Source organism: Mustela erminea, chromosome 13 (assembly GCF_009829155.1).
Source record: "Mustela erminea isolate mMusErm1 chromosome 13, mMusErm1.Pri, whole genome shotgun sequence".
Lineage (NCBI taxonomy): Eukaryota > Metazoa > Chordata > Mammalia > Carnivora > Mustelidae > Mustela > Mustela erminea.
In genome coordinates this window covers 40,105,140-40,393,497 of record NC_045626.1, presented here as the reverse complement: position 1 = coordinate 40,393,497, position 288,358 = coordinate 40,105,140, and the positions used below count along the sequence as shown (strand labels likewise).

The window sequence follows — 288,358 nt, the reverse complement described above, 5'->3', positions numbered from 1 at the left end:
CTAGAGTTGAGTAATAAAGGCTTGGACTGAATAAATCCACCTCTAGATTGTTACTGCATGAAACCAATCTAGGGGAACAGGATATAAGACCAAACTTCATGAAACTATGCATCAAATGGATGGTCGGGAAAAAATACGACTGCAAACAAACACAAGAGCTAGATTGGAAGATCAATCAGGAAACTATTTGTGCTCTATTTCTTTTTTCATTTCAGGACTGTTCTGGACACTAGTCACCTTCAAATTTTTGCTATGATTTAAATTACATTGGCTTGAACTGATTTGACCACATCTTCCATCACCCCAACAATTAATTAATTAATATTTAATTTTATTTTAAATTCAATTAATATAATGTATTATTGATTTCAGAGATAGAGGTCAGTGATTCATCAGTCTTATATAACACCCTGTGCTCATTACCTCATGTGTCCTCCTTAATGTCCATCACCAGCTATCCCATTCTCCCACACCCCCTCCCCTCCAGCAACCCTCAATTTGTTTCCTATGATTAAGAGTCTCATGGTTTGTCTCCCTTTCTGATTTTGTCTTGCTTTATTTTTTCCTCTCCTCCCCTACGATCTTCTTTTGTGTTTCTTAAATTCCACGTAGGAGTGAGATCACATCTTTAAAACACCTTTTCCACCTCTTTTGCTAACTCTTCTTCCCCTTTTCTGAGCAAACATAAACGCGTTAAGTTTTCTCTTCACGCTCTTTCTCTTAATGCTCTAAGTGATTCTACCACTTTTACAGTTTCATTGTCATCTTGAAACTGACAACTTTCATGTATATATCTCTAATCCTTGTCTCTCCATCTGTCTTCAAATGGACACTTAAGATTATCTTTTCTATTTTTAAAAGGTCAATTGCAAAGCTTCAAATATTTTCACCTTTTATTATTAAATAAAGTCCTGCTGACAATAAAATACGGATATGGATCAGAAGAATATAAAGCATAAGAGCTTTGTATTCAAAGCAAAAGAGCATACATTTTCTTTTCCAATAAACAGGTTTTTGTGAACAATCTCAGAAAATTTCCATGCAGATATAAAAGTGCATATACACAACGTGTATTTTTGCAGTGTTCTACATCTTGGTTTTTATTTTTATTTTTTTATTTTTTACATCTTGGTTTTAAAAATTACTGTAACAGAACTCTTTTCATATCAGTATATTTAGATTTGTCTCATTTTTTTAAAAAATTCAAATTATAATGTACCCTAATCCACAAAGCAAATTATGCTCTGAGACATTTGAATCATTACCCATTTTTCACTATTATAATAATGCAATAAGCATCCTTGTATATATATTTTTTAATCAGTGTATCTGGGGCTAAATTCTAAGAATAGAAACTGTTCCATCAAAGTGTATACATAAATTTTTTGTCAGTTATTGTCAAATTACCTTCTCAAAACATTCTACCAACTTGCACTTCCACTTTCAGTCAAGAAGATGATTTCCTATTTTTCTACTTCCTCCCCAACAATGGGTATTAGATAATATTTTAGAAAATGTTTTGTTATCAAATGTTTATCTGATTGGTGAAACATCCTTATTTTGTTGTTGTTTTTGTTATGTATATGTCCAATTCTGACTAAGGTTGAATATCTTTTTTTTCTGCCTATTAATATTTTATGTTCTTTTAAGTGAAAGGCCTTATTTAATCCTCTGCCTATTTTACTTTTGGGCTGACAACTTTTTCTTATAGAGGTGCAAAAGCTCATTATATATTATGGGAACTGGACATTGTTACATATGTAAAAAATTTTTTTTACTAGCTTACTACTTTTTTTTTTCCTCAAGCTATTATTCGCTATATACATGTTTTAATTTTTATGTTACTAAATTTTATGTTACTAAAATTTATCAGTCCTTCACTTTTATGGTTCTGGATTTAGATAGACATTCCCCATTTCAAGGTATTTAAATTTTTACTTAGTTCTTTTCTTCTATGAATGGCTTCCTCTCAATTTAAATCTTTTCTCCATCTAAAATTTTTTCTGGTATAAGGAGTAGGTTAGTTTTGTTCTAAGTAGTTAACTCCCTCGACATTATCTTTTGAATATTGTACATTTTTCTCAGTGATTTGAAAAGACACCAGTATTTCAGACTAGAGATCTTTTCTTTATCCATACATAAAATCTATTTCTGGAATCATAAATCTATTTCATTGATCTTTTTATTCATTTTCTGATTCTAGATTATGTTAATCATTGCAGAATTATGGTTAATACCTTTGCCAGGTTTGACTTCACTCATTATTGTGCTTTTCAAAGCACAATTTTAATTTCTATTCTTGATTTTCTTCATCCCACATGAATATGGAATCATTTTGTCATATTCTACAAAAAAATTATTTTGATGGTCTCATTATAATATGGTATCTTTCTGTAGGAAAAAAAAGGATGTCTTTTGATTGATTCATGTCTTCCCTATGTTCTGTAGGAAATCCTTAAAATTTTTATCATAGGGGAAGGTAGGGAAAACTGAATGGGAAGAAATCAGAGACATCAGAGAAATCATGAGAGACTCAACTTCAGGAAACAAACAGGGTTGTGGAAAGGGAGGTGGAGGGGGGATGTGATAAGTGGGTGATGGACATTAAGGAGGGCATGTGTTATTATGAGCACTGGGTGTTGCACACAACTATTGAATCACTGAACACTATGTCAAAAACTAATGATGTGATATGTTGGTGAATTGAATTGAAATAAAAAAAAAGTTTTATCATGCAGGTTCTATACATTTCTGCTCTGCTTTATAATGAAATAATTTATGTGTATAGTTACTACTATAAACTATTACATTTCTTCCATTATAATCCCTAACTGATAATTATTTAGATTACTGAATTTTGTTTATTAATTAGGTGCTCAGTCAACTAAAATTTTCAAATTGTTTGCAATAATTTTTTAACTCATTTTCTGGGAACTCTCATACAGAAAATTGTGTGATCTGTGAATAATCATAATTTTTTGATATTTTTATTTGACTATTCATTACAGAAAATATTAAGTAATTTAACAGTGCGATCTCTTTTCAGAATTTAATAAAAATGTGTTTATCATTTTGACACTGAGTAGAATGGTAGATTTTTGTATGATATACAATTTTTATCAAGTTAGGGACTGTTCTATTTCTTAATCTTCAAAATTCCTTCATTTAAAAGTATATGATGAATTAAATTAAGCTTTTTAGAGCATCTATGGAAGTTATTTTTCTTTTTTCTCTTTTTTCTCGATTTTATTTATTTGAGAGACAGAGAGATAGCAAGAGAGAGAGAGAGAGCAGGGAGCAGGGAGAGGGAGAAGCAGGCTCCCAATGAGGAGGGAGCCCAATGCTGGGCTTGATCCCAGGACTCCAGGATCATGAACTGAGCTGAAGGCAGATGCTTAATTAAATGAGCCACCCAGATGGTCCTGGAAGTTATTTTATTAATTTGAGTTATTACAGTGGTTAGACACTGCAATAGGTTTTTCTAATTTTGAACTACCTTACATTCCTAGAGAGCCTTTCAACTAGTCATAATGATTTTAATGTGCTCCCCAAATCCATACATCAATACACCATTTCAAATTACAGCAATTATATTAATGAATTAGATTGTTTTCTTTGGTTTTGTTATTGTTGTTGATTTTTGTTTTTGTTGTCTTTGTCTAATTTATTTTCCGAATCATATTTTTATAATCTGTCAATGACTAAGATTATAAATGAAAATCTCTTAGTTCTATTTCCCCTGCATTTGTTCCCTTGGAGCTTGCTATGCTTTTTTTACTTGATGAAAAAAATATTCATGACAATTATTGAATAATCATGAAAAGTATTTTCTGTGATATTTAATTATTATTATTTTTTAAATCTTGCTTCAATTAAACTATATTTTACTGACAGTTTATAATGCTATTCCTACTTTTTATTTTGTATAGACTAGTGGTAAAAATCTTTAGAAAAATGGACGTTAAAAACATGATATTTTCTAGGGTTAAAAATGCCCCAAATCAAAAATTTTCAGTTGTCCCATCAAAAGCTCCTAATGGCTAATCATCATTGCCATTGAGTGGCCTAGGGTTCAGAACAAAGAATCAAGCATTATATGTCTAGTTTTAATGTCTCCTTTAATCTAGAACAACTTCCCATTTTATTTTCTATATCATAACTGATATTTTTACAGGATCCAGGCCATTTTATTACAGAAAAATCCCAAATTGATATTATTCTTACTGTTTTCTCATTTTATGATTCAAGTTAAGCATTCTGGGCAAGAATATCATAGGGTGACATTGTACAGTTTTTGTAGCATCATGCAAGAAGGAATACCCTGTCAGTTTGTCCCAATGCTTGGTCTCATCAGCTGGTGAGATGATGTGATATTTTGAGATCATGTAAAAGCCTGATTTCCCAACAAATTTTCATTCACTAGTATTAACAACCATTGATCATCTTTACCTGAATCAGTTACTATTTTGCTGGGCGCACTATTACAAATTATCTAATTCTACTTTTTCACCTATATTTATTAGCTGGCAATCTCTCCTAAAGAAGAGCTTACTTTTCACCTCACTGCCCTTTTGAGAAATGCTAGGGGATCATGTATTCTTTTTTATTCAATGTATCATAGCTCATTTGCACCATTATTCTTTTTGATAATTTTTGCATCAAAAATAAAAATTATGAAGTGGAAGTCCATCTTATTAGTAGATATATACCGTCATGATATCATAAGTGTTATGATATACGCAACTTACTTCTAAATTATTCAAAATATTTGAATACACAAATTATACAAAATACTCCCCAAAAGGTATGCATGAATGAAAAGAGAGCTAATGTGGAAAAGCGTTGGCAAATTGTAAATCTGAAAGAAGATTTGAATTTTTTTCAAGCAGAGAAGGAATCAAACAAAGTACAAACAGATAAAATGTTAAAAACTGCTTAGTTCTTACACAAAAACCCCAGATTCCTTTCTCTTCTGTTGCATCTAATATGAGAAAGAAGGAAGTCTTTCTCCAGTCCCAAGCACCTTATTCCTCTGCCCTCCATCCAATCTGCCAGCTTGTACTGTTTATTTTACTTTTGTCACACTTCTATCTCATTTTCCCTTTCCCACTGAAACCACACTATTTCAGGTTGATCACTTAAACTATTATGGTGACCTCCAAATTCATCTTTCTCCCTCTGTTGTCTTTTCTCTTCCATTCCAAATGTTCCAGGACCTCGTTTCTCAGCCTTTTGGCTAAGATCAAGTGCAGCAAATGTTCCAGGACAAATTCCCACAGCACAATGTTGACTAGGTCCACATCGTGCTCAAAACCCACAGTGGTTTTTTGTTTGCTATAGAATATCATCCACATTCCTCAGAGAGGCATTTAAAGTCCTCCACATTCTGTTAACACATCAGCTCTGCTCCTTCTCACAAATGGTACAGACAGTCCAATTTGACTCGTTTTTGCCCTGAAAAAATTGTATTCCTTTCTGCCTTCTTTCTCATCTACATCTCCATTTGTTGAGAATGTAGCCAACCTAAAAATCTCAAATTCTACCTCTTCCATGAAGAGTTCCCCAACTACCTTATTGTGGGAATTCTTTCCCTTTTGCAGGGCTCATAAAACACTATAGGTCTTTGATGAAGTCCCAAAAGTTTATTTTTGCTTTTGTTTCCTTTGCTTTTGGAGACATATCTTGAAAGAAGTTGCTGTGGCTGATATTGAAGAGATTACTGCCTATGCTCTCCTCTAGGATTCTGATGGATTCCTGTCTCACGTTGAGGTCTTTTATCCATTTTGAGTTTATCTTTGTGTACGGTGTAAGAGAATGGTCGAGTTTCATTCTTCTACATATAGCTGTCCAGTTTTCCCAGCACCATTTATTGAAGAGACTGTCTTTTTTCCACTGTATATTTTTTCCTGTTTTGTCGAAGATTAATTGACCATAGAGTTGAGGGTCCATATCTGGGCTCTCTATTCTGTTCCACTGGTCTATGTGTCTGTTTTTATGCCAGTACCATGCTGTCTTGGTGATCACAGCTTTGTAATAAAGCTTGAAATCAGGTAACGTTATGCCCCCAGCTTTATTTTTGTTTTTCAACATTTCCTTAGCGATTCGGGGTCTCTTCTGATTCCTTCATCAAAATCAAAAGCTTCTGCACAGCAAAGGAAACAGTCAAAAAAACAAAGAGGCAACCCACGGAATGGGAGAAGATATTTGCAAATGACAGTATAGACAAAAGGTTGATATCCAGGATCTATAATGAACTCCTCAAACAGGCAAACATATCAAAAAATGGGCAGAAGATATGAACAGACACTTCTCCAATCAAGACATACAAATGGCTATCAGACACATGAAAAAATGTTCATCATCATTAGCCCTCAGGGAGATTCAAATTAAAACCACATTGAGATATCACCTTACACCAGTTAGAATGGCCAAAATTAACAAGACAGGAAACAACATGTGTTGGAGAGGATGTGGAGAAAGGGGAACACTCTTACACTGTTGGTGGGAATGCAAGTTGGTGCAGCCTCTTTGGAGAACAGTGTGGAGATTCCTCAAGAAATTAAAAATAGAGCTTCCCTATGACCCTGCAATTGCACTCCTGGGTATTTACCCTAAGGATACAGATGTCGTGAAAAGAAGGGCCATCTGTACCCCAATGTTTATAGCAGCAATGGCCACGGTCGCCAAACTATGGAAAGAACCAAGATGCCCTTCAACGGACGAATGGATAAGGAAGATGTGGTCCATATACACTATGGAGTATTATGCCTCCATCAGAAAGGATGAATACCCAACTTTTGTAGCAACATGGACGGGACTGGAAGAGATTATGCTGAGTGAAATAAGTCTAGGAGAGAGAGTCAATTATCATATGGTTTCACTTATTTGTGGAGCATAACAAATATCATGGAGGACAAGGGTTGTTAGAGAGGAGAAGGGAGTTGGGGTAAATTGGAAGGGGAGGTGAATCACGAGAGACTATGGACTCTGAAAAACAATCTGAGGGGTTTGAAGTGGTGGGGGGGTGGGAGGTTGGGGTCCCAGGTGGTGGGTATTATAGAGGGCGCAGATTGCATGGAGCACTGGGTGTGGTGCAAAAATAATGAATACTGTTTTTCTGAAAATAAATAAATTGAAAAAATTAAAAAAAAAACACTATAGGTCTTTCCTACAGCACATACTTAATGTGTCTTATCATAGAGACAAGCCTCATCATTCCCTTTGAGATCCAGTCAAGGTCATAGCCTTCTTGAAGACAAAAACTTCTATTACCTACTTTTACCTCTCCTGACAACTAGTACAGTCCCTAGTAATCTCAAGAAATATTGGTGGAATTGAATTTTTAAAACTACAGTCACAAATAGTTTCTGAAAATGACAACTTTTTAGCTGCTCATAGACTACACATACACCCCTAAATGGAAAATATTCCAAACCTATATCAATCAGTATATTATTCTGAAACCTATTAGTATCATCATCATCAAAAGCAGGGTCTTCAAAAATGAAAGCGATGGTGGAAAACGGAAAATCTTAAGAATGTGGAGGGTGACTGCATTTTGTTTTCGCTAGAGACACTAAATAACCTGGAGATGTAAATTTGTTGCTGAAGGGTTCCAATATGAAGACACTTTGATCTGGGAGGAAATATGAAGTTACTGTGGTTTTTGAAAAGAAGTGTGACATAAGGAGATCAATGTTCCAAAAACATTATTCCGGAAAATGAATCCAAGATGGATTGAAAGGGCAAGTGCTGAAGTACAGTTAGAAGCATGCCACGACAATGCTGGGTGGAGAGGACCTACAGCAGCAGAAATGAAGACAGAAAGGCAACGTTGAGACAAAAGAAGATGTAAGTTTGAAAGCATACGTGAGTTGGTTTAGGTAAACTACAAAGAAAAGAAGTAAAAAAAAATCCAGCATTTTAGAATTCAATTTTATTATGTCATACAGCTGTAGTCTTTAACAGTATAAAATTTCTCCAATGTCACCTCCAACAAAATAGGGCTAAGGGCTCCCAACACACCCCATGCTTGTTTCTATTTAGCATGTTAGGGGAAAATCTGTTCTTTCCCATTCCAGCTAGCTTGGAGCCATTTGAATGCAAAGACCAAGGTATATTCATCTTTATAATCCCAGTCCCTAGTATAGTATATAGTCAAGAAATAGTAGGGGGAAAAAAAAGTCATAGAACTACCCTGTTGGTAATTTACTATAAATAAAAGGAAGGACTGAATTTGCACATAAAATCCAAATAAACACCGGGGTAGTAGCTAATAGACATAGGTATGTGAGTAAGAAAGTATTTCAGAAGGGAGAAGTAATTTTTCTATTACACTATATTTGCAGCTACAGAGTAACCTCTGTAAACATAAAGTTCAAAATTATTTTGAACGTTCCACAATGCCTACTACCACAACGCAAATGCAATGGATTCTCCATCAGAATTATTTTAAAATTTTTTAAAGGAATCAACAATAATAGCTTAGTTTCTTTGACAGCTCCTATTTTATCATAAAATATTTAAGTGTCAAGATAGAGCCTCAGGCTCATAAAATAATTGGAGACTATTCTCTTGTCACAAATATTCTTTTTATATGGAGAAAAATACATTAAGATGTGATGCTATCAAATTCTTATTCTAGAATTGACTAGAGAAAAATAAAATTAAGGCTTACCTTAAAATTGGCTTAAAAGAAAGGCAGAAGAGTTGGACCATAGATTATTCTAGTCAATTAAACAGTCTTTCTGGAAATATAAAACTAAAAATATATTTTGATTATAAAGATGCACCTTTTTTTCAGTGATTAATTGCTTTAATTTTAGTGGTTACTTTAAGTCATGATAATTTCTGTTCATATACTTTCAATCAATTTTTTGGATTCTCCTAAGGTCAACTAATTTCCTAATGAATCATATTTTGTATTATAAATTATAATCTGCTCACTAGTGCAGGGGTCAGCAAACTTCTGTTAAGAGCCAGATAAGTAGTTATTTGAGGTTTTGCAAGCCACTTTGTCATAAGTCTTCAGTTCTGCTGTCATAGAGGAAAAGTAGCCATAGACAATACATACGCAAATGGGCATGGTCATTTTTCAATAAAATAACAAAAAAGGCAGTGGGCCAAATTTGGCCCATGACTATAATCTGCCAACCCCTACTTTAGACCATTATTTTAAATTTTATTATGAAAATTCTTGAATACACAGGAAAATAAAGAGAAGACCATATACTCTCATTTAGATTTGGCCATTAACATTTTACCGTATTTGCTTTATGTACGTTACTGCTCAATTACCATAAAGAACATTTCTGTCAGCAGTTTTGCCTTGCATGATTTAGCATGTATCTTCAAAAACAAAGACAAACTGCTACATAACCTAATAAAATTTACAATAATTCCCCAAAAGTCTATATTTAAATTTCACCAAATATCTCCAAAATCATCTCCATAGCTCTTTTGTTCAAATCAGGAATAATCCAGTTAAGGATCAGACATTATATTTGGTTGCTACATATTAAAAGAAAAGGATCCTTTAATCTAAAAAAATAGCCTCCAACCCACAGAATTTCTTGTGACTCCCTGAGAGTGAACAAGTTCTAGAATCAATACATCTCATAGGAACATTAATATAGAGACAAATACAAAAATTTTTTGTTTATATTATCCTCAACATATTTACCTCAATTTTTCTATTTTTAAGATTTATTTTCATCTTTCACCTATTTTTAAAAATAACTTATAGAGGGGCACCTGGGTGGCTTAGTGGGTTAAAGCCTCTGCCTTTGGCTCTGGTCATGAGCCCAGGGTCCTGGGATGGAGCCCCACATCGGGCTCTCTGCTCATCAGAGAGCCTGCTTCCCCTCCCCCCTTCTCTCTCTGCCTGCCTCTCTGCCAACTTGTGATCTCTGTCAAATAAATAAATAAAATCTTTAAAAAAAATAACTTGTAGAGCTGATTAGGGTAATTTGATATAGATATGAAAGTAGAATTTCACATGTGACATAAAAGCTTATTACACTGGGTTTCTCTGAAATATATGAATTCATGCTATGTATATGAAGTGGTAGAATGATCAGGTACTTTAATTGGGCTGAAGAAATTCTAAATCGGGGGGTACCTTGGTGGCTCAGTTGGTTAAGCATCAGTCTTCAGCTCAGGTAATGATATCAGGGTCCTGGGATGGAGCTCCCTACTTGGACTCCCTACTCATGGGGAGTCTGCTTCTCCCTCTGCCTGCCACCCCCCACCCCGCTCCCTCTCTCTCACTCTCTCTCTCAAATAAATGAATAAAGTCTTTTTTAAAAATTTCAATCACTAGAATCCATCACCTTTACTGAAAGATGCTGATTATTTTGTTTTGTAAGGTGTTATAGTACCCCACGCTGAGAACAATTACAGAAATGGAGGCACTGGAAATGGAATTCTGGAGTTTGCAAACACTTTATAAGCGAGGAAAATCCCTTCCCAGGAAACTTTTGATCCCGTGAGAAAATCTTTTGCTTATCAGGAAAATTCCAAGTAGAAAAATCATGCCAAATTTCATAAAATGTCTATGAAATGAGAACTGTTGCTATGTATGTGGAGATCCAAACATCAACCAATGTTCAGACAGAAACAGTGTCTAGGGAGACCAGAAGCCGACCATGCCTCACAGTTCTCTGACAACGTGATACGAAATTACAGGTAAGATGGCTGGAAGAAACAACTGAGAAAAATGAGAAAATAATTGAGAAAATATTCCATCAATAGGCAAATGAGAGGGGTTTGCATTGCCTGTGTTTTAAAGTATCTTAACTCACCGGTATTGGGAAATAGGATCAGGAAGGAGTCAGGGAAAAGGAGATGGCCAACTCATGTAACAAGAGCACATAAAGAAAAGGGAAACTCTGAAAGACAGAGGAATACAGTTGAGAAAAGGAATCAAGTAGGTGTAATTAAAGGGAGCCGAGTGTATAAGAACAAAAGGAGTGAAGGCTTAAAACAAGATAGAAGACAATGAGCAATCCTGCTCTCATTTCTTTGCACTGTGCGATATGCTAGCCACTGGCCACGCTTGGTTGTTTGAAATTAAACTAAAATTAAATGAAACTAAAAATTCTGCTCCTCAGTCATATTAAGCCACATGTCAAATGCTCCATAGCCATAGGTGGTTAGTGGCCACCATACTGGATAGCACAGAGAACATTTCCACGTTTCAAAAACTTCTATTGGACAACAATGCTCTAAGGAGATTAAGACAGTAGGAAAGAAAAAAAGGCAGGGAAAGCAGGGAAGGAGAAGGAATGATGATTTGTACACTCCCTTTCCCACTTGTGCTCACAATCACTAGTCTTCATGTGACAGTTAAGAGAGCCACGGCTTTCCTATATTAAGGTTCTGCCACACCTCCTCTCCAGAGATCTGCTGGAGAGGTGGCTGCCTGACTAATGCTTGAGGTGGTTGGGACTTTTGGAGCAGGGCATTGAATTAGGGGTGGATCCAGGGTTGGGATTGGGGAAGGGCCATTCAATGGATGAAGAGGGCCGGTGCGCAAGCTAGCACCGTGGTGAGAACTCAAGGTGGATAAAACATTCACTTGCCACTGGAAAGCTGCAGGAGTAGAGTCTTTCCTCTCCAGTGCTCAGTGAGGCCTCAGTCATTCCCAGTCATACAATCCTACACTAATAAATTACTCAGACTATGTCATAGGTCGATATTCATATTCTATCTTACTCCACTACGAGGAATTTGACCTAAGCACCTCCTTTTAGGCCATTAATTCATATCAACCAATTCTTATCATAAGCATTGTTATTCACTGAAACTACATATGGGCATCATAGCTCCTTCTCTCTAAGCTCCAGGAGGAAGGGAATGAAATTTCCAACTACTGTTGAGTAACCTTCTTTGCCACACACCTGTCGTGAGATGACAGCATTTTATAGAGCCTCTGACTCTCCGAGACATCTTCCCTTTCTGGGATGTGATTAGCATCTTTCTGACCACAATCCACATCTTACCAGATGGCTCTCTTGTTCCGTTTCAAGACTTCCCGCCACTCACAATATTTATACTCGATGTAGCCAGGTGAAGAGAGGATTACCCACAAACACTTTCAATGCTGCCTTGTGAGAGTCACTCTTTTCATAAATCTCAGGGCTGCGCTCAGTCTCCCATTTGCTTGTGTGTGGGCAGCCATTTCTCCAGTGCATTGCCCATGTTCTAATTGGCTGATTATCCAGATTCTTGGCTCTGTGCTTGGGACTCGTCATTGACTTTTCACCCACCTCACCTGCAGAGCAGCTTTCTGTGTTCCCATTAGCATTTCAGACGCTGATCTTCATTCGTACAATGATCAACAAGATTTTAATTGGTGGCTCTGATTTTTTACTTTTAATCTGGCTTGGAGATACTTTAAATTTTTTTTGCTACATTTAAAAAGGGCAGAATCTTAAAGAGAGAAAAATAACTGGGGAGAGAAGATACTCAGAGAAAAAGCAGAGGCTTCCCTGGACTCAAGCTGTCCACTTAAAGGAACTGTGACTTATGCAGGGGACCTTATCATTGTAAGTAGCATAGTTTTGCTTGCTTGACTGAATACTTAAAAAAAAAAAAATCCTCACTCTTCACATGAGCAAGATTTTCTGTTTCTTTGATGACAGCTTAGAAAATGACTGAATATTTTGTAACATCCACTGAAGTGCAAAGTTTATGATTTTTGATTTTGACCTGAGTGTCTGGCTATGAGTATGAACCAGATAATCCTCTTTGAATATTATCAGCGTCCAGACGATATTTGCTTTTTTAAGAGAGAAGAAGCGTAACAACTTGTAAATAGAGCACAGGTGGCAAAGCCCCTCTCAACCGTATGACTCTCCACACGTCGGATCATTTTAAACGCCTGACATTGAACACCTTCATTAAAGGACTGAATCTTCCAACCCCACAGAGAGCTGCCTTTCAGCTGGAAGAAGGGTGTGTCCCTGAGCTTTTACCTGGGAGCAATGATGATCTTGTCAAGCATTTCAGGGAGACCAGCCCAAGTTTTTAGGGTGGGGATCTAGACTGGTTATACGTAGCTTCAGTTCTTCTCCCAGAGAAGGCAGAAACACCTCAAAGCCTGCATGTAGGAACATCTACTGAGAAATTATTTTAATCAGACACCACCTGAGCGGGGGAAAGAAAAGAAAAAGAACAGAGAAGAACAAACAAAACTCCCTCGGTCTTGGATGTAAGGAACCCAGCTGCAATGGACTGGCACTCTATCAGAGCCGCGGTGCTGTTCATTTTTCTGGTAAGTGTATTCTGTTCAAAACCCTCCTAATCATGCTCATTGTGAATAAGGGAGAACTTTTTAGAAAGTGTTAGTGTTATTTCTAACCTAAACCCATTAAAAGTTTATGTTAATGACAAGGTGATTTTATGAACTAGATTTTTAAATAGGGTTTCTCTCTTTAATTGAAGACTCGAGCATATTAATGCATCAGAGTTAACTCATCATATCACATCTCTGACATTGAAGTCAGTGCTAAGTCATGCTGGGAAAACACCGAATTTGGGAAAGTCTTATCATCACTCACTAGCGTTTGGTCGTTCAAATTCTTTTTTGCAGATGGGCTCTTAAACTAGTATCACGGGTGGTCCTGATCTTTACCCTAAACATTTTTCCATTCTTTGGGGATCTCTGCTGGCAGATTCACTATAATTTTAAAACACAAAAATAGGATACATATACATTTAAACCACAGCAACGTGCAACTGACCCCAAGAGCCAAACAATCTCATCGGTTCCATATGTGGTTGGGATCCATACCACTAATATCAAAAGCCCACACAGCTACACTATGATTGTATTTAAAACAACATTTTTTTAATCTCAAAAAACATGGCAGTATGGAAGATTTATAAATGATATAATAAGTGAAGGAATAGCTATAATTAAGGAGTAAGTATAATTATTATGATACAGGTTCTTACTACTGGAAAGTCAGTAATGACTGTGATAGAAAAATTGTATATTTGATGTTTAGACAAATGTAATGCGATGCTTTATCACTGTCTCCCTTACACGTTATTAATTTTCTCTTTTTAGAGATAAGTAAGATAACACTAAGGTGCTGCCTCAAATTTCACAGAGGTTGGAGATTTTAAAATCATAGTCTTTCTTACAGTCAGGTTAATGTAACCTCAAGAGGCAAATGCCGAGTAAATCACTCTCCAATTTGGCAGGATTTAGTGCTGCGGTTTGTATTTGTTTTTACTTGCTTAATTTTTGAACCGGATTGTTGGGTTTCTATAATTAACAAGTTAGACCTTTGAGTCAATGTATGCTGGTTAGTTTGAATTCAGTTTATTAACTGAAAGAGGTTATACCAGTGGATTTGTTACAAATAAACATCAATAAGCTGGTAGCTTTAGTTCTAAGCTGCCTTCAAAGACCAGCCCTAGATCATGGACTTTTTAATGGATCTTTAGGACCAGTTAATATTATAATTTGGGATGTGGCAGGGATTAACAAGCACTATACACTATGTTATTTAAATATAGGAACATCTGTATATTGCAAGGTAATCAAATACTTTCATTTTTAATTTCATATAAATCTGATTAAAGCCTATTATAGCTTTGGTTGATTAGAGTTTATTGATGTACTTATGTGCTTTAATTAAAAGTATAAAATAACTTATTTCTTTATTTTATTATTATTTATAATTAATTACATACGATGAAATTTCTTTAAATAATCACTGTCTAGTCATTCTTCATAAAATATATTGTTTTATCAAAATCATGTATTCTCAATGACCTTTCTTCTTTGTAGAAAGGTTTCGGTTTTTGTACTTTATTGTCTAAGTTTGGATAGTTTTGGTTTTTTGTTTGTGGATCCTTTATTTGTTGCCGTATTTTACTTTGGAATCAATTACAAGTTTTTCACTTGTCTGGTGAAAATTATTTCTCAAAGAACTGACTCTGTAGTGAATTAAAATGTTTCTTTTTCATATTATGGTAACTTTCTTTATAAAACATTTTACTTTCTAAGGTCTGAAAAATCATCATTTATTTTTAGTACAGATTTTACCAGATGATTTGGATAAATGTCCTTTGGGGTTATACAATCTATTTTTGTTTTAGAATATATTTTTTTCTGGAGTGCCTGGGTGGCTCAGTTGGTTAAGCATCTGCCCTTGGCTTGGGTACATCTCAGGGTCCTAGGATTGAGTCCTGCAACGGGCTCCCTGGTCAATGAGGAGTCTCTTTCTCTCTCATTCATGGTCATCCTCTCTCTATCGCTGTCAAATAAATAAATAAAATCTTAAAAAAATATATTTTTCCCTGAAAATTAGCTACCACTATAGCAAGCTCCTTCCACTTAGCTTTCTGCTAGCCTCACTAGGAATGTTTGCTTTGACCAAAAAAAAAAAAAAAAAAAAAAGAAAAAAAAATCTATGTAAAGTCTTTCTTCTTCTCTGCTCAGAGTCCACAGTAAGTGAAAATCTACCTTAGGGAGCATACTTGGACAATTAAAAGACCTTTAAGACATTTAAACTGGTAATATCTTTAATGCAAATCCATTTATGAGCTGAGCAGACAACTATTCACATGTACGTTGTGGAGTCTCCTTAATGTACCTGGGAGTTTCAGGTCATGTTCAGAGCAGTGAGTTAGATCAGGGAGAATAAAGATGGAGAATCCACTCTTAAAACAAGCAAGATGGCCACAAAACTATTCCATGATTTAGATAAGCCTCCTAGAGAGACAAGAGCTTATACCCGTTATAACACTGTAAGCCAAAGAAATGTTACTGACTCCTCATTTATTTTTCTTTCTTCTTCTCTCCATGAAGTTTCGTGTATTGGGGAGGAGGGATTGGGAATGTATTCTAGACCAGAGAACAATGTCACCCAGGTACCATACACAAGAAATCTCTGTGAATGGTTATGACAATGAGATAATATCTGGCCAGGCCACTGCAGGAAAGCAAACAGAAGTGGTAGAATTGTTATAGTTCTAATGATTTCTGAAAATTACTTGCAACTTTGTCAGATTCAATTAGTCAATACAAGTCAATACAGACTCAAGGTATCTTTTTCTATAAAGGCTGACTTCTGCTGCTTATCCTCAGAGAACAAGCAAACCTGTCTTTACTGATTTCCAAGAATAATTCAGTTTGTAGAGTTTATCACACCAGCTTAGCTTCTGCTCCTCTCACGGTTAATATTTCCTTTCAAAAGAAAACCTCTAGCCACCTGATAAACTAGCTCCACAATCTGACTTAGCTGAAATAATTTAGGATAGAAGCAGGAGTTTTCAAAGTATTTCTCAGGATTCAGGCTAAAATACACAGGAAAAAAATATATATACTTCATTACATAGTTCATCAACTTACTTGAACCAGACTTCTTAAATTCCCATAACTGTGTTCATTGATGCTTAAAGCAAGAGAAGGACTAAAAACTAGTACAGACCAAACAGAAGACAAGCAAAGGAGAGGATTCTCTACGCTTTCTTGTACATATATTATAGGGATATATATTATAGGTAATAGTACATCACTAAACTATTTCATAGAAAATGGAAATATTTCTGTTCACCTGTTCCAGCAAAATTAACAATTTGTATTTAAGGAAAATCATTTCCATTTCCATGTGTTCTTAAAAGCTTTATTATTTCACTGAAGATTTAAGATCAGCATCTTCTTGCACCTTTGTGAAAACAGGGACTAGAAATTTACCATCATTTTACTGGTTTGAATTAGAGGAAAAGATTTTGTGATGCCTGACTTAGGTAATAGAAAAACCTAAACCACTGAGAAATGCTGTTCCCCAAGGAACAAGATTCACCTATTTGACAAGGATTATGGATGTAGAAAAGAAAACACTCCTGTCTATACCCAGAGCACTTAATTTCAGGTAACTCTCCACTATACCTTCTTCAAGGACATTGGTGCTGAGTATCCCCATGTCCTAACAGGTATTGCCTAACAAATAAGCAGAAAGCATGCTCGGCATTGCAGTTACTTATTATGCTTCTGTCAACGAGGGAACGCCCTACAGAGTGCTGGGACACGCCACTCTTGCTGGTTATGCTTGCCACGCAAATTCCTTTAAAGACTTAGGCAGGTCGAAGTAGTTTAAATGCCATTGGCTGATGATCTATATTCTCTATTGGTCTAGGAGAATAGGGTGCAGCCTTTTACACTTGTCTAATGAAAAACCACATCTCCACAAATTAATGGCTGCCGGTTGCTCATAAAACTACTTGAACTGTAAGTTATTTGAGGGTAGATTCTGTATCTGATCCACTTTTGTATTCTTCGTAGTGCCTTGCACCAGGGCAAGATTGCTCAATAGATGTTTAATAACACAAAGTAGGGGCATCAGAAGGCAACTTGGAGATAGTTTATATTTCTCTTCCCCTACACGTTCCAAAAAAACCATCAAGGTATTTAACATAGAAATAATCAGGTTGAATTTCCTTAACACTTATTTTTATGGTGTTTTATTACATTTACTTTACATTCCATCTAAGGTTTACCACAGTATTTTTTAGGGGTTAAGCCTTTTAATCCAGCCTTGATTCCACATAATATACATTCAGTACATATTTTTGTCAAATAAATAAATAAGCCAATGAGCAAGAAAGAAAAATTAACCTAACGAAGTATTGTCAACTCCAATTTTATCATAATACAAAGACAAAAGAGAAGGTTTTTGAAAAGAAGCAAATTGTTATATTTTGACTCTGTCTCAAGTTCTTTCTTGTGATGTAAAATACATTATTCAAATACATCAGCATTTGATGCTTAACAACCAGAAAGTGGCTATGGAAAACTACTTCCCAATTCTATATACAAGAGGAAAAACCTCTTGTTGAAATTATTTATTACTTTCAAGACCATTTTATTATTTGCAAAGAGATGTAAACCTCAGTATCAAAGGGAAAAAAAGCCTAAAAATTAGTAGAATTAGAGAATCATTGAAAATAGCATACAAATTTGTCCTGTGGCTTTTTAAGTCTTTATGTGGATTGACTCTTCAAATAGAAATGAAGAAAAGACTCACTGAGGATGCACTTCAAGGATTATATCCACTACTTTTTAAGAATTTTTGAATTAGAAAGAGCTTTCATCTTATAAACTGCTGAGGAAACAGAGGCACAGAAAGACACACCCAGTAGGCAAGAGAGATGAGATACTCAGCCTAATAATGCCTGTATTCATTTGTAAGTGAATCTCCATCACAAGCCTCCATAGTACATATTTCCAACTCATCTAGGAATCCAAACTGCTTCCCTGATTGATAGAAAATAACCTTATCCTTACTCTACAGACAGGGTCTAGATCAATTGGATGATGTCCTTCAACTACCTCTCATAGTCTATTGATTTAAATCTCCATCCTTTCTCTCTTCCTTACCCTCTGTCTTCAGGGTCTTTTCTTTCTACCTATCCCCTCCTGCTCTCTCTATTACACTTCCACCAAGTACTTTCTTTTTGAACCTCTTTTTCCAAACAAAATCTCCTACTTCCTTCTTTCTTCACTTCAAAAATCCATGTCTCCCTCTCCCAGAATATTTCCTGGATGCCAGATCTCATTCTATCATTCCATCTTTGTTTCCTTTTATAATCGATTTTCTTGGAAAGGTGGTCATCTTTATGTCTTTTCCCCTCCATTTTTTTCCCCAATCCCTTTTGGTCAGGAAGGACTTGTTCCATGGAACTGAAAGAATTCTGAAGGTCACAGGAAACCTTGAGATTCACTCTACTCAAGTATTTCATGTCATCTGACACTTGTTCACATTTCATGTCTCTTTCAGTTCTCCCTTCCTTTGACATCTGTGACATTGCATTATCTTGTCTTCCCATTTCTTTGGCCACTTCTTTTCTCTTTTTCTTTATTGCTTGTTTCTGTCATTGTTCCCTAGTCTATCCATGTAGCTATTGCCCTAGTTTCATGCTCAGCCACATGGCTGTTTCTTTGTTGTAGTCCCTACTTTAGGGTCTTCAAATTCTCCCATGATTTAAACTGTTTTACCTGAGGTGTCCCTCAAATATGTGTATGAGGACTGACCTATTGTTCATCGTGTTGAGACATATTTCAAATTGCTAAGCACCTTCACCTCACCATTTCTGTAGCATCTCAAAGTCATTGTTTTCTAACCTGCTAAATTCTGCTTCTGCCTTGCTCCTCATTTGCTAGTTTGAAACTGCCATCACTTAAGATCCTTCCTTCTCCTGACTCCCATGTCCTACATGTTTGCAAGTCTCATCCGTTTCAATTGTGTACAATCTCTCCCTTGATCTTCCCGGTCTGTTACCCCTGCCACTGCTTCTGTTCTTCTCTGGTCTGTTTTGATGTGGAACACTCCACTACTCCTGGCCTATGATCCTGCCTCTTTCCACCACCTGTGGTGAGAGTGATCTTTTAGACCCACAATTTTATCATGCCTTTTTCATGATCAAGTAACTTTGATACTTTCCTGCTGCACACAGGAATTTGGTATTAGAATTGGAAAGGTAACTGTATATAATTTGGTTTACCCCTATCATTTTACAAATGAGAAAACTAAGACTTGAGAACTTAGGAAGTACATTGAAAGCTTTCTGACTCTATCAAATACCCATTCTATCTCATTATTTTGCCTTTGAAAGTCCGAGAGTGACTTTGTTTATTCTAGACTCTGAACAAACGACAATAAGGCTATGCCAACACAACATAATTTTAAGCAGACTTGGCAGTTTTTAAATTACTAATTCAATCGGGAGCCTGACACTATGGTGAAACTGACTTGGTCTTCTGCCTAAATGGCCTCTCATGGGAAAAAGAATGACCCAGCTTCATAAAGTTGGAAGGTTTATTAGTCATCTGGCATAGTTCTCCAAAACAAACAGTACGCTCTGACACTTCAGTGTGGAAAGGAAGTGCAAGACAGATAAGAGATGCCTACACAACTCTGTAGCTATGAAGAAATGGCTTCCAAATAGACAAAGAAGGTATCCCCAGATTCCCATTCCACGCCCACAAATGAGAGAGAGGATAAACTGCTCATGAGTTCACAGGCAGCACGAAGAAACATCATCTTCATTCTGCACCCAAGAGGGACTCAACAACATTTTCAGTGACCATTTGACCAAACCATTTGCACCATCTACTTCTTTTCCCCCTGAAATCACTAATATTGTTGTTGTTGTTATACATGAACATTCTTAATTGTAAGGCTAATATGAGATGAGATTAAAATCAGAATGTTTTGAATTCCCAAAGATGTAATGTCAATTCTCTGTAGTATATTTTATTTAGTAATTTAGTTGGAATAGGCTATCTTTCATTTTATTGTAAAACCCATACCACAAACCCAAATTTAGGCTAAATTGTATTGGGTAATATTTAGCCATAAATTAGTATTCCAAACTCAATATCCTCATTTGTAAAATGGAAATAATGAAATTATAGTATTGACCACATGTATTTGTGAAGACTGAATGCATGGATTTCTCTAAACACATTGTCTAGTATTAGTCATTATTCAGTGAATATTAACAGTGATAATAATAATCAACATTAAGTGGATATCATGAGTATATAATCCCTATAAAAATATCTTTATGCTACTCTTATTAATCAAAAAATTCATATTTTCCTGAATTATCAATTATAACAATTTTTGAAAAATATGTACTTGAAAACCAAAATTTTATTTTTAATCTAATGGTGAGATTGAAACTACAAAAAGTAACTCACTATATTTTGAAATTACTGTTACTAGTATTCTTAAAATACAAGATATAATTTCTTTTATCAGTGATACAGATGCAGTCTAATTGTGATAATTTTCATAAGGGGAATTCTGAAAAAAATTCAAAAAGAAATTGAAAATTTAGGGAGAAATAAAAACTAAGGATTTACACCATCTTTAATGACTCTAAGTGCAAGTTAAAACTTAATAAGTGCAAATTAACCTTCACATCTAGACCTAATTTTTTAGATCAGTCTTTTACTCTGTCTTAAGTATACTGACATATTAACCTTAATATACAGAAGTCTGTCTTTTTAGAAATAGAGAAAAGTTATTTAAATTATCCTGATCTTCCACTACAAATCATATGTAAAGATTGAGGCCAAGTTGAAACAAGGCAAAGCTTTGCTTGAGTAGCTCATTTGTTGAGCAGAGAAATTGTTAGAAGAGACTAATAGAAGTTGCTTACCCACTAATTTGTCCCTACATGCCTACAATATCTTCTCCTTGCTATGGAACTATAGAAGAATGCATATATATATATATGGCATGAAACATGAAGCAAGAACTCATTTTTACAGAGGAAATTACTTGCTTTTATTTTAGAACTTTCATTCTCATATTTCTTTTTTTTTTAACATTTTATTTATTTGACGGGGGAGGACACAAGCAGGGGGAGTGGGAGAGGGAGAAGCAGGCTCCCCCACAGAGAGGAAGCCCCACGTGGGGCTTGATCCCAGGACTGTGGGATTGTTACCTGAGCCAAAGGCAGATGTTTAATGATGGAGCCACCCAAGTGCCCCTATTCTCATATTTCAAAGTAAATCTATCATCTTGAGATTTTCAAAAGTACTAGAAAATCTTCCATTTAAAATTAGAATATGAAGGAGCAGATATTCTGAAACTTTTCAGATACACGTTTTTTCCTATTTCCATCTATGGCTAGTCAGATCCTGAAACTAGAGTCAAAAGTTTAAGTATCATAACTTACTGTTGAATATCACTGAATAGTAGCAAATTATCTCTAGCTCCATAGGCATAAGATTTACTAAGAAAGCCTAAATTTTCCCTCCTCACTCCCCCTAGGTTAAGTGTCCTAGTTCATATCGTAACAAGTATCTTCATAGGTGAAAAATGAAAAAGAGGTTAAAAAATAAAAGTAATTAAAAAGAAGGGCATAACTGAAAAGTAAAGACAAAAGGAAAGGAATCCACAGCATCATCATTAGACTTAAGAGAGAAGCCACGTCCATCTGCTATCTGGACTGATAAAATAATTCTAATGACTCACAAGATTTATTTGATTTTTTTAAATGATTGGATAACATGAATTATAAAGCACTTAATAAAATTAACTGTTGTGATCATTTTGTTTTTTATAGGTGGTGGTGGAAGTTAACAGTGAATTTCGAATCCAGGTAATACACAGCAAATCTATCTTTTCCAAATTAAAAATGAGGAAAAATGGTTTGGGGGTAACAACACATTTTCCAAAGAAAATTTAGCCTTATAAGTAAAAAAAATAATGTTATGCTAAAATTAATAGATTATCAAATCACCAATTTTCCCAATTAAACATCTTCTCTTTCCGATATTACAATTATCCTCTCCTCCAAACCCTTCAGTGACATGTGCATTATGAATAAAAGTTAATAGATACCACTACTTTATCATGCCCATTTAAGGTAAGAGATTACAACACCAAAAATGGCACCGTCAAGTGGCATTCAATCAGGAGGCAAAAACGTGAATGGATCAAGTTTGCTGCAGCCTGTCGTGAAGGTGAAGACAATTCAAAGAGGAACCCAATTGCCAAAGTAAGTATCAACACCAAAGCATAAAATCAAAAATAAGAATGGATGGCATTAAAGATCGAAAGAAACCGTCTCTTAAATATTTTATGAATACAACTCACTGGGAAGTTCTGACACAAAACAGAAGTATAGTCACTCATATTATGAAAACTGAAGCTATTGAAAGGATAGATTAAGAAACTTGGGCACTGGTGTTAAACACTGATGCAACTCATTGGTAAAATAACTACACATGATCATAATTAACCCAAATTCTAGGTAGAAAAATATAGTGATTTAAATAATGAATTTAACAGCCAGCTCTCTCAGAGAGACTATTTTAATCTGTATTCTTTATGCCTTGATCCATTAGAATTGAATTCCTACTTTTGGCTTTTATTTTTTATTTAATTTTTTTAAATTTAATTTTAAATTTAATTTTTTCTAATTTAATTTTTTTCAGTGATCCAAGATTAATTTTTTTTAAAACAAGAACTCACAATGTACCCTGTTTCCTACTCTCTTTTCCATCCATTTCCCTTTCTCTTTCTTTGTACAAACACACACACACAAATACATCCCCACACACAGATTACGTATACAAATATATACACACATTCAGACAGATACACAGAGACAACTGAGTTAGATTTGCTTCGAGTCCCTGTATATTTCATTTTGAAGGAAGAATCCCAGCTTCTATAAATCACTTATTTGGGGCAATTTCCTTACTTTTCTGATAATACATCCTCCCTATTTTCAGAATTAAGGGCTTCAACACAGAGTCAGAGGACTCTGTAGTCAGTTACCTACATAAATCTACTTAAAATTTTCTTCTAAAACTTTACATTTTTAAAAAAATATTTGGGTCAGGGATCAAAACTACATAATGACAACACTGGTAAACTCCTTAAGAGTTTAGGTGAAGAGTTCCCTACTCTAACACCAGTGCTAGCACTAGAGCAGGAAAATAATACAATCAATTGTAAATGTTGAATGAATGAATGATGACTGCATTGTCTTGGATTTATTAAAGTGATTTTTTTTCTTATTCGGTAGAAATAGAAATTGAATTTCTTTTGTTAACTTGCTAGTTATGGAATATGCTAGAGTTGTAACTAGAGAAATAACTATTTCCAGCATTTCCCAAAAGATAACGGGTACTCACATTCGACAGTTCTTGAGAAAGGCAGTTGTTGTTAATCAAACCTAGCACTTTTTATTTGCTCTCTGTAATACTTTTATCTGCGCCCTCTCTGCAGATTCACTCAGATTGTGCTGCAAACCAGCAAGTTACATACCGCATCTCCGGAGTAGGAATTGATCAGCCACCTTATGGAATCTTCGTCATTAATCAAAAAACTGGTGAAATTAATATTACATCCATAGTTGATCGAGAGGTCACCCCGTTTTTCATTGTAAGTGGGCTCCACATCTTTATATGTGTTCAGGCTTCCATTATTTTTGGAGTATCTTAAACTCAGATCATATTTGATTTGACTTCAGAAATCCCAATATTATTTTTGGTTGTCTCAATTCACGAGCATCTCATGAACCAACACAAAGAAATTAGGAGAAATGCCCTGCTGAATGTCTCAGCAAAAATGTGAGACTCTGGTCTGTCCCTAGTGGCAAGCTAGAATATCTGTTTGGAAGGGCAAGGACCTAACTCTTCATTCTTTTTCTTTAATTCGGCGGAGAATATTGGTTCTCATGTCAAGTGATGATTTTTGAGCTACCAAGGGACCCTCTTCAAGTAAACATACTTTATTATAAATCCACATTGCTGCAGCTCACCTGAGCTCAGAAGATGCTTTGGGAATACTCTAAACCATTCTTAGCTGAATCATACTTCTGTTCTTGACAGTAGCTGTAAGAAAACTCCAAACACTCAACCTCCTTTCCACTTTAAGCCGCTGACATGATGACCAGCTTCGTTAGAAATTCTGAGGACTTCATCACACACTCCCACAATTTTCTCTCCCCTCCTTCAGAAATGTTCTGCCTTAAATCCAAAAACAGGATTAACTTTCTGCTTTTTTCCACAGCTTACCCCCAAGAGGATCCATTATTCTATAATTACCTGTTTCTTCAAGAACCTTATTTGATCAATTGTATCATCTCTTCTCTGCTTGCTCCTTGCCTGCTTCCATTTCTGTTTATCATCATAGTCGACACTTGTTAATACTTAGAATAAAAAGGACATACAGAAAACCTTCCTTGATCTTGTATGTTCTTCAATTAAAACCCCATCCATCCATAGCCCCAAAGATGTTCAAATAGTAATGGGTGCTTGTGTTTTCAGTTATACTGCCTAAGCTACTTTAATTCCTTAGTCTTCTATTCCAAATCTATATTCCTGCCTTATCTCTCACAATGTTTACCCACTAACTTTCGAGGTCAGCATGCCAACCTATTAGCTTTTCTTGAATTTTTATATGAATATAGCACACAGGTAAAGTAGCATACATTGTACTTATGTACACCTCACATATAAATAATAATAACAACAATAAGAACACCCGCATAGTCTCCTATGTAGCTTGTGAAAACTACCTTTCTTTGAAGCCCCCGTGTGACTCTCCTTTACCCTATCCTCAAAGTCAATAGTCCTTACTCCCAATTTCAAAAAATGTATTTTCACTACTCTGCTTCTTTCCTCACATAAATCCCTTTACTTGGAATATCTTTCCAAATACCAGTTCCACTTACTGAAATTCTCTTTCAGGATCTTTCTCAATCATCCAATATCCTATGATGTCATAGTATTTCTATTCTTCTTTTAAATAACTTATCATGTTGCTTTTTCTCAAATAGTATCTTGAATTTGTGTTTGCCTCCCCTTATTGATTTTAAGTGCTGCTTATATCTACGTTGTAGTAGAAAATAATATGTCTTACTTTTTTTGGTTACCCACAGTGACTAGCATAGTGTCCAAACAAAGTAAGAACTTAAATATCTGTTGCACCAAATAATTATTCTTGTCTTCTGTCTTAGATATATTGCCGGGCTCTGAATTCACTGGGTCAAGATTTAGAGAGGCCTCTTGAGCTCAGAGTCAGAGTTTTGGATATAAATGACAACCCTCCAGTATTTTCTATGTCTACTTTTGTAGGACAAATAGAAGAAAATTCTAATGCAAGTAAGTAATCCATCTTATTAAGTATACTGACTTCCAGATCACTCTTAGCCAAGCAAAGGGAGGACAAACTAAGAAGGTACCACTTCATCATGAATGTAAGAGATTAAATATAGAAAAGCATCCAGAGCAAAATGGCATGAGAAGTCTTCAGTTCTCAGTCACTTGAGAAAATTAACTGCCTAACACACTAGTGAAGATTGTCCTAAATATATTAAAAATAGCAAAGACAATTTCTCATTTGAATTTAAAGCTTCAACTTACCATAGTTACTCTTAACCTTTGAGTGGTAAAATTTCTCATACATTCCAAAAATCCTTACATCTCACTTTTATTCATTAAAACACTATACTATACTTGGGATAAGTATCCAATCTAAAATATCATTTTAAAAATGTTTGTTGTAAAAATTTACACAATATGGAAAGTAAAAATGGAATAGAAATCCATTCTTTGTTTTCCCTAGTATAATTCTTAAGAGGCGAGAACTTACTTACGTTGCTTACGTATGTAAGTACATACATACTTAGTTACTTACGTATGTTTTATGATTATATAAACATACTTTTGGAAACAAATAGGAAGATATTTTACATACAAATCATAATGTAAATCTTTATTTAAATATATTTTTAACATTTTTCCATATTAGGAAATGAAATGTCTTCATTCTTTTTAAATAGCTGCATTAGATTTTACTGTATGAATGTGCCATAATTAATTGCCTACTGAAAATATTTTTAAAAGAATGCTGAAGTGAATTACACAAACACACACAAAGATTGAGAGAGAAAATAAAAGGCAGAAGGGAGATACTCCGTTGCATTTGTGTTTACAGACAGGACAATTGTGCTTGAAACAGACTTTCAGTGTAGAGATTTCCAGTTTATGAACACTGGCAGCTTTTCCTTCTCCAGTGTCCTTCATCAAAATGGCTTATAAAATTCCCAGAAAAGATAAGGGATAAGACAAAATATGTAGTTAAACAAGCATCTCTTTCAACCTAATAGTTTACCTAGCACTTCACTTGGGACCATGCAAAACAGAATAATAATGTACATTTATTGATATGAGTTTCTCTCATTAAACTGTTCAACTCTCTCATGAACTCAGTGAGGACAATGTTATTACCATTCCTGTATGCAGATGTGGAAACTGAAGCCAAAATCATAGAGCTAGAAAGTTCTATAGTTGGCAAAGAGTTGGTCTAGCTTTAATATCATTTTATTTCACCACAGCAGTCTTAAAAAAAAAGGATTATAATAGAATAAGGAAAGAAAAGGCAGAATTAAAACATTTCTTTGTTTGCTAACTACCAGTAATGTGTAAGTTCCTGAAAAAATGTAATGTTTTTGTCAAAGCAAAGTATAGAAAGGAGCTAAGCTAATGATATGTTGAAGAAGAGGAAAGGAAAAATGGTAGCACATACACTATATAGACCAACCAACCCTAACACCTTGTTAGAAAAGCAATAAACTATACTATAACGAAAATGCAAACTATCCTCTTGCAACCATTTTCCTTGATTTCTAGATACGCTGGTGATGATACTCAATGCTACTGATGCAGATGAACCTAATAATTTGAACTCAAAAATAGCCTTCAAGATCATAAGACAGGAACCTTCTGATTCACCAATGTTTATTATTAACAGAAACACTGGAGAAATTCGAACAATGAATAATTTTCTAGACAGAGAGGTAATTTTTTTTTCTTTGAATGGTTTGTTAGTTTCAAAGGAAGTTATGCTAAAAGCAAGAGTACCTAAGAAAGAAAGAAAAAGAAAACAATATGTTATGATTATATAACCTTTTCACATCATGGTAATGACATAAGAAATATCTTCAAAATGAAAAAAAGGGGATTCCTCAAATACATTTTAAACTGTCATTTTTCATTCAATCAATTCAAACTTAATATCTGCCTCAATTTAAGAAAACTATATTCTGAGAATACACAAGAATATACATAAGGCAAAGGTAGAAGCTCTATTAAAAAAAATGTGTGATGTACATTGAAATAGATTTAAGAAACGATCGTTATTGTCAGCCATCTTGGCAAGTCACAATGCATGAACATGGTAAACGCTCCAAGAATTCTTACAGACTAAGAAATTTGTTTCTCTTTCTTTAACCCATAATATCCTACACTGATTTGACAACAGGACTCTTCTTTTTCCTTCCTCTCTCTTACCTACTGATAGTCCCCTGATTACTTTGGGAAATGTAACACAGAATCAGAATGATGGATAGCAACTGAGTAACATCTAAACCAATCTTTTCATTTATAAACAAGAAAATAATTAGAGATTGTTAGCAAGTTAGAATCAGCATGGTTTCTATTAATAACATATGGTCCCATTATTCAATATAAAAGTGTCAACTTTTTCATCATTTTTAGAGTATTGATAGGATTTACCTGATCTGTAAGTATTTTAGGGATATAAATGAAGAAGTGTTACTTTTGAATTTGTACTTAATTAAAATTTATTTTAATTATTATAGTTATTTTGAAATGACAATCCTCCTGTTAATGACTCCTAGGCTTAGAACAAATCAGATGATTTTCATTCTTTAATGATCCAAATTCTATCAGTTCCTAAATTATTTATATCTCCTTTTTCACTTGTGTGAAAATAACCATCAGAAGAAATTGACTATTAACTTTTTCTTGCTCAAACTTCCTTCAAGAGCCCAATGGGAGTCCTTTAATGTCAAAAGAGTTTTTGTGGTGAAGAACTTTAAAAATTAAAGGAATAAAGTTACTAGCAAGCCACCAAAGCAGATATTTTCAACCTGGAGTTCATGGAGAGACCTCAAGATGTCTCTTACTATGAATCCTCTAAACTTATATCCACATTTTTGAATGATGAGTGCATGCATGTGTCTGGGAAAGGCTTCATTGCTTTTGCCAGTTCTACAAATTTAAGCATCATTGAGTAGAATCAAGAAGGTTGATTATCAATAACTCCACTGCTCCAGCCCACCACCCACTGCCTCCCAGAACTGTAAACCATTTGTTACATTCTTTGTTTTACTTGCACATTTTAGGGATGATTATTGACAGTATGGAATTTTCATGCCATAAATTCTTGGTAAACCTTCATCTCTCTCCTCCTAAGCATTTTGGTCCACTTTATCCTTTATAAACTTTTTCAACCCCTGGACATACATGAGGCCTTCAAACGTGTTCTTTCTTTTAAATGATGCTAGGTAAGCACTGCTGGAAATAGAAGTGGCAACAGTCATACTGATTCATGTGAGATCTGTGGATTTTCATTAGTCTGTTACTCGTATCTTGATCATAGATTTAAGTAAATGTTGAGCCAACATTTTAAAAGAACTTTTCATGAGACAGAATAAGGATTGTCTAGATCAACTGTGATTTTTTTGGTAATATGTGCTTTTAGCAATACAGCCAGTATTCCCTTGCTGTGAGAGGCTCTGACCGAGATGGTGGGGCAGACGGCATGTCAGCAGAGTGTGAATGCAACATTAGAATCCTCGATGTTAATGATAACATCCCATACATGGAACAGCCCTCCGTAAGTACTTGTCCTTGAAATGAACGTCAATTCATTACATTCTAAAATTTGTTCATACAATTCTTTTTACAGAGGTCCATGTTATCTTTAGTCATGTACAACCCAAATGTAGACACGTACTTTGCCTTGTGTTTGTTCAAATAATACGTAGGAAAAATATATGTATTTGGACAATGAAATGTGAGCTTATAAACACAGATCTCGTTTCTAAATAATGAGTGGTTTTAAACATCCTTTGTAAGTCCAGGGTAGTTGTTCTTTCACTCACACAGTTGGTGTTAAGATTTTTTTGCTTCTCATTTCAGTATTCCACTAGTATTGAAGAAAATGCCCTCCACTCAAATTTGCTCCCGATTAGAGTAATCGATTTGGATGAAGAGTACTCAGCTAACTGGGTGGCAGTGATTTTCTTTATCTCCGGAAATGAGGGAGGTTGGTTTGACATAGAAATGAATGAAAGGACAAATGTGGGAATTTTAAAGGTTATTAAGGTATGGTATAATTATCCTAAATATTTTGTTTTCTTGGTCTTTTTCAAAAATGTTAATCTTGAGATAAAATGTTAACATTTCACAAAATTCAGGGGGTGAAAGAATAAAAATTACCATGTTTTAAAATGATATAAGAGGGCGCCTGGGTGGCTCAGTGGGTTAAGCCGCTGCCTTCGGCTCAGGTCATGATCTCAGGGTCCTGGGATCGAGTCCCACATCGGGCTCTCTGCTCAGCAGGGAGCCTGCTTCCTCCTCTCTCTCTGCCTGTCTCTCTGCCTACTTGTGATCTCTCTCTGTCAAATAAATAAATAAAATCTTTTAAAAAAAATAAAATAAAATGATATAAGATTAGAGAGCTTTTTAACAATTTTTCCACTTATATCAGTTTATGAAAACAGGCATTAAACTCAAAACTCTCTTCTATTAATACACTACTCCTTCACAGATCATATAAATTAAGAGCATTTCTAAAAATGAATCTTATTTTATGCTTAAAGTTTTGTTTTAGATGTTTGAAGAATGTTTTTTAAGCAGATTTCACATGGCCTTAAAATATGTGTCTTTGTCAACATCATACATTAATTAGTATGCACTGAGAATATTTCTCATGTAAATTAAAAATTGTTTAGTTCTCTGATGTGTTTTTATAAAATTAAAATTAAATTACTGTAATTATAGGATTATCACATTCCCATCTCCCTGCAGCTGCTGACCAGGGCTTATTATGAACATAAATAGCCTGGAGATTTGTCCAAAACAAAGATTTGGTCTACATCAACAGAATCTTTCTATGTTCCCCCTACATTAGTGATCCACCTCATGTACCAGAGGTAGAATTGCCTCTAAGATTTGAGGGAAAAAAATGTAACTCATAGGGAGCTTATGGTGATGATTTCAGCCTGTACTGTAAGACTTGAGTCTGTTTGGTTTTTTTTTTTCTTTTATCTGCAATAGTTATGCAAGGATTGTGTGTGAAACATTCAATGGTAGAATTCAGTCCTTTTTTAGTTATTTCCTTTCTTCAAAATAGTCCCAGGAAATAGACTTCTAAGGAATTCTGTTCCCAGAGGAATTCTGGGATCATTTCTTTCATGTCTTCATAAAGTGTCCCTCTGGCTATAGCGTCCATTTCCTGAGACAGGGTACAGATGCTTTAGTTTACCCCTCACAGCATGCCAGAAAATTAGGTTATATGCCCACATTGCAGATAAATACAAGAGAGAGTTGTACCCCATTCAAATTCTGATAGCTAGTAAGTGGTATAGCTGACATTCAAATTCTCTATCTATTAAGTTTATACCGTCATCACTATTCTAGCTGTGATTCCATGCTGGGGAAACCGTCCTAATCTATTTTACCCCAAACTACTATATTACTTTAAAAAATTAGTCTATTTATCCTCAATATCTCTATTTGTGAAATGGAAGTAATGTTGATTTTTCTCCCAAGCATGACATCATATCTTAATTCCTCTGTTATGCGTATGCGTGTGTGATGTATATGTATACGTGATTTTATAGCCGTTTTTGGAATAACAAAGCCAACATTGGGGCCAAGATTGAAGATTTTACTAAGTGGAGAGTTTGATGTGTGAATCAAGAGTCATCTAAATTACTCTCACATGAAAATTTAGAAAAATATATTTGGAACTTATGGGCATACTGCATAGTTGTTTGTGAATTTCGTTTAGTAGTAGATATTGATACCAACTTCATAATAAAAATAGCTACTGGAAATAATTTTTTTCCAGGATATGTTGAAGAAAATAAGGATTTTTATTATTTTTATACTTTGTTCTATTACTGGGCTTATTGAAGGAAGTCATATTTACAGAAGTAAAATTTCTTCTAAATAGTTCTTTACAGATAAAACCAGTCAAATGATTGACCGTACTTTATAGTCGGCCCATACTTTGTAATAAATAGAGCTACTTTGTGAGAAAAATGAAGTGACAGAAGTTAAAATAAACTATCTTTGCACTATAAAATGCATGGATTTGACCATCTATATTATGTTTTTAAACTTCTTTGATGGATAAGTAAAACTCATGCCATATATTTCCAACTTTTTTCCTACTATATTTCTGTTTCCTACTGCATTTCTGTTGCATTAAAGATAAAGGACAGAGTGTGTATTTGTATGTATTTATATTTAATTAAAGAAAGAAATGTGGGAGTTTCCTTGCCTATAATGAAAGGATTTGTCTTTCTTCCAGAATTTTTTTATTTTAAGAGTAAAACCATCCCATTCTGTATTTTCTAGCCCCTAGATTACGAAGCTATGCAAACGATGCAACTAAGTCTCGGTGTCAGAAATAAAGCTGAATTTCACTCTTCAATTATGTCTCAGTATAAACTCACAGCAACATCAGTCACTGTGGCTGTGTCAAACGTAATTGAAGGTTCGGTGTTCCGCCCAGGTTCAAAGACATATGTGGTAACTAGTAACATGGGACAGAATTATAAAGTGGGAGACTTTATAGCCACTGATCTGGACACAGGTAGTGCTTCAACAACTGTTAGGTAAGACTAACATTTTCCAAATAATTTTACCATACATTGAACTAAATGAATAAAAAATTTTAAGAAATTTTAAGTCTCTGAATTAAAATATTTTTCATTATTTTTGAAACCATCATTCAATCATAAAAAATACGAACTACTGAATTGCTATTTAATTTAGAAATTTTAAATCTCTGAATTAAAATATTTTTCATTATTTTTGAAACCATCATTCAATCATAAAAAATACGAACTACTGAATTGCTATTTAATTTACAGCTTTGACCTTAGGAAAATTAAAAAAAAAAAAATGGGCAAAAAGTAAAATGCAAAAAGTGTGAAGATGTAAAATGTGGAAAATATTGTATCTTGAATGTTTGACATTTCTGTATTTATGTATTTTACTGGCCAATTAGCTGATTACCACATATCGTGGTTATTCCCCCAAAAGATTTTATGGGCTGATTTTCCCATTGCCAAGTGCACCCAGATTGAAATCAATTAGAGTTAGCTTATTTCAGTAACTCTCTTCACTTTAATCAGCATTTGATATTGATAAACTGTCTTGTACTCCACAGATGTGAGTTCACTAAGGGCAGACCATCCCACCCTCCCCACCCAACTCTGCTCCTTTCAAAGTTCTAGGCCTTGAGTTTAGCACAGTACTTGAGACAGTTATCCAACAATGTTTAACAAATACATAAATGAGAACGGAATTCAAAAGAAGTCCTATAAAGTCATTGTGTGTATGGGGAGGGAGAGTGAAAATAGGGAGAGAATAAAGCCCCAAGCTGATGGAGAAGTAACTTCTTTGATAAGAGAACAGTTCAGAATTAGAAACGGCCCAGGAGGTCCCAGGTTCTGGGTCTTCCAGGAGAGTTCTAATGCTGCCAAAACCAAACGAAAAGAAGACTGCAAGAATCAAAGATTGTTGTAACATCCAAGTGGGCATAAGAGATCATTCCATCTTGCCTTGAAAAAAAAAATAAAATCCCTAATAATTGAAAATGATATCCAGAGGTTATAACCACTGACTTGAAACGTGTTTTATAATCAAAATCTCTCTCTCTTTCAAAAGCTAACATTAATTCATATTGTTTCTTCAAATACAGATATGTAATGGGAAATAATCCAGCTAACCTACTTGATGTTGACTCAAAAACAGGCATAATTATTTTGAGAAACAGAGTTACCTGGGAACAATATAACATGCTTGGGGGAAAATACCAAGGAACAATTTTATCTATAGATGGTAAGAAATCAATTTAACTTGGAGGAAATTATATATACACTCAGAAATTAAAGTTTTAATTGTATTTTAAGATAATCCTTTCTCATCAACAACAAAAAATCATACTGGGTATTATAGAATCACATTTTTAATAATATAAGGGACAGTATAACTCAGTGCCAAGTCCACGAGTTCTGGAGTGAGACTCGGTTGGTATCTTGTACCATCACTTAGTAGCTATGGGATTTTAGAGAAGTCATTTAACCCATTTATTCCTCACCCTTTTCCTCTATAAAATGGGACACTGACATTATGGATTTAAAGATATTAAAGAAGTTATTAGATGTAAAGCACTTAGAAGAGTGCTGGTACTCAACGTTAGTTCTTATTAATCTCAATAAATGAAATTTTAAAATTATATTCTTAAGAAAATTTCAAATAATTGATCCAGAAGCAAAGTTAACTTAACTTTATGTAATCTTTGAAAAGCTGATGTACAACTTTGTGTGAACAATTTGGAAGCTGCATACTTATATTACTTTTGCAAACCAACAAAATTAAAATTAGGCTGACCACTAAAGGGATGGGGAGATGAGGAGATGTTGGCTAAAAATTACAAACTTCTAGTCACAAGATGATTAATTTCTGGGGATCTAATGCAGAGTCTTGCCTTATGATTATTAATGACAGTACAGTTGCTATATTTTTAAAAGTTCCTAAGATAGTAGATCCTAAATATTCTCATCACAAAAAACAAAATAGTAGTCATGTGAGGTGATGGAGATGTTGGTTAACACTTAGATGGAAAACATACTGCAATATATAAGTATATCATAACAACACACCATGTACTCAAGTTTATACAATGTTATTTCATTTTTATAGTATCTCAATGAAATTGGAAGGTTTATCATGGAATTTTAAAAAACCACTTCAGACATAACTACATATAAATAGTTTTAATTGGGCTACAGAAAAGGATAATATTCCATCAGTATCATTCCTACACTGTACTAAGAATTATAATCACCAATGTCCAGCCAGAGTCTCAGAGTTATGACACATTTCTGACCTAATAGCTCTACAGGTAGATTCTAGACTTTGGAAGTCTTCTCTCTGAAGGAGAAAAAAAAAAAAAATCATACCTGAACTTTCAGTAATGTGGGTTTTCTGCACTGAGCAGTTTCTAATCTGAGATTATCATATATTCAAATCTTATGGGAAGTAGATAGTGCAGATGTGATGGAGGAATCCCTGTCAAGGTAATTTAGAAGAAAATAAAGCAACTAACTACTGCATATATAATACAAATACAAGTAGCTTCCATTCATTTAAATAGTATGTGGAATATGACTGACTTATTTATCTAAGGTGAATAACAGTGTATCTATGACATGGCATTTACTGTTTATGCTTCTCAACATATGGCACAGTCTTTCAGGAGCACTAATCCTCATCATGGTTTGATTTAAAAACTGAACCACAAACAAAGGATGATTTGGGAAGTTACTGAATTGATGAGAATAAAGACCTTGAAATAAGTTACTGATGCAAAAAAAAAAAAAAAAAAAAAGAAAAGAAAAGTGGTTTTGGATTGTTCAATGAGTATTACACTGCATGCGTTAAATATTTCTTCCCTTTTGAATCTTGTTGCAGATAATCTTCAAAGAACTTGTACTGGAACCATTAATATTGACCTTCAAGGTTCTGGCTGGGCTGGAAATGGAAAGGATATTAATAGTGGTACCAATTCCGGAACTAGTGGAGGCAGTGAGGGTACTAGTGGAGGCAGTGAGGGTACTAGTGGAGGCAGTGAGGGTACTAGTGGAGGCAGTGGGAGTACTGGTGGAAGTAGCACTGAAAATATGGAAGGAGGCGGTGAAACCAGTACTGAAACAGGTGACCAAACTTCCACTGAATATGGCACTGGGACCCAGGCAATGGATGGTGGTGAAGGTGTAGGAGCAAATCTCTCAGATAATGTCCATTTTGGTCCTGCCGGCATTGGACTGCTCATCATGGGATTCTTGGTCCTAGGACGTAAGTACTTTCAACAATCCTACTCATATTTCCCCCTGAAATTATGGGGAGGAGATAAGCTTTTTGATCCTTTGATAAAATATACTTTACCAAATCTTATTTTGTGCCCTTATCAAGAGATGCTTGTTTACTGTTGAGTCTGCAAGACAAAAAAATCAAGCTTCTTGACCACTTACAGTGCAGTGGAGGATAAAAACTTCTTTGCAGTCAATATCAGTGCCATGGGAAAGTGCCCTAACAGGCAGGCTCGGATTGCTATTTGAGTGAAGAAGACAGTCAGAGAGGATCCAAACAATCAGAAGCGGCTACACAGAGAAAGCAAACTTGCAGAATGTAACATAAAATACATGAGAAGAGATCATACTCTAATTTCATTTTGTTAGCCATATTAAGTATTAACCAACATTTAAAAACTTGAGAATTAAGTACTTTATAAAAGTAACTTAATTACCCAGGAGTTGACTCTCTCTATGGCAAGTAATACATAACTTTGACTTTGAGCTTGTTCTTTTATATTGTTGATTGCCTTTGAGTAGCGTAGTTAATAAAAAATTGAAAAATTACATATTTGGGTCAAACACCTCTACATTCAAAGATTTCTCTAAGACTAGCGAATCTTCAAGAAAGCAAAATGCACAGGATTCTTTCATTCCTTTCTTTCATCTCTTACCATCCTTTCCTTATTACTATCCTTACTATGTTCCTTCTTCTCTACCTCACCTCCTTCTTGTTTCTTTTCTTCCTTCGTCACATCTTCTACTTACACATACTTTCCTTCATCCATCCATTCATTCCAAATAATTTACCAAGATTGTATTATATAAAGGCTCTGGGCTAGACATGTATTTAGGTGAATAAGGAAACCCAACTGATTAACAGAAAGACATGGTTAACCAATATAATGATTTCCATTGGTGCAGGAGTAATTTCAAGAAAAAAAAATCCATGTAGAGGAAAATAATAGAGGGAATAATTACCTGAGGCATGAGTAAGATTTTATTTACTGTGAAAATTAAAAAGATAGGCATGTCTGAAAGGAACAAAAGGAAAGCCATGGAGGATGGAACACAAAGACTCAAACATATGGCCTGTCCTCAGCAGCTCTCCTGTCTCCTTTAATATTTTTCAGAGAAATGACAGTGAAAAGACTCATCTGTTTTAATGACATAATACTACTTGTCATTTGAATACTATATAACAAATCAAAATGGATTGCAGTCTAGTATACTGAAGCTCATATTGATTTTGGTATCTGACCATTGTTCAATTTGTTTTCTGAAACTTTCATAAGAATTTTGAAGTCAAATGCAATGGTATTAGGGTTTCAAAAGTAATCATAAAAGAGAAAGTTGTTTTATTTTAATGTGGTTCCACTGCTAATTCCAGTATTCCTTTCTTTTCACCAACAGTGGTCCCATTTTTGTTGATGTGCTGTGAATGTGGAGGTGCCCCTGGCGGGGGAGCTGGCTTTGAACCTGTCCCCGAATGTTCAGAAGGAGCACTTCACACATGGGCAGTAGAAGGCCCACAGTTGCCTCCTGTAAGTGCTAACTTGTAAGAAATGGCCTTTGGTAGTCCCCAAAACTCATTCTCGTGCACATGAACCAGATGGTGGTCACCCCTCACAGTCTATGCTGTTCTTCGTTCTGGGATAGCTGGTGGGAAAATGAAGAGGAGAAGTCAAACGTACACCCAAATTAGATGGAAGTCATCAGAAAAGGCTTTCTCAAATGAAGTGCAAGTTTTAAATGGATTTCAGAACTTTTGTAAATAGTATTCTTTTAGAATCTGAGTCTATTTTGCGAAGAAACCCAATGTAAAAGGATAGACAGAAAAGAGCCATTACAAATGGGGACGTGTTTCTTGTCTTTTAGGACACTGTGTGTGTACCACCCATCTCACCTCCTGGGGTAAATCTAATTGAATGCATTGACACTTCAGGTAAGAAGGTTTTGTTTTGTCTTCTTAATTTTAACAGCTCAAATGACGAGGAAGGAATTCTGCTCTAACCCTGCATACCTTTCTATTTCTCAATTATCTTGTCTTTAACAGTTTCTTTCATTCATTTTTAAATGACTGATTTGCAGATCAAATGGTAACGGAAAAATCTCCAGGAATTACTATTCTTATATGTTGAATTTTTAAAATCTTCCTCAATCATCAGAGAGTACTTAGGAGATGACTGTATCAGGACTCTATAAGTAGGAGAGAAGAACCACAAGTCAATTCTGGTCCACATTTTCTGTCTAATAGAGAAAACATTATTTATCAGAAAAAAAAAATACCATTGGCCCTTCAATAGCACAGGTGTTAGGGATGCTGATTTCCATCAGTCAAAAATACAAGTATTAATTTTTGGCTCTCCCAAAACTTAACTACTACTTAACTACTAGATGACTTACTGTTAACATAAACAGTTGGTTAGTACACAATTTGTATGTCATATATATATATATATATACATATATATATATACATATATATATGTAAAATATACCGTACTCTTACAATAAAGTAAGTTGGAGAAAAGAAATTGTTATTAAGAAAATCACAAGGAAGATAAAAATATTTCTATTACTGAACTGTATCCATTAAAAAAAAATTATCTGCATACAAACCCACTCCGACTTGAGCTGCTATCATGACAAAACAAACAAACAAACAAAAAACAAAACTGCATCCATTCTCAGCATGAGCAGAAAGCTGATCTGAAAAATTTTGTCCCGTTCCTTAAACTGGAAGTAAGTGAATGAAACACTATCAGAATCTTTCCAGGTTGTCAGCTGAGGCCAGGTGCAGGGGGTAGAGTTTCTCCTTGCACATGGTTAACCAAGACTCTAATGACAATACGCCTTAAAACAGGGGCTAGAAAAAAAAAAATAAAAAACAAAACAAAACAAAACAAAACAAAAAAACAGGGGCTAGAGACGGCTGGGTGGCTCAGTCATTAAGTGTCTGCCTTTGGCTCAGGTAATGATCACAGGGTCCTGGGAACGAGCCCTGCATCGGGCCCCCTGCTCAATGGGAAGTCTGCTTCTCCCTCTCCTTCTCCTGCTTGTGTTCCTGCTCTTGCTGTCTCTCTCTTTTGCTCTGTGTCTAATAATAATAATAATAATAATAATAATAATAAATACATAAAAGCTTAAAACAAACAAACAAACCAACAAGAAACAGGGGTCTAGAACAGTTTGCAGGCAGAAAAAAGGGAACAATTTGAATTTCACAGCAAGGGGATAACTACCATACTAATAAAATTTTTTTTTCTTTTAAACTTTTTGTATCTTTGAAAACAGTTGTACTGTTTTGCTTTTTCTTAGAGTAATCAAAGTTAGTCATTTTCTTCTTTTTCTCCCAGTCTTCTTCAAATTTGTTACCATTTCTATTTTGAACTCTTTAGAATAGGAGAGGCATAGGAATGTTTATAGGACTGCATCTTACTCAAACTACTAGACACACTGGTCTCTAAACCTATTTCTCTTCTTGATGTTTCCATTTGTGTTAATGACATCAACATCCTCTCACCACAAGAGCAGCAGCCCTGGTTGACTCTTCTATCTCCCTATTCTTGACATCCAATCTGTTCTCAAGACTTGTCAAATCATCAGATCCATCAGAATTTACTTCTGCATTTATGCCCTCAATACATCTACTAGACTTTACACAAATCTGGAAGAAAGCACAATGAGACACACCAGAGTCATAAAAGGATGAAAAACATATTGTCCCCCAAAATCAAGATCTTTGAAATATTAAAGCCATAGGGCACCTATCCCACTGCCAATACTTTCCCTATCCATGGCTCTTCCACAGACTGAACCATCATTTTGTCTAACCTCCCTTGAATATGGTAACGAGCTTCTAGTCACCCATCACATCCAAGTGAAAACACAAGAGTCTTGGTGCCAACCTTTCCTATCACCACAGCCATGGCTTCTCTGAAAGCCAGTGGTTCTCAGGTCTTCCTCTGGAAGCGCTGTGCTTCCAATATATTTGGGATATTCTTATACTATTTAATGTTTAGAATTTGGGTATCCCCCCCCAAAACTCCCTCAATTTGAAATCAAACTCACTAAAGCATAGGTTTTTATAACCTCTATGCAGCCCCGCTCTTCCAGCATGACACATAATTAGCAATAAATAATTAACATCAAACAACTAACAAATGAACAAACTGATTACTAATATTATTTTGAACTCCATATTGTATGTATCACCTTTGTTTTACCTCAATGATGAAACCGTACATTATAGAAAGTTATTTATTTTGGGTCTACAATATGCTATATAGAAAGTGTACTTAATTTTATCAACACTTCTAGGGGTTTACACAAATGAGTATGGTGGCAGAGAAATGCAAGATCTGGGAGGAGGAGAAAGAACAACAGGATTTGAACTAACAGAAGGAGTTAAAACTTCAGGAGTACCTGAGATATGTCAAGAATATTCTGGAACATTAAGAAGAAATTCTATGAGAGAATGTAGAGAAGGAGGTCTGAATATGAACTTCATGGAAAGCTACTTCTGTCAGGTAAGGTCTCAAGTGCCATGGCTTCCTCTCCATTCTGTGTCTCAAGCTCCACTCCAGGCTGCCACTATTTTTCAACAGGGCTTTGGCAGGTTCCCAGCCTCTAGTCTATGCCTGACGGTCATACTGCTGCTGGATAACATTTCTGTAATTCTGAACTGATCACTTTACTCCTCTACTTAAAAATAGCCAATGACTCCCAGCTCTATTTGTCTAAGGCAATGAAGTCCTAACTCCATAATATGACAATTAAGATTATTCATAAAATGATCCCTTCCCTCATTTCCAATTACTCCTTACCACCAACCCTACATACCACGTGTCTTTGCCTCATCCACACCATGCCTTTGCCTTTGCTGTGCCCTCCCAGGATGCTTTTATCCATCATCTCTATCACAAACTTCTATTCATCTTTAAAGACCCAATTCAACTATCACTGCTTCTCTGAACATTTTACTGATAACCCTCACATCCAAAATAGAATTGATGTGTCCTCATCTGTATTTCTATAGTGCTCTGTGTATAAACTTTATAGAACCTATCATTGCTAAAATATGTTTATATGTCTACCATGGTTTTTATTGCCTTGTCCATATGTTCTCTATATCATGTTGCCAGTACCTAGCTCAGTTCCAGGCACATAGTAAACACTCCGTAAGTGTGGGTTCAAGAACCATAGCACACTTCCAGAATATTCTAAGAACCAGCAAAATTAATTTTGCCATCCTCAGGTAGAGACAAAATTGCCTGTGGCTACACACCAGATGGTACTTAAGCCTTCAGAGATTTCCCATCTCTGAAACGGTTTCTAATAGATCTGCATCCTTCTACATCCTGGCCTAAAATACCTTCTTTAACTCTTCTATTGCTTTAGAGGATGGCTGATATCTTGAAATTAAACAGTGATAAAAGCCTTTCAAATAGTAGTAGATAATAATAAGAAATCTGTTGCTATATCCACAGGGATGCTTTCCATTCATGTCCCTACAAATGAATGTACAGTTCTGCCTCAAAACTTTTGCATCTATGATTCCTTCTGCCCGGTACACTCTATGTACTTTCCTCACCCTGATGCTTTATTCTAACTTCTGATTCTGATCAAACATCACTTTATGAGAGGCTGCCGGTGGCCACTCTATCCCTTCACTCTGAGCTTACCACCTCCTGACACTTATGTTTATGTATTGCCTGTCTCCTCCTACTAAAAGGTAAGCCATATGAGAGAGAGAGAGACTCCGTCTGCTTTTGTTCACTACTGCATTGCCAAGTTCCTAATTGAGTGTCCGGAAAATAGTAAGGACTCCAAAATATTTTTGAAGGAAATTGAACAATTGGCCTGCTAATAAAGATATTTCTGATACTTAACCTGAAAATTTATAATCCAATATTATGAACGACAAAAATGAAATAAAAGTGCATGTGTTTGGGGCACCTCGGTGGCACAGTTGGTTGAGCGTCCAACTCTTGGTTTCATCTCAGGGTTGTGAGGTGGACCCCCACATTGGGCTCCGTGCTCAGTGGGCAATATACTTAAGATTGTCTCTCCCTCTACCTCTCCTGGTGGTGGTTCTCTCTCTCGAAATAATTTTTTTTTAAAAATCCTAAAAGAAGGAAAAAAGTGCACATGTCTATGGGCTTTAACTTTGAATTGAAAGAGAGCCTATTTTTATTTATTTTATTTTTTAAAAAAGATTTTATTTGCTTATTCATGAGAGAGAGAGAGAGGCAGAGGGAGAAGCAGGCTCCCCATTGAGCAGGGAGCCCCAGGTGGGATTGATCCCAGGACCCCAGAATCATGACCTGAGCTGAAAGCAGACGGTTAACCATCGGAGCCACCCAGGTACCCTTCCTCTTCTTCTTCTTCTTCTTTTTTTCTTTTTTTTTTTGAGAAGGAGGTCCTATTTTTAAAAACTTTCCGTTCTGGGGACGCGTGGGTGGCTCAGTGGGTTAAAGCCTCTGCCTTCGGCTCAGGTCATGATCCCAGGGTCCTGGATCGAGCCCCGCATCGGGCTCTCTGCTCAGCAGGGATCCTGCTTCCTCCTCTCTCTCTGCCTGTCTCTCTGCCTCCTTGTGATCTCTGTCTGTCAAATAAATAAATAAAATCTTTAAAAAAAAAAAAAAACTTTCCATTCTGAACCCCAAAATGGCATAGACCCAAATTCAAATGTTCTTTTTTACTGAAAAAGTTACACTGAAATAAATCTTCATAGAGCCACCACATTCACTTCATTGGAGGAAGGAAAGTGCAATCCCAAATGAACCCAAATCAACTAAGAGCTACCTTTTTTATACAAACAAACAAACAAAAAAGAAGAAGAAAAAGAAAAGAAAACCCCCCACAATTTGGTATACTTCCTGCACAGTACTTTTAAGTACCTCCTAACATGGTTATAAAATAATTCATGTGATTTTTTGCATGTGCTTTTGTATCCAAAGTGCACTGTGAGAGGAAAGTCCATTTAAATAAATTTTAAAAATCAAAATGTATTGACAGGCTTACAGTTAAAATAATTTCTAACCCAATTCTTTCGGGAAATTATATAATGATTTTTAATGCATCTCTAGGAGAGGTCAGAATTTTGTCTTCTAGGTCCCTCTTTGGTAATGTCCCAGAAGAAAAAAGAATGATCAAGACTTCTATTATTGTTAAATATGTATCCATAATCTCATTTTTCTCTTTCCTCTATTCATCCAGAAAGCATATGCTTATGCAGATGAAGATGAAGGACGCCCATCCAATGACTGTTTGCTCATATATGACATTGAAGGTGTAGGTTCCCCTGCTGGCTCTGTGGGTTGTTGTAGCTTCATTGGAGAAGACTTGGATGACAGCTTTTTGGATACACTGGGGCCTAAATTTAAGAAGTTGGCAGATATCAGCCTAGGAAAAGAAGTTGAACCATATCCAGACCCTGATCCTTCTTGGCCACCTGAAGGCACTGAACCGATCTGCCCTCAGCAGGGAACAGACCCCATCACTGGTGGACATCCACCCATCTCCCCACATTTTGGCGCCACCACAGTCATTTCTGAGAGTACCTACCCCTCTGGACCTGGTGTACAGCATCCTATGCCCATTCCTGATCCTCTGGGCTATGGTAATGTTACTGTGACCGAGTCTTACACCACCTCTGGCACTCTGAAGCCCTCTGTCCATATTCATGATAATCGACATGCATCAAATGTAGTGGTGACCGAGAGGGTGGTCGGCCCAATCTCTGGCACTGATTTGCATGGAATGTTGGAGATGCCTGACTTGAGAGATGGGTCAAACATTATAGTGACAGAAAGGGTAATAGCACCAAGTTCAAGTCTACCCACCTCTTTGACCATGCCTGATCCTAGAGAGTCATCAAATGTGGTAGTGACAGAAAGAGTAATCCGACCAGCTTCTGGCATGATGGGCAATCTAAGTATACACCCTGAGTTATCAAATGCCCAAAATGTGATTGTGACAGAGAGGGTTGTTTCTGGCTCTGGCATAAGTGGAATTAGTGGCCCAGCTGGGATGACTGGAGGCAGTGGCCTGGTTGGCAGTGTAGCTGGAGGAAGTGGTGGTGGCATTGGGTTGAGCAGCCTGGGAGGAGGTGGGGGCCTGAGTAGCAGCATGGGGGGCACAGCCACCATTGGCCACATGAGGAGCTCCTCTGACCATCACTTTAGCCAGACCCTTGGATCTGCCTCCCCTAGTACTGCCCGAAGTCGAATCACGAAGTACAGTACGGTACAATATACGAAGTAGCCAGGATCCCAGCACACTTGTTCTCAGCTGTGGTGATTCAGCTTCAACTCCCACCACAAAAAACCTTACATTGTGATTTATGATGCACAACTAGGTGCTACGTAACTGTGGAGTGAGGTGGGAAACCACAATGAGAAAATATGTAAACAGTGCTGTTGGGCAAGAGCTCTCCCTAGCATTTGTAAATCTTTTTCTTACATTAATACTAATGGAATCACGACAATGAACTAAAACTTGAGACAGGGTCTTTCCTGTGCCGGTACAGTGATAGGATCTTCTGTGTGGCCGGTCCTGTATCTCCAGCACATGGAATAAATTAAACTCAGTCATGCAAAACAAATGGCCTTGAGATGGCTATTGGCACAATTCTCCTTGCCCTATTTTGATTGCCATGTAGCTCAAGCAATATTCAAAAAGGACTAAATATGTAATATGAGCTCACGTATTCAGGAAGAATTCGAAATGTGTGCCAAGCACCTGGTCAATTTCACAGATAATAGAAATAAAAATCCAACCATATACTCAGACCATGATTAACAATTAAAGAAAACAAATCTGACTACACAGCTCACAAGCTCACAAGCCACCAAGCACTCCTACCCTAATAATTGTACCAGAGTAAATAAACCTTAAATTAGGAAATGTTTCCTGGGAGGAAACTTCCAAAAGAGAATGGTAATAGGGTGAGATTCATTTGGGGGACATTGACAATGTCTGATCCCAGATCTTGAGAAGGGGTTTCAGCTAAAATTCCCATGGAGTCAGGGAGTTTTCTGATTCTAGCTTGTGTTTAGTAATAGATGCAGTATTTATGAATATTGCATACTGATGAGGTTGCAGGATATCACACTTATTTTTCCCATTATCACTGTGGCTGTGACCTAATAGTATGAATTTGCCAGGTGTACTTCTCTGACTGAAGCAAGTAACACCTGACATGGTTGTCATCCCTAATGGTAAATTACCTTCCAAAGAAGCAGATGGAAATCACATTGTATTTCAGATGTGTATTCACTAAATGTTACTCATTTATATCCAGCTCTTTATTATACATCTCTTAAGTTAAAATAATTTACTTAAGTTGAGCTGTGAAAAAAAGCCTGCAGTATGGCTAAGCTTTGGGGGAATTTTTTCTTAAGGGGATCTAAAAAAAAGTTTCTAGAACATGTAAAATGTTTAATGTGAAAAGTTAGAATTATTCTGTAATGTAATACCACATTATTAGTTTTAATTGAGTTTAGTACTTTTCTAGACAATGTTCTGCTACTATTTTAAAGGGGTCAACTAAAAACTTTCAACAGTGTTGATGATATTGTGTTGACCCAATTGAAATTGTGCTAGACCACCACATATCCTTACTCTCACTCCCTAACTAAATTTTCTCACTAGAATAAATGTTACATTCCTGATTTGATTTGCTTATAAGCTCTTGGCTTATAAAGTGCTCCAATTGATAAGACAGTTCCCAAATTATATAGTATGATATATTTTTCTACCTTCAAAATTTAATAATGTATTATTTATGGTATGTCATTTCTATGTGTTTGCTATATAGTATTACCTGGTTTTAAAAATCTCAGAATCAAAGCATTCTTAGACACGGGTAAGTTTACTCTAGCAAAGTAGAGGAATTTTATTCTCTTTTCTAAATTCAGCGTTAATATTAGCTCATGAAAGTGAAACTGGATATGACAAAATCTTTCAAGGATTATTCCCTGCCAATTACTCAAGTTTCCCAGGGTGTTACAAGATCAAAGAATAGTCTTTCAACTTCCAACACTTATCAAAGGGGGCCAGGGAGTGAACTAATTTATTAGAGCTATTTTGCTCTATATTATAGCAGATGACGTCAATATTTTCAAAGCCACAATATACATCTTATTTTATGTCTGTAGACCATGTGAAATTTTGATAGTCTGTAGCATGCCAAAATGTAGAGGTATAAATAAAGTCATTCAGAGGAACTCTTTCTTTTATTTCTTTCTCTCCCATTTGGGGAGGGGGATTCCATTAATGATGGATAATCTTTCCAGAAATAAAGTCAAAAGGTATTTATTGAAATATACTTGAGTATGCTGGGCTCAAGAGTTTGAAGGAATAAAAATAATTATTGGTTAATTAATTAATGGGATGGTATCTGACGATAAGTAGCTTATGTGCCACTTTGATTTATCATCAGAAGTATTCTTTAAAGACTCCTGATATCTTCCAAAAAAGTTTTTTAGGTTGTCTAAAAAATGCCAGATTTACCATCTTTAATAACTATTATTATTAAGATCCATTAGTAAAAAACCATGGAAGATATAAAAAGTGACAGTACTAGTTGCCAATCCTTCTAGGAAGATACTTTCAAATAAATTTTTTGTCAGGATTACACACTGATATTCTAACCTTTATTCTTAAATTTTAAAATTATCTTTTTAAGATACAATTCTAACAATCATTTAAAGACATGTCATTTTTTCAATAAACAACCTTTGGGCAGAAATCAATTCTTCACTGTAGATCCTTTACTGCAACCCATAGACCTTAGGTCATTCTACAGATCTAAGATACAGAAATTATTTTATAAGAAAATAGTTATAATTCAAATCTATATTGCAAGCTGTATCTCAGATCAACATGCTCTTAGTAAAAGGGAGAAGGAAGAAATAGTAATTTAAATATTATGTGTATATAGTTTGAAAAGAAAAGGGTATTTATAAAACATCTGACTTTCTAAAGAGATGGCCCTTAGGGTCAAAAATTAGTGTATCATAAATTCTTTATAATTTAATATTAACCAAAATACCATCTTGAGCTTAATTTTGACATTGAATTCCAGATACATCTGCTACATTTTATTAGCCTTGATGTATATCGCCTGATGTAACTGTATGTGCATGAAAAATTTACAGAAAAATTATCTATCTAGGGATATACGTAGGCCTTCATCTGGACATCTCTTCTCTATTGGCATATAGTTTTTAGCCTTGTAATCTCCATTCAATGTAATTTCCTGACAGAATTTTAATTATATACCTTCAAACATTACATATTCACTCTAACTGGATGTTTTTAGTTATATACACAACTCATTTCTGAATTTATACCAACATCTGAAGGTCAACCAGTGTATAACACATACGATACCCTTTAGCTAGAGTAGGAACTAAAAGGTTTTTAATCATTGGCTAAAATAGCCAATTTAGGAAAGACATTCAAAACCCAAAACTTCTAAAAGTATTTGCCACATTTTCCCATGCCTATTTAATAAACCCCAAACTTTTGTAGGATTTCTGGTATTTTTAAGACTTACTTCCCTTGGCACTGCAATACACCAGTCCACACAGATTACTAGTCTCCATGAAACAGAATCTGCCTCCTAGTTCTCGATTGTTCAATTTATGCTAGGACAAAAGCATGAATGGATCAACTTATTAACCATCAAAGAATTTTAAAACAAAAAATATCCTATTGTTTAACTGTCTGTATTCCTTCCATTTAGTTATATCTGAATTACTGAACACTTTATCATCAAGCGGTACCTAGTCTAACTTATTTTTCTTTTGCTATTTTACAAGTATTTTTAAACTCTAATATTCATCTTTGGTGATGTTTAAAACAAGGTGCTTTCTTTCAGGTTTCAATATAAAAGTTCTTGGCTTATATGGGTGCTAATTCCTTGCTTGGTCCTTTATTGGCTATTTTAAGTTGGTTTGTAATTTCCAAAGGCTTATGTTGACAGCAATAAAATGATTGGTATGCTTCCATCATCTTTTCTGAATGGTAAAGGTGGGGAGGTTTAGACTGTAAGGAATACTTAGAGGTCAGCAAATCTAATGACTATTTTCAGTCCAGATGATTTATTTTATTTTCATATTTTTATTTTCACGTTGTTATTTTCACATTGTTATTTTATTTTCACATTGTTAAAACTTATTTTCATTTTCCATTGTCTAGTTTTTTTTTTTTCTTTTTTCAGCTTCCTGGGGTGCCTTCTCTCCAGAGGGCTTCCCAGCAGTGTCTGCACAGGCTTGAGCAGCCTCGCACAAATACATAACTGACAAATAGCTGGCATTTTAAACATCTGTTGTTGGATACTTAAGCAACTTTACACTAGCATTGTAATTCTTTTAAAATAGATTTTCTTTTCAAATTATGCCCTTTCATCTTTCCTGGGGTACATCTCCTTTTTGCTCTCCAGTGCTACTTTCAGAACATGATCACCTTCCTCTTACCCAAAACCTTACCCTTTCCAGACTTGTCTGAACCGCCTGTCCCCTCTCTACTGCTTGCGTCTTTCCCTGACCTCTCAACAAGGTTCTCACTTTTACTGAAGACTCATAGTCTGGCCCAGAGTCCACTGTGACCTCTCCAACTCCAGAGAGTATTCACAAGAACTCAAGTGACCCCACAGAGGAGGCAGCTGACACCTGGAATTCTGAATTCTCAGACCTCCATTCTCCCCGTCCCAACCCAGCACGGCAGTTTCTGGATCCCTGTGTCAGTCTTCCCAGCCTCTGAGCACTTCCTCCTCCCCCTTCTCCTTCCTGCTCACTGGCTCCTGCATTCTGATGGCACCGTTCCTCCACTTCATCGGTGCTTCCTTGTTTTGACTCCTCTCACTTTCCACTATCTGCCACCCCACTTTCCTCCGTGTCTAATCAAGCTTCTTGAGTTCAAATATGCTGCCTTTTGGTGAATGCCTTTGAACTCCTTGCCCCGCTCCTCCCTTTCACATCCCAAATCTTTCACATTCCATCTCTGTCCTCCCACAAACAGTTAAAGAAGTGCTTCAACAGAATTGACTTTTTTTTTTTTTCATTTTGAATACTCAGTCTCAAATCTCAGATTAATATAACATGGTTCCCCACAATCCAACCTACTCTGATAGACCTCTCAACTCATTATACTAGCTCACTATTCAATACCTTCTCTGTCATCAAAACTCCCACACCTCTTCTTTCCTCCTCATTCTTAGTTGATGACCTACTCTTACTGTTCACGAGACATTCACCTGTACTTGCACTCTCTCCCTCCATCTTATTACAGTGGAGCTAGTGTCCTATTTATATAAAAAGACAATCCCCCATTTCTGCTCAATGACTATGCTCCTTCCCTAGTAGTCCTTTTTTGAAACCATCTCTCGCTCTCTTTCAGAGCCTGTTCAACAGCATCCCTTCCTGGAGCTACTTCCTCATATTTTTGTCTCACCAACCTTTTTTTTTTTTTTTTAAAGATTTTACCCATTCATTTGACAGACAGAGATCACAAGTAGACAGAGAGGCAGGCAGAGAAAGAAGTGGGGAAGCAGTCCCCCGCTGAGGATAGAGCCCAATGCGGGGCTCAATCCCAGGACCCTGTGATCACGACCTGAGTCGAAGGCAGAGGCTCAACCCACTGAGCCACCCAGGCACCCCGTCTCACCAACCTTCTTAAGACTCATATATATGTGCCTTCTTTACTTTCTCATGTCCTATCAAACTTCAACCCCATCCTATCCATCCACCAGAGTGGCCCTTGTCAAATTTGTCTAAGACCTACAGATGGCCAAACACAAGGTCTACTGTTCTGTCCTCATCTTTCTTAACCTCTGGGAAGAATCTGAAAAAGGTAACTATTCTCCATTCACTTCAACACTTTTCTTTCTTGGCTTTTATACCATCCTTTCAAGATACAGCTTATTGGCCATGTTCTCTCTTATTTTGTTTCTTTCCCATCTACCCAACTATTAAATGGCGATGTTCCCCCTAAAGTTTGGTTCCATGTCCTCTGCTCTTAACACTCTACACTGTCTCTACGAGACATCATCGAAGCCCCTTTTACAATGTTCAAAATTATTAAACACACTTGTACTCCCCAATACCCCCAATAAACATGACCCCAACAATCCATTGCTGAAGACAGAAGCTAAGTACTCCTTGATTTCATCCCTTCCTTCACATCCCCCTCCCTCATTTGACCCATTAGTATGTGCTTATGACTTTGACTGACTCTATGACCAAAATATAGCTTAGGCCATCCAACAGCTTCTATCCCCATCTGCCACCATCATAGAACTGTCTCTCAAGTAGTCTCTCTACTTCCATACTGGCTTTCTTCAAACAATTTTCTACAGATGAGCCTATGTGGCCTTCTAAAATGCAAATTAGATTATAATTAATTATATAATTACATATAATTATAATTAATTATAAATGTAAATTAGATTATAATCCTCTGTTTTAGGAATTTTGATGGATTTCCATTAGATTAAATCCAAAGTTCATTAGAGGAGTGTCTTGAAAAAAATCAAGCATAGTGAGGGCATGTACTTAGTGACTGAGTTCAAATAAGGTAAACTCTAGCTGACCCTTACTTTTCCTAATTTTACAAACAAAACTTAATTATGAGAAAACTTGTATATCCTCATCTGTTCTGTGCCTATGTGCTAGCCATCCTTGCTTATATAAAACCTAGGGGGAAGAGCATACTATCCAAAGAAATCTATAGATGTAATGTAATCCCTATTAAAATATCAACAGTATTTTTCACAGAACTAGAACAAATAATCCTAAAATTTGTATAGAATCACAAAAGAGCCCAAATAACTAAAGCAATCTTGAGAAAGAAAAACAAAACCATATGTATCACAAGTCCAGATTTCAAGATATACTACAAAACTGGAGTAATCAAATAGTATGGTACTAGCACAAAAACAAACACATAGATCAATGGAATGGAGAGCCTAGAAATAAATCCATAATTCTATGGTCAATTAAACTTTGACAAAGGAGGCGACAAAGTAGGAAAAAGACAGTCTTTTCCAAACAAGTGTTAGAAAAAAACTGGACAGTTACATGCATAAGAATGAGAATAGACCACTTTCTTACACCATACACAAAAATAAATTCAAAATTGATTGAAGACCTAAATATGAGACCTAAAATGTAAAAATCATAGAAGAGAAGACAGGAAGTAATTTCTCTGACCTTGGCCATAGCAACATTTTTCTGGCTCTGTCTCCTGAGGCAAGGGAAACAAAAGTACAAATAAACTATTGGGACTACATCAAAATAAAAAGCTTCTGCACAGCAAAGGAAATAGTCAACAAAACTAAAAGACAACCTACTAAATGGAAGAAGATATTTGCAAGTGACATCTGATAAAGAGTTATATCCAAAATATATGAAGAATTTATACAACTCAATACCAAAAAAACCATAAACAACACAATTTAACAATGAGCAGAAGACATGAACAGACATTTCTCCAAAGAAGACATACAGATGGCCAACAGACACATGAAAAGATGCTTAACATCACATATCATCAGGGAATGCAAATCAAAACTACAATGAGATAGCACCTCACATTTGTCAGAACAGCTAAAATGTAAAAAATTTAAAAAATAAAAAGAAATAACAAGTATTGGTGAAGTGTGGAGAAAAAGGAACCCTTGTACATTGATGGCAGGAATGAGAATTGGTTCAGTCACTCTGGAAAACAGTTTGGAGGTTCTTTAAAAAATTAAAAATAGAATAACCGTATAATCCAGTGATTCCACTACTGGGTATTTACCTAAAAAATACCAAAAAAAAAAAAAACTAATTTGAAAAGATATATGCACCTTTATGTTTACTGCAGCATTATTTACAATAACCAAACTATGAAAGCAGCCCAAGTATCCACTGATAAGTGAATGGATAAAGAAGATGTAGCATATAGATACATACAATGGAATATTACTCAGCCATAAAGAAGAATGAAATCTTGCCATTTGCAACAACATGGGTAGACCTAGAGGGTATAAAGCTAAGTGAAATAAGGCAATCAGGGAAAGACAAATACCATGTGATTTCCTCATACGTGGAATTTAAGAGAAAAAAACAAAGAAAAAAGAGACAAACAAGAAAACAGATTCATAAATATAAAGAACAAACTGGTAGTTGCCAGAGGGTAGGGGATGAGTGAACTAGATGGAGAGATTGCCCTTCGGCTCAGGTCATGGTCCCAGGGTCCTGGGATCGAGCCCCACATCGGGCTCTCTGCTCCATGGGGAGCCTGCTTCCTCCTCTCTCTCTCTCTGCCTGCTTCTCTGCCTGCTTGTGATCTCTGTCTGTCAAATAAATAAATAAAATCTTTAAAAAAAAAAAAAAAAGAGTACACTTATCATGATGAGCACCACATACTGTATAAAATTGTTGAATCACTATATTGCATGCCTGAAACTAGTGTAACACTGTATGTTAATTATACCAGAATTAAAATAAAATAAAAATAAAAATAATAAAATAAAACCTAGGGGAGAGAGCCCTTGCTTCAAGAAATTTCCCACAACTGCTAAAAATGTCAAGCTCCAATTCCTGTCAAAGGTCGTATCTGCGGGTGCTTGGGTAACTTAGTTAAGTATCCAACTCTTGATTTCAACTGAGGTCATGATCTCAGGGTCATGAGATTGAGCCCCGAGTTGGGCTCTGTACTCAGTGAGTGGTGAGTCTGTTTCCCTCCCTCTCTCTCTGCCCCTCCCCACACTCACGCACATACACTTGTGCGGGCTCTCTCTCTCAAATAAACAAATAAATCTTAAAAATATATGTTTATAAAAAATAAAAAATTTTTAAAAAAAAGATATCTAAAAAAAAAAAAAAAAAAAAAGCCATGCCTGATTGGGCCCAGAATGTAATTTATCATATTTTTCAGTGGAAAATACTTTGCAGAGTTCAAATTAATAGTTTATCTTTTTCAAAATGAATGCCAGTTTCTACTTGATAAATTACTGACCTGTTCTGATCACGTCTGAGGTTGGGTTTACCCAGAATTAGGGCCTGAGAAACAGGATTTGTAGGCAATCTGAGGGGGAAGAGGATGGATGTAAAGAACACTGGTAAGTAAATATGAAATGAAACAGCGAAGGGAAAATAGCCAATAGATGCCAGTTACGCCCATGGGCAACTGAAGCTCAGCTCTCCTGGGGAAAATGTTGGAAGTCGGTCTAGCGCATGCATTGCAGAGTTAAATCATCCCAGAAAAGAGGGAGACCGTGTATTTAGACAACACCTACCATCAGTTTATAGTTGAGGATGACCTATGCCTGCTGCACAGGTGGGCCAAGTGGCTCTAGCATCAGTGAAGAAACACAATAGCAGCAGTCAGAAACTGGGTGTGTGGGTACTGAAGCATAAGGGCAAAATATAGGGAGAGGGCACCAATGGCATGTGTAACAACCACAGCTATACTCAGCAGCACTTTGGTGGAATATGCAACTAGCAACAAACAAAACGTTCAGATTTCATAGGCCTTTCCTAAATATTCCACGGTAAACAAGAATGGATCATAAGTTAGTATATTGATAAACTGAATTTAAAAACATGGTGGTGTAAAATAGGAAATTCTTCAAGTCCCCCCTGTCATTAATTTGTACCTTTATGATATTGTATGATTCATGTTAATTAGATGCCTGTCTCTGTAAAGTGTTTAGACATATAATCATCCTCCTATAAGATATGACTTAGCCTTACTGTTACAAACTTAGGAGTGACCTTGATAGACAATTGGTTTGGATGTCTATTTACTGCTAGAAAGGAGGGTCATGGGTCCATCAAAGTTATCATTTTTTTTATACACAACCCAACATTTTAAAAGTTTATTTCCAATAACACCATGTTAATTCACTCACTTTCTAAGACATGTTCTTGCACTTGGCTTATTTAAAAAGGTACATCAAACATTGTTTTGTCATTCCTTGGATATGAAAGTAATTAAATAACAAATTTTGAATTGATGTGTGATACACAGAAGTTAGCACAGCAACAAACAGAAACTCAATAATTATTTGTTGAATACATACATAAATGCAATCCATTCACTACATAACTTTTCTAAAATCCATCCTTGCATTAACCATCTATATGAGAACTGAGTCCCCAGACCACTCTATATTGCTTGTCAAATTCCACTATTCCCAACAGGACTTCTTCTAAATTAGTCTTTGACCTGATGATTCCTCTTTAAAACAAGGGACAATATAACTTAATTTTTTTAGATTGTAAAATATATTTTGACCAATTGCCTTAAGTATGCTTTGGGGAAAGGTTAGATATATAAAAAATTAGATCTTACTAGGATGTAGTTGGAATTAGAGGGTAAACTAAAAAATAGGTTTTTGTTTTTTTAAAGATTTTATTTATTTACTTGACAAACAGAGATCACAAGTAGGCAGAGAGGCAGGCAGAGAGAGAGAGGAGGAGGAAGCAGGCTTCCTGCTGAGTAGAGAGCCCGATGCGGGGCTCGATCCCCGGATCCTGGGATCATGACCTGAGCCGAAGGCAGAGGCTTTAACCCACTGAGCCACCCAGGTGCCCCCAAAATAGTTTATTTTTAAATATAACTAAACTGTTTTTAGTGGACAATGTTTGGAAAATAGAGTCCAAAAAAACTTGGGATGAAAATGTGGCTTTCTTCGTATGACAAAGGGGGCAGTTGCAAGTGTTCCCAGAACTCTGTGAGGTTGACAAATTAACATGTAGAAACTCAAAAATTATTCGTTGGATAGATAAAGAAATGTGATCCATTCTGTACTCAATTTTTCTAAAATATACACCTAATAGATTAAATCAAACCTTTGTAGAAACTCAGGCCTTTCCATATGCTGTTGTATGGGAGAATAAATAAAGGTATTTTCTTTCCTAGTGAAAGAATATCTTACTAGGTACCCCTAGAGCTTAAATGAAAGGCATGTCAAAATAACTATTCAACTTTGCTTTTCATTCATGACCAATAAACAATTTTTGAGCTAGTACCTTGATTGCTAGGGTAGGTGGAGGGCATTCAGAGAAAGAATATAAACTCTATAGTTATCCTGCTGTGGAAAACTCTCCCCATGGCAAATTAATAATTTAATATTTTACTTCACAAATCATCATCTATAAACATGATTATTGAACACCAATTACCAGAAAAATAATCTACTTTAAATATAAAGATGAAAATAATCTGAGCCTAGAAAGCTTGAATATAAACTTACCAGCCACCAGGCACCCCTAATGAACCAAATTTTTAAAAAGACATATAATGTATTTTAGGGTGCCTGGGTGGCTCAGTCAGTTAAGTGTCTGCCTTCTGTTCAGGTCATGATCCCAGGATTCTGGGATTGAGCCCCACATCATGCTCCCTGCTCAGAGGGGAGTTTGGTTCTCCCTTAGCCTTTGCAGCTCCCACTGCTTCTGCTCTTTTACATTCTCTCTCTCTCTCTCTAATAAATAAATAAAATCTAAAAAATAAAAAATAAACTTGAGCCTGTGTGGCTCAGTTGGTAAAGCAACTACCTTCGGCTCAGGTCAGGATCCTGGAGTCCTGGGATCCAGTCCAGCATCAGGCTCCCTGCTCAGCAGGGAGTCTGCTTCTCCCTCAGGCCCCCTCCCCTGTCTCTTGCTCTCTCTCTCTCTCTCTCTCTCTCATTCTCTCTCTCTAAAATAAACAAATAAATGAAATATTGAAAAATAAACTTTCTTTAAAAAGATATACAATGTATTTTAAAAATTGTTAAAGCCTCCCTGATATGAGGAAGTGGTGATGCAACATGGGGGCTTAAGTGGGTAGGAGAAGAATAAATGAAACAAGATGGGATTGGGACGGAGACAAACCATAAGTGACTCTTAATCTCACAAAACAAACTGAGGGTTGCTGGGGGGAGGGGGGTTGGGAGAAGGGGGGTGGGGTTATGGACATTGGGGAGGGTATGTGCTTTGGTGAGTGCTGTGAAGTGTGTAAACCTGGCGATTCACAGACCTGTACCCCTGGGGATAAAAATATATGTTTATAAAAAATTTAAAAAAATTGTTAAAGCCAAAATGAAGATTTAAAATCAATTAAATAGAATAAAATTTCAAACACAAGTATGAAACTGTCAGAAATTAATGTGCTATAAACTAGAGGAGCAAGCAATAAGGAAAACCATATTTATTGACATATTTATTGGCTGTCACCAAAAATGAAATATTAGTAAATAGAAAAAATAGCATATTTATACCTCATGCCATAGGCTTTAATTAATGGTAAGTCTATTACAGACATATTCACTTTAGAAATGAGGAAGAAAGAATACTAGTGAAAGAGAGCATAGTAAGTGCTAGTTTCTCTATATAAATGTATCTAATATAACTCCCAAAATCTGACCAGGAAGAAAATAGATGAGGTAATTACAATTTATTGAGATAAATTAACTCACCCACAGAAACAGACCAAGTTAATATTAAGTATCTGACATTTGAACCAGATCTGCATCTTTATCCATTTCAATCTGCTGCAGTAGCATCACACATTTACCTTAACTACAAATAGATAATTCTATGTGCAAAGCTATAATTAGGGATAAACTACATAAATAAAATTAAATTCTACACAAAAGCTAACACGTGTGATAATAACACATTCTTTCAAGATCTAGTGATGTAAGCAAGCCATAGAATTATCAGAAAACATTCTTCTAGGAACCCATTTTGAAGCTGAAAGGCAGACTCCTTAAAGAGGTCATCTTTATTTTCTGTAACTAAGCTTCCTTCCCCATAGAGATCTTTGGGTATGAGGCAGGAGGGAGAGGCACAAAGAGGTACTATATACTGGACCTATGATTTTGGGGTCCAAGCCGTCCAAGGAATCTGTTTCAAAAACCACTGCTTAGCTTTTGACCTGCCTACTCCTGAATTTCTTCCTAGACAGCCTAAGCCCACATCCCACTTCAGAGACTGCTAGATGCAAAACTAACAGCATAAAGGGTAAACTGCATACACAGTACAGCTTTGCCAAACAGGGTCATGGCCAGAGCCACTGAAAAAACCAGCATGACACTTAGGTAATTATCATAGTGCAGAAGAGCGGCCACTGTCATCACGGCCAGGAGTCAGGGGGCAGATGAAGATGACATTTTTGTGGGATAAGGCTGCAGCAAGTATGTAATAAGTATGTAAGGGCACGCTTTAATTAACACAGAGTGAGAAGCTACACTATTCTTTCTGCACTGACTGAGAAGGCATCCCACACTGAGGACATGACGACACAGAGAGAGTCAACAAGGCCCCTCTGTCAGAGTGTAAGTATGATTTTAGGGTGTAAACTGACATCATCCTTATGGTATTAACATAACTCTTTAGGAAACTGACATTTAATCTCTGTGATTTCCAACACCTCCCAAATAACCTGGTTTGCAGGCACCACGGTTGCCATACATAAATTTGGCTTTAACAAGGGGACAGTTTGTTTATCTTCAGTGCCATTAACTCAAGGTGGGCAGACAGAGGTGTATTCACAGCACTGCTCTAAGTCAAAACCAAGACAAGCTTTGTTTACATTTTGCTCATCCCCCCAGGCCCATGCTAATGAAAACCTTCTCACTTGAGTCAACTCTAGAACCTACTTGCCTTCGGCATTTGACAAACATAGTTTAAGACTATATATACGTTTTAAATTTCCTTTCTTCTAAGACTTGCTAGGAAGAAATAGAGCTGCTCTTGGATACTTAAATAATATCCCCCAGTAACCTGACCCTGATAACTTGATGGCAAATGCTGCCTTAACATCATGTTATTTGGCCAAAACGCATTACATTTCTTTTTTTTTTTTTCAAAAATAATTTGTACTGACCTGCATTCAATTACCTGTTTTTGATGGTATTACTTTTTAAAAAATATAAGTGTTAAAATACTCTTTTGGATGGACATGATGTATGGAATGAGAATGTCCCACTATTTTAACCACTGAGCCACCCAGGCATCCCAAATGTCCCACTATTTTAAAAATGTCCCAGTACAAGACAACATTACAAAAGCACAGAACAATACTTAAATATCAAGAGCATCCCTGAAATTCTATGCATACTTTCATACAAGTGAATGAGATGCTACTGCTTTGATATCAAAGATTAATAAAAGGACAAACTGACTTTTAGAATTTGCTTGCAGTGCCAGCTATTTAACTCAATAGTTTGGTAAACTCTAAACTATGTAAAGAGTTTTTGTAACAGATAATAGCATTTGGCCATCAACTCTTTTTTATTTTGCTTTCATATATCCAGTCAATACTGAATAGTGGTGGTATTTATAGAAACGGACTGTCATCAGGAGGTAGAATTCTTCCCCTACTTTGGCATTACTACACTGTACAGCCTCCCAGTGTTATACCTATAACATAGATCAGAGAGAAGGAAGAGAGGAAAGATTGCATTAGATCATCCCATGGGTATTTTTAAGCATTAATATTTTCATACTGTTTTTAAGATGTCTGGTACCCCACAACAGAAACAAAAGTAACTGCTCTTTATCTACCTAAGCTCAAAATCATGACCTACGTTTTGCCTGGAAAAGGATCTCGGTTAGTAACTAGCCACTAACTGAACTTCTTTCAGGATTCTACTTTGAAATCACTTCCACAACTGTCCCAAGGAGTAAATACAAATGAGGTGATGGAGCATCAAGTGTCCACTTCTCAGTTACTGCAAAATCTTTTAAATCTGTGTCTAATCATAATCTCCAGATTCAAATTCTGAATCACTGAGAACAGGAGTTACAAATGGGGAAATATGGAGGAATCACCTAAAAGAACTAGTACCTATGTCTATTGCTTGTTGTTTCTTTTCTTTTCTTTTTTTGAAACTCACCCTATGAATAAATAGCAAGTCAGATAAGCAGAAAATTTTATATTTCAGAAAAAATCAACCAATCACGATACAAAGGTTGGAAACCCTTGCAAATACCTCCATCAAACATAGCCAGAGAAGAGTATAATTTTTTCTCCTTGTCAAAAACAATAACACATAGAGATCTATATCTGTTTCATTAATTCTCTTAACTAAATCAAATTATTCTAATTCAATATTAATCAAAATACAAAAATGAATTTCTTTAGCTGACTACACAATAATCAACTTGCCCTACGATGCATATTAATGTAATGCACTATTATATGTTGACTCAGAGCCTATTTGGAAGTAGTGGTGGAAATAAAACCGTCATAACAGCCATTGACTTCTCCCTGAACTTTTAATTCCTTCTTAAGCTCTGACTGACCCATTGTTTATAACCATAAGTCTGTTTAAGAATCCTTACTGGCTTTTCCCATTCTCCACTGTTCTGCAGTTAGTCCCATTTCAATAAAAGGGTCTCCCAGATTCATTTCTGCTTGATGGCCCAGAAGCTGTGCATTCTCTTCTATGCCTTCATATTTTCCTTTCGTTACAGACACCAAAAGAAATTTCATGTACATGGGCCATGGTCAGCTGGGGGGCACAAAGAAAGAAGATGTCAACCTTATCTTTTTTAAAGCCTAAAATTCCATTTATTTGACACCCTTTGTATTCTCCTCTTATATCTCTATAATTCAAATCTGAAGCAGCACGCACGCTGAATTTCCACAAGACACAAACCATCTCCATAGCTGTTTCTGGTATGTTCACAGGGATAACAATGCACAGTTCACCAAGGACTATCCCTACTCATTGATATAGCCCATATTCTTATCATCCTTTCTTCTCTACTCTAAAATAATTTGAATGCTTTGTGTGAAAATTAAAACAAAAACCAAAAAAAAACAAGAAAAAAACAAAACAAAACAAAACAAAAAAAAAAACAAAGCCAAAACACAGTTATAGTCAACGAAAAGGTCTTTGGTGGGCTGGATTGGACAGAACCACTTCACACCATCCTGTCTCTTGGAAATCATTTCAAGCAACAGTGCCCTTTATATTTCTCACATGTTAAGAAACACAGGAAAAATGCCACTGTGTCCCCAAAGCCCAAAACTCACTAGCACTACTGATAGAGGTTATATTTGAAGAATAAAAGTATTTAATGCTGTTCTAACCTTGCTATTAAATAAAGTTTTTCCAAGGTAGAGACAACTGTCACATTTCAAACCTCTGAAAATTTTATGAAAAAAAAGGATGAAAGCTCAGTTATATGTAAAACAGTTGTAAAAGAATTTTTTTAAAAGCTTGTTTACTTAAGCATAGTTTTCCATAACTCTTGGTTTAAGTGTTTATCTCACACACAATGGAAGAGTAAATTAATATCTGGAGGATCTCTGGATGTACTTTAAAACTTGATACCATACGCATGCTTAATCAGGTCAATTTATATATTTTTGAATTAGGTAGATATCTTCAAATATTAGATTTGGCTTGGACGGATGTATCCAAATACCACATTTTTGTAATAATTCACTTTTTCCATTGCTTAAATATAATTTCCTGCTTTCTTAAAAATATTTTCAACATATAATTCATTTATCTTCATTTTAGGATACTATGTCTGCCCTCTATTGCTCTCTCCTATGCTCCCCAAAATGCCAGCTAATATTCTCAAAGATTAAATGTTATTTAGAATACTTTCCACCAACCAATGATAGATCAGTTCTTATTCCAGAATTGTAGCAGTGAGGTAGTGAAGAAAAGATCAGTCTCCAGCCGACATGTATTAGCAGGTAAAGAACTATCAAATTCTCCAACCAACACATATTAGCAGTTAGAGAGAACATTCAACCACATTTTTTTTTAATATCCGTTAATGATACTTGCCAACTTGCAATTTTTTCGTGGGGAAAATATATCTATCCTAAACCCACACTAGCAATGGATAAAAAGAGAAATGGAAAAAGGGAAGTGATTTTTCAGGAACATCTAGCTGCAGCTCTGTTTACCCTTTAAATTCTCAGGTTCCTGATTTCAGCTTCTCCTTAATAATTAAGAGGGTTTCAAATGTGTTCTTTACCCATGTTATGTACTTTTTTTTTTTTTAAACCGGTGGAAATACCACAAAGAATGAGCAAACTCTGTCTTGTGGTTACCTTAAAACAGTTTATTCGATTAGTACCATATATAATAGGTTCAACTGTATATTGAGGAAAGAAAGTGCAAAAATGTGTGAACAAACATACTAGTGAAATCAGAGTCTCTTGATCCTAACCTTGTTTTTTCAGAACATCTTTAAAGTTGAGAAATGCAGTTTGATAGGATTTCTCAAGGAGGGAAGCAGGAACCACCTGAATTAAGAGACGAGAGTTTCCTTACTCTCTCTCCCTACACCATCCTTTGGGCCTGATACCTTTTCACAAGGCCCTCTGCTCAAAGTGTCAGTCCTTGAAGTTGGTTCTGTAGTGGACCTGTGTGTGTGTGTTGTCAGTATATATAATTTTGCTTTTACGATGTTGGCAGAAGAAGAAGCCTACTAATTTTATTCAGCATGATGATAGGCCCTAACATTTTAATTATTTTTCATGTTGTGAGTAATTTATTATTCACTGGGTATCTTCCCTGTAAATCTTGTCCTCACTCTATAAGATTTTTCTTTGGTGTCCAACAAAGGGTTTCATTGCAATAAGAATCAAGGTGTGTCTATGTTCTTACCCAGAACTCAAACAATGCCAGCCTTCCAGACCAGCCCAAGAGTTTGGGGTGGGGAAACAGAGTCATTATAGAACATCTTCATTCCTCTGCTCAGAGAGCACCAGAGTTATCACCCATGCCCTCCTAAAAGAGCATCTTGAAACAGATCTTGCTGCAGAGCCGAATTCAGAACCCAGAGGATTAGGACTAACATCAAATTGTACTGGGGTTCGTGTGCAAGAGAGACTCGAAGGAATGGATTGGCTCCTTTTCAGAAACATTTGCCTTTTGATCATTTTAATGGTAAGTAGAATTTAAAGGCCTGGAAAGGAAATGCAGACTTAAGGCCTAACTCTTCTGTCAGTTGTCAGACTTTCTGCATGGGATTTATTCCTTTCTAAACCTGTTCCTATAAAGAGAGTTCTGTGAGTTTAGCCAGGGGTGACTTGAAAGGACTCTTCATGCTTTAGGGACCAAATGCCATAGAAAAGCAGGGGGATTAGAATTCAATGGCATCACAGGCATAGTCTAATTCAGATTAAATACCAGAACAATTCTAAAATTTATAGTCAGAAACAAAATTATTTTTTTATTCTCTTTTATTTATACTTAAACCAAACAGGTTGCTGTCAAAATTCCCAGTGCAAATGGATTCTATATATGTAGGGAAGTAAAGTTGGTCAAGCCCATTTCTTTTAAGCCGTTATTTCCCTGCGGGTTTGTTTCAAAAATGAAGGAATGTTAGCTATGTCAAAATTACATTGTGAATAACCATGAAATATTTAACTCATATGAGAATTTTTTCCTATCAGAAATGGCTAAAGAAAATGAAGAAAACCAAGTCATTAGGACAAACCCTTTCTGGCACTATTAAAGTATTCCTGCAGTCCAGGAAGGAACCATTTAAGTGATATATTTCTTTAAAATAAACATGGCTTTTTGGATATTATACTAGTTTCCTCCAACCCTTGGGTGCTCAAGGCATGAAGTGCTCTCCAGACAGGTATCCTGCATAGCAAGTATCCTATCCTTGAATAAGATAAGACAGCTTCTGATGCCAGGCCCCTATAGAATGAAGATCAGGCTGGTCAATTCACTAATTTTCAACTAGAAAAATCTATTTTAAAAACTCAACTGAGGGGGCCTGGGTGACTTAGTCAGTTAAGTATCCAACACTTGATTTTGGCTCATGTCATCTCATGATAGTGGAATCGAGCCCCGAGATGGGTTCTGCACTCAGCAAGGAGTCTGCTTGAGAGTCTCTCCCTCTTTCTTTGTCCCTCCCCCAATTCATGCAAACACTCTCTCTCTCTCATAAGTGAATAATCTTTGAAAAAAAAAATTAAACTAAGTTAGATTACATTAGACCTAAGTCTATTGATGGTCAAATGACAGAACAATTCAGTCAACACAGTTAAGAAAAAGTAAAGGAAACGATAAGAAGAGAGGATCATTAGGAAATCGTGCATATTTTGTTTTCAAAACAAATAAAGGCAAATACCCTATTTTTTTACCTTACCTCAGTCTGCCAGGAATGTCCACAGTGATACTAAGATATTAGCTTGGAAAATGATTTCCACCATATTCTCAGGCAACTGACGTTACATGGGACTCATCTGTACGTCAGTTCTAAAAGGCAGAGCACAGCCAAGGCTAGGGAGATAAGGGAACACATGGCCATGCAGTTGGCCCAGCAGGTGCCATTTGTTTGGGCATCACAGTTTCCACAAGCTTCAAAAGCAATGCAGGAGCGTAACACTGCCAAAAGAGCACACAGCCCAGGCTTGGAAGGGAATAGTGGTAGAACATTCCATTCTCTGAGTTTGGGAGATTATTAAATAAGACCACTTTTGAAGAACATTTGTAGACTGAAAAACTCCAAAAAGAAGTGTAATTGCTTGTTAAAATAACCATCATTTACTTATGTTATTAAAGGAAAAGGAAAGAGTCTGACTCAATTTTTAATAGAAATTAAGAATTCTCCATATTGGGGCACGTGGGTGGCTCAGTTAGTTAAGCATCTGCTGTCAGCTCAAGTCATGATCCCAGGGTCCTGGGGCGGAGCCCCGCGTGAGGCTTCCAGCTCAGCACAGAGTCTGTTCCTCACTCTCTCTCTGTCTGCCGCTTCCCCAGCTCGTGCTCACACACACACTCTCTCTCTCTCTCCCTCTCTCTCTCTCGCTCTCTCTCCAATATACAAAATACTTTTTTAAAAAATTATTTTTTTAAATATTTTATTTATTTATTTAAGATACAGACAGTGAGAGAGAGCATGAATGAGGAGAAGGTCAGAGGGAGAAGCAGACTCCCCAAGGAGCTGGGAGCCCGATGCGGGACTCGATCCCAGAACTCCAGGATCATGACCTGAGCTGAAGGCAGTCGCTTAACCAACTGAGCCACCCAGGCCCCCCTAAAAAATTATTTTTAAAAGAGAGAATCACCAGTATAGACCCCTTGTTATACTTCTGGGGGTTATCTCCATGCTTTTAACTCAGATAAATCTGTTTTTGTAAGGAAAACTGATTGCATGCACCCAGGATTTAAAGTCTACTTCTGAGCACTAAAGTCTGCCTTCTATTCTCTGCACAGGCATGTTTTATGACAATAATTGAAGAGTTAATTTTTCTTCTCCTTGATCTTGGAAGAGTATTATATTTCAGATACTCAGCATCTTTTTTTGGTAGTACTGATCTATTATTCTTACTGATTTTCATGTTTTTTTTTTTTTAAAGATTTTATTTATTTATTTGACAGAGAGAGAGATCACAAGTAGGCAGAGAGGCAGGCAGAGAGAGAGGAGGAAGCAGGCTCCCTGCAGAGCAGAGAGCCCGATGTGGGACTCGATCCCAGGACCTGAGATCATGACCTGAGCCGAAGGCAGCGGCTTAACCCACTGAGCCACCCAGGCGCCCTGATTTTCATGTTTTTGATGTTTAATTTCTCCCTACTTCCCACGGATACTACAGTATTTATGTTTTACATTTCTTGGTAATTGTGATGGATTTAAGGTGTTTTCTAATAGATTTCTAATAGATCTTTTAACCTCAACTAATAACGTTTGTAATTAGGAAGTAGAAACTTGTAGCATGTCTCAAGATTGGAGTAAGTTAGGGAAAGATCAGTATAATATTATGGGTCTTGTGGAAAATAGGCACACCTACTTGTCTTTCATTTCTTGAACGTGAACTCTGCCCTTTCTTCATTAACGAAATCAAAGGCCATCTGGGCATCATTGGAGCTTACACTAATGAGGGTGTGGCAGCTTCTCAGAGATGGGTACTTTGTGTCATCTATATCTCAACCACAAAGAGTACTTTAAACAAGATTTTGACTGACATGATCTATAAATGGTACGCAAAATTCTAAGCTACAATAGAGTGTCTCATTTTACCACGTGAGCCTTTCAGCATCTTCCTCCTAAGGACATTCATCATGTTTTGCTTAAAATGGGTAGGGGTGGTCAGGTATCGTCAAAACTCAGTAGCCTTAAGGGTGAGTCACAGCTTCCCCTCAAAGGGGCTGGGTAACTTTGGTCAAAGCACCCAATCTTTCAGGGCTTCATTAGCTGTGAGAGACCTGTATTTTATCCAGTTGATACCATTAAAAAAAAAAAAAGGCCAAGTACCTTTTATCAGATAGGAATGTTTGTGCACATATGGTGGTCATTCCTGCTACATATGAGATGTAAACATTTCAACTAAGTCCTATCCTTCCTGAAAAGTAAAGAAGGTAGGTGGTTAAAGCATATAAATGTTATCTCACTCTAAATTGAAAACAGACATCAGAGTTTAAAACGTATTTAGAACAAACCGAGACACTAATCAATTTAGCTCTCACATTAAACAAGATGATTCTGCCATGTAGAACAGAAATTTGTGTTTTATTTCATTCTAGGCAAATCTCTCGGAGTATGGACTTATGGGAACACCACCAACCACAACAAAAACACATGTTATCTGATTTTGTTCTTTAGTTGTGCTAATCAGAATACCTTAGATAACACTAAATTACTGTTTTACTACTGCTTGTCACAGAAACACTGATGTCCCAATTGGGCCAGTGCTGTATCCTTTCCATGTTTCTTTTATATTGTCTGTTACTTTGCAACATCTTTCCTCACTTACCAGCTTTCCTCCTTCTTTCAACACAAAATGCCAAAGGTCACATGGAAGCAAATCCCACGTCTATTATTTTTGTTGTTGTCGATATAAATGGTTAAGGAATTATAATATATATTTTAATCCAAGTAGGAAAATTTATATTTTTGGTATAGAGATTGGTAGACTTCATGTTGGACTAAAAAAAAAAAAAAAAAAAAGTGAAATCCCAAGAGATATCTAGCATTATTACTGTAACATGACCCATAATTTTACTATGGTCTTCTCAAGAGTATCTACCTGTGGAGTTGTAGGATAAAAATCCTGCACTAACAATACTTCATGGCTCTTGAGATTCTGTGATATTTCCCTTTTTCTTTCTCTTTTTTTTTTTAAGATTTTATTTATTTATCAGAGAGAGAGAGGGGGAGAGAGCGAGCACAGGCAGACAGAATGGTAGGCAGAGGCAGAGGGAGAAGCAGGCTCCCTGCCGAGCAAGGAGCCCAATGTGGGACTCCATCCCAGGATGCCGGGATCATGACCTGAGCCAAAGGCAGCTGCTCAACCAACTGAGCCACCCAGGTGTCCCAGTTTCCCCTTTTTCAAAGATACTTCTCTTTTTAAGAGGACTTCTCAGTCCTGAGTACACAGTCTTCGGACTCTGCATTAGTCCCTAAGGATCCAGGCAGGAGTTCCTTACAAAGTAATAAAACTATTGTTTGAGCTGCTGGGACATTTTCTTCCTTTTCCAAGTGGGAGCACTACTGGAATATTTCATGCACAGGGAGCACCTCTGATGAGAGGGTTTGTGGAAGGAGTGACTGCAGTGAAACCTTCAGATATTACCTGCATGAGAAGTATTTGCCTTTCCTTTCTACAGGGAAAATTACATGGCTTACAAACTAAAATGTTACTACTCGATATACCTTCAATTATAAACAAAAGTGGTATAATTAGGCTTGTACTTGGCATCTCTAACATACCTCTATGAGGATACCAATGGCTTTACTCAATTATTTTTACAAGTATTATTCAGGAGAGAACTGCTTATTAATAAGATAGTCCTACGTGTGCAAGTGACTTCAAAAACTGACATCAAAAAGGAAGACATGAAAATGAAAAATAGACTTGTTCAGTAGCTACTTCACTCGGTGTGTAAAAGAGTAATGTGTAGTCTAATATTGCAGTAAGCACACAAAATGACTTAGATTCCAATATCTTGTATAAAATCATCATATTCTCCCTAGGAGAAAGTACAGACAAAGAAAAATGGGCCCAGAAAAACTTCAGCAATATACCAAAATTGGCTACAGAACATTATCTATCATTTTATTCTCCCTAGAATGGATACATCATTACATACTAGAACTCCCCCACAAAGGACATTACCCCTTTCCCAATGAAAATTTTTTAAATAATGAGTGGGTTTCATTTCTAATATAACTTTCTCACCAAGTCACTTCACCAAATTTCCTACCTATATGCTAATAGACCACTTTAATGTGGCTAGTGAGCTCCAAGGTTTAAATCTGAGACAACCCTGGAGTTGGATCTTGGGGATTTGGTCTGCCACTGAATTCCCATTTTACTGTCTTACATGAACAAAGCACTTTACAGTGAACAGAGTCATTTCACACACATAACAGAAGTCCTCAAGGATAAAGAGAAGCATTTTGTTTTACAAATAAATAAACTTTCAGGGCATAAATGATTCATAAATGTACCATAAGTGGTACAGTTATAATTTGAACCCAATACTACATGTCCAAAACTTTATCCACTGTTCCAGCATTGACTCCTTCCCTTCACTGGGCCCATGCTCTATCCTATCCATGCTTCTTTATTAGTGTCTATAATATGCCAATATCATTTTACACTTCTCTGCTTTCCTCCTTCTTTGGATGTGGAAGCCCTTTCTGGGCAGATACGCCATCTTGGTCTTCATCATATCTTGGAAAGTAAGTAGCACAAGCACATAGTTTTAGCTTCTGAGGAACTTCTATATTGCCAGAAAAAGTCCTATTCATGTTTTTTCAGCTAATACAATTTATGTTAAGTACATACCATAGGAAAAGGTATGATGGGAAGGAAAAAAAGAAGGACATCCTTCCAAAGGAAAGGAAAAATGAAAGGAAAGGAACAAGGAAGATGGGAAACCCTCTCATCAAACTATGCCACAGAGAGCATAGCACACCCAGGACACCAAACCTCCCTCTAGGTCATTTCTGTTCCCTCAACTACCATGTGCCTCTAACTCCCTTTCTCGTGTACTCCACCATTATGACAACTGGTTCAACCCTCTCCATTCTGTGTGATGTCTTTTCGCCATGCTCTCAGGCCAAACCACACCATAGCATGATGTGTGGCCTACATAGCCTCCAAAAAGGTGACTTTTATAGGCAAGGAATTTCTACAATTATCCAGGAACCCATAACTATTCTGCATAGCTTAATTGAGGTTCATGTAGTTAGGCTGCTACATGCAATTTAGAAAGGTGATGTCATATCATGCTTCTTCCAAAACACCTATTCGCAGGTATTTCCTGGGAAGTGAGTGGCCTCCTGGAAGAGTTCATGATTTTGTAGGGCTAGAGAATAAAATCCACAGTTTGTTCAGTAACACCTGCCCATAAAGGGACAGGATTTGGAAAGTGTGACTATTAGGTCCCTCATCTATAGCGCCAGCTCAGTAGAAAACAGAAATACCAGAAGTGCACTACCCCATCATCACAATATAAGTTCTCCTAGATAAGAACCCTAGGATGTAACACTGCAACTTCCCTGGACTAAAACAAAATAAAACAAAAAACAAAACAAAACAAACCAATTCAGGGACATTTACACTTCTACTTGCAGATTCATAGGGCAACCATAGATCATTGATACTCTTCAATTGAGCTGGCTTCTGTAGAGATGACAAGAACAAATTGCCTTTATCCCTTTAAACTGAGGACTAATTGGGTTGATGTGGCTAATTTCAAGTCTTTAAAAATGAATGGCTATTGTACTTTTATATGATAAGGTGTACTGTGAACATACCCTCTAAAGCACAGAAGGAAAATTTCTTTCCCTCTTCTTTCTCTTTATAAATACCCAGAGCAGTTACTGTGCCTACCTCTTTCACACTTTTTATTCTTTTTAGATCAGAACCTGAATCAGAGAGAGGTTGGAGATTTATGTAAGATCACACAGCTGGTAAACAACGTTAAGACTCAGGCTCAATTCTTCTGCATCCGATGTGTCCAAACCACATTGCTTTTTATGAAACTAAATTATAATTTAGGGCTACATATCCACTTTGAGATGTAAATTATTTGACTTAGACACAGACTTAAGAAACTCGATGCCAGCTTAATTGTTGCTATACCAATAATCTTTTTTGGGATACTGATATCCCCAACATACATGGTCACTTCAGAGAGTACAAGTATACAGATAGTTTTAAATGAATTGTTTACTAGATCTTCAGTTCCCATACATATATATTCTTTCCTTAAGTCAATCTTATAAGCATGCACCTGAACTTGAAGAATCAAGCTAGTTCTGTCCCAAATCTCCCTTTGAAAGAAAATAACACTCTCACACATGGAAAATATTATTATGTTACACTGCAATGGATTATAAAAGTATCTGGGGCACTGAACCAAGGGATAATTCAAAGTATCTATGTAAGTATTGAGAAAGAATTGACTCTAAAACTCATAAAGTATCCTCTTGGAAGTCATATGATTTTCAATTATTTATTTTCAACAATATTAAAAGAGGACCCTTGGGGCACCTGGGTGGCTTGGTGGGTTAAGCCTCTGCCTTCAGCTCAGGTCATGATCTCAGGGTCCTGGGATCGAGCCCCACGTCAGGATCTCTGCTCGACGGGAAGCCTGCTTCCCCCTCTCTCTCTGTCTGCCTCTTTGCCTATTTGTGATCTCTCTCTCTGTGCCAAATAAATAATTTTTTTTTTTTTAAAAAGAGGACCTAGTAGAATTGTCAGCATATAGGTCATTTAAAAAATCATTTTTAATGATCGATGAAATATTATTAAACACTCTCAATAATGCAAAATACTATAAAAAATGTTTCTCTTAGTGGCAATGTTAGTGTTTAAAATTATCTGCAGGATCACTTATAAGAAAATGAAATCCAAAGATTTATTTTGGAAATATAAAGAGGATACAAGTAAAATGTCCTTCTCTTAAATTTTACACCTGTATTCTATTTCTTAAAGTATTTTTAAATACTAAATGCCTCTGGCAGATTCATTATTAGCAATAAATTCCAAATAGTCACTCAGCAAAAATAGAATACCTATTTTTTCCTACTTTCTATCAGAATCAGACTTTCATTTACAACATACATTTCCATGTATACTTCCCCTAACTGCACAACTTAAAGCACAGTAAATCTCCATAATCATTGATATTAAATGTTCATCTAAGTCTGTACATGTAGTAGAACTAATTTTATGAAGACCAAGCAGTTGGATAGGAGGCAGGGGAAGAACCATACTAAGTTACAAATATTATTTTGTCTTCCTTTTTTAAATCCCCACTTTTTCTGAAAGGTCTATATCTCACCCAACTATTTACAAAGTAAATACAGATTATTAACAAAGCCAAGTTCTAGATTTCAAACCAAGTTTATAATTTCATTTTTTTAAAACAGTTTTGTGACAAATATCAAGTCTAGGAATACTTTAACCATCCCATAGGGTCATCACATAGGCCTGTAGAAAGCAGTCTCCTCTAGCTATTTTATTACAATGACAATGTATTTTCAAGGAGTGGTGTTGGATTCACTGCTACCCAGCTGGTTTTCTAATCTATCATCTATCCATTGGTACAAAACCATAATTTAATCATATTGACACTAAAAGTCCTATGGTACAAATGCATGATATACAATTTTAGTCATTCCTTCAGATGCTGCTAATCAAATATTTATTTTCTCATATGCATTTATCAGACTTATAATTAGATTAATGCTTTAAAGAAAAGATAAAAAGTTGGAAAGAAAGCTCAGAAATTATCATTTAAGGTATGGGAAGTCTAAGAAATCATTTAAATTTAGAGAAAGAAAATTCTCCACAAGGCAGAAGTGTGTCTGAGTGGACGTGGAAGGCAGCTCACTGGTTCTAAGGCTGCTCCAAGTTCAATGCTTAATCAAGAGCAGGTATAGTGAGTGATCACATGCATATCATGAACCAAAAGAAAAGGATATCAATAGCCACTGTAAAACAATTTCTTTCAAAGAATTATGTGGATTATTTCATACATCTATGTACCTGTGTATATTTTTTTCCTTTATATCTTCTACATCTTCTAATCATGCCACAATCAATTTTTGCAAGGCTTAATACCTTTATCATTTTTATAATGATTGTCCATTCATTTTTACAACAAATGTTTACTGCATGCCTAGACACTGGGCATTCTGATAGGGGAGAGAGTAAGAACATGATCCCCAAGGTACCTGGGGTGGCTTAGTCGTTAAGCGTCTGCCTTCAGCTCAGGTCATGATCCCAGGTTCCTGGAATCGAGCCCCGCATTGGGCTCTCTGCTAGGCAGGAAGCCTGCCTCTCCCTATCCCACTCCCCCTGCTTGTGTTCCCTCTCTCGCTATGTTTCTCTCTGTCAAATAAAAAGTAAAAAATCTTAAAAAAAAAAAATGATCCCCAAAGTCCCAACCTTCTTGGAACATGTATAGTAATAGACAGGTACAGATAATAGAGAAGTAAATAGAAACCTTTTCAGAATAACATCAGACACTGAAAAATGCTAGGAAGACTCCTACAGAGGAAGATGTAACTGATGGATTTGATAACCATTAGTCATGGATGCTGATAGAGCTTGGAGATTGGGGAGTCAGAGATGTCTCACTGAGAAGGGGACTGAGCCAGTGCTTTGAAAATGAGAAATTTGAGCCTTCCTGGCAGTGACTCAGTAATCTGAGACAAGGGAGCACTTGGTCCTGGAGGAACAGAGAAGGGACAGAGATAAGGGTTAGAGTTGAGAGATAGGCAAAGCCAAATCAGATAGAGCCTCTTTGCTATGAAGGCAGTCTAAATTCCATTCTAAGGGCTCTGGGAAGATACCTTGAGAGCTTTAAGCAAGGGGGTGACTTACTCCAATGTGTGCTTTAAAAAGACTGCCTTGGCTATTGTATCATTTTTTATCTGGCCCTTGCAAAAGATCCGTGATGTAGCCCCCTAAGATAGATAGATGGATAGATAGATAGAAAATCCGATTTAAATAAGGACTTTGTATTGGTAATTTTTTCAATATTAAGAGAATTGGGGTAACTAGTTAGGAGAGAACCTCAATGAGAAAAGATTTGGTACTCCTAAAGAACATATATAAAATCTATACATTATACTCCACAATAAATATGTTTGTACAATAGTTTTCGATGGAGGTGCAATTCATTAGCTAAAAATAAAAAGCTCCAACGTAAGTAAGAAAGCTTTACCAACCTTCCTTTAAAAGCCAACACAAATGCAATGACACGATTGTTTATGTAGAAAATCAGCCAGAATTGACAAAACAACTCCTGGAAGTAATAAGCAATCACAACAAAGTTGCAGGATACAAGATAAATATACAAAAGCCAAATGCTTTTCAATATACCAGCAATAAACAAGTGGAATTTGAAATTTAAAACACAGTATCATTTAAATATCCCAAAATTAAAATTTTAGGTATAAATCTAACAAAATATGTACAAGGAGTATATGAGAAAAATCTACCAAATCCTGATAAAAGAAATGAAATAATTAGAGGGGTATTTCATGTGTGAGAAAGAGAGAAGAGAGTGCAGGAGAGGGAGAAAATAGAGATTAGTAGGAAGCTAAAGATGAGGAACAAGAACCTCTTAACTGTGGGCTCATGTACCGAGCTCACCAACCTTCTGGCTTCCATCAAGGCAGTGCTTTCAGTTAAGTTAACCTCCCACTGTCAGACAGTGCCTGGCAGTCTCATGTCAGAGTTTAGTCTTAGCACTAGCTAGTCAGTTCTCTTTTATCCCAATATCCCAAAGCCATGGATGGAAGACACCTGTTAGAGTGATACATAAGACAACTTTTACAATGTATGATGTCCCTATGTATTCACTGATAGGGAACTTTACCACAGTAATTATTGAGTTCAAAATCAAATTACCAAATGGCGTATTATAACTCCTTTTTGGTTAAAAAAAAGATTACAGTTTGTGTATGTATATGCTTTGGAAAGGAAAAGGAAAAAAGTTTGAAAAATTTCTCCAAATATTAACAGTGATAATCTCCAAAAGTAGTAGGATTTAGTGTGATTTTTACTTTTCCTTATACCTTCCAAAATCATCTAATTTTCCAACAACAACAACAACAACAAAAAAAAAAACCTAAGCCCCAACAGGCATTATGTATGATGAAATAAAACATCCTTTGCAATCAAATAAAACAATCTTCTATTAAATATTGAACTTTGGGACCCCTAGGTGGCTCAGTCAGTTAAGTGTCTGCCTTCAGCTCAGGTCATGATCCCAAGGTCCTGGGATCAAGTCCCATATCAGTTTCCTTGTTCAGCAGGGAGTTTCTTTCTCCCTCTGTCTGCCCTGTTTGTTCCCCGCCCCTCGACCAAAAAAAAAAAAAAACTCTTAAAAAAGAAATACTATATGATTTTTTTCCCAGGTCTAGATATTTTGCTAATGTCTAGTAAAATTACATGAGAGGGAGAAAGTGAATTAAAAGGAAACACTATGCCCCACTGCCAAATTTCTAATCTGTATTTTTCCCCTTCTGGACTCAGGTGCCATTCCAAATCCGCGCCAGATCCCCACTCCCTCTTACATGCCCCTCACACCTGCAGATCTGCTCTGTATCCTCTTCCCCTTTCTCAGTCTTTCTCTAGTCTCTTCCTGATTTCACTCTGCTCCCTGACTCACTGGAGTTCACAGTAGTACCTTATCACCTCTCTGAATCTCCAGTCTGCTTGGTAACAATCCCCAACTAAAGGACAGCCCTCACATCCCTTCTCTTCCTGCTCCCAGGCTGCCAGGTTCTATTAGAAAAGACACCAAACAGATGGGTTCTCGCTTCCTCATCTCAATTAGTCTTCAAACTCTTCTAATAGTTGGACTATTAGCACACTTTCTGTGCTTAAGTGTTCCCTAACTCAAGAATGCTAGTGGGTCCACGGCTCCAATTTAAAGCATTAGTTGGCTTCCCTTAACTTTCCCTCATGCCTCCCCATTCTTGCTCACTCCAACTCCACAAAAAGGTGGTCTAATATTCTTCCACTTATCTCGGGTCATGATCTCAGCGTCCTGGGATCGAGTCCCGCGTCCGGCTCTCTGCTCAGCGGGGAGCCTGCTTCCCTCTCTCTCTCTCTGCCTCTCTCTCTGTCTACTTGTGATCTCTGTCAAATAAATAAATAAGATCTTTTAAAAATATATATTCTTCCACTTATACCTCAAAATTATTTTCTCTCTTTACTCTTCTGTTTCAAAGAAGAAATAGTCAACCTTATTACCCATTCTTTTTTACTCAAACTTTTGGTCCACCCATTCCTATTCTAATCACAATTGTAACTGTTCCTTGATGTCTTCCTCCTGTCTCTCCCTTTCTCCTTTTCCTCTTATCACTTTTTCTCCACAAACCCCCTTTCCTCTACCTTTAAATTGTATATTTGGTAATAATTTCCCAACATAAAAAAAAAAATTTAAAAAATGTCGATCTAATTAACTCCTCAAACTGTATCTTACCTCCCACATTTCTTTTATCTCCTAACTTGAAAAATGTAATCTGTGATTGCTATTTCCATTTTTTCAATAACTCATCCCTTGACTCCTATAATTTGGCTTAGGCCAATAGCAAAAGTTAGCAATGACTGCTTGCTTTAAGAACCCATGACCTTCTCAGTTCCTATTCACCTTGACCTTGCTATGCACACAGATCATTAAATATTCTCTTTGTCTAACTCCTTATCACTGTACTCCACTTACTCTGCTTCCTTTCTTGCTACTTTTCCACCTACTTATCCAATCTCTTTTCTGAAGTCAGCGTCCTCACCAACCCACCACAACCACCACAATCAGTGCCATTTCTTAGCATTCTGACACTGACAGAATGTGCTGGGCACCCACAACTCTGGCCCCTTGATTTCTCTATTCCCTTAGTCTCTCAGAGCCCTCTGCTTTTAGACTTCGTCCTTCTGTACACTGCACAAATATAAGCATCTCCCATAAGATTCCCTTCCCTGACTACTTCACTTACTTTAAACTATTTCGTGTAATATCCTCATAGTCTTTAACTTTAAATAGCAACACATTTGGATAAATTCTATTTCTTCAGCGTTGATATCTATCCCAAATTTTAGAATCACATTAAAAATGAATAAAGCAAACATCAGTCATCTTCTCACTGCAGTGACACTCTCATGCTGGGTTTTCTGTTTCTATGACTAGGACCCCAGTTTTCCCTGAAAGCCAAGGTTACACCACCACCAGACCGATCTGACCCTTCCTCCCCTGGCACCCCATGGTCCATAAGACCTATCAGTCCTTTGGGAATGTCTCTGTCCTCTCCTCTTTCCAGTGTCACTTAGCACAGTTAGAGCAATTGGTGTTCTATGTCCTACCTAAGCAACTGCTAATTCCTAAGTGTCTTGGCTTCAAGTACTTTCACTTTAAAATCTATCTTTTGTTGTCAATGCCATGTTTTACACACAGGACTCTGGGCACACCTAGTCTCTTATCCAATAAAGTCCAAACTCCTTAATCTGGAATATAAAACACTTCATCATTTGTCTCCTAACCCACATTCCAAACCTTTTAAAGCTTGTTTCCCATGTCTCCTTAAAGCTTGTTTCCCATGTCGCTTAATACATTCCAAACCTTGTTTCCCATGTCTCCTAATACTTCCTCTACCTTCCAGCTAATACTATTAGTTATCATTTCTGGAACATCTTTTACACTTATGCTCATGTTTTACTCTGGCTGAACTTTCTTTTTCATCAGTTCCTCTTATCGAAGCAGCTTCATCCTGCAGAACCATTTTAATCTCTACTGTCCTACAAGGCCTTTCCAAAATTCACTGTGGTCACTTGAGTTGTCTGTTATACCTTCCACTGAGCCCATAGATGCCTCTGTTGAAGGAAGTATCCTAACCTGCCTTGCTACCTTTGGAGGGCAAAAAAGTCTATTATTTATTTTGTTTTAGCCATGTTTATTCCACATTATGAACAAAATATATATTTAAGAAATAAATTCCTAAAAGAACATTGCTAATGATTTTATGACACTGTTTCTTTAATTATGCAAATTTTTGCTAATGTTTTACCTTCTTTAACAGGTGGTGCTGGAAGTAAACAGCGAATTTATCGTTGAGGTAATGTATAATAAAACTATTTTCTCATCTAAAATTTAAAGAAAAATGGATTTTTGTAATACATCATATATCAAATATCAGAATATTTGAAATCCTAATCATCTAGAGAAAAGGTAAGAGAAAGAACCTCTGCCAAACTGAAATAGCAGTAGTCAAACACGTACTCCTAAATACCCATGTTTTCAGGCATAGTTTGTGACAGCTCAATGTCATAGTAACTCCTACTTTTCAAACTGTATTAATAGTTTATCCATACGTTTCCCAGCTTAAAGCATAACAATAGAAGCACAGTAATATGTCAGGATGGGAAGAGGAATTTCAGACAGTTATGGCATCAAGAAAGACAACTGATGATCAATCAATGAGGGAAAGATATAAAAGTAAAAAAAAACTTGTAATCATGACAAAGAATCTGATGCCAGTCAGAGTGGGGTTCAGGAAATAAAGCTACCATCCTCCATCTCTGGGAGGGCTTTATTTTATTACAGTAGTTAAACTTTCATTATGATAGCTTCAAACCATTGAAGAAAACAAAATTACTTCCCTAATCTTTGTTGACAAAATAGGGAATATGTAGTACATTTCAGGAAGTCGTATCAAAATGGGAGGAAAATGTACATGCTTTGGTTCCTGAAAGGATAAGCTCCATTCACAGGGAACATTTCCTTCCTACAAAGTACTAATTAAGTGAAGCTGTAGCTTAAACAAACCTACAATCATCTGTGTCTCAAATAAGTACATTAGGAGTTACTTAAAATTTTATATATATATATATATTTATATATATAAATATATGCATACATTTATACATGTATACAAATGCTTGTGCATGTTGTAACACTTCTAAACTCTTGAATACTATAAAATTCTTAGACATCCTGGGCGCCTGGGTGGCTCAGTGGGTTAAACCTCTGCCTTCGGCTCAGGTCATGATCTCAGGGTCCTGGGATCAAGCCCTGCATCGGGATCTCTGCTTGGTAGGGAGCCTGTTTCCCCCTCTTTCTCTGCCTGCTTCTTTGCCTACTTGTGATCTCACTCTGTCAAATAAATAAATAAATAATCTTAAAAAAAAAAATTCTTAGACATCCTCCAACAAAAGCACCATAAGACTACAAAGGAAGAAACATAGAGCAAGCAGAGATTCAAATGGACAACACTGAGAAAACATGAAGTTGTCCATGGCATTATTACAAGTACCACCGAGTCAGTTAAAATATTCTTCTAATCCTACAATACTATATCTGGGTGCTTAGCCAGAGTGGTGTCCTTACCAACAGAAAAGAAAAATCCCTTCCCTCTTTTAGGTGAACAGACTCACCAGCACAACTTTGCTTCTGCATAGGATGTACTCAGTGGAACACTAGTAGTCTTTTATACTCTGGAGACCAGAAAGCCTGGTCAGAGTTCAATGAAGGGTGAGATAAGCAAGGCCTCCACATGCTGAGGACCGATTGAGAAAAGACAAATCATAACATATTATCCAATATAAGACATTGTGAGCACCACACTTAGCTCATGAAATTTGTTTCACTAGAATCTTATAGTTACAAGTGAGATGATTCCAAAAGAAGCAGGTAGGCAGGTGACCGGGCTGTACCTATCTCGAGTCATGAATTAGTAAACACCTTCTTTGTTCCTCAAATTCAATACAACTGCTTCTTCTGGGTATACCTTATAATGTTGAATAAATGTCTTTCCTAAATGAAACTGTACTAACACGGTACAAAATGTGAACCATTTTTGCATAAGGTGAAAGAATTAGACATTGAAAATGGCACTACAAAATGGCAGACGGTCAGAAGACAAAAGCGGGAGTGGATCAAGTTTGCGGCTGCCTGTCGAGAAGGAGAGGACAACTCCAAGAGGAATCCGATTGCCAGAGTAAGTGATGAAATAACCAGGATCAGCCGTGCTGATAACAAATGATTCCGCAGGGCAGGAAAGCCCTCAGACGTTTCAGAGATTTGCAGCCTTCACTACTCCATCGTGATTTAGGAAGCTGAGCGACTTCTAGTCATCTGCTCATGTTGCTGAGCCACTGTTTCGAAGATCACCTTTGGGGAGCTGATACAGAGCAGAAAGTCTTCGAGTAATCCTGGGAGAGGCCTGGATCTCCAGCACAACTGGGCTTTATCAGTTCGTTTGTGTTCTGCTTATCTGTCTTATGCACCTGTTATAGGAAATGAATGCATGTAGTAGTAATCTTCTGACTATCCCTCCCTAAATCGAAGGTTTATAGTATTAATTAATTCTCTCCAAGAAAGTGTCAGAACTTCCCACTAGATTCTTATGCCCAGAAATTTGGAGAGACTTTAAAAGTATTCTAAATAACAGTAATTAAAAAGGAAGGAGAGTTAAGGGAAGAAAGTATAGTAAATTGATGCATGAAGAATGGGATCCACAGGGGTGCCTGGGAGGCTCAGTGGGTTAAGCCTCTGCCTTCGGCTCAGGTCATGATCTCAAGGTCCTGGGATCGAACTCCATGTTGGGCTCTCTGCTCAATGGAGAACCTGCTTCCCCCTCCCCCTCTGCCTGCCTCTCTGCCTACTTGTGATCTCTCTCTCTCTCTCTCTGTCAAATAAATAAATTAAATCTTAAAAAAAACACGGGATCCACATTAACAATATCACTAGTTCTTTCTGGGCATCTTGGCCGTGCCCCACTAGTGAAATCAGTAGAGCGATCAACCAGAAAGCTTTAGGGTTATACATTGTTTAAATGTATACATAAAGTTTTTCATAAATGTAGCAAGCATCAGCAGTGATGTGACAAATATAACCTCAGCTCAAGAAGAGATTATATATTCTCTCTGGGAAGTTTTCAGAGTTGGGAAAATTTTTGGAAAGCTTTAAATAATTATTGTTTCCTTTCAACTCACAGTTACAGTTTTATGTTACCTCACTCACTCTCACTGCATGGCATATTCTTTTCTCTTTATTGCATTTGGAGGATTTCCTGGATTTTCATCTATACAAATTATTTGTATCTGGATCTCTGGATTAGAGTGGAGCTAATCCAAGTTGTATCTCCAGTTGTCTTTATTTAGTTGTGGATATTTGGGGCACAAATCTTAGTATTTTACTGAATGTTCTCATCTTTAATATATAGGTGAGATTTCTAAATTTAAGCTATCTTTGTTTAAATTTATGAGCGATAGATGTAAAACTATTAAAACTAAACCTACTTGGCAGAATATTTGCCATAAAATCTATTTGGCAGGTGAATGAATGATATGGTAGGTTTCATTTCAAAAAATTATTTCTAAACACTGTGTTTCTCTTCTGGTTTTCTTATTTATAATTTTGATTAAATCTCCAACGAAAGCCTAGTCAAGGTCATATCAGTATGACACAATCTTTTAACAAATACTAAAGATGGTATTTCTTCTGTCAAACTCTTTACATGTAGAGAAATCAGAGAACTGAACAAGGTATTGTTAATAATAACACATCTAGCATCAAACATATATGTGCCTAATGCCTAATGGCGTGGGGTGTATATATGTTACCTCATACAATTCCCACAACAAACAGAAGGTGGGATTATCCCATTATATGCTGATACTTGGCAAAGTGAAGTGAACTTTCCAAGGTCACATGTAAATCATGGTGCCCAGTTTCAACCCACAACCCATCTGCCTACAAAGCTATCCTTTTCTTATTCTATTATACTCTACAGTTCATGATCGGCTTTCAATAAGATCACAGACCTGGCCATTTTCTTTATAGATTCGATCAGACTGTGAAGCGAACCAAAAGATTACATACCGCATCTCTGGGGTAGGAATTGATCGACCACCTTACGGAGTGTTCACCATTAATCCGCGGACTGGGGAAATTAACATCACGTCGGTGGTGGACAGAGAGATAACTCCACTTTTTTTGGTAAGTCACAGCAGTGTGTTTAATTTATGCATTTTATTTTTCTTCCCCTTTTAAAATACAGTAAAGCTGAAACCAAATAAATGGATTGAAGAGATTAAAAAAAAGTGTGAAAATGTATGTTTGTAGTTCCAGAGTGTCTGTCTGGTGTTGTATTGGTATGCCATCAAATGTCTTAACAATGTTTAAGTGCTCCCTTTGGCAGCACATATACTAAAATTGGAATGATATGGAGTAGATTTGCATGGCCCTTGCACAAGGATGACATGCAAATTTGTGAAGCATACCTTATTTTTGGGACCACGTGGATGGAACTAGAGGGTATTACGCTTAGCGAAATAAGTCAATCAGAGAAAGACAATCATATGATCTCCTTGATATAAGGAAGTTGAGAGGCAACGTGGGGGGTTTGAGGGGTAAGAAAGGAATAAATGAAAGAAGATGGGATCGGGAGGGAGACAAACCATAAGAGACTCTTAATCTCACAAAACAAACTGAGGGTTGTTGGGGGTGTGGGGGAGAAGGGAGGGAGAGGGTAGTGGGGTTATGGACATTGGGGAAGGTATGTACTATGGTGAGTGCTGTGAAGTGTACAGACCTGTACCCCTGGGGCTAATAATACAGTACATGTTAATAAAAAAGAATAAAAATCATTTGTATAGATGCTAAGTGAGCTCTATGTTTAGAAATGAACAATTGGGGGCACCTGGGTGGCTCAGTGGCTTAAAGACTCTGCCTTCGGCTCAGGTCATGATCTCAGAGTCCTGGGATCGAGCCCCACATCGGGCTCTCTGCTCAGCGGGGAGCTTGCTTTCTCCTCTCCCTCTCTCTCTGCCTGCCTCTCTGCCTACTTGTGATCTTTGTCTGTCAAATAAATAAAATCTTTAAAAAAAAAAAAAGAAATGAACAATTGATAAAAAAAAATACAGTTAAATTAAAAAATTTGAAAAAATGTTTAAATTAACAAACTATAATACAGTCTGAATTCACAAAGTAAACTGTTTCTTTGCATATTTCCTGAAATATTTTTTTAAACATGTTACTTAATTTCCTTTGATGGAAAAAACGGTTTTTTTCCCCCCGAACTCTCCACAGATCTATTGCCGGGCTCTGAATTCACGGGGTGAAGATTTAGAAAGACCTCTTGAGCTTAGGGTCAAGGTTATGGACATAAATGATAACCCTCCAGTTTTTACACAGAATGTGTACACAGCCAGCATTGAAGAAAACAGTGACGCAAGTAAGTAGTTACACTCCTTCTCTGCATTGTATCACATTGATTTCTCTTGGCCAAAAGCTGTAGGAAATTGACATACAGGTAATATAAAGATCAGGAAAGTCAAACTTGTATTTTGAACAAACACCAAAAATTCTAACTTAAAACTGACCTAGAAAAAAAAATCGTATCTAAAATGCAAAATAGTTTGGAGAAGGTGGGTGGTGTTATGGACCTTGGGGAGGATATGTGCTTTGGTGAGTGCTGTGAAGTGTGTAAACCTGGCGATTCACAGACCTATACCCCTGGGGATAAAAATATATGTTTATAAAAAATAAAATAAAATAAATAAAATGCAAAATACCCTCCCATTTCTGGAGGATTCTTACACATGTGATATAGCATGAGCTCTAGTGCCTTCCTTAAAGATTATTACATGCTCTTAATCTCACAAAACAGACTGAGGGTTGCTGGGGGGAGGGGGTTTGGGAGAAGGGTGTGGGATTATGGACACTGGGGAGGGTATGTGCTTTGGTGAGTGCTGTGAAGTGTGTAAACCTGGTGATCACAGACCTGTACCCCTGGGGATAAAAACATATGTTTTTAAAAAATAAAAAAAATAAAAAAAATTAAAAAAAAAAGATTATTACATGCTCATGATTAACTTATTCTAAATGAGTTAACTGAAGAAGAAACCATAGATATGGAAAAGGGCTCTGTGCTGGTCTATTCCTCAAATTCTGGGCACAGAATTCGAATTTGAATTCAAAGCACACCAGAGAGTGATGAAGGATATATTTCCAACAGTACACATCAGGTTGGTCCCAGAGGGTAATCACTGGTTCTTCACAGTCTACACAGCAAGCCACATTACATTTTCTTTTTTTTTTTTCAGTTTTTTCCATCCTGCTTAATCCAGCTCTAGTTCTAATACTCCTTTCTCCCTCTTTCTATCAGTTGTCCTGCACGTCTTTTCTTTCTATGCCTGTCTTATATTGCTATTTTCCTCTGTTTTCCCCTCTTTTCTTCTGCCTCTTTCTTTCCCCAATCGTCTAATATTCCTTTTCCTTTCATACCCTATGTCTGCCTGTGCACCTCTAAATTAGATTTGGAAAAAAGAATTGAAAAAAGAAATTTCAGAAAAAAGGCAGATAGAAAGCAAACTCGAGATACTGATGGAGGGTCCAAGAAAGAAGGATGGAGAAGTCTAGAGGAAAAGAGACACGAGGGAAGAAATGCTGGAGGAGAGAAGGAGGAGGTAAAAAGGCAGGAGTCACGGGGGTGTCTGTAGAACTCCTTCTTCAGAGACCCTAAAAACAGTGATGTGGAAAATAAGAAACACAAAATGTTTTATAACATAGGATGAGAAGACATGCAGTAGTAAAATAAAGGTTTCACCCAAGAAAGGCCAAACAGAGAGAGGGTTCACAGCCCATCATCATTTCCTCACTAAGATACCCCAGCACAACCTGAGGAAGGGAGAGAAGGTGAAACCCACATCTAAACCCACACCCAAGTCCACGTTTGCGTCCACTGGGGTGCTGGTTAGCAGTCTTGTTAACACTCCCTCATGCAAGGAGAGTGAACTACCAGGCCAAGGCATATTTTCATAAGCTATAATTCTGTGAAAACTGACCTTGTCTATTGAAAGGGTCCCTGGTTCTCTGCGTTATGGTTTTTCACATTGCAGCTGGGCTAGGAAGGAGAAAACCATCAGGGACCAGCCAGCTCTGGAAAAAATCTGTCCTGTGGGCTGATGTTCTTCAGGACAACCTAAGATGCATGTTCTTTGACACTGTGAATAATTAAGAACTTTCTATTCCTGTGGACAAAGTTTCTTTTCAACAGTTATATGTTTTTAATGAATCAGTAAAGTGCTATCATCCACCACGGCAACCAACATAATTTTCTACTTTCTGGATGAATTAAAATAAAGAATATAGGTGCTCAATAAATAACTTTAAAATTGAATTTAATTAACAATGAATTCTGGAACACTGAAAAGAAATATAATACACATACACACACACAAAATACATCATAAAGAAAACTAAAAAAAAATGAAGTTAATTAAGCTATAATCTTTACTATTTAAGCATTTTAAAATAATGTCATATGACCACAGCAAAAACAAAAAGATAAAATCACTTTTCAGATTTATGATAAAGGTTATGGAACTTTTCATACATTAATGATTAGTTTGCTGTTAATTTACATTTGATCACTCAAAGAGTGCAAGTACTTTATAACCTATAAAGGATTGTATAGAAGCAAGCCACCATTATTTCTGCAATCAGGGTGTAACTGGAAGTTATGATACTACATTCTCATGGAAACTAAAACAAAAGAAAATTCAGGGGAAGGCCAACCACTCTTTCCTCCTATGCCTGATGATTTGCTCAATTGATTCTAACAGAGTCCCAAACATTCTCCACCTCTGTCTTCATTTCTAGACACACTGGTTGTAAAGTTAAGTGCCACAGATGCAGATGAAGACAATCATCTGAATTCTAAAATAGCCTATAAGATCATCTCTCAGGAGCCAGCAGGTGCACCAATGTTCATCCTGAACAGGTACACTGGAGAAGTCTGCACGATGTCCAGTTTCCTTGACAGAGAGGTAAAGCCTTCTATGAATGAATAATAAGAAATAAGGAGTTCCATTTTCAAAAGACAAAGATAAAATGATCTCTTTATGCCCCTCCTGTAATGTAAAGGAGGGAAGGACCAATAATCCAACCGTGACTTTCCAACACAAATTGTAAGAAGAAAAGATTATATTAAAGTCTCACATAAAATTATAAAGGGAAATTGGAAGAACAACATCAGAATGTGTTGGTTTTCATTCAAAAGTAGATTTAAGTCTTATAATTCTTTTTCATCTTAAGCAACACAGTATGTATAACCTCCTCGTGAGGGGCTCAGATCGAGACGGAGCGGCAGATGGACTGTCTTCTGAGTGCGACTGTAGAATCAAGGTTTTAGATGTCAACGATAATTTCCCCACCTTGGAGAAAACTTCTGTAAGTTGTTACTCTTATAACCCTTTTTTCCTAAGTGTCAATAATTGATTTGCTTTCCCGCTAGTTTGTGAGCCTGGTTCTATTGTATGTAGGGATGGACTCAGCTTTGCTATGGAACCTTGGAAATCCTTGCATATAATAACAGATCTCATATAATTAATAATACTGTATTAACTTTGTATGGTGACAGTAGGTAACTAGACCTACTATGGTGATCATTTCACTGTATATTTCACACTTCACAGTGTATATAAATATTGAAATACTACATCGTACATCAAACTAAAATGATAGTGCATTTCAATCCAATTTCATTAAACATAAATAGTATACCTTTCTAGTGTGTGTTTACCTCTGAGTCACTATTCTGTGCAGCTTCCATCTGTGAAAGCAGCAGTGTCCCCTCCATACTCTCTAGTTATAGAAATGTGGAATTTTATTAATTAAATCTGGGAATCATGTAACATTATTGATCTGTCTTTATAGGCCTGATAATTTGCTGAATTAATTCTACAAGGGTCCCAAACATTCTCAACTTTCATCTTCATCTTTAGGCATAAAGAAGCATAAAACTGAAAATAGCAAGGCCAAATGTGGCTCACCAGTACTTTGGTTTGAAAAAAAAAAAAAAAAAAGTTTTATTGGACCACAACTTGACTCATTCCTTTTTATGTTATCTGTGGGTGCTTTGATCCTACAGCAGCAGAGATAACTAGTTGCAACATGAACTCTCTGGCTCACAAAGCCTAAAATACAACTCTCTGACCCTTCATAGTAAAAGGAAGGAGTAACTTAAGGAAAATTTTAAAATAAGCAAGAAAAATGAAAAAAAAAAAAAAAAACGAAAAAGGGAACGAAGTGCCAGTTTGACTTTGACTGCACATACAGCACACACACACACAAAAAATCAGTTTTATTATCTTATAATCATTTTATTCTTATATTTCTGATTAGAATGTATGACATTTAATAATGGTTCACAAATTATTTATGGAATTTATTGTTAGTATCTTAAATGACAGTTAATGTATTAATAAATATCTTTTCTCTCGAAACTTTATTGATTATAAAATTGATCTATGTCATTTCAGTATTCAGCAAGTATTGAAGAGAACTGTCTAAATTCAGAACTGATACGATTACAAGCAATTGATCTCGATGAAGAAGGCACCGATAATTGGTTGGCAAAATTTTTAATTCTCTCCGGAAATGATGGGAATTGGTTTGATATTCAAACAGACCCACAAACCAATGAGGGCATTTTGAAAGTTGTCAAGGTAGAGTATGGTATCTGCAATATTTCTAAGGTTTTAAAATACTCTTACAGACAGAATCTGCCTCCAAAAAATACTCTATAACCTTGAATACTACTTATGCGAACCAGTGCTGTAAGTTAGCTCACCGTGCCAGACTGAGACTTAGAGCCCAGCAACATGCTCTTTATTACCAAAATCAGGAAGAAATAAGGAAGGTGTTTTGTTTTCATAGTGCTCATTATCTAGTTGAAAAGACAAGGCATGCATTCTCAAATTAGATAATGAGTTAAAAACAAAGAAGTAGTTGTATAGATGTAATAATGTTAAACATAATTAATGGCCAAATGGTAAAATATAAAATAATTACTAAGAGGTGAGATCTTTCTGAGCTGGATTTGTCTGAAAAGGTTTCATGCAGAGATTACAGCTTAACCAAGACCTTACAACTGAGCTTGCTAAAGTGAAAAGTGAGCAAACTCACTGAGGTGAGGAAAGGTAAAGCATGTTCAGGGTACCGTGAGCAAATCTTTGAGGCTGCAACAGGGTGTTCATGGAAGGAAACAGAGATGCAAGAACAAAGATGTTGAGTTAGAGTCGGTCTCATTTGACTTCCTCTTTTTTTTTTTTTTTTAAGATTTTATTTATTTATTTGACAGACAGAGATCACAAGTAGGCAGAGAGGTAGGCAGAGAGAGAGAGGGGGAAGCAGGATCCCTGCTCAGCAGAGAGCCCGATGCAGGGCTCGATCCCAGGACCCTGGGATCATGACTGAGCCTAAGGCAGAGGCTTTAACCCACCGAGCCACCCAGGCGCCCCTTGACTTTCTCTTATAAATTAATTTTTCTTAAACTACTTTATGATTTTTACATTATGGACAGCAATAAAATCTAAAAATACAAATTAGAAAAACTAAAACTGCAAACCAGTAAGATTAAAATGAACGTTAATGTAATAAGGGAAATTAATTTTTTCACAAATAAGGGAAATTGATTTTTTCTCAAACAAAATTACTACTAACAACATAAACAGAACTTAGAGTTATGAAAATATATACTAATTAAAAAATGCACACCTTTAATTTGGTACACAGTGTGAACTGTAATTATTCTATTCTGTTACTACTTTTCTTTATCCCAGTTACTGTTATCAGAAAGCCACGTGGCCTTCATCTAATGGAAACACATCTTTTCTATATAGAGTCTTTCTCTGTTCTTTTTGCAATTGTCTAGAGCAATTAAAGTATTACCACTTCACCACAAAACACAATCACCAGCACTGAAATAATGCACTCTATTAATTTATAAGGTGGTCACCAAAATTATGGGAAATATCTATGTATACCTTGTAAAACTGTCATTCAAATGAGCACACACAATTTCAAAATTCCTGAGGAGAGCACAAGGACTCTAAGAACTAGCCAGAACCTTTCTGTTTGAGAAATATTGTTTTAGGCCATAGGTTGGCAAACTATAGCCCACAGGCCAAATACAACCTGCCATAATTTTGCTCATAATATTTTATTGAAACATAGCCATATTCATTATTTTCTATGGCCATTTCTACCCTCCAATGGCTGAATTGAAAGTTTAAAACAAAAACTGTACATGGCTTCCAAAACCTAAAATATTTACTACCTGCTCTTACCCAAAAAATTTTACTGATCCCAACTTCTAGATCAAGAGAACTTGGGGATATTTAAAAAAAAAAAAAAAAAAAAAAAGCAGTCATGTTATGAGCTCAACTCCAGAAAGCTTAAAGTTAAGAAAATAGTATGTTAATCAAGTCCTGGGGTGCTAAGAACCTGATCTAAGGCAATAGTGGTAAAAATGGAAATGAGGGAACAAGACTAACAACCATTGCCAAACTAACATAGATAAGGAAGAGAGAGAAGTCACTGACCGTCCCACCAAATTCTGAATATTTAGTCAAGTTTGTTTCCAGAGATCAGGATTTGTTCAACCTTGCATCTCAGTTAAAAACCAAGATCTAGACATGTCATATAATTTTTACCCATCTTCTTGCCATCTTAATCATTGACTTTGATTGTTATCTTATAGCAGGCAAATGTTCTTTGCTTTTAGTCTGCCTCTGAACCTACTAAAAAACATAGTTAAGAACTTTTTATATAAACAACTCGATCTAAATATTCCACTCTTAGCACCTGGCCCAGTGGCCAGAAGATAGTAGAAACTCACTAAAAGTTGGAGGGTGATGTGGTTCTCATCCAAATGGGAGTCAACAGGCTTGATTTCATATTTCATAATTTTTTAAAATTATAAAAATGAGAAAGAAAACATATTTATAATGCAGGCAATGAACTATAACTTATACTATATGTTTTCTGTGATAGCTAAAAGGTATTTTTTTTTTAAAACATACATAGTTCATCACAAAGGAGAACTATGGGAAATTCAATTTCATAAAAAAGTGGTCAAGGTAGTGTTAGATTTTATGCAGACACAGTGTCTCTCTTTCTTCCCTGGATGATAACTTCTCAAGTCTATTAAAGAAAGCAGGAAGAATATGCCTAAGAATATCAAAATAACATGGAAAGGCTAATTAAAATGAAATGTAAAACCTTAGTATGTATATCAGGACCCAGTCTGAAGAGAAGACTATCTCTTTAGAGAACATATGTGTAATTTCCCAAGTTTGGCACATGCAATGAGATCTCTAATGTTGTCTTGCATTCTCTCCATCTTCTCTCAAGGTGCTATTTAACCTTGTGGAAACTGGCCCCATAGTCACGGGCTTTTACTGAGCTTTCCATAACCCTTTTCTTAGTCTAAGGATATTACAAATGATTCAATTCAACTCAAATGTATTGAGAACTGTGAGGTGCTAGAGATAATAAAGGTGAATGAAACAAGGTCCTTGTTCTCAAGAAACTTGTAGCATAACAAGAAAATCTTTGAGAAGGTAAAAAACAAAAAACAAACAAAACCTGTCAATAATAACGCCCTTTAGGTATTTATCAATAAATATGTATGGAAATACTAACAAACAATATAAATGTGTGTGTGCGTATACACACATTCGTTTCACCATTGAAAAAAAAGGAAAATATTATCTAATTGGAATTCTAACAAAGAAATATTGGTTCTCTGTTTTACCAGGCAGTCACGGAATACCAGCTAGTAAGTTATATGACTTTATAGAGGTTTTATACATGTTATCTAATCATCCCAACTCTGGGAAGAAAATATTCTGATTCCTTGTTTTATAGAAAGTGAAACAAAACCAAAGAGGAACACTAAGTTGTCTTAAGTTCACCCAGGTGGCAAATGACAAAGACAGGATCCAAGCAGAGCTCTCGTTTCCCCAAGTCATATTTAATGTGCCTCAAGGTAGCATCTGGGGCCAGGAAAACAAGCAAGAAGCAAGAGCTCGTGCCTTGAGACATTTCCCTCTGTTCAACCCTATAAGCCTCTTTCAACTGTGTGTGCCTGCTACTCTCTTCCAGACCCACTGGCACCAGAAAATGTCAATTCCTGAAAAGCAGAATATACATACCCACACACACCATTTTCTCAGTCCCCTGCCATAGAAGCACTGCCTGTTTTGTAGACAGACTACTAACCTCCTCCCTTAATTCTAAAATGAACCAGAATCCCCCTGAGAAATCGCAGGGTTCCATTAACTTAGATCCGAAGCAAAAACAAGCAAACAAAATTGCACATGAGATTTTAACAGCTTAGCTTCGATGTTAAAATTTAACGTAGCAAAAACTCACCAGAAGCCAAATCGATTTTTGGAGGGGTCACCTTTATCCTGAGCGCTTCCTGAGCCTCTTGTAGAATTTCTTAACACTTGCTCCACGCTTTCTGACACAGATCTGCGTATCCTTTGTGAGTATTCTTCAGTCCCGCCTGAAACTGCAGAAACCTAGTTGTTCCAGCCACTCCATTCTAATTCCAAAACCAGACCCATGGTTGTGTTTATTCTTCTTCGCACAATCCGGACTTCTGCATACAAGTGCAAAACTCTTGATAAAAGGTCCCACTTGCAGAGGATATGAGAGGCTCTGTGCCTTTCCTCTGCTTTTTATCTTCCCTATTGGAGGGAAGATCAGCTCCCAACCAATTCACAATATTCTGTGAATGTCTATAATTGACACAATGTTATATACATATTAATATACTTTCCACCATATCTATTCAAAAGAGAGAGAACTATTCTGACAAGCAAAAAGCACATACATGTGTACACGCAAAGGACCGCCAAGAGATTCCTCTACCAGAAGAGAAGATCTCAGATCTCTCATTTGTTTAAGACAGCATGGAATTCTAGAAAATAAAAACTGAGATATAAAAGAGGGGTTTCTTCCCATCGAAAAACTATTTTTGACCGCAGCATTCATAACTGGCTCTGTGTGAGGCATCATGTGGACCAGAGAGAGAACAGATGTTCCAAAGAATCAAAATCCCAAACCTGAAGGGTGTGAGCTGAAATTGAAGGAAATCATGCGGGCAGACCCCATGTTAAGGCACAACTGAATTCCTATAAATACTTCTATCTTATTAGCTCTTGTGAAGAATTAACTAAAATTCACTAAAAAAATATTTATGATGTCATAGAATTTCCTTGAGAAACAGAGGTTTACTTCAGGGTCTTGCTTGTTGGTAGCGGTCTCTTGACTTCTGTTGTCAGTAAACGTGATGCAAGGTTGCTTACATTAGCTTCCAGGTCACTTCTAAACAGACTTTGTCCAGGACTCCCTTTTCACAACTGCTTTCTCACTCATTATATAAGAGGGAACTCTCTTCCAACCGAAAATCCATTTTTTAATATACAATTCACAGTCAGCTCTGTGCTGAATTGTTGGTGGTGACTTTTCATGTCACCACATCAATGATTCTGGATCAAAAGATTCCATTCACCTTTTATCCAAAGAACCCATTTCAAAGGTAGCTTTTCTCTGGGAAAGGTACTTACCTATTTGAATGTGCCCTGTGAAGAAACCTTCTTGTCTCCCAGACCCAGCACAATGAAATTATAGTTTAGGCTGCATTTAACAATCGTGAATTTTCCTTTAGAAGTTGTTTGCATCATTTTTTTTTTAAATTACATGTTCATTTACATCATATATATTGGCTCTTTTATTCTGCTGAATTCAAGAATTCTCAGATGTGGATTCTACAAAGAAAACCTGGGTCCTATTTATTCATTCACCAGTTGTAAACCCTTTTTATTTCATGCTAAGTTTTTTATTTTTCTCATTTGGAAAGAGATCGTTCTTGACTTCAGGGTCTTTATATAAGAAGTTTAGAACTCTAATAGATAGTCCAACTTAAGTCACAGGCCTAAATAACCTACATACCTGATTATGCCAAGACATAAAGGGAATAACATATCTGAAATATCTGATGCAATAATTGGTAAAGTTTTATCCATTCAAAATCTGAATTACATAGCTCCTGGACTTCACTTTCATGTGCTGCTTTCTTATCACAGCTACTTACTCTAACAAAAGAGAGTCCTTTTGCCCTTTCGGAATTTTTTTACTTTCTATGATTTCAGATGCTGGATTACGAACAAACGCCTAATATTCATCTTGGTATTGGAGTGAAAAACCAAGCTGAGTTTCACCACTCAGTTGCCTCTCGATTCCAAATGCACTCAACGCCTGTAAGAATTCAGGTTGTTAATGTGAGAGAAGGACCCACATTTCATCCAAATTCTAGGACCTTCAGTATACGAGAAGGAATAAGAGGGAATTCCTTATTGAATTATGTGCTTGGCACCTATACGGCTACAGATTTGGACACAGGAAACCCTGCCACAAATGTCAGGTACCACAAAAACTGTGCTCATGTCAAAGTGATAAAATGGGGTTTTGTCCAGTGTTAACTCACACAGAATGTGCTAGACTGTGTGGGTTGAAGTAGTTTTTGAGTTTGGCTTTGCTTCTCTTGTTCATTTGCTTGCTTTAGAACACTTCGGTAGCACTGACATTTTCCCAAGATTTTAATAGTATTTAAGGGCAATATGGTCTCCAACTGGTTAGAAAGGTAATTGTGTCAGGAAGAAACTATGAGGTCAAAGGGCTGCCTAAGAGAGTCTAGAAGTATCTCTAATCTTTTGTGGCCAGTTGTTACCACCCTGGCCCCAGGCTGATTTATGCCGTAAACTATGAGACATAATAAAAGATGAATCACTGCTTGTTTCCTTGAAACCTGTCTCATCCAATGAAGCTGGGGCTAATCTCAAACCCCAGCTTGATTTAAGAGGAAAAAAATATATAGTAAGAAAAGCTGAAATATACGTGTTTCAGAAATTTGACTGGTATAAAGAAAGTCAGAACTGGAGAAATAGGTAGGCATTCCAGGGCACTAGTACACAGACTATACATGAATTACATTGTATTAAAAGATACTCTATAAAATGATTCTCGTGAAATATGTAAGTATTCTCTATGTCTCTTCCTTATCTCTCTTCTCCTCCTCCTAATATTTTTGGAATGAACAGTCTATTGATTTGTAAATTACTTTGACGTTAATAGTTTTGATTACTTGATAGACTAAAAAATTTACAGACAACAAAAATTATGAAGTCTATCAATATGGGATAGAAGAAAAGGATCTTCATCCACTAAGATGAAGCAATTTGAATCCATTATATTATTATATTATACATATTATATTATATTATATTATATACCACAACCCCTAATAGGCCAAGAGTGAGATACTCTAAAGCTAATACACCTTAAAATGTATTAATGCATTTAAGAAAAATGAAGTATATCACATGTGAAAATGAGTAAAGGATATTCCCTCAGTATATAATGCTATAATAAATAAACCTGAAAAAGACTCATACATTGTACTAACGATTATAGTAAGAACTTGAAAAGTAAGGATCATGAAATTTTAAAACCCTGTTGTGAACCCATGTATTAATAAGTTTAACACTAAAATTTTATTGAGATATATATAAACCAAGGCAATCATCACCATAAAACACACAAACACCATATTTATGTTTAACACATTGTATGTGACCTAAAATTAACTTTTGTAAGAGCTAACGATAAACTTATTTATTTAAAAACAGGTATATCATAGGACATGATGCAGGCAGCTGGTTAAAAGTAGATTCAAGGACTGGTGAGATACAATTTTCTAGGGAATTTGATAAGAAGTCAAAATATATTACCAATGGGATATACACAGCAGAAATCCTCGCTATAGACGGTAAGAAAATTTCTTCTCAATATTTAAAAAAAATTATTATTATTCCACTAAATATAAATGTAATTCTAATGTTGATATTAGATTGACTCAAGTAAAATATATCATTTAGTGTGTCTGTCTGCAAGGCTTCTAGAGAGTTCTAAGTACCTTAGATTAAGAACTGAACTCAGGAGGCGCATGGGTGGTTCAGTCATTAAGCAACTGCCTTGGGCTCAGGTCATGGTCCCAGGGTCCTGGGATGGAGCCCTGCATTGGGCTCCCTGCTCAGTGGAGAGCCTGCTACTCTTTCTCCCACTTGCCCTGCTTCCGTTTGCTCTCTTGTTCTCTCTCTCTCTGTCAAATAAATAAATAAAAATCTTAAAAAATAAAAGTACTGAACCCAGTACACTCATAACCATAATTTATATTTAAATCATAATTTATTTTACCTATTTCCAAAAATGAACTGTATGTGACTTACAGCATAAAGCATAAAAGTTTAAGTCTAAAAGTAAAATTCAATTTCTGTTTATGGCCTCATTTCTTGAGATGTTTAATCCAACTTTCAGAGTCTATTAGGAATGTTTACGTAAAGTAAGTGCAACAAGGTGTACACAAAGCTCATTTGGGGATGACCAAGAGGAACAGCAGTGTCCCAAAGAGTACAGTTATTTTAAGGATTTTTTAAAAGATTTTTTATGTATTTATGAGAGAGAGAGATTGTGCACACACACATGCACACACACGCACACACACGCACACACACACATGCATGAGCAGGGATGGGAGTGGAGAGGAAGAGCAGAGGGAGAGGGACAAGCAGACTCCACACTGAACATGGAGTCCCAGCTTGGGCTCCACCGCAGAACCTAAGCAGAACCTGAGCAGGACCTGATCATAACCTGAGCAGAAACCAAGAGTCAGATGATTAACCAACTCAGCTTCCCAGGTGCCCCAAGAGTATCGTTATTTTAGTACCACTAAAACTGAGCTACAATGAAAAGCCTGTGTAAGTGCAGCTTAAATGGACATGTTGTCCCAAGTAGTTAAAGTAGGATGTTAAAGCAGAAGATTATTCCCCATATAAGAGAGAAATTAAGTCATAAGTGCAGATACACTGAACTTTTAAATGAGTGGCTTCTTGTGGGGAAATCTATTAAACGTTCTTGGTGACTGCAACAGAAAACTTACTTATCAATAGTTAATCATTCTCCGAACAGTGCCTAGGAAACCAGTTACCACAGAACAAAACAGAAATAAAGTCAAGAGCCAGGAAAGAAGAGAGAAAACAGGTCTTGCAAATATATATATAATAGAAGATAAATACTATAGGTTTGTATTGTTTATATCTGAGCTTTACAGTGGCCAAAGACAAAGATAAAGGGGCACTGGAAAAAGAAAAAAACAGACATGCGCACACACACACACACACACACACACACACAAACAAGATAATACCCAAGTAATTATAGTCTATACATTCTGCTCTTCATCCCATGAGCACCACTTTTAACACTGGATCAGTTATTGAAATATTACAGTCTGATTTATTATCAGCATTCTAGAACACTTATTCCTATAATGGATTCTAACCATGTTGATCATGGCCTATGTTTGCATATTGGTCATATGTAAATATCTTTAAAAACTAGAATAAAAATTAGTCATCGAGTGAACAAAGAAGGAGGAAAAAATATCAAAATTACAACAGAAAACAAAAAACAAGACCTATTATTTAGATACCTAAGCAGAGTATCTGCACAGGCACAATCTAACCAGATGGAAAAGTGAACTAAAAGCTCAGATTCCTATTTCTTCTAATAAACTATATTAACCCAAAATTTGTTTCAAGTAGGTTAGGAAAAAAATTTAACAGATTTATATTTGTTTTCAGAAGTGCCATTGCAAAGAGAAATGGCATCTAAAGGATATCATTAAAATAAACAGGAAAAGAGAAAGAAAAAATATACAAACAATTATTGCATTTCAATTGTGATTATTTTCCTACAAACACAGAACTCAATAAGCATCGTGAATGGAAGGCTATAGGCTGGACTGGGAGTCTGGTTCAGGGGGACAAGGTAGAAACAGAGAGCTATGGCATCTTGGGATGTGCAGGAGTTGGCCGAATGAAACTGAGATGAGTAACATTTTGGGAAGAATGAATATAACACACGAGAGTTCTGGATTAGGAAGAAACTTCTTCCAAAAACTAAAAAAGAAAAAGTGTGGCTGGAAGGTAGCGAGCAAAGAGTGGTTTCACATCATTGAAATAAGCAGGAACCCATCAGCCACCCCCGAAGAAGTCATTCATGCTATTCCTCTACGTTGTGGCATCATTGTGGAGTTATGAGAAAGAATTTTCTCCCTCACACCGTTTACCCCAACACCCACGATGCTCTGCTGTTTCAGATGGCTCTAGGAGAACGGCCACAGGAACCATATGTATCGAAGTTCCTGATGTCACTGATTACTGTCCAGTTGTTTTAGCTGAAAGTCATTACATATGTATTGCCTCTCCATCAACACTTATCTCTGCAAGAGACGTTGGTGATCATTCTTATGGGTCTCCCTATACCTTCTGTGTTGTTGATCAGCCACCGGGGACCGCTGACATGTGGGATATGGAACCAGTAAATGGTAAGTGGAATGCAAACTTGCTCATCTTTAAGACCAAAAACAAACACAATGACTAAATAATTAGGCAAGATAGGTAGTAATACTTTCTATCTCTGTTTCTATGATTCTTGACCACATTCATAATAATACAAAGAAACACATAACCAAAGTATTTAAATAGTAAAGATGTCCAAGTAGTACATGTGTTTGTGGTAACTGTTGCTACGTTAAAAAAAAAAAAAATGCCTGAGGGTACTGAGAGTAAATTTCAGACAACATAACATTTTATATACTTGGGTTCTACCTCTTGAGGTGTCAAATAGATAATAGAAAATGAAATACTATAAGAGGACCTCATTTGGGTCACAATAGCTCTCTAACTTCCTTCACTTGAGGCAATAATAAAAGATTTTTAGGGGGTGATAGGATGGGGGTCCGACCTCAGAGCCCAAGGTGAGAGGAAATATTTCTCAGCTCTCAGAAGCCACTAAGATTCTCCATTCATAGAATGGAGAAACCCTAAAACGATGCCAGAAAAAAAATACCACCCTTAAGGACTTAGTCAAAAGAGGAAATTAGGCAATTTGTTTTCATAAGAAAACTTTTTGGCTCTTTTCCACAAAACCACTTTAATATTTTAAAAAGCTAAGCACTAAAGTAACCCCATTAAAATTAAGACAACTTTGAATTCATCCTTCCTATAAAGCTCAATATGTCATTCTTAAATAACAACTGTTAAACACATTTTCCTCATTAAGATCCTAAATATTATGAGTAAAAACATTTTTTAAAAAGGTTCAATGTGGAGGTTCATAAAGGTATTCAGATCATATTATAGATTTGCCAATAAAAAATATAATTGCATCAGAGACAATATTCCTGGAGTTCTATTTAGATGTTGGTGTTAAAGAACAGCATAAACTTTAACCTAATGTGCTGTGGCATTGCACATTATTCAATTCTTGCCTTGTGCACAGGTTACATTTTGGTAGACACAGTTGACTTATCATATAAGTAAATGAAATTAATAAATGATAATATTTATAATTAGTGCATGTTATGGGTTAATCAATTAACACTCGTGATTTAGGTATAAATTTACTTATCATATAAGTAAATTTAGGTATAAATTTACTTATCATATAAGTAAATGAAATTAATAAATGATAATATTTATAATTAGTGCATGTTATGGGTTAATCAATTAACACTCGTGATTTAGGTATAAATTTGATCCTTTCTAAATCTTCTTTTCGACCCCTGTTTTAAGCAATAATTTCCATGCAAATTAATAGGCAGTGGTAGCACAAAGAATTAGGAAAATAATAGCTATTGAAATCATCTAAATTTAAGTGACAGAACAGCACCTCTGAATAAGAGAGAAACAACAGTCTTCTTTTTTTTTAAGATAAACAACAGTCTTAAGGAGGCTATTTGCAGACCATAATCCTAAATAGAAGACTTCTAATATTTCCTTTCTGCTCGATATTTTTCATTCATTGGACAAATATTTATTGAGTGCATGAAACATGCGAAATGTTATTGCTCTAGAAAATAAGCAGCAGGGTCCTAGCCTCCTTCAAAGAAATAATGATTCAGCAGGAAGAAGTATTAAACAATTCATTACAAATATTATTTTAAAAAGTAAGTATAGGGTGCCCTATGACTAAGGGAACATGAGACAAATAAGGCCCTAGGGGAGTCTTGGGTATTTTAAGAAGGGTTACCCCAAGGAATTTCCATTTATTTTCTCTTTCCTCTCTTCCTTTTCAGGTACCTCTGCAATCTTGACGGCTGTGCAGCCTTTAGACCAGATTGTTTACCAAATCCCAATCATTGTGAAGGACAGCTATCACCGGACGTGTGAATTGCCACAGATCGTAGCGTTAGAGGCCTGTGACTGCGACAACAACCACATGTGCTTGTATCCTAGCACAACAGGCGTCGACGTGGGGGACGGGAGCTCAGCTACCAGTGACATAGATGGCACTATCACTGATGAACAGGCTGGGGGTTCAAATGTTGGTCTCGGACCGACAGGGATGGGCATGATCGCTATGGGACTCCTACTACTACTTTGTAAGTACTAGATCGAATCCCCTTTTCAGTAATTATTCAAGACAAGAATTAACCAGGGTCACTGGGGTGGCTAGTTTCATATTGGCCACTTCCCTTTGGTATCTATAGCAATTCTCATGGGGATTTGGAAAGAAAAAAAAAAACAAACCAAACCAGTGGGAGTAATAAGGGCACGTACTTGTTCCGTAATAATAACTAGAATTATTGAGGGTCATAGAGATGAAAAACACAAGCAAATTCCTAAGTATAAAGTAGCAAAACAGAGTAAATCTCATCATGAAAATTTTTAGCGAAGTGCTTTAAAAGAGGTTAAGAAGCAATTCAAGTCCAAGTGGGCAAGGTTGGGAGTCTTTACGGAGGAAGTGGCTTTGACCCAGGCCCTACACGCCCAAGATTTTCTTAGAAGGAGGGTGGTATCTGGGGGCGGAAATCTGAAAGGAACAACAAAAAACATGAAAAAGGAGAGGGATGGAAAGGCACTGACCACTCAGGAAATGGACAGGCTAAAATGCGGCTGGGAGCCATCACACAGGAATGTTCACGATAAGCCAAACGTTCTGGACTTCAGTCCACAGGCAATGAGAAATCAGTGAGGATGTGTGAAACCAGGTAACCCGTTCACACTGGCTTAATAGGAAGCCTGGAGAAGAGCCTAGAAGAGAACATGAACCTCTGGACTCTTGATAAGAGTGTCTGCAACCAGGACCATGGTCACAGGCATGGTGAGGTCCCTAAGCAAACCCTGCAAAAGGGGTCCTCCTCTGCCTATACCATTTTTTAAAACACATAAATCCTCAGATGAGTAATACATTTTAGGTTGCCCCTGCAATACTTTAGATTTTGTGGAAATCAAAAACTGGATTCAAAAAAAAAAGCTGACTAAATCCTTCAAACTCTAATATGAATATGCTTCAGTGAAGAAGTACACACTGAAACATGATCATTTTGAGGAATGAAAAAACAAGTGACTTTGGGACAGACTTTCCTTTTAAATTTTTATTTATTTATTTATCTGTCAGAGAGAGAGAGAGAGCGAGCAGGCACGAGCAGGGAGAGCGGCAGGCAGAGGGAGAAGCTGGCTCCCTGATGAACAAGAAGCCCGATACGGGACTCAATCCCAGGACGCTAGGATCATGGCCTGAACCAAAAGTGGATGCTTAACCAAATAAGCCACCCATGCACCCCCGCACTTCCTTCCTTAACTAATACGAACTTTGAAGATTATACTAAGATCACGAGTGATTATAAGAATGGTATTAGAGATATTTTCCCAGAACGTGCCAATAGCAAATGAGTCGAGGTGTCAGCTTGCTTTTAAGCCAGTGGGTCTCGGTCTCAGCTGCACATCAGAATCATTGGAGATCTTTAAAATTAATCATGTTCAGGCAGGAGTACTCAAGATGAGACCCCAGGCTGCAGCACGTGTAAGCCCTCTGCTGAAGCTGATGTGCAGTTCAGGGATAAAAACCTAGAGTCAGCTGCATTCCCCGTAGACAAGTGTTCAGAATTTCACAACTCTTCCTTAATCAGGCCAAGAAAGCAGAAGAGTTGTGAAGTTGATTGTAGGAGAAGCATACCCTTTTGGATAGTTCTTTGTCCTCAATGGAGAAGCCCAGACTGTGTTCTTGGGGGGCAGGAACCATGTGATGGAGAGAGGAAGGGTCCCTGCCCAAAACATCTTCTCAAAGGGCCTTTATTTAAGACTTTTGATGTTTGCTCCAAGTGAGATTAACTATTTCAATGAAATCAACTAAAGTCCTGATTTAGGAGCTTTGATACTTTCGGCCATACCTCTAAGTAACTCAGGGGAATGTATGCTATACTAATCAATTAGAAAAGTATAAAAAACAACTACAGTGGATCCCAAAGTACTAAACTGAGTATATTTTAAAATCTTAGAAAACTTAGGAAATGTTGATATTTATGGATTAATATGTAGAATTTAAGTGAGGTTTTCATTATAGTTTGAAGACAAAAATCTTAAAATAATAAATATAAGGAGCTCAATTAAAATTAGTGGGTGATATTTGATTGATTCTAAGTGTAAATATGAGGGTTGAAGGAGAAACCTATTTTTAGGTCCTATAACTGAAATTTGTATTCAGTCTTTTTGATAACATATATTGATTGTGTATTTAACATATACATATATACATGATGCTTGGTTACATGGGTTTGTATATATTGGTTTTTATATGGATATATATATATATAGATATATAGATAGATACACACACACACACACACATATATATATATATATCCACAGAGACTATGTGTACATATATACATATCCAGGTACCTGCACATAGAAACATGCTCTTGGAGATAAGTACATATTTATTCATGTGTATATATAGGCTAGTAAATATATATATACATACACAGACAATTATATGTGTGTACATGAGGGAATCAGAAAATTGGATTTGAATCTTGGATCTGCCAGCAAGCAGCTGGGACTCCTAAAGTAGATGGAAGAAAGGACCTTACTTCCCTAATGTATCAGTAAAGAACCCTGATGATGTGATCCCAAATTCCCTTCAGTCGAGCTTCAAAAGTCTATGTGATTTGGTGGTTTGGTGTTTATAAACATGGGTCTTGTATATTCAGTCCTTTAGGGAAAACTGATGCTTTCTTACATTTGCATTTTTCCCTTTGGTTCTCGATATAATGTCGCGTTTTTCAAAAAAGGATACATTCAATGACTTCCTAACTTGGACAATATGTGTGAACTCTCTTCCCACTTTCCTGAGTAGTGTCTCCACTCTTGCTGCTCATGTGTTGCTGCTGCAAACGAAGACAGCCCGAAGGCCTGGGGACGAGGTTTGCTCCTGTGCCAGAAGGGGGGGAAGGAGTGATGCAGTCTTGGAGGATAGAGGGGGCCCATCCAGAGGACAGGGTGAGTGCACTGTCACGCTCCTGAGAAGTGTGGGATTTCCATAGAACTGAGCATGTCTTGACAATTATGCAAGACACAAAAATAAAAATGTCAGTTTTTATATACTTAACATGTATACTTAGCATGCATTTCAAAAATATTTTTCTTTCTTTTCAGGATGTGTCAAATATATGCGTACCCATGACAGCCTCTAATACCCAGGATCGTATAGATTCTTCCGGTCAGTGGACACCAAAATCTGTTTTTCTTTTTAAAATTTGCAAAATTATTCGACCAGTTAAATTTCATGTATAAGTAATTTTAAAAGAAAACAGTATGTCTGCCAACTCTTTGGATGATAGTATAATGAGAGGGAAGGTTACATGTTTGAAGTTAGCATTCTCTTTTTCTTAAACTACAGGCAGAGGAGTATGGTGTAGCAATTGAAAATGTAAACTCTAGAACCAGAAAGTTTGAGTGTGATGCCCAGCTATGTCCTTGGGCCCGCACTTAACCTCTCTGGGCCTCAATTTCCTTATCTTTGAAATTGAGTTTATGATAATACCTACTTCAAAGTGTCACTGTAAAGAGTCACACACACACACACACACACACACACACACACACAACATATGATATATAATGTATGTATTATATATATGATATGCTATATATGTATATGTGTGGTATGTGAATATATATCACAGAATATACACATACACATATACATACAAAATGTGTGTGAGTTTGTGTGTGTGTGTATATATATATATCACAAAATATATGGCACAGTGCCTTGCATAGAGTGCTACTGTAGCCATTATTTGTAATATAAGCTGTTCAAAAAATAATAATAAAAAAAGCAGCAAAAATGCTCTTCTAATATACACTGAAATACTTTTCTTAAATCTACACGTGCATTTGCCTCACCAGCCTTAGCATCTCCTAATTTACCAGCTCCATGTACACCTAGGAATACTGTAAAATACCCAGCTAGTGGGCAATGACCAAACAAAGCTGCCCAATTCTAGAGCAGACATGAGATTTCTCAGTGGTGGCTTCTTAGTATCCCCAAGCAGAGCTGGGATGCAGAGAGCCTAAGGTGGCTGAGCACGCCTAGGAAAGCCCGCTCTCCCTCCAGCGCTGGGGTGAATGAGGACCGTTTCAGTTTCTGCTGGTGCCCTTGCTGTGGAGGGTCCCTGGGTGGGGTGTAAGCCCTCTCTGATGGCCAGGGCAGCTTGACAGAGGCAGTGAGAGAGGGACAGGACAGAGGCAGAGGTCCTGCTCTTCTTGGCAAGCTCTCCACCTGTGAGTCTAGGTGAGAAGCTGGTGCAAATGTGAGGCCAAAGTCTGAACGCTAGCTCCCTCTGTACCATTTACTTTGATTTTATCAGCAAGCCTGAGACTGGGTAGAATTCGAACGGCTCCTTGCCTGGCTTTCCGGGACCTCCTTCTGTGGGTAGGTGTGGTGTGTAACACGGCACACGGTGGCTGGCAGTGTTGCACGTGGATGAACAGGGCAGACCACTGGAGCACTGTTCTCTGAACACTCACTCCTTTCAGAAATCTACACTAACACCTACGCGGGCGGAGGAACGGTGGAAGGGGGTGTGTCCGGAGTGGAACTCAACACGGGACTGGGGACCGCCGCTGGCCTGGCCGCGGGAGAAGCAGCAGGAGCTCGACGGAGGAGAAGTTCCACGATAGGAACCCAGTGGGAATACGCAGATGCGGGGCTGAACATGGCTTTCTTGGACAGCTATTTCTCTGAGGTAATCCCCCTGCACTATTACACGAAATAGTCTTGAGACTGAATGATAACCCCGATGGCAGTAGGTTCTTCTGAAATATATTGAGTCATTCTCAACTCTGTCTCAGTTCTGAAAAAAAAAAAAAAAAACTTTATATTCAATTAAATATTCACACATCCATCTTAATACTGGGGAAAGGCTAGCATCTCTCATCATTCCCTACTTCCCTTTGCCCCTTTTTGTTTGTTTGTTTGTTTGTTTTCATTTCTGTTTCCTTCTCCTTTTCCCACTTTGTTTCCCATAGCAGCAGCAAAACAGGAGGATTCTTATCAAGAAAGAAAAAAATGTGTATCCATGTCCTCTCTGTAGGTGTCCCTCCTGTAGGTATTCCAAGTATCTCAGGCAGAAAGGAGAAAAAAAATAAATTAAGCTACGACTGGGGAAGAAAGAGAATGGTAACTCAGGAGTAAAGCATCATCACGACTTGGTGCTAGATCAGGGCCTAGAACCCCTGTCTCCTGTTCTCTATCCAGTACCCCATCACCAAGAACATGTGTCCCCTCACTAAGAGAAGGGATCATGGGTCTCTGAGCATTCCAAAGAAGAAAGCTCCATTAGACTGGCCTAACAGAGTAGCACAAGGGGTAAATAAATCCCCTTGTGAGTCCCTATTTAGTATGTTTATTTCATTTAATTAGCAATCTATTTCATCTCACATTTCAACCAGCCTGTTTTACTCCCTGTATGGTAATACATGAGTTTCACCACTGCTCTTAACAAAAAAAAAAAAAAAATGTTAAGGATGTTTTTGTAATTTTAAGCTCTTTCCTAAAATCGGTAGTTACAAATAGTATCACAGACTATGCAAGAATCATATCGACTATGTAAATGAGTGATCAATATCACTAAAAATACTTGATAAATGAGCACAATCACATATGTACCATAGAAATGTCACAGAAATTATATCTAACGAATCATTCATAAAAATCACACTAATATTAAAAGAGCTTTATCATTAAAGGCAAAATTGTCCTGGGCATTCTGATATGTCAAATAAAATCCAAAAGTGTTCCCTTTTCTCTGTGACTTCAGTAGGTCACCCTTCCCCAAACATTTCAGCTCTACACTTAAAAAAATGGCACTAGATTTCAGAGGTGGTGTGATGCAGCCTCTCCCTCTCCTAGCTGAAGCCTGCAGAATGTGAAATGCTTCCTTCCTGTCACATTTTATACCGCCACCCTCAACCCCTACAGCCAATTTGTGCCCTGGGCAAGAGGAATTTTTCCCCATATAAAGGGGTCACTTCAAAATATTAAACAGCAGGGTGCGCGAGTGGCTCAGTCAGTTAAGCATCTGCCTTCAGCTCATGTCATGATCCCAGGGTCCTGGGATCAAGCCCAGCATCAAGTTCCCTGCTCAGCGTGGAGTGTGACTTTTCCTCTCCCTCTACCCCTCTCCCTGCCACTTGCACACACACACACACACACACACACACACACACACACTCTCTCTCTCTCTCTCTCTCTCTCAAATAAATAAATAATAAAAGTTAAAAAAAAAATGTTAACCAGCAAAAAGTTTTAAGGTAGCACCGAACTCATGAAGAAAAGATTTCAAGACTTAAAACCACTTATTTCCAGTGGTAGAATTTAGAGTCTAGTACAGAGCAGAGGGTAAGCAACATGATGTAGTGTAAAAAGGTTAGCTGAAGTTGAGGTAGAGTTCTACAATGATTTGAGTCTTGAACATGCCATTCACTCTCTCTGGGCCTTTGGTTATCTTAGTTATAAAATAGGGAAGAGATAAGACGATAACAGATTCTGTGGGGTTTCTTGGAACCCAAAAGGGCCACAGCACCTGAAGGAAAGTGAAGAGAGAACTAGCAGCCACCACACCCTCTTCAAACAGAGAAGTTCCCTTCCATCCGTTCTACACCTGGGATTTCATTTAAAGGAGCTGTCATTAAAAATGATTTGAAAATCACAGTAGATAACCTCTTAGTGCCTTCTTCCTGTTAATCTAACTCCAAAGACATCTTGGATCTCTTCACTTAGATCACATAAAACCACTGAACATTTGGATACAAGTTTCTGTAGCTTAAAGATATTGACATATTTACACATGCTTTTATTCCAAGTTGATAAACTCTCTCTCCTCAAGTAAGTAACATATTGAACATAACTAAATATATCTTGTTATTTCTAGACCACCTCAGAAACAAAAGACTATAAATCCAAAAAATTAAACCTTGTCTTTGACAAATCTGGATTGCCAAAATCTGAATAAAAGGTAGAAATTATTATTTGTTAGCTTTCAAATAAGAGTGGCTCACATTTATTCAAACTCTACGCACCATCAATACAGACTGACCTCCTTTAAAAATTCCATGTAGAATTTCAGCAAAAAATTTTCAGTGCTTTTTTTCAGTTCATTCCATTAAAATCTCAAATCAGACACCTCTTAAAAATTATTGTAACTCTTTGGTTATTTTAAGGGACAAGAAACTAATTTCCTGTTTTTCTTCTAATTTTAGAAAGCATATGCTTATGCAGATGAAGACGAAGGTCGACCAGCAAACGACTGCTTGCTCATTTATGACCATGAGGGAGTAGGGTCTCCCGTTGGCTCCATTGGTTGCTGCAGTTGGATTGTGGATGATTTAGATGAAAGCTGCATGGAAACTCTAGATCCAAAATTCAGGACTCTGGCTGAAATCTGCTTAGACACAGAAATTGAGCCATTTCCTTCACAACAGGCCTGTATACCTATCAGTACTGACCTCCCTCTGCTGGGGCCCAATTATTTTGTTAATGACTCTTCAGGAATGACTCTCTCAGAGGCTGAATTCCAGGCAGAAATGGCAATACCTGAACCCATGATCCATGGGGATATTGTAGTGACCGAGACTTACACAACGGCTGACCAATGCATGCAACCCACCACAATTGTTTTCGATCCTCAACTCCCACCCAATGTCGTAGTGACCGAAACAGTAATGGCACCTGTCTATGACGTTCAAGGGAATATCTGTGTACCTGCGGAGTTAGCCAACACACACAATGTAATCTATACTGAGAGAGTGCTGTCTAGTCCTGGTATGCCTGACATGAGCAGTGGTAGCATGACTGATGGATGTATGGGACCTGTAATGAGTGGTGGTATTTTGGTGGCACCCGAAATTCAAGTGACACAAATGATGAGTCCCAACATTCACATAAGCCAAACCACTGGTTCCACATCCCCAATGACATCTCGACACAGAGTACGGTATAGTAACATACATTACTCCCAACAGTAAGTGCTTTGGGCCAGTATCCCATAGGGAGACCTTGTAATCACCAACACATCCATCACAGGTGTTTAATGTACTATATTTAACATTTTAACACCCAACAAATATTCAAATATCCTAAGATCAATGCCATTTTTTGAATATCTCTTATTAGGGGGTGAATATGGCTAAGCACTTTAGATAAGTCTTTTATAATTCTTTCTGGTTTTAAATAATGTGCCAAAAACTTAAAGAAAATGTATTCTATCCTTTGATACTGTCTAATAAATGAGCACGTAACTTATAAGGCAAATATTAGAGGTCTTCAGACCTATAGGACTGGTCATGTAAGCCAAGATGCCTTTGCTCTTGGAGGCTGCAAAAGAAGTCTTGCCTGAATTTATCAGTCATATTTATTTTTTGAGAAATATTTCTGTTAAAAATTTTTAATTGAAAAATTGAATGAAGTGTACATTTCTGAAAGGAGATTGAAAAGGAAAATAGAGCATCTATTATTAGCAATCTAAAGTCATTTGTCTCTTCAGTTTCTCAAGATATGCAATATTTAGGGCATGATTAATACAATCCAGGGAAAGAGTTTGCCAGCTGAATGCATCACTGAAAACGGTTCACTGAAAAGAATGACAAATGTATAGATATGCATATATACATAAGTCAATATGGATGAATTTTTATTGCACTTTATTGATTTATATCAGTAACTGTAAATTAATTTAGGATAATAAAAAGAATTATGATAACAGTAGAGTACAAACAGTTCTTAGGGAAAGCAATAGAGTATTTCCTTCATACACAGAATGTTTTTTCTATTCTTGCTAATTATGTCAGAAACCCATATGAAATCTGTTTTGTTGACCTGAGTCATAGAGCTTTGATTTGGCAATCAGATATTCTCCAAAGTACCTCTGCAGTTACGCATGTATTCAATAATATTTACTTAGAAACTACTATGTAATGAGTGCCAGTCTTGTCTCTATGAATAAATAGATGAGGAAGACAAACATTATTTCTGTCTTCCTAGAATTTCCAACTCATTTCTAGACTTAAAACTTTGGGGATACAGCTTTGAGTTCCTACCAAGAATAATTAACAAAGTATTTAAGTCCGTTACTAAGTTGTGTTTCTTTTTTTAACACTGCTACTTCTGTTGAATGAATGAAATAAAAACACATGCACAGATTGCTTACTTCTAGTAGGTATAAAGCAGGTATAAAGGTATAAACCTTTAAGAGGTTCTAGCAAAACCATTTTATTTAATTCTGTAAAATATGTAAAGTATATAGTAGTAACTATAATGTGACTCATAAAACAATGTAAGTGAAATAAACTTATTTTCAGGTCTTATTCCTTTTGGAAGGAAATAACTGTAATGCTTCTTACTTAATTTGTTTCTTTATAAATAAAACTATGGTAGAATTTGAGGCATCTCACATAATCTTTTGCCCAATTCTCTCATTTTATAGAAGAGAAATCTAGAACTGGAGAGGTAAAATGTAAAATGACCACAACCTACTAGCTGTGGTACAGAACTTTGAAGCCATTGCCAAATATTCTGGCCTGTTATCTATACTATATATCCATACTATATATATATATATATATATCTCCATACTATAACCTATATATCCATACTATAGCTTCATCAGACTTGGAGAGGATCAAGTTTGGCCTGTTGCATGGTCTTTATGGGTTTAAAGTTGAAAACACTGTAAGATATGAGAAACGACCAAGAAAATACTACTAAACATTTAACTGAAACCACTTGTGAGAAGGCTAAGGAAATTTCTCTATGAACTCTCCTACCAATACACAGAGATTTAAGGGTGCTTCCAAAAGAGGAAATCTACCTCTGCTGGATGTTTTGCCTTATGCGGTTCATGGAAACAAGACCAGAACCATTTTATTTTCTCTCTCAACTTTATCAATGAAGAGGAACTCCTCCATTATTCTAAGATGGTCCATATCACTCACATGCTATAAACCTCTGAAGTTGGAATATTATTAAAATATCATACCAATCAAAATAGAAAGCATAAAACAAGATATCCTCTTCACTACTAAAGAGTTAGGGTATTGATTTATCTAGGATATAAAGATGATATAGCATTGATACCATTGATGTTAAGGTTTAAAAATGGACCCAGGAATTCAAGAAATGAGATTTAATTAATAAATATAATAACATATAGTTTGAGTCATATCTCTTGCCCCATGCAATTACCTGAAGGGAAGGTATTATCAAATGTATAAGTGGGTTATCGTAGAAAAGTCTTATTAGGTGAAGGGAAAGGAAGACATTAAAAAGACAGTATATATAGGGGAGCCTGGGTGGTTTAGTCAGTTAAGATCTGCCTTTGGTTCAGGTCAAGATCCCATGTGACTGGGATATGAGCTCAGCCCAAGCGTTGGGCTCCCTGCTCCGTGGGAAGTCTATGCCTCCCTCTCTTTCTGCCTCTCCCCCTGCTGGGGCTCTCTATCTAAATAAATAAATAAAATCTTATAAAAAAAAAAGTATTTAGAAACTTATTTCAGAAAAAAGGTATTTGAAAAAATTTCATCTTTTGAATTAGATATTTCTGATGGCAATATATTACCGAATGTAATAATGTTTTATATATTTCTTCAATTAAAAATATGTGATAAAGCAAAAATGTTTCATTTTCTCTTTGGTGCCTGTGGTGTTCTACACACAAACACACATTCAGAAAACCTTTCCCCATTGTGTTGTTAGGTGATTATCATGTCTATAGTGATGGGTATAATACAGGAGCATGAATTCACTTGTAAATTGAAATTCAAAATTATTTACTCATCAATGGTAACATTTCTCAATAAAATCATCATTTTCTTAGAAAATGCTCACTATAAACTAACATGTCAACTGCATAAATTCCAGAAATTGTTCTAAATTAGAGAATCAAATATCTTCTTTTTCCCTGTGGACTTAAATTCAATAAAATTATCATAATTTTTCCTCTATCAGAGGCACTAATTTCTGTTGAATAAGAAAAGAATAATGAATTTTCATAAGGGGAATTGAGGAAGACTTCTTGAAAATGGTGAGATCTAATCTAAGCCAAGCAGAATTTCATCTGACAGGGATACCAAAGGTATAAAAACTAAAAACATAGGATATAATCAAAGAATACTAAGTGTAAAATTAAATATAGTAAAAAAAGGTCAAAAGCAAAATGGGCATTATACAATTGTACATGGTCAGTCATTTGATATGATGCTTACTGTAATAATTACTCAGAATATATTATCCTATAGAATTCGTTAAACAACACTATGGTATGACTGCTACCCATGTCATCCATGAAGACACTAAAGCATTGTTATTTTTATGTTAGAGCTTCAGTGAGTAGCAGAGTTAAAATTCAAACCTAGGATGGCCTACTATTAATCTTCAAATTCTTTTGACTTAATTCTGGAAGGATCTGTGAGAAAGGCAAATGTTAAAGAAACATGAATCTCATTAGGGGTTTGGTTTTAACTTGGTATAAAATGGGGAACAAGTGAAATTTTGTGTGTTCATAAATGGGCAGGTCTTATTTTAGGAGCTGACACTGGGGCAACCATCAGGAGTCCTCATGACAGCTGGTACGTTATTGATCACAGAGACACCCACGAGACCACAGAGCCAAGGGTCCTCCAAAAAGTCAATATTTGAAGGTGAGCTTGCTGGCTCCAAACCCTCACAGATCCTCTTGGACCACCACTGTGATGAGCAGTTGTATTCTGGGTGGTCTAAAATAACTTCATCAATCAAAGTTTTTCTATATTGTCTGGCCTTGACCTCCCTCCACACCCCCACTTCAAGTGACGTGTATAGACCATCTGCAGGTCCCAGAATAGGCCATGCTTTCTCATACCTCTGTCACTCTGCCCCTCCTTGGCTCCTTAACCTGGAACCTTCTTCATGCTCCTCATCTACTTAGCTTTTCCTGCTTATCCATCAACACTCACTTCAACCATTGCTACTTCCCAGAGAGCATGTCATGATATCTCTTTCCCTGCCCCCAAGCTGCTGGCTTAGCTAGCTTTCCTCTACCCCAACTAACACAGGATATTAGCATATGCTTGCCAGCCTGTGAGTACCTTAGGAAAAAAGGCACTGCTTTTCTCCAGTGTTAATAAAATATCTAGCACATAGCATGCACTCATTAATTTTAGAAGTGAAGAATATAGTCCATTTCTCCCAGGCACCTATAAGGAAGTGTCTACAGTTTACCAGCATTGCCTCTAGATAGCAGCCCTTTGAATGGTCTTGTGTAAATGCCATCCTTGGCAAGAAAATATAAGTATATAATTCAGAAAGACAACCAATCTCAGGAGAAATTTACCTTTTGCAGAAAAAGTAATAAAGTTATTGAAAACCTCATGTGCTTTTTGAAAGAAATTGTTATAGCTGAATAAAAGAAATTTTAAAATCTTACTGAGAAAGTGATTCTACTTTCAGGATTTACAAGATAAATATATCAGAAGAAAGTTAAAATTTCTGAGAATTTGAGAGACTGCTGGTAATAAGATTACCCTTCATTAGAGCCATTGATTGTGGGTCTTTTCTCTTTCAAAACCATTTCTTCTATAAAAGGTCAGTAATAAAATGTGTCTGTGCGTGCGTGTGTGTGTGTGTGTGAGATAGAGCACTACAGCAGGAAAAATAGAGTTCCCAGTATTAAGAGAAACATTTTTTACTTTTTATCAAAACAACCATGAAAACCAATGAATGAATTCTAAAAATTACACTTAACATGTAACACGGAAAAAAATTCCCAGAAGGTCACACTTACTGTCACTACATATCATATAAATTTCTTGAATGTTACAATATTTAAATGGCTGTTACAATATTTTAAACATGGACTAATTATTAAATAAAGCCAATGAAAATTAATTTGCTATGAAAATTTCTTTAAATCTATTTCAGCTTATTTAAGGGGTCCCTGGGTGGCTCAGTCAGTTGAGCCTACGACTCTGGGTTTCACCTCCGGTCATGATCTCAGGGTCGGAAGATGAAGCCCTGTGTCGGTCTCAGTACTCAGTGCAGAGTCGGCTTGGGATTCTCACTGCTTCTCCCTCTGCCCCTCCTCTGCCCCTCCCTCATCCCCCTCCCCTAAAAAAAAGAAAATAAAATAGATAATAAATAAGTTAGTTAGTTAGTTAGTTAGTTAATTCTATTTCAGCTTATTTGAAATAACAGTAAGACTAAAGAAACGGAGTTCATACCGGGAAGGAATCCACTTTTTGTGGATTGCTAAGAAAATGAATAAACAAAAGATTGCGAGGTATCTTATCATTCTAAAAAATAATAAAGGAAAAGTCAATAAAAACCCTTCACATAATTACACAAATAAATTCTCTTTTACAGATAAAGATAGCCTTTGTTTGGCACTCAGTCACCATGTGCTAACACAAAGGGCTTATGCATTAGCTCATATGCAGGTGGGACTGTGCTTAGACAGGCAATGTAAGGAAGGGTGGATTTAAAAAAAAAGAGTTGAATAAAAGTGGAACAAATGAAAATTGAAGACTACTCGTATTTATTGTTGTTGGCATAAAAGATTAACTCTCAGCATCGAAAAAATTTTCTTAAAAAGAGGTTGGATTAGAAATCCATAAAGCTAAATTTCTCTGTGATTAGCAAGATGACTAAGTTAAAGGCAAGAGAGATACTGACTATGTGTTTAATAGGGAGGCAGTGACTATGCATGGTGAGTGATGGTGAGGTGTTGGTACAAAAGTCACAACGCACACATGCGATCAGCATAAACACTGGTTGACTGGAAGTCGTCATTATGTATTTAAATACAGAGGAGGTACTGACTGGGTGGGGACCTTGATATCAATGAGACATGAGCCATCAGGTGCAGGGAACATGAAACTACATAGGTATTGTAAAGAGAGAAGAATAAAGAACCGAATGTTTATTTATTATCATATGTAAAGGATTACACTAATTGCTTTTTCAAAGATATTCTCATTTAATCCCCTTATGATCTCTCTTTCTAAATGGAGAAAAGTGAGAAAAAGAAAACTTATGGGAACCACTGTGAGCTAGTGCCAAAGCTCATTCATTCATTCATTAAATGTTTTTTGATCATTTCACTATTTACTTGTGAACTAGCTGCTAGGGGCAGAGAGGTAAACTGAGGTCCTTGCCATCAAGGGCCTCACAGTCCAATGCAGGAAGAAGTAAAGAGTTAAAATGTAGTTTGGCAAGTGTTACCCAAGAGAATAAATAAGAGTGCTATAGGCAGAGACTGTGGGCATCCAGCCAAGTGGGAAAGGCTTCCCAGAAGAAATGATCTTTCACTGAGACTGGAAGGACCCAATGGGAAAAAGCCAGATAAAGAAATGGGAAGGGCACTCAAAACTAGAAAGGATGGGAGAGAAGCACAGAAACTGAGAACATGGAAAAAGAGATTAGCTCCTCAGAAAACTGGAAGGAGTCTGGTAAGGCTGGGGAATGAAGACAATTGTAGAGATGAGAAGTCAGAAGCCTAAATATGTATGACATGCTAAGGAATTCTTATTTTAATCTGAAAGTTATAGAGAACCATTGAAATACTTAAAGAAGAGTGAATTGAAATCACTTGTGAAGTTTGCTCTGGTACAGATAGAAGGGGTGCTTGTCTATTGATAAGGAGATCAGTGAGGAAGCTGATTCAATGAACCAAGACAGTGAGGGAATGACTTGAGTTTCATCTACCAGTCATAATCTTTGAGATAATGGAACAATTAACTGCCCATATCACAAAATCATAGTATAAGTTTCATGGGGCGCATGGGTAGCTCAGTTGATTAAGTGTCCAACTCTTGTTTTTAGCTCAGGTCATGATCTCAGGGTCGTGGGATCAAGCCCCACATCAGGCTCCACGCTCAGCAGGTAGTTTGCTGGAGAGTCTCTTTCTCTCTCTCTCTGTCTCTCCCGCTGTCCCACCCCATGCTCCCTCTCTCTAAAATAAATAAATCTTAAAAAAAAAAAAAAAATTGTGTATTTCACACCACTAAATGGTGGCCACAGTTATACCAGCCATGTCCCAAAGATGGCACTGTAACCTAAAACCACCAAGCCCAGTAAATGCCCTTGAAATAGTAAGACTCTCCCTGGAGGACCATCAGCTAAAGGAGCAGAACATGGGCACTAAGACCCAAACTTTCACCTCAAAAATAATACGCTTTCTACATTTATAAAGGAGAGAAATGAAAAATTTTGGAACAGGTCAGTGTTAAGATTTTAAGGGCTTTTGTTTTTTGGTTTTGGTTTTGTTTTTTGTTTTTTTGGTTGTTTGTTTGTTTGTTTTTGTTTTTTGTTTTTTTGTTTTTTTGCTATTTGAGCAGCTTTCATTATTTTCCTAGTATAAGGCATGTGTAGTTATTGCAGAAAATTTAGAAAATACAAAAAGGTAATGGCAATCTTATACCATCACCCAGAGACAACTACTGCTAACACCACGACAGTTTTCCTTTCAGTTAATCCTTTCCCAGCTCTACCCTTCAGTTGGCAGATTAATGCCCAAGAAATCCAAATTCGTGTCTGTTAAACTTTGTTTCTACAAAGTTTAGAAATAAGTGTGATCTCTACACCCTTATTTGTTGCATCTCACTTTAAAGTTGCAATTATTATTATAAGTTTGTTTCCATTTTTTATATTTAAAATTATTTTATTTATTTATTTTTAGAGGGGGAGGAGCAGAGAGAGAGGCAGAGAGAGTCTCTTTTTTTTTTAAGGTTTTTAAAAAATTTATTTGTCAGAGAGAAAGAGAGAGAGTGCACAAGCAGGGGGAGCAGCAGGCAAAGAGTAGCAGGCTCCCCACTGAGCAAGGAGCCTGATGTGGGGCTCCATCACAGGACTCTGGGATCATGACCTGAGCTGAAGGCAGGCACTTAAATGACTAACCACCCAGGTGTCCCATATATATATTTTTTAAAGATTTTATTTATTTCTTTTAGAGAGAGAGAAAGAGCAGGGAGGAAGGGGCAGAGAGGGAGAGAGAGAGAGAGAATCTCAAGCAGACTCCTTGCTGAGCACGAAGGCTGATGCAGGGCTCAGCCTCACAACCCTGAGATCATGACCTGAGCCAAAACTGAGTCGGGCGCTTAACCCACTGCACCACTAAGGTGCCCCTACTTAAAATTCTTTATAAAAGTGTTTTAAGGGATATTCATGCTGTGAATGAACATTGAGGTTTCTTTCATTCCTTTTATATTGTAAATAATGATATGGGACTTTACATGCACTTTACATTATTTCCATTAGAATTGAAATTTCTGAGCCAAGACTATGCATATATTAAAGAATTTGTGTATTATGACACATTATTAACAAGGTAGTCCTGGATATTCCTGAAAATACCTTATATGCCAAAGTACAATAATCACAGCAATATATATATTTTTTGACTTCTGGAGTTCCAGTTTCCCTTCCAGGACTCTAATGGAGACCATGGAATCTAACACATGTATTATAAAGTTATGAAGCTTATATTTGTTTGTAAAGATGCCAACAATATGAAGGAATATTTGGATAGATGTGTCCTGCTATCAAGGCTTAAATTATCCTAGGTGCGGGGTGCCTGGGTGGTTTAGTCAGTTAAGCCTCTGACTCTTGATTTCAGCACAGGTATTGATCTCAGGGTCATGAGTTCACACCCTCCATTGGTCTCCACACTGGGTGAAGAGCCTACTTAAAGAAAAAAAAAAATCCCAGGTTATTTTTATGGCCCTAAAACCTACTCATTTTTGAAGACAATATATCTAAGTATTTAGCCCTGATCAATGCACAGTATAATCCTAGAACCAGAGTTATAGGTAATAATTTTCTAAGAAAATACCAAATATTATCTAACAATTTGAGCCCAGGGGTGGGGGGGGGGGGGGACAAAACAAAATGAAACAAAAAATGACTTTCCTCCCCAAAAGGTATGAGGAAACCTAAACCACAATGCCATACTGGCATCTCCCGAGTACTGCCTATAGGCTGGTTGATAGCACAAGGTTCATCATCCACCAAGAAAGATCCTTAGACTTAGGTATGAGCTTTAGAATAAAAGAACTATGCTCAGCAAAGATAGGACATGATCTGACATGATAATTGTAGATCCCATACTGAGATGGCACTTATTACTTATCTTTGTTCTTAATTTTAAAAAAAGAGATTTTTACACTGTTCAGAGTACAATTAAACTATGACTAATCTTCCACAATGTGTGGCTTTCAAGTATTAGCCTGTTCCTGACGTTTTCTGTTTCCACAGTTTCAAAGCAACATTTCTCATCTGCCTCCCTTAACTTGGGAATTAACCTTCTCTGTGCCACCTGCACTGAGATTTTTCCAGGAGAGAAGTAACCATGACAAGGATGTTTTAAAAAACTACCATAGGGCGCCTGGGTGGCTCAGTGGGTTAAGCCTCTGCCTTCAGCTCAGGTCATCATGGTCTCAGGGTCCTGGGATCCAGCCCCGCATGGGGCTTTCTGCTCAGCGGGGAGCCTGCTTCCCTTCCTCTCTCTCTCTGCCTGCCTCTCTGCCTACTTGTGATCTCTGTCTGTCAAATAAATAAATAAAATCTTAAAAAAAAAAAAACTACCATAAAATATTTTGTTTTACCCTTGAACAGCGACGATAGAAGACCTGGACACTTAAGGGAACATCTGGCTTATTCAGTAACCACTGTCAAAACAAGTACAAGCCAACCTCCCCCCAAACAACGACCATAAGTTAATAAGATTTCATTAATTCCTGTTCACGGGTGTCCTCTATTTGACAGCAGCATACTCTCCCCGGCATGGCTAGAGCCAAGAGTTTTCACCAATTGCTGAAGTCGAGCAGTACCTTAGGACCATATCTCAAAGCAAGCACCACAAAAAGTCAACTGGAACCTTAACACTTTTTTCACCCACCGCAAATTCATAAAATGCGCCAGTGAAAAATAATTGATTATCGAAAGAAATGGAAAGGAAAATCCATTACCATATTTTGGTGATCAACTACTTTAGGTACTTAGTGCCTTCCTCCCTCGATCTTCAGATTTTCTGATTGGAAGACCCTCGGGCAGTCTTGCTTTCTGTTGGGAGGAAGCAAGCTGGAGAACCTGAGAGAGAGAGAGCTGCTCTTTAGTAGAACAAGACTACCCTCCTGAAATTCAAGCCTCTCCCAAGTCAACTGTGCCTTTCTGCCCTGCACCACAGGCTACCTCAGAAAGGAAAACTCAGCAGGTCAAGAAGACAGCACACACTCCTCCCAGATTCCTCACTCCCCTAACAGAGCAAAAGAAAGGGAGGGGAAAAAAGACTACAGAAAACCCCACTGGGTTAGGAATTATGGTACCTGTAGCATCGAAAAGGGTGTCCTTTCTCTGAAATGAGGGTGTGTTCAGTTCATTGTATGTTTTGGCAGAGTACTTGTTAAGGGCTCTCAGCTAAGACAGAAAAGCATGTAGCTCAACAGGAAAAAGGCTGAGAAGTGAAATCTGACATTGGAACCACTAAGCTCATGATAGTCAGACTGATTAGCAGTGAATACACAGAAAACATCCATCATTTTGTCAACTGGAAAATCTGGCCAAAATAAAAAAATGCTTTATAATGAGTTTTGAAATTTGGAGCAGTTGGTGAATCTTAGGGTTGGGTGCATAATTAATAGTAAACTTACTTCCTGGATTTCCAGGACAGGTTCACAGTAATCACCATCCCTTTCAGACTTAGGTTAAAGTCACCTACCTGTTATCCATTACCACTCCTTCTTGTTAGACAAGTTGAGTTTCAGAAAATGCAGTCACCATTGGAGGCATTCATTAAATATTTGTCAATTTCACATGAGTTAGTCACGTAAAATCCTTCACAGCATGAATTGAATTAGTCACTTTCTTCCTATGCAAATGGGCACACCCTGATTCAAGATTCTAACACTATCTCATTCATCTTTGTATCTCTAGGCCCAAACTGTACCTCGTATATACTAAACAGTAAATGACCGTGGGATGAGTACTTGTTGACTAAATTACCCTTCTTCAATTAATTTTTAATATCATTTAAAATATTATCTCTTCTACCAGCTGTAGATTATGGGAGAATCTATCTTTCTAAAAGAGAAATCATAAAAAGATACTAATAACTTACCAGGAGGCAAAAACGATTAGATAGTCACCTTCCACCTCTCAAGTCTTACCGCTTTGCCTAACTGGACTGAGAATTCTATTCATATTTGGGGCCAGTTCTTGGATGAGTCATTTAAAGCTGTTCACCTTACTTTATTTGTAAAACTAGAGAACTGGATTACCAGTGTTCTTCACACTGTGGTCACACTCCTAAATAACGGGTCTTTAAGTCAACTTAGTATACCTAGCTCGATGAATATTTTTAATGGAATTAAACAGAATATAAAAGGAAAGGTAATTGCAGAGTACCGCACACATAATAAGAGTATGTGTTTGTGCGTGTGTGCACTGGTTGGTGACAAACTATATTTTTGACTTTGGTTAAAAGAAGTTTGAAAACCACGAGACTAGGTCATCTTGAGTTTCCTGAGGTTCTCAAAATGCTTGAATTTTTTTGAATAAGTTGAAAGAAATAAGAAGAGTTTTAGAGCTGGGAATGGGGAAGCCAGAAGGGGTGGTACCTCTTGGAGCAGAGCAAAAGGAATGCCGGCGAGAGATATTGTTGTGCCCTTAGGATTATTCACATGACATGAAAATAAGCACTAGGTAGATCTTTTATATAGAATATCTTTTCCTGGAAAGCACCGGGAAAACAAGGAAGTTACCAAGCCCTGGAATACTAAGGAAGACTTTGCGAAACGAGCCCTCGGTGATCCTCACCTACCACAGACCTATTCTGATTGTAACTAAGGGAAGATCGATCATCTGCATGGAGAAAAGCCAGAGGGTTGTAAGTGCATCATATCTTTATTTAAACTGAGCCTAGCAACCTGCACTTTTGGCAATCTTTGCTTTGATCTTCAACTTTCAGGGTATGAAACAGATGGCGCTCTGTAGATGCTGAGGCACAAGCTCGTGATTCCTGCTCAGTGGCAATCTGTCATCCTAACCTGACCACGGGATGGGATTCTCGTCTACGCTGTCCCACTGATGAGCCATGAAACCGTAGGCAAGTCCCTTCCCTCTCCAGACTTCCCAGGTACCGCCTTCCAAATGGAAGTTTCTGGAAGAAGTATGTCCCTGGGTATGGAACTGTACAAACTGTTCCCGCTTAACCAGATAATCCCTATGACACATTACATCTTTCCTGAAATGAGAGTGACCCGAGGCACTCCAGACATTTTGTTCAAAAACAAACCAGTTGTGGAGGATCCTCTGTGAGTAAAACTCCAGGTATGTAATCCCCAGATGTTTTATGGTCAAGCGAGAAAATTAGGGATGAAGCCTCTTGGAGAGCAGTGAACTATTGTTTCCTGAGGATTAAGTCTTCCTAAGGAACCTCCAGAAATCCTTGAGATTTTGTTTCCCTTTCCCTGGGCCCCTCTTCTTGATAGGCAAGGGGGCTTCTGGGGGCTAACCTCAGTGTCTCCACTGCCTCCACCCCACCTTACCAGACATCCATGCTCTAACAGAGTGGCTTTCAATTAAATTTAAATGAGCAGTAAGCAATTTTATTCGTTGGATCTTTTTGTTGGTTTCTTTAGTTGGAGCTTCTTTCAAGAGTAAGAAAACAACGGGGGGATTAGTCTGACAAACAGATTAAGACAAATTTCAGATCTACCTTCTACCCAAAGGTGGTGTATAGAGGGAAAAGAAAGAAGCGGGAAATAATAGAAAGAAAGGAAAGAATGGATTGGTGGCGGGGAGGGAGGGTACCCGAAGAAGCAGGAAGGAGAATGATGAGAGGGAAAGAGAGGAACAAAAATGGAGAGAGCGCCCTGCACCCAGAGAAACAGTCTGGAGGCCTGGAGGAGGGACATATCCAGAAAGGGGACTCGGAGCCTCTACAGAGCTCACAAGCCCTAAGATGCCCGCTGCACTTTGGAACCAGCTGCACCTGCCCAACCTGCTCTCTGACCTCACCAGGAAGCCCGCCCAAGGCAGAGCAGATAGAGTTCTTGTTCTAGGATAGACAGTCATTTCCTGGTTTGGAGCTGAACCTACTAGTTGCCTGTTCTGCTTCTTATTTTTAATTTGTACTCCATTGCTGCCATTGTTCTCAGGCTAATCCTAAATGCCAACTCAACTTTTATTCAGACCGCTTCTCTCTCCTACCTGACTTGGATTTCTAACTGCTAACATAACATAACAAGAACTTTTGCAGGCACTGAAACTTGCCTGCAACCTACGTGTGACCTGGAATCCCTGAACCTGCTCTTGACTTCCCCAGGACTCTCGGATCTGTTCTTGCAATGCAACATGCAGACGCATGATTCCCAGCCCACATTTTGCTGAATTCCAATCCACCGATCTCCTTTTATTTCAACAAATATTTATTGAGTATCGGCCATGAACAGAGTAGGCACTGGGGCTACAGAAAGGAATAAGACATAGTTTGGCCCTTGGGGATGCTACTGAGTAGTAAGAGGGATCGACTCTTAAGCAAATACTTCAGTATAATCCTTAAGAAATCTCTACCCGGGGCGCCTGGGTGGCTCAGTGGGTTAAAGCCTCTGCCTTCGGCTCAGGTCATGATCCCGGGGTCCTGGGATCGAGGCCCGCATCGGGCTCTCTGCTCCGCAGGGAGCCTGCTTCCTCCCCTCTCTCTCTCTCTCTGCCTTCCTCTCTGCCTACTTGTGATCTCTCTCTCTCTGTCAAATAAACAAAATCTTAAAAAAAAAAAAAAAAAGAAAAAGAAAAGAAAAGAAAAGAAAAGAAATCTCTACCCAAGTGTTACGGATGGACATGGAGACACAAAGCCCCAGCTAGTCTGGGGGGTCAGATGTGGTACCTGAAGGGCATGGGATGGATTCTGGATGAAAACTTGTGATTTGAATCTGACAAATCTGTAGATACAGCATATAAGGGATTATAAATACAAGGAGATGGGGACGAGTTTAACACAAAACCAATACAAAAGTGGGACATTTTGAAGGATAACTGTCTCAGTCCTTTCAACAAGTTGGTGTCATTTTATTTATTTTTTTAAAATATTTTTTTAAAGATTTTTATTTATTTGACAGACAGAGATTACAAGTAGGTAGAGAGGCAGGCAGAGAGAGAGAAGGAAGCAGGCTCCCCGTCGAGCAGGAGCAGAGAGCCTGATGTGGGGCTCCATCCCAGGACCCTGGGACCATGACCTGAGCTGAAGGCAGAGGCTTTAACCCACTGAGCCACCCAGGCACCCTGCTGGTGTCATTTTAAAAAGGGGGGTGGGGGTAGTGCTAGAGAGAAATAAATTTAAGGTGGAGTTGTAGTCCCGAGTTAGATCTTAATTTGGAAAAATCACCTGTAAAAGCTTTTTTTTTTTTTTTTTTTGCTTTACTTGAGGAAATTTGAATATGGACTGAATATTAGAAAAGATAAATGTTTATTGACATGGACAGGCAGAGACTACATAGGGAAAAAACAAGTGATAAAAGAGCATGTACAGCACAATCTCCTTTTGGCTAAAACAAAAAAATTGCAGATATGTAATTAGAAAAGTGAGTGGAAGAATTTCAAGCAGGAAAAGAGACTTGTATTTGCCTTCTAGGTATTTACATGTTATGCTAGGAATTTTCTTTTTATCAGGTATTTATTCTCCCAAACCCCTGCAAAGAAAATGAAATTAGCCTCATTTTCCGGATGAGACATGTATTTGAAAGGTGTGAATAGAACTAATCTGTGGGTGATTGAAATGTGGTGCCTTTATGTTCTTTTTGCTTGCTTGTATTTTCTAACTTTCTCCAAGGTATGTTTACTACTCACGTAATAATCAAAATATCAAGGTAATCAAAAGTAAACCATATATGTTTACTACTCACATAATAATCAAAAGAAGAAAATGAAAACAAAATAGGCAAATGCAGTACTTTTCAGCTTTGGTGAACACACATCTCTTTAGGTCCGTGTTTTTAGAGTCACTGGGGTTGTGGGAAGACCATAAACTTTGAAGACAGGCTGATCTGGTTCAAATCCAGCTACAGCACTTACCAGTATCATCATCTTGAAAGAATTACTGAGTCTTGGCTGTCTGTCTCATCTGCAAAACAGGGTTAATAACATCCTCCTTGCAGGGTGTTTGGTGAAAATAAGTAAATAAATGATGTAAAGAATATACTTCATGCCACAATTAAGTATATAGGGGGTACTCAGTAAATATCAGTTCCCTTGTTCCCTGAAATGAGAAGTGTGTTTGGGTGTTCAATGAGTTTGGAGCTCCAGCCTCCTTAGGGGAGCCCTACTACGTATGAGCCATTCATTCCCCTTCCAGGTCCTCTGCTGCACCTGCCTCTCATCTACTTGGCTTTCCTGCTCAATCTGGAGCCCAGCTAGACATGACAAACCAATTCCCTTCATCACTACCTCCTCATCCAATCATTTATCCATCCACTTATTACTTAACAAGTGGCTATTGAGAGCCAAGAGTGGACCATGTGAGTAGGGACTCCTGCCCTTTCAAAGCTTGTGGTCTAGACCTTGTGAAGCAGGTGATAACTCTCTTGAGCCATGTGTTGCTTCCTGCATTGCTTGTATTAAATTCAGGACTGCCTCGATTTACGATGGAGTCATCCACCTGAAGCCAGTGCCTCAGGGCTCCACCATCTACCCTTGTGAACCACTGGATAGAGATACTGGCTCACAGACGACTAGACTCTCCAAGAGTGTCCCCTTGGATCTGGTGATGAGGGCAGCTTCTCCCACTCTCCCCTGTTAGGAGCCATCAACCTACTAAACAGGCCAGCCCTATGACCAGGACAGCAAGGATCAAGTTTTAAAACCTCTCATGCTTCTAGAAATTGCCAGCAAACCCCAGTGTAACTAGTGACATTACTTTTTTATTAATACTCATTGCTGAAACAGTAATCCTCAGCCTCCATCTTCAGCATGAAAAATGCTATATCTAAAATAATAAAATATGGGGTGCTTGGGTGGCTCAGTGGGTTAAAGTCTCTGCCTTTGGCTCGGGTCATGATCTCAGGGTCCTGGGATAGAGCCCCACATTGGACTCCCTGCTTGGCAGGGAGCCTGATCCCCACCCCCCGCCAGCCTCTGCCTACTTGTGATCTGTCTGTCAAATAAATAAATAAATAAATCTTTAAATAAATAAATAAATGATAAAATAATGCTACTTGAGTTTTTCATGCAAAGTGCCACAAAAAATCCATTATTTTGGCCCTATCTTTCCCAGTTCAAGTGCACATCTCTCCCAGTCATACCAGAAAACAATGCACACCCTTGGTCACTATGCCACACCTTCGGCATCATGGACACAGTTGATTAATGTGTTTTCAAACCACACTGTTCTTATTTAGGGCAAAACACATGACTCAAAGGAATTCAATACCTCAGTATTTTATGCTAATTTTGTTACCAGACAAAGCCCTAAAATAATAATTATATATAACTCCTCCTGGTTTGGGCCAGGTTTATCTTTTTCCAAATGGTTTAAACATCAAATTGTAAAATCTCTGTTTTCTCAATAGCTAATGCTTTGAAAGGAAAAATATTAAACATATAATTAATCAAAATATTTTTAAATGGAATGTTACGTATATATTTAGTCTGACATAAATTAACAAATGTAATGTTACGATACATTTTCAGTGCATTTTTTTACACTTCCTCCTCAGCTTAATTACCCTTCCCACCCCTAAACACATAGTAGTGGCATTCTCTTGCTTGAAAACCCATGCTAACAGTGTCATATTGTGCTTCAGGCTTTTCTCTATGTTCAACTAATCATTTATAGTAACACACACATACACACATAGACACACACACATACATGCATATTATACAAAATAATCTATATCTTTCTTTTTTCACTCAATAGTACCTCATACAACTATCTCTAAGTCAACTGGTATATATAGAATTAATAATTAATTCTTTCTATTTTCTGCAGAATATTCCGTTTTCTGTGTTCTATTTATCTATTCCTAGACCAATACCATATTTGTTAGGGTGTTAGAGAACCAATTTTGTCACTTCCTTATATCTAAAGCAATTGAGAAGTAAGGTATAGGAGATACACACACAAAAATAAGCACGAGTTTTTATTATTTGTAGTAAAATAGATGTGGATGATGTGGTTGAGATGGACAGCCATGATAAGCACCTTTATATTTATTCCAGAATTAAACTCACCCACCCAGTCACAGACAACCCCCACTACCTGGACCAAAGGACAGAGCCTGCCCCAGAGAGCCTATAGCTAGAAGAAACAGAAAACCTGTCTTCTCAACAGGCTGGCTCCAAAAGAGAAAATCCTGCTGGAAACTGAGGGATAAGAGCAGTAGGCTGAATCCACTGCCCATAATTCCTTTTCACAAGTTCATTATTCAGACAGTTTGTTCTCCATATAGATGGCTTGTTCCATATAGACTTTAAGATTTTTTGTAACCTCCTCTGTCTCTATCCCTCCCATAAACTAAGGGTCAAATCTGAGGACTGCATTAAAATTGTTTTTTCTTTGAGAAACTGACATTTTATAATAGTATTTCTTTTCATCCAGGTAACATAATAATATCTTTTTATTTTCCTAGATCTTATTTTATGTCCTCATTTTTTTAAAAAGATTTTATTTATTTGACAGAGAAAGAGCACAAGTAGGCAGAGTGGCAGGCAGAGGGGGAGGGACAAGGGAACAGGGACCTGATGTAGGGCTCAATCCCAGGACACTGAGATCATGAACTGAGCTGAAGGCAGACGCTTAACCCACTGAGCCACCCAGATGTCCCATTATTTTATACCCTTCATTAATATTCTTCTGTGCATTTTTAAGAAAGTTACTTCCATATATCTTATAGGTGTTTTCTATTTATTTATTTATTTATTTATTTATTTATTTATTTATTTGACAGACAGAGATCACAAGTAGGCAGAGAGGCAGGCAGAGAGAGAGGAAGGGAAGCAGGCTCCCCACTGAGCAGAGAGCCCGATGCGGGCCTCAATCCCAGGATTCTGGGATCATGACCTGAGCCGAAGGCAGAGGCTTAAACCCACTGAGCCACCCAGGCGCCCATATATCTTATAGTTCTTAAATGAGACTGTGAAAGGATTCTTAATCTCGTTTCACTCTGTAGATCCTTACCATTAAGGTAAAGAGTAGTTACTGATTTATTCTATAAAAATCCACTTTAAAATTTCTTTAAAAAAAGAAGTGCTATGTGAGAATGCGTGTTAGTAAACTTGAAAACTGGAAGACAGAATCTCCTCTCCAAATGTAAATTAACAAAATGTAGCTCTGCAAAAATAGAAAACCTCAACAGACCAACTGAATATTGGGGAGCTTCAGACTAGTGAAATTTGGAGTAACTGGAGATAAATTTCATAAGCTCAAATCACTTCCTTCAAGTGTAGGCTAACCAGCCCAAATTATTAGGAATTGCATCACTTCCAAGTCTAAAGGAATGAAAAGGTGTTTCAAGACTCTGTCAATCCTGACTTTACATGGAAGACTGGCGATTAATGTTAAATCACCAAGTTACACAAGTTAATCGGCATGCACAAACATCTGTAAAATTGCCATTGTGTTGAACACATCAAAAATGAAGCCCAAAGTGACTCATGGATGTGCTGTACTAACAGGGAGAATAGAGTTTTCTCTACCTTTAATCTCTTATTAGGTGTAACCTTCCAGAAGTGGACCAAATATGTTGCAGCTGTACCAGTACTGGATCAAAGAATATAAACTCACACTGCAAAGATTGTGCTTTGAGAAATGTTCAGTGGAAAGGCACCCATAGGTATTTTCAGAGGTTTCACTAAAGGAAAGTAAATTGAAATGATGTTCAAAAAAGTTAATGTGATACAACATAAAAAACAGAAAAAATTCTATAAGCTAGACATTGTTCTGTATGACATGGATTTATGACCAGTTCAGGTAGGCAATGGATTTGGATCCTCTTAACGTCAGTGAACAGAATAATGGTGTTTACTCAAAGGAAGGCCAATTAGACATGCCCAAAACTGAAGGAAAAAAAAAAAAAAAACATGTTTATGTGTTTGAACGGAAAGTTCAGTGCTTCCCTAAGTACTATGTGAATACAAAACTGACCCCCATGATATGAAAGTTATTCTGCCCCCAATAAGCAGCAGCAAGAAAATAAACTTGAAATTTCTGTTCTCCTTAGTTAATTGTTTCAGAAGGTTTTGTGGCTCCTCATCAGGACACGAATTGTAAAAGGACGGTACAATAAATTTGTATGAGTTTTACAGGTTTGCCAAACTTACCTGGAACTTACTAATCATAAAAGTATCCCTGCATGATGGCTCACTCGGTAAAAAGCTGGTAACACATGAGTCTGGTAGAGAAATGCAGAGCCCCCAAAGAGTAAAGAACAACCAGTTGCTCGTTTTTTTTTTTTTTATTTAATTTTATTTATTTTATTTGATAGAGAGAGAGAGATCACAAGTAGGCAGAGAGGCAAACAGAGACAGAGGGGGAAGCAGGCGCCCTGCTGAGCAGAGAGCCCGATGCGGGGCTCGATCCCAGGACACTGAGATCATGACCTGAGCCAAAGGCAGCCACTTAATCCACTGAGCCACCCAGGTGCCCCAGTTGCTTGTTTTTAGAAGCATCCCCTTTCCTTACTACCCAAGAGCTAGTAGTTCTCAATTGCAGTCTTTCCTGAAATCCTTGGAGATCATTTTTTTAAAGTGTTCCATGCCGTTTTCAGATTCCATCTTTCTACAGTTTGGTGTTGGCAGCAAAGCTGGGAGCAGGAAGGCAGTGTATCCATATCCACTGGTAGTCACACCCCGGGTGTGCCACGTGGTTTGAGAAGCCGGTGGGTCATTCCACGTATTTCTTCCCACGGGTGGCGTCGTGGGTTGAAATTTAAATGAAAACAACCACCATTTTTTTCCTCCTTAGGAATTACCAACAATACCAGCACAATTTGATTACTAGAAAAACAGAAGATGTGGCTCCCGTGATACTTAAAAATACTTGAGAACATATGTGAAATGTACTATTTATCATCAAAAGGAAGATTAAAATGTATAAATAAAGGGATCGTAATCATAGCAACAGAGTATAGCAAATTACTATTTGAATGCATGTTTGTTTTCTCCTATCTTTTCCTATCCTATCATCATATCACTTGAAATAGTGAAAAGACCAGGATGATGTTAGATCCAGGAAGGATGCCAGGTCCTTGGGATCTAACCAAGGTCCAGAACTTGCTTAGCTCTGAGTCAAATACCTTAGATTACTATACTCGGAATCTTAACTTTATTTCAATTTATTAGAATCCAGTAAATTATTAGCATTTAAATACACATTTAAATCTCTCTCTTTAAAAAGATTTTATTTATTTATTTTAGAGAGAGAGCACAAGTAAGGGGAACAGCAGGCAGAGGGAGAAGCAGGCTCCCTGACATGCAAGGAGTCCGATGCGGGACTCGATCACAACACCTGAGCCAAAGCAGGGCCTTCACCGACTGAGCCACCTAGGTGTCCCCACAACATTTAAATCTCTTAACAGAGTTAATTTTTTTTTCCATAAAGGTACTATTTTCTCATAAAAAAAGCAGAAAAGATTTATCTGTGACAAGCGTTATGACTGGCATTTTCTTACACTATCCATGGGAATGCAAATTGGTATAGCCTTTTGGATGACAATCTATTAAGACTTTGAACTGTATGTGTCCTTTGTTCCAGCAGGTAATATCTGTACAAAATTCTTAAAGATATATTCATTTGTTCACTCTGCAAAGTCCTAGGAATATGCTATTAAATGAAACAGACATAATTCCTCCCTCATAGAACTCACAGTCTAAAAAATCCAACTAAGAAAAAGCAGCTGATACATGGTACTAGGCCTGAAAGGCAAAGCAAATTGTGATGACTGATAAAGAGATATGAGGAAAAGAGTGCCCAACTGTGGGGAGAAGGTAGTAGAAGCTACCACCTGATGAGTGAGAAGAAGCTAGCCAGGAGAGAAAGAAACTGAGTGAACCTAAGGTAGGAAAGGAGCTGAGGGTTTCTAGAGAACAAAAGAAGACACATATGAGAGGGATGGAGTGTGGGATGTGGTTGGAAAGGAAAGCAGAGTCAATCAGGCAGTTCCTTGTAGGCCTTGCCAGGCAGATTTGCTTCTGGTCCAAGCACGCTGGAAGCCATGATCCTTTTACAGGTAGCAGTCAGGGTGCTGAGTGAGGGGTGAACTGGGTGAGAAGAAAAAGGAACAAGAGCTCAGTCATTGTCCATCGCCTGGTCTACATGAGAGATGTTAGGGGTCTGGCTAGTGCAAAAACCCAAGGAGGTAGGAACTACATGGATTCCAAATACACTTTGCAAATAGATCCCAGCTATTCAATTTGATCTCCAGCAAATCACAAGAACCAAATCAAAACTATTCCTAAAGAATAGTGGAGTGAGCACGATGTTCATTTGAAAAATCCCTCCTTCATGCTTATTACCTGACAAAAATACTCCCACAAAGAAGCAATTGCCTAATCAGATTAAATCCAAGCAAAAAGATATTGACCCTGGTCCGCAGCTTATGAAACATTTTTTAGATATGCAGTCACCCATAATCACTCTTCTGAAGTTTGGGCTTCAATCAATATATGGTAAGAATCACACACATCCTTTTAAAGAAATAATCCCAGGAATTGCAGAAACACGATGGACATGTTACACACCATCTAAGAGCAAATTCGATTAACAGCTCTATTTTCACTAATTATTAAAGTGCAGACTCTTCTCTGCTGGTGCACAGTTATTAAATTCCCTGACATTTCTGCATGCCTGCAGGTATGATTGTAATGGAAGAGGTCTGATTTCCATGACCTTGAACAACGAAGGGTGATGGGTCACAACTTTTGCAGGTCATTTCAAGATGTATGTGTAATTCTGTTAATGCACGATTTATGAACTAGTATCTTAATTTCATGAATTTGTAGATATTCAAGAACAAATTAAATATCAGAAAGTAGTAATGTCTGACATATAAAATACATTACATACACATTTCCAGTCAAAACAAACAAACCAGTGAAGGCTTGCCAGTGAAGGCAAAGTCTCATTAACATTCTCTACTTGGTGAATAATAGAACTGCTCTAGATAATGAGTGTTTAGAAACATCACAGAAACCTCAGAAGCTACTGCCCAGTTGAATAAATATTCATTCTAATTGCTTCACCTCTTAGGCCATGGTTCAGTTTTTAGCAAACTGAGAAATGGTTTCTTTAACTTTTTAAACCTATGATGTGTCCTACTATCCAACTGTTCTATATTCAGTATGGTGCCTCAGTTGAACCATAACATACACATACTATGAGCTCCCTTCTAATGATTATGATTATTATTGTTATTATCTTCCTTTTTATTTCAGCCTCTGGAATAACAGCCAGTGTCCAGTTGGGCTTGGGTTTCCAAAGCCATTATTCAGAGAGTAATAACATAATCATGTGACGGAAACCCCTGGAAAATGTTCCCATCTTTCCTTTTCACAAACAAATGAAATGGCAAGAGAAAACCCTTCTTAGTCTGAAGGTATTATGCAAATGCAGTCCCCAGCTGAAGTAACCACCACTCCCTTCCCAACACTATGCAAATCAGGCCCCAACAACATATTTTATTACATTCTTGAGGTCCCAAATCTCCAAAAAACAAAAAAAAAAGGTGTTGGCTTAAATCATTGTCAAGAGCACATGTAAGATCAGAGAGCACCACTTGCCTGTAGAATGCACAATGGGACTTGTCATGGATTTCTCCAGTCCTCCTTGACTGGGACATATGTGGAGCCTAGATTGGCTGTAATGGGCCAAGTCTGGTATTACTTCCTACAAGGATGTCCACAGTTTTTAGATACCACGTGTAACTGGTATTTTAACCTGTACCTGGTATTTTAAAGTACTAATGTAAAACACTTCCTTATCTCTGAAGAAGGAGTGGAAGCCCCTAATTAATTAAAGTTGTCAAACAACTGGAATTTTAGAAAGGGTAAATGAAAACAAAGTAAGTTGTATCTAGAATCTAGATTCAGCGCAACTTATGGGTATGCCCAGGAATATCATAACTCACTGCTATCATCTTTTTAATCTCTTTTATCTTTATTAAGATTTTATTTATTTATTTGAGAGAGACAGAGCCTGAGCAGGGGGAGGAGGCAGAGGGAGAGGAAGAAGCAGACTCCCTGCTGAGTCCCTAACCCAAGACTCTAAGATCAAGACCTGAGTCAAAGGCTAACTGACTGAGCCACCTAGGCACCCCTCTTTTGTCTTGAGTACAATATTTTGAAGGATTACAAGATGTTAAATTATGGAAAAGGGAAAGAATTCATTAAATCTTGCTCTTCTTTCCTGCCCCGAAGTTTACAGTGTTATTCATAAAAGGCTCCGCTCAACTCTTCATTGTACCACGAAAGCGGTCACTTATAATGCATAAACGGGCATATCTATGTTCCAATAAAACTTATCTGCACTAACTTTATTACAAAAACATTTTTCTGGAGGTGGATGGTGGTGATGTTTGCACAGCAATATGAGCATACCACTAATGCCATTCAGTCTTACACTTAAAAATGGTTAAAATAGTCAATTTTGTTATGCATATTTCACCACAATTGTTTTTAAAACCACAAGATTTTGTCCACCCCCACTAACTTTCAGATTACAAAATCCTATCTGTCTAAAATACTCTGTGATTCATCAAAAAACTAATGATGTACTATGTGTTGACTAATTGAATTCAAATTTTAAAAATTCAAAAATAAAATAAAATAAAACACTCTGTGATTAAATGGTTTTCCTGAAACTAAAAAGCTTCCAAAACCTGATGCATAAATACTTATAAAGATAAAATTGTTCTTCTATCAAAGAAAAAATTCTTTAAATACTCTGGAATGTTTAAAAGTGTTTTTAACTCTAGTGTTAAAAGCAAACTAAAGTGGTATTAGTAGATTTTCCCCCATCCTCTAACTTGAGTTGGCAACCACATATTTAGAAGTGCATAAATATATGACAGCAAGGTGGTTGACTGCTCCAGAGGAAATGTTTTGACTAATTAAAAGTGCACAAAGATAACCTTCTTCACTAGGCAACCTATCACTGAACAAACTTATAAATGAAAAGGAATACAAGAGGAAAGATGTCATCTGATTATTATCAGGGATCTGGTTTTGCAATGCATTATTTATATATTTCAAATATCCAAGGCACTAGGTAACTGTTTACTCCAATTTTATTCCTAACTATTTTCAATTATTTCTACTTTTCCCCCCCAAAATCTGTATTAATAATTGCTTAATGTGATGATATTCTTCTTCAAATTTGAGTTACTTTCAATAAAATATATTACTTCACACTGACATTTCGCTTAACTTTCAATCCGCCCACATATACTCAGACTAAAAACAAATGCTCTTCTACAAGTTAGGTTTTGGGGGATTTTTGTATGTTTTGTTTTGCTTTTCAGTTTTTAATTGTAACCCTGAAGAAAAGCCAACTAGATTCTTTTTCAGGGTAGTCAGGACAAGCTTTTGCACTTCCACACAATGATGAATTTATTATTCATCTGGGACCTTCCTATTAAACCTGTCTTCAGCCTGTGAACTTTTCTTTCAGCCTCCAACAAAGGATTTCATTGCTTTTGGAATTGAGGTGTGTCTAAGTTTTTACCTGGGAGCAAAAGTGATGCAAGCGTTTCTGGTAAGACCAATCCTTGGTTTAGGGTGGGGAGGAGCTGCATAACAGACCATCTGTAAACTCCAGAAAGCAGAGACGGGACCGGAAAGCTTTTCTTAGACATCATATGCAGACAGTTGGAAGGACTGAAGCAGCAGCTTCCTTGGATTTGTCCATCAGGGAAGTCAGAGAAAATGACTTGGCTCCTTTTCAGAACACCAGCGGCTCTGGCCATTTTAATGGTAAGTCAGTTTTTTTCTTTTTTTCAAATAATTCCAATTTCTCCCTGCTCCCTTCCGTGTTTGTTAATACTATACTTGATTGCTGAATCCTCTTATAAGTTCTAAAAGGAGTGAAATGGAAATAAACATTTTAGAATAAAACCATAAAGGTTACCAATTTCCGCTTTTTGGTGGTTTTTAATGTATTTTACATAGAAAAATAAATCAGAGAAGTAGAATTTGAAAGTTGATACTTAGCATTTCTTTGGTTAATGAATTTAGTAATCTTGATCTTAGATCTATTATCCACAACATCCTCACTTTCTTCAAAGTAATGGTTTTATCCATCTTTCCAATACACAAACTAAAACACATGAAAGAGAGCCAGGTCCATTTTCCAAGGTTACATATCTCTTAAGCATACGGCTAAGAACTGTACGTGCCTGGTCTTGATACCTGACGTGTTTTTAAAATAGACCGTTGAATTAAAATCAAAGCAATGTTTGACTCTAGCAAAGTTGAAAGGGGTATTAAGAAAACTATGTTTCGCCATTATGTGCAAAAACATATCCTGACTTTGGGGGGAAAAGACATAAAATATTTTAGAAGCCATTTTTTTTTTCAGAAGCATAATACTTCTGTTGGTTGAGAAAGATGTATACAATGTTACCTAAAAGAGAAGTGAGATCTGAAGCGCAAAGCACCAGTCTGGATGTCACAGACTAGTTTGTTCCTTAACTATGCTGTTTTAGTGAAGAAAAAAAAGGCCACAATTTTATCAGTTACATTAGGATATCAAAGTAGTGACATATACCATAAATTAATATTAAAGAAAATTCCTAATACTAATTCTCACTTCATAATAAACCGAATTGTCCAAGGCACCAGTTTCCCTCACCTCCCCATCTCAAAAAGTTGAGATGATAATTGGACTTCAAGAAGTTGCAGAGAAATAGATCTTTAGAAAGAACTTTCTAAAAATTAAAGGTGTCCAAAATTAGAATAGGCTGCCTTATGAGCGGGAGTTTCCCAGCTTTCCCTTTTAGGACAATGTCCAAGCAGAAAATTGTTATTGTCCCTTCTTTTAGAGTCTATTTTTTTAAGTACTTTTTTTTTTAAGATTTTATTTATTTACTTGACACAGAGAGAGAGAGAGCAAGCAGGGGGAAGCAGAGGGAGAGGGAGAAGCAGGCTCTCTGAGGGAGCCCGATACAGGGCTCAATCCCACAGCCCCAGGAGCATGACCTGAGCCAAAAGCAGATGCTTAACTGAATGAGCCACCCAGGCACCTCAATGTTAGAGTCTATTTTTGTTATAACAATGGAACAAATTTTGGTTCTCCAAGGAGTCTGACCCAAGAATGTTGTAAAGAGAAATGAGACAGCTGTATGATGTTCCTACCTTTCCAAATGGTCATTTCTAGACTAAACCTCAGGTAGCCTGATAATCTCCATGTTCAAACCAAGGAGCAACTCAGGAGGCTATAGGAAAAGTGGCAGGGGTGCCAGAAGGTGTCACAAGAACACAGAATTGGACGACCACAAGTGTAGGGGTGCTCTTTTCCCTGCTTTGACATAAACCATTCTCAAAAATCCCTCTAGTCCTAAAATAACAGTAAAATTGTTATATTAAGGGGTGTTCATCTTTATATACCTAATGGCTTCTATAATATCTCTCTTACAGTGGACACACATTGTTTGAAAAATAGATAGATGAACATTTAAATGAGGCCTCTAAACTGTAGCCTCCCAGAGTGCCTCTATAATGCTGGTCATGAAGGAAACTATGAAAAGTAAGACATTTTCTTCCCCTTAGAAAAATTTTACACACACACACACACACACACACACACACACACAAGCTATTTAAACAACACTATAACTTCATACGTAATTATCAAATTGAATAGTCTAGACCTGCTCTATCCAATATGGCAGCCAGTAGCCACATGTAGCTAATAACCACTTAAAATGTGGTTGTCTGAACTGAGATGTGCTGTTAAATGTAAAACACCCAACATATTTGAAGACTTTGTATGAGAAAAAGAATGTAAAATGTCAACTTTTATATTGAATACAATTAAAAATTACAGTATTTTAGATATATTAGATAAAAGATATATTGCTAAAATTAGTTTCACCCTTTTAAGCTTTTTAAATATATGAATATTTAGGGACATCTGGGTGGCTCAGTTGGTTAAGTATGCGCCTTTGGCTCTCAGGTCATGATCCCAGGGTCCTGGGATTGAGTCCTGCATCGGGCTTGCTGCACAGTGGAAAGCCTGCTTCTCCCTCTCTGCCACTCCCCCTGCTTATGCTCACTCTCTCTCTGACAAATAAGACCTTTAACAACAAATAAATAAATATTAGAACATTTAAAATTGTATATTTAGCTCATATCTGTGTTCTTGTTAAATTTCTATCAGTCAGAGCTTGTCTTTTATTAATGCTGTTAGTGGAATGCTGTATCCGTCAAGAGTGAGGTCAGCAAACAAGGTTCCATGGACTAGGTGAGATCTGAGCTGTTTTTCGAATAGTATAGATGGGCCAAAGGGGGATATCCTATACCCTTAGTTGTCAGACCAGCAGGAGCAAAGGAATTACAGCATTTACCTAGGGGCAATGGACATACTGGTTTGGCTAGAATGACAGTATGCATTGGACATGAATTGGAAAGGTAAATGAGGGTCAGATGGAAAGTCCACTCAGTGAAGCTTAATGGAATCCATTTAGAAGTGGGGAGCCACCCCAAGTTTTGAAATAGTGTGGTAAGAGGAAAAAAAACAAGTTTTTCAAAGCATTGTGGAGTGGGACTGCCCATCTTTTATTGTTGAAGGGTGAGGTCTGGAAGTGGGAAGACATATTTGGAAGGCTGAATTAATTCCACCATCCTATGACCATAGAAGATTGCCTAGAGAAGTGAGATAGGATAGCAAAGTCACGGGCTTCAGTCTATGCCTGTAATGACTGACTCACTTTAGGCTTTTTTCCCTCAATTGTCATATGACAATAATCACAGTCCTCTGCCACAGTAAGAATAAAGCAACGACATGGATGTTGGGGCACCGTTGGTTTCACTCAGGTCATGATCTCAGGGTTCATGAGATCAAGCTCTGCATCTGGGTCCCCACTCAGCAGGGAGTCTGCTTCTCTCCCTCTCTCCTGGCCCCTCCCCATGCTCCCATTCTCTCTCTCTCTCTCTCTCTCTCTCTCTCTCTCAAATAAATAAATATGTCACTTACTAAAAAAAAGCAGCAAAATGTGCAAACAACTGCTCTGGAAAATACAAAGTGCTTTGTAAGACTCCTATCATTTGCAATGTTTACATTAGTAACACAAGTGATTCTTGATAACTTCTTAAAAGACTGCCTTACTATTTTAAATAACCACCAACACCAGTTTTAGTAAGTCAAGAAAGGACCTCGATTTTTCTTGAGTGAAAGAGCACATCAAACTATATCTTACATTCGTGTAATAGTGGGTATGAGAAAATAACATTTTCAAACTTGGAGCATTATTCAAAATTTCAGCTGTCCAGTCTTCTAATTATTTGAGAGGTGAAGGCATGGGGAACACCTGCCTATAGTCAAAGAAAAACGTAATAGTTATCAGCTTCCTGCGCATGTTTGATCCATTTCTCAAATAGAAAATAAACACTTGGGGGAAAAATTTATGATTGAAAATACTTAGCTTCAGAGATTTAACCTTTTATTTATTTATTTATTTATTTATTTATTTATTTAAAGATTTATTTATTTATTTATTTATTTATCAGAGAGAGAGGGGGGGAGAGAGTGAGCGCAGGCAGACAGAATGGCAGGCAGAGGCAGAGGGAGAAGCAGGCTCCCTGCTGAGCAAGGAGCCCGATGTGGGACTCGATCCCAGGACGCTGGGATCATGACCTGAGCTGAAGGCAGCTGCTCAACCAACTGAGCCACCCAGGCATCCCTAACCTTTTATTTATTTTTTTAAAGATTTTATTTATTTATTTGACAGATCATAAGTAGGCAGAGAGGCAGGCAGAGGGAGAGAGAGAGAAGCAGGCTCCCTGCTGAGCAGAGCCCGATGTGGGGCTCTATCCCAGGATCCTGGGATCATGACCTGAGCCAAAGGCAGAGGCTCTAACCCACTGAGCCACCCAGGCGCCCTGAGATTTAACCTTTTAAAAATAATGTCTGTCTTCAAAGGAGACCACTGTTCAGTGTTTTATAGTCCACAAAACCTGCAACACAGTTTGTCATCTAAAACATCTATTAGCATCTGGACAAAAAGCTATTTAATTCCATGCCACTATATTATGTAAAACTTTACTCAATACAAAGCTAATAGTGATGCTGGAAATCCAAAGATTTTTAAAGCACAAAGTTTTAAAGAAATTAGTAGTGTTGGTGCTGGAAAAAAGAGAGTCGTTTAAATATCAAGTTTGGCATTAGAATGTGTTCTAAACATAGCACAACTATTTTCAACCACCTTCTTCTATAGAACATACTAAAAGTAAAATTTTAGAAAGATTATTGTAAATAAATGGTCCAATTTTTTTCTACTGAAATGTAATAGACATACAATATACTACTAGCTTTGGGTGTACCTCATAGTAATTCAATATTTTTATGCATCACAAAATGATCTCCATGATGAGTCTTAGTACCATATGAAGTTGTTACAACATCATTGACTATATTCCTTATGCTGTACATTATATTCCTATGACTTATTTATTTTATAGCTGGAAGTCTATACCTCTTAATATCCTTCACCTATTTCACCTGTCCCCCAACCCCTCATCTCTCTGGTCATCAACAGGTTGTTTTCTGTATCTATGTTTCTTTTCAGTTTTATTTTGTCTGCTTATTTGTTTTGCTTTTTAGATTCCACATATAAGTGAAATCACATGGTATTTTTCTTTCTCTGTCTGACTTATTTCACTTAGCATAATACCTTTTGGTCCATCCCTGTTGTCACAAATAGCAAGATTTCATTCTTTTTTATGGCTGAAATCAGGGAGTATGATACCCTTTATATATATATATCTACATATATACACATATATATGTATATATCACATCTTCTTTATCTATTCATCTATTGAGAAACACTTAGGTTGATTCCATATCTTGGTTATTGTAAATAACGCTGCAACGATTATAGAGGTGCATTTATTTCTTTGAGTTTATGTTTTCTTCTTCCATGGATAAATATACAGAAATGGAATTACTGATCTTATAGTAATAGTTATATTTTTAATTTTTTGAGAAATGTCCACACTGTTTTCCATAGTAATTGTACCAATTTATATGCCCACCAGCATGAGAGTTTTCTTTTCCCCCACACCTTTGTCAACTCTTGTCATTTTTTGTCTTTTTGTTTATAGCCAGTCTGTTGTGTGTGAGGTATGAGATGGTATCTCATGCATTTCCCGGATGATTAGTGATTTTAGCATCTTTTCATGCCTCTTGGCTATCCGGATGTCTTTTTAGAAAATGTCTATTCAAATCTTCTGTGTGTTTTTTAATTGGGTTTTTTCTTATACTAAGTTGCCTGAGTTCTTTATATATTTTTTATATTAACCCCTTATCAGATATATGACTTGCAAATGTCTTCCTGCATCCAGTAGGCTAACTTTTTGTTTCATTGGTGGTTTCCTTTGCTGTGCAAAAGCTTTTTAGTTTGATGTAGTCCCACTTATCTTAGTTTTTGTTGCCCTGGCCTGAGAAGACCTCCAAAGAAATATTACAAAGACCAATGTCAAAGAGCTCACTCCCTTTGTTTTCTTTTAGGAGTTCTATGTTTTCAGTTCTCACATTCAAGTCTTTAATCCATTTGAATTTATTTTTGTATATGGTGTAAATTGGTGGTCCAGTTTCGTTCTTTTGCATATAGCTGTCCAATTTGCCCCACACCATTTATGAAAGAGACTGTCTTTTCCACACTGTATATTCTTGCCTCCTTCATTATGGATTAATTGACCATAAATGTGTGGGTTTGTTTCTGGGCTCTATTCTATTTGATCTATGTGTCTGTTTTCATGCTCCTACCATACTGTTTACTGTAGTATGGTAGGACAGTTTGAAATCAGGGAGTATGATACCTCCAGCTTCGTTCTTCTTTCTCAAGATTGCTTTGGCTATTTGGAGTCTTTTTGTGGTTCCCTACAAATTCCAGGATTCTTTGCTCTAGTTCTGTGGAAAAGGCAATGGCCCAAATTTTTAACAGAAGGAAAATCTTTGAGGTATCTTTCCTTCTCTTGATCAATGAAACAATCTAGTTTCCAGTGCTAATAAATACATGGAAATAAATTTGCTCCTGAACCTCTCCAAAAGCTAAGATTCTAAATTCAGAATAAACTTGCCAAGCAATTCTGGCCAGTCCTGCCTGACTTGAGCAAATGTCAGGAAAGATGTAATTACATCTACCAATTATCACTCTCACTTGCTTAATACCTGAAACTGGTTTTCATTTGGAGCCAGAACACTTAGTGTCCCGTGTGGTTTCTCATAAAACACTTAGCCTTTGGCTCTTCCTTTCTGGTTAAGAGTCAATCTGATAGCCTAAGGTAAGGGCTTGTTTTGGGAAGTTCATTACAAGAAAATTATATGGACAACTGGTTACTATCCATAATTATACTATGAATAATTGAATCCATCTAATATGCACATTTTTCTTACATGGCCACTGCACAGTTGGCTAGGCTAAACATTGCACAACTCCAGAAGACACATTCATATAAACTACAATGTGAACAGTACCCCCCTGAAATTGTGCAAGGGGGAACCCACACAGTTGTATAGTGGAACACTGGTTCTTGATTCTTCCCGATGCTCAAAAAGAGAAATTCCAGTGTAGTTAACATACAGTGTCCTATTAGTTTCAGTTGTACAATATATGATTCAACAATTCTACACATTACTCAGCGCTCATCATGTCATGGTAAGTGTACACTTTAATCCCCATCACCTATTTCACCCTCCACCCCACCCACTCCCCTCTGGTAACCATCAGTTTGTTCTCTATAGTGAGGAGTCTGTTCTTTGTTTTCTTTCTCTCTCTCTCTCTCTCTCTCTCCCTCTTTCTCTTTTCCCTTTGCTCATTCATTTATTTAAAAAGAAAACACTCTTTTCTATCTTGACATGAATAATAATAATAAAAGGTCACTTCATAGTAAAGTGATTCTCTTACATCTTTTTTTTTTTAAGATTTTATTTATTTATTTGATAGAGATCACAAGTAATCAGAGAGGCAGGGAGAAAGGAGGAAGGAGGCTCACCGCTGAGCAGAGAGCCTGGTGCGGGGTTTGATCCAGGACCCTGAAGCCATGACCGGAGCTGAAAGCAGAGGTTTTAACCCACTAAGCCACCCAGGTGCCCCATCTCTTACACCTTTTAAAAAAAAATTTGTTGACAGTGCTCGCTTTGGCAGCACATACATTAAAGTCTGATGAAAGAAATGATTGATACTTGGTAAGCACTTACTGTGGACTAGTGCTCTCATCTATGTGCTTTAGAGTTACTAATTCATTTAATCCTCAAAACAAATATATAAAGTAAGTAGAATTATTATCTCTATTTTACAGATGAGGAAATTGAAAGACTAAGTAATGTTCCCAAGTTATACAACCAGTAAATGTTGAGACTGGGATTTAAATTCAGGATGCAAGATTTGGTGTCCAGTTTCATATTACTACACTTGACTGTTCCCTACACAGCATTCAAAATAAGTATTTGAGAATATCCAGTTTGTTGAGAATATCTAGTATTTGTTTTTCTTAGCATCTCTACCATGATATGAGGCTTAACTTTTTAAATTGAGTTTACTCTTAAATCAGCTATTGAAAATTAAATTGTCTAAAATTAAATTTTAATCTCTAAGTAATTAAACATATGTCTTTTTTCTTTTCAATTATGGGTTTGTCCTGATAAATACAAAGCTTATTAGAATGTTCTGGGGGTTTTACATTTTACGTTTAAAAGGTCTATAAATATGTATGTATATATAGAGTACATACACATACATATATGCTGTGAGATATAAAAGACAGACTGCTCATATTTTCTGCATTATACATATGAAATGTATTCTTCAAACATGTATCGAATGACCTCTACGATTGAACTCATTAATAATCACTGTATCTAACCAATTACAAAAATAATATCACCAGCTTATATTATGTTTCCCCAAAAAATTAATTTAAAAAAATCACATTTAAAACATATAATGATTTCTTTGAATCATCTAATTCATTTTACAAATTTCCCAGAGGAGAGTGGATGTGATCTACTCCTATCCCATTCTAGAGATGAGGGAGAGCTACCCTAAGCCAGCCAGGACTACCTCACTGTGGGTTCCCCCTTGCTAGTTTAACAGTCCATCTATCCCCACACAAAAGTTTGAGGTAACTCTACACAAAATCTTGGCGAAACTCAGGAAATAGTAGTTGTTATTATAAATGACTTTTCAAAAACTGGTCACCCATGTCCTCAAAATATATGTATTATATATGTATTATATTCAATAGAAACCATAAGGATATAATTATATACATTTAATTAGCAAATAGGGTATACAGACATTAAATTACTTTATTCCATGTGTTATTTTATTAGTTTACTAGTCTGATTTGCTTTTAATAAAATATTTCTGATTCTTATCTACACAAGAGTACTCAGGTCATATCAATGCTTTAAAAATCATATAACTAAAATTATCAAAATAACCAGGAGACCAGAGGAAGGAAGAAAAAAGTATAGGAATTCTCAAGATAAGGAGTGTTTTCTCCTCATTTGTATTTGCAATCAAAAGGCTATCAAAAAAGCCAACTTAGTTGATTTATATGGTCAGGAAACTATTGAAATATTTATTAAATACTCAAAAGAAGTATGTTAAAATAACTAAAACAACTAAGTAACTAATATACATATTAATTATCTTAAATAATAAAGTTTTTAAAGAAACATCATTCTAAATAACATAAGGCTATGATTATATTTCTAAATATTTAAAAAATATTGTAATATTTCAGAAGTGTTTCTTATTAACCTTCCCATATTCCTAGAAGCACAAATAACCACCACATTGCATGATATTCCCTAAAATTAGAGAACATTCTTGGTGGTCTGACTTTAAAAAAGAGGATGAGAAAGAGTGTAGGTCTGACTGAATAACTTGTAAGGGCTCTGATTCAGTGAAAAGACTGAACAAATAGGAAACGACCATCTGCAATGTTCATTCTCCACAGTTTAGAGTTTGTCCTTTCTTTGCTTCCCAGGAAAACAGAAATTATCCCTTACTGTCTATTCGAAGAACCCTTTTTTGTCAGACTAGTGCAAACATGATTCATATTTTCTGGATGACTCTTTCCAGTTTTCCTGTAAAGGGAAGGGTGCCTGGCCCAACCCTCCCCTCACATGTAGCTGAGTCGTCCTTATGAATTGAGAAATTAGTGAGATAATGACAGTGCTCAAGTCTTCTTTCCCAGGTAACTCATGACAACATTTAATAAAGAGAAGCAAAGCTGTAAAATCACTTTGAGACAAGTTATAACCATATGCAATGGTCCCTTTTCACAACAATTTGCAGACCCTTTGAAATAAGGATTTCAGTGAAAGTTTTAGAATGCAAGGGTCCTGGCATCCTATGTCTGTTGTAGTTACTTCTTTAATTCAGAGTTCCACCTGCCTCTTTATTATAGCCTTACAAAGTAAACAATTTAATAAATCTACATGTTTCAGCAGTAACTTTCACTGTTGCCAGGAAGAAATCTAAATTGAGTATCATATAACTTTCTCTCTACCACTAGTTTTATCTACTGACTTATGCCAACTTTGGCTAAAATCTAGTTTAATGATGATGTATACACTTTGGAGTCAGGGTGCAGAAGTTCAAATCCTGGCTCAATTAGAGCTGTTGGAGGAGACAAAGTTCTCATTGTCTCCTGGCTCCATTTCTTCATCCATAAAATAGACTATAATAATAGTATCTCCATCAGATGGCTACTATAAGTATTACATGAGATAACAAATATAAATATAAAGATCTATAAATTGCAACTAACACAAAAACCATAATAAACATTAACTCCAACAGTTTCATGCCAATTGCTGAAACTTGAACTGATCATTACCAGTTAGAATGGCTAAAATCAAAGTGACAGGAAATAAAAAGTGTTGGCAAAGATGTGGGGGCAGGGGGAAGCCCTTGTACACTGTTGGTGGAGACTGAAATTGATACAGACTCTGTGGAAAACAGTATGGAGATTCCTCAAAAAATTAAAAATAGAATTACCATATGGGTATGATCCAATAATTCCACCACTGGATAATTACCCAAAGAAAACAAAACACCATATCACCATATCACAAAGACATATCCATCCCTATACTTATTTCAGCATTGTTTATAATAGCCAAGATATGGACACAACCTAAGTGTCCATCAACAGATGAATGGACAAGGATGCTTTAACGGAAAATTATGCAGCCATAAGAAGGCTGATATCAGGAAATCTGAGACGATATGGATGGACCCAGAGGGTATTCTGCTAAGTGAAATAATTCAGACTGAGAGAACCCAATATGACTCCACTTATAAGATTCTTTTGAAATCCAAAAGAAAAAGAAGGAAAAGAAAGGGAAAGAGAAAGGGAAAGGAAGGGGAAGGGAAGGAAAGGAAAGGAAAGGAAAACAAAAAGTAGAATCAGACCTATCGATACAGAGAACAAACTGATGGTTGCCAGGGGGGAGAATGGTGGGGGGCTGAACAAAATGAGTGAAGAGGGGTGGAAGATAAAGGCTTCTAGGTATGGAATGAATTAAGTCACAGGAATAGAAAGCACAGCAAAAGGAATAGTAATATTGTAACACTGATGTAACAAGACACACAGCAGCTACACTTGTGGTGAGCATAGCATAATGTATGAACTTTTCAAATCACTAAATTGTACACCTGAAACTAACATAACATTGTGTGTTAACTATATTCAAGTTAAAAAAAAATGCATTCTAGGTAAAAAAAAAAAAAAAACAAGATGAAATGTGACACAAAAGAAGATCCCATATTCTTGAGAAAGTAAAGACCCTAGACTGCCTGACTTCATTTTATCCTCATTTAATTTTTTCAGATCAGTGTGAAAATTAAGCTCAACATTTAAGCTGAAATAACAGGGCAGGGATTAGCAGGTACATATCCCACATACACCATACTTATGATTGGAACAGCATATCCCCAACTTTTATGTTCCACTCTCTAAACCTGACTAGTTCTATTCCATCCTCTCCAATGTCATACAACAAAAAAGCGCAACTGATAACTTATCACAATGATGCTCACCACTGTTTCCCAAAGCAGTATCTTCCAGAGTTCTTAGAAAGTCTTTATAGAACAGACAGGTAAAATATGTCTGGTGTTGCAACTGTTTGGCACAGTTTTGCATAATTCAGTAGATTGTTCTGTATACCATTAAAACTCTAAAGTCAGATTAAAAAACTGTAAAAACTTATTTATACTGAGAATATTTTCTTTTTCCTGAGAGGATTTTACCCTTTGAATACTGCTTCAACAAATCCACTTCTTTTGAAATAGAAACAAACTAAAGTATGAACAGGATTATCTTTATAATTATTTATTAGAAGAATACACATTTAACTTGATTTTATTTAAATGTCTATAGGTGCTCATATTGGTTCATGGAGAACTGCGAATAGAGGTAAAGTATGAAAAAGTTTTTTGTAACTAAAATAATAGTTTAGTTCAAAAAATTAAAATTGTATTGGGAAAAGTAAATATTTCTTTAATGTTTAAAACTATTAAATAACTGTGAAAATAAAATTAAAACCAGCCCAATTTTAAATACCAAGAATGTATAAATGTCATTATTGTACTTTATCTTATGTGTTCTTTCTTATTTTAAACAAATCAACAGGTTTTTATTAAACACATCCTAGGTACCCAGAGCAGTGAGATATTATGGAATATATAAAGGAAATGTAAAATATGATTCAATGCCAGTATTAAAAATCATATGGTTCTGTAATTGTTTTAGATATTAAATGTTCTCTCTTTGCTTGACAAAGTGTGAGGTCAAACAAAGTAGACTTTCGACAGTCCTAGATACTATGAAACAGCGAGGGCTCCTCAACCTAGGTGTTGATAAGCAATACTCAAATCAAAACTTTTTAACAATGTGCATAATAAAATGGGATGCCTTTTCACATAAGACAAAGGATCAACATGGAGAAGATGATACTGCTGTACAAGGCAAAAGGAGATACAAACGTGAATGGGTGAAATTTGCAAAACCCTGCCGAGAAAGAGAAGACAACTCGAAAAGAAATCCAATTGCCAAAGTAAGTCACATCAGCAGGGGCTATATGCAGTTTCAGAATAAATGTAATAGATATACATTAAAATGATATGGCAATCCATTTATCAAAATGCAGACTGGGGAGTCCATAGAAAAAATAACCTGGTATCTTCAACCACATTAAAAAACTAGTAATAATAATATAGAATGAGATGAAGGCACTATGGCTTCTAGAGTAATAAAAAATAATTAAGAGACAGGGCGACCAAGTTCAATGAATATGCCTTGCTTAGATCTGGATTCTAGCAAACAAATAGAAAAAAATATATGATGAGGAATTTGAGAGGCAGGGCAGGGGGTCATGGGGGGAAGGGAGGGAAAAATGAAACAAGATGGGACTGGGAAGGGAGACAAACCATAAGAGAATCTTAATCTCAGGAAACAAACCGAGGGCTGCTGGGGGCCTGGGGGGGCGAGAGGGAGGGATGGAGTGGTTGGGTGATGGACACTGGGGAGGATATGTGCTATGGTGAGTGCTGTGAATTGTGTAAGACTGATGATTCACATACCTGTACCCCTGGGGCAAATAATACATTATATGCTAACAAAAATAAATATATGGATAAGACAATAAGATAAATGGTTGGGGGTCCTTGTATTCATAATGATTAAGACTGGGTGATGAGATATATCAGGTTCATTATACTAATCTAACTTTATATATATTTGAAATTTTCCATATTAAAAAGCTTGAAAATTATAATAATAAAAATAAAATAATAATAAATAATTTATTTTAATAAACATGTTTAACACTTACTGTATAAGTAAGTGTTTCCCCTTTTTCTCTCCAGCTCCCTCTATTTGAACTAAAATAAATGTCTTTTTTTTAAGGATTTTTATTTATTTAATTGACAGAGAGAGCGAGAGAGGGAACACAAGCAGGAGGACTGGGAGAGGGAGAAGCAGGCTTTCTGCTGATCCCAGAACCCTGGGATCATGGCCTGAGCCGAAGGCAGACTCTTAATGACTGAGCCACCCAGGCTCCCTTAAATAAATGTCTTTTTCTAAAAAAAATGTTCTCTGCTAAGGAAAGGAGCATTCAGAAGTAGTCTTTTCAATATTAAGTATCCATGACTTTCTCTCAACATTTTAACATCGCCATGGTGGCCACAATCTGAGCAAACATTCTAGAGCCAAAATGATTAATGTGTGTTGGTCCATGCTGGTCAATAGATGCAACAGTTTGAAATACTTCACATTCCCAGTATTCATCAAGGCAAAAAGTAACCATCACAGGGTCAGAAAGAGTGAATAAAATTAAAAAAAAAAGACTTAAGACTGTGAAGGTGGAGAAATAGGAAGGAAAAGTCCTGACTGATGATCACATTCACATTTTGGGTGTTTGGGGCTTCAGATTACTTCAGATTTCCAAGCAACCCAGAAAATTACCTACCGAATTTCTGGAATGGGAATTGATCAACCCCCTTTTGGAATCTTTGTTGTTGACAAAAACACTGGAGAAATTAACATAACAGCCATAGTTGATCGAGAGGAAACTCCAAGCTTCCTGGTAAGTTTGTGTCCTCAATATTGGGCACCCTATGTTTGTGCCGGTTGGCTTTAGAATGTGCTACTCTTCTACTGGTTAATTTAGAAGAGAGATCAATGCATGAAAAATTCCACCACCAAATAACCACGTTCATCCCTCTTACAAAGAGCCTTCACTTCTGGATGTGCCCCTGAAGGAATTTACTAGGAGGGTGCATGAGTAAGCATTGAAGTCCAACATGCATCCTGCAAAGAGTTTCACACTCTTTGTATCACATGACAGTACCAGCCTGGAAGAAGGGGCAGCTTGCCTAACTGGCCTGCCCACTGTGGGTACCTTTATTTCCTTTGTCTAGTTTTGGGGGGAACATTTTTCTTCTGTGCAAAAAAAAAAAAAAATCTGTATATGCTAGTAGGGGCTTTATTTCTACAAGTTTTAGTAGTATGCAAACTGAGTTTGTAGAGTATTAAGTAACATTTCCATCCTTTTTCTAGATCACGTGTCATGCTCTAAATGCCCTAGGACAAGACGTAGAGAAACCACTTATACTAACGGTTAAAATTTTAGATGTCAATGACAATCCTCCAGTATTTTCACAAAGTATATTTGTGGGAGAAATTGAAGAAAATAGTGCTTCAAGTAAGTCCCTTACAGTATCTACCACTTCTATTTTTTTTTATTTTAAAATATAGGCATCACTATAGTCATCATTTTATAAGCTAATTTATTCTCCTAGTTTTATCAGTAGTCTTGCAGAAAAATTTATCCAAATAACCTGGGTCTTACTTTCTAATATTTTCATTTGAGCTAATTATCCACTGCCATTGTATCTCTAGGTCATGGTCCTGTTATGAACTTAATAGTATCTTACTCTCTATACATAAGTCACATGAGTACCTGGTAGTCATAAAGCCACAGGGGTGGCTTTAGGTAGCCTGGATGCATCAGCTAGACTTTTTAGATTATAAAGGACAGAGACACACTAAGTTACTTGGATAATCTGGGGAAAAGGGAGAAAGACAATGCCATCCATCAAGGGAAGAAATTAAGACAGAAAATAGTCTCAACTCCCACACAGCCAAGGCTTAAGGACAACAGGAAGTTGTGGTTGTTTTTTTTTAAGACTTTATTTATTTATTTATTTGACAGACAGATCACAAGTAGGCAGAGAGGCAGGCAGAGAGAGAGGAAGGGAAGCAGGTTCCCCGCTGAGCAGCGAGCCCCATGTGGGGCTCTATGCCAGGACCCTGAGATCATGACCTGAGCTGAAGGCAGAATCTTTAACCCACTGAGCCACCCAGGTGCCCCAACAGGAAGATTTTTATAGAAGGCAGCACAGTTCCACCTGATTAAGAAAGACAGTAAGAGACACTGCAACTGACATTTAATTCATTTTTGAGCATACAGATAGATTTAAGATTTTAAAAAACAAAGGTCAATTTGAAATTGTGTTGAATATATAATGTGAAAAGAATGTCAATTCTTACATATTCTTTCATGAGATTCTTCTGTATTTCTAGACTCACTGGTGATGATACTAAATGCCACGGACGCAGATGAACCAAACCACTTGAACTCTAAAATAGCCTTCAAAATTGTCTCTCAGGAACCTGCAGGCATACCCATGTTCCTCCTAAGCAGACACACTGGGGAAGTCCGTACTTTAACCAATTCTCTTGATCGAGAGGTAAAGCAAGGCATTTGGGAACATTCGATAATAAACGATTTGATTGTAGGAAAGCTGAGAGAGGTGACCCCCACTTTACCTGAGGATGAAAGGCGAAAGGAAAAGACGTTCTCTGTACTCAACTGGGCCAATCTAGGGAAACTGTTTGCATTTCAATTTGATTCTAGTGGGGTGAGATGTGTACCTAAGAACTGTACAATCAGTTGTACCCTAAACAAACAAATATCAGCTTATCAGTGGGAGGTCAAGTGGAGAGTAAAAGAAGGCATGGAAGCAAACTTGGACAAAGACTGAACTATGACTAATTCCTTATTAGGTGGAAGAAAAATAAATTTCTTAGATGATACAAGAAATTTCTTTCTGGAAGAAATCCTTCTCTGATGTTACTTTTTTTTTTTCCTACTGCCTAGTTTTAATTTTACCCCTGCTTCCAGAACACTAAAGAATCCTTGCTCTCTCTTCCCCATTATCCTACCACTATAACTACCATCACCACCACCACGGCCATCTTGATCACATACAATATCCTGTCAGACTTTATATTACTTATGCAAATGATTCTCAATAGACCAATGGGAAAGCTCTATTAGTGAACTTCCCTCAAATAAGCATCCTACCATTCTCACTGCCCATTTTTGCTCCAAGTTTAACTTTCTTGTCCTAAGAAGCTTACAAAAGAGAAACCTGGTCTCCAGGGGCCCACATGCCTCCTCCATGCTGGACAATGAAACAACTCATGTGATCCTTCTAGAGAATAAACCAGGAGATTGAATATTTTCACCTCTTTACCCATAGGAAGCAGGTAGTTTTCTTTGTATTCTTGGCACTGGAGATAATTACTTTTCTTTGTTTTTCTCCAAATTTAGCAAGTTAGCAGCTACCGGCTGGTTGTGAGTGGTGCCGACAAAGATGGAGAAGGGCTATCAACTCAATGTGAATGTAGTATCAAAGTGAAAGATGTTAATGATAATTTCCCAATGTTCCGAGAATCTCAGGTACACCTTGTCCTCCTTGAAGAATAATGATATATATATTTTTTATTTTTCATTTTGTCATTCTAATTCAGTATTCATTTCCCTGCTGGCTTCTATTCAAGTTCTCTGCACTTTTCTTTAAAATAAACTTTTGTAAAATATAAGAATTTAGTAACCAGCAAGAGGCAACACATAATGTGAGAATTAATGATTAATTCTATTCAGAATCTCTTTAGATAAAACCTGACAATAACTCTAAAACTCTGCTTCTCTCCTTTTTAGTATTCAGCAGTTATTAAGGAAAATACTTTAAGTTCTGAGTTGCTTCGATTTCAAGTTATAGATTGGGACGAAGAATTCACAGATAATTGGCTTGCAGTGTATTTCTTCACCTCTGGAAATGAAGGGAATTGGTTTGAAATACAAACTGATCCGAGAACGAACGAAGGCATCCTGAAGGTAGTTAAGGTAAGGCCTATTTCCCTTCCACAGTAAAAATATTCCATATTAGCCCAACTATCATTTCTGCAGATAAACTTAATTCACTTATTAATAATAAAAAGTAGATAGAATTTTTTAAAGACATGCATAGCCCCATTACCTAAGGGTAGCTTTTTAAAAAAAATTTATTTCCTTCCAGGAAGAATGATTTATTTCCTTCCAAGCTATCATAGTAAACACAAAAACACTAAAATATGTATATTTATAGGTACGCTTGCTTAACGCACACAGAATGTAAAACCCATTTCTTGACTTAATCTCGTTTTCTCTCTACAACTGAAGATGGGAAAGGACAAGAATACATGATAGTGTGGCTTGTGAATTTGTCACCTTGCTTTAAGTGGATTAGTTACAGTCATAAGAGGGGGAAAATACAAGTTTTTGGAAATTGGGCATATATAATTAAATCTGCAATACAAAAAAAGAGCAATTGAGTAAACCTTCCATTTAACATGCTTGACTGTAACAGTCCCCCCCCCACCCACACACACACACATACACACAAATACAGAATCCAACCTTCAATAACATAAGGATATTTCTGCCTGGACACGATATAGACTAGAAAAAATAACCACTATTTGAAGACATTCCTTGGCACATACTGAACTCTACAGAACTTTCTTTATTTCCTTGAGTCCTGTAGAGTGACAGACCCATAAGAGATCCTTAACAAGGAAACTGCTGGAATCCCCGAATGCAGGAAGCCGTGTGAACAGTTCCTATTACTCTGCTTTTCAGAGAGAAAGCTATAACCAACACTTGCAAGGGTGTGTTACAAACTCCCAGCAACCCCTGAAAATGAGGTCTTCCCTCTCTCCTGTCTTGGTATCATCTAGTCTTCTAAACTAGATGAGAATCAGAGAAATTAGGCCTTATTATTCCATCATAACATTTCCTCACAACAAACAGCCAGTCATCCAATTCTGCCCTAGAAATTGTCCTTAAAGTCTGGCTCTGGTCTTCCTTTCTATGGACTGTGATCTACAGGGCCTTGCCTTTTTGCTCCTACATGACTGTAATCACTCCTGAAAGATCTCCTTACCTCCTGTTTCTACTTCCCTTCATCCTCTTACTGCCACTAGTCTACTGCCATGTTTTTCTTAAAACCAATGTGAATTACTCTGTTCTTTAAAACCTTTCCTTGTTCTCCATTGGCTGTGAGGGTGGTCCTCCATTCATTGCTCATTTGCATCACCAGCGGGAATATAGGAACAATTGGTTCAGTTGGTCTGTGAGGAAGCCCAGAAGACAGGACTTAATGGCTCCACAGAGAACTCTAATTGCAGCCAGGACTGATGACCAGCTGCTGGCCTTGAAGATGACCTTCAGCCTCCTCAGAACTGTGGATAAGGCCTCTCACCCTGTCACCTTCTGTAACTCTGGGCATTTGCAAATGTTTCACCTCTGCCTGAAAATCTCCTCAACCTTCAACCTTCAACACTCAACTCCCTTGAAACGTCTCAGAAGATTTCCTAACTGTCCCCAGCAGAAGTGTTGACCCATTTTTGCACATAGACTCTATAATTTCTTCTGTCACTTACCCATTGTATTATAATTACCTATTTATATTTTCTCTTCCACTTACTCTTTCTCTTCCATATCACTGGAAGAGCTCACAAAACTAGTCATTACAAACTTAAAAACTCAAATCCAGATCCCTTACCTTAATTATTTTCAGTAATATGCAAATGTAACACAAATACATTTTCTTATCTCATCACACTCAGAAAAAATATATTAGTGAAAGGAAAAAGCCCTCCCAGGATTCCTCAGGATTTGACTTGGACCACCCCAATTAAAGGGTCAAACAAATAGTTATCATACAAGACCATCTAAAAATGGTTCTACAAAGAGTTGGGGGGCCACCCCCCCCCACTGCTTTGCAGAGGCATATTTGCCAACTAAATTTATTACGATAGTTCCTTTGCCACCAAGGAATTTCCAGTCAGGAAAGACACTATTACACATGAATATAATAGCTATTCTGGAAATGGCTATAACTGCCATTTATAGGAATGTATTATGGGACTAAATTTGTGCAGTCCTCACAACGATCTGATGAGGTGAAGTTTTGCAGTTTTTTTTTTCAAAATGAAAATTTGAGAATCACAGAAATTAAGTATTGTGCCATGAGTCACACCACTATTAGGCAGCAAAACTAGTATTCAAGCCATGCTATCGTAGCAAATTTGGGATTCTTTCCATTGTACCACACAGCCTAAAGAAATTATAATGATGTTTTAGTAGTCTAAAAAAAGAGGTCTGCCATTTTGTAAGTATCAGTTACCAAGCTGAGGTCTTACGAGTTAAGAATTTCAATGGTTTCTCCATCTCCACATTATAATGGCTTCTGAGGCTGTTTTGGTATATAGAAATAAAAGGGTCATTCATAGCATGGGACATAAGAGTTCTCTTGTCCTATTCTGGGTTTGCTGGATTGTATCTCTGTGATACTTCTTTCCTTCTAATTTTATTTATTTATTTATTTTTTACTCTAGGCTCTAGATTATGAACAGATACAAAATGTAAAACTTGGTGTTGCTGTCAAAAACAAAGCTGAATTTCACCAATCAATAATTTCTCAGTATCGGGTGCAGTCAACCCCAGTCACGATCCAAATAGCCAACGTGAAAGAAGGAATTACATTCCGTCCTGCTTCCAAGATATTTACTGTGCAGAAAGGCATAAGTAGTAAAAAACTGGTCAATTATGTTCTGGGAATGTATCAAGCCATTGATGAGGATACTAACAAACCTGCCTCATATGTCAAGTAAGACTGCTTTTACATTATTCCTTGATGTGGTTTTAATTTATAAGCTACTACAAAATAATATAAACTTTTAGATGCCAAGAATACAAAGAGACACAAAGCGGCCAACTCAAGGAAATGGCTAACTCAAGAAGAGACTTATAGCCAAATCATTGGAACATCCTGGGCTATAAGCAAAGAAAACATAAGCATAAGTTAAAGTGGAAACTAAGAGAAGAATGCCTTAGCCTATGGAGAGGAATCAGGAAAAGATCTTACAGAAATTTTCAGTTGAGTTTAAAAAGAGTAGTTCTGGGTGCCTGGGTGGCTCAGTGGGTTAAAGCCTCTGCCTTCGGCTCAGGTCATGATCCCAGGGTCCTGGGATGGAGCACTGCATCGGGCTCTCTGCTCAGCTGGGAGCCTGCTTCTCTGTCTCTCTGTGCCTGCCTCTCTGCCTAGTTGTGATCTCTGTCTGTCAAATATATAAATAAAAATCATTAAAATAAATAAATAAATAAATAAATAAAAATAAAAAGAGTAGTTCACCAGAAGACTATGGTGCAATCAAATAAAACATCACATACGAAACGAATATGCCCCAAATATAAGAACACCAGGCAAAGTAGATACTGTAAGAGCAAGAAAGAAATTATTTTATTGCAAAGAGTAGAAAATTGAAAAATCAGGCTAATACTTAGGGATTATGAAATACTGCTTGTCCATGCTAATATGCTGATTTTCTGCCACTGTATATTTCCATGTCTTAAATTAAGTATAAGTACATTAAACATAAAATCAGCTATTTTCATTAAGTAGCTAAACATTCCATATTTGAAAAAAAAATTTTTTTCTGTCATAAACAGGTATATCATGGGACGTAATGATGGTGGTTTACTATTTATTGATTCAAAAACTGCTCAGATCAAATTTGTCAAAAACATCGATCGGGATTCTACTTTCATAGTTAACAGGACAATCACAGCTGAGGTTCTGGCCATAGACGGTAAGAGAAATATTTCAAAATGGGGCTCCTGGCAATGCTCAGGCAATAAGCAAACATAAGAAAATAAAACAAAAGAATAAACACCAAAAATCATATCACCTGAGGAAAGAGCAAAAAGTACTAAGGGAAACAACAGCAATTATTCATAATCCTACAATAGAGAAATTTTTACTTTATTGCTTTATTGTTTTTAATTGTCAACACTGAAAAAATTTTCTTCAATAAGCTTTTGTATCTTGGATAGTAAAAATAAATCATTGTTTATTCCAAATACTTTGGCTCAAGCCTTAGGAGCAAAAATCTTACACACAGTGCTGGGTTCATGCAGTAGGATACATTTAAGAAAACTTGTTTTTATGTTGATTTCATCTGTAATCATTGAATTCGTCACCTTACAGGTCTTGGTTCCAAGCATATTAAATTAATAGCCTATGCTACTAGAGACACCAGCCAAGTTAATAAATTTAAGCTTGCTCTTTACAAGATGTAGGAACAAAATGGCATCTTTTCACTTGTAAGAATAACGAATATAATTTCTCACAAGAAGACATACTAAGTTGGCTGCATGCAAGTGACATGTAAAAGGTTTTTGGGGCTACAACGTATTCTGTATATGTCCTTACCTCTAAAATGCTATTTTTACAGAAAACACAGGTAAAACATCTACAGGCACCATATATGTTGAGGTACCTGGTTTTAATGAAAATTGTCCAACAATCGTCCTGGAAAAGAAAACAATTTGTAGTTCACAACCTTCTGTGGTTGTCTCAGCTAGAGCACTAGACAATAAGTATTCTGGTCCCTACACGTTTTCTCTGGAGGAGCAACCACTAAAATTACCAGTTGTCTGGAGTATCACAACACTCAATGGTGAGTAATAGTAAACTTGTTTTGTAAATGAAAAAGTTGCTGCTTCTTTATATTTTCAGAGGGATAAAAGAGTTCATTTGGGAGCAAGTCTTTTCCAAGAGTAACTGAAAAAGTTCTTTGCAATGAAGATGTGGTCTAGCCTCATGAATTTCTTCTTTCTTCAAAAGAGAAGAGGAACGATACAATATGTTCATGCTATTTAATATTTTTTATGTGCAATCTAATTGTTTTGTATTTTTAATGTCTTATTTCTGCCTCCACAGCACCCCATAAAAAGAATAGAGTCAGCCATCAATTTTATTGCAGAGCTGTTTAAATTTCTAACTATACAAACTTTTCCTAACCGGGCAGACTGAACAGACATGAAGCACAGGAGGGGTCGCCTGTTCAAGGCTCATAGGAAGTGCTACTTAGTCTGTCACTAGTTAGGAATCTTGACAGCATGGCAGACTGAAATTCCTATTAGCCAGTGGTTAAGAGTTCATCATCCATCCTTCCCTTTCTTCTCACTTTTATCGTGCTAATTTTACATTTTTTTTATGTTTTCTAGGTGTCTCCTAGAAATAGCCTTTGGACTTAATAAGAATCTTCTCACTTGTCTCTAGATCTTTGCTGAACCAATCTTGATTCCCTCCATGAATGTGCTCTCTTGTTCCCTAGTCATAGGTATCAACCATTGCTAGAGTCACCAAAGCATTCTTGTTCTCTGTGGTCTTCCTTCCTAAGGCCTTACTGATCTAGGTGGAAGTCCCTAGTTTCAAAATATCCATGTAGCTTTGGGCTCCAAATGGGCTTACCAGCACATGACCAATGAAAAACCTGCAAAAAAAACATCAGAGAGAGACAGGACCTAGCATTGGACATGGCTGCTTGAGTGAAGCAGGACAAGGCAACAGTGGTTAGACTGAGTGGATCAGACATAACATCAAAGGGGTTAAGATGTTAAGAGTGGTTTAGTTGACACAGCTCTGCAGCTTACAAGAGCTGCTAAGGGAGCCCACTTAGAAAGGGACAACATAGGAATGGAGAAAGGAGAATAATCCATATTCACGAGTCAGGTGGGCCACAGGCTGTCACCTCAAAACATCCTATACCACTGGCCTTTGCGCACATGGATGAAAACTATCAGGATCAGCGGAGGTAGTGGAAGCCAAAGTAGAAGCTCAGTCTTAATAAGTCAGGCACAAAAACATGGACGTAGAGGGAAAGCATATGTCCAGAGGGCCACAGAAGCATTCTGGAGGTTGGTGCAGACATACAGGAGATTGGCTAAGTCCCAGGGGAGGGGGCTTGATATTGAAATGTTACCTGCCTTCCATCACCTTTCAGGAGGAAAACTGGGGTAGAACTGAGTCTTCATGGGAAGCTCTAACAGTCCCATGTGGGGCAGAAAGAAGGACATGATAGAAGTGCAGCCCTGTTTACCCAACTGAACCCTAAATTCTCATTTCTCAGAACTCCTCCAGCCTCACCTTATCAGCCTCCCTATTTGGGACAACAATGTTTAAGGCAACTCTGGGTCTGTTAATACAAATAAGTAGTTTTAAGGGCAAATGATGCCTGTCCTGCTGATAATTTGTGTGATTGTTTGTCCTCAGCTACTTCCGCACTCCTAAATGCCCAGCAACCGCTATCTCCTGGATCGCACAGTATCTCCCTCACAGTTACCGACAGTCAGGACAGACAGTGTGAGACACCAGAGAGCTTGACTCTGGAAGTCTGCCAGTGTGACAACAGGGACACCTGCAGAAGTTCGGAGAAGGATAAAGACCCTGGATACAAAGCTGGAAACAGAACATCAGGGAGGCTGGGGCCTGCTGCCATCGGCCTGCTACTCCTTGGTCTTTTGCTGTTGCTATGTGAGTATGCCAAAGCTGACTTCTGTTTTTGATAGGGAATCAGGCCTTCGGGCTGCATGGTAAATACCATCTTTGCAATGTACAACCATTCTTTAATGGTGTTACAGGCAAAGATGGGGGTAACATTTTCGGGAAGAACTGGAAATGTTGAAAGTTAATATGTCGCTTGCCAATAATCTATACTCATAATGCAACAAGGCAAGTCATATATATGTTAGACAGGTAGAAAACAGCCCAAGAGAATCAACAAGAAAAAAATTTAAGCATGAACACTTTCTATACACCGCCAGTAATGTTCATCCTCAGAAAAATGCTTTTACCCACAATGCAGCATCTTCTAAGATGTCTTCTCTGTAGGCATAAAATAGAAAAAGAACCCTTGCCAAGTAAATCTAGAGAAAAATATAAAGGATATAGGCTTTGAACTTTATAATGAACATTATTAGTACATCATAGGCTCTGAAAGTTATTGCTTAATCCAGCGCTTCTTGAAAATAGCTTACCACTACAAATACACCCTCTTAAAGGCTCTCACTTAATAAGATTAAGCTTATTAAACACATTTAAGGAATGTGGTTTTTATATATTTTTTTAAAAGATTTTGTTTATTTATTTGACAGAGAGAGATAACAAGTAGGGAGAGGCAGGCAGAGAGAGAGAGAGGAGGAAGCAGGCTCCCTGATGAGCAGAGAGCCCGATGCGGGCCCTGGGATCATGACCTGAGCCAAAGGCAGAGGCTCTAACCCACTGAGCCACCCAGGTGCCCCTTTATTTTTTTTATTTTTAAAATAAAACGTTTTATTTTTCAATAAAAGTAAAATTTAGTTATTCAATGGATAGGTTTCTAAAATGCTTCAATTAAATCAAAGTCTTGTGATCAAATAGAATTTTTAATGTAATAGGTCTCTATTTTAAGGAAATTCATGGCAAATTCTTATAAATAAGAAAAATCCTTGATAAACTCATATTCACTTCCCAAATTTATTATAGAACTGTAGGCTTTTCTTCACGATAAACAAGTCTATGCCAGCCCCTTCACTTAAATTTTTCTTAAATTTGCGCAGCATTTTTAAACCACAAAGTGCAGAAAATTACATGACGAGCACTCATATAACCAACCATCATTCAGATTTAACAGATCTTAATATTCGCCATATCTGTTCAGATCTCTTTTTACAAAAAAGAAAGAAAAAGAAAAAGAAAGAAGTTGTTATTCATACACCTAGTAACCTCCCACACATGCCATATATTCTTCTGCCTTCCCCCAAAATGTTTACTCTTCTGCAATTAACATGCATTGTTTCATTTCACAGCTGAAATTGACACATCTTTCAGTTTTTCAATATTATATTAGTCAATTTCAAAACCAAAGATTTGTCAAGTACATGGATGTGAGTCTTAACACAAACAGCCAGCTGGAAAGGGAACCTGATTCTGGTTTTCATGTAGTTCACAGGTTTATGCATGTCTAACTCTATGGAAAAAACAATACTATGATGCAACTATAATAGAAATGAATACAAAAGGGTATTATGCAGGCTTTGTGGAGTAGGTGAATCATCAATCTGAGCGCTGGAAAGTGAGGAGGATATAGAAAAAAAGAGGGAAATTTGTTCCCAAAGGGTAACAGCATGGGCCAAAGCCAGAAACGCTTTGCATGTTTTAGGAATCACACCTTGGGAGGCTAATGCATGGGGAGACTGTGGACAGTCAAGGAGATGAAACTGGAGATGCACTGATACCAATTTGAAAGGGCTTACGTACATATGTTACAGTGTTTGTGCTTTAAGCTATGAGAAAAAAGAGTTGCTATGAGAAAAAAGCCTAGCCTGTTCATATTTATGTTTTAGAAAGATAACATTGGCCGAGCTGTGTACCATAAATTAGAAAGGAAATAACAGTTAGGAGATTCTTCTACTAGTTTCAAAGAGATGATAGAAGCCAGATTCAAACATGAGACTAAAAAGGAAAGGAGAAGTGTGTAAGGCATTACACATGGCAAAGATTTGGAGACTAACAAATACGAAGAGTGGTTAAGAAATCCAGATGAACCATTGAATTCAGTTGTCACTTAAACCATTAAATGAAATTGCAAATACTAGAGGCAGCACAGATACATGGTAGTAGTGATGAGTTTCATTTTGAAATACTGACTTTTAGGATGTTGAGATAACCTGAGGCAAGCCATTGTACATTTGGGACTGTGGCTCAGGATAGTAATCTGAGAAAGTACACCGTGTTAATCCCACAATCATATTTGCTTCCTGTGCTCCTACCATTTGAAAAAATGCCAGGCTTTGATTTTTGGTATGACAAAACATATATTTTTTAGTCTGCACAAATACACTCAAGACTTTGAAAAAGTTTCTCTGGATACATATATAAAAACCAAATATATATTGTAGATAACAATGATAGCAAGATCTCTAAAAGATGATTTATGCCCATCTAAAAATATTCACCATACAGGTGTACATCCATCACCTTAAAAACTAATTTGTCAATGAGTAACATTCAATTCTTCCCATACACTTAACAAAGTCATAGAATTGAGAATGGTAATAAATTTTAAAAAAACATGTAGAAGTATCATTTATATGAACATTATATAAATTTTTAAAAATACATCAATTATATCCAACCTATTTTATTTATAATATAGGACCAACCTAATTTGTATAACTGATATAGCCCTTCCAGACAATACTAGCAAATCCTTATCCCACTCACTACTGTCCTTTACTTATACTAACTCATTTAATCCTCATAACAGCTGGTGATGTATATAATATTTATTCTCCCATTCTCTGGATGAATTACGAGAGGCAAGAAAGGATGATATAACTTACCCAGCAGGTGAGAGGTGGAGCCAAAATTCAAACCCTTCAACCCCAAACTAAACTCCCTCTGGGTGGACAGAATTCAACACATGAGGATTCAATAGACCCTGATGAGCCAGAGGTGGGGGTGGGGGTCACTAAACTACCTAGCTTTCCAGAACTTCCTTTCAAGGGAGAGTTTAGTATTTTCCTCTTGATGCATTAGCATAAAAATGATGTTAATCTTTATTGCTGAGATGTGACAGAGCTTGCAGATATGCACAGAAGAATGAAAATTACTCAGACAGGAAAGCCCCTCCAAGCTAGGGATTCTCGAGTCATAATTAAGAGTGCAATGGTGGGCGCCTGGGTGGCTCAGTGGGTTAAGCCGCTGCCTTCGGCTCAGGTCATGATCTCAGGGTCCTGGGATCGAGTCCCGTATCGGGCTCTCTGCTCAGCAGGGAGCCTGCTTCCTCCTCTCTCTCTTCTGCCTGCCTCTCTGCCTACTTGTGATCTCTCTCTCTGTCAAATAAATAAATAAATCTTTAAAAAAAAAAAAAAAAGAGTGCAATGGTATTAGCTCATCACTCTAGTTGCGGAGGGAGTTTGCTGGTTAATTGCTGTTTACTAAGAGATGACTAGAGTCCAGATTACAGGATTATCCTGCCCACCTAAAATCCTGACCATCCAGGTATGTATTCCCCTGACATAATACACATTGCTCAAAATGTTCAAATAAATTATATATATAATTTATATATATATAATTTATAAATTATAAATTTATTATATATATAAATTTATTATATATAATTTATAAATTATATATATAAATTATATATATAATTTATTTGAACATTTAATTTATTCGAACATTTATAATTTATAAATTATATATATAACTTATATATATAAGTTATACATAACTTATATATATAAGTTATATGTAACTTATATATATAAGTTTTATATATATAATTTATTTGAACATTTAATTATATATAATTATAATTTATAACATATAAATTATATATATATTTATTTGAACATTTTGAGCAATGTTCAAAATGTTATATATATATAACAGAAAAGGATTGAGGAACTGAAAGACCATCTTTATCATTCAACAAACAGTGACTTTTTTTTTTTTTTTGAGAGAGATACAGTGAGAGAGAACATGAGAGAGGGAAAAGGTCAGAGCGAGAAGCTGACTCCCCATGTGGGACTTGATCCTGGGACTCCGGGATCGTGACCTGAGCGGAAGACAGCTAGCTGCTTAACCAACTGAGCCACCCAGGCACCCCAAACAGTGACTATTTTAAGAAAATACACATATCGCAAGAATGATCAGATCTGTATCCTCCAGTTCACAATCATATGAAATTTTAGGATGCTTAATTTACACTTTATTTTGTAGAAACTAGTTTTGCTTTCTATTAGATTTTCCATGAGTCCTGAAATATTGTATTTTCTTCGTAACGTTTCAGACAATTGCCATGTCTCATTGTTTCCAAATGATTCAAGTGTTCTGATATTTTGTTTTCCTTTATAACTAGTGGCCCCCCTTCTGCTGCTGACTTGTGACTGTGGGATGGGTCCTATCCGGGGAGTGACAGGAGGATTTATTCCAGTTCCTGATGGTTCAGAAGGAACAATTCATCCATGGGGAATTGAAGGAGCCCATCCTGAAGACAAGGTGAGGACCTAGTTTCTAAACGTTTTTTTCAATCACATAGAACAAAATTAGATTTATATTCAGATAGGAAAGGGGGTGATAGGGTATAAAAATAAGATACTTCATGACCTTTAAAGGCCTTTGTGAGGGCTGAAATAAATGGAGCCTTTTAGAATCACAGCTCTTCAGATGTCCAACCATAAAAATGGTTACTCCTGTAAGAATTTGGACTTCTTCTAAAGTCATCTTTTGCAAAGAGCCACATTTCACCCATAGTACCATGAAACTGGTTCATTTGTAAACATTTATTTCTTTAACATGGTTTGCAGGAAATCTCAAATATTCGCGTGCCACCTATCACTGCCAACGGAGCTGATTTCATGGAAAATTCTGGTAAGTAAACATCAAATGGATTTTTGAAGGCAATACTGGGTTAAATAAGCAATACTGAAAAATAAGAAGTGTTCTAAATCATTTTTTAATAATTTGCATATATATATACACATGCTGGGAGATGTTACCACTAAAATAGAGTTTCAATGAAATGATTTACTATTAGTGTATTAGTCAATTCCAGTGCCAAGCTTGGGTTTCAATAAGTTCATTGAAATTCATTGCCCACTGATGCCACATTTTTAATATCCAAAGATTTGTTATACATTTTCCAAACTTTAATAAACTGAAGTAGAGCTCTCAGTCACTTACTAATTTTTTAATTAAAAAATATTTCACACGTGTAGAAAAATGTAAAGGAAAATATACTAAATACTATGTGCCTACCACTCAACTCTGACTATTTTTACCATTGGTAATATTTGCAGTTAAACCTCATATGTGCACATTCTCAATCTTATTGCCCTTCTTCCTACCCCAAAACTAACAATACCTAGATTTGAGTTCAAGTATCAGTTTTATATTCAGTCATAATGGTACAAGATCATTTATGCTCTCATATAGGTGAACTTATTCATTTCTTTGGTTTACCAAATAATTATTTTATTCATCTTGTCTCAGTGCCACAATTAAGGCATAAACTACAGGAACAATATGACCTAGTGCCTAATATTAAAGTTTATCTTAACCCCATACCTAGCAATAGATTGTTTTTAAATGTCTAGCCTACAAAATCTGCATGAGATCACTGCAAAATGTCTGCCTTTATCAGCTACCCCAATCCTCACCTGGTTCTCTGATTATAATTACATAGCAAAAACTATACTCAGAATTCTCTAGAAAAAAATTAACTTTCCATGAAAGTGTAATGTAAAGGTGATAAGGAGAATAGTCATAACTCTTTAAATTGTGTTCAGACACCAAGACACTAAATTAGCATCTGCTAATTTGCATGATTACATTATGGATATTTCCTCTTTGGTTTCCATATTGAAAGCAATAATAGCTTAATTTTTATTTCTTCTTTTTCTTGAAAACAAATAAGCATTGCATTACAAGTTTTCCATGGCTGTGTGCTGAATATTCTGTTTTTACTTTTCTATTTCTGGCTGTTGTCACTGAAAATCTATTTCCTATGTATATTTTTTAATTAGTATGTTTCCAGAGCAATTCCATCTGCGAAGATCCTCTGTACAGACTCACCTCCTCTGTTACTCTCTCATAACAGACCCTAGAATGTTCTTATCACCTCTAGTCATATAATTGTAATCTCTCCTACTTATTTGCTTTACTGGGTATCTGCCCATTGATACCAAAAAACAGTAAAAGAAAAAAAAAAAAAAAAAACCAATTACAGCATAAGATGCTCCAGAATTTTCTTCCCTGTTTTTAGAAGTTTGTACAAATACATATGCTGGAGGGACAGTGGTGGAAGGAACCTCGGGAATGGAACTGACCACCAAACTTGGAGCAGCTACAGGATCTGGAGCCGCTGGAGGATTTGGAGGAGTCACTGGACTTGGCATTGGTTCTGCAGGACAGTCTGGAACAATGAGAACAAGGCATTCTACGGGAGGAACCAATAAAGACTATGGTGAAGGAGCAGTAAGCATGAATTTCCTGGACTCCTACTTTTCTCAGGTAATGTGGTAGAAGACTCTGTGGCTTTGTTATTTTATGTACATTAGAGATCTTTTTTCTTTGCAATTCGTTGTTGTACTTACAGCTTGTTAAAATGTAAGAAAAAAATAGGGTTCTCTGCCAAAATAATGCAGATAACCTACGGTGATAGCCAAAATTGGGCCACTAGTCAAAAGGAAAAATGGTAGGTAGACACAAAGGGAAAGAATATAACAAGGGGCGCCTCCTCCCTCTGACTGGAATAACAATGGAAAGCAAAATCTTTTGAGTGTCAGGATCAGCAGCATCCTCTGCAGAAATATACAAAGCAGCCTCTTTTGTGTTCCCTGTACCATAAAGTATGTCAAATGTGCATATTTTTCTGAGACAGTGTTATAGTATCCTTCACATTTTCAAAAGAGTCCATGCCCCAAAATGCTGAAGAACCATTAAATTAATGACCCAGAAATAAAAGTGGGAAAAAAGGGATGTGATCAAAGGTCAGAAGAAGTGTCAGGAAGCATAGAACTGAAACGAAAAAGGTTTCAAGAACAGAGAGGACTTTAAGAGGCAGGTCTTGCCTCTTGGTTGGTGCATCAGTAGAAGAGATTTCCTATGGAGTTTTGGTGTCAGACCTGGTAAATTCTGGGATTGGAACTGTTGCTGAGAAGGTATTGTCTCACACTGACTGTCAGGGAGAGCTTGTTTGGGATGGATCTCTTGGGATATTCTGAGATGTGGTGTGGGCCCTCGTTATGGGTCAGGTTCCCGCATGGGTCGGGAAATCTAGGCCAAGGCCCCAGTCTGGCTGAGAGCTGGCTTAGATGGTGTAAGTGGGATGCCTGTCCCCACCCCTAAACACAAAGACATGCATTTACAGAAGCACATACAGGGACCCCCACACTGGGCCCAGTGAATAACCTCCAGGCTTTGAGCACGTTGGTTTTGTAGGTCCAAATCCATGCCAGTGCCTTCAAAACCCAGACTTAAAAAGTGAGCCTAGGCTAGATTCAATTCCAAAGGAATGACAGCTACACTGTTCTCCAACAAGTTTCTCTTACAAGATTGCTAATACCCAGAGTTTGGCTTTGTTTCTGTGGCTTACCTAAATTAGGCATTCATGATCAATTCTTGAGTTCTATGAACAGTGTTGCATTCTTCAACTGAGACTCTTTGAAAATTCATTTTTTCCACTTTTCTCCCCCTTTAGAAAGCATTTGCCTGTGCAGAGGAAGACGATGCCCAGGAAGCAAATGACTGCTTGCTGATCTATGATAATGAAGGAATGGGTGCCCCCGGTTCTCCCGTGGGCTCCTTGGGTTGTTGCAGTTTTATTGCCGATGAGCTGGATGACAGCTTCTTGGACTCGCTCGGCCCCAAATTTAAAAAGCTTGCAGAGATAAGCCTCGGGATCGATGAAGAAGCCCAACAATTTCAGCCACCTTCCAAAGACAGCCATTTGGGCATGGAATCCTGTGGCTATTCCCTAGGAGTCCAACAGCCAGAATCTGTTAGGGGCCAGACTTTGTCAGGCAGTCAAGGAACCTCTGCTTTGTCTGCTTCCGGCTCTGTTCTGCAGCCAGCTGTTTCCATCCCTGACCCTCTGCAGCATGGTAGCTATTTGGTAACAGAGACTTATTCGGCCTCTGGTTCTCTCGTGCAACCTTCCACTACAGTCTCTGAGCCACTTCTCACGCAAAATGTAATAGTGACAGAAAGGGTGATTGGTCCCATTTCCAATGTTCCTGGCAACCTACAGACTCCGATGGAGATAAGGGGGTCACGTAATATGATCTGTATAGAAGATCCTTGTTCCCGTCTGATATGACCAGAATGAACTGGAATAACATATTGGCTGAATATATTATTTGGACCAAATTGTTCAAAGGAGCATAGCAAAGCTCACAGTATTAGTCTAACTGGGCACTTATTTTGGAATCTCCTAAACCGAGCTTGATCAGTTTAAATTTTCTAGTTAATATCCCCAAACTGGGTCATGTTGTCACTCTCACTTCTCAAATACCATTCAAGTGGTAGTAAATCTGGATGTTTTTCCAAAAATCTTGAGATCATATTTAGTGGGAAAATTCCAATTAATAATTAACAACTTTTAAACTTCTCTTTTTGCAGTACCAAAGAAATGTATTTGTCCCTTTAACTAAAATGCAGCGTGTTTTATTGGATTAAGCACTTGGAGTCAAGAGCCCCAGTTCTTGTCTCTGTCACCTTTTCTTATGTCACTAATAATGACCTAAGAGTCATAAGGTCTTTGCTAAAGCATTTTGAGCTGCTTGGAAAAGGGAAATAGTTGCAGCTGAGTTGTCATCTTCTCGGTGTTGGGAGACCCTAAGTGCATCTTTTGCTCAAGCTAAGGGCTACTGGCTTTTGCATTAAACTGCTATATCTATATCCTTCCATTCTCAAAATACAGTTTGATAAGAAAATATCATAGAGCATTTAGGAAAGTTTAGTATGGTGTAAATAATATTTTGTGTTTTTCTAAATTACTTTGAAAGGATCTATCCAAAGAAAATATCTTACTTTGAGCTCCTTGGTATACATTTCTCAATACAAATCCTGTGTTAATAGTTCTTGAAAATTACTCTCTATTTTGTAAATGTCAGTGAGTAGATGTAATTTGCAGATGACAGTGCTGCTTATTATGTTAACAATGTCTACAGACTTTGTGAGAATACAAACATGGTTTTTCTCATAAGGAAAAGAGGCCTCTGACTAGATTAACATAGGGTGAAATTTTTGAATATGTATTATAAGCCCCGTTTCAAGTCAAAAAGGGAGATGGAAATGGATTATCATTAACCTCTATTTTATTAAGCCTCAGTACTCTGAAACAGCTACAACAACTAAATTCTCTAGCAAAACAATGAAGATTTTGAATTCATTATTTCATATGCACCGATAGCGGTGCAGCTCTTCAAATCATTTCAAGTCATTCATCTTCAGCCTTTAGCCCCTAGAGAACACCCTACCTTCTTATCAACATTCTGGTTTTAGCTGAGTCTTTACAAGGTCATTGTCACTGTCTCTAATTGTATATAAAAGACTTCTCCCTGTTTTGTTGCCAGCCATATTCAAAATCTATTTGTTTTTCCAGATGGAATGCAAAGTAATAAAGTATCTTTTAACACAGAAGGATACAATCCTAAGCTTCCCTGGGAGGAAAGAGACCTCCTAAATGTCCCTACATCTAACATCCTTCCCTCCCCCTGGTGCCATGCATGACTACCAGGAAGGTATGTGCTAGGATGGCCAAGAAGAGCGGGCAATCTGTTCTTTTAAGATAATCCCACTGTTTCAACAATACCTGCAGTGTGCCCATCTTGAGGTGAGGGGACTTAGATCCTGTGGAGTGGCTGCCAGGTCCTGAGGAAACTGCCTTGCTATTATCACTGTGGCCTCTTCTCAACAGAAGCTTGTCCTGGAGTCTAGATCACACATGGTTGATGTGTGCCTCTGTGATGCATGTGAATTAAATTAATAATCATAATAATCCTTATTTCAAGTTCAAAAGTGTCTTCAGGATCCTCAAAGAATTTTGGCGTTGCCTCTTAAAACCCAACTTATGATGAAATGGGAATTTCGCTGCATTGCCAAACTACAGAGGAAACTATGTCACTGTCGTAAAGGCTCTCTAAGGGAAAAATTGAAATTAAATGTGTTTTAAAATAAAAATAGACTCATCTTGTCTAGAAGGACCTTGAATTGCCATGTAAAAGTAAATTCAAAGCAAAAATGTATCTGTATTTTTTCACCAAAAATAAAAATTGTTTAAAGCAAAAAAAAAAAAAAGAAAAATGTTTAAAACTGTCTTTTTACTTGATGTATTATAAATTTTAAACAGTATATGCTGAAACTTCAACAGTATAACACTGAGATAATAAAACCGTTGGCAACAAACATGAGTACTTCCTTAACCATTTAGTAAAAGGTGAGCTACTCTCTAGAATTAACAGTTACTAAGAAATATAAGGTAAGAAACTGACTTACATAGGTATTTTTATCAGTATTTTATATTTTTTTTCTAGCTGATACCTTTTGCCCATCCTCCCACGCAGGAAGGAAGTACCTGGGGACTCAGGATCTCTTCTTCAGGTGGAAATAGTGCTCGATGAGGTCAGAGCAGTCTTTTATTAACGAGAGGTTTTAAGTCATTTATTATTTGTTTGGTAGTTTGGAATGATCTTTCAGGCAAAAGTTCTGACATGCAATGATGCCTCAGAGACAAAAGCTGGAGTAAAAAGAAGGTAAGGTTTCCAGCCTAACATGATGAAAAATGTACCATGGATCTGGGGACAGCTGTCAGCCCCAGCAGCTTGGATGTGTCTCCCAATAAATGTCTGTTATTTTTATGTCTTTCTTTAAAGGGATGCCACAAAAAGTCCCTTTGGAACTTCAAATCTTGCCTTGGCTGACCGTCCTTATTCTTTAATCCATACAGTTCAACTGGGATCTGGTGTATGAGGAGCAGAAACTGGGTTAGAGTGGGCGTAGAGTGAAGGAAAGGGGATGATTTGATTCTGACATTCCGAATCAAACCCAGGAAAAAATGAAGCCCCTGTAGGTAAATTCCAAAAATATCCCCTCATCCTCCAATTTATAGAAAGTTTGAAGAATAAAAACAGCAAGATCAATGTATCTTAATTGTCAAAATTCAAGGAAGAGCATGAAAAAAAAACACACTCAACTCTCAAGCTTCAATGCAACTAACAATTAAGAAACAAGTAAACGTTAAGGATCTCTCCTTCCTGTTATTGGTAATTCAGTGTTTTCTGCACTCCTGCAGAAAATCCTGAGTATATTCAGACTCCTGCACTGGGTCTACAAATAACTCTGAGTCAGAGATTATATGGCTTAATACTTGTTCAACAGCACAGTCTGAGATCATTTTTAAGTGTGGGGGGGGAATTGATAAAGAAAAGAAGATAATTGTTTGATTTACAGGTGCCAGAAGCAACACATTTTCCACAATGAAGACTGAGATTCCTTCTGCTCTGCCTGATCCCTCCATGACAAGACATGGGCCCTTCAAGGTTGGTGTCTTTACTTTCTTTTTCCTTTATAAATAGACTTTCTTTTCAACAAATGCAAAACAATAATCTAAACACAATGCAGATACAGTTAAAACTCAAGAGAATGATGGTCTAAAAGAACAAGTGCAAATGGATACAGTTACCAGAGCAGGAAGAAACTAGACACCGGTAAGCCCCACCAGCTGGCCAAGACTGTTAGTTACATATTCTAATTTAATTCTTACAGTAACTCTAATTATAATGAGGAAAACAGAGATCCAGAGAAGCAAATTACTACCTCAAAGTCATTCAATAAAGTGACATAAATGTAAAGGTTTATCTACAGTTATTTACAATAGAAAGCAATAATAATATATAACCATTACTCTGTCAAAATAATCTGCTTCCTTTCAGCCCTAAGACTTGAGTAGAGCATGAAAAATTGGAAATACAAAGAAAACAATGAAAATAATTTTTAAAAAACCAGAAATCTAGATATAATTCTAAAGATTAAAGAAGCAGTACATTGTAGACAAATATATCTATTTGGACATAGAGGACAGGGCAATCTATATATTTCTAGATGTATCTAAGAATGAGAGATAGAGAAAAAGGTAGAGACAAAGGAATGGATAGAAAGAAACAAGTATATGATTTGCTGCTATTTTGAGGTATATGTGAGTTTATTTTTCAGGGCACAATGAACATCTCTTTCACATTTAATAAGGAAAACAAACTCCCCAAAAGTCATGGAATCTCCTTTCTGATCAACTCCTTAAGGATTACTTTGATATCACACTATTTAGAAGGGGTCATGTGTGACATGTAGCTAGATGTAAAAGTAACTTTATATGGAGAGATTCTGATTCAATATTAATACATATTGAGAAATGATCAACACAGTAAGTCTAGGTAACATCCATCACCATACATAGTTATAAAAAATTTTTTTCTTGTGATAAGGACTTGTAAGATCTACCCTCTTCACAACTTTCAAATATGCAATTCAGTATTATTAATGATAGTGACCATGCTGTATATTATATCCCCATGACTTATTTATAACCAAGTTTATACTTTTTGAACCCTTTCACCCATTTTCCCCACCTCCCATGCCCCACGTTTGGCAATCACCAGTCTGTTCTCTGTATCTAAGACCCTGATTTTTGTTTTATTCCATTTCATTTTTTTATATGATAACTTTAAATGGGTCCCTCCACCTCAGTGTTTCCATGATTTGTAGAAAACAACACAACTGAACAACGACAAGTACTATTTTACGCCTTAATGTTATCTCTCCTTCCACATTTATTTCATGAAGTACCATCATATTTTTAAGTTTATGCCTTGGTACATCTCTGATGTTTTCTGTGCACGGAATTTGTCATTATTAAGCTAGCAAACAGTAAAAGTTGTGTGAAAACAAAGAGTATGAAATCCTAATATAAGCAAAACACTCAGATTGAAAGAACACGTATGTCTTCCTCTCCTCAGAGGGCAAAGGAAGTATTTATATTCTTTCATAACCAAAAGAGGATTGCAAAGAACTCTCTTAATTATAAAGCAGCACAGAATCAGGTAATCTTGTACTTATTTAAATGGGATAATGACATGGTTTCCACTCCTGCAAAAAGGCATTATAACTAAGCCAAATCTGAGTATTTAAACACAAAAAGTGAGATTAACTTCAGTCATGTCTTCCCACGTCCAACTGACCATGTTGATAGTAAGAATTATGTGGTCCTAACCTGGGGGTAACACACATACACACACACACACACACACACACACCCTCAGGTAAGCAAGTAGCTCAGTGTAGCTGAAGCAGTGTCTTTCCATCATCAGACCCATGGAACAGACAGTGACGCTTGGTTTGTGTTGCAGATAGAAAGTTTCTGCATGCAGAGTCTGCTCTCCAAATTTATTATTAAAAAGAAAAAGGGACACCTGGGTGGCTCAGTTGGTTAAGCAGCTGCCTTCGGCTCAGGTCATGATCCCAGCATCCTGGGATTGAGTCCCACATCGGGCTCCTTGCTCATCAGGGACCCTGCTTCTCCCTCTGCCTCTGCCTGCCATTCTGTCTGCCTGTGCTCGCTCTCTTCCCCTCTCTCTTTCCGATAAATAAATAAAATTTAAAAAAAAAAAAAAAGAAAGAAAAGAACCACCTAGATTTTCCACCTAATTTTTCTTCAGGTAAAGCATAATGAAAAGACCTTGTTTGACCAAACTCTTAATTATTCTCATGTAGGGCTGACATCCTCAACTTTAGATTAGTAGGCAACTGTGTCATAGGAAGTGGAAGTATTAGTCAAAGGGCACAAAGTTTCATTTAGATAAAATGAATAACTTCGAGAGATCTACTGTACATCATAGAACCTATAGTTAGCAATAATGTATTGTATACATAAATTTTGCTAAAAGGGTAAATCTTGTATTCAGTCTTCTTGTCATTAATAATAAGAATAAGAATAATAAATAAGAGAGAGGGAGGAAACTTTTGGAGGGAATGAATAGTTTCATGGCATAGACCGTGGTGATGGTTTCATAGGTGTATACTTACCACCAAACTCATCAAGTTAAACACATTCATTATATACAACTTCTTATATGACAAAAAATTTAATATGTAATAAACAGTCTAGTAAGTTCTGACAATATTCCTTCCTGCATCTTCCCTCTTCCTCTCAGCTGTTATAAATTGCTATTAATTTTTCCTCACAAGGTATGGTTGCTACAGTTGAAACATAAGTTCATCTTCTAACTCACCACTCTTCCTCCTTACACCTTCTCAGACTCTGCAACAGAAGGGTCTGTTGTACTGATCTTTGGAAATTCTTTCAAAGAGGCAAACCAGCAACAAAGACATTTGCTGCCAAGATGATAGAAGCTCTTCTATTCTATGCAAACCTATTTCACAACAAAGCCTCCAGAACAAGCCAACACATGTTCTTGCTACTTCTGCCAGCTCTGGCTGGGAAAGGATGTCTCCACTGAAAGAACAAGTCAGGAGATGTTTTTGAATATTTTGATAGGAAACATGGATTTGTTGGGCAAAGAAAGCCTGCTAAACTTTGCACAAAATCAAAGTTACTACGCCAGGGCCCATGAGAAAATTATAAAATGTCATTCTATCTATTAGTCAATCAAAACAACTGTATTATGTTTTAATGATTAACAAAAGATAAATTTGAATTTTTTTAATGTGGTTTGTTTTTTAATTGTGTGTTTTAAGTTAACAGTTAAGAGGTTAAGCTTTGGAGACAACTATTTGAATTCAAACCCTAGCTTCACCACTTACTAGCTAGCTGTGTGTCCTTGGGAACGTTACTTAATCACTCTGCACCTCCCTGGACTATTATTATGGAAATAATAGTCCTTACCTACATCAGGAGGTTTTTGTAAAGAGGTTACAAGCGTGCACTTAGGACAGAGTAAGTGCTCGTAAAGATTGTTATTTTTTATTGTTTTTATCATTATAATTTAAATCTTCAAAATGAACTCAACGTAGAGTTAAGAGTACTGACATGCAAAGTATTAAAACCATACAAACTCTAAACATCTATATTATCTGATCCAAAACCTTGTTTTACAGATGTTCAAACATGCTGAAAAGCAACTTATCAAGGGCAGAGTTAGGAATTGACTAGGTTAATTCTCTTCCTGCAACTCCAAACTGCCACTATAATATTTCTTTTTCACTAATCTTTTGCCTCATTCACATAGGCCACTCCACACTGGAAACTCCTTTGAATACATAAGCAAAGAGAGACGAATTTATTCATACTAAATTGTTATCTTAGATAGCCAAAATGATTAAAATCACCAGATGATTTTAAGTTTTCAGCTGAGCTTCCTTGGAAAGGGCAGAGTGGAGAGGTTTTTCCTGCTGAGAGTTTTGTTGTTGTTGTTTCAGCAGTCACCACACCCAGTGTGAAACCCAAGGCAGGGCTCAAACTCAGGACCCTGAGATCAAGACCTGAGCTGAGATCAAGAGTTAGACCGACCCAGTGAGCCCTCTAAGACCTCTAAGACTTTTAATTACATCATTTCCACCAAATAGAATAGGGCAGCCAGGTGGCTTTGGGGGAAAAAAGTTACTTGAAAATTAGCGTGAAAGGAATGATGCTCTTAACCCAACCTTCTGTAGTATCCATATGTTAGATAACACCAACAGAATAGCAATTACAACACACACAGAAGAGACCACACTTTATATTCAGTTTCTATGATATACGGTGCCAAGTTGCTAGCCACATGAAAAATAGTTTCATTTGCAAAAACTAGTTGACCCAACATAAAATTAAAGGAAATGAAATTTGTTTTCCTTTGCATGTTTTTTTACCTTATTTCTCAAACATGCTATGCCTAATGTTTTGAGAATCACTACCTCCTGATTCCTTTAAAAAACTGACCATAACTAGTTAAGTTTTTAATAATTAATAAAATAATTAATAATTAATTAAACAAATTAATAATTAATAAAACAATTGATAGTTGTTTTGGTAATTTAATTCAAGATAAAGTATCAATCACAGCAGCACTTTGTTATTCCTCCTTGGAATAGGTATCTTTAATACTCAATATCTGTTTACTTAGAAAACAAAGTGATTTCCATTATCATTAGGTCATAGGTCAGGAGGTGAGGTGTTTTAAGCATAAACACTTTCCAGGGTCCCTCAAATCACATATTTGGCATCTGTCCATGTAGGGCCACAGAGCATACCTGGGACTCAGGTTTCACATTCTGACAAACAGACCTCAGGCATCTAGTCTCTAAGAAATAAAAGTAAATGACATGTTCCATAGATGTCCCACCATCTTAATTATTCCTGAAAACCTAGAAGCCCCAATCTTCCTCTGATTTTTTTGTTTATTTCGGATGGCTTATCCATACTCCTGAGGTGAAAATCAAAGGTATAATAAACATAAACCACACTCTGTAGACTTAGGATTCCAACTACTGAAAATTCCACCATGTAGACGGATTCTCCCACAGTGCCAAACAATGGAAACTCAGAATGGCACTTTTATGAACCATAAATCAATCCTTTAACATGAGCTTTCACATGGGTTTTACTTTGTTCACCTCTAAGTCTTCCCTGTAATACTGCTCTGCTTAATTTGTTGACTTGTCATCAAATGTCCTGATTACTTCAGATGCATGCTCTAATCCTAAAATTAAGAAAGAAGTATGATGATACACTCTCTTCCTCTTTCATACCCAGAGAAGAATTAGTCACAAGAAGTCTTTGTTGACTGACTTACCTCTTTTGTAGCTGAGTCTACATGAAACGGGTGTGACTTTCCCAAAAGGTATGACATCACTCAGATATTGTTTCAGTAAACGTTAAGAGAGGTCCGCCTGAAAAAAAAAAAAAGTGTCATGGTAAATTAGCAGATAACTGCCCAGTCAAACAAGAGATCTGCTTTCAAGGCATATAGTAATGTTCATAATGATCTTTATGAATTAAAAAAATTCTTTAACCACAAATGTACTTACAGAAGCTAGTATGGGTCACTGTGATATTTAAAGTTAAATTATCAAGAGAAATTTTTTCCCGTTGCCTTCTTTGAATCAGTGTTTTGCTTAACTGGTTTGCTTAGCATTTAAACATATTTCTGTCTAGTAAAATCTCTATGTGGGAACTAGAGAGGGGGATGAAATTCAAAATCAGTCCACTGCCAAAACAGAAAGAAAAAGAAAAAAAAAAGTACAGCTCAAACAAATCAGGTTTAAAAACGAACATCTTCCTAAAATCCTCAGGCACTAGAGAAATTTTGAATCTCTTTTCTTATATTTGAAAGACCGCTTTAATTCTCCAATTCCCTGGGTGTGTATAGATGTACCTGAGTTAATTAAATTATTATTTATCATATTAAGATATTTTCAATTACTTTTGTTACAAAAGTGAAGTTACTACACAGATATAATCTGCCATTCACAAAAAAATAATTTGGGACTCAAGAATTACATTATAACTTTTTTTTTTTTTTTTTAGAAATTGTTTTATAAATAGACTCTTATAAAAAAAAAAAAACAAACAAATATACAGAGCACCCAGATTCCCAGGAAGGTAGACCCGAGCACTTCTTGTCCACACTGGGAAAAGAGGACAGGAAAAACGATTCTCTCTTGTTCTTAACTGTGTCCACTATGCGGCCAGTTTTTCCAGTAGCATTTCTACTCCTTTGCTGGTGTTCTTGTTTTTCTCCAATGTGGGAATGAGGCCCTTCAGTCCAGCTTTGACTTTCTGCACAACTTCTTGATCGGAACTCTGGAGAAGGCTAGACAGGCCAATCGCCCCACGGTTTACACTAGCCCAGGCCTTCAGGTTCTTCACACCAACAAGCTCGACAAGTGTTTTTGCAAAACCACCTTCTCTTCCACTTTTCTTCATCTTCTCATCTTGTTCTATTAACCACTTCAGAACAAGGTGTCCTGCGGGATGCTCTGCAACGTGCAGCTCTCCATCCTTGCCACCGGGATGGAGCTCGGCTGCTGCCACGCTGGCAATAGCATTCATGGCAGGCTGAAGGTCTCCAACGGCGGCTCCCAGAATGTTGGCCACCAACACACATGCAGACTTATCCAACACCAATTCTTGGGCGTGTCCTTGCAGGTAGTTTAACAAAGCAGGAGAGATGGCCTCTAAGAGCTCACGTCGGCGGATCGCTGTATCTTTCTTACTGTGTGCATTGCCGTCTCCTTTCTGCAGAACCTCAATGATCTCTCGCACCGTATGTGCAGGGTCTCTGGGGCTCAGTAAATACAACAGAACCTTCCTTCCGTATTTGTCCTTTACTATGTTGGGCAAAGAACTAATAATTTCGGATATGATTATCTGCTTCACAAGCTTAGTATCATCGATACAATCAAATGCCGCCAGTAAGACCAAATGGGAGTACTGGCCATTGGCCACCTTTTCAATATAAGTCTTCATTGTTTTCACAATCACTTTCCTGTCCTTGGGTGTGCCGTACCACAGGCAGTGCATGGCTACTCTAGCACCATCATGTGTGTGCGCCAGGTAGATCACGGCTTCGCGGATGGCTTCGATCGTTTCTGATCTTAGCTTTGGGGGCGCATAGGTGAAAAAGTCCAGGAATACTTTGTGCACCAATGAGTGCTTAATCACAGCTTCCTTTTGGGCCATTGGAGTTAGAATCTGCTTCATTTCATCCATAATCAGCTGTAGTTTTTCTGGCTGTACCTCTAATACTTTGTCCAGGGTTGGATGATCTGGGGACTTGTAAAGCTGAAACGTGTTGCCGTAGAGCTCCTCGGCCAGCATGTTCCTCTGCTCCAAGATGGCCTTGTCATTGTAGGCGTACTCCACGATGGCGGACGCCTCCGCGTGCCGCAGCATCTTCCTCACGTGGCCTTTAAAACTGCTTATGATCACTGCGATCTGTGGCTTACTCCCATACATGAGGAATTTCTTCACAATATTTCTGGAATACTTCGCTTTACTTAACTGGACCAAATCATCTCGCAGTTCTTCAAACGCCTGTTTTCTCTGCTCTTCAGTCCCGTACTGAATGTAACACTGGATCACACGGGTGGAATCGTGCGCAAACGCGATAGTTTTAATTTTCCCTTGAATCAACTTCTGCAAATCACTCATCAATTTCACTCTCTTTTCTTTGTCACAGTCTTTTCTTCGTAAGATCTCCCAAATCTGTTTCGCCCGAACAACAATGTCATAGTTGGTTTTGTCACTGAGTTGCCTGCTTTGCTTTAGTTCTTTCTTCTGCTTTTTGAAGTTGTCCCATTTAGGTTTCTTGGCCGCTGATTCATCACTTTTACCGTCCGTTTGGAATTTTCTCTTTCTGTTGAATTTATTTGCCTGCTGGAATTTGTTCTTTGGTGTTTTATCCCCTTCCTGCTTATTTCTGAACTGCTTGACAGCTTTTTTCCCAGGTTTTACGGCACATTTCTCGAAGTTCTTAGATGTGATTTTAGGTCCACCTTCCTTGCCAGCTTTCCTTGGAAACGTCTTTGCCAAGCCAGAATCATTCTTTTTGTGAACTCTGTTTTTTTCTTGTGATGTCTTTGCACCTTTTCCTGTGAATTTTTTTTTCCCTTTAACTTCCATCATAGCAGTTCGCGCACGTGGGGCCCAGGCAGCAAGAATTACATTATAACTTTTAGTGAGTACAGCTCATGTAAACGTGTTCCAAAACAGTGGTTCCCCATATTTTTTTTTTCCCCTTCATGACACAGGTTACAGATGATATTCACAAGCTCACATCCTCCTGTGGACAAGATCCCCTAGAGGCTGCAAAGGCCTTCCCGGGGAAATAAACTCTCTCCACCCGAGATGGATGTCAAAATGCAAGTAAGTAACATCATTACTGATTAACTTTAGATGTGCTCTAATCATTTTAATAATAAGCCATTCACAAATTACAGAGCTTGATTATTAACAGATTATTACATCGACTGGTATGGTGCTGAAATAAAACACTGCCATCACCAAGATGAATTCTGAAAGATAAATAAAAGAAATTTCATTTCCTCCAATCCTTGTTTTTTTCATTAAAATGAAAATCGTTCACTGTTTTTGAGATTCTGCCTCTCTCTACTAGAGTACTTATAATTATTACTCCCTACTATTTGGAAAGATCTTTAACAATCAATATGATACATCCAAGTGTTCTTTCCAAAACTACTGAATCGCTTCTCTTTCACTTTTTCCTTAAATATAAGAACATCCCTTGTCTACGTGCAAAAGAATGAAATAACTGCCAAGAAACCAATAGTCTTTTCTGTCTTCTGAGGGTTTTTTCCTGTGTGTCTCTGTAGGCTCATTACTCACATTGAGTCAGCGTGATGGTTTCTGCCTGACACCCTCAGTAAACTCTCCCAGGCCTGCCTGCAAGCCCGGCATGTCCTGTCACGTTGGGGATGGATTACAGTCCAGAGCTGTGGTTAAATACCAAATACTCTCCCCCCATCTTCCTAGCCATGGCTATTTCCCTTATCTTTCCAAGAATTCCCATAAACAAATCAAACAAATCTTAGGGTAAACACCAAGCCCAGAAACTTATTCTGAAAATTTCTTTTTCAGAAACTATAGTTGCCGGGGGGACCTGGCTGGCTCAGTGGGTAGAGCATGCAACTCTTGATCTCAAGGTTCTGAGTTCAAGCCCCACATTGGGTGTGGAGCCTACTAAAAAAAAAAAAATGAAAAAAAAAACAAAACAAAACAGAAAATGTAGTTGAGGAGATAAAATCAACCTTCCCAAGTGTCACAATCCTGTTAATGAATGCTTGCTTTGTTCACCTCCAGAAGGAAAGATATTTTCCATATGGTTTATGGCTTTGCACTTTGTCATCCCTGAAAGAAAGGGAGTCTTTTTTTTTTTTTTAAGATTTTATTTATTTGACAGAGATCACAAGTAGGCAGAGAGGCAGGCAGAGAGAGAGAGGGAAGCAGGCTCCCAGCTGAGCAGAGAGCCCGATGCGGGACTCAATCCCAGAACCCTGAGATCATGACCTGAGCCAAAGGCAGAGGCTTTAACCCACTGAGCCACCCAGGCGCCCAAGAAAGGGAGTCTTAACACAGCAATGTTCTCCACTGGCCTCTGAACTTCACTTTACACTGTTCAGCCAGGCTTAGCAAGGTCCATCCTTAAAAAAATGGTAAGGAAGAGTGATTTTTGTCCACCTTATTTTGGAGACATTTACTGACATCTTTCCAGGAATATAATTGTCTCTTGTCCTTTCCCCTTTACTCTCACTTTAAAGGCACACCCACATATGCATGCATACACCCAAACCCCAGCCTCCAAAATAACCTCAAAGATGTACTCACTTATTCATTCATGCATGTACTCAACTTACATTTACTGAAGACCTACAAGGGTTCAGGCAAAGTTCTAGGTGCTGGATACAGAGCAGTTCACAGAGAAAACTTCCAGCCCTTACAAAGTTTACGTTCTAGTAAATGGCAACAGATAATATATAAATGCGTAGTCTTTAGATTGCAATGTGCCAAGAAGAAAAAATGAAGCAGGGAAGGGGCATGGGGAGCTCTGGGGCTGGGAGTATTTTAATTTGTAAATGAGTGTTCGGAGAAGGCCTCACCGATAAGGTCTTATTTGTGGGGCACAAAAAGTAAAGAGTGAGGGAGTAAACACTGTACCGGTCTAGAACAGAACCTTTTAGGGAAAGGGAATGGAGAGCGCCAAGACTCGGAGGTGGAGCATACCTGTTCAATCTGTGGTGTCTGTTACGGTGTAAATGACTGACGAGAGATTAACATGCTGCCCTCCCAGTATGATGCATGTAACGGCTAAGGGCACCTTCAGCTAGAGGATTCCGGACGTTAATCATTGGCAGGGAGGGGCTTCTGATGGGACACCAGGAGCTTGCTGAGCCTTTCTAGACACCACTTATTTGGGCACACTGTGATCCAGCATTATTATAGTCCTATCACATTTTAAAACTAGTGTGATTCATTAAAAAAAATAAAAATCTCTTGGGGCACCTGGATGGCTCAGGGGGCTAAGCCTCTGCCTTTGGCTCAGGTCATGATTTCAGTGTCCTGGGATGGAGCCCTGCATCGGGCTCTCTGCTCAGTGGGGAGCCTGCTTCCCCCTCTCTCTCTGCCTACTTCTGATCTCTCTATCTCTGTCAAATAAATAAAATCTTAAAAAAAAAGAAAAAGAAAAAGAAAAAAAGAATCTCTTAAGATATCGTCAGTACTTGGGGCACCTGGGTGGTTCAGTGGGTTAAGCAGCTGCCTTTGGCTCAGGTTTTGATTCCAGGGTCCTGGGATCGGGCCCCTCATTGGGCTCCCTGCTCAGCAGAGAGCCTGCTTCCCTCTCCACCTCTGCCCGCTGCTCTGCTTACCTGTGCTCTCTCTCTCTCTGTCAAGTGAATAAATAAAATCTTAAAAAAAAAAAAAAAAAAAGAATCATCAGTTCTCTACTTAGACCCAAGAGTGGGCAATTTTGGTTTTCTGGCTGAGCCAAATAGCATTTTGCAATTGCACCAGTTGCAAATCCACCAATTCTCCTCTGCCCTGTGAACAATGTTAAGGATCTCCTTCCGCCTTTGCCTCCAGCCAGTCCCATATATTGACTCACAAGGAGGAGCCTGGGGGGATCAGCTCGGTTAGACACTGTGCCTCACTGCATGGGGCTCTCACTCTTTCAGGGTGTTGGTGCCAGTAGCTGTGCTCTCAGGGCTGACTGCTCCTGCCCCAGAGTGTGGTGACTGTTCATTAAGGACATGCTGGCTTCTCCGTGCTAGACCACAGGGCTTGCAGTCTGCGAGGCTTTGATTATTACTCTGTTAGTTCTAGTTCAGAAAGGCAATAAAGCCATCCTCCACTCCAAGCTGGCCAGTTCCCGTCTCTCCCTGCCCAGGGTGTTGGTGGCTCTTGATCCATCTAACTGGGAAGTCCATGAGAATATCAACATCCTGACTCTAGTGTCTGTGATGCCACCCCTGCCTTGTCTTCTGTGGAAAAGGACCAGGCCTCCTTCCCCAGAATTAAGGGGCAGCGGGATCCTCTCCCATTTCTTCATATCCAATGTAACACACTGTCTTCTCAACTGTCCCCTAAACTCCTCCAGCTTCATCCTGTCCATCCCCTAGTGCCACACACAGTTCCATGTGTATACTGACACACGTCTTCACTATCAGCCAGGCCACTCTGTAGCCCTAACTCACATCACCACCTGCCATCCTTCTCCCGTTCTTGAGCTGCAGTGTGTTCGGGGAAAACACACATACATAGACCAACCCACATGTGTGTATATGTGTGCATGCATCTATGCCTGTGCACATCACACACACACACACAGAATCCCAGACCAACGTTTTCTGACCAGATCCACCATTAATTTGTTCACAGTGCATTTTTCAAACACCTTCCCTTATAATCCTGCTTTTTACTTATAATCAGTTCCTTCTACTACATGGGCTTAGTTAAACAAATCTTTATTGATCACTAAATATTTGCTGGATATGAGGGGTTGGGTCCAGTATGAATAAGATATGACCTCTGCTTTCTAAGTACTAACAGTCTTGAGAGAAAGAGAAACGGGCGGAGTAGCAGACATGGGTGAAATCACCAGGAGCCACAATGTGATCGCTGCTACAAAGATTGTATGAATCATTTCAAACAGCAGCCCAGAAAATGAAGGGAAAGGTAACTAACTGCAGATGGAGAGTATGGAAAAAGTTGAATTGGGAATGACTCTCGTGTTCTTGGCTTGGGTGGCCAAGCTGACAAAGCATGTGAGAGGCATATAAGGAAGTCATGGGCTTGAACTGGAGAGGTGTAGAGGGATTGCCAAAAATTTTTTTGGTCAGTATGTTAGTTTGACATCCCTACAAAATTATTATGGTACTTTGAGGTCCCCATGAAATATCCAGATGGTAATATTCCCATGTTAGAAGGTCAGGAGTGAAAGCTTGCACAGAGAGAGTGCCTATAGAATCATCTCAGTACCAAGTAAGAAGGAAAGGAAAGAACTCAAAAGCTATAGCATTTAACAGGGGGACAGACAGTAAGAAAAGGATGGAGAAAGAAAGAAAATTAGGCGACTGTTTCTGCCTCCTAAATCTACCTGCAATTGCATTTTCCTTCCCATTTCAAACTTCTTGCTAGACTTTTCTAATCAGATACTGCTTTAATATCTCAATACAATTTTCACTGGGGAAAAAAAAAAAAAGCTTTTACTTCTGACTCCCTTGTTTGTGTTAATGTGGTTAAAAGAATGGTTTCTTCCCACCAACAGTGCCTATGTTTTGAGTTACTCTGTCCTGGTGGGTTCAGTGCCTCCTTCACAATTACTCATCCTTTAAGAATCAGCTCACCACACCACCCCCACAGTTCCTACTGAAAACCTTCTCTAATATCATGGCTGTCAGTGTGAATTTGGGACTATGCAAATCCTAGGTTTGCATTATACCCTGCATATAGTTTGACCACTGCGTTTATAATAGTTTATAAGTTCTGCAGTTATATTATTTCATAAGTACTTATTTTTGCTTCTTGGGATGAAGAAATACTTATTTATCTTTGTATATTCCCAATAAAATGCAAATGAAATGTTTGGTAAACTGGGACAAACTAAATGTTGAATAAATTGACAAATAAATGAGTGGAGTGATGCCAGGAAAGGGATTCCTTCTTTTTCTGCCCTTTTCACATTATGTAGCGGTATTTCATATTTTCTTTTATATCTACATAACTTTTATCTATAGATGTCCTGTTAGTAAGCCTCCTGATCATAAGGACTATTTTTATGTTGTAATGGCCATACATTATAATTTAGAAATCAGAAATTACCCAATTTAGCTCTCATCTTTTTGACATGAATTCTAATACATGCACTGAGATTTTCAGTAGATTTAAAGGGTCAGCCATCTGTCAAACTATTTCCCAAGAACGCCTGATGCATAAAGTGTTCTTTGATGCTACAACGTGTCGGGAGTAAAGAGCTAGTGATAGTAGATAAAGGACACATTAGTTTTTGTTTCTACAAAATTTTTATGTTTTAGGTAATATTAAGAGATGACTCTAATAAGCCAATCACTTGAAACTTATTCTCATCTCTGTGTGTGTGTAAACCAAAGTATTATGGGAAGCATAACTCAGGTAGGTATTTTGAGTACCTCTAGACATTAATTATTTGAACAAAGTATAATTCAAACTGATGCATTGTAAGTACATGTTTTTGTTATTTTTTTAATAAGTACATGTTTTAAGAAAAGTACATTTACTATATAATGTTCAACTAATTTAGGGGGAAAACCCTGTAAGTTAAATCTTTCACACCTTGTTAACACTCAATTTATTTTAAGGCACTCAAGTGCTTTGTCGGTAATGATTATTTGCTCCTGTGTACAGAGATTTATGAAATAGATTTACTCTCATGCCAGGAGAAAGAAGTCAGGAGCTAGAGTACTAGCTGTGTTTGACTCTGAACAACTGCCTTTAACTCAATGAGTCATAAGTTTCAGAATTTTTAAAGGGGAATGATTTTAAGAATGACATACAATAGTACTGGATAATGCATGTAGTCACACTTTCTCTCAAAGCCTTGGAATAAATGTCTTAAAAAGAATACAATATTGAAACTGACTTTGTCGGTCTCTGAGGGAGCTGAACAATCCAACAGAAATAAAATTTGCTCTAGCTATTTCTTATTCTGGAAGCTACAGTTACGTTCATTACTAAACAGAAACCAAACTCTCAATACTTGCCTATAGGACTCAGGTACAAGAGCACTAATTTTTGGTAGGATTTATATACAGTCTCCAGGGTTGATTTGTGAAAGTATTTCAGTAAAGCCTGCCTTGTTTATTTAGGAGTTTTCCCAGAGTTCTGGGGAATGAGAATTATCACCAACGTGCTACCACCCACATCTAGCTCAAGAGAAAGGAATGGAAACTAGAAGACTTAACTTCTCTCCTGATTTAATTATGCGCCCAATGCTTAAGAGTCTCCCTGGCACTCAGCACTGTTCTAAGCACTGGAAACACAGTGGAAAACTAAACACACTCTTCCTAGAAAGTTAGTCCTCTGCTAACTTAGTCACTAACACTTAAATAATACTATGAGAGAAGTCACTCAACAGTTAAGCCCTAACCAAACAGAGGAGAGTATGGTTTTCTCCATTCAAAGACGGAGTGGTCCTTGGCAGCTAGGGAAGAAAGGGAATAAGGAGATGCCAGATCTCCTGAAAGACTGGCAAGATAGGTCTGGGGAGAGAAGGGTAGGATAAACTGGGAGAGAAACAGGAGGGCACTTTTGACCACAGAAGGAACTCTGCTATTGTGTTCAAACTGAATGCCAAACTTCTTTCTAGCAGCATACCACATCCTTTATACTTTTATTAGGCTCTTCCACTACGCCAACAGCAATAGTTAACCTTTCTTAGACGTTTCCTAGCCCGGTGCTGATTCCATTGTCTCTGTTTAATTAAGAAGAGTTCAACTTAACATGTACACTTGCAATTACATTACTAAAAACTACATTTATTGAACCTGATGTACTAAACACCGCAGAAGGCTTCCCATGGATTTTCTGGTTTAATCTTCACAACAGTTTCCGCGTTGGGTGCTATTATTAATCCCATTAAACAGATCTGGAACTAAGGCACAGAAAGATTGTCCGGGTCACACGCTCAGTAACTACTGGAGAAGGATTCTGACCTCTAGTTATTTTTTGTGTAAGAGATTTTGTAAAACATATCGAAGTCTATCTTCCCCTTAACACCCCTAGAATATTCTCCTACCTGTGTCTAGTTAACAAGGAGTCAAAGGACTGTCCCTTTAGATCACCTGTGATTTTTCTGTTTCTCCCCTAACCAGATAAACTGCAAACCTGTTGAAACCAATGAAGGGGCATTGGGAAGAACAGAGAAGCCTTCTCGGAGCCAGCCACCTAAATCCTGCTCCAGAACCCGAGCTCTCTGAAAGCAGGCCCAGGCTCCCTTGGCTGCAGTGAGGACACGGGTGCCCGCGCACGGGTCTCCCTGGCGCCACCTGAGCTCCGGGCCCGCTCACTTTCACAAAGCGCTAGACCCCTGAGCGGCCTCGGGCGGCCGGGGGCGCTCGCTGGACACCGCAGGTCTGGCTGCGGAGAGCCGGCTTTGCCCTTGGGCCGGGGCCGGGGCCGGCGTCGCGTGGCCCGCGCTGCTCTGGGGCTGCTCAGGCCGAGTCCCACCGGGTGACCCAGAGCCTCCCCTAGTCCCGGCCACTCTCCTGAGAGGAAGGAACCGGGAAGGACAGGACGGCGGGGCGGGGCCTGCCACCCAAAGTCCCCAGCCCAGGGACGTCACGGTCCCAGGTGCGTGTGCGACGAGGGGCGGGAGTCCACCGCGCGCCTCCCTCCTCTAAGGAATTCCCACCTCGGGCGCCAGCAGCTGGGGCGGGCTCACGGTTCCATTTTCCTCGCGGCGGCCGCACCTGGCACCGCGCCCCTGGATAGGGCGGCGCGGCGGCGGGGGAGAGCGGCCCTCGGAGCGGGAGCTTCGGGGCGGGGCCGGGGGCGCGCGGGCGGGGACGCGGGGGAGCGGCGGTGAGAGCCGGGCGAGCGGCCGGAGGCGAGGGCGCGGCGGAGGCGGGGGCGCGATGGCGCGGAGTGCGGAGGGCGCCGCGCTGCTTCTCCTGGTAAGTGCGGGCAGCGGGGACGCGGCGCCCCGGGCGGGCGAGGACGAATACGCGGGCGGGCGCCGGGCTCGCGCCCTGACCTGTCCGCCTGCGCCTGAGCGGAGCCCGGCGCCGGGCGCTCCTTCTTTGTGCCCCGAGGTGGGGAAGGGCTGGGCAGGCTGTGGCGAGCCCGAACCTCGAGGCTTCGGAAAAGCCGCTGGGTCTCCGCGGGCGTGTGGGAACCCGCCTGAGGTTCTGCTTTGCTGGCCGCCACCCTCCGGCCCTAGCGCCTCTTCTGGCTGTGGTCCGTCGGTGTCGTGTGCCCGGAGCACCTTCCCTGGAGATCCGGGCTTTGTCTGCAGTCTTCTCCCTCCGACGGACAACATGGACGCAGGGGAGACCGCGGCGGTGCCTTCGTGCGGGGTCGCGCGGTTCTGCACCGCCCGGTCCGCGGCAGTGAGCCGGAGAACCCGAGAAAGGCCGGATTCCTAGACGGCTACAAAGGGCCCAAATAGGGTTTTCTAAAAACGCATCTTACGGAGTTTAATTTGTTGTTGTTGTTGTTAAAGCCACGTTACTGTCAAAATCACCCACATAAAGGTAGTTTTAACCTGAAGTTCACAAAGTGGGTGTTCTAAAGCTGTTTCCGGGAGTTAAAGATAATGAACATATGTAATAGTTCGAAGACTTTTTTTTCTTCATTTTAAAAGGTGACAAACCGAAGTGCGGCGGCACAGTCACGTTGGATTTTCAGACTTTATTAACGAAAAGGGCTTGAACCACTGGAAAAGGTCTCTAGAGCTACATTTCTTATGCTTGGTTTCAGTGCTCCTATTAAGTTTTAAGTTTCTTTTCTCTGTTTGGTAAAGGAATTGCACATGGCTAAGAAATGTGTGGGGCTTTGCTAAATGGGTTTTGATAAACTGAGTTATTCTCCTGATGTAAGTCCTGAGACTTAAATGTTCAGAGAGATTAGATACAAAGCCATACTCAGTTTTCTTATATAATGGTTAAAATTCATTAAAAACAACACAAGTTCATTCTCTGTATTTAAATTTCTAACTTCCGGGGCACCTGTGGGCTCAGTGGGTTAAGCGTTTGCCTTGGGCTAAGGTCATAGGTCATGATCCCAGGGTCCTGGGACCCAGCCCCCAGTTGGGCTCACTGCTAAGGTGAGAGTCAGCTTCTCCGGCTGCCTGCGGCTCCAGACTGCTCATGCTCTCACACTCTGTCTCCCTCTTCCTCTCACAGAAATAAAATCTTTTACAAAGTAATTAATTAATTAATTAAAGTTCTAACTTCCGGAAGAGTATCTTCTCTCTCTCCCAGAATTGCAAATGGAGGGGGAAAAGAAAAAATACACACACACACACACACACACATATTTATTTAATAGTATTAATACTAGTTAATTATGTTAATATATATTTTTTCCTGTTTTGTGTATGTGTGTATATCACAGAAAAAAAAAAAAGATAACTAATCCAATCCAGGAATTTTAGTGAAGTCTCACTGGAATAACATAATTAAGACCTCCAGAACTTTGGCACACCAGTTCATTTTCAAGCTCTGTTTATCCATTTCATTTTGCTGAAGTCATTGAGGTAATTTTCAGTCAGTTCATTTTGTTAATAAAACTTTACTGTGACTGGCCTCTGGAATAATAGAGCAACTAATTTTCTCCTTGCGATACCTCTTGGCTAGATAGAATACCAACCTAACATAGCACCTGGCTTACCCTGAGGGTTAAATATTAAATTCCTTTCACATAGGAAAAGAACTGCCTTAGTTCTCAAATGGTATACCAAGCAGGCCAAGTCATGTATATTTTTGGAGAAATAGCTCATAATTTATGCATATTTTCTGTTTCAGCAATCCAGTATTTTTACTCTATCAGGCAATAATTGACTTCTTTATGAAGTGATTATAACTAACTGAACTGGAACAGATTCTAGACTATTATTTGTATTTTCTGCCATTTTTTTAAAGATTTTATTTATTTGATGGACAGAGATCACAAGTAGGCAGAGAGGCAGGCAGAGAGAGGGGAGGAAGCAGCAGGCTCCCTGCTGAGCAGAGAGTCTGATTCAGCCTCCATCATGACCTGAGCCAAAGGCAGAGGCTTAACCCACTGAGCCACCCAGGTGCCCCTGTTATGCTTTTTGTGATATAAATTTGAGTATTTTTATCTTTGGTCAAAGAACAATGGACAGTTCTCCCCACACCCCCACACCCCCAGCCCTGCCCCCGGGTGTTTGAAGTTGAAAGTTTACTCTTTGGTAAAGAATGGAAAGCAACTCATCTGTCAGAAGGAGTTCTTGAGAAAATGAGTCATTTATAGAAGGGAATATAAATTGTATTCTGTACGGGTCAGAGTTCAGTTACAGATAACAGAATTCATTCTAGCTAGTTAAAGCAAGAAGGGATATATTTCAGGGCACTAAGTTGATTGCATGAGTATAGAAAGGATTGAGGAAACAGACTTCATTTTGAGTTGTCAGTAATGACTTCCAAGCCACACAGCCAAACCCAAGTACTTAGGGAGTTGCCGTCTCTCTTGTGATCAGAAACCACCAACTGCCAATCCCACAATGCAGAAATTGCCATGATCTGGATGCTACCTTTGCTGCCAGGTCCAGAACCATGCATATTTACTAGGAGGCATGCCAACTAAATGTACCAGGACCCTGCCTCTTGGCACCCATTAATCTAATGGTAGGCACTGAGACAGTAATAAGATTGGGGCAAAAACCCGTCCTACATACTAGGCTTGCCAGTATGCATATAGCTTCTACTTCACTTCCTTCTTTCAGATCTTATGTAAAAGCTGATTGGTTGAACCTAAATCATGTTGAGAACTTTGTAGCTGCAAGGGAATCTAACCTGTGGTCTTTAGCTTTCCTTTGCAGTTCAGGGAGACACACAAGGAAGGAGACACTGAGTGGCCCCACACAACTATCACACAGTCATTTAGGCCAACTCTATCAAAATGGAAAATAGAAACAATTGCATGACAGTCTTTCCTCTTCGAAAGTGTTTTACCTGAGACCTACCCACTACCAAATGCTCCACAGATAGAATTCAGAGGGTCCTTAGACATGGCTGGGAATAAATTACATATATATGTTTACTAATCTCTATCTGAAATTTAGCATTTCTTTAAATCATGAGTATAAGAAAGACCCTGCCTTAGCATTAGCAGTACCTGTGACTTTGTCACAAATATTGTCATATCGTACTATAGTTACCTGAAAATACCATTTGTTCTCATCACTAATAGACTTCTAAATCTTATTGTTAATGTATTGATAATGAAGAATGATGTCACTACATCGCAAATTGATGTTTCTTAAATTCTGACCATTTCATTGTAATGGAATTCATTCATAATCCAATGGGTTTTTTTTTTTATTTTATAAATTTCAAAATATTATTCTGAAAAAGGGTCCATAGGCTTCACCAGACTGCTAAAGAGGGTAGACTGCTAAAGAGGGGGAGATTTTCTGATGGTTGCCTCCGTTTTGCCTTTGACTAATTAAGCTCGTTTTTAAAAACCAAACTATATTTTAAGGATTCGGTGATAAATTGTATTATGAACAGTCATATCTACTGGTGTATTAGTTTGCTAGGGCTGCTGTAACAAAGTACCAAAAATTGGGTGGCTTAAAACGGTAGACATTTATTGTCTCACAATTCTAGATGTTGGAGGTCTGAAGTCAAGGTGTCAACAGAGCTATGTTCCCTCTGAAATCTATAGATTTCCTTCCTTGCCTCTTCCTAGTGTTTGGCGGTTTGCCAGCTATCTCTGGCATTCCTTGCCTTTTAGACACCTCACTGCCATCCTCCAGCTTCACGTCACATTCTTCTTCTATCTCTTCTTACCACCTTACCTATGCACATTCATTTGGCCTAATTCTCCCCAATCTTAGACATGCTTAATGAGCTAAATTAAAATCCCCATGGTTGAGATCCAGAAATATGTATTGATAGAAACTTTGCAGCTAATCTAATTATTAGATAGGTATAAGAGTGGGAATTACTGGTCTAAGTTTTACAAAACAGTTTAATCATGAATGAGGCATACAAATATTTATATGGAAAAAAATTACACATTGACTGGGGATTTTTTTTTAACTGCCAAATTATAGAAAAATCAGAAACCTTAACTGAAATCATAAATGAGCTTTAGATCAATTTGAGCATTTCTTAATCATAGCTTTTTCCCCCCTGTTTTTTAAAGTGGTACAAATTAAGAGCTGAATAACACTTTCCAAACATATTGTCCATATATAAGAGATTATTTTCTTAGTTAAGGTTATCTTAAAATAACAATTGTATACCACATATGACATTGTACTATTTTTGTTTACTTCAAATTATTAAAAATTATTGAGATTGTTATTAGATGCAAAGCTTAATGATTAAAGTAAAATAAGCTAGAATATCAGGATTTATATTGTAGTCTAAATGGGAATATGGTAGTGCTCATAAGAAGAGGAACTATGTAGAAACTAACCATATAGGACCACTGTTGAGTAATGCCTTGCTCAATTTTAAGCATACTAGACATTGGGAGACCATGAAAAAGCCAGACATGTTCTGCCATCATGGTGTTTATGGTCTAGTAAACAAGTAAATGGCTAAATTCCAATTGGGTTATAGTAAGGAGAGTAATGATAAAACAACAGATAATACCAGGAAGCCTACAGAAGGAACTCCAACACTGAATATCCCACCAATATCTGAGAATACTTATAAATTAGTGAGAAGATGACATGAAGAGAAGAAAGGGGAAGAATTCTAGGTAGAGAAAAGAGTATATGCAAATATACTGAAGACATGGGTGCATGGTTCTTTGGAAGAAGAGAAGGAGTTCATTGTAGGTGGAATATACAATGTGAGACAAAACCCATGCAGAAAGATGAGTGCAGCCTTCTTGATACCAAGGGAAGCCACAGAAGGCTAATATACATATTTAGGGAGGCTAATAAGGCTAATAATGCTAGTAAACATATTTAGGGAGGTGTTCAAATCATTAAGAAAATAAAACACAAATTTTGGTTGAGTTGGTCAGAAAAAGGTCAAGAAAGAAGTGATAGTAGTTGACTAGTTAGAAACAGTTTTTCCTTATTTTTTTTTTTTAAGAGATGTTCCAAAATTTGGGGTGTTGTGATCCAAAACAGGCAGAAAAGTCCAGAGAGTACAGTGGAGGGAGGGTTTAGCCTGGCAGGAGGGTTGGCTTGGGAACAATGATTCTCAAGAAAAATTTGGGGGACAGGGGTTTGGAAGGTGCATTTTGGTTGTCATGAGGCCCAGGATTATATTGATGTTTAATACCCCAAATCCAGGGATGCTAAGCCTCCAGCGTTCTTCAGAACCGTCAAGGAGAAGTGGCTGCTCATAAATATTTTTTCTTCCTGGAAATGCCAATAGCACCCCCATTGAGAAGTGGTGATAGACAAATAGTGAGCTTCTAATGAGGGATTCATCTTACTTATCTCTATTCTCTTTTGAAAATCCAAATACTCTCTTATCAGTCAAGTGGGTACCACCTGGCTGATTGGAGAATGAGAGGGGAGATTTGGGTAGAAATGAAATGAGAAAAGAGTTCAGGTTCTCCCTATCCTAAACTACCTCCCTCCCATTATTCTTTCAAGTTCCCTACAAATCAAACCAATCAATCAATCAATCAATCAATAATACTGGGAGGTGGCAGTGTAGGAAGATCCTGATCTCACCTCCTCCCACAGACACAACAAATCTGCGACTATATAGGAAATAATTCCCTGTGAAGTGGGCCTAGAAATTAGGTCAACGGAGCCTCCACAACAGGGGACAGCAACAAGATAGGTAGAAGAGGACAACCGTAGTACAATCAGTCATATCTGTAATAGTTAGTTAATGAAAGTACAAAATAAGAATATCACATCAAAAACATAAAACAAGGGGGCTCCCGGGTGGCTCAGTGGGTTGGGCCGCTGCCTTCGGCACAGGTCATGATCTCAGGGTCCTGGGATCGAGTCCTGCATCGGGCTCTCTGCTCAGCGGCGAGTCTGTTTCCCCCTCTCTCTCTGCCTGCCTTTCTGCGTACTTGTGATCTCTGTCAAATAAATAAATAAAATCTTAGGGGAAAAAAAAACATAAAACCAGGAGGGGTGCAAAAGTGTAGTGCTTTTAGAAAGCATTTAAACTTAAGTGGCCACCAACTTAAAATAGATGGCTATGTACATAGGTTGTTATATATGAACCTCATAGTAACTATAAACCAAAACCTATAATAGATACACAAAAAATAAAGTGAAAGGATTCCAAACAACACTAAAGAAAATTGCAAATCACAAGAGAACAAGAAAAGAAAGGAACAAAGAATTACAAAAACAAGAAACAATTAACAGAATGGCAATAAATACATACCTATCAATAATTACTTTAAATGTAAATGGACTAAATGCCCAATCCAAAGACAGGGAGTAGCTAAATGGATAAAAAAATACCAGTGCCTGCCCATATGCAGCCTACAGAAGACTGATTTACTTTAGATCTGAAGACACACACAGACTGAAAGTGAAGAGACAGAAAAACATATTCAATGTAAATGGAAGCAGAAAGCAAGCTGGGGTAGCAATACTTGTATCAGACAAAATAGACTGGTGTAACAAGAGAGAGAGAGGTGTAACAAGGTGTAACAAGAGAGAGAGAAGGGTGTCACATAAAGGGGTCAATTCAATGAGAAGACATATTGCTTGTAAATATGCATCCAACACAGGAGTACCTACATATCTAAAGCAAATGTTAACAGACACAGATTGGGAAATTGACAGTAATACAATAACAGTAGGGGATTTTAACACCCCACTTACATCAATGGATAGATCATCTAGACCCAAAATTAATAAGGAGACATTGACCTGGAATGATGCATTAGACCAGATGGACTTAATAGATTATTACAGAACATTGCATCCAAAAACAGCAGAAGACACATTCTTCTCCAGTGCACATGGTACCATTCTCCAGGGTGGACCACAAGGTAGGCCACAAAACAAGTCTCAGTAAATTTAAGGTTGAAATCCTATTAAGTATTTTTTTTCTGACCACAGTGGTATGAAACTAGACATCAATGGCAAGAAGAAAACTGGGGAAGACACAAACACATAAACACTAAAACATGTCACTAAACAAGCATTGGGCCAATTAAGAAATCAAAGAGGAAATCAAAAAGTACCTTGGGACAAATGAACAGGAAAACACAACGTTCCAAAATCTATGGGATGCAGCAAAGGCAATTCTAAGAGGGAGTTTTACGACAATAGAAGCCCACCTCAGGAACAAGAGACATTTCAAATAGACAATTTAACCTTACACCTAAAGGAACTAAAAAAGAGGGGCACCTGGTTGGCTCAGTCAGTTAAACATCTGACTTTGATTTTGGCTCAACTCATGATCTCAGAGTTGTGAAATCGAGTCCTGCTTCAGCCTCTGAGCTGGGCACGTAGCTTAAGATTTCTGTCTTCCCTAACCCCCTCTTCAAATAAATAAATAATTCTTTTAAAAAAGGAGGGGGAGGTGAAACTAGAAAAAGATCAGATCCCAAAGTTAGTAGAAGGAAGGAAATAATAAAGATGAGAGCAGAAAAATAAAATAGAGGTTAAAAAAAATAGAAACTGAGAGCTGGACCTCTGAAAAGAGAAACAAAATTGACAAACTCTCAGCCAGACTCATCAAGAAAAATAGAAAAAGGGTCCACATAGAATCAGAAATGAAAGAGATGTTAAAACCAATAGCACAGAAATACAAATGCTCACAAGAGACTACATGAACAATTCATATGCCAACAAATAGACAACGTAGAAGAAATGGATAAATTCCTGGAAACATATAGTTCTCCAAGACTGAGAATGTAAATTGGTACAGCCACTATGGAAAACAGTATGAAGGTTCCTCAAAAAATTAAAAATAGAATTAACTATGTGATCTGGCAATTTCTCTTCTAGGTATTTATCCAAAAATACATATGCACCCCAATGTTCATTGCAAGCCAAGGAATGGAGGCAGCCTAAATGTCCATCAATAAATGGATGCAGGGTGTGTGTGTGTGTGTAATGAAATATTACTCAGCCATACAAAAGAATGAAAGCTTGCCATTTGCAACAACTTGGATGGACTAGAGGATATTATGCTAAGTAAAATAAGTCAGACAGGTTAAGACAAATACCATATGGTCTCACATATATGTAGAATCTAAAAAATGAAACAGAAGCACTCTTAAAGAGAAAAACTGATGGTTGCCAGAGGAGACTGGGAGGTTAAATGAAATAGGTAAGGGGAGGATTAAGAAGTACAGTCTTCTGGTTACAAAATACATAAGACTATATTCTCTACCCTGTACATAGAGAATATAGTCAATAATATTGTAACAACTTGTATGATGAGAGCTCCTAATTGCCGAGGCTTACGATGATCATTTCATAATGTATATAAATACCAAATCACTATGCTGTATACCTGAAACTAATAAAATATTATATTATCCATTATTCTTCAGTGAAACGTACTTTAAAAGCTAAAAATAAAAACATTAAATTAAATTGCCCTTATCCACTCTCTCATCTTAGAGATCTACTCTCTTTAGCCCCTGAAGGTGCTAGCTGAAAAGTTATGCAAGATACCTAAGTCAATCATCATATTTTAATACTGTTAATCATCTCTTTTTTCAAATATCTCCTTTTTTTGCTTCCATAATACTCTACTGGGAGTTCTGTCACCTCTAGGAAGCTGCAGTGGCTCTCAGCTCCATTTCTAGCCCGGCACTTTAGAGGGGCATGCTGTACACACATTACCGGCAACATATCAGATATGAGTGGGAGACAGGGGAGGTGCAGAGTGGGTGGTAACAGCTGAGGCTGGGAGAGTGCTGCCTTTAGGAGAGAGTGAGTGTAACCCTTGCCACCCTTTGAGCCATAGTGCTTTACTCTTTATTGTCTAATATCTTTCCCCAGGATCTAAGCCTAGCATGTCTACAAGCTATGCTCTGAAAATTGCATCCCTCTAGCCACTCAGACTTAAAATTTCAGTATCTCTGACACCTTCCCCTATCCTTCACACATAGGGCATTGCCAAGGATTAGTTGGGTCCTCTGGAATGTTTGGCTTTACCCATCCATCCTCCTGCCATTACCCTATGCTTGTCCTCATGCTATCTCCTCTGGCTTATTACTTTAATGTTCAGACTGTCTTTCATCTTACACAGTACTGCCAGAAAACTTTCAAGAACTCTAGTGTTAGAGCATCCCTAATCAGAAGCTGTCGTGAAGAATCTTAGTATAGGGGCTCCTGGGTGGCTCAGTGGGTTAAGCCTCTGCCTTCGGCTGGGGTCATGATCCCAGGGTCCTGGGTTCAAGTCCCATATCGGGCTCTCTGCTCAGCAGGGAGCCTGCTTCCCCTCCTCTCTCTCTGCCTGCCTCTCTGCCTACTTGTGATCTCTGTCAAATAAATAAATAAAATATTTTTTAAAAATTGGAAAAGCAGGTAAATGGTTATGACAAATCATATAATGTATTGCATTCAGACTTAAAGTGTGTAGTTTACCTAAAATTCAAATTCAGAATTGAAAAATTAAAGTTCAAAATACTGTTTTTCTTGGCTATTGAGGGTTTTTTAAGTATCAACTGTGAAAACAAATGCAGTTATATATTTAGTTTTTGAATAAAGCTACTCTAGGAATTGTGCTTACATATCAGTCATATGTAAGTTGAATAAAATATCAACCAGTATGTTGTATATAAATATTTTAGCTGGGATTGTCTAAATAAAGTATAATATTTAACCATTAAAAAAGAAATTTTATAAAGACTACCTCCCCTCAAAAATAAAAAATTTAGAAAAAAAGAAGATTAAGAGTATGGTAGGTGAAACTGTAACCTAAATCTAACCTACATCAGGTTGATCAGGGAAGTTCACCAAAATCACTGGTCCACTCTTATTGCACTGTGTCATTTAAACTTTTCTGAATTTATAAGTTTCTGCCACTACAGAGGCTCTGCCATGACTTTCTTGGGCCTACAAAGGCTGTACTATGAACCAGACCTCTAGCTTTAGTTTATATGAATAGAAAAGTCAGGGTATGGGGTCAGTGGAAATAAACAAGTAGCATCCATGACCCTCATCTCTTTTTATTTCCTTTGGATTATTTTAGCTAAAGCTGCAAACACTTTAGGAATGGATTGGGGATAAACCAAGGATCCTTAGGGCAGTTTCTGATTTTGGCTTCCATATAGTAAAATGGAGAAATGAAGAATTTTAAAACATTTTGCTTCGTGGGAAGAGTGGGTGAGAAAGGGAAATAACAGGTGTTTCTGTGGTTATCCAGGGGGTGGGCAAGAGTTTGAAGAACAACAGCAGATGCATGCTAGATCATTTCTATTTGAGTCCTAAAGATTGTCTACTGACCTCTAAAGTTAATTCTGGCTGAGCGAAAGTAGTAAGCCATTAGACTGTCCCAGAGTTGAAGAAGCTTTTAAACTACTTTGTAGGGGCACCTGGGTGACTCAGTGGTTTGAAGCCTCTGCCTTCTGCTCAGGTCATGATCCCGGGGTCCTGGGATCGAGCCCCGCATAGGGCTCTCTGCTCAGCGGGGAGTCTGCCTCCCCCCACCACACTCTCTCTGCCTGCCTCTCTGCCTACTTGTGATCTCTGTCTATCAAATAAATAAAATCTTTAAAAAAATAGTAAATGAACTACTTTGTATCCCTCTACAGTTCATCTGTAGTAAGATATTTATTGGTCTGAGTTATTAAAGCTTAAGGGGTCACCTCACCATTGACTTGGAAACATGGAAGAAAGCTTCAAGATCATCTCCTCCAGATCAAAAACATAGCAGTCAGGGGGAGCTGTCATCCCGGGACTCATAAGTCCTCCTGGATTCTGCTTATTATATCATCAAGGTGATTCAGAGCAGGAAGTCTTCTCTAAGAGTGCAAGTCTTGAGAACAAAAGTACATTGATTGATAGTATTTTTGCAGTGATGTTTGACTTTCCCTCGTCTCTGCCAAAAAAAAAAAAATTTCTTGCCAGATACTAGGTAGACCAGTTTTAACAAGTTGCACAGCATCCAATGGTAAAAATAAAAACTTGTTTTTAACTTCACTAACTTGTATTGGAGAATTTTTCTGTTTCATCTAAAAACACTAATTCTTCGGATAGAGAGACTAGAAATTAATTTTTCATCTTCAGTCTTAAAGGCATGTTGCATATGACACTTTCCTGTCACCAAGTTCCTGTGAGAAAAAAAGCTATAGATTTCATACTTGGGAGAAACCATAATGATCATCTTGTCCAGACATTCTTCCAATGTTTGAAACCCTTTTATGACATCCCCACAGGACATCACTCGAACTTACAGAGCTGGCAATGTTCAAAGCGAAGTGGGAAGGAGTGGGGATGGAGGACAGAAGTCAGAAAATGTCAGTTATTCCATTTATGTTCTCTGCAATATGCTACCAGTTGAGAAATTTACATAAATCTACAGTGCTCTGAAATTTGTAAAACTTTCTTGACTCGAGTATTAAGATAACTTCCAATCAGAGACCCAAGTTCTAAATCAGGGTTTCTGAACCTCAGTACTTTGTCATTTGGAGCCAGATAATGTGTTGGGAGAAGCTGTCCTGTGCCTTAGAGGATGTTTAGCTACATCTCCGGTCTCTACCCGCTAAATGCCAGTAGCAGCTCACTCTCGTTTGACAATCTCTCCACCCTCCACAGGAGTTTGGTGGCAGAAAATTGTCATGTGCTTGACTTCAAGGTGCACATCAGTTTCTGTAACTTTTTAGTGTAACACATGGAAAAGTGTACATATCACAAGTGTATTGAATTTTCACAAACTGAACACAGCTAGTGATCAGCAATCAGATCAAGAAACAAGATTACCAGCACCCCAGGAGCTCTGATATAATCTCCACTGATTTACTCCCCTCTTACAGCACCAGCCTTGATCACCAAAACCATTCCCACCCCATGCTTGGCTCTTCCATTTGCAGGAAAGTTGGCCTAACTTGCTCCCCCATTCTATTCAATCTCTATGAAGATAAAACCTCTTCTGAGTTCCTCCTCACAGTCCTAAATCACTCCACCACCCTGTTCCAGCTTTAATTTACTTAACAGTTGTCACAACGGATTCTTGTCTATTTCTCCATCAAGTAAGAATCCAAGAGGATAAGAACATTGTATTAGCATATTATAGGAGCTCAAGAAATTGAAGGCATGAGTGAATCCAAATTTCAGAAATTTTAAGATGAGGAGAATGCAAGTCATAGAATTAAGGAAATCCCATTGTAGTCTATTGATTGAGTGCCTACTGTATGCCAGTCACTGCAATAATTATAATCCTATATTATTTCTTTTAATAATGCACTATAAGCCTGCAACCTGGCTATATCATTTTGCTTTCAGATTCAAGTAAAAAAACCCAACTGAAAGTAGATTAAACAAAAAGAATATTTAATATAATAAAAAGTGGTCCAGAGTTGGGGTGGCTCTGATTTTGACCAATTTTGTGCCTCAAAGATATTACAGTGTCAGTCTCGTTTCTCTGTCATTTTATCAGCCCTCCCCATGTAGTCACAGATGGCTCCATTCCAAATGTCATGAGATTGCTCAACAATCTCCAGAAGCAGGTAAAAAGAGAGGCTGTGCATTTGCATCTCTTCGCATCAATGAGGAAAGTCTTTTCCAGACTCTCCAGTTATCTCATTGGCCAGAATTCTATCACATATTGTTATAGGTTGAATGTTCTTCTCCCCCTGCCTCCTCCCTGCCCCGAAGTCCCATATTGATGCCCTACCTCCCAAGGTGATGGGATTAGTGCCCTTATAAGAAGAGACATGAGAGTTCAAGTTCAAGCTCTTGCTCCTCGTGTGAAGACATAGCAAGAAAGCTGCTCTCCACAAGTCAGAAGGGACCCCTCACTGGGAATTGACCCAACCAGTACCTTATCTTGGACTTTCCAGCCTCCATGACTATAAGAAACCAGTTTTTGTTGTTTAAGCCATGCAATCCATAGTATTTTGTTATGGCAGCCTTAACTGATTCATACACACATTTACGCCTAGTCACCATCAAAATGAATGAGACTGATGCTTTGGCATATACCAGTCATTACTCAGCTAGCAGGGGCTACTTGCTACCTGAACAAAATGGGGTTCAGTCAATGCTAAAATGGCAGGAAATGGCAATTAGCCATACAATTGAAAATGTCTGCCACCCATGTATTATGTTACAGAAAAGGAAACAGATTAAAGCAATTTATTGATCAGAATTGGGATTTTCATCTAGGTATGACTATTTCCAAAGTCATGCACTTTCCACCAAGTGACACCACTTCCCAAAGATAATTAAAATAGTCTCTTTTGTAATAACCAAGTTAAGAAAAGCTCTATCTTTATGATTCCCCTGATAAAAGTAACAGAGACAGGAAACAATTTTGTAATGTGTGTGCTACATCTGTATCCAGATCTTGGCTTCTCAATACCGTCCTCCCATATTAGAAATCAGGGCTTCTTGGAGAAATGGCTCATTATAAAGCTGGGATGGGAGAAGTATAAGATAACCCTGGAGCATCTTGTGATGCTAGACAGTGGGGAAGAGTTAAAAAAACAGAAAGATGGAAACATGTCAAATGTAGGAATAGAATCTAACCTGAAAGATCTTCCAGTGCCCAAAGCTGGAACTATTTGAACAAAATTAATAAAATAATATTGGTTTACAACCCACAGAATAAAATAAATAAATATTTTTAAAGATTTTATTTATTTATTTGACAGACAGCGATCACAAGAAGGCAGAGAGGCAGGCAGAGATAGAGGAGGAAGCAGGCTCCCTGCGGAGCAGAGAGCCCGACGTGGGTCTCGATCCCAGGACTCTGGGATCATGACCTGAGCCGAAGGCAGTGGCTTTAACCCACTGAGCCACCCAGGCGTGACTATACTGATATAAATGATTAAACAGATAAAGACATGAGGGAAGAAGAGAGCTTTCTTGCCAAAGAATTCCAAGTAATATGTATACATGTCTGTCGTAGGAAGTGAGACTTAGTCTCTCTCCTCCCCCAGTCCCCAGCCCAAAGATGAGCTAGCTTTAGTGACTCACTTGTGTGGAATAGAGTAGGGAAGGGGAAAAGTGATAACTTAATAGTGGAGAAACCTGCAAAGTCTACCTTCTCCAATAATGTCGAATGCATATCATTTACCCCGATGTAATGTGATGACAAGGGCACTTCATAGCTCCATGGTATTCTTTCCAAAAACACATCCCTGATCTAATCATGAAATAAACCAACAGATAAAGCAAAACTAGAGGACATTTTACAGGATACTTGGCCAATATCAAAACTGCCAGGATCATCCACAAGGACGGACTGAAAAACAGTCACAGACCAGAGTAGACATTCCAAATCCAGTCTGGGTTCCTAAATGGAGGCTGGAACAGAGAAAGGACAGTAAAGGGGGGCATGATAAAATCTGGGTAAAGTCTGGAATTTAGTCAGCTCTGCATTATATAAATATGCCAATGTCAATTTCTGAATTTTTTTTTAATTTTTTTAAAAGATTTTATTTATTTATTTGACAGAGAGACATCACAAGTAGGCAGAGAGGCAGGCAGAAAGAGAGGGAGGAGCAGGCTCCCCGCTGAGCAGAGAGCCCGATGTGGGGCTTGATCCCAGAACCCTGAGATCATGACCCGAGCCGAAGGCAGAGGCTTAACCCACTGAGCCACCCAGGCGCCCAATTTCTGAATTTTGACAAGTGTACAATAGTTATTTAAGATGTCATTGGGGGAAATGGGTAAGGGAGCTCTGTACTACCTTCGCAACATTTGTGTAAATTTAATGTTAGTCCCTAAATTTCAAAAATATATTTTTTACTTTTTTACAGTTGTGGGTTTGTTTTGTTGTTGTTTTTAAAGATTTTATTTATTTATTTGACAGAGAGAGATCATAAGTAGGCAGAGAGGCAAGCAGAGAGAGAGGAGGAAGCAGGCTCCCCGCTGAGCAGAGAGCCTGACGCGGGGCTTGATCCCAGGACCCTGAGATCATGACCTGAGCCGAAGGCAGCGACTTAACCCACTGAGCCACCCAGGCGCCCGTTTGTTTTTAAGTAGGCTCCATGCCTAGTGTGGAGCCCAGTGCAGGATTGGACTCACAACCCTGAGATAAGCCCTGAGCTGGGATCCAGCACTGGACACTTAACTGACTGAGCTATCCAGGTGCCCCTAAAAAATCCATCCAGATGATTGGAACTTGGTGTTGTCTTGTGGATGGTCATTGTACCATTCACTCTTCTTTTATATATATTTGCAGTTAAAATTGCTTCATGTTAAATACATGAAATATAAGATTCTCTGCATTACATATTAGTAATTAAGAATGACAACATTTCTTGTGTCAATACTGAGACGGCAATGAATAAGTTGAACTTCATTGTCTTTGAACAAACACCTGATACTCTGTCACATTGTACAACCTTGCTGTTCAAGAACTGGCATGTCAGCATCCCCCGAGAGCTGGTTAGAAAAGCAGAGTGGATTAATATTTTAATCTCAGTCAGATAAAAAGTGGGGTCATCTAAGAGTGAGTGGGTTCAGAGGTGTTGTCCATGCCATGGGGGTAGTCTGCTGAAGTGTGGAATGGTATAATAGGGCTACTATACAAAGATAAGGCAACTATATAATTTATGGTCTGAATGAGCACACCTTTGAGATTGAAGGAGTTACACAGGTGGGATGGCCACATGCCCACACAGCAGGCCCCATCCAGATTATCCTGGGCAAAAGTAAACACATGGCCATCATAGAAAGAAGTCACCACCTCTGTGGAGGGAGCAGCTATTAGAAAGTGAATGGATGTATGGGTCCATTCAGCCTCTAAGACCCTATCTAGCATTGTTGCCAGTACAGGGCCAGAAGCAAAGAGATTAACAGTCTTACAGAGTTGGGGAAAAAGTGAGGCAGTAATATTAGAAAGTCAAGAGGATGAGGGGTCTGAGAGTCACTGACAATGTCAGTGGAATGTCTGACAATACTAGCGTTGTCTAATAGAGTCGTCTGCAGTGTTGGGAATGTTTTCAAGCCACTTGCCTCGTGTGGATAATGAGCAAATGAATTATTAATTAAAAATAATTTAAGTGTAAATAGCCATGTGAGGCTACCATGTTAGAAGGAACTGGTTTAGGGGTGTCTGGGTAGCTCAGTCAGCTAAGCATCTGACTTCCACTCAAGTTATGATCTCCAGGTTCTCAGATCAGGACCTGAGATGGGCTTTAACCCACTGAGCCACCCACGTGCCCCTCTTTTCTTGGTTCTTATCAAGCACTGTCACACTTTGGGATTAATCATCATACAGAACTAAATACAGTTATTCTTATTCTAAAACCTGCACAATACGGGGGCGCCTGGATGGGTTAGTCAGTTAAGCAGCCAACCCTTGATTTTGGCTCAGGTCATGATCTCAGGGTCATGGGATCCAGCCATCCCTGGGGCTCCATGCTCTGTATGGAATCTGCTTAAGATTCCTCAAGGCCTTTAATGGAAAGTTATGTGGGTCCGTGAGAACACAGGATGGAGCATTCTTGTTTTTGTTTTTCAATTACTGTGTTCTGAATTTCCTGGAAGAGGCAGTGTGGATCAAGAAGAAGTAGATTCCTGTCTCTGGCCCTGATTATAGGGCCAGAGAAAAAAAATTAATTTTTTTTTTTTAACAAAGGAGGATAGTAATGGTGGTGGTTAAAGCTTTTTTAAAAATATTTATACTATTTTAGGTAATAAGTTATTAACAAATATTTAAACCGAATTGAATGATAAACTAAACAACAAATAAATGATCTTATTTTCCAGATCTTCTTTAACTTTGGAAATGGACTCCATTTAGAGGTAAGGAACCGAGGGGATTATTTCTTTCTTTTGAACTCAGAGGCTTAATTTAATGGAAGACAGTTTGGCTATGCCTTACCAGATTAAAAATGTACACTCCCTTAGACTTAGCCATTCCTACTCAGTTGAGTGCACAGAACATATATCCAGAGATGTTCAATGCAATATTTTGTGACAATCAAAATGTTCATCGATAGAATGGTAAAACAACTTATGGTACATGAAGAATGTCCATGATGAGGTGTTGAATGAAAGATCAAGGGGCAGAACAAGATGTATGTTATAATTCCATTTTTATAGGACAAAAAAGCTTTATACATGTGCAACTGTATGGTCATAGGATAAGATGATCAAGCAGTTACCAGTGAATATGCTGAAGTGTGAGAGAAAAAGTAGAATAAAGTTTTATTTTTACACTGTAAACTATAATGTTATCTTGCTGTTTTGTTACATAACTTAATTTTTTGAGTTGTAGAAAAATGTTTTCAACTAAAAATAAAACAAAAAATAATGACCTAGTGATAACCATTATTTCTGGGGGAAAAAATGTTATGTAGAGCAACAAAATAAGATGATAAATCTAGTATAAAAATGATTTCTGATCTTAGTATACTAGGTCAGTTGTATCGAAATTTTCCTTGAATAAATGTTTTTCGGTAAAGCCCAACTGAAAATATATAGACTAAATCTTTTCTACTCAAAGTTCTCGAAAACAAAAGATGGATAATTTAATCCTTTATGTCATCCTTCAAACAATAAATACATTAACTGACGAGTTCACTAGGTTTTAGTTAAATTGCTACCACAGGTTAGTTACTAAGATTTAGTTTAAAACATTGGATAATTCATTTTTAAACTATAAACCACCACAGAAAAATGAAACTTCATTTTCAGTAAGGAAAGAATTTTGGCGCACTATATTATTTTTTAATTTGCCAATTTGTATGGTCGCTCAATTACTCTAGGCTGTTAAAAGAACAATCCAACAATCATAAATCTTGAAAAGATCTGGTTGGCTTTATTGATTGATGAATAGGGAAGCATCCAGTCTAGGAAACAGTTGTGCAAAGCAGGCGGGTTTTATAGACCAAAGCCAGCAAGAATAGGAAGTTACATTGGGTATTTGTTGATTGGGTAGAGCAGAGTCACTCTGGAGCTGGGGCAGACGAGATAAGGTCCTGAGCAGGTTAGTGCCGACTGCTTGGCCTAGGCCTGCCTTTTCTGGGAGGGCCAAGCACAGAAATTTAGTTAGGTTCCAATGTATTAATGCAGGGCTTGTCATGGGCGACTCCATCGTGGCCTTAGTCTGGACATTTTAATAAGCCTTTTTTACTCTTCAGTCTGGGAAATCTGTTCTAACTGATAAAAGCAAAACCGTACCGTTCTACTGGTGTAGAGACGATTTCCTGAATGCCTATGGGGTTGGTCAGAGTGTACGTACTTCCTCTTGGAAAATGAGACCTGTTAAGAAGTAGGAAATGTATACCTTAAGATTTGCATAACTCTTTTTAAAGTCTTAATAAATTACAGAATACCATACTGTCTTAGGATACTTAATAATTTTTTTGACAATATTTTATTGTTGTAGGTCTTAAACCCAGGAAATGAACATACTCAGCTTCCTAAACACACTCACTTAGGGCGGCAAAAGCGGTCCTGGATCACCGCCCCTGTGGCTCTTCGGGAAGGAGAGGATCTGTCCAAAAGGAATCCGATCGCCAAGGTACCTTCTACAGGAAAAGAGGAAATACATGTATATTACGGAAATATAGTGGGAGAAGACTTTTATGTTCATTTTTAAATTCCAGGAAAATGATACAGTGTACCTACTGAGTCTTGTAATATTCTATTGGATTATACAATGTGGGGCTTCAGTTCACCTAAGAGTCAGAGATCTGACACTAGTTGAATCTTTCTTTAATTGAGAGGGCTACAGTACTCAAAAGAAGGTGTTCTAGGGAGAGGAGGAAAGATTCTTTCACTAGGTTCTCTGACTGGTGCCCTATAATTTAGAGTGACAGAAGACAGATTAACAGGAGAATAACAAAGAAGTTGATTAATGTGTGTGCTGCTCCTATAACACACGGGAGTACCCAGGGATGAATAATTCAAAGGTCTGGTTACAATTGGGGCCTAGAAAACATCTTAGCAAAGCAATGGTAAACTTTTAGAGAAGTCACAAGACAAAGGAAAAGGTCCTGGAATCTCTACGGGTGGAAAATTATGGGGAACAAGTGATAGGGAAAGGCTAGTTAATACAGTTACTTATGTGGATGCGCCGGTGCCATCTCTAAGCTGATGAGGGTCTAACGTTGTCTCTGATAATTAAATTTTGTCCTTCCTGGTAGAGAAGGGAGGGAGGACACCTTTACAAATGTATGGCCTGCTTTGAGGCACGTAGGGGAAAGACCGAGAACAACTATTGAATCTGCTTTTCAGTTGCTCAAAATACTCCTACACTGAAGTGACACATTTGGGGACGGCATATTCTGCCACCCTACATACAAAAAGTAATTTTCAAAATGAAAAGAACTGGTATCTAATAGGGAGGGTGACCATACATCCTTGGAGGGTACCCACTGTCCTGGCCTAATAATTAATGACCCTCTTTCACTCTCAAAGTGGCATATTTTTTGATAAATTAGATGGTAATCCAGCTAGTATATATCTCAAACTTAGCATGTGTACACCTGAACCCTTGATTTTTTCCCCTCAAGCTGTCGGTTCTACCCATTTCAGTCAATGGCACACAATTCTATCCAGTTTTTCAAAAATGTAGCAGGTACTGTCAGTTTCTACCTCCAGAATATATTCCAGATCTGCTCACTTCTCTCCATGGTCACCCCCATGGTCCAAGTCAGTGTCATCTCTGCCCTGCATTAGCAGAAGAACCCCTGACCTTGTCCGCCTGCTTCACTTTTGCCATCCCCCACCCTGCCACAGCCCATTCTCTAGAAAGCAGCCAGAGTGATCTTTTAAATAAAAGACAAATCAAAGCATGTTCACCCCCTTAGTGAAGGCATTTCAATGGCTTCCTGCTGCAGTGGAAGGAAAGTTCTTTACTGTGACCTGTAAGAGCGCTAATACAAGACCTTCTCTCCAACCTTGGCTCCTATCACCCCCCATCTCCCACTCTCCTATATCCCTAAACCAACACAAATTCTTCCCAGCTACTCACCCTTTGCCCTTGCTGTTTCCTGTGCCTGGAATCCCCTCCCTACAGATACCTGCAGTATTTCATAGCATCAAGCCTCTGCCCAAGTGTCATCCCCTAAAAGATCTTGTTCCCTTTTCTGCCTCACCCCATCTCTCTATCCCTTGACTCCCATTTCAGCCTGGTTATAGTGCATTCCGCTCTATGTCATGCCATACATTGCTTACTTGCTGTCTGGCTCCTTTGGTAGAGTGTAAGCTCCCAGGGGCAAGAGCTTAGTTCTTAGGCTCACAGCTCATGCCCTGTACCCCAAGCAGGGCCAGCATCCATTGGGGGCTCAGCAAACATTTGTGTGAATGAATACATGTTCATACCCAAGTGTTATCTTTATCTTTCCAACATTATAAATATCATGCATGAACAGCTCCTTCAAAGGAAAGGCAGCTACAGAAGATGATTTCCCCTCTCTAGCAATCTATGTTCTTTTCATAAAAGCCTTCTAAAATCCAAATTTTTAATTGTGGCTTTACATAATAGGATGTATATAAGCAACTAAGTTTGCTGGTTGGCTTTGGTTTTCTGAGGTGTTTGAGTCATTCATACATTTTCTCAATAAGTTTTTCTAAACTGCATTGATTTTTTGGGATTCAATAAGCATTAGTTTTTCTTAGTAATTTTAATTACATGAATGGTTACATGTAATGGTTACATATGTAAAATTTACATAAAAAGTTGTTACATATGTAGAAATTACATAAAAAGTAAAAGATCTTATTAAATTTCCTCAACTATTAAATTTCCTCAAGTTTTTCCAAACTGCATTGATTTTTTGGGATTCAATAAGCATTAGTTTTTCTTAGTAATTTTAATTACATGAATGGTTACATGTAATGGTTACATATGTAAAATTTACATAAAAAGTTGTTACATATGTAGAAATTACATAAAAAGTAAAAGATCTTATTAAATTTCCTCAACTTTCCAAATTCTCTATGTAGAGATTATACTGTCAACAGTATTCTCTAAATCTTAAAAAATTCATAAATATGTGTATACTTACACACTCTTAAGTATATACATATATATATAAACAAACCAACAGTTATGTCCACACACAGTTTTGCTTTATTTTTAACCTAAATAGCGTGATGTAATATATAATTAGTACATGAAGATCTAGAATTCTTTAGAAATACTATATATACACACACACACACATATATATATACATTTTTATATACATATGCATATACTTGGCAAAAAACAGAGAGAAGAGAAAGAGAAAGACAAACAGAGAAAGAAGCTCAGTGAAAGGTAATCATGGACTGCCCCAGGCTCACCATTCCACTTCAGGAGCAGAGCTGGTATGGCAGGAGGTTGGAAGCCCCTGTCTGCTGTCTCCTTGGTCATTCCTAGCAGATGTTCCCCAGCCCTAGTGCATGTTGGGAAATCTATAGGAAGATAGATCTATCTTCCTATCTCTATCCCGAGATTTCAGGACAAAGAAGTGACCGGGTAGGTGAATGGCGATGGCTTCTTCTACGATGTCTGAAGAAGAAAGTAAAGAACCAGTAGGGGGCCACAGAGACCCATTTACTAAGTATGAATTACAGACAGGAATGAAGTTTTTATAGAAAAAGAAGATGACGACTACAGAAGGCATTTGAAATGGGTTAGATGCATGAATTTCCTGAGACATTCTAAGCAGGAAAGGCACTTGACTTTTTTAATCCTTCTGTAGAAGGATGCCTTATTCATCCTTTCCAGATCGAATGGATTTATAGAGGTAATTTTGACACTGCAAGAGGCGGAGAGGGTCAGAGAGAGAGGGAGAGAGAATCTCAAGCAGATGTGTTATGTGGATGGAGCCCAACGTGAAGCCCAACACAGGCTCAATCTCATGACCCTGAGTTCATGTCCTGAGCCAGAATCAAGAGCTTAACTGACTGAGCCACCCATGTGCCCTTCCTCATGTGCTAAATTTAAAAATCTGTCCTCCCAAGGTATACCCTTAATGGTACCTTAGTTTTATAGCAACTGTAAGAGGTAGGCAGTGGTATCTCTCCACTTTAGTGAGAGAAACACTGAGGCACAGAGAGGTTAAGTAACTCTTAGTATCATGTAACTAATAAGTGGCTGAGACAGGATTTGAACCAGGTTCTCTGACATCAGCACATCTTCTCTTGAGTGCTTGTATCTTCCTTTCCTATCACCATTATGACAACTTTGGAGGGAAATTTTCCATTAAAAATACGTGCATGTAAGTTACAGAGAGTTTAACTTGGGGTATTCTTCTGTTATTTTTATGTTAGATACATTCTGATCTTGCAGAAGAAAGAGGACTAAAAGTTACATACAGATACACTGGAAAAGGGATCACAGAGTCACCATTTGGCGTGTTTGTCTTTAATAAAAACACAGGAGAATTGAACATCACCAGGATTCTTGATCGAGAAGAAACGCCAAGTTTTCTGGTAGGAAGAATTATTTTACTTTAACTAGTTTGTAGTTTTTCTTTGGTGTAGTTATGATTTGTTTTTATATTGTAGTAATTTAATTACCTTAGCTTACATTTAATCTCTTCTATTATTTATGTCATGATTTCAGCTAGTTGGTTATGCTTTGGATGAAAGAGGAAACAACCTTGAGAAACCATTAGAACTCCGCATTAAAGTTCTTGATATCAATGACAACGAGCCAGTGTTCACACAGGACGTCTTCGCTGGGTCTGTTGAAGAGTTGAGTGCCGCAGGTCAGAGTTTGTTAGTTTTATGAATGAGTATCACTCCACCCCATCATTTTAACCCCATTATGTAACTGAACACTAAATCCTATATCTTAATGGAGACCCACAGGACACATGGTAATAAACCTATCACTCTAGGTTTGCAACCGCTTTTTCTGTGACAAGTTCTAAAGGCTTTACATGGCTTTTTTTTTTTTTTTAACCCTCAAAACAGATAGACAGATGGATGGAACAGGTTAGGTTTCTGTAGCCACTATGCTGCCTTGTAGCTGGAAAGCAGCTGTAGGCAACATGTAAATAAATGGGTGTGGCTATGTTGCCATAAGATATTATATACAGAAACAAGTGGCTGTGCTAGCTAACAGTAGTTCACTGACCTTTGGCTTATGTTAGGTCTCTTGTCAGGTTTATTGATAACATGGTCCAATGCAGTAGTCCATGTGAAGGCTTGCAGGAGAGATTTCTCCTTGATCATAATCTAGAGAACAGCTGTTCTTTTCCTGAATTGTTTGTATTTTACTAAGCATGTATTTGTACCTGTTCATCCTTATTTCTTTGTATTAATCACTAGAGCTATTAGAAATAAATTTGCAGCCTTGCCCTCTTCTTATCTTTCTTATTTCTGCACCCATTCACACTTACTTTATCATCCAATTAAAGTTTTTCATCTTGGTAAACTGTGATTTTTATAAGCACTTAAAATCCTTTTGTGAACAGGCTGAAATTATAAAGAGAATAATAATGTACATGACTTGTGCTTAAAGTTGAGTTTCAACTTGGACGCCTTTGTTTCTGATGCCAGATACCCTTGTGATGAAAATCAGTGCAACAGATGCAGATGAGCCCAATACTCCGAATTCTAAAATTTCCTACAGAATCGTATCTCAGGAGCCTGCTTATCCTCCAGTGTTCTACTTGAATAAAGACACAGGGGAGATTTATACAACCAGTTTCACTTTGGACAGAGAGGTAAGTTAGTATTTTATGTTTTTCATCTTTTAAATGCTAAGTTAGTATTTTATGTTGCTCATTTTTGAAACCCTTCTTTATCTCTCTAGGCTTTCCTTTCTGTTAATTTATTTTCTAATTTGCTTACTATCTTGTATATTCTTCATTTATAGGATAACTCCTACAAATACCCTCTTCTAGCAAGGTGAAACCCGATATCAAATGAGCCATCTGCGGCCATTGATCACTTAAGGTGTGATTCATCCAAACTGAGATGTGCTATAAATATAAAAAAGTCACCAACTTGGGAAGACTTAGCCTGAATAAAAAATGTAACATTCTACCTTAGTAATATTCTGTTGATTGCATGTGGACACAATATTTTAGATCCTCATAGGTAAATAAAATGTATTTGTTTAAAATTAGTAGTATCCCCTTTTTTAAAAACTTTTTAAAATTTGGCTGTTAGGAAACTTAAAATTACATAAGGACAGCTCTGTTCTGGGGCCTCTCCATGCAGGATTCTGTTTGCGATAGCATCATAAAGCAATGTTCTGTAATTTGTGTTTCTGTAATTAAGCATCAGGAGTCTCCTCTATTGCTAATACAGAACAGAGACTGACACAGGAGGCCTGCTCGGGATAATAGAAATAGTCATAAAGGAAAGAATTGTTGTAAATCCCAAACTGGAGGAAATTTTCAATAGGATTCCTGGACAGACTATTCTCAAACATTTCTCTTTTTTATTTCTAACTGAAAGGGAAAATTTTGGGTCAAAACAGGAAATGGGAGATTTTTTTAAATGCTACATACATGAAGGTTTTAACAGTGTGCACGAGGAGAATGTGGATGATCCTAAGAACACTGTATTGTCATCAGACATAAATCGTCATCCGGGTGCAGTCACTGTATTTTGTATTACTTGGGAAAATCATTTCCTTTTGCCCGGAGAAGGAGAAGATTGTGCCCAACATTGCTGACCGGATCTTTATGAAATTAATATTATTATTCCTGAAAGTCTACTCTGTACCTTTTCACATAAAATTAGAATGGAAAAGTATTATTTTTAACTATCCTGATTTGTGATAAGCTGTTATCTTTGAAATAGGGCAAGTTTAGCCAATAACGATGCCTGTCACTTATTGGGCATCTACGGTGTGCCAAGTGCTATTCGAAACCTTTTACATAGATTAATCCATTTAATCCAACTAAAAACTCTGTGAGGCAGGTCCTCCCTATTATCCGCATTTTACACAGAAGGCCAACTAAAAACTCTGTGAGGCAGGTCCTCCCTATTATCCGCATTTTACACAGAAGGAAACCAAGGGTCAAAAGGATTAAGTGTATTTACAACACAGCTAGTAAGTGACAAAGTCAGAATTAGAATCCAAGCAACTGGCTCTGGGGCCTCAGTTGTCCTGACTCGCACTGGGCGGTTCTGTCCCACACAGGAACCCCATGCACTGGACCTGGCTGCCCCCGCTTTTTCTTACACTCTAGCTACACCGAATGGAGCCATCATAAGGGGACCGTGGGGAAGAGAAGAGCTCACTTTGGAGTGGCATGTGAGACACCGTTCTCCAAGACAGGTTCTCTAAGAATCATAGCTCTCAGAAAGTCTGGATAAAGTCAACCACATTTTTTCCTCGCAGGCCAAGTTTTCTTGGGGACTAGGTTTTCCTTGCTTAAATCTTAGCTAAAAATGAAGAACCAATTCCTACTGTAGTCACCCCTGCCCCAATCACTTTCTTGTAGAGCAGACTGCATTTTGAATGGCACTTCCTTGCACACAGTCTATTTTAAGGAGAGACTCATTTCCTGATAATGTCGCCAATGACACATTTAAGAATTTGACTACCAGCAACTTGTCTAGGCTTTTTCTGGCCTCTAGAAATGCTCTGACGGCAAATCAACAGCATCTTCACATGAATAACAGATCATAAAATGTATTTGTGAATAAAATATACTGTGGTTCCTTCTCTTGATGATGAAATGAACTAGAAAGACAGATTTGGGAGTGACTCATTTTCACCCCAGATGGATTTTTTCATTGCCTTGCAGGAACACAGCAGCTATACTTTGACAGTAGAAGCAAGAGACGGCAATGGACAAATAACAGATAAACCAGTAAATCAAGCTCAAGTTCAGATTCGTATTTTGGATGTCAATGACAACATACCTATAGTCCAAAATGAAATGGTAACCGTTATTTTTATAACAGATGTATTCACTTCCTCGTATTTTAGCCCTACCTAAAAATAGATCATTACATTTGTGTTACACTAAAACAAAAACCCTGTGTTCATGTTTTGCAGGCTGAAAAGGTAGAAATTGAAGAAAATCAAGCCAATGTAGAAGTGATGCGCATAAAAGTGTTTGATGCAGATGAAATAGGCTCTGATAATTGGTTAGCAAATTACACATTCGTGTCAGGAAATGAAATGGGTTATTTCCACATAGAAACTGACACTCAGACTAATGAAGGAATTGTGACTCTTATCAAGGTAAGTATTTCGTGTTCAAAATTGGAATGGGAAAAGTTGGTGCAGAGGAAGAAATGATTATATTTTGAGCCTCAAACACTTATGAGTGCTTTTTACATACTCAACCAACACCACGACTGTTTGAGATTGGAGACCCCCCCTATTTGCCAAAGTTCTACAGTTCATAAATGGTCGCACTACAGTCCAAATTCAGATCAGGGGATTTGAACCCTAATCTGACAACATGTTACAGAATCATTATTGCTCAACACACTTACCGTCTTGCTTGCAGCCCGTATCTGACTAGAGCTTCCTTACCTCATGACATCTTGCCTCTACTAAGTATCCCCAGTTTACTGTGTCTTTATTGATCAACTTGTCGTAAAGCCAGACCTCACCAATAGTGTGTAAAAACAAAAGCTCTAATTACTTGACAAAGCTCGAATCCAGTTGTCCTTATGCTTAAATATGCCTAAGAGTCACCTTGTAAAGTTACATGTCCCAGATACAGATTCCTGGGCCCTGTAATCAAGTCTGATAGGATGGAGCTCAGGAACTTGCCTTTATAACAGAAATCCACTTGTGATTCTAATGTTTAGTATGAGGGTCACATTTTGAAACACAGTATTCTAACTTCTAGTGCTTAATTGAATCAGTGAAGGAAAAATAGTCCTATTAAGCATATGGGTCTTATACATTTGAAATTTATTACCCCCACAGAATTTTTTTAAAGCAAATATTATAATTATAGGGTGGATTTTTATCTAACATTATAAGTAAGAAAGAATATCAGTGTATTTTTAAATGGCTTATGATAGAATCGCCTTATCAGATTTTGAAATAAAATGCAAAGCTATAGCTTCTAAAATACTATTCCATTAATCACACACAGACAAAAGTTGATTCCCAAAGTTCTAAACTTTTACAAAAACTTAGTATATGAAAGAGTAGGTAAAGTCTAACCGTAGGAAGAGGAATAATGGTAATATAAATACATAACCGAATAGAGAAATATTCACTTGAATTTTCATGGTAATAATTATGTGTACCATTTATTAATAAGCTATTATATGCACTTACTTAGACTGCCACTTTGTAAAGCAAAGGAAAATAGAATAAGATTACCTCGTGTTTAAAGGGAAGACACATTTTATGATTATGTAAGAAGTGGATAATAGCACCAGATTGGTGCCATTCAAATAAATTTGCCTACTTATAAAGAAGTAAGTAATCCTCTCAGTCATAGAATGTGAGTATAACCTTGCTAGATGCCTAAGACAAAAAGCCAATAACACATAAGGAGAAAGTCAGTGATGAATGATAGAAGTTCTAGAAATATTCTCACTCCACCATGGTAGCACAAAAAGGGATGCTGTGCCAAAGGGGGCATAGCAAAAAATAGTACAATGAGTAGTAAAGTGACCACAGCAGACTGAGAAAATTATAAATTTCCTGTCTCAATTATATGAAGAATTGCTTCCAAATTTTAAGAGCAATAATCAGATTCCATTCAAGGAAGTTAGACAAAGAAGGTATATAGTTAGCAAATATGGAAATAAAGGATACTCAATATCATTAGTCATTAGGGCAGATGTAAATTAAAGCTACAAAGAGATAGCACAATGCCTCTACTTAAGGGGCTGTAATCAAAAAAGACTGACAACTCCAGGCATCGGCAACATTATGCAGAAACTGGAGCTCCTATCTCTTGCTGGTGAAAACGAAAAGCGGTACAGCTAGTTTGGCAGTTTTTTCAAATGTTAAACACCAAGGAGTTGGTGACCCAGAGATTTAGTCCTCGGTATCCACCCACAAAAAATAAAAACATATGTTGTAATAACTTGTACGATGTCAGTAGTAACCACTTATCATGGTGAACATTGCATAGTGTGTAGAATTGTCAAATCCCTACATTGTACACTAAATACTAATAAAACATTTGCATGTCCAGAAAGAAGCATATCTATGCAAAAACTTCTATGCAACTTCCAAGCAGTTTTTATTCATATTAGTCGAAAACTGGTAACAGTAAAATGCCCTTCAGCTGATGAACAGATAAATGCAGTATATCCACAAAGTGGAATATTCTTGGTTAATGAAAGGGAATGGAGTCCTCATACTTGCTACTACGTCGATAAATCTCAAAACCATGCTTTGTAGAAGAAGCCAGACACAAAATACTACATATTGTATGATTTTTTCTGTGTGAAATTTCTTGAAAAGCAAAACAATGGATATAGACAGATGCTTAATCAACTGAGCCACCCAGACACCCTGGGAACAGATACTTTAAACTGTGGAAATACAGATAATAGTTCACCACGTAAGAAAAAGTCAAGGCTTTGTTAACAAATTAACAAATACATTTAAATTCTTTAATGCTATTAAAAGTAGCAAAAATGGAAATGAGAAAATATGTTGACCGTTTTAGAAACAGAGGGGTATTTGTCTTCATTCGTTGTTCATGATGCTGAAAATTTTTTCATGCTCTCTGGAGAACTATCGCTATTTCTAATATATGGCTATTATATGAAACAGTTTTTATGGCCCTAGTACTGTAGCATTGCTGTGGCCTTCCATGGTCTTTGAATACTAATGACACCTGGCGGGAATATTTTCTTTCGCATCTAGCATACGTCATGCTATTAAAACAAGCATGTTAAGTGCAAGGGCAGCTTAAGATAACTCTCACAAGGATCATACAGTCATAAAGACTATATTCTCTCTAGTTGTTTTCCTTTGAATCCTTGTCTCAGCACCCTAGTGGCTGATTTTACAAAGAGGGCAGAAGCTGTTACCCATCCAGAACCCTGCAGAGAAGAAAATGATTTTGTAATAAGTCGTCAAAAAACAAAGTGAATAGCTTTGCAGTAATTCATGTGAACACATGTAATACATTTAATATTATACCAAAGAAACAAGCAAAAATGCCCCCTGTGTCTAAATGGTCAGGACCACTAGAAACAAAAATCAACAAGACCTAAATAAACATTGACTAGGTATTTCTTTTCACAGTGGAATACAGCTCAACAGAGGAAAAGTGATTTGTGTAAAAATGTTCACAGCAGTATTAATTATATTTAAAAATTACAGATACTCCAAATGCCTAATAATCAAATGGTTAAGTAAACTAGATACATCTAAATGGTAGAATACTGTAGAAATGTTTATAAAAAGAAAATGGACAAATTGGAACATAAAATATGTATTCAGTGAAAACACTGACTATCAAAAATATACTTTATAAATTTCACAGTTCACAAAGAATCAATATTTGGATTTGGAGGAAGGTTAATCTTTTATGGCATTAATAGCAAACCAGATAATGATAGACATTATGCTAAAAAGGGTGTGGAGGATAGGTTCTTTGTCTAAATAAATTTGAAAACCCTTGGGCTTAGGCAAGTTCAACCAGGAGGTCTCAGCTTTTTGATATGCTCATGTGCAGTAAAAGTCTATGCTAGGGGGACAGCCAGCTGCCACCACTAGGCATGTGACCTTTTTCACCAGAACAAACCCACAGAACACGTTTTAAGGAGTATTATATCATATGTCCATTAACTTTTTTCAATAAAGTTAAAAGAAACAGGTTGTTAAATATGTGTGTGTGTCTATATAATATATTTTCAGTGATCTGGACTTTAAAAAGATAAATGGGGGATGTGCCCTAAATCATCCTTAACATTGATGAATATCCAAGCTGACAGACTTTTTAATTGCTTGGTATTGTTATGAGTTAGATTACTGAGCACTAATGTATTCCGCATATGTTAAATTGTCATATTAACATTAAAACTACACGTGTGTGTATGTATGCTCTATGCGTGCTCTAGTTGTTTTCTCTTTTGAAAGAATTCCCTTTGATTTTATCTTCCTAGGAAGTAGATTATGAAGAAATAAAGAACCTTGATTTCAGCATTACTGTCACCAATAAAGCAGCTTTTCACAAATCAGTTAAGAATAAATATAAGCCTACATCCTTTCCCTTCAAAGTAAACGTGAAAAATGTGAAAGAAGGCATTCATTTTAGAAGTAGCACAATCTCCGTTCATGTTAGCGAGAGCATGGATAAGTCCAGCCAAGGCCAAATAATTGGGAAATTTCAAGCTTTTGACGAAGACACTGGACAAGTAGCCCATGTGAGGTAAGAGACAGTTATGAATATATTTCCTTATCTTAAATGACTTTAAATGCCTGTGTTCAAAAAATCGTAATGAAATTGAACATTTTCTTCCTTCACTCCCAGTATTACAGCCCCCCAAAGGTCTGGAGATTAGATTAGATCTGCAGCTGACAATCACGGAGAAATTTCTCCCCAGACCACCTTCCCTCCACCGGCTGAGTGTGAGACAGATACTGGGTGTTTCACCTCCAAGTAATTCTGGCTACAGAAAGCTGAAAAGCAACAAAGAGAAAATTAAGAATGAAATTTACGGTCTTTTTCTGTCTAAACCTGTCTTCTTTCCTGAAAGAAAGTATTAGAGGCAAGAAAGTAGCAAATACATTTCCTCCACAAATTGCTGTTGGGTAACTACGTTACTCTCCAGAGGTTTATCTCAAATTTAAGGGAGACTAGACCAAAGGCTGGAGAACAGACTAGAGAGCAACTTGCAAACTTCCTGGGTTTGTAGGCAAAAAGGATCGCCCTTGTTTATGTCTTGGGTACATTACAGAAATGCGGAATGGTCCAAATAAGTGTGATACGCTGTAAAGAGAGAAGGCTTTCAGGACAGTTGCAAGAAATTAAAACGATTTCAAACTAATGCCTATTACAAGAACATAGAGAATGAACCAAAAATTAACCTTGAAAGAGTTGTGCTTTATTAGAGATTATCAATTTATCCAGAAGTGGAAATTATTTTTATGTTTGTTTTATAACAGATATGCGAAATTGGAAGATAGAGACAACTGGATCTCTGTCAATTCTGCTACATCTGAAATTAAACTTGTAAAAATTCCTGATTTTGAATCCAGATATGTCCAAAATGGTACATACACTGCAAAGATTTTGGCAATATCTGAAAGTAAGTTATTACATATGTATTTCTTCTCGTTATGTGTATCTGAGTATTTTTTTAGTTTTTTTTAACTTATATCAAATATTTTTAATTTTATAAAATACCTCTTTAAATGGAACAGCTTGATGTTATGTAGAAGACCACTAAGCAGACAGGATGGTATATGTGACTTTGGAGCAACATGGATTTGAACAGCTCGGGTCCACTTATACACACATTTTTTTGATACAGTACTGCAAATGTACTCTCCCTTCCTTATGATTTTCTTTTCTTTTTTTTTTAATTAATTTTTTTTATTTTTTTTATAAACATATAATGTATTTTTATCCCCAGGGTTTTTTTTTAGTATTTTTAATACTAAAAAAAAAAGTATTATTTTGGAACATCCAAGACCTTCATTTTGTTCTTGTAGGGAACTCAGATCTCTCCCATGGACAAACCTTCGCATTTCTACTCATTTAGTGGATTAAAAGACATGACTTGATCTGAACCTTAAAACCTATCTAGGATGGAAAGCGCTCCAGTTTGTTAGTACCTTCTCCGTACCAAACCGGAAAGAGAATTCAGACTGTGTCTGTTGTCAGCAATAGGGGCAGCATATTCATATTTATTCCTTCTCATTTTTAAGGTTATCCAAGAAAAACCATCACTGGCACCATTGCTATCACAGTGGAGGACATCAATGACCACTGTCCCACACTGGTCGACCCAGTGCAGACTGTCTGTGACAACGTGCCGTACGTGAATGTGACCGCAGAGGACTTGGATGGGTCCCAAAACAGTGGGCCTTTCAGTTTCTCCATCATCGACAAACTGGCTGGAATGGCAGAAGAATGGCAAATAGTACACCAAGAAAGTAAGCAAAATCCGTGGACTATATGTATTAAAGTATTGAATCTGAGAGAAATCTAAAATCGTTAAAATACTGGCTGTGCTTTTTTTCATAAATTATATTTCTGATACAGTTTTCTACAGAAGCTTATAAAATGAGGTTCTGAAGCTCAGCTGTAGTGTCTTTCATCAGCCAAGAGTAGATGCCTCATTTGGAGTCACAGAACAGGGAAAGAAGAGAAACAACCTGATGTCTTCAAGATAGCTGGGCATTCTCTAAGTGGCTCCTGAACTAGTTGTTTTGCCTCGTAAGGTGAGGAGTAGCCTGTCTAAGCACAGCAGAATAGGTACCTTCTAAAGTCTTAAGTTCTGATCACAATTCCATTAAAATAATATTTATGAATGACTTCCTGAGTCCTAGACACTCTGCTGGCCCCTCATAGGCATCACCGCATTTAATCCTTTAATCTATAACATGATTCCCTGATTGCAGCTGAGGGATCTTGGCTTAACTAGAATTAAGTAGCTGTTCAAAGTCACAAAACTGGTCAATGATAAACACAGTATGAAGAAGGGCCTGTCTGACCTCCCCATTCCAAGTGACCCTGTGCGTATATCCATGTCTTAGACATAGCCCCTTGTTGATAGGAGCTTCTGGGTGTTCTCCAGGGTGGTTTTGAATACCACGAACTATCCAGAAGACTATTTTGTTTTAAGCAATTAGTGTTCATTTTAGGAAAGTTTCAAAAATAATACCCAAGCTTTTCTTAATCAACAAATTTATTGTTATTTTAAGTCTAACAGAATTTGATCACCATTTTAAGAAGCTTTGATTACAAATTACAGAGTAAACAAAGACCTTCAATGTCTCAAACTACGTTTATAAATTTAGCATATTTCATTTTTTGCCTATGTACGTCCACCATCTAAATTAACAGATCAAATGCATTGTCTCACTTCTTGTGATCCCTGTATTCGAAAATTCCAGTAAATGGGACTTATAAATGCACTGAACCTGAAGCCCTCTTCAGTGGTCCAATACTGAACAAACCAGTGATATTTCAACCAACAGCTACAAGGCCAAATCAGTAACATAATCACACATTTTAAATTGGAATTACAAAGTTGTCATGTTAACAGGGCTAATTTTCCTAAAAATGATGCAAGTGTAAAAGCACAGTAATGATTACAAATAATTCCCATATGATACAAAAATATTAAAATCATGTCTTTAATTTGTTTGAATATCTTATAACTAATTTTTAAATCTTAGGGTTTATGTACTCACTAGCAGAGGATAGTTACGCTCTCAGTTAACTAAAGTTGCCTCCCCTCTGGGGAAGACAGTCACCATCCTGATTAACGGAGGCTACTTAAGATCAAGTTTTAAGCTAGCAGGAGGCCTGGGTGGCAGATGTCCGGATGGTTCCTCTTAGGGTAATTAAGTCACAGGCCTCAAAACTTGAAAAGTGGTTGGTGTCCTTGTTCAGTTTCTAATTCTGTACTCACAGAAGCCTGGGACTCCCACCCAGGCTGAATGCATAATTGGAGCTGACCTTTCTTTGTCTAAGATGTGTAAACATGTTTTACGTTGAACTTACTGGGTTTCCAACTCTTACTTACCTTATCTAAGAAACATACGATGTTTGGGAGGTGCCACGCACTGTCGTAAGCACTCTACTAATGTCAATCACCTTACAAGTTTGGCCCTACTGTCATCAACATTTTACAGATGAAGAAACAAGGGCAAAGAGAGCTTTCTTAATATTCTCAAGGTCAGGAGCACCTGGGTGGTGCAGTGGGTTAAGCGTCTGCCTTCGTCTTGGGTCATGATCCCAGGGTCCTGGGACTGTTCTCTGCCTCAGGCTCCCTGCTAAGCAAGGGGGTCTGCTTCTCCCTCTCCCTCTGCTCCTGCCCATGTGCACGCATGCTTGGTCTCTCTTTCTCACTCTCTCTCTCAAATAAATAGAATCTTTAAAAAAAAAAAAAATTCTCAAGGTCACAGCTAGTTAAAAGCTGAAACTAGGATTTGAACCCAAATGGTCTGTCTTTGGAGTCTTTCTGGATACATAAATATATTTTCTATCTAAAGATCAAGATGTTTGAATTTGATGGGTCCTTGAATTTTTCATAGTCTTAGGAACATGAAACTCTTAAGGATATGCATGATGGACTGTTACAAGCAGAAGTCTTATAAAGTATAAAGACTTGTACTTTACATACCTAGACAATTTAGAGAGGATTCTGTAAACCAATTCTCTTCTCCTTAGTTACATAATAAGGTGATCGGCTAGATGTCATGATAATAAATAACTCTCATCTATTTTATTTATTTGGGAAAATTTTAAAGCACAGAAAATTCCAGCAACTAATATAGCAGATGCCTATGTACCTACCACCTAAAAGGAATGAACAATTTCTCATATTTGAATGAAACCTCTTTTTTTAAATGTTAATGGATAAAACTGAAGTCCTCTTTTTGCATTTTCTCCCCTCTCGACTTGCCGCCTTAGAGCCAATCATGAATTTAATTATGTTCTTCCAGGCCATGTTTTTATGGATTTTTTTTTATGAGTTCTTACTCCTTTAAATGACTAGATGCTTTTTTCCCTTCTCCAAAGCTTTGAGAATGATTTAATAAGTATATTCTAACTATGCAGATCAAATTCCATAAAATTTGGACCCTAAATGAAAAGAGGCTATTTTTTTTAACTTCCAAAAATAAGCAAAACAAACCCCAAACACTTAATTTTTATCTTTGTGGTCATCCAAGTCTACATGTCTTGCATTCATAAAACTCTTTGTGTCATGCTCTTGCCAAAAATATTTAACCTGAATCCAATCATGAGGAAACAATCAGACAAATTCAAACTGCAGAGCATCCTTTGTAATAGGTGGCCTTCAGAAATGCAAGGTCTTGATGGCCAAAAATATTAAAAAAAAAAAAAAAAAAAGCGTGGGACTGACCTAGATCCTTCATAGAGATCAGAGTGACAACTAAAGGCAATGCATAATTCTTTTTTTTTTTAAAGATTTTATTTATTTATTTGACAGAGAGAGATTACAAGTAGGCAGAGAGGCAGGCAGAGAGAGAGAGGAGGAAGCAGGCTCCCTGCTGAGCAGAGAGCCCGATGCGGGACTCGATCCCAGGACCCTGAGATCATGACCTGAGCCGAAGGCAGCGGCTTAACCCACTGAGCCACCCAGGCACCCCGCAATGCATAATTCTTGATTGAATCCAGAATCAAGAGGAAAAAAAAAACAAAACAGGTAGAAAACTATAAAGGGTATTATTGCAACGCTGAAAGTTTGACTCTGGGTTATATCAATACTAAATTATTGGAGAGGACCAATGTCCCTTGGTCTTAGAAGGTATATTCTGATCCGTGTACCATAATATCTGCAACTTACTTTCAAATTGTTCAGAAAAAAGTGAGTAGATAGAAAATATTGTTATCAGGGTGCCTGGGTGGCTTAGTTGGTTAAGGGTCTACCTTCAGCTCTGGTCACGATCCCAGGCTCCTGGGATCAAGCCCCATGTCGGGCTCCCTGCTCAGGGGGAAGCCTGCTTCTCCTTCTCCCTCTGCTCTTCTACCTGCTTGTGCTCTCTCTTGTTCTCGCTCTCTCTCTCAAATAAATAAGTAATATTTTAAAAAAAGAAAATACTGTTATCATATGTAAACAAATCATGAAGGGTAGGTTGTAATTCACTGTAATATCCTTACAGTTTTTCTGTAGATGTGAAATTTTTCAAAATTTTGGATATATCGTGATACAGTGTCGGGAACAAAAAGGAGGGGACTCGGTGAAATGAGATTGGCCCGTTGCTGAAAATTACTAAAGCTGGGGATGGGTTAACTATACTCTTCTATTATTGTCTGTTTGAAAATTGCCTTAACAAAGTTTTTTTTAAGATGGTTCAATAAAGATCATTTAACGGAAATGTCATTTAACTCCCCACTTGTTTGTTACTGTATCCTTAGTACCTGGAATGGTTTCTAGCATTTGGTAGACATCACACACATTTGTTAAAATTAATCATCATCAAAGAAAAACACTTCTAGACCCAGTGCTTTGCTTTCAACCTGCCTCCTGGGGGAATCTGGAATAATTGTAACAAGCCCACAGTGTGACTTCAATAGAGAAGCAAGAATAAAGCTTCTCACTGGAGCTAAATATTGTCAGCAATTCAAGAATGTTTCCATCCACCCCTCCCTCGGTGATCACACATTTCTATTTCCATTTGCCCCCCTCCCCTTGTAGGTACCAGTGTGCTTCTGCAACACAAGGAACTAAAGCCTGGAAGACGTGAAATTCAGTTTCTGATTTCGGATAGTCAGGGCCTCAGTTGCCCTGAAAAGCAAGTGCTTAAACTCACCATCTGTAAGTGTCTGGAAGGCGGTGGTTGCGTGGAGCGTCTGCAGGACTCCTACGTTGGCCTGGGACCCGCAGCCATTGCGCTGATAATTCTTGCCCTTCTGCTCTTGCTACGTAAGTATTTGAAAAGCCATTCTTTAGCTCAGCTAGTCATTTCAGTGCCCTACCAGTGATTTGTTGCGGTAGCAGTCCTTGATTTCGTAACCATGATGCTTTAACCCCACTGGAACCCTTCCGAAGGTGATCAGGGAAACAAGAAGTGACCATTAAAAAATTCGCCAAGATAATTCTAGCCCTCTTCAGAATTTTGTTTCATAAAAATGAGTTTTGTTTCATAAAAACATGTCATGTCCCGACTTAAATGATCAAGCTTTCTAGACAGCCTCATCATGAGAGCTCTGTGATGATGGATGTTGTCTGTCCACGTGCGTCCACACCCAGGGCTCAGAACAGTGCCTTGTCCATAGCAGGCTCTCGGAAAAGATGTGTTGTATGAATTTGGATGATGTATACAAAGTTACGCAATTCTTGCTTTGCGCCTTCAACTTGTCGGGGCTCAGCCTCCTCAAACCCTCTTCTTAGCTTGCCCCTTCCCCGGCACCAACAGTAGCCCTACCTCTGAGTCCTTGGGTGCTTCCTGACAGCGACAGCCTGTCCTGCCTTCCCTGCATGGCCTCTGAAGAGCTGCGTTTTCCCTTCACGAAAGAGCAGAGTACTACAGTGCGGGGTCGCGTGGAATCCCACTCCACTTGCCACGGAGCAAGGGGGAGGACCACCTCTGAGACACCCCCAGTGATTACGGTGATGAAGGAGGCGCTTGTCAAAGCCCGTAGTAGATGTGCAATTGAATGCACAGCATTCAGCAGTGTATAGTGTACCTTCAGATCATCGTCTCTGTTTTACTGGCAGAAATATAGACGTGTATGGGGAAATGACTTGTCTCAGCTCACCAGGTCTGTAGGTGGGTACCGGAGCTGGGACTCTATCTTTTACCCAGAGACTTCTTACATTGCCTTCTCATCTCACACTCCCCAGGGCCCCATGTGAGGCTTGGTGCCTGGTAGACACTTGATAAGCCCTTGTTAAATCTGTTGAGATGGTTGAGTTGCCACTGGTTAATTTCAGTTTTTAACTCACAGTGTAGGTACTCAGAGTGGCTATATTTGCTGAGCTGTTAGCTTTTTCACACAAAAGGGAGTGTAGGAAGTAGTCAGTTCATCCTCCGAAGCTGGCAAATGGAAGTGGCATAAAAACTAATTTGGGAAGGACTGCCTGCAGGTGAAATTAATTCTTTACTAGTTGATCCGGAAGACAGCCTTGGCTTTCACTTCCTCCCTGAGGTAGAATAAAATGTAAGGAGGGAGCTCTGAAATTTCATTGAATTCATGATGAAATGCTATGTATATTTTAAGGGCTTTTAATGGAGAGTCGTTTTCGAAAATAATACTCGGGTCATTCAGATGTTAATTTGAACCTGTTTGCCATGCCTTCTGCTAAATTCTATTCCAGGATGAAGTGGTAGAGTATTTAGAAGTTCCAGTGTTCTAGAGCATTGGAACATACTAAAATTTCCTATCCCCAAGAGCTTTTAATCTTTTAGAATATATGTTTTTGGGGATAGTGAATTTTCTCCTATTAAAAAAAGTGATGAAAAAGAACAACAAAAGATTTAAGTCTCCAAATTGGTCTTGAAGATTTATATGCTTTGAATCCAGCCTTGGTGCTCCATCTAAGAACCACACACAGCGTTTTAGTGATGGATGAGGACTCCCTCGTGCTGCCTTTAGGCTTTGATATGAGTCACTAAAACAAGCTTGGCGAGGTCGAATCAGAGTGAAGACAAATGCAAAGCAAGGGCTGTAAATAAGTGAACAGTGAACTCTAAGAAGCAAGATACAAATTCCAAAATCATGCGGTATCAATTTAGAATATGTTGGGACTCACCCTCTCTGGACTCCATTCTGTTTCTGTCCAGTTGTACCACTTTTATTGCTGATGTGCCAAAGTGGAGAAGGCGCCAAAGGCTTCACCCCGATTCCTGCCACGATAGAGATGCTGCATCCTTGGAATAACGAAGGGGCGCCACCTGAAGACAAGGTCAGATAATCAGATGTCCTTGGAACTTGTTTTCTTTCCTGATTTTAAAAGGCTTTGGGGCAATGTTCCAAACAGTCATGAGAAAGTCAAGTAGTCATTATAGATTTCATTCACATGTGTTTGTTAAACAGGGTTCAGATGATTTTGTGTTTGTTGCCAGGGCAAAGTTGAAGTGGTCTTGTTCTACTGTGGTAGACCTTGTGTTCCAGAGAATGTTAAAAAAGGATCAGGGAATGAAGGATGTGCTTCTCCATTTCTGTTCCTCCTAGTACATAGGATTGGGAAAGGGAAGCCCACCATCCCCATAACAGTTATAAAATCTTGGCAAAACCTCCCCACTTCCCCTCCTCCCTACTTAATAAAAGGAGGTCCCATCGCCTCTCTGTTGCATCTTCCCTCCGGGTCTGTCAGCACCATCTGCAGTAAGCATTGTGTTCAGGGGGACACTATTTAGCATCAAGGGTCAGAGGACTCAGAGAATAGGGGCTTAGATATGAACGTGGGCAGTCAAGGATCAGCCTGATGATTCCTCTACAGGCTCCGCCTTCCTTGTTGTTCCTCCAAGGATGAGTTCCGTTCCCATGCTGTCTTCGTGCTCCCGACACTAGCTGCTGTCTCCACATTCCAAAGAGCAGGTTGGGAGAAATGTTCTTAAAGAACACTTTCCAAAAGTTGCCTACCCCACTTCTGTTTGAAATCATGTTAAGAAGAACTTAGGTAGCTATTCCGAGTAGCAGTGGAGGCTTGCGAAGACAGTCTTTATTTGGAGCAGTATGTGTCCACCTGCGGGGGGGGGTGGGTGGGGAAGAGAGAGAGAAATATAAGAACTATAGAAGGAGGCATTAAACCCTAAAGGAAAGTCAAAATGCCATTGATGCCAATAGCGTAAATGAACTAAGACCATACTTAATTAATTTTTGTTTTCTCCCTGGGGTATAATCAGTTGACAAAATAAGAAGCTGGAATGGAGATCTTCAGATGATTCAAATACATGTTATTCAACCCAAAGTATTGTTCCTAATTTGCCTCCGTGGAAGTAGCTTATTCCCTTTGCCTGCCAGCGTAGCTCAGATCCCTTTACCGCCTATACCGACCCTATGTCCTTCTCACTTCTCAACTGTCTTTACTTTCACAGGTGGTGCCTTTGCATGTGGCAGCAGATCATGGAGTGGGTGTGGGAACAGACATGAGAGCGGGAGGTGTAATGACCAAGGAAACCTCCAAAGAAAGTAGGTCTGCCTTCCTCAAAGGGCATCATGAGGTAACTGAGGTGGATGGAAGATGGGAAGAACCTAGAAGCCTGATTTCTGGTGAAGTGACCGAAGGGATAGGGACAACAGGAGCCAACATAGGTGCTGATGGGACAAGGGTCGTGAAAGCCACAGGATCTTCCAGAGACCTGGTCGGAGCTCGAGCAGCTGCTGTTCCAGTCAATGAAGAATTCTTAAGAAGTTATTTCACTGAGGTAAGGGTTGGTTTTTATAGGTGCTGGGGTGGGGGGTCGGGGGGCAGACGTTTATATTTGAAAGTCGTATTATTCGGGTAATCATTGCCTTGGATCTAAGTAGGATTTTGTCATTTTTTAAGAGAATGCCTATAGGCTGTGAGGAAAGACAGAGGAGACCCATTCAATCAGTCAGCTCCACTATCTAGTGATAATGAATGACCCCACAATCTTCCTTTTTACAGAAGCTTATCTCTCACATTCCTGTTTTTGTCAGTTGACACAACTCTCCTCTTCTCCATGTTGCCTTCGTTCTGAGACACAAACCGAGAGAGCTGATTGGACTGGGCAGGGGCCGTCCTCGGGGATCGGGTTGCAGAGCCATGCAGAACCGGGCAATGACCGACTCCTCACACAGCTGCCTTTTCTGTGCTCACATTTCAGTAGTCAGAGCAAGTCCCACGACGGAGCCAGATGTCAGTGGGTCAGAAAGTACAGTTCCTCTGCGGGAGCAGACTTGATAGGGAGGAGCGTGCGGGGAGCAGAGAGAATACCAGACCTAAAAATCCCCATCTATCCTGTCTGTTAAGATGTCCTCTACTTGGCTTCACTATGGAGGCAGTTCATAAAAAGTCAGGAGGAGAGGTGCAGGAGAGGTGATGGATGCAGTCAGGAACCTCACGCCTGGAGTGAGGAATTAGAAGCAGGTCTGGTTCCTTTCTTGAGAAGAAGGCCCATGGGCCCCACGCAGGGATGGGCAGAGTCCGAGTGCTGGGCATCTGAAGGACACTTGAGAGGAGTGGAGGCATGGGCTTCTGAGGAGGCCGGTTTATTTCTGTCTGCTCTCTGCACCACAGCCCGTTACCGGAGTGCTTTTCCCCTTCCTGTCTCCTACCCCCTTCCTTTCTTTCAGACCGTCTGCCCACCTGTTGGCTTCACGGGAAGATGGTGATGTGGTTCGTGTTAAGAAAACCATTTCTCCTCGTCCCCTTTCAGTCTCACTGCAGACTCCACTCTGGGGCGCCCTGTTAGTTTCATTTTGGTTTTCCCTCTCCGGTCACACTTGGTTGTGTATGTGTGTGTGAGCAATCTTTTACTCTTACTCAGAAATCTCTTCACACTTCGCAGAAAATCTCCAAGAATCCTATACATTTTGAACTCCTGTGTGTTCTTTATCCACATTACCCAGTTATTAACCCTTTGCCATAGTTGCTATTTGCTTTCCTAATCTCTCCCTTCCTCTGTCCCCCTCTCTCTCTTTGTCATACACACACACACACACACACACACACTCAGGCACACATGCACATGCACATTTTCTTAACATAGTATAGTGAACAAATTTAGAGATTTAACAGTGCCATATTCCGTATTTAATTTTGCGAGTTATCACAATAATGTCTTTTTGTAGCCATTGTTTTTCCCATCCGAGACCCAGTCCAGAGTCCTGCGTTTCTTTTCTTTCATGATAGGAATTTTTTTTTAAGAATACAGGCCAGCTGTGTTGTAGGATGCCCTTCCATTTGTGTTTCTCTGATGTTTTCTTATAAGGAGACTCTGGGTATGCATTTGGGGCAGAAATATTGCCTTCTTCTTTTTTTTTTTTTTTAAGATTTTATTTATTTATTTGACAGAGATCACAAGCAGGCAGAGAAGCAGGCTCCCCGTGGAGCAGAGAGCCTAATGCAGGGCTCGATCCCAGGGCCCCAAGACCATGACCTGAGCTAAAGACAGAGGCCCAACCCACTGAGCCACCCAGGTGCCCCGAAATATCGCCTTATTCTTAAGTGAAGCTGTCACTAATTCTCTGCCTCTGTTTTATTTCCATTTTAGAAAGCTGCCTCTTACACTGACGAAGACGACATTCACGCAGGCAAAGATTGCCTTCTGGTTTATTCTCAGGAAGACACCGAGTCTCTCCATGGTTCCATTGGCTGCTGCAGTTTTATTGAAGGAGAACTCGATGATCGTTTTCTAGATGATTTAGGGTTTAAATTCAGGACACTAGCTGAAATTTGCTTGGGTCAAAAAATAGATATGGATGGGGAAATTGAGCCGAGGCAAAAACCTGTGGGAGCGTCAAGTATGAAGGCAACTTCCCATTCATTCAGTGAGCAAACTAGGATTAATTCGGAGAATGCCTACTTCACTGGTAGTAGCTTTCAAGTTCCAAAACCTTTGCCTGAAGCAAACACAGAGAAAGTAACTCAGGAGATAGTCACCAAAAGTTCTCAATCTTCCAGGCAGAGTCAGAAGGTAGCTACAAGGCTCCCTGATCCACTGGCTTCTGGTAACGTTGTAGTAACAGAAACTTCTTATGCCGCAGGCTCCACGATGCCGCCGAGCACTGCGATCCTGGGTCCTGGCCAGGCCCAGGCCCTTATTGTGACCGAGCGGGTATACGCGCCGGCCCCTCCCTCGGTAGAGCGGCAATATGGTAATGATGGTAGCGTCGTGGTTACCGAGAGAATCATACAGCCCAACGGGGGCCTGCCTGGTTCTCTGGAAGGCTCTCAGCCTCTGCCAGACGCGCATTATGTTATGGTGAGGGAGAGAGAGCGCTTCCTGGCCCCCAGCTCGGGGCTGCCGTCCCCTCTGGCCGTGTCCGCTGCAGCAGCAGGAGGGAATGTGACAGTGACAGAAAGGGTGCAAACCTCTGCCTCCGGTTCCCGATTTTCTACTGAAACCTCACGGATGGCCAGAAAGACAGAGGTTTCTGGAGCCGCGGTCCGTGGCCCCCTGCCGAATTTCAGTTTAGAGGAGTCTGGTCATTTGACTTCTACTCGCACCACCCCTTCCACCAGAGTCTCCAAGCACAGCATCGTACAGCATTCTTACTCCTAAATCATAGTCCTGCAGAGTCTGACCCAGGGTCTCATTTCATGTGTTCAATGGGCCAGTCTTTTGATGAGCCTGTAGACTTAAGAGACCTACACATTGGGCTTAAAACACTGCTCCATCACTAATCTACCACCGGCCTCACCGCCCCAGCCGCCAGGAGTGGGCTTCAGAGAGGCCCCAGGGTTTGCTGAGGGCATAAGGACGATGCTGTGTCTTAAGTGCCTTTTAGTGAGTCAGGGCCAAACAATATTCACAAAGCAAATCAGGGAGTCAGTCTGTCTTGTGAGAGTTTACCAGATGGACACAGGGTAGCCGGGGCATCAGCTGTCCAGTCCAGCCACCCATGAAGCTGACTGGGCGTCTTAACACCCTGCATTCACCTTGAACATTGCTGTTCTGTATCCCATTCTTGATCACTCCTAGTAGATTATCAGCACCTCGTTTCTCCAAAACTGTGTGCACGGTCTGCACGACGGTTTTCTTTAAGACTAGAAGACTGGCCTTTTAATCTGTTTTAGGTTGATTGAATTTGGGAACATCGACATGGTAAAGAACACATATTGTATGCTTCTGTGAGTGTGTCTTATATAACTGTAAAAATAGCATGATTGCTTCCCTGTGTCTCCCCAAAATCATGAAAATAATGAACACTTCCCGTTCAGTTGAATAATCCAGGGCAAAATTCATAAATATAAAATCACTTTATGTTTTAGAGTAATATACTATTTTTACAAACTCAGGATACACTGTCTTCTAATTTTGTACAGCTAAATTAACCATCAGACTGGCTTCACCACTGTGATAAGAACCTGGCTGTTTCTATATATCCTCAGTACATAACACGAGTGCCGAATAAGTGTTTGTGGAATCAAACCAAATTTTAGAAACCATCCTCTTTTGTTTGTAGTTGGAAAAAAATACTGAAAAACCCTATACTGTTAGTAATTGTGAGTTCGAAATTATGAATTTATTCTACATCTCAAAATCACTGACTGGCCAGTCCTAACTACGTGAATATTAAATATTAAATATTCAGTTGAACAATTGGGGCTGAAATTGGACAACACCCTTGCCTTTCATTTTGCAAAGTTATTTGGGTATTTTGGCTTCTTAGTAGATTATACTTTAATTGCTCCTTGAAAAAACAGGGCATTTAAAGCATACGTGCACATCAGTAACAGTTTATGTGAATATTTCCCACAACAAAATAATTCTCATAAACTTTAAAGACTATGTAATATTTTTATTTTTCAAGGTATTTTGCTAGGGAAATGAATCTTCAAGAATTCTTTTTTGAGGCGTGTTTTTTACTTGAATTATGCTATACAAAAGATTGATACATTTTGCCCCTACTGACTGTATATATGGGTAAAAGGCAGATACTTTTAAATATCATAAGTATGTGGCCAAGATGAAGGTCAATCTTCTATGATCTAAATTTTTTACTCTCTACTTAGCAATTGTTGCTGTTTCCCTCCCATTATATACTTAATAGTTCTGTTTTGCCATGTATGCAACAGGAAGTTCACTGCTGTGTGAAATGTGAGTACGACCTGCATACTCCAAAAATCCAAACTTGGTCTTAACCTTCCTCCTTGGACAGACTTGGAAAACCTAACCTGTCTCTTGTATGTAACATAATCACATTTTCTAAACGGTTTTTTTGTACCTGAAATGATGATTTGTTTTAAGTTTTACATTTGTCCCTTGGGAGATTATATTTGTATGGGCATCATCATAAAATATTTAAATAAAAAGATGACCTTGAGAGTGACCCTTTTCCATCATCTTTTTATTGCTCCGTCATAGTTTACAAGGACTATAGTTCTGCATCACAGGAAACAGCTCCCCGAAAGAAGGCGTTTGTTTGACTTCGGTATTTGAATTAGAACTGCTTACAACCTTGGAAAAGCATCATTTCCAGAAGGCCTGCTGAAATTTTAATTCAGATGTATTTTAATATAAATATGTCCCCTAGTAAAAAAAAAAAAAAAAAAATTCTCTGTTGTTTAGCTGAAATTCAGATTTAGCTAGGCACTCCTGTATTTCTCTTTGCCAACTCTGGCAACCTTGTTCCTAAGGGACTGGAGTTCACTCTCTGCCCCCAAAGTAACATTGGAGGAAGCTGTTGAGTTCAGCTAAAGCAAGCTCACACATCTAACTCAAAGAGATGAAATCATTCAATCAGTGTTAAGAAGCTGCTTTAGTAACTTACTATAGTTTATAAGAGAAAAGATCAATGTTTCTGCCTATACTATAATGCAACATCAGTAATAAATATTTCACAACACTGGCACAGCAAGACTTCCTAAAGCACAAAGACCATGCAGTATTTCTGTGACCTCAGAGCTCCTACCCCAAATGGCACATGGGAGCAATATTTGGTTGATCCCTACAGACCATATTCCAACCACCGCCGCATCAAAATGTTTACAGTAAGATGTTGCCTATCAAGTAACACCTGGAAATGAGGTGCTTCCAAAGACGGTGTTAAGGTAATTAAATCTTAACTTCTTTAACATACCAAAATTTCTTGGCTTTGCTATTTTAGTGGAGTTCAAGTCCTCTATCATCATTGATTTTTTTTTTTTTTTTGGCCTATATTGTTTCTATTAACTGCTGAGAGAGGGATATTAAAATCTCTGGCTGATTGTGGCTCTGCCTACTCCTCGTTTAATTTTTTCTAGTTCTGCTACCTGTATCTTGAAACGTGTTAGACCTGTGCTAATGGGTACAAATATATTTAGCATTATTGTGTCTCTTCAGGGAATTGACCCTTTTATCATTATAGAATATCTCTCTTTCTCTCTGATTATATTTTTTGTCTTGAAATCTGCTTTGCCTAACATTAGTATTGCCATACTGGTTTTATTATGCTTAGTGTTCTCATAATTTATATCGGATCTTTTTGCTCTCAACTTTATAATGTATTTCTTATACATATAGAGGTGGGTCTTGTTTCTTAACCATTTTAACACTTCCTGACTTAGAATGCTGGGGGGAGGGTTTAGTCTACTTGCATCAATTATTCATATTGATGAGCTTAAGCCTGCCATCTTGGTATTTGTTTTCTCTTTGTCCCATCTGTTTGTTTTTCATTTGTCTGCTCCTTTCCTGCCTTCCTTTGTGTGTTGAATGTTCTAGGATGCCACCGTACCTCCTCCATTGACCTTTCAACTGGTTGCTCTTGTGGAAATTAAATTAAATCCACATTTTAAAAAATCCAATTAAAAAACTATCTCCTGCCAACCGGAAAAAACTCTCTGCATGAGTAGAAGAGAAAGAAAACAGTTTTATTACTGAACAAGCATTATGCCAGAATGGGATGTGCATCACAGGCCACCCATTAAGAAATTGCAAAGACAGAAATCTCACTTTTTTATATAGCCCGGCAGACAACCCATTACATGTGTGTTCACAACATAATGAGATCTTGTCCTCAAGGAACACTTGCCAGCACCATTGGTCATACACAGTGTGTCTTAAATTCACCTGGGAATTGAGGTAGCCATTGTGTTGCTGACTGCCTTTATCCAAAGAAAGAATAAGACTTCTACTATCTCTGTGATAGGTAGCTAGTTACAATCTGGAGCCAGATGCCATGGAGAAGGGGAGATCGAGGTTCTCTCTTCCTTGATGTTCTCATCTTTGATGTTCAAAGAGATGACTCCAGGTCTTAGAGAAAAACATTGCTCCTTGGAAATTTAACAAAAAGCTCATTTAGTTTTAAAAAGATTTCTATAGTATCTGAAAAGGGCAGAGAAAGAATTAGCAATGATTAAGTTTTCTAAAGTAAATGCTCTGAGGAAGAGGAAAGGGGAGAGCAAGTCTCTCTCTTTTTGTACCAAGAAAAATTTAATTTGTTTCTTAGATTTGTTCTTACCCTCACAGTTTAGGGCTATGCTCCCTGTGGCAAGTGGTTACCAATTGGATGGCACAAATTTAGGCCATTTCTACCACTCTGGAAATGTCTTTGGGGTGGTATAGCTCTAGAAATTATAGTGTGTATTTTTATCATAGTCTACCTTCAACTCTTCTACTACTTCACAGACAATGCACATGAGCCTTGAACTTTCACTTTGTGAATGTTGCTATGTCACTAGATCTTCAACTGCTGCCTCCTGTCCCCCACACCTTCCTCCATACCCATGTATCCTCGGCACAAATATTCTGAAACCTGTATCAAGTCCATTAGTGAATGGAAATGGGCTCTCATTATTCCACAGCTTCCAGAACTTCGACCAATCCATTAGCCCAGTAGAGACAATGAGATGAAGCAGGTATGCCTCTGTTAAAAATCCAGATATGTACCTGGCTGGACATTTTCCATTTGCCTCTTTATGTCCACTCTCTAGTCTTTTTCACGTTGCTCTGAGACCTGGAACTTGTTCTTTCCAGAGGCTTCAATGGGCATCCTTGCCCTCTGCCTCTAAGGTGGGTGTGGTCAGGAGGAAGCCTTGGCTGGAGAATGTCCAGAAAGAGAAATACAAGATCAGGGCATGTCTTCCCCTCTCTCCCTCTGTGGGCACCTGTCAAGCACCTCTCTCTTTACAGAAACTTCTTTTCTGAGTTCCCAGACCCACTCCCTCTCCTTTCTCCTCGAGGCTTGTTGGTGGTAATGGCTCCCTCCTCGACTGTGTCAGACTCAGGACCCTGGCCTTTGCCTTGAAGTTTTCCTCACCTGCCTCACCATGTGTATATGATCCACTAAACTCCCCTAACATTCATCTGCTTCCCCCTGGGACAGTCAGTGACACAGTACAAATCTTGCTGCGTTAGTCTGCTTGGGCTGCCACAACCAAGTCACACAGACTGGGGGGCTTAAATTACATTTATTTTCTTATAATTCTGGAGGCTAGGAGTCGAAGATCAAGGTGTCAGCAGGGTCTGTTTCTTCCAAGACCTCATTCATTGGCTTGTCAAGGGCAGTCTTCTCCCTGTGCTTTCTCATGGTCTTCCTTCTGTCCATATCTATGTCCATACTTCCCCTTCTTATAAGGACACCAGTCATATTGAATTAGGACCCATCCTGATGACCTCTTCTTAACTTTATTCCCTTTGTAAAGACCTTATCTCCAAATATAGTCACATCCTGAGGTATTGGCGGTTAGGATTTTAACATGAATTTTGAGGGAACACAACTCAGCTGGTAAGACCTGGTGAAAAACCAGCCTTCACTTGAAAAGCTGTACTATTTTTTCCACAAAATGCATGAATTTCTTCATCCCATTATTCGGTTAATTATTAGTAAAATTTGCTTGTTGCAGTAATAAAGTTGAAACCTGGTTGAAAGCAGCCTAAATGAGGAGCCTGCAGAGTATCCATGAAGCCTACAGAGAAATTTCAATGGTAATCAAAGTAAAAACACATCCGGTTGTCCCAAGCCATGGACCTAAGTACTGTTGACAGCAGCTGACATTCCCAGCTCGGTGGCCCTGGCCACATGCTTTGCATTGCCTTTCAGTTTCCTCAGACACTGGCAATACGTGCACCACCAATGACTCCAATAAGCTAGGGGAAGCATAATTATCCTTTCCCTCGGAACTCATTCTAAGGATTAATTTTTTTTCTTACTCAATTCTGAGGCTTCTATACATAGTACAGCGACCTTTCCTTGTTTTCTTTTATATTTTTAACTTAAGTCTGTAAACTATTCTTTCTTTGTCTTCCCACCTAATTTTTTTAAAATGTGGCTACAAAGACCTTAAGATAAAATGTATTGATCTGCTTCTTCATTATGACTTCTGTTGTCATGTCCATGAGGTAATTCATTTCAAAACACTTCAGTATCAGGTATGTGATAAACATGTATTAAAATTAATTCTAGTGTTTTCCCACTTAACAAGAGTGGTGTTTGAGGAATCTTAATCAGAAATTGAAATTCCAGGGATGGTTACTTAGCCCTTCAAATATCATTATTAAAATCCACTATCAGAGGGTTTGCTAATTAACATAAGGGACAGAAATGACTTTTCATTGGTGAAATGACTAGACGTGTCCTGAGCTACAAAATCTGGTTATATGACTGTGTTCGTGCTTGTCTGCTCATAAATATTTATACGTTTTGTGGAATTGGTTTAATATTTGTTTGCTTTATAATAAATCACTAGGATAGCCCCCATCTATCCCTAACTAGCCAAAAATATCAATATTTTAAAATTTTTTAATTGTCTTTTGCTTAATGGTCAGATGGCTTAGGAAAATTAGCAATGAGGCTATTTAATTATTTTTCTTGGAAAGATGTACCACCTGGGCTCAACCCCTTCTTTATTTTGTTCCAATTTTTCTTTTCTTTTTTTTTTTTTAATTTTTTTTTTTAAAGATTTTATTTATTTTTCAGAGACAGAGGGAGAGAGCGCGAGCGAGCACAGGCAGACAGAGAGGCAGGCAGAGGCAGAGGGAGAAGCAGGCTCCCTGCCGAGCAAGGAGCCCGATGTGGGACTCGATCCCAGGACCCTGGGATCATGACCCGAGCCGAAGGCAGCTGCTTAACCAACTGAGCCACCCAGGCGTCCCCCAATTTTTCTTTTTAAAGTGATATTTTATCAAAATATTTTGTTGAATTACATGTACTTTGTTGGAGAAAAGCAAAATACAAATGAAAGAAGAAAAAGCAAATGATTTTCTCTATTTCTTTAATTGTTTCCTGTATCTTATTCTTGCTTCAAATCCCCTTGCCCCTTGCAACGGAGATCACTGAAGGCAGGAATGGGCTGTTTTGATCTTTGTCTCCTCATGATACACCCAAGCAGGACAAGTGTGAATTTTGAAAATCCAGCCAAGTTTTCAAAATGGATTTCCTAAGCCTGTGTATGATGGATGATGTCAGCGCTCCATCTGTCAATACTTCATTAAATTTGCAACCTCTAACTGGTGCATCCCAAAACAAACCCAAGTTTTGTTCTCATTATGAAGTATTAATCAGTGGACTCTGAGAAAAGATTTGAGGGGTTTGGGTGTGAAGAGAACTATGAGATTTTAATGCATAGTGGAAACTATTTGCAGGGGCTCAAAGACTCTTGTTTCTTTCAGAGTTTCTACGTGCTGACTGCTTGGACTGTTTTATTGTTCTGCCCTTTTACCCAGGGCCCCTGTTAGGATGGAACCCCCACATCCCACCTCGTCTCATCTGCGGCTTCTTCTAGTAGAAAGTTTGGTCATATAACCGTCTTGAGGTGAGCTCTGCTAGAGATTTATCACTCCCTACCCCTCCAAGAACCACTGGTGCTGTGGCCCCAGTTTTCCAGGGCTCGCTCTCAAAGGACAGAAACCAGATTGTGGAGGGGAAACAGCCCTTGGGGGGAAACTACGAAAGAAGTGAGACGGGGCGCAAAATACAAACTTCCCGAACGCCTCTATATACTCCCGCTAGAAAAAGACCATGTTGAGTTGACTTAGCCTTAAACTATGTGTACCGTTCATCTAGTAATAACTCACATGTGTCTCCACCTGGAGGACTACAGAAACAGAGGGAGTAACAGAAGCATAATTACCCAAGCCTGGGCACATCCGAGAGCCATTGTTTCAGTCGCTGTCGGAGTCAATGAGTGTTATATGTCCCCTGGCCACTAGATGGCACTGTGCACGCAGCGAAAGAAGCAAAGTCAATCAGCGTCAACGCTTAAAAGAAAAAGAATTAAGCAAATTAATAAGTTGATAAGCAGTGCAAACCCACAAAGGCCAATACCTGACATTGCGAACCATGCTCCTCCCAGATAAAATATGGTATGTTTCAGGATTGCCTGGGAAACTAGGCCCAGACTTATAGAAGCCAAATAGTACCCATATGGTTCCTTTGGTGGTGAAATACACAATGTCTAGCTGAAGGTCATTCATGAGCCTTTGTCTCTGTTAGAAAGGCTGCCCTTTAGGGATGGCTGGGTGACCAAGTCAGTGGAGGGTCTGACTCTTGGTTTCAGCAAAGGTCATGATCTCAGTGTCCTGAGATGGAGCCCCTTGACAACAGATGACCTACTGTGCCCTCAGCAGGGAGTCTGCTGGAGATTCTCCCTCTGCCCCTCCACGCTTGCTCACCTATGTGCTTGCATTCTCTCTCTCTCTTTCTCTCTCTCAAATAAATAAATAAATCTTAAGAGCGGGGGTAAAGGCTGCATTTTGGAAGAAATGATACTGGCTGATGCATTTACAAATAATACACTCAGCCTGGTGCGGGTTAATTTTAAGAATAAATGTTGAGATTCAATTAAACAATGCATGTTGAATTCTCACTATGTGCTGAGCACTGTTCAGTGACTTTAAGTTCATCCAAAGATGAGTAAGGCCCAACCCTTGCCCTCCAAGGGCCCCCACAGCAGTGGAAGTGGTAGTTGCAAGCACCTTCTGAAAATCAAGACAATCTGCAGTAAACCAGCCATCAGAGATAGAAGGAAAATTCCAAGACTGCTTGCAGATATTAATCGCTCTGTGAGGTTGGGGTGGGACTATCTAAGACACTTTCTTAGAGAGATGGACTTTTCATGAAAAAGTGAAGATCTGTAAACAGAGATCAGCTGGACCAGAAGCTCACCTCCAACCAGTGAAAGTGGCTAGTGTCTGGAGAATGACAATGAGTGGCCCCAGCAGCAGTCTGGTGAAAAGGCAGGTACAGACCAGAGGCTAAGGTTGTAGGATTACATTACGCAGTAGAGAGCCAGAGAAAATTTTGGAGCAAGATGATGGTATGATCAAAGAGCCCTTGGGCTATAGAGGAAGATGGACCGCAGATGGGAGATTTCAAAGGAGGAGGGTGGGGAAATTGATAATTCCAAACCATGAGAATGTTTTTTTTTCTGACTTTCATTGAATTTTCTAAGTATTCTTAGTACCTTTTTCCTTGCACGTTTCCTTTTAAAGATTTATTTATTAATTTGAGAGAGAGAGAGAGAGTGGTGGGGGTGAGGGAGGAAGGGGAGGGCAGAGGGAGGGGAAGAGAATCTCAAGAGCACACTGCCTTCTGAGCACAGAGCCGTAGGTGGGTCTGGATCCCATGACCCTGAGATCATGACCAGATCCAAAACCCAGAGTCCAGTGCTCAACCTACTGAGCCACCCATGCGCCCCATAAGTTTTAAATATTATGTAAACAAGGTCACGGAACCAACAGAGAAGTAGGGTACAGTTATGGCAAAAAAAAAAGGTGTGCTAAACAAAATAAAATACAGCATTTGACAGGAGGTTTTTTTTCTCTGATTTTATTTATATTAAAAGTCTTGCAATGTTAAGCAATCAAAGTGACATTGGCCATTTACTTAATGAATCCCTTAACACTTAAAAAGTAAAAGTATTTGAGGGTTCCTGGGTGACTCAGTGGGTTAAAGCCTCTGCCTTCGGCTCAGGTCATGATCTCAGGGTCCTGGGATCGGGTACCGCATCGGGTTCTCTGCTCAGCAGGGAGCCTGCTTTCTCCCCTCTCATTTGGCCTGCCTCTCTGCCTACTTGTGATCTGTCTGTCAAATAAATAAATAAATAAATATCTTAAAAAAAAAAAAAAAAGTAAAAGTATTTGAAATTAGAGTATTCCAAAAAACGGTTGACATATGGTTTCTCCCATGATAGTTTGATTTGATTTCACTTTGGTCTCCCTTACGAAATTGTAAGGTTTCTGAGCCAAAAATTTAGTCTGTATTTATTCTTGTATCCTCAGTATATAATAAAACATATATGATGCTATGACAGATGCTCAATCATTATCATTTGTTGTCGAGTTGCCTTGAAAACTAAACTAAGTACTATCAAAATTAATTGAATGGCATATTTTGCTTTGCTAGGCATTCTTCCCGAAATACTGTTAGGAAACTTTTCACACTCACAGCAAGTTTGAAAGAATTGTAATGAAAACCCACAGTCCCTCACTAAGATTTCAGTGTTAAACATTTTACTATTCTTGCTTTATCACGTCACCTACCCATTTCTCTATCCATCCATCAATCCATCTTTTTCATGAATTTCACATTATGTACTAGCTATAATTACACATCACTCTAAATATGTCATGTCCATATCTTTAACTAGAGCTCAAGATTTTATTACACTTTTTCCTCCTAGAAAAAACTGCACACAATGAAAGGCACCATTTTAAGTGCCCATATGCTAAGTTTTGACAGATGCATACACTTTTGTCACCCAAACCCCTTTCAAGATATAGTCATTACTATCACACCAGAAAATACTAATGCCTCTTTTTGTTCAGTCCCAGTCCCGATCCCCAGAAGCAACCAATTGTTTTATGATATTTGTATTATTTTGTTTTGCCTCTTCTAGAACTTCATGTAAACGGAGTCATCCAGTGTGTGCCCTGTGGGATAAGGCTCCTTTCACACAATGTAATGTTTTTGAGATTCACCTGTGTTGTGTCCGTGATACATTCCTTTTCATTGGCATTAGTGTTCTATAGAATAATGATCTCAAAGTTGCTTATCCATTTTCATCTTGCTGGACATCTAAACTGTTTTACAATTCTGTTATCAAGAATAACAAGTCTTTGTGGCCGTGTGTTTCCATTCCCCTTGGGCACATAACTAGGATTGCAATTCTTTCATCATAGGGTAAATACTTAGATATTTTCATGAGCTCTTTTTTTTTTTACTTTGTTTTATATTTATTTATGTATTTTAAATAATTTTTTTAAAAAATTTATAAACATATAATGTATTATTAGCCCTAGGGGTACAGGTCTGTGAATCACCAGGTTTACACACTTCACAGCACTCACCATAGTACATGCCCTCCCCAATGTCCTTAACACCATCACCTCTCCCTACCCACCTCTCCTGGGCAACCCTCAGTTTGTTTTGTGACAGTAAGAGTCTCTTATGGTTTGTTTCCCTCCCAATCCCATCTTGTTTCATTTATTCTTTTCCTAACCCCCAACCCCCCATGTTGCATCTCCACTTCCTCATATCAGGGAGATCATGAGAGTTGTCTTTCTCTGATTGACTTATTTTGCTAAGTATAATACCCTCTAGTTCCATCCACGTCATCTCAAATGGCAAGATTTCATTTATTTTGATGGCTGCATAGTATTCCATTGTATATATATATACCACATCTCCTTTATCCATTCCTCTGTTGATGGACATCTAGGTTCTTTACATAGTTTGGCTATCGTGGACATTGCTGCTATAAACATTTGGGTGCACGTGCCCCTTCAGATCACTGTTTGTATCTTTAGGGTAAATACCCAGTAGTGCAATTCCTGGGTCGTAGGGTAGCTTTATTTTCAACTTTTTGAGGAACCTCCATGCTGTTTTTCAGAGTGGTTGCACCAGCTTGCATTCCCACCAACAGTGTAGGAGGGTTCCCCTTTCTCCGCATCCTCACCAGCATCTGTCATTTCCTGACTTGTTAATTTTCGCCATTCTGACTGGTGTGAGGTGGTATCTCATTGTGGTTTTGATTTGTATTTCCCTGATGCCAAGTGATGTGGAGCACTTTTTCATGTGTCTTTTGGCCATCTGGATGTCGTCTTTGCAGAAATGTCTGTTCATGCAGGAGCTCCTTTTTACCAAATATCCTTACTTGATATTCTAAGAGAAATCCCTGAGTAAGAGCATGCATATAGGTCCATTAAATGCTATATGCCCCACTCAAACTTGCAGAGCATCAGTGGGGCCCTTCCACTCCAAACAACGCACATCTACTGTAGACTAGGTGTGTCCCCTCAAAATTCACATGTTGAAAACTAACCTTCAATGTGATAATGTTGGGAGGTAGGGGGCCTTCGGGGGGTGATTAGGTTAAGTGGGTAAAGCAGTGGCCCAAATGGATGAAGACAACACACACACACACACTGATGAGAGAGAGGGATGCTTGGCCTAAGAATAGTCATCTATAGGGTGCCCAGAAGCCCGAGGGTTAGACAAGTTCGAAGATCTGCCCACAACAGAATGATGGTGAATACCTGGTCCAGTTCATTCCTTTCTCTGAGAATTGAAAGGGAAACACTAGAAAGGGGCCTTTAGTTAGAGGTGAATGCAGAAGAGAAAAGACATAGAAACAAAGCATTCTTCAGATTTCTTTGAGAGCCGCTAGATCAGAGATAGATGGGGATTCTTGCTTTTCCAAGGGATGAGCTTGTCCATGCAGGAGCTTCCTTTGCAAATGAAGAGAAATAAAATTCCCACACAACATGGACCGACCATTCTCGGGAAAGATAGTGTTATCCACTGTGTTGTTCCTAGTACAGGATTTAGTCTTAAAAATTAGGAAGGTGGTTTAGCGATCTATCTACCCAGTTCAGAGTCAAAAGTAAGGAGGAAACAGAAATGAAGATAGGTAATGATTAAGAAGAATATTCTTTCTCTCTCTTTCTCCAATATTTGGCTATAAGTAAAAATCAGAAAGTTAAAATTAGGGCTCTTTCTGAACATAGAGGCAAACAAATTCTCCAGATCTTTCTCCCAACTCTCACAAGGCCCTGGTAATGGGAGATGAAGAACATTTACTACCAGATGCATCCAACAATCATTCTAACAACCCATCAAAAGGTCATCAGATTCTGCAGCTCAGCTTCTAGATTTTACTTTAAAAGATAACCTTACAATTACGATACGATGAATGTATAAGGATGTTCATCAGTGTTGTTTACCGGGTAAAAACTGTAAACAGTAGGTTACTGGCAGAGTTAATAAAAAATCAATTCTATGTAATTTTTTTTAAAAGATTCAAATTACTAAATAAATGAAGGGCAATTCCGTGCAGTGCCAGGTGTGGATTAAGGAGGCACTTGAAAGTGACAGCACAGAGATGCTCCTAAATTACTTCCAGTAATTGCAAGGAACTTGGGACAGGTCTTGACCACTACACAGCCCTTCCTAACCACATGTGTCAGCTACAAGAGGCTCAATGGCCCACTTTTGAGACAAGCCACGGAGGTGGGGCTCACAGGGGTGCAGCTCCCGGGCACACACGGCAAGGTAAAGCTTTCGGATAGGCAAGGCCTTTCATTCAGTGGTTCTCGCTCTAGCCCAAACTGCAACTGTAGGTAGTCTTTAAGAGCAGAAAATAAATGTGCACTTCACTTTGGAATAATACTACTCTGGAGCAACACAGAGACATGGATATATGATAACATCGGTGGTAATAAGAGTAGTTCGTGTTATATACTGGCACTTTCAATCTGTAGGCATGAGGCTAACTGAGCATTTCTCCTACTGCTGTCTGATTTTCTCCTCACGGCAATCTTAGAGAAACATCCTATTATTTTCTCCCATTTTATGGAGGAGTAAGCTGAGGTGAGAACAGGGATATAATAGGTCCTGCTGGGCGATCTCGTGCCTTCTCCATCATTAGACGTGTAGCCAAAGAAATGGTAACAAGCAGGAGAGAAACCAAGAGTGAGGGGTGCTCAGGATGGCAGAAAACCATTTATTGCTTCTTCCGGCCTTTGAGTCTGTTGAGACAGAGAGGGGCTCTTTAAAAACGATTCAAAAGCCAAAGACTTAGAAAAGGGTTTTTTTCCCCTCAAATACCCTAAACTATTTTTCATCACTGCAAACAAAAGCCCAGGGCAGAAATTTCCATTCACCTATGATCTATGATCGCTAATCTTCTTTAGCTATCACTTAGCAACGGGCAACAAATGGAGGTTGGCAAAGCCGAGCTGATTAGCATTCTTCTTTAGTCAAAAGATCAGAGTTTTTACAAGGTACAGCCAACTGCCCTCAGGCTTACAGGGGTTTTAAAGGTCAGGCAAAGTTGTCGTTGCTTTGGTTTGGTATTTTCCTTCAGTGCAAAACAAGTTTTCTTTGTTTGGTTTCTAAAACTCATGTAGGTCTTTGAAAGAGACCAGATTCTGGACTGTTGGCAGGGTGAGTAGGGTGGGTAGGTGGGGTCCCTACCTTGCTCGGTCTTTGAACCCCTGCAGACATCCACACCAGCCCATGATCATGAAGATCAGCTGTGAAATGCTCTGAGAACTACAAAAATATTGGCCAGGCTCACTTTCACCAGTGGAGAAAACAGCAATGGTTTGCAGCAAGTGAGAAAAACCACTAAAAAAGGAGTAGTCTCAAAGAGAGATGAATCAAGCTTAGAAGGTCAGCTAGTTCTGCCCTCCCCTTCAGGGGCACCTACTGACCAATGAAAGTAGGGCGGCCACTATCGTTCTTTGTTACTAGCTCCCGTTCACAGCTTCTGTGTCAGAAAGTTCTTCCTTGAGTCTCACTAGAATACCTCATGCTACCGTTCCAGGATAATCTCTTCTTATACTCTTCATAACAGACGCATCTATCCTTCTTCAGATTTTTCTTTATCTTTCATTATCTTGACATGCATCAGGAATTCATGTGGACCTTTCTCTTCTCCAGGTTCAACTTTTAAGTCACTCACTAGGATGGTATTTACTGAGCCTGACACTAGACAGACCGAGTCCTGGGTGCGCAAAGATCATTCCTTGCTTGCAGGGAACTTACAGTCTCATGGGGTGAAGCAGATATATAAAGAAACGATGGCAGCACAGTGTGTGACGTAGGAGGTTCAGGACTTCTCTATTTTTAAAACTCGGTATTTTGAAGATTGCCCATTCAAAACTACAGTAATTTTTCCATTTCAAAGTGTTAGCTATGTTTTTTCATTAAGCGGCAGGGGGTAAGGATAGCAATAGGAGAATGGACCCACCATCCAATGACGAAATGAGGGAAAACACAAGAACACCAAACTTGTATCTTGTATCCTTTGTACCTACATGGAATGGAACCAAATAATATATTTCCTCAGTTCAAGGTACTATAAATTATAAGATGCACCATTGTTTTGATAAAAGAACAAAAAGGCCAAAATGTAAGGTATATTATATCTTATATTATATAGATATATTATATATCCTCTGGATTCTAGAACCCAACGGGAAGTGCAGGCATCTTGAGGAAATACAGTGATATGTTTTTAACTATTTCACTTTCTAGCAACTGAGAGCTAATGACGAGTAAGAAATGTGCCTAGTGCAGATTTACTGCACCAAGCACCCGCTGTATGCTCAGTATTTCACAATTGTCCTGCAGAAGAGCTATCACTGTCCCCATTTAGCACCTGAGGAAAGCAAGGCTTGAAGAAACAATCGACCTTTGACCCTAGATATCCAGGTTTAAACTCAGGAGGCTGGCTAACCAAATCCACGATTATTTTATTCTCCTAGACCTCCTTCTGCTTTTCCCCAAACCCTAGGGCTTCCATGCTGCTCTCCTTGAACCCTTGCCAAAGCACACTCAACAAGATCAGATTGCACGAAGGAAGGTGACTTTCCTGGTACTTCATTTCTGGTCTGTCATGCTCCGGCTCCCGGGGAACACTCCTGAGGCTGGCAGCTCCTAGAACTGCTCCACCTCAGAAATCTTGACCTCCATGCCCTGCTTTCCCAGGGCACATCTCTGTCCCCATGACATCTTCCCTTCAACCTTCTGGAGACTTCTAGGAACCTTTTCCTCCCTGCTTGTGGATTCCCCCTTTCCATGTATAAACCTCCAGATTTGTTCTGGCATGGCACCCTGCTTTCCACACAGCCTTGTGACAGAATTCAGGAATGCAGGAGGCCCCAGTAGAGGCATGTGGAGATGTTGGGAGGCCCAGTGAGCTGATGGAGATGTGGAGTCAGGAGATGAGGCCAGAGCAGGTGACCACCTGGTCAGTGAAGGCAAATGTCAGGGGCCTTCGAGTTCAGCAGCAGATCCCAGCACACTGGCCCAAAGGACCACATGGAAGTCGCCACATGTCAGGGGAGAGCCGAGCAGGGCATCTGGCTATACCTTGCCACACTACAGCAGAGCTCAGTGAGCCAGGAGCGCACGGCCCCAGCAGGAGGATGGGTGCCTTTCCCCTCACACCCAGGAACATGGCCCCTAGAAAGAAGAGGAGGAAAGGAAATGCCAAATGGTGTGAATTAACCCAGAAATGATGACTTTGAAATATAAGAGACAGAATTTCCTTCCTTTGGCAAGTGTAAATCGTATCCTACCGCATCTTATCATTGGTAGAAATAGGGGTTTTAAACGTGGGTTAGAGAAAATAACTGAAGGGTAGTTTTACGTATGTTTGAGGGGCCATATCTCTCAGTCAGGTTGTGCTCAGGAAAGGAGAGCTGCTGTGAGTACCATGGGATGAGCTTTAGTGTGGGGTTAGACTTGACACAACAGTGCGAGGAGTCTGGAAAGGAAAAATCTGGAAGGGGAAGTAAGAGAAATCAGAGAAAACTCACAGTCTGGTCCCCCTCCTGAAGCAGTAGCCACGCGAACCAGTCAGAGCTGGCTGGGAAACGGGAAAGCTGGGTGCTGTTCCATCACTGAGGCCGATGACAATGGGGTAGCTTTTTGGTGGGGGGGGTTGGGGGGAGGAAGGAAGAGGGTGTTAACCACTGCAGATCCACAACCATGTAGCTGGTGGAGGACTGTCCCTTAGCTGGGCCAACCATCCGAAAGAAGAGCTGGACAGGGGTGCCTGGGTGGCTTAGTGTGTTAAGTGGCCAACTCTTGATTTCAGCTCAGGTCATGATCTCAGGGTCCTGAGATCAAGCCCAGTGTCAGAATCTGGGCTCAGCAGGGAGTCTGCTTGAGATTCTCTCTCTCTCTCTCTTTCTCTCTCTCACTTTCCCTCTGGGCCACCATCCCCCCTCATGTTCTCTTTCCAAGGAAGGAAGGAAGGAAGGAAGGAGGGAAGGGTAGGGCAGAGCTGGACAGTGAAGAAGCAACAAGGAGAGTCTGGAACCTGCCAGGCGCCACCCATCTTGCTACCACCAATTCAGGCTACAAAGAGCTTCAGAGAAAAATGGCTACTCCTTCCCTCTGCCTCTCAAACCTCACGCCGGTGTCTGTGTTGGCCACTTCTAAATCCGAACCACAGAGGGATCGGGGATGCTGGAACACACAATTCTTCAAGCAACTAAGCCAGATATAGAACAATCCAGTCCCTTGCATATAAACTGTGATCCTGCGACAGGATTATTATTAGACACGTGCCCACAAAGCAGTGCCAAATAAAGTCAGCTGAATTCAGAGAAAGCCATGGGAAAAGTCGACTCTGAGAGTGGGAACAGATCTTAAAATTCATTTCATAGCTTGTATATTTGTTATATGCTAGCTTGTGTGTGACAGATTCTTTGATGAGCGACACGGTTTATGACCTACACATTCCATTCCTGATACCAGCATTTCCCCCAAACCTTCCTTCTTCCTCAGTGAAAGAGTTCTCGATCACAACCTGCCATCTCCAGTTACGTCACCAACAACGACAGGATATGGGCAATGACAGGCTAGGAAACACCAGCTTCCTGTTTGTCTCACATTTAGAGTTTTCAGGAGTTGTTGTGGGTCATCTGTGACTGTTCTTTCCGCCAGGACCAAGTACAATCCAAAATGGGGGCTGAGATGTGAAACAGCAAAGAGGTTGAAGTTTATATTATCTGAACAAGACCTTAAAGACCACAGGGCATGAAAACATGACCAGACCCTGGCTTTATAGTTCCCTCCCTTGCAGCCAGGATCTGGGTTTGTGGCCCAGTCCCGGCTAACAGATTCACATGGGTGTAAGGCTGAGCAAAGATTTTTCTCCCTGAGCAGAGATGCCCTTGGACCTCAGGCTGCTCCTGTAGAAAGACACGATGGGGACAGCTGTTTTGGCTGTCGTGAAAGCCTACGGGGAAAGCCAAGAGAATCACAGAGAAGCTGGACTCACAGCTGTGACACCCACTGAGCACCTGTTACTCAAGCCTCTCTTGCCTCAGTTCTGTATTACACTCAGACTAACTCTCAAGCTCGGTAGAGTGCTTATATTCCAGTTTTGCAAGGAATTCACGGCCCCTTCACAGCCCCCTATCTGAGCCAGCCTACCCAGCAGCCACACACAGGAACCCGGATGGTCTGCTTGGGACTTCCCTGATTTCCTCAGAAACCCCTCTTGCTCTCCCTCTCTGCCCGCTTCTGGCTGGCTGCTTGACCTTGCCGTAGAGCTGGCTTGGGCTAGCCACCGAGCCTTTTGTTTTACATGGATCATCAAGCCTTGAATGTATTGACACCACTTTGACCTTTGCTCTCCTTCAGAATGACTTCCGTTTCCAGTTCCGCTCAGCCTACCGCTAAATAAGCTCATGCTCCAGTCCTGATGCCACCAGGCTAGGCCCATCCCATACAGTCAAAACCTGGCCCACTCACACTTCTTCTGGGCCATAAAAAGGATAAAGTGGGTACACATGGGGTTTTGTCCAGATTATATATAGTAAAGTCTCATGGAAAATTTTCTTACTTATATATACTTTCCCCTATGTGATTCCTTAGAGTTGAACCTATATAGACCATAAAAGGGGAAACTTTGAAAATCAGATATAGTACTAAGAAGAAATCAATGCCCAGAGAAGTAATAATATCAAACTCTTTAGAGTCCTACACATTCTTCTATCAATTCTAGTTACATATGTGTTTGTGTGGAGGTCTTTTGCAATAATTATTACAGCAATACTCAGTATAGCAATACTTACTGTGGGCCGCTCCCCACACATTTACACACAGACACACACACGCACACACTGTAGCCTCATGTTCTTTGTTTGCTCCCCATTGTGCTCTGGAGAGCCACAGCTGTTGAGAAATCGTTCTTTCCCAGGCCAACTTTAGGAGAAGGAGCAGTGGGATTGAAAATTACTAAGAATCTTGCCCATGCCCAAAGCACCCTGAATGGCCAGCAGTGTGTCAGAATCTTCCATGTGAGATTTTTCTGTAGGCTAAAACTCCACAGTTGCTGACTGTTTCTAAGTTCCCCTAAATCTAATTAAGCCTGAGAGTCCAAGAGGACATTGTGAACTTCAACCCTGAGAGGGTCCCAAGCCCCGGAATTCTGCCAGTTCTATGATACAGATTGTTCCTCTTTCAATAAAGGAGCATGAGCTAGGAGAAATGAGGAATCCTTTTGTGTGACAACGGAAGCAAACCAGACTGAAATAAATAAATGTAATTGGAGAAGTTGGGATTATTCTTAAAGCTAAGCCTGTCCTTCCAGTTGCCAAATCGAAGACCATTTCTATTACAGAAAAATCTGCAACAACTCAGAAGCAACCAAGATGTCCTTCAGTAGGTGAATGGATAAACACATCCAGGCAATGGAATATCATTTAGCCATAAAGGGAAATAACTGATCAAGTCACAAAAAGACCCGGAGGAACTTTAAATGCTTATTGCTAAGGGAAAGAAGGCAATCCAAAAAGGCTACATATAGTATCATTCTAACTGTACGCCATTCTAGAAAAGACAAAACTATGGAGAGAGTAAGGGATCACTGTTGCTATGGGTAAGGGGAAGAGATGGATGAATAGGAGGAACGCGGAGGGTTTCAGGGCAGTAAATTCATTCTGTGTGACACTACAATGACGGATACATGTCATTACACCTCTGTCAAAACCACAGAATGTACAACACGAAGAACAAACCCTAATGTGAACTATGGGTTTTAGTTAATAATAACATATCTGTGTTGGATCATGAATTATAAGAAATGTACCCACTCATGAGTTGTGGGGTGGGGCAACTGAAGGGGTGCATGGAAATTCTCTATACTTTCCACTCGTTTTTCTATCAACCTGAAACTGCTCTAAAAAAAAATAGAGTCTATTTTTTTTTTTTTTTTTGACAGAGATCACAAGTAGGCAGAGAGAGAGGAAGGGAAGCAGGCTCCTGGCTGAGCAGAGAGCCCAACACGGGACTCAATCACCAGGACCCTGAGATCATGACCTGAGCTGAAGGCAGAAACTTAACCCACTGAGCCACCCAGGCACCCCAAGTCTATTCATTTTATTTTTAATTTTTTAAATTTCTAGATTTTTCTCAGTGGATGATCCTCTCAAAGATTTCATTAAGGACTTTTCCTGACCTCACAGAAAACATAAAAACCTTAATGTAGTCCATCCCATTCAGGTGTTGGAAAGGCACCCTTGAGTAGAAGAAGGTGAAACCCAGACCTATTTCAATCACAACTCTGGTTTCCTTGCTGAAGGTTTGTGTGGCCTTGACTTGGTAGAGTGCAGGTTAATTGCCCAAGTCTTTCTCCATTTGTCGTCTGTAAAATGTAGATTTAAAAAGCATCTCACAACCACAACTGAACCAGGAAGAAATAGAAAGGAGTAAGGAGATTGAAACAGTCATTAAAAATCTCCAAACAAAAGCCCAGAGCCAGATGGCTTCCCGGGGGAATTCTACCAAACATTTAAAGAAGAACTAATTCCTATTCTCCTGAAACTGTTCCAAAAAATAGAAATGGAAGGAAAACTTCCAAACTCATTTTATGAGGCCAGCATCACCTTGATCCCCAAACCAGATAAGGATCCCATCAAAAAAGAGAGCTATAGACCAATATCCTTGATGAACACAGACGCGAAAATTCTCACCAAAATACTAGCCAATAGGATTCAACAGTACATTAAAAGGATTATTCACCACGACCAAGTGGGATTTATTGCAGGGCTGCAAGGTTGGTTCAATATCTGCAAATCAATTAATGTGATACAACACATCAATAAAAGAAAGAACAAGAACCATATGATACTCTCAATAGATGCTGAAAAATCATTGGACAAAGTACAGCATCCCTTCCTGATCAAAACTCTTCAAAGTGTAGGGATAGAGGGCACATACCTCAATATCATCAAAGCCATCTGTGAAAAACCCACCGCAAATATCATTCTCAATGGAGAAAAACTGAAAGCTTTTCCGCTAAGGTCAGGAACACGGCAGGGATGTCCATTATCATCACTGCTATTCAACATAGTACTAGAAGTCCTAGCCTCAGCAATCAGACAACAAAAGGAAATTAAAGGCATCCAAATCGGCAAAGAAGAAGTCAAATTATCACTCTTCGCAGATGATATGATACTATATGTGGAAAACCCAAAAGACTCCACTCCAAATCTGCTAGAACTTGTACAGGAATTCAGTAAAGTGTCAGGATATAAAATCAATGCACAGAAATCAGTTGCATTTCTCTACACCAACAATAAGACAGAAGAAAGAGAAATTAAGGAGTCAATCCCATTTACAATTGCACCCCAAACCATAAGATACCTAGGAATAAACCTAACAAAGAGGCACAGAATCTATACTCAGAAAACTATAAAGTACTCATGAAAGAAATTGAGGAAGACACAAAGAAATGGAAAAATGTCCCATGCTCCTGGATTGGAAGAATAAATATTGTGAAAATGTCTATGCTACCTAAAGCAATCTACACATTTAATGCAATTCCTATCAAAGTACCATCCATCTTTTTCAAAGAAATGGAGCAAATAATTCTAAAATTTATATGGAACCAGAAAAGACCTCGAATAGCCAAAGGGATATTGAAAAAGAAAGCCAAAGTTGGTGGCATCACAATTCTGGACTTCAAGCTCTATTACAAAGCTGTCATCATCAAGACAGCATGGTACTGGAACAAAAACAGACACATAGATCATTGGAACAGAATAGAAAGCCCAGAAATAGACCCTCAACTTTATGGTCAACTAATCTTCGACAAAGCAGGAAAGAATGTCCAATGGAAAAAAGACAGCCTCTTCAATAAATGGTGTTGGGAAAATTGGACAGCCACATGCAGAAAAATGAAATTGGACCATTTCCTTACACCACACACGAAAATAGACTCAAAATGGATGAAGGACCTCAATGTGCGAAAGGAATCCATCAAAATCCTTGAGGAGAACCCAGGCAGCAACCTCTTCGACCTCAGCCACAGCAACATCTTCCTAGGAACATCGCCAAAGGCAAGGGAAGCAAGGGCAAAAATGAACTATTGGGATTTCATCAAGATCAAAAGCTTTTGCACAGCAAAGGAAACAGTTAACAAAATCCAAAGACAACTGACAGAATGGGAGAAGATATTTGCAAACGACATATCAGATAAAGGACTAGTGTCCAAAATCTATAAAGAACTTAGCACACTCAACACCCAAAGAACAAATAATCCAATCAAGAAATGGGCAGAGGACATGAACAGACATTTCTGCAAAGAAGACATCCAGATGGCCAACAGACACATGAAAAAGTGCTCCATATCACTCGGCATCAGGGAAATACAAATCAAAACCACAATGAGATATCACCTCACACCAGTCAGAATGGCTAAAATCAACAAGTCAGGAAATGACAGATGCTGGCGAGGATGCGGAGAAAGGGGAACCCTCCTACACTGTTGGTGGGAATGCAAGCTGGTGCAACCACTCTGGAAAACAGCATGGAGGTTCCTCAAAATGTTGAAAATAGAACTGCCCTATGACCCAGCAATTACACTACTGGGTATTTACCCTAAAGATACAAACGTGATGATCCAAAGGGGTACGTGCACCCGAATGTTTATAGCAGCAATGTCCACAATAGCCAAACTATGGAAAGAACCTAGATGTCCATCAACAGATGAATGGATCAAGAAGATGTGGTATATATACACATGGAATACTATGCAGCCATCAAAAGAAATGAAATCTTGCCATTTGCGACAACATGGATGGAACTAGAACGTATCATGCTTAGCGAAATAAGTCAAGCGGAGAAAGACAACTATCATATGATCTCCCTGATATGAGGAAGTGGTGCTGCAACATGGGGGCTTAAGTGGGTAGGAGAAGAATCAATGAAACAAGATGGGATTGGGAGGGAGACAAACCATAAGTGACTCTTAATCTCACAAAACAAACTGAGGGTTGCTGGGGGGAGGGGGGTTGGGAGAAGGGGGTGGGGTTATGGACATTGGGGAGGGTATGTGCTTTGGTGAGTGCTGTGAAGTGTGTAAACCTGGCAATTCACAGACCTGTACCCCTGGGGATAAAAATATATGTTTATAAAAAATAAAAAATTAAAAAAAAAAAAAGCATCTCTCAAGACTATTGTAAGGATAAAAGGTACAATGCCTAGCACATAGCAAGCCCTCCACTGATGCCTGCTGGGTACTACCCTATGCCAGCTGCTGCACTCTCTGGACCTCAGTTTTCGAATCTGTAAAGTGGGAAGTTGTACTGGGGACTACTGAGGTTTCTTTAATGGAGCAGCTAAAGAACAAGTCCTGGCTGAATGAAGACAACACACTGAAAATAGGTATTATGATCAGCCATTCAAGTGGAAAAAAAGGAAGGTGGGGAGGAATAGACATTTATACCAAGAGCTGGTTCTTTGTTAAACCAGTACTTTCCACAACTTGTCCCTCCAATCCTTACCAATCCCCTTGATGTAAGCACTATTAACTCTTGCTGAAGAGGAACTGGAAACGTCTCCACTCACACAGCAGGTAGTAAGGGCAGGGTTTGAACACAGGGCTGTCTGGCCCAAAGCTTATGTTCTTTCGTCTACACCATGCTACCCTTATCTACTTCTGGGAGACCCCAGCTTGGCTTCCACTTGGGGCAGGAGGAGGCATAGAGATAATGGGAACAACTTCCCAATAACCTGTGGTAGCGAGATGCTCTCTGCAAGAACGGAGCATAATGAATCCTGCTCATGAATAAGAGAAATCCCTAAGGTAATAGAGATACAAATATCCAAAGTTCACAGCCACAATGATGCCCCAGTAATAGAGCATGGAATGAGTGTCTGCTCTGTCTTTCCTGAGCAGTGTTTTCCCAGCACCTCTCACTCCCCATTCCCTGCTGATCCAGAAGCTCCAGACCTAGAGTCAGGAGAAAGCTGGGATGAGAAGCTCAGTTTTCCTGAATTCGAATGGCGACACATGCCTCCTTTTGTGCATACATCATTTCCCTTGCAGCCCCCAGCTTTCACTTACCTGGCTGGCCCCCTGCGGACTTGAAATTGCAAGCCTCACACATTCATGTCCAGATTATCCTTCTCAAAGGAAATCCACCATTGTCAAAATCCCCAGATAAACCTTATTTTTTAATACCGCTTTCCCAGAAACTTCAAGCTCTAAATTAAAAGAGTGTGCAAAGTAAAGTTGGTGACTTTGAATAGCAAATCTCAGTCAAGAATCCCACCAAATGTGGTACCAGGCCTCCAAGGGTGTCCTCTGTTCCCCAGTTCCTAGCTGCTCCCAACTGCCAAGCCCATTCCTCTTCAGAAAGTCACGGGTGTGTGCAGACAAGCTCCAGAAGAAGCAAGGAGGCCACTCTGGGGCAAGAGCAGCCCCCTCTCCTGAGCCCAGGTCGGAGCAGACTGGCCGCCTCAGAGGTTTGGGTCTTAATCTCAGATGTGGCTTAAAAGGTGCATGGAGGGAAGCATGTAGCATAACTGTAGGGCAAAACCAGGAAGTAAGCAGCAAGAGGAAGCCAGAGTGGGTTCAGAGCCACTGTGCCTGTGGGTCCTAAATCCTGCACAGTGAGCCTGGGGACTTTGGACCCTGGACGCTCCACAGGACCCTTCTTCCCAGGATGCCATCTTAAGCAACCTCCCAGCTAAGGATAGGGCATCCTGGGGCTGACTCAGTATACCCTTTTGTGGAAGAGTGACCCTCCTCATTCTCTGCCAGATGTACTAGCAAGCCACAAAACAGAGACACCAAACTAGCAGGATGGACAAAATGGGGGCATAAGGGAAGAAGGGAGAGCTAAGAAGGGAACGTTGAGAAGGTGAAGCTGTGGTCCAGAGAGGCAAGGATTCATGGAAATTCCCCTCTCAATCCTCTGTCTCTTCTGGATTTTCAGATCTTCTCTTTTATTCCAGCACTGCCTGCCCCAAAGCTTCCCTTCACGGAGTCTTCTTCAACCCCTCAACCCAGCATCAACATTTCTCCTTTTCCCGAGCATGTTGGGCAATTTTAGTGTGAACTTCCTACCGAGTTCTTTATACCTACTTGGGGTTTCCAGTGTGTAAACCTGGTTCCTAACACTCTGCCGGCAAGAGGTTTTAGATGCCTGAGAGCAAGGTGACACTTAAAACTTCGTCTGCAGCTTTGCCATAAGTAAGATCTGCGTCATTCACTGAATTCCCTCAGCCCTCAGGCTGTCTTAGACGGGTGTGTTGGGGGGGATGGGGCATTAGCAGAAGAAACCTCAAGAATCCCCTCTTTAGGACCACCCACTGTGGGCCTTGTAGATCAGGCAAAGGACCTGTCAATCCTTGGCACAAACTACTAAACGTGACTGAAATGGTTATGTTGTCCAGAAATGGGTTACCATTGTTACAAAAACACATGCACATTTGATTTATAAAATATAAAGTCTTTCCGAGGCAATGCTGCATTTTTAAAAATTATTAACATATAATGTATTATTTGTTTCAGGGGTACAGGTCTGTGATTCATCAGTCTCACAGGATTCACAGCACTCAGCATAGCACATACCCTCCCCAATGTCCATCATCCACTCACCCATCCCTCCCACTCCCCTCCCCTCCAGCAACCCTCAGTTTGTTTCTTGAAACTCAGAGTCTCTTCTGGTTTGTCTCCCTCTCCGGTTTCATCCTGTTTCATTTTTCCCACCCTTCCCCTAAGATCCTCTGTCTTGTTTCTCAAGTTCCTCAAATCAGTGAGATCATATAATTGGCTGCCTTTTAATTAACCTTTGTCATAGACATTTTTTTTTTTTCTAAATAGAGGTTCAGGTGCAAGAAATTTTTTTACGTGAAAAGAAAAAAAGAATTTCTATGTCCTATTAGAAAAGGTTCTAATGACTGAACCACACGCCAAAGGCTGCATTTCTCCCCCAGTCAGGCAACATTCAGCTAACCAGATCCCAGGGTCCAGATTCCCCATTTCTGAGCTCAGCCTGCTGCAGAGTCAGTTCCTTTGAATGGATATTTTTTGAGCCTGCCAAACAGAAGCTTCTGAAATCACAGAAGCTCAAAGCGTAGGACAAAGTTTAAATGCTACTGATGCAACTGTCACCCTTTACCTATTTGCTGGGAGCCGCGATCTTAAGCAATATGATTTAACAGTTCTATTTTAGCTGACAATAAACAGCAAGGCCGATTTCCAATCACTGTCCCTCCATAATGCTGATTACTCAGAGTCCCACCCTTGCATGGCTGGGAGGAGGAGACACCATCAAGCTTCATCATATTTCTGGCATCAACAGCAACAGTAGGGCTCCTCTCCTTCCTTGCTTCACTCCCTTTATTTCCACAGACTATCTGGAGCGATAACCATGTAGCACAGTGAGCCCCACTAAAATGATCAGATACCACTTGAGTGCCCTCATAACTACTTACATTTCTACACATGTCAGAACCCAAGAGGCAACCACCAAGTTAACTAATATTCCAAGTTCTGACAGGACTTCCACACTTGATGATAACAGGGATGGCACTCGGGGCAAACATGAAATGTGTCTGAGTTGTGATACCATGATACCTACCCAAAAAGCTAGGGCCCGGAAACAGACAGCCACGGGCTTCCAACATCTCTGTAGAGTATCCACAACAAACAGAGTCAAAGATTAAATTGCTTAAATAGAAGATAAGGCAAACATGCTGATGCTGGTCTCCCCATGCACCTCTACCAACTAGACCAACATGGTGAATTACTGTGTGCCCATAACTGTGCTGTGCCTCTTACCCACCAGTGCCTTCAATGCACCTTATTGGACAGCGGCCAGTCACATCACTATTCAACAGGGAAGGACATCAAGCCTCTTGGGTTGTGTCAACAAACCCGGGTAAAAGGTGTAGCAAAGTTGATGCAAACCAAGATTCCCTGACCCCAAGGCCCATGAATTTTTCACTCCACCCTACTGCCTCTCAAGAGAAATACTTCTTTGCCCAGCAGCCCTCACAGCCATGGTGGGTGTGGACAGATCTGAGAAGGGCCGTAGTGCAGGAGAGTGGGGAGATACCTGGAAGGCTTAAAAAAGTGGTGGCACCAAAAATTCAAACTGCCTCCTTCACATGAGAGTCATCAGTATTTCCTCACCTGGCACGGCCACCAAAGAGATTTCAAAAATGAACTATGAGTAGGCATGTCCCATTTACTCATATTTGTAACCATCTCTAGAAATGAGTGGTGAGTCGACAGATGCCATGTCGACAGGTCTTGAGGTCTCCAGGTGGAAGCTATGTGAGTGAGGGACTCTGGGGGATGGGCGTGATGCCAGATGGGGCAGCGTACCTATCGCAGGAGCCGGTTTCAGCCCCACAGACCCTCAGGAATGGAGAAAGAGATTGCAAATGCCGGGGGGTGGCTGCAACTGTCCTGTTGGGAAAACTGCTAATCCAACTCCAGCAACTACAGCCGACCTATCTTCACTGGGACTCTGGAGCAGGTCTCGGGGCTAAACAGTGGGAAGAAAGCCAACTGGGGTTATACGTGACTCCAATAAAGCTATGGATATATTCATTTTGTTTCTTTATGCAGACATTTGTCCCAACTGAAGAATTATAGTGTTGGCATGAATATGCATTAAAAGAATAGAAGCTGAGTTGTGTTCCAAGGGAATTGTATTGACTATACAGGCAGCTAATGACATGGTTTACTTCTCTAGAAGAATCAGCACTCATTCTCAGAGTGACCTTGTAGTTTAAACTCCTTAAATTGAGAACACATTGAACAAGCTCCTCTGCTGAATTCATAAGTAACTAAAACACAGCAGTAAGCAGCCCTAAGCCACTATCTGGGTATTCCTTTGCCTGTTGATCATTGTTCATGCATCTGTCTCCCTAAACAACTGATATCTGCAAATAGTTCCTTCTATACTGGTGTAGGAGACCCTGACTCAATAGAACCCATATGTCATAGATTATTTGCTTAACCTCTCTCAACATAGAACTTTGGCAAAGAGGTTCTTATTTGCCTCATGGACACCTGGCCAAATGGATTTGTTTCTGAACAAGGTTGGAGGTCAAAGACAGCAGGCACCTGGTCACTGGCCAGCCTGTCCCTTTTAATGTAACTAGTCAGCCCTGAAGCTCTACCCTGTTAACTAACACCATGAGAATTTGTGTTGTTGTCTTTGTGGTGTTCAAAGATTCATAGAGCATATGACTCCAATCTGTGATCAACTAACTCAAAAATTTTATTTTATAAAGAAAAACAAAACCTGAGGTCTGGAAAGTTTAAGGAACTTGGCCAAGGTTACCCACCTAGGGGATGGCCAAGCTGTTAAAGAAACCAGACTTTGGACTCCAAGGCCCAACCTCACTCCTGAACATGAGTTGTACCAAACTTCACAGCACATCCTAACCACCTGGAGATCTTGTTAAAACAGATGGTTGGGCCCCACTCCCAGAATTCCCAATTCACTATGCTGGGGGTGACTCTCTAAAATTTACATTTTAACAAGCTCCCGGGGAATGCTGACACATTTGGTCTGAGACCAAACACTTTAGGAAACACTGATCCAGGATGTATGGTAGGGATTCTTCCTCCCCTGACCCCAAAGACACAGATTTCTTTAACAACTCAGAATAAAGCAGTTTGCTCCCATTTCCCAACCTGTTCAGAGCTAACTAAAAAGTGAGGTGAAGTTGTCTTCTAGAGTGCGTGTTCTAGAGGCAATTCAACGTCAGGGGAGCTGCCTGTTGTGCTGAACCATAGTAAAGATGTTTTGGATTTGAGTCCATCAACAAAGATGAAGAAATGAATCCTCAGGCAAGTACAGAAGCTGGTTAGAGGCCCATGGAAAATCCCCTGGGTGAGGATGGGCCCAGGCGACCAGGCAGGGAAACAAAGGTAGGGGTCAGGGGGTGCAATCAGGAACGCGGGAGCTCAGACTCAGCTTGATTCCATCTGGCCAGAGCAGCCCAGAACATAGGCAAATGACAGATTGTTCAACCAAGATCACAAATGGCAAAAATCAGTCAGAGAAGACAATGCAAGTGTTGATTCACCGAGAGAAAAAGCAAAGCCAAGCTGCAGCTGGAATTGGCCTCGTCTGTTTATGGAATCACTCGAGAAGCATTTATTAGACATTTCCTGTGTGTCATGTTCCACACGAGGGACTGCGGATGCAGAGTAAAAAGGTATTGCCTCTTCTTTCAAGGCACTGTCGTTTCCAGACAGGGCAACAGAGTACCAACAAGTCTGGTGAGTGTCATAAATGTTCAAAAGAGATAGAAAGCACTTCCCAGGACAGAAGTAACTTCTGCCTGGGAAAAACCTGTTTCAGGCTTTTCTTGCTTTTATCACCAACTAACTGTTTGACTCCAGAGTTCCATTCTCAAACCTCCATTGTTAATGGCTGTCAGTGACCTCCAAATGCTGGAATCCAACCTGAATGCTCATGACGCTGAGTCTCCAGCATCAACCTGAGTCCCACCCCCACCAAGCCCTATCTTCCAGGCTCTTCCCAACCACAATCTGGACATGGATGCCTGGTTCCCAACCCCTGAAGCTCAACATGCCCCAAACTAGATTCACTTTCTTTCGTATTTTTAGCTGTAATGGTAAATAATTTGATCACCTAAATAACTTCTCAAAATAAAGTACTCCAGTCGCCCTTGATTCTTCCTTCTCGTTCACTTTCCATTCCTAATGGCACCAATCCCTTAATTCTACCTTCATAAGCTTTCATCTGCTTTTTTTCTCTCCGTGCCCATGGCCTTCACCAGCACTTTGCTAGGCTCCCAAAACTCCCTCTTCTCTGAAAACTCCTGCCTCAAGCCTCATCCTCCATACAGGGTGGCCTTTTGCACACTAAAAAACCTCTGGGAGCTTTGTTTGCCCCCTCAGGCAATTAGCAGTCTGCAGGAGAATGGACAAGGAGGGGGTAGAAGGGCACAGGGTGGCAGGTCCCAGGTGGCAGGACCAGTGCTCAGCTGGTGTTTGAGGAACCACAGCAATAAATGACGATGGAGAAGAGCTAAGTCTTGCCCATCTCTGAATGCCACACAAAGGACATTGGACTTTATTTAGCTGACCATGGAGAGTGAGAGAAAGCTTTTGAAAAGACATGTGATGTAATCAGAGGTATGCATTAAGATGATTAGCTTGGCAGGAGCTTATAGAAAAGATTGCATGGGAAATGGATGAGCAGTGATGTTGCTACAGAGCCATAGGAGTAGGGTTAAACTTGAACTGTCTCTTTGCCCTCTGCCTTTAAATATGCAAATGCTCTCCTTCCATAAATAAGATCTTCGGTTTACTACACGGTTATTTTTATTCACTGCCTTATGTCTTTTCTGTCAGAGAGACACTCTCTAATCTTCTGAAATTTTAAAATGGAAAATCATTTTTACCCCTCCATCTTCCTCAACACCCTATCCCTCTGGTATCCTCCTGCTTAACTCTGTCTGTTGAACAGTGTCCCTTCCTTCTAAACCAGTGACACCACGCCAGCCTGATGACTACTGTAACACTGCAGGAGGTCCGTTTTCCACGTGAAGCCCAGCTGGCCTTCTCCCTCAGGGGTATTACCTGGGTGAATTTGCCAATTCACATGGGCCAACCAACATCCAAAGTCAACTGTGGAAGCTTGGAACCACTGTTTCATCTAAAATCTCAGAGATCGGCCTTTTGTTGACCAAGCTCACAAATGCTGAGGTGTAAATAAACATTTCAGAGTAGTGATTTCCACAACAAACCCAATGGTACATAGGTCAGGATGAATAACACGTCTTCTATCTCCATGGAGTATCTCCAGGGCACTCTTCTTTACCCCAGGGGAAATCCTGTCCATAAACTACAAATCTTCCATCTAAACAGCCAACATCACAATTTCCATCCATGACTAACCAGTCCCAGGATGACTGCCAATCTCTTTCTCCATGTATGCCAGTGAACTCCATTAGATTACAGCCACACGGTGCTGGACTAGGACTCATTCTGTCTCTTTGCCTGAGTTCTTAACCTCATTGTGCATAAAATTAAATATAGAGGATTACAAAGGAAGTCAATGACATTGAACGGATACTTGTGACTAATGGCCAGTGAGCTTTCCTATGGACCTCCTAGTGACAATGAACTCACTGACCTCATGAGGCAGAGTGTCCCAGGCTCACTATAATCAAACATCTGAAGGTGAGCCAAGAGGTCCCAACATAGTGGAACTTCAAGTTGCTTATAATTTAGTTATTAAGAAAATATATTTGCCCATTTGATGGGAAACAACATCATTATAAAGATTTTCAAAAATTATCGGGAGAGTTTATGTTCTCATGTCTAAGTAAAACTCCGACTTCTCAGGAAAGCACTGAAGAGATTGCACAATCGAACTCCTAACTGTGTTTCTAGCTCATCTGCTTAGGCTTACACAAGCCATCATCCGTACAGTAGACATGACTCTACCCTTCGTCCTCAGGCCGTATCTGATATTTTTCCACTTCTGCTCTTGGGCTCACTCTGGTTTTCATGGCCCTCTGTCCCACCAACTCAGTGCTCAGACCAGCTCCCTTATCCTTCACAAAGCAGGCTTGAAGGGCCCAATAAAATCTGTACTAGCAACAACAAATATAACCAAACCCCTATAACTGGGTCTCAATATGTCATTGCTGAAATTTCTGATCCATGCACAACAAACGCAGTGTACAGGTTGTACAGGGATGTTCCCCTCTGCCCTTGGAGTTGCCAGGTAAGGCTTGGGGTCTGGGTTCACTAGGCTCATAGCCTCCAAATGAAACAGACTTTTCCACTTACCCTAAGTACTGTTACAGATCTTATCATTCTTACAGGAGTGGAAAATTCGGAGAAGCACAAGCATCCAGAATCCTCTTCAGTCCAGACTCCATCAGACTTCAGGCTCTGGACTTCTTCCAACCTCTCCTGACCTGCTTGCTCTGTTTTCTCCATCACTGTTCCATTGTCTCATTCCTGGTCTCAACCTGTCTAGCCCTTTAAAACAGATGCTTCCATCAGATGCTCAGTTCCTAATCCTGGATTTCAAAGTTTCCTCTATTCTGTGTACCCTAGTAAGCATGCCATTAACTTCTCCTTCTGCCCTGTCCAACATCTGCCCCTCAAAGGCTTCCTTACTTGTATGGGATAGAAATCTCACACACTGCTCCTTTTCTCCTACCGAGCTTATATTTATCTTTGATGATAAGCTTAAATCTCACTTCTTAACAGAAGCATTCCATGAGCCTGAAAGTGACTTCCTCCTTCTCTGAATAATTACCTACCTCTTCAACTGTTTCCCATTGAATGGCAAATATATTTTTTTAATAATTAAATTATAAGCAACTTGGAGGGAGTGCCTGGGGTGGTTCAGCAGTTAAGCATCTAACTTGAGCTCAGGTTGCGATTTCAGGATCCTGGGATCCAGCCCCATATATGTCCAGTTCCTCAATCAGCAGGGATTCTGTCTCTCTGCTTCACCTCCCCCCCCAATTAGCACTGTTTCTTTCTCTCTCAAATAAATAAGTAAAGTCTTTAAAAAAATAAAATATAAAAATAACTCAATTATAAGCAACTTTGAAACTTGTGCTTCTTGATATTTCTCATGGTGATGGCTAGTGCATGGCACACATTCAGAAGATACCCAAAAGTTGCTTGTTTTTTATTCAGTTGACGAACAGAAAATATCCTTATATTAGTCATATTCCTAAAATTGAAAGATACATAAAAGTCACCAAAATATGGATCCTGAGCCACGAATCCTGGATGATGGTTCTAAGCTGATTCTAAAGGCGATGTGAGTTAAGAAAAAAAAAATCAGTAACAACGGACAAATGGATAAGGAAGATGTGGTCCATATACACTATGGAGTATTATGCCTCCATCAGAAAGGACGAATACCCAACTTTTGTAGCAACATGGATGGGACTGGAAGAGATTATGCTGAGTGAAATAAGTCAAGCAGAGAGAGTCAATTATCATATGGTTTCACTTATTTGTGGAGCATAACAAATAGCATGGAGGACATGGGGAGATAGAGAGGAGAAGGGAGTTGGGGGAAATTGGAAGGGGAGGTGAACCATGAGAGACTATGGACTCTGAAAAACAATCTGAGGGGTTTGAAGCAGCGGGGGGTGGGAGGTCGGGGTACCAGGTGGTGGGTATTATAGAGGGCATGGATTGCATGGGGCACTGGGTGTGGTGCAAAAATAATGAATACTGTTATGCTGAAAATAAATAAAAAATAAATTAAAAAAAAATCAGTAACAAAATCTTTTTAAATTCTAGCTGGAACAATGGACCCAAGCCCCAGAGCAGTCTGTTGGTGAACTGAGCTAAGCTATCAGGCAATCACGAAGACATGTTTGGAGAAGAAAGTAGTCTGTTCCATCCTATCTCTCCATCGGGACATACCCTGATTCTTGCTTATCACAGGATATGGTCACACAGGCCCATCCAAGGGACATGCGATCTCAGGCTTGTTTTGCCATACCAGGGACATGAGAGCTGCAGAAGAAAACAGAAACACAAAGAAAACCTGCAGCTAGATGAGAATGGAAATCTCCAGTTGGATTCCCCTCTCCTGTCTATACCTCTCTCCATCATAAGAAGGGCTGGGTGAACTTTGAGTGGCTCCAGAAATCAAAACTCTAACTTTATCTAATAACTACCTATGGATAAAATCCTTAACAAATGTGTAATTGCTAGGACAGATATGAACTTGTCCCTAGGCATGGGTCTCTTGACCTTGAATCATCTGAGCTATTGACGTAAGGTAAATTGAAGTCCTCCAGATAGAGACAGGGTCAGTTTTCTAACTTGGTGTGAGGCCGTGGTTTGTTGCTTTCCATGATACAGTCCCCAAATATGGTAGCATGCAGGATAAGAGCTGTGGAAAATTCTTATACTGGGAAGTTCCCAGCTGTTTTTCCCAACAAGGTTGGGCCCTGAGATTCAACCGTGAAACTAAAATTACAATTAATAAAAAAATAAAATGAGGTCTAATTAACGTGTCCTAGCTAATGTTTGCCTTTGCCTGCACGGTTGTCCATATGGACAGTGAAAGAAGGGAAGACAAAGGAAAAGCCCTTTTTAGTGTTTATTCAGCAATCCCTGAGAAAAGACATGCCAGATAAGGTGGACACAAGCATTTTGAGCGCCAGAAAAGCATAATCTATGGTGAAGTAAAGAAATGTTTCTAGTCTCAACAGTAGTTTGGATAAAATGTTTTCAAAGAATCAGTCAAGTTCCTTTGCTGTAATTCCTTGCTTACTCAGCAACCATCTGACTATTAATTAAGTTGGTATTATGGTTTAAAATGAATCTTTTATGATTTGCTTACCTTTAATCAAACCCACAGGGCTTATTCACTTTGAGAGGAACTAACAGAATTGAATTCTGTACCCCCGCAAAGATCCAGGGTCCAGCCCCACCCCCACTGCTTCCACGGAGGCCCATTCCAAGCACTTGGCCAGCCAACTCTCCACTCTGGCTAATCAGCTTACTTGCAATAATATTAATAAGCATTTCAGGGTCAACAGACCCCCCTGGCTAGCATTTCATAGGCACCCTCAGAAACTAAATGAAGAAAAAAAGAGTTAATCTATTGTACTTTAAAAATATTGGTAAGTTTGTTCGTTACAAGGGAGAAAGCAGAAGGACCTTAAATTAAGGGCAGACCCTTCCATTAACCACCACGTCTTCTGTAGTAGGAAGAGGAATGTTGTCATCAAATTAGTCTATTTTACCTCAACTAAACATTTAACTATAGTCCCATGGTCAGAATGGGAGGAAAAACAAAATATGGCTAAGAAAAGACACAATTGTAGCATAAATGTCTCAATAACGCACCTTTTGTTTTGGGCAATGGATCCTTATTGCCGCTAATATTTGCCCTAGAGCACAGTTTCTACAGCAACCACTTAGGACCCCAGGAATGTGGAGACCTTTGACCTTAACTCATCCCTCTTGGTGATCCCATGTAACCAACCATCTTTCTCAAAGAGCTTTCATAAACTCAAAGGAACAGGGGAAAGGCAGGCCCTCTTATCTTAGGGTGCCTGTGTTTACCCAAGTGACCCTCAGTCATCCTCAGTCATTCCTGCCTCTCAGGCAGGAAACACTGGATTTTTCTTGGATTAGTCATTGCCACTTGGTCCAACAAGCGTTCCTTTGACCGAGAATGCATTTCCCTTCCTTTTCTCTTTTTCCTTCCTCCTTGCTCTTCCCTCACCTAAAAGGCACTGAAAGCTCCTTCTCCTGAGCTCTTTTACATTTACCTTAGACCATCTCCCTTTGATCTTTAGATCTCTGCCAACGTTTTTCTCTTTATGTTAAAAATAACCTCTCTCTCTGCAAATTTATGGTTGATTCAACAATCAAATGCAGCTGCTCCTTGTACTCTGCATGACTCCGCTTTCCCTCCACCTCCTTGTCGTGTTCAAATTCAAATTTTATTAATGATTTCCAGATCAATGACAGTTCAGAAGGCAAGCAAGTCCAAGCAGCCAAGGACAAGGCTTAGAGGGCACACTAACACAGGGAATGACGGAATCAACTATTAAATGGTGTAATAAGATGGCTTGGGGGAAGCCATCTTATTAGAACTAACAGGAATAGAACTAACAGGAAGACATAAATATAGGTTCCCATATTTAGGTTAAAATTTATAAATGATAACCACAATGAGTTAGCACCTCATACCTGCCAGAATGATAATCATCAAAAAGAAAAGACACAACATGAGCCAGAATGTGGAGAAAAGAGAACCCTTGTATACTGTTACTGGAAATGTAAATTGGTTCGGCTACTAGAGGAAATAGTACGAGGGTTTCTCAAAAAATTAAAAATAGAATTACCATACGATCCAGCAATTCCATTTTTGGATACATATCTGAAGGAAATGAAAATCGAATATCAAAGAGACATCTGCATTCCCATGTTCTCTGCAGCATTATTCACAATAGCCAACATAAAGACACAACGTACGTGCCAGAAGACAAATGAATGGATAAATAAGATTGGTATGTAAATACACTGGATTTTTATTCAGCCACGAGAAAGAAGGAAATCCCTGACATTTATGACAGCATGAATGGACCTAGAGGGCATGATGCTAAGCGAAATAAGCCAGACAGAGAAAGACAAACACTACATTGTATTACTTATAAGTGGAATCTAAATTTAAAAAGAAAAGAAAAAAAAAAGTCAAACTCAGAAACAGAATGTAGAAAAGTGGTTGCCAGGGCTGGAAGGTGGGGGAAATAAGAGGCTGATAAAAGTACAAATTTCAGCTGTAAGATGAATAAAGTCTAAGGACTAATGTAAACCATGGGAACTTTAGTTGATAATAGTACACTGTATAACTGAAATTTGTGAGACAGTAGAACTTACACATTCTCACACATAAATTAGATAAAGGGCGCCTGGGTGGCTCGGTGAGTTAGGTATCTGACTTCAGCTCAGGTCATGATCTCTGGGCTCTAGGGTCAAGCCTCATGTTCTGCTCCATGCTCAGCAGGGAGTCTGGTTCTCTCTCTCCCTCTCCCCCTCCCCCCACTTGTGTTCTCTCACTCTCTCTCTTTTTCTCAAATAAATAAATAAAATCTTTTTTTTAAAGGTAAAAACATGTGGGGTGATGGATGTATTAATTAACTAGATGGGAAATCCTTCCACAATATATGCATTAATCAAATCACCACAATGTACACTTTAAATATCTTATAATTTGGGACGCGTGGGTGGCTCAGTTGGTTGGGCAGCTGCCTTCAACTCGGGTCATGATCCCAGCGTCCTGGGATCGAGTCCCACATCGGGCTCCTTGCTCAGCGGGCAGCCTGCTTCTCCCTCTGCCTCTGCCTGCCATTCTGTCCGCCTGTGCTTGCTCTCTCTCCCTCTCTCTTTGACAAATAAATAAAGAAAATCTTAAAAAAAATATATCTTATAATTTGTCAAGTATATCTCCATAAAGCTGAAAAACAAATAAGATAAAATTTATACATGATAAAAGCATAGGACAGTGGATAATATATGATGATTTGAGATCATTGTGCCTATCAGGTCACAATGGGTAGTGTTATGATGAGGGGTTCATAGCTGCTCTGGTACAAATGCTCTTAGGGTGCCCCCTTGGCAGTGAAGTGCCTTTGCCAAGGGAAATAATGGTCTCAGTCCTGTTTGTTGGCCTGATCCCATCTGGCTCCCGTGTCCCCATCAGAGCACCACATTTGAAGAGAAACAGTGGCCAGTGGGAGTATGTCAGAGGAAGAAGTTCTCGGTGATAAGGATTCCAGAAACTGTCTGAAAAGGAATCAAGCAAAGAAGTGAGAATGTCTGTTTGGCAAAGCAAAAGACAAAGACAAAAACAAAACTCCGAGCTGTCATTCACTATTTAAATGGCTGTTGGAAGACCAGCAATAGTTAACCCAAGTTGCCAAGAGGCCAGGTAAGAAATAGATGAGACAAACAAGGGCATGTGTAAGGAAAGAACCAAGCTTGAGCCTGACAGTGCTGCTTAGAAATGTCAGCTAGCCGGAGAGCTGGAGGGAGGCCTAATGCACTGTGATGTCTGAGAGGGAGAGCCCACTGTAATGTGTGAATGTGGGCTGAGAGCTGCCATCTTTTCTGATTTTTCCAGAGAAGCCAGAAACAGAAATTTTTATGCAATGTGTCTCAACTTTTAATTTTAGCAACTATTTCAGAATATTTGAAGAAACATCCCATAACCCATACATACCATTTCTACAAACCAGTGGCAGCCCGGGATGGCCAGTTCACAGTGTCAACAGGGGACAGTTTTCGGTTTCAACAGAATGTGATGCTGAGATGGAAGATGGACTTGGGATATAAGAGAATTTTCAAGTATTTTCATAGTCTGAAAACGGGCCTTCCATGTGAGTTCTGAGCCACGGGAACAAGTCAAGAGAAAATTGGATGACAATATATAAAAAATGTTGAGAAAGGGTCTTCTCCTTAGCAGAGATGTTGAGCTAAATTGTTATAACTATCCTTGACACCAGAGCAGTGGTTTACAGTTTACAAAAAGCTTTTATATCCTCTCATATTAAAAGCTACTAGAAAGGCCCTTTAAAGTAAAATATTAGATATTTCCATTTTACTAATGCACAAGCTTGAGTATCTGAGGTTATTTAATAACTGAGAGAAGGTCGTCCTGGAAATGGGGCAGTGGAAGTAGCAACTGGATGATTCAGGTTATCTATCAGCCAACTCAAAACTCTTTCCTGTACCACTTCAGAGCCAGGCTCTAAGGCTCTAAGATTCCATTTGGAGCTATGCTTAGAAATAGATTTGCTCTGGTTACTCTCCTGTGATGACCCCACCCTCCCCAAGTGTCCTGCTCATTTCCATATTCCTGAAATGCTTCCCTGTCCTTCCACTCTTCCCTGAAAGCTGTTCTCCTTCATGATCACTTGCCAACTTCTTTTCAGCCTGATTCTGTCAGCTGTGAGAATGCTCTCCCAACCCTCGCTGCTCTAGACGCGACCTATCCTTGACATGTATTTGTCCAAAATCGTTGTCTATATTCTGCATGTCCCTGTAAGGACAAACCTGTCTTAAGGAATTCATGAACAAAGCCACATACACATATGTGTGCATTCATGTACCCGAGTTGAAACTTGATCATCGAATCATCGAATAGTGATAATTTCTGGGCGTGTAAGTTGGGAGGAGGAAGACAATATGCTGTCAACCATAACTTCCAGGTCTTACAGTCCTTTCTACTTCCTTCAAGAAATTTGGATTGTGATTCTCTTTTTAAAATAAACTCTAAGCCCAACATGGGCCCCAAACTCACAACCCCAAGATCAAGAAATGCATGTTCTACCAAGTCAGTCAGGTGTCCCAGATTATGATTCTTGAGATTTAAAAACCAGCTGGGTAGCCATGTTTCTGCACATTCATGCAGGAGAAACAGTAAGAATATCTGGTTTTCCGGACACCTGGGTGACACAGTAGGTAAAGCAACTGACTCTTGGTTTCAGCTCAGGTTATGATCTCAGTGTTGTGGGACTGAGTCTGGTGTCAGGCTCCCTGCTCAGTGCGGAGCCTACTTGAGATTCTCTCCCCCTCTCCTTTGCCCCTTCCACTCATGCTATCGCTCTCTCTAAAATAAATAATAATAATTTAAAAAAGATCTGGTTTTTTGTATTTCAGGCTCTTTAATGTCAGTTTGAAACATATCATTATTTCTTGGGTTGAGATGAACCTTGTCTGGGAAGAACACAAAAACCGGTGGAGAAATTCTGAGTAAGCAAAGCTTCCAGATGACTTAGTTTGGCTGAAACATAGGCTTTTTAAAATATAAGCACCGTCAAGAGTTTTTCTTTTTGATTATTGGACATGTATACCAAGTGCACTGATGTTTTTCTAATGCACTGTATTTAACCCTGTGAGGCCAAACATCATTCCATGTGAAATAAATTATTACAACTTGCATCTCACATCTAAAACAAGAGACAAGACGTCTAGAAAACGAAAAAAGAAAAATGCATAAAAATCTGTAAGGGAGAAAAAAAAAAAAGAAAATTCCCAAGAATGCAGCTACCTCCAGCCAAGTGGAGAGAAGAACACGACTGTTTGGTTTTGTGTGTTTTGTTTTGGTGATCTAGCTGGCCATTGACCCGTCAGGCATAAGAATATTTCATAGAGCTAATGTTCCTACACTCTAATCTCTCTAGGCAAGGTTCATATTTGTGTGAGTTACTTATTCTCCCTTTGTTGATTAAGTCAATAATCGGAATCAGCAGGTTTGGAGTCAGTTGGCAGGGATCAGCGGCATGGCTTGGGAGAAGGGCGCATAAAAGGCCCCGGCTGGGGGCGGCCACCTCACAGGCTGGCGCACTGTTGACAGGATGGCTTCTGGTCGTCTGCTCCTCCTTTGCCTCGCCGGACTGGTACTTGTGTCAGAGGCTGGCCTTGCGGTGAGTGCTGGATTCTGTGAAGTCCTTTTATACAGACCCTGAGGTCCACTAGATGAAGTAGAAGTGAATTCTTTCAGCTCTGCCAGCCGCCTTTTGTTACTAGGACAAGGGTAGCCCGCATGGACTTTTAAATATCATTGAGTTGAACTTCAAAATGAGCCAAGTTCTGCAGAGCTCACTGAACGGGGGCTGGAACCCTGGGTGTGTCCCGCTGTTGCTCTGGTGCCCTGGGGTTAGGGGGCCTGGCTCCTCCGCTCTGTTTCCTCAGATGGTAGAAATAAAGACGTGATCTTCGCGAAGCTACCAATATCACGTTTTCAGAAATGCATCTTTTTATAAGGTTTATTTCCCTTCAGCTAATCAAAATGTCTTTATTGATTAATTTTTGAAAGGCTTGGCAGAAAACCTTCTAGTCAAATACCAAATTCTTAAGTCCTCTGGAAGAATTAACTAATACTATTAAATGGGTCATGAAATAGTCCGACAGGATTGTACAACTAATAAGAGGGAATGACAACAGCAACAGAGGACTGAAGGGTTCTCAGGGAGAAACTCACTCTTTGGGCCTATGGCGTCTTTTCAGTAATTCCACTCAAATAGCGAGGCTTCACAAAGCAATTGTTCTCAGGGGGCCTCTTTTCTCCCTTAAAATTCATTAGGCATGTCCCCAGCTGATCATAGGGGACAGAAGCATAAACCAGCTTTGCTTTGGGAACAATCACGTCTGTGTGACATGGAGAAGGGGAGCTCATTACCTAGCAACACTTATATTGCTGGAAATGGAACTGGCCTGTACATCTTGCCTTGTTTTAGATTTCGAACCCTATAAAGGATAGATCCTTCCAGGGGTGCCTGAGTGGCTCAGTTGGTTAAGGGTCTGCCTTTGACTCCGGTCATGATCCCAAGGTCCTGAGATCAAGCCTCACATCAGGGTCCCTACTCAGCGGGGAGTCTACTGCTCCCTCTGCCCCTCCCCCTGCTTGTGCTCGCTCTCTCTCTCTTAAATAAATAAATAAATAAAATAAAAAACAAGAAAAAGAATAGGCCTTTTCATTCTGATCGGTTTTGCTGACCTCTCCCTGGCCTTCTCTATCCCCAGGGCTCTGGTGGATCCAAGTGCCCTCTGATGGTCAAAGTCCTAGACGCCGTCCGAGGCAGCCCTGCTGTCAACGTGGACGTGAAAGTGTTCAAAAAGGCTGCTGACGAGAGCTGGGAGCTCTTCGCCTCTGGGTAAGCTGCCCAACCAGCCCGGACCTGGGAACCTCGTTCTAGCTGCTCATTCTCCTGCTTTTTCTTAGAGAGAGTGCCTCACACCATTTGCCATTCACCAAAGAATGCAGGCAGGGGTCAAGTAGGTCATGGGGAGGATGCCCTGCTCTTGTTTTGCTTCCCCTGGGATGCCCTGAAGGGACAGACCAAAAGGAAAAGGAGGAGCCAGCACCCCCTCTTTCTCTAGTAGTAGTCCACGGCCTTCTTGAGTCACAGACCACTTTAAGAAGGTAATCTTCTATGATCTCCAAACCCAGAAAAATCACACACACACACACACACACACACACACACACACACCACACACATGTATACACCATTTCAAGAGTGTCACAGATTTCCCAGTGCCCTTGCCAAACACTCAAGCTGAGTGTCGTTGGCTTGGAATTATAGGCAAAAAGTGCAATTTGAGCTACTTTATTAATGAAAGGAAAGGAACTGAGGGACAGCCCTGACAAGGTGCGCATCTGTAGTTTAACTGACCCTCCAGACTTCAGCACTTGTGTCTAACCAGAACACGTGGAGCACCGAGTCTGTGCCAGGCTGGAGGCTGTGCACTCAGTAAGGAATGGACACAGACAAGAAAGGCACATAAGCAAATTCCAGCCCCAGACCAATCACCCAACGTCAGGTGCAACAGTGACTTCTTACCATCTGTGGCCACTGCCCAATTTTCATGGTGGTTTCCCACCTCCTTTAGCAAGAATTTCAAAGAAAATGCACATTAGTAAACCTAAACCAACTCACTGTGTGAATGAGTAGCCAAGAAACCCTCAGCACCAGACGATACTGCTAAGTGCTTATGTCTCCAGGAAGGAAAACTTCTGTGGGTTTTAATTGAATCCCAAGAACCGCATTATGATTCCTCACCCATCCCTGGGAAGACCTTTTCTGTTGGTGTGGTTTCAACTGAGTGTTTATTTGTGAATTCATTTATGTTTATCTAAAATGCCAAGCACAATGTGGAAAGTACTTAAGAGAATATTCTAAGCAAGAGATCGAATAAACACCAAACATTCGGATGTTCATGTGGGTGTTTTTTCCTTCTGACAAGACCGAAAAAAAAAAAAAAAAGAAAGAAAGAAAGAACGAACGAAATTAAATCTTTTCTTCCTAGAAAAGAAGAAAGGTGGAAAAGCAGTGATCAGAGTTAGTGAAGACAACTTCCATTTTTATCTGTCAGTTTTTGAGGTCTAATGGAGGGCAATTTCTAACATCAGTAATGGAGCTGGTACGTATGTAGAAATAGAAGTGACTTAGTTATTTTTTTAAAAGGAGTTGCCTTGTATTTATTGTTAGCAAAGTTTTACCAAAGAGATTAAACACGCAAATAATTTCAGATACAGGTGCCTTATCATGCTTCGGGGTTCCCCCGTGTGTTGAAGTGATACCAACTCTGAAAGCCAACCTCATGCTGGGAGGGAAAGGAGTAAGACCTTGGTGTCATGGGGCCTGCAAAGTCCTTGAGGCTCATGGTCACTTCCGAGGGGTAGTTATGAACTTTCACCCAAACACCAACCCTGAATTGCAATGACTGTTTTTGAGGTGAAACATTATACCTATACCTTCTCTTCTCCTTAGAAAAATCTAGAATAAAGTTTTGAAATCTTTCTGACAAATTTCTTCTCAGTAAATTTCAGTTACTAGGATTTTGCCTTTCCTTCTCTCTCCCTTTGCTGAATATGTATATTTATATATATGTATTTTCCCCCACATACACACACTGCACATATGTGATGTGTGTGTGTGTGTGTGTGTGTGTGTGTACACCCGTGTGCACATGTGGTGTCACCTTGCCCTGGCATTCGTTCCCCTAATGCCTAACTTAACCTATAATTTTTGCCTTCTAGGAAAACCAAGGAACTTGGAGAGCTTCACGGGCTCACAACTGCTGAGAAATTTGTAGAAGGGGTGTACAAGGTGGAATTAGACACCAAGTCGTACTGGAAGTCACTCGGCATTTCCCCATTCCATGAATATGCAGAGGTGAGAGCGTATAGGCACTCGGGTTGCTCTTTAGTATTTTATTTGTGTTCTTGTTGTTGTTAATCCCAGGTAATGCCCAGTCTGCATGTCACAGGCCGTGGAAATGTTGTAAGGAGAGCATGAAACTAGCTTAGATCCCCTTTTCAGTTTCTACAGCCAGAAATGTATAAAACTCTGAAGAGAAAAGTTTATTTCTAAGTTTGTTGGAAACTCACTTAGTAACATGACCTGAATTTACATGACGCTCCTTAGTATCTTTCTTAATTCCACTGACTAGGAATATTCGCTTGCCGAAGAACTGCTAATGTGTTGGATGACTAGCAGCTCTCCAGACCCTGTTATGTAATGGAACATAGATGTGCCACTTTACTTCTCTAAAATCTGAAAAAACAAACAAACAAACAAACAAACAAACAAAAAAACCAAAAGCAAAAACCCACTTCATTCCAAAACACCTCTGGCTCCCAGAGGTCTGGAGAAGCGATTTGAGGTAATGCCCATACAGATGACAAATTCAAGATAAGATGACAAATTCAAGATAGTGATGGCAGCACAATAAATAACAGGGGTTGAGCATACCTCACGTGCCAGACTGCTGTCTTTTCTATATTTAACCTACTCAATCCTCCTCCACAACCCATCATGGTTGTTATTATTAGCCTCATTTTACAGAGGAAGAATTTGAGTTAACAGACTTGTGAAATAACTTGTCCAAAACCCCAGGCTAGTAAAGGAGGAAGTAGAAATAATGACCACCAGGGCCCAGGCTGGGCTTAGCCTCAAGTGTGCCTTAGCTTTCTTACTATAAGAAAGCAGGTTAAAACAACAATAAAGCCACATTTGTAACCCTTGGTTCACACGCTTTGTTTTGCTTATGAGGTAGTGGGAACCTCTGAGTTATTCATGGGCCCAGTCTTGGCACCTCCTCCTTGCCTGTAACTCCTTAAGTCATTTAAACCAGATGGCTGTCACGGAAAGAGAATCCAGACATGCTGGTTGGGGTCAAAGATCAAATAACTGCAAGAAAAATAGCTCAGCATGAAAGAGAACCATCATTTCTGGCTTGGTCATGGATGAGCTTTTCAATTGACATCAAATGGTTCTTTTGGTAGACGGTGTTACCAGAAAAATCGTAGGAGCCTGTTTGACTTCTGGGGCTCACAAGTCATCCAGGGAGCTGGGGCTCCCCATCTACCAAGAGGCTTGCCTTTGACTGCTCCTCCTCAGTCTTGGCAGCAAGACAAGGAGCCTAGTTTACATCGTGCAGGGCTTAGAGGAGCCTACCACAAAACGTTTGCTCACAGAGTCTCAGCCTCTACCCTGGAACACAGGATCAGGCTCCTTGGAACCCTTGTCTGCAGTGGGCTCCTCCTAATGAGAGGAGTCATGGCCATAGTGCCCACCATGGGTTGCTCTTAGTCATTAGGTGTTAGCTTCCTTGTCTGTTACTTACTCTCAGTATTAAATCAACTTAACTTTGGAAAATGAAAGCCTTCTATGTGTCTATACTCTGCTAAATGTTAGAAATTCATAAGTGAAAACTCACTCCTGCTCTGAGGGTGGAAGGAGAGGGACTGATGTCAGACATATTAGGTAGGACCATCAGCCCCGTGGATCTGGGGGGTGAGAAAGGGAAGGCAGAAAAGTACGAGTCCTGGGGCCTCTCCTCAGTGGCTGGTGCTGATGGGTCCAGCCATGAGTTCCTCCCCTACCAGCTTCTCCTGATCAAGACCTCCCAAACAAATGCTGTTTTTCTGCATCAGCCCCTCCTCCCTTGCCAGGGACCCAGGTCACCTTGTTACTCTTGCCAAGAAAGTAGAAAATTTCCTGTGGAACTAATAGTCCTCTTCACTTCATGGGATTTTGAGCACAGATCATGCCATTTACAGTTTTGAGGAAGAATCAAGTTGAGCTGGAGAACAATGTCAGTGTTAGAGGGAAGAAGCTTTCTCTAGATGATTCTAGTCACTTGGCCTTTAAGGAATGTTTTTTCTCCTTCAGAGATTCTTAGGTGATTCTCACTGCCTCTTGCCCTCATGCTATTTTTATTTTCAGTATGGTTCAATCAGATTTTTTTCCTCCTGTCTCCAAACAACCAAGGCTTCCTTTTTCCATATTACGAAAAAAGCCATGTTTATCCATGATGGGTCCAAAACTCAACCCAAGACCTGTATACAAAACAAATAATAAAGACCTCCTCACTATCCCCCATCTATCTCCCAAACCAAATTCCTCTTTATTTGTCTCACTCTGGCATCTAGACTATCCCAGTCCCTGAGTCTCAGAAGCCCTACTAACCCTGACCGAAGTACATGACAGACCAGAACACCACTTTGGTCAACAATTTGTCCAATTGGACAGCTTATGAAGCTCAAATGAGCTCCAACCCCCATGTGTCTATTTCAAAATTCTCACGTGAGCCTCCACACTGTGCTTTTGTAACTAAAACCCTATACCACTTTTACTCTATATTGCATTGTTATACACATAAACACATACTTGTTCTTTGTGTTAAAAAATGCAAAGGAATAGAGGGAGAAAAATCTCTGGGTTTGGAGACAGAAGCCTTAACTTCTAACCTGGCTCTGTCCTGTATAAATTTGGGCCAAACACTAACTCAGAGGTCTGGTTTACTTATTTCTTGTTATCTCTGGTTTACTTATCTCTTATCTCTCTATTTACTTATCTCTAAAATGGGAAGAATATTCCCGGCCAGCTCTACAATTCTGGGTCCCTGGTCGGTGGTGAGAATGGCAGTCACCTCTCTTCGGTTGTCTGGCCACCAAATGACAATTACTACCTCTTCTCCTCTTTTTTCTAAAACCAAGAAAATGGAAAAGAGCACTTAGGTTCTCTGTGATTTCCCTCAGTCAGGCTAGGGCCACCATGATTTTTACTGTGAATTTGCAAAAACAAGCAAAAAAAATGAGAGAGAGAAAGAGAGAGAGACATAGACCTGATGACACAGGCCTGGGAAAGAAATCTTGTTCCAAGGGCTGCGCCAGTCTCCCATGGAGTCTTACCTGCATATTTGGATTTTTGCCTTTTGTTCAATCTGTTCCAGAAAAAGAAACCATCAAATAAAATGAATTAGCTTGGCACTGGACTTCCAGTAGTCTCCGTCTTGGTGACTCACATTCTAGGCTCTGATAGAAACGGCCCTTGTCTGTGCTCTCTCTTAGGTGGTGTTCACAGCAAACGACTCTGGCTTCCGCCACTACACCATTGCAGCCCTGCTCAGCCCCTACTCCTACTCCACCACAGCCCTTGTCAGCAACCCAGAAGAATGAGGGACCCCTCCTTGGGCGGATTTGAAGGAGAAAGGACAGGGTTTTGTGTGACCAGTAGTATTCCATTTTTGTTAAAGCAGTGTTTTCACTTTATAAGCTATGCTAGAAACTTGGACAGAGACAATAAAACATTCCTATTAAAGCACTTCTCATTTCATTTGAACTCACTTTTTTCTCCCCTTGTCCTCTCAAAAAATTTTAAAAAAAAATCGAATTTTAGAGAGAAGCAAAGGAACTAAAAAAAAAATCTCTGGCTGAATTCTGGATGGAAGTTCCAATTCCCAATGTCTTTCAAGCTAAACAGGTACTCGACATGGTCTGTAGTCATTAAACACACACATTCTAAAAAAGAGAGCTTTCATGTCCTCTAACCTTTGGTGAATAGCAAAAGACAAATTCTGAGGACCCACTTCTTTATTCTGTGCATTCCCTTTGAGGGCTTTTCTGATTTTGAGAGCAGTGCCCAGCTGTACAGGGACAGTTCTGCAGTGATTCAAGCTCTCTTATCTGGTTCTGACCAACGGCAGCCCATAGTCAGCTGACTAGAAGATGTCATCTGAGAACCCTCACACCCCCAGTTCACTTAGACTCATCCAAAATTCATGTACTGAGAAACCCTCCATGCCAAGTGCTATTTTAGGTGCCCTGAACATAAAGAGCGAGATCTAGTGCCCGCATTTCAAGAGCTCACAGACTTTGCAGAAGATGACGATGTCAATGTGATCTCACCGAGGCTAGGCTACAAGGCGCAGAGATGGGAGGAAAGAGGGCGTCGCAAACAGCCGGGAGAAGTCAGGCAAGGACGCCGAATAAATTTCCCTTCTGAATCTTGGCGGTTTACCAGCTAGGAAAGGGAGGAGTTATTCCAGGTCAAGAGAACAGAGATGGCAAGGCCCAGACAAAGTGAAACAACGCAGTGAGTTGGGGGAACAGGTGGAGACTGAGCGTGTTGATGGGTAGGAGGTCGTAAGGTGGGCTGGTTGCGCTGCCACAATAACAGTCCCAAACTCCGTGGCTTCACAAAACCACAGATTATTTCTCACTCACACCAAGTCCGATGAAGGAGCTCTTCGTCTAGTGATCCCCAGGGTGGCTTTCCTCCAAACGATGACTCTGGGTCCAGGTTTGTTTATTTTGTGGCTCCAAGGGCACCCAGTCCGCAGACCGGAGGAAGAGAGAAAGTATGGTCTTCTCCCCACTGTGTTGCAGTGACACACAAGAATTTGTGTGCCAGGCAAATTCTGGCCTGAATTTGTCGCATGGTCTCACTTAGACACACCAAGCAATATGGTTCCTGGCTGGGAGTCATTTCCCAGAAGGACGGCATTCTGGAAAAAAGGACTAATTTGTGTCGGACAAGAACCGTCTCTGTCACAGTGAGGTTTGGGCCAGAGGGAAAGGGGGTTGGAGTGAAAGCAGGCTTTAGATGCCTCCTGCTAGAGCCGTGAATTCATCTTCCAGACCATATGGATCCAAGCTGGGAAACTTGTGACCCGGTGTCCCCCCTGCCCCGTGTGCCTGGAGCAGAGATGGTTACTTCTGGGGCACAATCTCCAAATAGGATTCCCCAGGACAACTTGGATCTGACCCAAGGTTTAGGTCTAAACATACCTAAGCAGCCATTCTATTTTCCACCAAATTCAAATCTAAATGCTCTAGCTGGCTGTGCTCTAGATGGCTGTGTGGAAAGAGGAAGAAATTTGAAGAGTGTTTTAGGCTTGGACTTTTTAACATGTATTCATTATGCTTTTCCCCAAATCCATGTGGTAAAATCAATGCCTCTAATTCTGCTGACAAGGTTAGCAAGTCCTTTTTTCATGTGTATTGGGCTAATTCACATCAAATTGCCATTTTTATAGATTAAACGATCAAATATTGGTAATTTTGTAAGATTCAATCTAACACTTACAATGATTGTATTGGTCACTGGCCTGCTTATTAATAAAATACTACATTTCGATTTGGCCACTGTTAAATAGCTACGGATTTTTATAGCCCAAGCATATTGAAAATTGAAAATATGAACCTGCCATATATATATACATATTAAATATATATAAATATATAAATATAATTATCTTATATTTATTAGTTATTATTATATAATTATAATTATATAAATATACAGATATATATCTGTATATTTATGTCTGAATTTAATTTAAACTTTCAATGTTCCTGCCTCTTTTCTTCTTGGCATCAACAAATTGAATCATGTCCCTTAAAATCAACTCAATTTGACTTGCTGTTTAACGTTTAGCCTTCTCTTTCCTTTCTGAATGTCATCTTCTGGAAGCTATGTAGTATCTTGGCATAAAGTAGAATGTGTTGTCTGGTCCCTGAGAGTCCTCTGTCCCTCCTGCCTCCACTGAAATGATACCTTCTTTCTTTGTTTTTATTATGTGTTAATATCTTAGCTTATGCCTTTCACAGCCACAGTTACAGTTTGAGTTGTTGCCCCTAAAAAGATACATTGAAGTCCTAACACCCAGTACCTGTGAATGTGACCTTTTTGGGAATTGGGTCTGCAGACGTAATTAGTAGAGATGATGTTATTAGGGTGGGCCTTAAGCCAACACAACTGGTGTCCTTATAAGAGGAAAATTCAGACACAGACACACAGGGAGGAGGCCATGTGGTAACAGAGGGAGAGAATGGAGTGACAATGAGCTATAAGCCAAGGACACCAAGGAGTGATAGCCATCAACAGAAGTCTTCTCCCCTGCAAGTTTTGGAAAGAGTATGGTCCCGCTGACACCTTGACTTTAGACTTCTACTTTCCAGAACTGTGAGACAACAAATTTAAGTTATTTTAAGCCACCCGCTTTACAACTCTGGGAAACTAATAAAGCCTCCTATGGTAGTCTTCCAAATTTTATCCTAGGTTTATATTCACTGAATTATGTCATTCTGAAAGTCAAGATTTATCCCTAATATTTCTTTAGATTTCTTTTTTCCTTAGTGATGCTGAACATATTGTCTTGTGTTTATTGGCCATTTGAACCTTTTGTGAACTGCATGTCAGCATCATTTACCGTATTAGGCAGGGGGTCTGTTTCTTCAATATTGATTTATAAAAGCATTGTCTATTTTAAAGATATTGCAAATTGTATTTGAAAAGTAAATGTCACAGACAGAGGAATAGTTATCTAAGTCATAGAAAACCCACAACAACTGAGATATCTTGATGGAAGTTGGTGTGATAATTGCAAAGAGGAGGGTAGGAACTGGGTCATCACAAGCAGAGAGATGAAAAATCATCGGGGATAACTGGATGGGTAAGTTCAGGTTATAGAATCACTGAATGCTAGGTTTTAGAAGTCTTTTTGGGACAGGAAGACTGAGCTACAGAAGGTTGAGTAATTTGCCCAAAGCCATGCAAAGAGCTTTGGAAAGCCCTGAAACGCAGAGAGAGAGATTTGCCACAGTAGTCCATGGGTTCCTCATTAACTCAGAAAGTAGTGAACTGCTCACCCAAACACTTGAAATAACAACGAATGCTAATAAGAAAATCCTGCAAAAAATCCACAAAAACAACAATATATGCTTCTAACATATCAACATTGGTGACCACCCATCAGCCCTATCTCTTTCCCATAAAAAATAGCCAAGAGATTAGGGTATCTTAATTAATTCCATCCATGGCCTTTTCCACTAATCAGAAACACACACTCTTACTTCCCTAAATCAAAAAGGATCTTTATCACATTGTATCGATTTCCCAATAACCTCAGGAATAAGGATGTGGCCAAAGATTTCACCTTAGGATAGATAAATTAGAGGAGGAGCACCATGATGATTAACTTTATGCGTCAACCAGGTTAGGCTTCTAGATGTTGCTGTAATGTATTTTTTGACATGATTAACAGTTTTTTCCTCCATCTTTATTAGGATATAATTGACATATAACACTCTATAAGTTCAAATGTAAAACATGATGGTTTGATAAACATATATCCTGTGAAAAGATTACCACAATAAGGTTAGTTAACACATTCATCACTTCACATGGTTGCCTCTTGTGTGCATGTGTGTGGTGAGAACTTTTAAGATTTACACTATTAATGACTTTCAAGTGTATGATAGAATATTGTTAACTAGAGTTACCAAGCTTTACATCACATTCCCCTAACTTACTCATCTCATAATAAGAAATTTATACCCTTTAACTACTTAAATGTGATTAACATTTAAATCAGTGGACTTTAAGTAAACCAAATTGTCCTCATAATGTGGGTGGGCCTCATCCAATCAGCTGATGGCCTTACAAAAAAGACTGAGGCCCCCAGAGAAAGAAGGAATTCTGCCTGAAGACTGCCTTTGGACTCAAGACAGCAACATCAACATTTCCCTGGATCTCTAGCCTGGGGGCCTGCTCTGCAAATTTCAGAATTCCCAGCTCCCACAGTCACATGAGCCAGTTCCTTAAAGTGAATCATTTTCTCTCTAAATATATATGTATATACAAATATAAATAAAATGGAATTTTTATTTTAGATATAAATTTATTTTTTATTTATTTATATTTCTCTGGAGAATCCTGAGTAATATAGGGACTATACTACCATCCATCCTTTGAAAAGCCTGTATATAGAATAAAGAGGCCTTGTAGGGTCTGAACCAGAGGAATGACATGAAAGAAGTTGAGTTTAAGGAAACAAAGCTTGTGGGGCGCCTAGGTGGCCCAGTTGGTTAAACATCCAATTCTTGATTTCAGCTCACGTCATGTTCTCAGGGTCATGAGACTGAACCCCGTGCTGGGCTCCACACTCAGTGGGGAGTCTTTCGGAGATTCTCTCTCTCCCTCTGCCCCTCCCCAATGTATGGGCATGCACTCTCACTCTCTCACTCTCTCTCGCATATCAATAAATAAATCTTTATTAAAAAAAAAAAAAGGCAGGGTCCCTGGGTGGCTTAGTTGGTTAGTGTCTGCCTTCAGCTCAGGACATGATCCCCAGGGTCCTGGGATTGAGTCTGTTGGCTCTCCCCTCAGCAGGGAGTCTGCTTTCCCTCTCCACCTCTGGCCCCCTCCTCGAATGCTTGTGATCTCTCTCTTTCGGCTCATGGGATTGATTGAAAGTAGAATCAGGGAAACCAGCCCAATTTATCTGCAGAAATGAAGGTTTGAGGTATGAATTAGTGTTGGTACACATGGACATTCAGAAAAAGGAATGAATATTAGATTATAAAATGTATACAGAATGAATGAGTTTCATTTGCCTTGTCCAGAAAAAGCTATGAAGTAGACTAAAAAGAACCCAGTGCCTTAAGGGAGAGCTAGATGAAAATACCCTTCTGGCCCATGTAGACTTCCTATTATTTGAATCAATCATTTATCTCCATATACAAAAACATAAAATCAATAAAGCAAGCATGCGTGTATGTGTGTTTGACGGTGAATGTTTAACAACAGGCCCTTCAGAGGAAAAAAGCCCAGATTTGTAGTATTTGCTAATTTCTCTCATGTAAATAATCTGACCACGGCCAATTTCAAGGCAAGCCTCCAGCACGGTGTCCCTGAATGCGGAACTGGGAGGAGAAGCCCGGGGGTGTGGTATAGTATCTCGAGCATGCAGAAGCAGCGGACATAAGTAACATAAACAGCTCAGATAAAATGATTAGAAAGGAAGGAGACTGAAGTATTTATTACCTTTATCTTAAAATAATTTAACACAGTGTTTGATAATCAGCTATAAAATTCCTAGAAGTTTAACAGAAGGCATTACATGCTGGTTCTGGGACACCAGTGAGGAAATCCTGAGTTACAACTCTTTCAAACGTGACCTGTGAGCCTCAGTGCGTGTGAATGGCTGGAGGGTAAGTATGAACAGCAGTGTCATTTAAAGGCAAGGTATTCATTCTCATAAAATGGCCCCGCCCTTCCTAAAAATAAGAAAAAAAAAATACGGCTATGTTTGCCACTTAAAGCATATCCAAATGAACATAATTTGAATGAGGCATTTATATGCAACAATCTATTTCAAGATTACCTCTGTTTAAAGATGGACTTTACTTTACTTAGATGTGTGTTACATCTTTAGGGATCCAGAGACCACCATTAAAATCAATGGGACGTCCTGAGCCTTTGAAGCCAGACTTCACAGGTAAAAATTATTAATCTGATCACATAAAGATGAATTGATTAGTACATTTCCACACCCCATTTAATTTTTCTGATGTTTCAGGACATTACACTGCTGAAGCCAGGAGACTCATACCTGGGGTAAGACTCTGGGGTAAGACTCATCCCTGTGGTTAAGACTCTGAGGGGCATAGGAGAAAAGGAATATTTTTCTCATGGTTTCTGATATAAACAGAGAAAAGAAACAGAATATTCAGTGCACACGGTTGGGGACTGATGCAGCCAGAGGGCGAGAAGGGAAAGATCAGAGAGGAGACAAGGAATGAATGGAGTCATGTCAATTCCCACAATGGGGAGGCGGGAGCCATGGAGATGAGCCTAGTGAGGTCAGTGTCGCTGGAAAGCAAAGACCAAAGCAGGGAAGGGCAGCCTGATGGACAGAGGCTGGCTTCTGAGGATTAAATTAGAATGCCAGATTATTGTTTCCTTCTTTTTTTTTTTTTTTTAAGATTTTATTTATTCATTTGACAGAGAGAGATCTCAAATAGGCAGAGAGGCAGGCAGAGAGAGAGGAGGAAACAGGCTCCCTGCTGAGCAGATGCGGGGCTCAATCCCAGGACCCTGAGATCATGACCTGAGCCGAAGGCAGAGGCTTTAACCCACTGAGCCACCCAGGCGCCCCCAGATTATTGTTTCTTATTTAAAAAATAAGTCTGTTCCCTGGTGTGTGTGTGTGTGTGTGTGTGTGTGTGTGTGTGTGTGTGTGTGTTTTAATTCCAGTATAGTTAACAAAAGGGTTACATGAGTTTCAGGTGCACAACACAGTGATTCAACACTTCCGTAGCTGAGCTCAGTCCTCCTCACAGTAAGTGCACTTTCAATCCCTGTCGCCCATCTCATCCCTCCCCCACCCACCTCCCCTCTGGTAACCATCTGCTTGTTCTCTAAAGAGTCTGTTGGGATTTTTTTTTTAAGATTTTATTTATTTATGAGAGAGAGAGAGCACAAGTGTGGGGGAGAGGGGCAGAGGGAGTGGGAGAAACAGCTTCCCTGCTGAGCAGGGAGCCTGATGTTGGGGCTCAATTCCAGGACCCCAGGATTGTGACCTGAACTGAAGGCAGACGCTTAACCAACTGAGCCACCCAGGTGCCCAAGAGTCTGCGTTTTTTTTTTTTTTTTTTTTAATTTGTCTCTATTTTTGTTTGATTTTGTTTCTTAAAATCCGTATATGATTAAAATTATATGGCATTTGTCTCTCACTCACTTATTTCACTTAACATTATAGTCTCTAGGTTCATCTACGTTGTTGCAAATGGCAAGACTTCATTCTTCTTTATGGCTGAGTACTATTCCATTTGTGGAGTGTGTGTGTGTGTGTGTGTGTGTGTGTGCGCGCGCAAGTACTACTACTTCTTTATCTATTCATCTATCAGTGGACACTTGGGCTGCTTCCTTAATTTGACTACTGTAAATAATGTTGCAATAAACCTCGGTATGTATATATCTTTTTTTTTTTTTTAAGATTTTATTTATTTATTTGACAGAGAGAGATCACAAGTAGGCAGAGAGTTAGGCAGAGAGAGAAGGGGAAGCAGGCTCCCCGCTGAGCAGAGAGTCCGATGCGGGGCTCGATCCCAGGACACTGAGATCATGACCTGAGCCGAAGGCAGTGGCTTAATCCACTGAGCCACCCAGGCGCCCCTGTATATATCTTTTCAAATTAGTGCTTTCGTATTCTTTGGGTAAATACCCAGTAAATGAATTACTGAATCTTGTGGTAGTTCTATTTATAATTTTTCGAGGAACCTCCATATTGTTTTCCACAGTGGCTGCACCAATTTGCATTCCCATCTACAGTGTGTGAGCGTTCCTTTTTCTCTACATCCTTACAAACACTTGTTTCTTGTGCTTTTGATTTCAGCCAGTGTGACAAGTGTGTGGTGATATCTCATTGTGATTTTCATTTGTATTTTCGTGAGGATGAGTGATGTTGAGCATCTTTTCATGGGTCTCTTGGCCATCTGGATGTCTTCTTTGGAGAATATCTGTTCATGTCTTCCGCCCATTTTTAAATTGCATTATTTGTTTTTTGAGTTGTGTAAGTTCTTTATATATTTTAGATAATAACCCTTTATGGGATATGCCATTGGTAAATATCTTCTCCCATTCTGTGGGTTGTCTTTCAGTTTTGTTGATTGTTTCCTCTGCTGTGCAGAAGCTATTTATTTTGATGTAGTCCCAATAGTTTGTTTTCGCTTTTGTTCCCCTTGCCTCAGGAGACATACCTAGAAAAACATTGCTACATATGCCCTATTGTTTTAACTTCTCATTTTGAATTAGTTTTCGCCTCAGAGAAAGAAAAGTTGGAAAAATAGTACATAGAGCTCCTTACCCAAATTCTAATGCTAACGTCTTAGGAACATAGTATACTTATCAAACTGGGAAAACAAAAATGATATAAGGTTGGTTAGTGGCATCCAACCCATAACAGTTTCTTGGTCTTTCCTTGCTGTATTAGATTCCAGGGGCTGCTGTAAAAAAATGTACCATAAACCAGGTGGCTTAAAACAACAGAAATGTATTGTCTCACAGTTCTGCGGGTAAGAAAGTCCAAAATCGAGACATTGACGGGGCCCCGTCCTTTCTGAAATCTGAGAGACAGGATCCTTCCTTGCCTCCCCCTGGCTTCTGGTGACTTGCTGGTAACCTTTGGGGTCTTTGGCTTGCAGCTGTGTGTCCAGTCTCTGCCTCCTGTCCAAATCCACCAGGAACACTATGATGTAGCTGAACCGCTTGGGTTTATTACTCTTGCCAGTCAGAGACAACATGCACCATATACATGCGAACTATAGAGTGTCTCACTGAGTGTTGGAAAGAAACTATTATAGGATTTGGGCTTTAATTGGACGAGTTGAGAAAGAGTCTAAGGACGTGGGACTTCCTCAAAATTGGATGCTGTCTGAAAGTGGGGGCCATTCTATGAATGTCACAGAGGTTTATCTGCAGGGAAGACAGACCAGAGAAGAGAGAACTGTAATTGGTAACAAAGCAGGGGATTTATTCCTTTCAGTAGAGGGGAGGTTTGGTGATTGGGTTTCACGGTGATTTTGGTTTCTGTCTTTATCATGGTCTCAGAGCAAGCTTGGTGATGTTCATGCTCTGTGGTACTGTCATGTCCAACGGACCAAACTAGCTTATGGTAACACTGAGGCCAGGTCCTCCACGTGTGAGCTACTTGCCCACCCTCCCGCCTTGGCCTCCATGTCTGTAGAGGGCTCTAGAATAGAAAATCAGCAGGTAGCCATGCTGGCTTCATTGTGGGGATGGAGAGAATTAGAGGAGGCCGTGAAGTCTTGGGCACCCCTCATGGCTAACAGACTGAGTGGGATGAGCCAGCAACTGAGCTCAGGAATAGGGGCAGCAGAGTAGATTCGTAGGCAGAGATGGTGCGTTCAATTTCGACTATGCTGAACTTGAAGTCATCAAGCCACTTTTTAATCTCATACCTTGGGAGTTGGCATCGCGGGCACCCAGATAGCCAGGAAACAAAAATCCCCAATATCACTGTAGCTCCTGAAAGACCTGGATAGCACCTGACAGGGACATTTAGAGAATTTATGCCTTAAGCTACATTTTGTCCACAGAAAGAGTGTTTCCTAGGAATTCTGTACCTCATCCGACCCTCGGCTTTACAGTCATTCCTCCCTTCTACTGCCCAGTCCACAGAACACACCCCTGCCTTAGCCCCATTCCTTCTTACTGCCTCTCAATATGGAAATAAGCTCCCAATCAATTCCATTTTCCAGCTCCTCATTCACTGTGGGTTAGAACGGCCCCAGTTAATTTAAAGCCAACGCAGATGGCAATTCATCTTTGGCGATCAATGCAAATCCTGAAGGTTGCTTCTACAACCGTGGTGGTGGCCGCAGCTAGCAGGGAGGGAGGGGCTCCACAGAGTCCGCTTCCATAAACCCCGAGGGGTGGCGCTTCCCTCCAGGCAGGGCAGGCACCCACCTGCTCACCCTGCCACTAAGGTCACCTAGAGGACCCACGCTGAGCTGAATGAACACTGTTCCACTGCCTTCCTCAGGAGAGTGTTTTTGGAAAAGACACCGGAGTGTCCCCAGCTCCTGAAAGGCAGAAAACAAAGGTTGGTGACATTTTGGTCCAGGTGAAACATTTAATATTTCTTGAATTTTCACTGGAAATAACTAATAGTTTATTTTTTAAGCGGGTTTGATTCAAGGGGGTTTTAAAATCAATTTTTCTTTATTATAAAAATGGCTTTTTAAAAATTATATATACTTTTTAAAAAGATTTTTAAAATAAACTTTGAATTTTAGAACAATTTTGGATTTACGGATTTATTTTGCTACTGATGACCAAGAATGTCTCAAGAGGTGCCTGGGTGGCTCAGTCTGTTAAGTGTCTGCTTTTGGCTCAGGTCATGATCTCAGGGTCCTGGGATCGAGCCCCGTTTCTGCTCAGTGGGGAGTCTGCTTCTCCCTCTCCCTCTGTCCCTTCTCCCTTCCCCCCATGTTCTCTCCCTCTCTTTCAAATAATTTTTTTTTAAAAAGAATGTCTCTCCCTCTCTGGTTTCATCTTGTTTCATCTCAGGAAACACTGAGGGTTGCTGGAGGGGAGGGGGGTGAGAGGGATGGGGTGGTGGGATTATGGACGGTGGGGGGTGTATGTGCTATAATGAGTGCTGTGAATTGTGTAAGACTGATGAATCACATACCTGTACCCCTGGAACAAATAATACATTATATGTTAATTTTAAAAATTAAAAAAAATTAAAAAAGTTAAAAAAAAAAAAGAATGTCTCAAATGATACAGCTGTAGAAATACCCATTTGTCTTGGTAAGAGAAAAGCATGTACCAAAAAAAAAAAAAAATCAGTTATGGTTCCAAATAGGCTTTCTTTTAGAAACACTCAATCCCATGATTGATTTATTTATTTATTTATTTATTTATTTATTTTATTTTTTTTTTAAAGATTTTATTTATTTATTTGACAGAGAGAAATCACAAGTAGATGGAGAGGCAGACAGAGAGAGAGAGAGAGGGAAGCAGGCTCCCTGCTGAGCAGAGAGCCCGATGCGGGACTCGATCCCAGGACCCTGAGATCATGACCTGAGCCGAAGGCAGTGGCTTAACCCACTGAGCCACCCAGGCGCCCAATCCCATGATTTATTGAGAAAAAAGTTAGCAGAATGTTTTCAAGGATAATTATTTTATTATACTTTTCTTGAAAGGAATTTCATAATGTCCAAAAATGAAAATTATAACAACACATAGTCGTACCACAACAGAATGTTCTTATTGATAGAATGCTATAAACATATTTATATAAAGTTGCAATCATAATGTAAAATTATTTCCATGCTTTAATTATGTTATCATGGACAATTTCTCATGTTGCCATATAATCTTTATAATTATATTTATTTTTTGAAAAATTTATACCACTTTCACAATGTGATATACTTAGTCTCAATTTTGGGGACTTATAGTTAGTGCTACAATGAATATCTTCATGAAGCATACAGCTTTTTCCTTCCGTTGAATTAAGTGAATGACCTAACATTTTCTAAAAGCATCTAATTCTTGTTAGATAATGTGGAGCCTTGGGCATCAAATTGCCGGGAAGTAGTTGTGGCTTCTCCATTATAAGCTGTTTGATCTTAAACAGATTACATCAACTTTCTACACCTTGGTTTTTTTCATTTGTAAAATGGGAATAATCATAGCACCACTTCCAAAGTGTTCTTTTAAAGACCAATTGTCACATAGTGATCCGAAGGGGCACGTGCACCCTAATGTTTAATAGCAGCAATGTCCACAATAGCCAAACTATGGAAAGAACCTAGATGTCCACCAACAGATGAATGGATAAAGATGTGGTGTGTGTGTGTGTGTGTGTGTCTGTACACACACACACACAATGGAATACTATGCAGCCATCAAAAGAAACGAAATCTTGCCATTTGCAACAAGATGGATGAAACTAGAAGGTATTATGCTTAGCGAAATAAGTCAATCAGAGAAAGACAACATCATATGATCTCCCAGATATGAGGAAGTGGAGATGCAACGTGGGGGGCTTAGGGGGTAGGAAAAGAATAAATGAAATAAGATGGGATCGGGAGGGAGACAAACCATAAGAGACTCTTACTGTCACAAAACAAACTGAGGGTTGCCAGGGGAGGGGGGACGGAAGAGGGTGGTGGGGTTATGGACACTGGGGAGGGTATGTGATATGATGAGTGCTATGAAGTGTGTAAACCTGGCGATTCACAGACCTGTACCCCTGGGGCTAATAATAGATTATATGTTTATAAAAAAATACAAAAAAATTTTTAAAAAGCTAAAAAAATAAAAAAAATAAAGACCAATTGCCATAAAACATGTAAAAAAGTTTAAAACAATCCACAAAACATATTAAGTTCTCAAGAACTATGATATATTATTTGGAGTAATATTGGAGTATGAACATATTAATGTAAAAATTTCTGTAGCACTGAAGCTTTACCAGTTCTGTTTTATAGAAATGTTTTACCACTTTAGCAGACATATCATTATATCTCATGATTGCTTGAATTTTTACTCTTTGACTACAAAGGATGAACATTTCTCCTGTATTTATTTATTTTTTAAATATTTGATTGTTTATTTTAAAGAGAGAGAGAGAGAGCACAAGCACGAGGGGCAGAGGGAGAAGGAGATGGAATCTCAAGCAGACACCACGCTGAGTGCCGAGCCGGACATAGGGTTTGATCTCATGACCCTGAGATCATGACCTGAGCAGAAATCGAGAGTCAGATGCTTAACCGACTGCACCACCAAGGTGCCCTGTACTTATTTTATTTTTAATGTGTATTATCTATTCTCTCTAATAAGCCATTTTTAAAAATATGTCTAATAGCCTGAACATTCTGACTCTTTGATTCATTTAGGCATGTGTATTAGTGTATTAATGTACTGTCACTGGAACAAATTACCACAAATTCAGTGGCTTAAAACAACCTACATTTATTCTCTTACACTTTCAGAAGCTAGAAGTCTAAAATCAAGGTGTTGGCAGGGCTGTTTTTCTGGATGCTTGGCCTCAAAGTGTGGTTCTCCTTATCTTTTTAAGCTTCTAGAGGCCACTTGCATTTTTGGCTCATGGCCCTGTCTTACAAGGACCCTTGTGATTATATTGGGTCACTCAAATAATCCAGGATAATCTCTCTGTCTCAAGATCCTTCATTTAATCACATCTGCAAAGTTCCTTGCACAGTTCTGGGAATTAGCATGTGGATATCTTTGGCGAGGCGGGGGGTGTTGTTGTTACACTATTCAGTCTATGACAGCACACAGGTATTAGTTCTTCCGCACACACGTGTTGAGCAGCTGTGCTGGGTGCTGGAGCCAGAGGGGTGATTAAGACCCTAAGTCTGTTTTCAGGGAACTCATGTCATTACCAGTGGAGACGGCCATGAAAGAAGAATAGAGAGAAAAAGAGAAGGTGGGAAGAAAGGAAGGGTTGAAATAAGGGAAGGAGGAAGGAAAGTAGAGAGAGGGAAAGAAAGTCAGCAGGCCATAAAAGAGATTCAAATGCTACGGCAACGTAACAGGAAAACTGCCCCCATTGCTGGAGCCTGGAGGTGTCCCAGAAGAAAGGACATCTGCGCTCATCCTTGGAAGCTAAGTAGGAGGCACCAGGCAAATAAGTAGGAGAAGCCATTCCTGGGGAGAAGACTGAACTGCGGAGGGACAGAGATGTGCAAGAACATTAAACGTTTGGGGAAAAGCAAGCAGCTTGGTTTAATTAGAGGCAAGCTATTTCGTATCGAATTGCAGAGGACAGAAGGCCTATGCTAAGAAGTTTAAAAAAAACCTACGGGTAAAGGGGAAGCTGGAGTCAAGGTAAAAACAGGCAATGAACTGATCTGATCAGTGCTTTTAAACCCCTCTCGTGGCTCGGATAGACCAAATGAGGGGAACATTACTGTTAGCCGCTGGAGGAGTGGTAAATTCCATTTATATTTCTTTTTGTTTTAATGGGGACTTAATACAATAAATAGAAAGGAACAGAAATGAACTGGATGATTTTAAAGTTCCGTCCTGACCTAAAGTTCTGTGGTTTCACGGTCCCTATTCAAGTTGTTCTCCCCAGGGGACTGGTTGTTACAGCACTTTAGCTACTAGGCCTAGAGTAAAAAATTATATTTACTCCCAGAAAATGACCTACAAAAGAAGTTTTTACATAACTAGCTACTAAAAAGTGTTATTTAAAAATTACTCAATTATTTTCCCTAATGTATACTCTGAAGCCTTTGGATAGATTTTATTTCCTTACAAAAGCACACTATAAAAGCAATGCCATAGTCCTTACTGAAAGCAGCAAAACCCTTCACACTGCAGACTCAGAAAAACAATGTCTGTTTTTCTTTCCCCCCCCTTAATTTTCCTCCCTTAATTAAAAGTTGTTGGACTTTAAGGCTGAATTTCTAGAAAGGCCTTCCTAACACCTGTAAATTTCTGGGGTTTATAAAATCCCTCATCCACTGCTTCTTATTCGACTTCCTTAGACCCATCAATATCCTTTAACCACTTCCACGTTTATTTATCTTGAAGGGGCAGCATTTAACTTTTGTTCTTTTCCCATTGAATTTCTTTCCTGTGGCTTCTCAACAGATCCCTACTTTTACTGCTTCAGGGTGGTTGTGAGGACCAGTAAAGAGATAGGACCTGAAACAGGCTTAGAAAGTACCTGGCCCAGGGGCACCAGGGTGGCTCAGTCAGTCCAGCATCTGCCTTTGGCTCAGGTCATGATCCCAAGGTCCTGGGACTGAGCCCTGCACTGGGCTCCTTGCTCGTTGGGGAGCCTGCTTCTCCCTCTTCCCCTGCCTGCTGCTCCTCCTGCTTGTGCTCTTTCTCTCTCTCTCTCTCTCTCTCTGTCAAATAAAAAAATAAAATCTTAAAAAAAAAAGAAAGTAAGTACCCGGCCCATCATAAACATGTGTGTGAAATATTATCTATGTGAACTTCGTGGAAACTGAGCATATTATCCTATGAAATAGTCAAAAACTTTTCAAGATAATGGTCTTATTAAATAGTCTGTCATAATGAGCAACTGGGTGGGTCAGCTGGTTGAGCATATGACTCTTGGTTTTGGCTCAGGTCAGGATCCCAGGGGATCGTGGGGATGAGCCCTGCGCCGTCGGGCTCCACGCTCAGTGCGGTCTGCTCTGGATTCTCCCTCTCCCTCTCCTTTGCCCCTCCTCCCACCCTTGCGCACACATTTTCCCTCTCTCTTTCTCTCTAAAATAAATAAATAAAAATCTTGAAAATAAATAAATAGTCTGTCTTAAGTCTCCAGCATCTTTCTCTGGAAATAATAACTTACCACTCAAAAGGAGAGAGGGAGGGGCATAGACCAAGACAAACGCCACAGGTTCGACCCGCACCAGTTTTAGCATCAAGCCGTGGTTCCCAGACTTCAGCGCCCATCAGCCTAGACCGAGGTCTCCATCTGTGTGAAAGCGCCCATGAGTACCTCAACTGCAAGGCCACAGTAATGACTTAGGGTTTACTGCCATGGCTTTCCATCCCAGCTGCATTTTTGAGTCACGTGGGAATATCTTGAAGAATTCCCATACCCAGGCCCCAAATGAGACCAGTGAAATCAATTCCCTGGAGGTGGTCCCCCCAAAAGTCCCCAATTGATTCTAATGTCAGTCAGCTTTGAGACCCACCAGCCAAGAGTGTCGTCCATGTAAACAGTCCCAAACCACAGGAAACCCCTGCTTCAGCTTCTTGGGACTTCCAAGACAAGGACCGAGGCAGGCCAGAGACCTGGGAGATTGTTCCAGAATCTCTACAGCTCCTGAAATGCAACTCAAACTGAAGCAGTACTTGAGAGATTCTCATTCTGTTGTCTCGGGAAACATTGTTTGGGAAAAAACAAAGCAACCGAATCCATGCTCTAAGGGCCATCACTGAACAAAGTGTCACTCAGCACGTATTTATTGAACTCCTGTTAGGAGTGCCAGGTAAAGATGAAAAAGGAATGGTTCTTGTCTTCAAAGACATCTCACTCCAGTGGGGCTATTTATATGTAGCTTTGAATACCCTTGATTATGAATAGCTTGTCACTCTGATCAAGGTAATCAAACTTGATTTTAATGAGGTCAAAATCCTTTCTAAAAGAGAAATGAAGTATCTCAACGAGGGGTTCGTTTAAGAAACCCAAAATCAGCCCAGCTGACTTGAATGATGAGGGATTTATTTAAGGATTCACATGTATCACACAGAACGCAAACGGAATGGACACAGCTAGGCCTCCCCAGGGACTGGATCTGGAAAGCCATCAGGAACTAAGGTAACTACTACCTTTTTATATCTCTATTTCTGGGTTGCATGATTCCCAATATAAGTCTTCCTTCTCACTACAGACCAGCCTCTCTGTTCACCTAATCACATGGAAGGAAATTTGGACTCAGTCCCCACCCCCAAATTAACTGCCTCACTCCTTCTGTCCCTTCAAATTTCTGAGAACCTGGTTGGTCTGGTTTGTGTATTGTTGTGCTTTTTCTGGGCAAGTCTCCACCTACCCTTCGGCCAGTGAGCAGTGACCAGGAAAGCTAGGGGGCTGTGCAACTCACCCCCAGGTGATTAAGACGGGTTTTCTGGGCAAGAACCAGGAGTGGGGCTGTTAAACCCACTGATATGGCCACAACAACTGTCGCATTAACAGTACAAAGTAAACTGTCTACAAGAAAATAAAATGCCTGGTAACGATGGGAAGAATAAAGGGCCTATAAAACATGCAGACACAGTATTAGCGACACTTACCTAATGTGGCCATGATCAAACAAGAATTGTTTTCATTATACTTGCTGAGGTTAATCATTAGCTGATGAAGAACGGCCTCACTAGACAACATTTGTTCTGCTTTGTCCCAACACATTTTTGAACTTGTTTCTGTTGAAAATCGATTTTAGGGTTTGCTGTAAGTTCAATTTTTTTTTTTTTATTTTGTAAAATGACACAGTGCTAGTTCCTAACTGTATAAAATTACATTGGCAGAATCCGTCTCACTGCCAACCCTGTGGCCCTCACCCCACCGCGCCCCTCCCCTACACAGACCGCCATTTTCATTATCCTGCCAGTGACTCCTTTGTAAAAGAGAAGTAAGCACACACATGTAATTTTAGCTCCCCTTCTTTCATTCACAAAAGGCAGCATTTTATACAGTTTGTGAACCTTATTTTTTTTTTCCTACAGGACACTATTGGTCTGGAAACCAGTACAATCAGAGCATAGAATTTAGGCCCCCTCTTTTATGGCTGCAAAGTGCTTCAGTGTGTGGGTGACCATTCACCCAGTTCCCTCTGCTCAGCGTCCATCTTTGCTGTTCTAAATAGCACCTCCATGAATCAAATTGTACACGTTATTTATTATCTGTAGAGATGTATCTTTAGAATCGATGCCTAAAAAAAGCTTTCTGGGACAAAGGGTGAATGCTTTAGCGATTTTGTTGGATCTTGCTGAATTCCCCTCCACAGGAGTTGGGACATTTTGCATTCCATGTATGAGAGCACTTGGCTTGCCACAGCTTCACCAATTGTGTTGGTGAAACTTCTGGATTTTTGTCAGTTGGAGAGGTCAGAATTGGTACTTCCATGCAATTTTCATTTGTGTCTCTCTTACTGTGAGTGGAGGCGATCATCTTTCCATATAGGGCACTTTACCTCTGTGGTAATAAAAAATTCTCAACTTTGAGGTCCTTGGAGACTCCCATGCAGTGGTAAGAAATGGCGCAGAGAAATCCCTATACCTTCTCCCTAGTCCTGCAAGCAGTTACAAGGCCAGGTCTCAACTGCTGTACTGACCCACAGTCAAGATACAGAATAGTTCCTGATCTTTCTTTGTCGGGGGATTTCTGGGAATTGAACAAGATGGGGTAAACGCATTCCATTAGCTTCTTCCCACCAGAAGACTGAAAGGTGAAGTAAAGAAGGCAAACTCCCAGGGGACATGGGGACTTGATGAGAAACAACCCAGGCGTGAGTTCTGGGAGGTTTTATTCTTGTGACCTCAGTATCAGCTGAAGATGTCTGCAGCCCAGAAATGCTGATGGCAGACCCCGGCCCCCTCCCCCCAAACAAAGCCTATTCTCTGCAGCTCAAGAGCCAGAAGAGCACAGGTCATCACCTTTCCAACATACCTGTCTACTCTCCAGAAGGCACTCCAGAAAAGCCAGCGCCCTCTCCACCCACAACTGGCAACCTTGTCCCCTCCACTCCCCACCCCCACCTTCTGCATGGTAGAGGTGATGCGCTCCCTCACAGAGCCTGTGGGTGCAACTCTGCGAACTCCTTGCTTCTATATGACCTGTCCAAGAATTTGTCCATTTTTCTATGGAGTTTCCAAGCACGTTATAAAATACTTAGAGGCAAAGGGGTGGCCCCTGTGAGAAACTCTTCGCAAGCA

General features: G+C 38.8%; 6 protein-coding genes, 1 long non-coding RNA gene and 1 other non-coding gene across 11 annotated transcripts; 6 read left to right on the top strand and 2 right to left on the bottom strand.

Annotated features, from left to right (window-relative positions):
* Positions 1 to 12,311: 12,311 nt before the first annotated feature.
* On the top strand, positions 12,312 to 47,474 carry DSG1 (desmoglein 1). Its single transcript, XM_032309184.1, has 15 exons — positions 12,312 to 13,276; positions 22,099 to 22,134; positions 22,402 to 22,533; positions 23,772 to 23,927; positions 25,507 to 25,651; positions 27,182 to 27,348; positions 29,058 to 29,192; positions 29,498 to 29,683; positions 31,946 to 32,205; positions 33,297 to 33,436; positions 35,072 to 35,455; positions 36,865 to 36,995; positions 37,330 to 37,396; positions 39,775 to 39,983; positions 42,676 to 47,474. The coding sequence occupies exons 1-15, from the start codon at positions 13,232 to 13,234 to the stop codon at positions 43,720 to 43,722; spliced, it is 3,240 nt and encodes a 1,079-aa protein (XP_032165075.1). The 5' UTR covers positions 12,312 to 13,231; the 3' UTR covers positions 43,723 to 47,474.
* Positions 47,475 to 62,730: 15,256 nt separating this feature from the next.
* On the top strand, positions 62,731 to 104,702 carry DSG4 (desmoglein 4). The gene is made up of 17 exons (XM_032309456.1): positions 62,731 to 62,857; positions 68,296 to 68,348; positions 75,474 to 75,509; positions 77,259 to 77,390; positions 79,238 to 79,393; positions 80,486 to 80,630; positions 83,060 to 83,226; positions 83,495 to 83,629; positions 84,721 to 84,906; positions 90,406 to 90,677; positions 91,942 to 92,081; positions 94,473 to 94,700; positions 96,453 to 96,758; positions 99,518 to 99,660; positions 99,817 to 99,880; positions 101,203 to 101,411; positions 103,927 to 104,702. The coding sequence occupies exons 1-17, from the start codon at positions 62,731 to 62,733 to the stop codon at positions 104,689 to 104,691; spliced, it is 3,264 nt and encodes a 1,087-aa protein (XP_032165347.1). The 3' UTR covers positions 104,692 to 104,702.
* LOC116572519 lies at positions 79,580 to 79,686 on the top strand. The gene has a single exon (XR_004278379.1). It is a non-coding gene; the product is annotated as a U6 spliceosomal RNA (small nuclear RNA).
* Positions 104,703 to 125,282: 20,580 nt separating the features above from the next.
* Positions 125,283 to 180,629, bottom strand: LOC116571365. 3 transcript variants are annotated; one of them, XR_004277856.1, is made up of 3 exons: positions 180,540 to 180,629; positions 169,929 to 170,025; positions 125,283 to 125,944 (listed from the first exon to the last, which is right to left on the bottom strand). It is a non-coding gene; the product is annotated as an uncharacterized LOC116571365 (long non-coding RNA). The 3 variants fall into 3 exon arrangements; XR_004277855.1 differs by lacking the exon at positions 125,283 to 125,944 and adding an exon at positions 163,652 to 164,104; XR_004277854.1 differs by lacking the exon at positions 125,283 to 125,944 and adding an exon at positions 169,166 to 169,835.
* On the top strand, positions 129,350 to 163,569 carry DSG3 (desmoglein 3). Of its 2 annotated transcripts, none has more exons than XM_032309187.1 (16): positions 129,350 to 129,652; positions 141,296 to 141,331; positions 141,843 to 141,971; positions 143,346 to 143,501; positions 143,975 to 144,119; positions 145,001 to 145,167; positions 146,034 to 146,162; positions 146,424 to 146,609; positions 149,144 to 149,415; positions 150,258 to 150,397; positions 151,043 to 151,267; positions 152,866 to 153,126; positions 157,502 to 157,641; positions 157,950 to 158,013; positions 159,410 to 159,654; positions 160,844 to 163,569. In XM_032309187.1, the coding sequence occupies exons 1-16, from the start codon at positions 129,605 to 129,607 to the stop codon at positions 161,459 to 161,461; spliced, it is 2,961 nt and encodes a 986-aa protein (XP_032165078.1). In that variant the 5' UTR covers positions 129,350 to 129,604; the 3' UTR covers positions 161,462 to 163,569. The 2 variants fall into 2 exon arrangements, with proteins under 2 accessions (XP_032165078.1, XP_032165077.1); XM_032309186.1 differs by having other exon boundaries at positions 159,407 to 159,654.
* LOC116571364 (pumilio homolog 3-like) lies at positions 170,809 to 172,786 on the bottom strand. The gene has a single exon (XM_032309191.1). It carries the CDS (start codon positions 172,760 to 172,762, stop codon positions 170,816 to 170,818), a length of 1,947 nt encoding a protein of 648 aa, XP_032165082.1. The 5' UTR covers positions 172,763 to 172,786; the 3' UTR covers positions 170,809 to 170,815.
* Positions 180,630 to 180,662: 33 nt separating the features above from the next.
* DSG2 (desmoglein 2) lies at positions 180,663 to 225,412 on the top strand. Its single transcript, XM_032309185.1, has 15 exons — positions 180,663 to 180,801; positions 197,664 to 197,699; positions 199,288 to 199,422; positions 203,166 to 203,327; positions 203,461 to 203,605; positions 204,402 to 204,568; positions 206,609 to 206,746; positions 206,863 to 207,051; positions 210,909 to 211,174; positions 211,912 to 212,054; positions 212,677 to 212,904; positions 217,143 to 217,370; positions 219,232 to 219,353; positions 220,489 to 220,818; positions 222,631 to 225,412. The coding sequence occupies exons 1-15, from the start codon at positions 180,763 to 180,765 to the stop codon at positions 223,639 to 223,641; spliced, it is 3,339 nt and encodes a 1,112-aa protein (XP_032165076.1). The 5' UTR covers positions 180,663 to 180,762; the 3' UTR covers positions 223,642 to 225,412.
* Positions 225,413 to 263,130: 37,718 nt separating this feature from the next.
* Positions 263,131 to 269,936, top strand: TTR (transthyretin). The gene is made up of 4 exons (XM_032311186.1): positions 263,131 to 263,245; positions 264,345 to 264,475; positions 266,365 to 266,500; positions 269,683 to 269,936. The coding sequence occupies exons 1-4, from the start codon at positions 263,177 to 263,179 to the stop codon at positions 269,788 to 269,790; spliced, it is 444 nt and encodes a 147-aa protein (XP_032167077.1). The 5' UTR covers positions 263,131 to 263,176; the 3' UTR covers positions 269,791 to 269,936.
* Positions 269,937 to 288,358: the final 18,422 nt, after the last annotated feature.

Excerpts from the sequence above, each read along its gene's own strand:
- DSG1 (XM_032309184.1), top strand. The coding sequence starts at position 13,232 with ATGGACTGGCACTCTATCAGAGCCGCGGTGCTGTTCATTTTTCTG. Across the intron at positions 25,652-27,181 it reads AGAAGAAAATTCTAATGCAA|ATACGCTGGTGATGATACTC; the intron begins GTAAGTAATCCA and ends CTTGATTTCTAG. Across the intron at positions 29,193-29,497 it reads CATACATGGAACAGCCCTCC|TATTCCACTAGTATTGAAGA; the intron begins GTAAGTACTTGT and ends TTCTCATTTCAG.
- DSG4 (XM_032309456.1), top strand. The coding sequence starts at position 62,731 with ATGGCCATGCAGTTGGCCCAGCAGGTGCCATTTGTTTGGGCATCACAG. Across the intron at positions 77,391-79,237 it reads AGAGGAATCCGATTGCCAGA|ATTCGATCAGACTGTGAAGC; the intron begins GTAAGTGATGAA and ends TTTTCTTTATAG. Across the intron at positions 96,759-99,517 it reads GGGACTCCTACTACTACTTT|TGTCTCCACTCTTGCTGCTC; the intron begins GTAAGTACTAGA and ends TTTCCTGAGTAG.
- DSG3 (XM_032309186.1), top strand. The coding sequence starts at position 129,605 with ATGACTTGGCTCCTTTTCAGAACACCAGCGGCTCTGGCCATTTTAATG. Across the intron at positions 146,610-149,143 it reads GCATCCTGAAGGTAGTTAAG|GCTCTAGATTATGAACAGAT; the intron begins GTAAGGCCTATT and ends TTTTTACTCTAG. Across the intron at positions 150,398-151,042 it reads TGAGGTTCTGGCCATAGACG|AAAACACAGGTAAAACATCT; the intron begins GTAAGAGAAATA and ends CTATTTTTACAG.
- LOC116571364 (XM_032309191.1), bottom strand. The coding sequence starts at position 172,762 with ATGATGGAAGTTAAAGGGAAAAAAAAATTCACAGGAAAAGGTGCAAAG.
- DSG2 (XM_032309185.1), top strand. The coding sequence starts at position 180,763 with ATGGCGCGGAGTGCGGAGGGCGCCGCGCTGCTTCTCCTG. Across the intron at positions 207,052-210,908 it reads GAATTGTGACTCTTATCAAG|GAAGTAGATTATGAAGAAAT; the intron begins GTAAGTATTTCG and ends TTATCTTCCTAG. Across the intron at positions 212,055-212,676 it reads GATTTTGGCAATATCTGAAA|GTTATCCAAGAAAAACCATC; the intron begins GTAAGTTATTAC and ends CTCATTTTTAAG.
- TTR (XM_032311186.1), top strand. The coding sequence starts at position 263,177 with ATGGCTTCTGGTCGTCTGCTCCTCCTTTGCCTCGCCGGACTGGTACTT. Across the intron at positions 263,246-264,344 it reads TGTCAGAGGCTGGCCTTGCG|GGCTCTGGTGGATCCAAGTG; the intron begins GTGAGTGCTGGA and ends CTCTATCCCCAG. Across the intron at positions 264,476-266,364 it reads TGGGAGCTCTTCGCCTCTGG|GAAAACCAAGGAACTTGGAG; the intron begins GTAAGCTGCCCA and ends TTTGCCTTCTAG.